Genomic DNA, 288358 nt, shown 5'->3' with positions numbered 1-288358 from the left:
CAATAAAGAAGTTCCAGGTTATTATATGCATTATAATAGCTAATACGTAATGGGTACCTACTGCTTTGAGGTTCCCACACCTGTCGTGTCAAATTAACTGGTTCTCAACATGATTAAATCTCCCCAACCTAAAAGGATTTGGCAGTGTCCAGAATGATGTTTGTTTATTTGTTTGTTTATTTGTGTGTGTGTGTGTGTTGTGTGTGTGTGTCGTATTCTGTATTTGAATATGTGGAGATAAGAGGTTGGTTTCACATATCTTCCTCTATTACTCTTTACCTTGTTTTTCGAGGCAGGGTCTCTCTGTGTGTATAGAGCTTGTTATTGTGGCTAGAGCGACTGGCCATTAAGAACCTGGGATCTGTCTATGTATTCTCTAGCAATGGGCTTGTGGATGAGACTCACTGAGTGCTAAGGAAATAAAATCAGGTTTCCTTGCTTGCATAGCAAGCATATTAGCCACGCAAGCCATCTTTCCACCTCAACCCCACTTTCCAGCTTTTTTTGTGTGTGTAAATTGAACCCAGGGCCTCTAGCTTGTTAGCTGCTTGTAACATTAAACCTCATTTTTCACACCTTGAAGGAATAGATGTGGTTAGAGTTTAGGGAGGCATTATTATTATTATTATTATTATTATTATTATTATTATTATTCAAACACAGAACAGGTCCCCACACTAGGTAGTAAACTTGCAAATGCTCGCACTGATGAAGTTGAGAAATCATGCTTTGTATCCTTGTAATCATCACAAGAATTCAACAGCAGCATTACAAGCCTCCTTCACACCTTGTTAACAACAGAGACCTTTCCTAAGATCACATCACCTATTTCTAAGAAGCAAAGCAAATCCTTAAACCATTTGTCGGATCCTAAATTTTTATCTACTCTCTAAATATTGCCACCTTTTATCTCTTAAAACCAAAAGCATTATGACTCTTCAAAGTGTATATATTTCTTAACTATTCATTTTCTAAAGATGCATTTCTCCTACACGAGGGGCTCTTCACAGCCGCTGCCATTTGAAAAGAACAGAGCAGTACTGTACTGTAGAAAGCAGACATGACGCAGGCACATCAGACATGTTGTTGTGTAGTTACTTCATTCTAACTGAAACATTTCCTCCTGGATGCAGGGAGAAGATCCATAAGACACGGGGAATTCATGAAGCTTAAAAGGCTCGAGAAAATCAGGAGACTTTCAAACTCTGAAACACACAAGACTCACAAGGTCTCCCCCTAAGGTTGTAAAAATATTGAACAAATGATAGCAAGGGGAAACTCTCCCTTGGCAGAACTGCCTGCACCAGGAATAGATGGCTTTCCTGAGTTATCACCCAGGCTGGAATGACCTTTTAGTGATGTAGCTACCTTTGAGTTGCTCATGCCCTTTCTAAGGTGAACAGACTAATGATTGCTTGTGTTAGTGTTAGAAGAGTGGGCCCCTAGGAGGTGATTATGTTCTGAGGTCAGAGGACTCATGAATGAGATCTGTATCTTTATAAAAGGAACTCCAGAGCATTGCTTTGCCACTATTACCATGTGAGAACATAGTAAAGGTTTCTTTCTATTAACCGGGCTCCATCCCCTCAGGCAACACCTTGGTATTAGTGCCTCTAGAACTGTGAGAAATGAGGCACCCAGGTAACGGCATTTTGTTTAATAGTGTCATTAATCTGCTAAGATAAATGTGGTGCTACATTTTTCTTTCTTGCACATACAGGTGGACTTCTAAGGAAAAGGAGTTACAAAGGAGTCTAGGTTCTGTGACTGAAGATCCTAAGTGGGTCTCTCCATGTCCCACATGGTTCCAAGAATAGATCTGCCTCACTTGGATGGTGAGGAAGTAGAAAACAAAAAAACACATGGATATGGAGAGAACGACAGGAAGAAGCAGTCTGAATTCCCTACTGGAGAAACTTCAGCACCATAGAAGCTCAAAGTATTTATCATACAGCATTGAACAGAGAGGTGGGGTTACTGCATATAGCTGAAACAAGAGGTGGGGTTATTATAAGATCACCAAGGAGGTGTAGTGTCATTTTAATTATATTTTAAGAAATAAGGACTGCCTGAAAATCTGAGAGTAAAACAGTTCTACTGGTCAGCCTTACAGACCAGATTATAGTAACACACACCTTTAATATCAGCAGCCATAATGACACAGACTTTTAATCTCAGCAGTCACAGATACTCGGTGGTGCATGCCTTTAATCCCAGCCCTAGAGAGGATTATAAAATGGAAGGAAACAGCTCTCAATGGACAGTCTCATTCTGAGATTCCCGAAGGCAGGATTGCTATTTCAGACTGAGGTCGAGGTAAGTGCCAGTTTTGCTTTTCAGATCTTCGGGTTGAACTCCAAGTTCTCTCCCTGGGTTTTTATTAATTGTGATTCAAGGTAGCAGTACTTATGTTATAAAGCTGGATCAAGGAGATTTAGCAGATCAGAGTAGGAACAGTCTCTGAAGGGGAGCAGTCCTTAGGCTATAAATAACTAGGGGATGGGAGAGTATGCTGTGGTGGACATGTTTTTGCACACAATATCTGCATCTCACACAGACCAGAAGGGGAAGGCTTTGCTGTGTCCTCTGAGTCAGAGTCTAGGGTCCAGAACATGGGTTTTTTTTATGGCAACTACCAAAATTCACTCACGATTTCACACACTTTCGCCATTCCTTTCAAAGCTTTTTCTGTATCATCCAATCAGGTTATACTATCTAAGAGGCACCACTGAAGACTGACAATATTCCTTAAGAGAAAGGGTGAAAGAATGAAGGAGCAGAAAATGAAAAAGCAGCTGTTATGCTTTTTAATGATTTCCCCCTGCTAAGCTACCCTAGTTCAGCTCTTTGGAGACACTCTCCTCTCCTTCTGTTTGTGTCTGTTCCACAAAATGAAAGGCTGCACTACGGGGGAGCATTATCTTACCTGCAAATGTTTTTCTGAGACAGGCTTCAGTATGTAGCACAGGCTGCCCTCAAACTTTTCATCTTCCTGTCTTTGAGTGCTAAGATTACAGGCTTGCAACCTCATGCCTGCCAATACGGACATTTTCAGAGCACATCATTACTATGGGCAAGCTTAATGCCTAGAGTAAAGCTGTTTTTAGAGATAGTAGTTTCAAACCAAGGTTTCAAGCAAATTATGTAGTTGGGGTTGGGATACCAGGAAGAGGATAGGTACTGTATGAGAAGGCGTCTGTGTGTATGTGTGTGTGTGTGTAAACATTCATTTGTGTATGTGCACACAAAAGTGTTGCTTACTTCAATAGGGGAAATGCAGGTCAAATTAGAAATTAGGGCTGTCATCTAGTAGCATAAAAGTTGCATCCTATTTCACAACTAATTTGTATGGTTCATTATTCCCACACAGTGCACTTGCGAGTAAAAGGTTAGGTTTGTACAGGTCTCACATTCCACGTCATCAGTGACAGTCCAGTGGAACTGGCCCAAGAAAAATAAGATTCCAATAAATAAATAAATAAAAAGAACATAATGCTGTCTTCAGGTCATAATGATAGAGGTAAAAGCATGGCTCTCTCTCTCTATGGAGCTTTCTGTCCCCGTGGGTCACTCTGTTGGACACAGAACTCAAATCCTGAGCGCAAAGGAATGGTTAAATGAAAAGCTTGGCTTGTGTCAGCTAGAGCTCTAAGCGTGATCATGTTGAGAAAGCAAGAAGTCAGGTCAGCAAGACTGCCTTTTGACAGCTCTCCTCTGATTGGTTCTAATTTTGCTTTATTTGCATAACCACATTCAGTAACTAGGTCCCAGTTGGCACTCCATAAATCCATATGGTCTTGGACTTCAGTGAACCAGAGAGAGCTACTAGAAGGAAGGGGAAGAAAGATTGTTGGAGGTGGAATTCTGGGGAAGCTCGCTATGACTTCAGTCCCATTTCCAGAGTTTGCTGCCCCAGAGTATGCAGTTTCCTCCAGTCACCCTCTGGAACTCCACAAATGGTACAAACCAGGGGCATTCACTCCTGCCTCAGTCTCAAATATGTTACCCATGGGTACAGATGGGAATTTGTTTCTTCAGCTGCTTCTAGCCTTCCAGACCTGCTAAAGACGGGAGACTTGCCACTTCTGTTGCTTTTATTCATTGACCTCCATACTCATCTAGCATATGGCTCCTACTAGAAGTTCAAATCTGTCTATGTGAATTGTTTGGTCATCTGTGACAATCTGTTTAAAGTCATGTAACCCATTTCAGGTTGCTAATCCCGGATCAGTAATCAAACACTTGCAGGCAGATTTTTCGTTCCCTCCTAAGAGCTCCCAAATCACCACATGGAGATTTCTTATTAATTATGAAAGCTTGTCCAATAATTTGGGCTTATTTCCAGCTAGCTCTTACAACTTATATTAAACCATATTTTCATTGATCTATGTTCTACCACGTGGCTTTCACCCCTATCCCGTTATATGTGCCCGACTCCTTTCATGTCTCTCTGGCTTCTTCGCCTTTCTTCTTCTCAGTGTCCTCTGTGTCTGTCTATAACCCCTGCTTAGCTAATGGTTGCTTAGCTTTTTATTAAACAAAAAAGAAGGCACCATGGCAAAGACACAGCTTCATAGTGTACAAAAAGATTATTCCACAACAAAAACTTCCCATTTAGACATGTCTTGCTCTCTGCCCACACCACTGTTGGTGAACAATAACACAGAAGGAGACAGGAGATGGTCTCCTCGAGCCTCTTCAATAACATACTCTTTGCCTTGAAGAGGCAGTAAGGTCTGAGCAGGTACAGGAGCCAGAAATTCTGCCTGACCTCACTGAGATGACCCTTCCAACTCACAAAGCCACCCACAAACTATTTTCCTGAAGTTCTGCCATGAAAAAGATCAAACCACAAAAGTCTCTCCAAGTTCTGAAAAATAACTTTTATTGAACTGTTTCTGTTTGTTTGTTTGTTTTAGGGTGTTTATTTTGTTTTTTATTTAACAGAGACAGGCAGTACCTCAACCCAGGATTTCTACCTACAGAGAATTATGTACAGAAAGTCTGTTTTTACTTTGCAGATGGTTGTTTTTGTTATATTCAATTATTATTTCTTTTATTTAACAGCGAACTGAGAACAAGATGGATTTTGGAGAAGGGGAACAGGACCGTGAAAGAAAATTTGTCCAGGAATTGAATTTTATAATGTTGACTATTGATTTGTCTAATAGAAGGGACAGGTGAAGAATATAGAGATACACATGCAAATAAAGATCAGCCAGGAACGCATGCATAACCTTTGGTTTCAAGAACAAAATCTTTTCATTGTATTTCTTGTGTCAGTGATGAGAGCTAGATAAGATCATGTGACACGTATCATGTAATAGGGTCGTTCTGTATCTCAACTCAGATATAATTGGATCTCAGGAATAGCTTTGAGTTGCTTGTAGTTGTGAGACTTGAGAATTGCTCCATTTTACCAACTCTTAGTGGTAAAGTCCAGCAATCCCAAGGGAGCAAAACTCTGCATCTTCTTCAAATTCACTGAAACAATAACTCAGGAATACACACAGAATTACTTGTACACTGTCAGAGTTTAGCATAGCTCAAAAAGATTGTTCAACATGAGGATTTTCACTTTAATGAAAACCTTGCTAATAACCTTACAACAGGTATGCTACAAATATGGTGTGTTTCTCTTTCAAACAGCAGCGAAGAATTTGTATTCTTCAAGTAACAGTAATAACTTTGGAATATAGGCAGTTTTAAGGAATATAGAAAGTAGTAAGTACAGAGTGAAAATAAACATTTTTTTTTGTGCGATACCATGAAATGTGAGACTGACCAACCTCACATCTAACCCTCAAATAATTCACTTGGTTTCATTGTTTTTTTAATCAAGAATGTAGGTCAATGAGCATGCTGAGAGTAAGGATTTAGAGAAAAAATATGCTGAATCTATGAAAGCAAAATGTTTATAGAGATTTTAAGATGTAAGACATGCAACAGGGATTGATTTAAAATTTACCATAATCCAGGAAAAAGCTTTTGCAAAATGCTGGTCTCCTATTGCACACATGGCACAGGCTGTGCATGAGCCTCATATTCCCTAGCAGCCTTTGCTTTTCAAAGACAAGGGTCATTTTCTCAGCCTACACTTCTCATTTAGTTCCAAACACTTCCTTAGGATATAAACCCCCCTCTTGCTCTTTTACCATGTCTATTAAGACCAGCTTGTCCAGACAATACTGAAAAGGCTTGCTTTTTGGTGTTCAGACAGGATGTTCCATTGATACAACTTGCTGGGACAGCCCCCACGCATTCATCTTTTGGTGTTTCATACAAAACGAGAACTGTTTTTACCCTGATGGAATTAAATGTTTCATACAAAAAAAATAGCTGTGTGATGTTTGAACATTCATTCAAGAAGAATTTTGTGACTTTGTACTCTGTAAAAAGGCATTGAGCTAAGCCCTGGTATGGAAAGCAAGGGTGAGAGAGTGTCAGTGCAGTATCAGAAGAAGTTGGGGGACATGTTGAAGAGGTAGAAAAATGAAGAACCATATGCCTTTAAAAGTAGCATCAAATAGTTGTCGAGCAGCTGCTCTGTTCCACGCATGGTGCTAGTGGCTGTTTGAGTACCGGAACTGTAAACGAAAACTGAGCCTCAGAGAAGTGACCCCCAAAGTCACACTTCTAGTGATGTAATTGTGATTCAAACGTGATTTATCCTACTGCAGGCACAGACTGTGTACTGTTTATAGCCTAATGCCTTACAGTGGGATAGGGGAAAGAAACATTCAATGACCTCTGACAAAAAGTGCAGCATGGGCAGATGCAGGTGGCGGGGACTGGCAACACCGAGGGCAGATCGCCCTACTACAATTAAATCAAAGAGGTATGCCTTTTGTTGGTGAGGTCCCTGGCAAACGGGGAGCCAGGTCCTTTTCCTGAAGACTCTTCTGAGGGGTGAGAGGGATCTTGGCCCGTGGCAGGAGCCAGGAAACAGAGCGAGGGCATTTTGTAAGAGAGCCCCTGGCCAGCAGGGAAACCTGATCCGGTTTTAAAAGACCCATTATATAGCATCGATAGGAGGAGATGGGCAGGTGCCAAGGCAAGAATTCACTGAATGATCTGAAAAACAACATGAAAAAACCAGAACACAATGATCTTAAAACAGAAGGACTTGAACAACCTAACACAGAAGAAGGGGAAAAAATTGACTTTATGAAAGGAATAGAGTCCCTTAAACAACATGTAAAAAAACGCCTTTATAGAAATTGATGGAAAGGATAACAAAAAGTTTGAAGAAATGAGTAAATACGTACATGATACCCTGAGAAACCAAGAAAAAATTATCAAACAGGTAATGGAAACAGTTCAGGAATTGAAAACTGAAATGGAAGCAAGGAAGAAAACACAAACTGAGGACCAGCTGGATATGGAAAATCTAGGTCTACAGAAACTAGCATAATCAACAGAATACAAGAGACAGAAAAAAGAATCTCAGATTCTGAGGACACCATAGAGAAAAAAAACGCACAGATCAAAGAGAACAGCAAAGCCAACAAATTCTCATCATAAAACATTCAGGATATGGGACACAATAAAAAGACCAAACCTAAGAATAATAGGAATAGAAGAAGGAGAAGAGTCACAGCTCAAAGGCCCAGAAAATATTTTTAACAAAATTATGGAAGAAAACTTTCCCAACATAAAGAAAGATATTCCTTTGAATATTCAAAAAGCATACAGAACACCAAACAGACTGGACCAAAGAAAAACATCCCCTCACCATATAATAATCAAAACACAAAATATACAGGTTAAAGAAAGAATATTAAGAGCTGCAAAGGAAAAAGGCCAAGTAACTTATAAAGGGAAACCAATCAGACTTACACCTGACTTCTCTATGGAAACCATGAAAGCCAGAAGGTCCTGGATAGAGGTAATGCAAAAACTAAGAGACCATGGATGCAAACCCAAACTACTATACCCAGCCAAGCTATTGTTCACTATCAACGGAGAAAACAAGACATTCCAGGATAAGAAAAAATTTAAATAATACGTAGCCACAAATCCAGCCCTACAGAAAGGAAGATCGCAACTCAAGGAATCCAACATTGCCAACACTGCCTACAATAACTCAGGCATCTAGCGACCCTTCACTAACACAACTCAAAGAAGGGAGACACACAAACTCTACTACCAAAAACAATAAGAATAACTGGAGTAAACGACCACTGGTCATTAATATCACTTAATATTAATGGTCTCAATTCAACTATAAAAAGGCACAGGCTAAGAGAATGGATACAAAAACAGGATCCAACATTCTGCTGTTTGCAAGAAACACATCTCAACCACAAAGACAGGCACCTACTCAGAGTAAAGTGTTGGGAAAAGGTGTTTCAAGCAAATGGTCCTAAGAAAAAAGAAGGTATGGCCATATTATTTTCTAACAAAACTGACTTCAAACGAAAATCAATCAGAAGAGATCGAGATGGGCACTTTATACTCATAACAGGAAAAATTCATCAGGATGACGTCTCAATCCTGAATATTTATGCCCCTAATATAAAAGCACCCACTTATGTAAAAGAAATATTACTAGAAATCAAGGCAGACATCAAACCACACACACTAGTAGTAGGAGACTTAAACACACCTCTCTCTCCAATGGACAGGTCAATTAGACAGAAACCTAACAGAGAATTAAGAGAATTATTGGAGGTAATGAAGCAAATAGACTTAACAGACATCTATAGAACACTCCACCCAAATAGGAAAGAATATACCTTCTTCTCTGCAGCTCAAGGAACCTACTTGAAAATTGACCACATACTCGGAAACAAAGGAAACCTGCACAGATACAAAAAAAAAAAATCAGTGTCCACTTTTGTCTTATCAGATCACCACGGATTAAAGTTAGAATTCAACAACAATGCTACCCCAGAAAGCCTACAAGCTCATGGAAACTGAACAGTCAGATACTGAACCACACTTGGGTCAAGGAAGAAATTAAGAAAGAAATTAAAGTCTTCCTTGAATTCAATGAAAATAAAGAAACAACATACTCAAACCTATGGGGCATGATGAAAGCAGTGCTAAGAGGAAAGTTCATAGCACTAAGTGCCCACTTAAAGAAAACGGAGAAAGCATACATTGGGGACTTAACAGCGCACCTGAAAGCTTTAGAAAAAAAGAAGCAGACGTGCCCAGGAGGAGTAGAAGACTGGAAATAATCAAACTGAGGGCTGAAATCAACAAAATAGAAACACAGAAAACAATCCAAAGAATCAATGAAACAAAAAGTTGGTTCTTGAAGAAAATCAACAAGATCAACAAAGCCCTATCCAAATTAATTAAACAACAGAGAGAGAACATGCAAATAAAAACAATCAGGAATGAAAAGGGGGACATAACCACAGACACAGAGGAAATTCAGAGAATCATTAGATCTTACTACAAAAGCCTGTATGCCACAAAACTGGAAAATACAAAAGAAATGGACATTTTTTGAGATAAGTACCATATACTAAAGCTAAACCAAGACCAGGTGAACAATCTAAATAAACCTGTTAGTCGCGAAGAACTAGAAACTGTTATCAAAAATCTCCCATCCAAAAAAGCCCAGGACCAGATGGTTTCAATGCAGAATTCTACCAGAACTTGCAAGAAGAGCTAATACCTATACTCCTTAATGTATTTCACAATATAGAAACAGAAGAGTCATTGCCAAATTCCTTTTATGAAGCTACAGTTACCCTGATACCAAAACCACACAAAGACCCAACCAAGAAAGAGAACTACAGGCCTATCTCACTCATGAATACCGACGCAAAAATTCTCAATAAAACACTGGCAAACCGAATCCAAGACCACATTAGAAAAATTGTCCATTATGATCAAGTAGGCTTCATCCCAGAGATGCAGGGCTGGTTCAACATAAGCAAATCTATCAACGTAATCCACCATATGAATAAACTGAAAGAAAAAAAAACATATGATCATTTCATTAGATGCTGAAAAAGCATTCAAGAAAATTCAACACCCCTTTATGATAAAGGTCTTGGAGAGATTAGGGATACAAGGGTCATACCTAAATATAATGAAAGCTATTTACAGCAAGTCGACAGCTAACATTAAATTTAATGGAGAAAAACTCAAATCCATCCCACTAAAATCAGGAACATGACAAGGATGTCCACTCTCTCCATACCTCTTCAATATAGTTCTTGAAGTTCTAGCAATAGCAATAATACAACATAATGGGATCAACGGGAATCGTATCGGAAAGGAAGAAGTTAAGCTTTCGTTATTTGCAGATGATATGATAGTATACATAAGTGACCCCAAAAACTCTACCAAAGAACTCCGACAGCTGATGAACACCTTTAGTAATGCGGCAGGATACAAGATCAACTCCAAAAAATCAGTTGCCTTCCTATACACTAAGCATAAGGAAACAGAGAGGGAAATCATTGAAGCATCACCTTTCACGATAGCCACAAATAGCATAAAATATTTTGGGGTAACTCTGACCAAGAAAGTGAAAGATCTATTTGACAAGAACTTTAAGCCTTTGAAGAAAGAAATTGAAGAGGACACCAGAAAATGGGATGATCTCCCCTGCTCATGGATGGAGGATCAACATTATAAAAACGGCAATTCTACCAAAAGCAATCTATAGATTCAATGCAATCTCCATCAAAATCCCATCAAAATTCTTCACAGATCTGGAGAAGACAATAATCAACTTTATATGGAAAACCAAAGGACCCAGGAGAGCCAAAACAATCGTATACAATAAAGGATCGTCTGGAGGCATTACCATCCCGGACTTCAAACTCTATTACAGAGCTACAGTATTGAAAACAGCTTGGTATTGGCATAAAAACAGAAAAGTCGACCAATGGAATCGAATAGAAGACCCTGTCTATGACACACAAACCTATGAACACCTGATTTTCGATTAAGGAGCTAAAAGTATACAATGGAAAAAAGAGAGCATCTTCAACAAATTGTGCTGGCAAAACTGGATGTCAATCTGTAGAAGAATGAAAATAGGTCCATATCTATCACCATGCACAAAACTCAAGTCCAAATGGATTAAAGACCTCAATATCAGGCTGAACACACTGAACCTGATAGAAGAGAAAGTGGGAAGTACTCTACAACACATGAGCACAGAAGATCACATCCTACGTATAACCCCAGCAGCACAGACATTAAGGGCCTCATTGAATAAATGGGACCTCCTGTGACTGAGAAGCTTCTGTAAAGCAAAGGACACTGTCACTAAGACAAAAAGGCAACCTACTGTCTGGGAGAAGATCTTCATCAACCCCGCAACAGACAAAGGTCTGATCTTCAAAATATATAAAGAACTCAAGAAACTAAAATTTAAAATGCTAATTAACCCAATTAAAAAATGGGGCACTGAAGTGAACAGAGAATTCTCAACAGAAGAACTTCAAATGGCCAAAAGACACTTAAGGTCATGCTCAACTTCCTTAGCAATCAGGGAAATGCAAATCAAGACAACTTTAAGATACCATCTTACACCTATCAGAATGGCTAAAATAAATAACACCAATGATAGCCTCTGCTGGAGAGGTTGTGGAGAAAGGGGTACACTCATCCATTGCTGGTGGGAATGAAAACTTGTGCAACCACTCTGGAAAGCTTGTGGCGGCTTCTCAGGAAATTCGGGATCAACCTACCCCTGGACCCAGCAATACCACTCTTGGGAATATACCCAAGAGAGGCCCTATCATACAACAAAAGCATTTGTTCAACTATGTTCATAGCAGCATTGTTTGTAATAGCCAGAACCTGGAAACAACCTAGATGTCCTTCAACGGAAGAATGGATGAAGAAAGTATGGAATATATACATATTAGAGTACTACTCAGCAGTAAAAAACAAGGACTTCTTGAATTTTGCATGCAAATGCATGGAAATAGAAAATACTATCCTGAGTGAGGTAAGCCAGACCCAAAAAGATGAACATGGGATGTACTCACTCATATTTGGTTTCTAGCCATACAAAAGGACATTGAGCCTATAATTAGTGATCCTAGAGAAGCTAAATAAGAAGGAGTACCCAATGAAAAACATATAGGCATCCTCCTGAATATTAACCTCCATCAGGCGATGAAACGAGACAAAGACCCAGACCAACATTGGAGTACCGGACAGAAATCTCAAGGGCCAAATCAGGAGCAGAAGGAGAGAGAACACGAGCAAGGAACTCAGGACCGCGATGGGTGCACCCACACACTGAGACAATGGGGATGTTCTATCAGGAACCCACTAAAGCCAGCTGGCCTGGGTCTGAAAAAGCCTGGGATAAAACCGGACTTGCTTAACATAGGGGACAATCAGGACTACTGAGAACTCAAGAATAATGGCAATGGGTTTTTGATCCTACTGCACGTACTGGCTTTGTGGGAGCCTAGGCAGTTTGGATGCTCACCTTACTAGACCTGGATAGAGGTGGGTGGTCCTTGGACTTCACACAGGGCAGGGAACCCTGATTGCTCTTTGGTCTGACGAGGGAGGGGGACTTGATTGGGGGAGGGGGAGGGAAATGGGAGGCAATGGCCGGGAAGAGACAGAAATCTTTAATAAATAAATTAATAAAAGAGTGCAGCATAACAAATTCTACACAGGAGAAAATATATAAACAGATGGGAGTACAGATTAGAGAGAGATTTATTTTGGAGATGCTTTATTTAATGAGTAAAATTTGAGCTGGGTTTTAAATGATAATGAAGGCTGTGGTAGCTAGAGAGGAAGGAAAAGCATATTTCAAGTAAATAAGTTAAATTACAGGATGGTGAGTATGTATTACTAGATTTTTACACATTGTAAAATACGGGGACACAATGGGAAGGCTGTGACTATTGATATCCAATTGCCAGGTATCTTGAGCACTGTCATGAAATTTGGATTTTCCTTTTATTCAATAAGTGATGGGAATTAAGTAATAGTTTCTTTGCAGGTGAGCAATATGATCACATTTGTAATTTGAACAAAGAATTTTGGTTGCAGTTTTGATAATGAAATGTATGCTAAGTAGATTAAAGGCCAAAAGCCATGTATGACTGGAGATTCTCTCCAGAAACTATAAAGTGATTCTCAACCAATGGGTCATGACCCCTTTGAAGTCACACATCAGATATTCTACATATCAGATATTTACATCATTATAAGCAGAGACAGTGTGTCCATTTCCCTGCCACCCAAACTCAAATAATCACACAAAATTATATTAACTACTATACTGTTTGGTCAGCGGCTCAGAAATATTCCTAGCTAGCTCTGATATATTAAACTAACTCATTTCTATTAATCTGTGTATTGTCATAAATCTGTGGCTTACCATAAGTTTCTGGCATCTTTCTCCTTCAAAGCTACATGGCATCTGGATGACTCTGCCTTCTTTCTCCCTGCATTCAATTTAGTTTTTCTGTCTAACTATATTGGGCTCTGTACAATGCCAAAGCAGCTTCTTTATTAACTAACGGTCACAAAACATATTGATAGCATACAAAAGGAAATTCCACATCACATTACTATTAATAAGAGTCTCTAAATTGCAGTTATGAAATAACAATGAAACAATTTTATCGTTGTGGGTCACCACTTCATGAGGAACTATGTTAAAAGGTGACAGCATTAGGAACATTGAGAACCACTGGCTTTAGATGAAGATGGCCCAGAAATGGAACCTGGGGTATTACCTTGGAGGTTGTAGAAGCCACTTACCAGATAGAATTCTATAATTATTTATGACAAGAATTGGAAAATGTGTGTGAGAGAGAGAGAGAGAGAGAGACAGAGACAGAGAGACAGAGACAGAGAGAAACAAAGAGAGATCCTGAAAAAACTGTTGATATTTGTAGCCTCATTGATAGATTGTTGTGTATTTAAATGAGACAGTGGGTATAAGGCAAAGCAAATGTGAAAGGACTCACTAGATGGTTCTTTTTCATTCCTGAAGCTTAGGGGAAAGGATACAAAATTGAAAGTAATCAGTGAGGGACTAAAGTCTAAACAGGATGAAATTATCTGGGTAGAGTACAGAGGAAGAGAACATTTTCTACTTCAGACAGTAATATAGGTTGTGAAAGAACTTTTTTTTTTTCAATACAGAAAACCTCCAAAGCTGAATACTATATTCTAAATGTTTTTAAAATAGTACTGAGCTGAATCTGGACTGCTCTTCATTCTCAAGAGGGAGGGGGAATGGAGTGGGGGGGAGGGGGAGAGGGGGAGGGGAGTGGGAGGAGGGGGCAATGTGTGGGAGGAGGGGGAGGGAAATGGGAAATGGGGAGGAGGCAGAAATTTTTTTTCAACAACTAAAAAAAATAAACAAAAAAAGAAAGAAAAAAATAGTACTGAGCTTAAATTAAGTCAGAGAAACAATGGAATTTAGGCAGAAAAGCCTGGTTTTCTGGAGGTAATCAGGCCAGACTTCGTCTCGGAAGTATTTGCTTCCTGATGGACTGATCAATGCTGAAGTACTGAATAGTAGAACTGAAACTGGGACTCAGGCAAAACAGCCATGGTGACTAGAGACCTGTCATAATGCCCAAATTCTCTAATGGTGAATTACCTCAGTGAGCAGTCTAGAAAATGCTTCATTTTTGTGTGTGTGTAAGTGTACATGTTCCAGAACATATTTGATGTCTTCCCCAATTACTCATTTTTTTCCCTTTTTGTGACAAAGTCTCTTATTGAACCTGGAGCTCACCAGTTAGGCCAGTTTAGTTGTCTGGGATTGCAAGCATGTCCAACTCTTTATATATAAAATTTCGAGGGATGGAATTCAGGAACTTATGTTCATACCACAAAGATTTGACCAACTGAGCTATCTTCACAGTCCCTGAAAATACCTCCTGTATTATGTAGAAATAGTCACTTGCCTAAAAGAAAGGAGATTGCAGGGAGAAATAGTTTCCATGTGACTTTTCAACGTGTCTACCCTCAAGTACTTTCCGGTACAGAACACTAGGTATTTTATTTCAGAAATGGTTTGGTCCTTGATTGGTAACCCTTCGATTTTTATCCAGTCTTATTGTAACTTGTTAAGTCATGTTCTGTTGATATCCCTGATGGGTCTGCTCTTTTCTGAAGGGAAACATAGGAGTACATCTGGAAGGGAAGGAGAGAGTTTGGATAGGGAGAGTGGAGGAAGGGGAAACCTCAATGTGGATGTATTGTACTAGAGAAGAATAACCAGCCCACAAACATTACACTTCTAGGTACACTGAACCAATGAGAAAACTTCATTTGAAAGAACTTTTAAGTGTTCTCAACGAACTAACGCTGATAAATTTCCAAAATGCCTGAGCTCACAGCATCAACAACAACAAAAAGAAAATCCCTCAGTGTACAAAAGAGTAAGCCTTATGGGTGGAAGTCTGAAGAAAAAGATTCACAATTAAGAATAACCAGAAAGGAGTCAGGAAATAAGAATGTTTGATATGCTAAAGAAGTCAAATGAAAGGCAACTTAACGGTGACTGGAAATGTGAGGGCATGGAATTCCACTTAGTTGTTAGAGTCTGAAGAAATTTTGATCCCCATCTCCTCAAAACTTCCATGTGTAAGCCTACCACTGTAATGCCAGAGTGTAGAACACAGAGTCAGAGGGCTTACAAGTTCCAGTCCAAAGCTAGATGATTTTGAGTTCAGTCTGGGGTACAAAGAAATAAGAAACTGAAAACTGAACAGATAGATTGAAAAAAAATAACCCAATAGAATTTTGAGAATTGGGGGAGGGGAACACAATTTAAAGGAAAAAACAAAACTGTTTGGACAGGTTAGCAGTGATATGAAGAGAATTTGTGACTCGGAACACAATCCAAAGGCTCTCATCCAATCAGCATAAAGAAAAGTTCTGAAAAAAAAAGAAGTTAAGGTATACTGAGGTTAAAATAAAAAGGTCTAGAAAATATCAAATTGAGATTCTTTTAAAGCAAGAATAGTAACAATGTTCAAATTAAGAGATATTCAAAGAGATAAAGAATTTCTCAGGATTTAATATAAATGTCAGAAGAAATGAAGTACAATATTTTAAGGAATAACAATATGAAAGGTAGTTATAGGAAAGGGCCCTTGGCACTGAAAAACACTTATTAGGAAGGAAAAGGAGACATAAGAAAATTGAACAGCATGAAAGCAAAGAGAAAGTATATTTTGGTAGGTCATTGTCTGTGAAAATAAAATATTTTAGATTATTTTTACCATGCTGAGAAAGGGCCCCAGGTTTTTGTGCATTCTAGGCAAGGGCTCCATCATGGAACTAAATATTTGTGGCCATGTTCACTACTTTTAAATGTGGTAGACATCAAATTAGGAACCATTCACAGAGAGTCTGCAATGTGTCAGGCAGAGTACTAGGTAGATGGAACTATGAATGGTATTCTAACCTTGTACTCTAACTTATGATGGATGTGTAAATGAAGGATTCCAATCCATTTGATTAAAGCTACAATAGATATGAACCAAGTGTTCTGTGGTCGTAGATAATGGGTTCCATTCTAGTGATCTGTCCTCTGCTGTTCAGTCCACAGATATTGTGGGTTTAGAATTAGTACTCATTCATATTTCTCTCTTTATATACAGAATGACGATTAATTCTTACTGTTTGAATTATTTCAGGGGGATGTGGCAAATAAAATCTTAGCATAGGTGTGAGTGACAGACTCTTAAATTTAAACACACACACACACACCTATTCTAAGAGTCTAGCTCAAATATAACAGGGTTTTTTCTCCTTTCCATTCATTTTTCTTGTGCTCAATTTAGTTTAGTATCTCATCCTGTTCAGCAGGCTTTTTCATAACCTTTATATTTTAGCTCTGATCCTAGCATTCCCAACTCAAATCCTCATTCCTCTTGATTCAACCCTGTTTTCAGAAGTATATGTTTTTTTAATGGGGACATTCATAAGTAAATATTATAATGAATGCTCATTATTAAAATGGGAGAGAAATGAATCTTCCATTTTCAAATAGAAATATTATTTTCTTAATCAGCTCAGTAAGGTATTATTAGAAAGCAAATTTTGTCCTGTTTTGCTTACATTGCACCCATTTTCACTTTAGAAACTACTATTCAGTGGGTAACATTCTTAGTGTGTCTATATTTGTGTGTTTAAAGAGAACACATTCACACTGCAGCTTTATATTATATATAATTAAGCAATGATTTGTTAAATCTTTGCTATATTTGTCTTTGCTGTTTATCCCAAAAAATACAAAAAATAAGCACCATAAATAAGAGTCATAATACTTACCATGCAAGGCAGACAAGCACACACATATAAGCAACAGACATGAAGGTATAGATAGGCATAAAATAGCCTATCTGTATGTGCTTGGTGGTGCACGCCTTTAATCCCAGCCTTCTATATACACAGGCAGGTGGACCCCTATGAGTTCAGGGCTAGTCTGATCTACATAGTGAGTGCCAGGTCAGTCAAGACTCACCCCTATCTGAAACAAAACAAAACAAAACAGAATCCAGATTAAACCCAACCAACCAACCAAAAACAAGTATTCTATCTAGACTGTAAGTTAATAAAATAAGATATGATTCTGTACAGTGCTTGTTGTTTTAATTGGGTCTCCAATGACAGATGTGCTTCATTAGGCAGAAATGGAGAGGAAAGGGTTATCAGGAGAGAACAGTCTAGGCACGAATAAAGAACTAAGAAGGACAGAACAGAAGTTGTTGTAATGAATCTATTCAGCACTGCTTTAGTCTGTGAGTGAAAGAAATGTGATTACAGTGGCTGAAACACATGAGTGTTTATTTGTCTCGTGTAACGAGGCAGTTGCTTCTGTTGGTTTAGCAGTTCAAGAATGCCAAGGCTGTTTGTAATTCTCTTGACCTTTCCCTCATGGTCCAAGGACGTCTGCTGGAACTTTAAGCATCATATTGAAATACCAGGAAATGGATAGTAGAGAGATTCAAAAGGCAAAGTAAGGCTTTCCCAGAAATCTCACATCATGATGAATGTTTGTATGGCATTGTCCACCTCTCTGCAGGAAGGCATATAAATAGGCCTTGGAGAAAAGACAATGGATGGGCAGCAGCCTCTGCAGAGAAAGCTCATTCCCTTGTGTAGTATATAATCATATTGCATTGTATACATGTAGCAAATTGTCATAGAATAAAGATAATTGAAAAGAACGGATATATGAAGCTTTAAATATGAACCAATTCAGAAAGAAAGAACACATTTTTTTTCTGCCTGGCCTTATTTTGACTTGTCTAGAGATTCCCATTTATTGCCTGGCAACAAAAGCCATGGCTGGGGCAGAAGGTGCAGCTGTTTGTCCTCTGTGCTGTCCTTGAGTGAGGGTGGTTTGTGTGGTGGAAGTATGTGACTGCAGCTGGGAATGAAAGTTAGTTCTGTGTTCTATTAAGACAAAAGAGCCAAACAATGGGAATTCTAAAATATAGTTCATCTCAGAGTGATGGGGGTGACACTAGGGGCCAGTGCTGTCATACTGCCTGGAGGCAGTCCCTAGTGTTGCCAGAAAGGAAATGACGACACTTTGAACAAGAATAGAAGGGCGGATAAAGAACTAATTGAGAAGCAGGTAATTTGGCTGGCCTCAGGAAGCCTATAATGGCTCAGAAGGGGCCAAGGTCCTGTCTTGCAGCAGCTACTCACTTATAATTGTACTTCATGCTTTTCCCTTACACTGGACCCTCACGTGATGTGTGTACTCAACAATGGACCTAAGCATGAAGAGCTTCTTTGTTCTTTAACTTTCTCCTCTTCGTGGGCCATGTGGCCTTCAGTAGCATGGATGACCTGATGTCCCAAACCATTTTGCCTCTGTGTATCTCTCAAGATTCTGGAAACAACACGGAAGGCAATGGAACAGTCTGCACTTTTAAACATGTGTCTATATGCAACACATCACTCTTTTATTTATTAATTAATCAATCTACTCATCTACTTATTTATTTATTTTACATACCAACCACAGTTTCCCATCCCTCCTCTTCTCCCATTACCTCTGCCCACTTCCCTTCTCTTCTGCCATCTAATCCTCCTCCATTCAGAAAGGGTAAGGCCTCCCATGCAAGTCAAGAAAGCATTACATATTAAGTTGAGGCAAGACCAAGCTCCTCTCCCACTGCATGAAGTCTGGGCAAGGTATCCCACCATAGGGAACAGGTTCCAAAAATCCAGCTCATGGGTCAAGGACAGGTCCTGGTCCCACTGCTAGGGCCTCCACAAACAGACCATGCTACACAACTGTCACCCAGATGCAGAGGGCCTAGGTCAGTCTCAGGCCAGCTGTCTAGCTGTCTGCCTGAGACAGTAAGCTCCCAGAAGCTCAGGTCAGCTCTCTCTGTGGCTTTCCCCGACATATTGACGCTCCTTGTTCATATAATCCCTCCTCCCTTTCTTCGACTGGATTCCAGGATCTTGTCCCAGTGCTTGCCTGAAACACACCACTCTTGAAGCAAGAGGAATATATATTTCCATGCAGCACTTTTTGAGACATTAGGGAGGTACAGAAAGTGAAAATGTGATGTAGGACCCCTTTCATTGTCCTTCCCAGTCTATTAGTTGCTATAAAGTTGCTGCAAAGATGTTACAAAAAGTTGCTGCAGAAACTTTCCAAGGTCATATGTAGTTTCTGAGTGTGATATTTCTGCACAGAATAAGAGTTTTGCTACTTATTATCAGTGCAACCACAGGTAAACCAACTGACCTCTTTAAACTTTAGCCTTTCTAAAGTGGAGCTTCAGTAGTTATTGAGAGAACATATGCTAAGTGTCCAATAGGTTACTGGACAGATATGCCTCTGTTAAATGTTTGTTAGGAAAAGTAAAGTAAGGTTTTAAGTGTATATTTTGTTGTACTTTTTAATAAGTTCCTTGAGTGTTGTGCACACTGCTATTTGATCATGTTCACCCCATTCTACCAACACCATCCAGATCTACCTTCTGTTGTCTACTACCCAGGTTTGTGTCCTTCCTTTAACAAAAAAGTCATTAATTCCAATTTGTATTTCCCATATACTGTAGGCCTTTCCCTGGAGCTTGGTTGACCTCCAGGGGACATACCCTTAAAGAAAACTGACTTGCCTTCTCCCTGTAAGTATTGCAGAGTTCTCTAGACCTAAGTAAGACACGGGCAGATGGAAAAAGGAGAAGTGGATATGAAGGAAATACCAATCTGATGCTCTACTGGTCTGAAACTTGCTTTAAAAGTCTCAGAGTAGCACAGAGGCGCAGCGGCGGAAGCGCCAGATGCACAGAGGCGCAGAGGCAGCAGCGCCAGACGCGGCGCAGTGGCGGCAGCGGCAGACGCACAGAGGCGGCGCAGCGGCGGCCAGACCCAAGCGGCTGGGACAGGCGTGCAATAAGGAGAGCAGATTGCCCTACTACAATTGAATCAAAGAGGTAGGCCTTTGGTTGGCCAGGTCACTGGCACAAGGGGAGCCTGGTCCTGTCCTGAAGATCCTTCGGAGGGGTGTGAGGGTTCTTGGCCTGCAGCAGGAACCACGAAAGAGAGTGAGGGCATTTTGTAAGCGGAGCCCTTGGCCAGCAGGGAAACCTGATCCGGTTTCTAAAGGATCCATTGGATAGGATCAATAGGAGGAGATGGGCAGGCGCCAAGGCAAGAACTCACCCAATAATCCGAAAAACAACATGAAAACATCAGAACCCAATGATCTTACAACAGAAGTATTTGAACAACCTAACACAGAAGAAGTGGAAAAAATCGACTTTATGAAGATAATAGAGTCCCTTAAACAACATGTAAAAAATGCCCTTATAGAAATGGATGAGAAGTATAACAAAAAGTTTGAAGAAATGAGTAAATACGTACATGATACCCTGGGAAACCAAGAAAAAACCATCAAGCAGGTAAAGGAAACAGTTCAAGAATTGAAAACTGAAATGAAGGCAAAGAAGAAAATACAAACTGAGGACCAGCTGGATATGGAAAATCTAGGCCAACGAGCAGAGTCTACAGAAACAAGCATAATCAATAGAATACAAGAGCTAGAAGAAAGACTCTCAGATGCTGAGGACACCATAGAGAAAATAAATGAACAGATCAAAGAAAACAGCAAAGCCAACAATTCTCAACACAAAACATTCAGGAACTATGGGACACAATAAAAAAACCAAACCTAAGAATAATAGGAATAGAAGAAGGAGAAGAGTCACAGCTCAAAGGCTCAGAAAATATTTTCAACAAAATTATGGAAGAAAACTTTCCCAACTTAAAGAAAGATATTCATTTAAATATTCAAGAAGCATACAGAACACAAAACAGACTGGATCAAAGAAAAACATCTCCTCGCCATATAACAATCAAAACACAAAATATACAGGTTAAAGAAAGAATATTAAGAGCTGCAAAAGAAAAAGGGCAAGTAACTTATAAAGGTAAACCGATCAGACTTACACCTGACTTCTCGATGGAAACTATGAAAGCCAGAAGGTCCTGGATAGAGGTTCTGCAGAAGCTAAGAGACCATGGATACAAACCCAAACTACTATACCCAGCCAAGCTATCGTTCACTATCAACGGAGAAAACAAGACATTCCAGAATAAGAACAAATTTAAACAATACGTAGCCACAAATCCAGCCCTACAGAAAGTAATAGAAGGAAAATCGCAACCCAAGGAATCCAACACTGCCAACACTGCCTACAATAACCCAGGCATCTAATGACCCTTCACGAGCACATCTCAAAGAAAGGAGACACACAATCTCTACTACCAAAAGCAATAAGAATAACCGGAGTAAACAACCACTGGTCATTAATATCACTTAATATTAATGGGCTCAAGTCACCTATAAAAAGGCACAGGCTAAAAGATTGGATACGAAAACAGGATCCAACATTCTGCTGTTTGCAAGAAACACATCTCAACCACAAAGACAGGCACCTACTCAGAGTAAAGGGTTGGGAAAAGGTGTTTCAAGCAAATGGTCCTAAGAAAAAAGCAGGTGTGGCCATACTAATTTCTAACAAAACTGACTTCAAACTAAAATCAATCAGAAGAGACCGAGACGGTCACTTTATACTCATAACAGGAACAATTCATCAGGAGGACGTCTCAATCCTGAATATATACGCCCCCAATATAAAAGCACCTACTTATGTAAAAGAAATATTACTAGAACTCAAGGCAGACATCAAACCACACACACTAGTAGTAGGAGACTTCAACACACCTCTCTCTCCAAGGGACAGGTCAATCAGACAGAAACCTAATAGAGAATTAAGAGAATTATTGGAGGTAATGAAGCAAATGGACTTAACAGACATCTATAGAACATTCCACCCAAATAGGAAAGAATATACCTTCTTCTCTGCAGCACATGGAACCTTCTCAAAAATTGACCACATACTCGGAAACAAAGGAAACCTCCACAGATACAAAAAAATATCAGTGTCCACCTGTGTCTTATCAGATCATCACGGATTAAAGTTAGAAGGCAACAACCACGCTGCTCCCAAAAAACCGACAAACTCATGGAAACTGAACAGTCAACTACTGAACCACACCTGGGTCAAGGAAGAAATCAAGAAAGAAATTAAAGTCTTCATTGAATTTAATGAAAATAAAGGGACAACATACTCAAACCTATGGGACACAATGAAAGCAGTGCTAAGAGGAAAGTTCATAGCACTAAGTGCCCACTTAAAGAAAACGGAGAATGCATACATTGGGGACTTAAAAACACACCTGAAAGCTCTAGAAAAAAAAGAAGCAGACGCGCCCAGGAGAAGTAGAAGACTGGAAATAATCAAACTGAGGGCTGAAATCAACAAAATAGAAACACAGAAAACAGTCCAAAGAATCAATGAAACAAAAAGCTGGTTCTTGGAGAAAATCAACAAGATCGACAAACCCCTATCCAAACTAATGAAACGACAGAGAGAGAACACGCAAATAAATAAGATCAGAAATGAAAAGGGGGACATAACCACAGACACAGAGGAAATTCAGAGAATCATTAGATCTTACTACAAAAGCCTGTATGCCACAAAACTGGAAAATACAAAAGAAATGGATATTTTTTTAGATAAGTATCATATACCAAAGCTAAACCAAGACAATGTGAATGATCTAAATAGACCGGTTTCTCGCGAAGAATTAGAAATGGTTATCAAAAATCTCCCTTCGAAAAAAAGCCCAGGACCAGATGGTTTCAATGCAGAATTCTACCAGAACTTCCAAGAAGAATTAATATCTATACTCCTTAAGGTATTTCACAATATAGAATCAGAAGAGTCATTGCCAAATTCCTTTTATGAAGCTACAGTTACCCTGATACCAAAACCACAAAAAGACCCAACCAAGAAAGAGAATTACAGACCGATCTCACTCATGAACATTGACGCAAAAATCTTCAATAAAATACTGGCAAACCGAATCCAAGAACACATAAGAAAAATTATCCATTATGATCAAGTAGGCTTCATCCCAGAGATGCAGGGCTGGTTCAACATACGCAAATCTATCAATGTAATCCACCATATAAATAAACTGAAAGAAAAAAACCATATGATCATTTCACTAGATGCGGAAAAAGCATTTGACAAAATTCAACACCCCTTTATGATAAAGGTCTTGGAGAGAATAGGGATACAAGGGTCCTACCTAAATATAATAAAAGCTATTTACAGCAAGCCAACAGCTAACATTAAATTAAACGGAGAAAAACTCAAAGCCATCCCACTAAAATCAGGAACACGACAAGGATGTCCACTCTCTCCATACCTCTTCAATATAGTGCTTGAAATTCTAGCAATAGCAATAAGACAACATAAGGAGATCAAGGGGATTCGTATTGGAAAGGAAGAAGTTAAGCTTTCCTTATTTGCAGATGATATGATAGTGTACATAAGCGACCCCAAAAATTCTACCAAAGAACTCCTACAGCTGATAAACAGCTTTAGTAACGTGGCAGGATACAAGATCAACTCCAAAAAATCAGTTGCCTTCCTATACACCAAGGATAAGGAAGCAGAGAGTGAAATCAGAGAAACATCACCTTTCACGATAGCCACAAATAGCATAAAATACCTTGGGGTAACCCTGACCAAGGAAGTAAAAGATCTACTTGACAAGAACTATAAGTCTTTGAAGAAAGAAATTGAAGAAGACACCAGAAAATGGAAAGACCTCCCTTGCTCCTGGATTGGGAGGACCAACATAGTAAAAATGGCAATTCTACCAAAAGCAATTTATAGATTCAATGCAATCCTCATCAAAATCCCATCAAAATTCTTCATAGATATGGAGAAGACAATAATCAACTTTATATGGAAAAACAAAAAACCCAGGATAGCCAAAACAATCTTATACAATAAAGGATGGTCTGGAGGCATTACCATCCCTGACTTCAAACTCTATTACAGAGCTACAGTATTGAAAAAGCTTGGTATTGGCATAAAAACAGAGAAGTCGACCAATGGAATCGAATAGAAGACCCTGACATTAACCCACAAACCTATGAACACCTGATCTTCGATAAAGGAGCTAAAAGTATACAATGGAAAAAAGAGAGCATCTTCAACAAATGGTGCTGGCAAAACTGGATGTCAATCTGTAGAAGAATGAAAATAGATCCATATCTATCACCATGCACAAAACTCAAATGCAAATGGATTAAAGACCTCAATATCAGGCTGAACACACTGAACCTGATAGAAGAGAAAGTGGGAAGTACTCTACAGCACATGGGCACAGGAGACCACTTCCTATGTATAACCCCAGCAGCACAGACACTAAGGGCATCATTGAATAAATGGGACTTCCTGAGGCTGAGAAGCTTCTGTAAAGCAAAGGACACTGTCACTAAGACAAAAAGACAACCCACTGACTGGGAGAAGATCTTCACCAACCCTGCAACTGACAAAGGTTTGATCTCCAAAATATATAAAGAACTCAAGAAACTAGACCGTAAAAGGCTAATCAACCCATTTATAAAATGGGGCACTGATCTGAACAGAGAATTCTCAACAGAAGAAGTTCAAATGGCCAAAAGACACTTAAGGTCATGCTCAACTTCCTTAGCGATCAGGGAAATGCAAATCAAGACAACTTTAAGATACCACCTTACACCTGTCAGAATGGCTAAAATAAAAAACACCAATGATAGCCTCTGCTGGAGAGGTTGTGGAGAAAGGGGTACACTCACCCATTGCTGGTGGGAATGCAAACTTGTGCAACCACTCTGGAAAGCAGTGTTTCGGTTTCTCAGGAAATTCGGGATCAACCTACCCCTGGATCCAGCAATACCACTCTTGGGAATATACCCAAGAGAGGCCCTATCATACAACAAAAGTATATGCTCAACTATGTTCATGGCAGCATTGTTTGTAATAGCCAGAACCTGGAAACAACCTAGATGCCCTTCAACAGAAGAATGGATGAAGAAAGTATGGAATATATACATATTAGAGTATTACTCAGCAGTAAAAAACAAGGACTTCTTGAATTTTGCATACAATTGGATGGAAATAGAAAACACTATCCTGAGTGAGGTAAGCCAGACCCAAAAAGAGGAACATGGGATGTACTCACTCATATTTGGTTTCTAGCCATAAATAAAGGACATTGAGCCTATAATTCATGTTCCTAGAGAAGCTAAATAAGGTGAATTCAAAGACAAACACATAGGCATCCTCAGGAATATTAACCTTCATCAGGCGATGAAAGGAGACAGAGACAGAGACCCACACGGGAGCACTGGACAGAAATCTCAAGGTCCAAATCAGGAGCAGAAGGAGACGGAGCACGAGCAAGGAACTCAGGACCACGAGGGGTGCACCCACACACTAAGACAATGGGGATGTTCTATTGGGATCTCACCAAGGCCAGCTGGCCTAGGTCTGAAAAAGCATGGGATAAATCCGGACTAGCTGAACATAGCGGACAATGAGGAATACTGAGAATTCAAGAACAATTGCAGTGGGTTTTTGATCCTACTGCACGTACTGGCTTTGTGGGAGCCTAGGCAGTTTGAATGCTCACCTTACGAGACCTGGATAGAGGTGTGCAGTCCTTGGGCTTCCCACAGGTCAGGGAACCCTGATTGCTCTTCGAGCAGATGAGGGGGGGGACTTGATCGGGGGAGGGGGAGGGAAATGGGAAGCGGTTGTGGGGACGAGGCAGAAATCCTTAATAAATAAATAAATTAAAAAAAAAAGAAAAAAAAATAAAAAGTCTCAGAGTAACCAGCAGTGGTTACACATGCCTTTAATTCCAGAACTCAGGAGGCAGAGGCAGGGGGATCTCTCTGAGTTTGAGGTCAGCCTGGTCTACAAAGCAAGTTCCAGGATAGCCAGGTGTTAGGAATTTTTTCTAACCCAAGCTCTTTGCCCATGCAAAAATCCCAATCAAGTCAAATCACAAGTCAAATTAAGAAATATCCAGGTTTAATGGGATTCCTGTGCTCTCTGTGGCCCCTGAAGGGGAACCGGGAGAACACCAGTGGGAGAGGAAAGACCACGAGGGGACTTTCTGGGGAAGCAGTTTAAGTAGACTGGGGGAGTGGTCAAGATTGTGGTGGGCTCATCTTGATACTCCTCCAGGGAGGGGTCAAGGCTTGGTGGGCACAGGGACAGGTCCTCCAAAGATGGAGGCCAGGAACCAGGATTTGGGTCTTACACCAGGATTACATAGAGAGAGCCTGTCTAAAAACAAAAACAGAAAAACAAACAAGAGTCAGAGCTGCAAAGCAACACATTCTCCTTTCTCAGCACTGTTTTTCTGATTCTTCACTGTTATTTTCACTTCTCCAGATACCACAGCCCCTGTTTCTCAGCTATGCTTACTATCTGGAAAGCAATAAGCATCTTTCATATTGGAAAATTATTTCACTTTACTGGTAAGGATTTTTAGGGCACAAACTCTTCAGGATCTCTAGCTACTGTGAAGTTCAGATAGCTGGACAGAGATTCTAGGAAAAGCTAACTTTCTTGACAGTTTACTATGTCACCATGTCTATGACAAGTCCATCCTACTTCTCAATTCATCTAATCTTCACAGTAACATGACTTTAAGCTCAAAGAGTTCATTTATCCAAGTCAAAACATGACTGGGTAGTAGAGTGGGGATTCATATTTAAGATAGTCTGATCTCAGTTTTAGGATCTATTTTTTATTTTCTTTTAGCCTTCGTTGTTGTTACATGTGGCCAGATGGAAGCAAAGTAGATATCGCAGTATAATGATCTTCACATGTCCACTACCACGCTTCAGCAAGGACTAACTTATTGCCAGTATTATTTCATCTAGGTTCTACTCAGATCCCACCCAATACACACAGAATATTATATCTTTCCATTGTAATATCTCCATAAATGCCTTCAAATGAAAATGGATTCTTCAGAAAATCAGCTAGAATACTACAAATGATGACATGCTTGAAACTTCTCAACAGGGCACAGAAGTTTTGAAGTTTGTGATTTCTCCCTGCAACATGCCAAACTAGTGTGGATCAGTCTTCTCACCCTACCTAGCACAGCTTTGAACAGGAAACAAAGGTAATCCATTTCAAATAAGCACATAACATGACAGGTGCAAATTGGAAATGAGATGGCTACTGGAATAGCCTCTTTAGTAAAGGCTCTCCTGCTATATCCCAGAGACCAAGAGCAAGAAGGCTGCCTCTTCCCTTTGGAAGGAAGGAAGTGGGCACTTTAACAACAGGAAGAAACCTATTTAGGCGGGTTAATACCTGGAAGGAGGAAGACCTGAACCCACCCCACCACCATGCTCACTGATAATGACAAGGATAGTTTTGTGAAGCTAAAAGAACATTGTAGTTTGAAGTAAAGCCATCACATGTTACAATGATTTTTCCAAATGCCATTGACCTTTACACTCTTAATTTACCATCATTGATCATCCCAGCATTGCTGTGAAAGAACTGGAGTGGACTTCAGAGTGTTTAGGAGGAGGAACTGAGAACTTGGAGTTAGCTATGACTCCCAGTTCTTCCACCTCTCTCCCTTACTTCCTCAAATTCCCATGAGGAAGGAGTGTCGAAACCGACTTAGTTGTGGCCCTCCAGATAAATATTTGGGTGTTTCATGCTTGCTTAGTAAACAAAATAAAAGCCTAGTGGGAGAACAATAACTTTCTCACTGTTCAGAAGAGGAAACAAAGTCATTGGCGAGTTAGATTCAAGCCCCAATAGGGGGCACTGGGTATTTTTCTCAACTTCCTTTTGACAAACAAATAAGAGACATTGACTTTTAAAACACGAAATGAATAAATTTACTGCAGTAAACTCTGTTATCGGGGGGGGGGGGAGTAGACAAAAATTATCAGTCTATTTTCCCCCTTCTTCATCAAATAGGCTCTGGATTTCCTGTTATTCCTATTGTTTACCCACACTATTCTTACATCCATGGTCCAGTCTCCCCAGTAGCTTTTATAGGGACTTTTCTGACCTTTCAAGCTCTGTATCCACATCAGTCTTTTCTTTTAATTTTATTTTTTAAATTTCATTTTACATTTCAACCATAGTTCTCTCTCCCACCTTTCCTCCTACCCCATTGCCTCCCTCCCAGCCCACCTCACCTCCGTTCCTCCCATAGGGTAAGGCCATCCAATGGGGATCATCAAAGCCTGAGTGAGGTAACCCACACTCAGAAAGATACACACAGTATGTGCTCACTCATAAGTGGATATTAGATATAAAGCAAAGGATAATTAGACTACAATCCACAGCACCAGAGAAGCTAGGTAACAAGGAAGACCTTAAAAGGGATGCATGGATCACCCTAGGAAGAGAATTAGATAAGATCTCCTGGATAAACAGGGGAAGGGGGAATTGGGGAATAAAAACATGATGTATTGGGATGGTCAAGTTGGGGGAGGGATGAAGTGGGAAAGCAATGAAACAGATATCTTAATAGAGGGAACCGGTATGGGTTAGGGAGAAACTTATACCAGTCTTTAGGAAGAAAGTAAGACATCGGCGTTTGTATTGCAACAATTTTATTAGCCTCTTTAAAGGTTGGCATGATTCTTATAATGTATTTGTTATTATTCTTTAACTTTCTTTTTATTTATTCTTTGTGCCTTGAACATACATATGGATCCCATTCATTTCCCATCCCTGCATATTCACCCTCTGACCTTGCAGACCCCCCTCAATAAAATTTAAGTGAATAAAGAAAAAAGGAAAAGAGAAAAGGGGGAGTAGTCTGATCATAGAGGCTGTAGTGTGGCACAGTGAGTCAGTCACACAGTAAACCCATTTGTCCATGCATCTTTCCTTGCAAGAGTTCATTGCAGAGAGCCATTGGTCTGGTTCGAGGCCACTGGTTTCTGCTAAACTATGGATGATGGGCCCTCACTGGTACTTCACTTGGTTATCGTGTTGCTGCCCTCTGTTAGGGAGAATCTGCAGCTCTGGGTCTGTAGAATTGGTTCCTTTGTATGTCCCCACAGATTATAGATGGGGTGGGTATTGTGGTAAGCCAATCCATAACGCTGGTTCTAGGCCTGGATAGTTGCAGGATTGAATAGTTCACCAACTCGAAACAGGCTTTCTCTCTGTATCTCTGGCTGTCCTGGAACTCACTCTGTAGACCAGGCTGGCTTCAAAGTCACTGAGATCCATGTGCCTCTAGCCCTCCTGAGTGCTGTGTTAGTTAAAGGCATGTACCACCATATCCAGCGATGAATATAATTTAGCATGGAATCCTCCACAAGTTTCCTGATGCTGGTCTATAGAAGAAGTGTTGATAAGGTACATGTAGGTCAAGTGCAGTCTTCTCTTGAAAAAATTAAATATTATGTGGTTCTTTTTTTTTTTGGTGTTTGAAGTTGCTGAGTGTCTTGCTCAATGCATCTCTACTTCAGTTTTTAAAACAAGGTCTTTTGCATCTATTCATCTGGACTAGTTTGTCACCACACTCTAGGAATCTTCCTGTCTCTGCCTTTACAATGCTGAGATTACAGTCTTTTTCATCAGTTCTGAGCTTCTAACTAAGGTCCTCATGCTTGCATTGCAGATACTCCCTAGACCCAGCTTTATAAGATGGCATGTTTTTTGTTTCTTTGTTTTGTACTCAATCTAAAAGTGGCCGCTATTTTGTTTTTCTTTTCTCTTTCCTTTATTTTATTTTTGAGACAGGGATACATAGTCTGGGCTAGTCTTGTATTTGCCAGATAACCCAAGTGCTGGCATTGCAGGTGTGCATCACCGTGACTGGCTGCAAGATACTAGCATCTTTTTATATTTTTAATTGTGGAAGAAATTATTAACTTCATCAGTTTTAAGTATACAGTTTAGTAGTGTTAAGCAGAGTCTCATAGTATACTAAGATAATCTCTAGCGTTCTTTTATTTTGGAAAATTGAAATTATTATCTTCCAAACCCTTTCCTTCTTTATCATGTCACCGAAGAAGAGCTTCTATTATTTTTTTACCACTTCTATAAATTTTCTTACTTTAGATTTATCATGTAAGTAGAATCATATTGTGCTTGACTTTTGTGACTGTGTTATTTCACTTATCATAAATTCTTCGGGGTTCATTCTGTTTTGTTTTTTTAATTTATTTATTTATTAAAGATTTCTGTCATTCTGTTTTAATATGTGAAAAAATACTTTTCTTCTAAAATCCATAATAATATTCCATTGTGTGTATGCCCCATATTGTTGTATCGATTTGTCCAATGATATTTGGATTTTTCCTACTATGTGGCTATTGTGCTTTTATGAAGGTGATTATGCAAGTACATGTTAGAGAATCTGATTTCAGTTCTTTAGGGGAATATATATTGATTTTCTTATCTATTCATTTATTTGCTTTATATATTTCCTCTCTTTTAACCCTATATAAGTCCTTTGCGTATATAATGTGGCTTCTAGCTTAGTGTTTCAGTGGGGTTTCCGAGTATACAAACATGTGGTTCTCTGAGTCTGTATCTGTGTCTTGTGCCTTTTCTTGTACTCTTTTCCTTCTGTTTGCTTTGTCCTGTTTCAGTGTGTTAATTTTTCTTCTATCTTATTATAGTTCTATTTTATTTTTAACCTTTAGAAGTCTGTTTATTTTTCAATGAGAGACAGAACGGAAATGGTTCCAGATGGGAGAGGAAGTGGGGAGGAACTAGAAGGAGTAGCTGGAAAGGAAACTACTATCAGGGTATGCTATGTGAAAAAATATCTGTTTTCTATTAAAGGAAAAAATTTTAAATAAAGAAATGTAATTTGTATCCTGCCACATTACTAAAGCTGTTTATCAGCTGCAAAAGTTCTTTGGTGGAGTTTTGGGGGTCGCTTAAGTACACTATCATATCATCTGCGAATAACGAAAGTTTAACTTCTTCCTTTCCAATTCGAATCCCCTTGATCCCATTATGTTGTCTTATTGCTATTGCTAGAACTTCAAGTACTATATTGAAGAGGTATGGAGAGAGTGGACATCCTTGTCGTGTTCCTGAGTTAAGCGGGATGGCTTTGAGTTTCTGTCCGTTTAATTTGATGTTAGCTGTCGGCTTGCTGTATATAGCTTTTATTATATTTAGGTATGACCCTTGTATCCCTAATCTCTCCAAGACTTTTAACATAAATGGATGTTGAATTTTGTCGAATGCTTTTTCAGCATCTAATGAGATGATCATATGGTTATTTTCCTTCAGTTTATTTATATGCTGGATTACATTGATAGATTTTCGTATGTTGAACCAGCCCTGCATCTCAGGAATGAAGCCTACTTGATCATAATGGATAATTTTCCTAATGTGTTCTTGGATTCGGTTTGCCAGTATTTTGTTGAGGATTTTTGCGTCGATGTTCATGAGTGAGATTGGCCTGTAATTCTCTTTCCTGGTTGAGTCTTTGTGTGGTTTTGGTATCAGAGTAACTGTAGCTTCATAAAAGGAATTAGGTAATGACACTTCTGTTTCTATATTGTGGAATACATTAAGGAGATGAACATGGGATGTACTCACTCATAATTGGTTCCTAGCCATAAATAAGGGTCATGGAGTCTACAATAGGTGAATCTAAAGAAGCTAAGTAAGAAGGGGAACCCAAGGAAAAACATATAGTTATCCTCTTGGCTAAGGGAAGTAGACAAAATTGCCGGGGAGAAAATTGGGATCTTGGGGTGGGGTGGGTTGGGGGTAAGGGGAGATGGGGAGAGAAAAGTTAGAAGGGAAGGAAGTCGGGCCTTGGGAAAGCAGGAGGATTGGGATAAAGGAAGGTTGGACAGGGGAGCACGGAACCACAATTCTTAGTTAAGGGAACCACTTTAGGGTTGGCAAGAGACCTGATCCTAGAGGGGCTCCCAGGTGCCCAAGCTGAGGTCCCCAGTTAGTTCCTTGGGCAGTTGAGAATAGGGAACCTGAAATGACCCTATCCTTGAGCAATACTGACGAATATCTTGCATATCATCATAGAACCTTCATCTGGTGATGGATGGAGATAGAGACAGAGACCCACACTGGAGCACTGGACTGAGCTCCCAAAGTCTCAATGAGGAGCAGAAGGAGGGAGAACATGAGCAAAGAAGTCGGGACCACGAGGGATGCACCCACCCACTGAGACAGTGGAGCTGATCTATTGAGAGCTCACCAAGACCAGCTGGACTGTGACTGAAAAAGCATGGGATAAAACTGGACTCTCTGAACATGGCGAACAATGAGGGCTGATGAGACTCAAAGGACAATGGCACGGGGGTTTGATCCTACGTAATGTGATGGCTTTGTGGGAGCCCAGCCAGTTTGGATGTTCACCTTCCTAGATATGGACGGAGGTGGGAGGTGCTAGGACTTACCACAGGGCAGAAAACCCTGACTGCTCTGTGGACTGGAGAGGGAGGGGGAGAGGAGTGGGGGAGGGGGAGAAGGGTGGGAGGAGGGGGAGGGAAATGGGAGGCTGGGAGGAGGTGGAAACTTGTTTTTTTTCTCCATTTCTCAATAAAAAAAAAGTAAAAAAAAAAAAGAAATGTAATTTGGATAACAAGATGGGCAGCCTTCTCTAGGTATCATTACCAGTAAGTGCTTCCTTGTTTTTGCAGAGGTTTATGATCAACTGTGTGAAAGTAATCTTACGTCTATAGTGAATGAAAGACTAGACCAAAACCACCAAAGCATCACCTCTGTTTGAGAATATAATGCTATATATCTATACAAGAAAAGAATGCTTTCACAAAGAAATAAACTATCAACAATTTAATAAATACTTCCAATGTTGTCTGTACACAATTGGGCCTTGCTGCTCCCATCTGTACAAATGACACATTCTTCAGGAAAGCAATTGGCCACCACGCATCAAGAGCCTCAACACAGCCTTAGAGCCTAATTTAGTGATTTTATTTCCAGATATCTATCATAAGACAATAATCTGAAAATGAGAAAATCTATTTGATGTAACTTTTATTGATTATACAGAATTCTTTTTTTCTTACGTTTTGAGAAATTACCGTAATGCTTTCTATAGGGGTTGATTCATTTTTATTTATTTGTCTGTATTTGCATATATGCCTGTGTGTGTGAGTGTTGGAAGGAGGTCGTTTGTTCTTCCTGGCTGCCTGGCTAGCTTAGGCTGGAAATGATCACACAGAAACTGTATTAATTAAATCACTGCTTGACCCCTTAGCTCTGGCTTCTTATTGGCTAACTCTTACATATTAATTTAACCCATTTTTATTAATCTGGATATCACCATGTGGCTGTGGCTTACTGGGTAAAATTCCGAGCATATGTCCCAGGCAGCTCCATGGCTTCTCTCTTATTCTGCCCTTCTTTTTCCCAGCATTCAGCCTAGCTTTTCCTGCCTACCTAAGTTCTGCCTTGCTATAGGTCCCAAGCAGTTTCTTTATTCATTAACGGTAATCACAGCACACAGAGGGGACTTTCACATCATGTGAGTGTTTGTAAATGACAGCAGAGGGTGTCAGATCTCCTGGAGTAGGAGTTACAGATGATTAAAAACCACCTTATGGGTAGGCTAGACCTCAAACGCTGTTGCTCTTCAAGATCAGCAAGCACACTTAACCACTCAGACACAATCTCCACAACCTCCTAGGCTGTAGGACTATTAGCTACTACTCTAGCGCCATGTCTGCTTGCATACTATCATGCCCTTGTCATGATGATAATGGACTGAACCTCTATAAGCGAGTCTGCTCAATTAAATGTTTTTCTTATAAGAGTTGCTATGGTCATGATGTCTCTTCACAGTAATAGAAACCTATCTAAGACACTTATCAAACCAGAAACTCTTCACAATTGCTATTAATTAACAGGAAAACAATGGTCAGAAAAATCAGAATATTTCAGATGGATTATCTCATCACAGTAAAATTCCCTCATGAATGAAAGAAAAAGAGCTATCACTAATATGGCTTTCCAATGACTCCCTTATTAGCAATGCAAGGGAATCTCTATACTGATATACTGACGGTAGATGAATTAAATAGTGCTTTGTTGTCAGAGGTTTCTGTCCTGCCTGGTCCCACAGCCATTCAGTTCCAAAGAAATACACAGAGATCTACATTAATTATATACTGATTGGCCTAGTAGCTCAGGCTTCTTATTAACTCTTATAACTTATATTAGCCCATAATTCTTGTCTGTGTTAGCCACATGGCTTGGTACCTTTTCAGGCAGTCACATCTTGCTTGCTCCTTGTCTGGCTTCCTCTCTGTCTGTGTGATGACTGCAGACTGAAACTTCCATCTTCCCCCAATTCTTCTTGCTCCGCCTCTACTTCCTGCCTGGCTACTGGCCAACCAGCATTTATTTAAAATACAAGTGACAGGGTACAGACCATTATCCCACAGCAATGCTTGGTTGTAAGAGCTAAAGAAATGTATCTAGATTATAAAATCTTGCTTAAAATTATTAGCCTAGTGGTAGGAACAATGGTACAAAAATTGAATTGAGGACAGTGGAAGATACATGGAACCCACCTGTCACAGAGGGAGAGCGAGTATGTAGTGGTGAGAAGGGAGAGGTAGAGAAGCAGAGGCCTGTGTGCTGTGGAGTGAGGCTGAACTGGAGATGTAAAGGTAGAAAGGATGAGGTTGATGTGAATGGCCTATGCTGCCAGCTGGGCCTGTGGCAATATCCAACTCTGTGTTGCTATCGAGGGTCATGTCTGGGGCCAAAGTCCTGCTAACTGAGGTTTGTGTTGATGTCTGTATCCTGTGTTACCACTGAAAGCCAATGCACATGTCCATTACCTGGGCTGTCTGCCACCTGAAGCCATGTTGATGCCTGAAGGCCTTGCTACTGCAAGGGAGTAGGGAACATATTGATAAGAGTAGCCTATGCTGCCATCTGAGGCCATGGTGATGTCCAGGCCCATGTTACCTCTAAGGGTCTTGTCTGGGTCAGTAGCTCTACAGCCAGAAAAGATGTGGAAGCCCATGATCTATGCTCCTGCTGACTGTATAGAGCATGGAAATTACTTTTGCAGTAATTTCAATGATTGCAGATGAGCAGTCGAGAAAGAGGGACATGGAAGGGCTTCTGTGACAACCCCTAGCCCACTTACCCCATAAAAAATAGCAGTCTAAGCAGAGAGTCATCAAAGAGAACTCTTTTAGAAAGTGTGACAAGGATGCTGAAGTTAGTTCTCCAACACTGATGGCTTTTGGCAGGGTGCAAGAGGGGAACAACTCAGTTCTATTTAAGGGGCAAGGCACTGAGAGTCTAACCATGCCCCCCAGTGAGAATATAGATCACATACACACACACACACACACACAAATAATTAAATAAATGCAAATCCTGCATTCCTTACAAATTTATTATTCAATGAATTCTGGCATTTATGAAAAGGAAAAAGACAAAACAACAAACCCAAAATAAGTAAACAGTTTTTAATAATTTTTTGATTATTGATAAAATGACAGATATTGTCAATACTGTTTATGTGCTGTTGGAGGCAGTGCTATGTTTGAAGTAATTGTGAAGCTGAATAGCCTGCCAGGAAGAGCTGGCTACAGGGACCAGCATCATCAAATATAGTACAATCTTGTTAAGGTTTGTGAAATGTACCCCACAGGCTCATGCTTTGAATATTGAACCCCCAGCTGGTAGTGCTATTGGTGGGGGAGGGGAGGCTTGTAGAACCTTTTGTATATGAGCCTAGGTCAAAGATATACAGCAATAGTGGTAGTGGAGTCCTTGCAGGCTACAGGCTGGATGTACTTCTGGAAAGAGCTCTCTGATTCCTGACTGTTGATGACAGTGTGTAAGTAGACCATGTTCCAGTGTCACAGGTGAGGCTGTTCCTGTTATCATAGTTTTCTCCCTTGCCATGAAGGTCTACATCCCCTAAACTATATGCCAGGACAAACCCTTCCCCTCTTAAGTTGTTTCTGTTAGGTATTCTATCATAACAGCTAGAATGATAGCTAATCTAAACCTGGAATGGAAGGCACAGCATGTGCAGATCATGGCAAAATACGTGTGGAATGAGACACGTATATTGGACAAGACTTGTAGAAACAGGATTTTTCTTTTTTTTATGATACTAATTGATTTCATTTATTTCGCTTCTCTTGAGCAAGCTTCACTGTCATGTCTGCCATTATATTAATGTTGCTGTTTCCAATAACACTCAGAAAAGTCATTTTAAAGGCAGGGGATCTAGAGCACAGATGTGCCAGGTGTAAAGGCTCTCATCCTCAGAGACTTTCAAATTGGCAAAAGGAAACCCCACTGAATGGTGCAACTGAAGAGCCAGCATTTGTCCATCTGTTTGTATCCAGGTTGCTTTGAGCCAGTCTATTTAATTTCTCATCCCTGGAGTGTCTCTAGTTCAAGAGTACATACATATTTCTTTTATTAGAACTGCGCAAAGGGAAAATTGGTAACAAGGTTGACATTAGAAGACTAGGTTTTTCTTTCATTTTGAACAAACAATACACCTTCTAACAAGGTTTACTTCAGTCCAAGTTTTTGAAGGAGATTTTTTTTACCTATTTTTTTATTGCGAAAAGAAGAAAAAAAACATAAACAAAAAAACAAGTTTCCACCTCCTCCCAGCCTCCCATTTCCCTTCCCCTCCTCCCACCCTTCTCCCCCTCCTCCCACCCTTCTCCCCCTCCTCCCACCCTTCTCCCCCTCCCCCAAACTCCTCTCCCCCTACCTCTCCAGTCCACAGAGCAGTCCGGGTTCCCTGCCCTGTGTTAAGTCCTAGGTCCTCCCGCCTCCGTCCATATCTAGGAAGGTGAACATCCAAACTGGCTAGGCTCCCACAAAGCCAGCACATTAAGTAGGATCAAAACCCCCTGCCATTTTCCTTGGTGTCTCATCAGCACTCATTGTTCGCCATGTTCAGAGAGTCCGGTTTTATCCCATGCTTTTTCGGTCACAGTCCAGCTGGCCTTGGTGAGCTCCCCTAAGATCAGCTCCACTGTCTCAGTGGGTGGATGCACGCCTCGTGGTCCCGACTTCTTTGCTCATGTTCTCCCTCCTTCTGCTCCTCCTTGGGACCTTGGGAGCTTAGTCCAGTGCTCCTGTGTGGGTCTCTGTCTCTATCTCTATCCATCACCAGATGAAGATTCTATGATGATATGCAAGATATTCGTCAGTATTGCTCTAGGATAGGGTCATTTCAGGTTCCCAATCCTCAGCTGCCCAAGGAACTAACTGGGAACCTCATCTTGGGCACTAGGGAGCCCCTCTAGGGTCAAGTCTCTTGCCCATCCTAAAGTGGCTCCCTTAACTAAGAATTGTGGTTCCGTGCTCCCCTATCCACCTTTCCTTTATCCCAATTCTCCTGTTTCTCAGGACCCCCTCCTTCCCTTCTACCTTTTCTCTCCCCATCTCCCCTTACCCCCATCCCACCCCACCCCCAAGATCCCAATTTTCTCCCCGGAAATTTGGTCTACTTCCCTTAGCGAAGAGGACAACTATATGTTTTTCCTTGGGTTCACCTTCTTACTTAGCTTCTTTAGGTTCACCTATTGTAGACTCCGTGGTCCTTATTTATGGCTAGAAACCAATTATGAGTGAGTACATCCCATATTCATCTTTTTGGGTCTGGGATACCTCACTCAGGATAGTGTTTTCTATTTCCATCCATTTGCATGCAAAATTCGAGAAGTCATTGTTTTTTACCGCAGCGTAGTACTCTAGTGTGTATATATTCCATACTTTCTTCATCCATTCTTCCATTGAAGGGCATCTAGGTTGTTTCCAGGTTCTGGCTATTACAAATAATACTGCTATGAACATAGTTGAACAAATGCTTTTGTCATTTGATAGAGCATCTCTTGGGTATATTCCCTAAGAGTGTTGCTGGGTCCAGGGGTAAGTTGATCCCGAATTTCCTGAGAAACCGAAACACTGACTTCCACAGTGGTTGCACAAGATTGCATTCCCACCAGCAATGGATGAGGGTACCCATTTCTCCACAGCCTCTCCAGCAAAGGTTATCCTTGGTGTTTTTGACTTTAGCCATTCTGACAGGTGTAAGATGATATCTCAAAGTTGTTTTGATTTGCATTTCCCTGATTGCTAAGGAAGTTAAGCACGACCTTAAGTGTCTTTTGGCCATTTGAAGTTCTTCTGTTGAGAATTCTCTGTTCAGTTCAGTGCCCCATTTTTTAATTGGGTTAATTAGCATTTTAAAGTCTAGTTTCTTGAGTTCTCTATATATTTTGGAGATCAGACCTTTGTCTGTTGCGGGGTTGGTGAAGATCTTCTCCCAGTCAGTAGGTTGCCTTTGTGTCTTAGTAACCATGTCCTTTGCTTTACAGAAGCTTCTCAGTTTAAGTAGGTCCCATTGATTCAATGTTGCCCTTAATGTCTGTGCTTCTGGGGTTATACATAGGAAGCGATCTCCTGTGCCCATCAGTTGTAGGGTATTTCCCACTTTCTCTTCTATCCTTTTCAGTGTGTTCGGGCTGATATTGAGGTCTTTAATCCATTTGGACTTGAGTTGTGTGCACGGTGAGAGATAAGGGTCTATTTTCATTCTTCTACAGCATGACATCCAGTTGTGCCAGCACCATTTGTTGAAGATGCTTTCTTTCTTCCATTGTATACTTTTAGCTCCTTTATCGAAAATGAGGTGTTCATAGGTTTGTGGGATAAATTCTGGGTCTTCTATACGATTCCATTGGTCGACTTCTCTGTTTTTATGCCAGTACCATACTGTTTTCATTACTGTAGCTCTGTAATAGAGTTTGAAGTCAGGGATGGTAATGCCTCCAGAAGATCCTTTATTGTATAGGATTGTTTTGGCTATCCTGGGTTTTTTGTTTTTCCATATAAAGTTGATTATTGTCTTCTCCAGATCTGTGAAGAAGTTTGATGGTATCTTGATGGGGATTGCATTGAATCTATAAATTGCCTTTGGTAGAATTGCCATTTTTACTATGTTGATCCTCCCAATCCAAGAGCGAGGGAGGTCCATCCATTTTTTGGTATCCTCTTCGCTTTCTTTCTTCAATGCCTTAAAGTTCATGTCAAATAGATCTTTCACTTCCTTGGTTAGATTTACCCCAAGATATTTTATGCTGTGTGTGGCTATCGTGAATGGTGAAGCTTCTCTGATTTCCCTCTCTGCTTCCATATCCTTTGTGTATAAGAGGGCGACTGATTTTTTGGAGTTGATCTTGTATCCTGCCACATTACTAAAGCTGTTTATCAGCTGTATAAGTTCTTTGGTGGAGTTTTGGGGGTCGCTTATGTACACTATCATATCATCTGCAAATAACGAAAGTTTAACTTCTTCCTTTCCAATTTGAATCCCCTTGATCCCATTATGTTGTCTTATTGCTATTGCTAGAACTTCAAGCACTATATTGAAGAGGTATGGCGAGAGTGTACAGCCTTGCCGTGTTCCTGAGTTAAGTGGGATGGCTTTGAGTTTCTCTCCGTTTAATTTGATGTTAGCTGTCGGCTTGCTGTATATAGCTTTTATTATATTTAGGTATGACCCTTGTATCCCTAATCTCTCCAAGACTTTTAACATAAATGGATGTTGAATTTTGTCAAATGCTTTTTCAGCATCTAATGAAATTATCATATGGTTTTTTTCTTTTAGTTTATTTATATGCTGGATTACATTGATAGATTTTCGTATGTTGAACCAGCCCTGCATCTCAGGAATGAAGCCTGCTTGATCATAATGGATAATTTTTCGGATGTGTTCTTGGATTCGATTTGCCAGTATTTTGTTGAGGATTTTTGCGTCGATATTCATGAGTGAGATTGGCCTGTAGTTCTCTTTCCTGGTTGAGTCTTTGAGTGGTTTTGGTATCAGAGTAATTGTGGCTTCATAAAAGGAATTTGGTAATGACCCTTCTGTTTCTATATTGTGGAATACATTAAGGAGTATAGTTATTAGGTCTTCTTGGAAGTTCTGGTAGAATTCTGCATTGAAACCATCTGGTCCTGGGCTTTTTTTGGTAGGGAGGTTTTTGATAACAGCTTCTAATTCTTCGCGACTTACAGGTCTGTTTAGATTGTTCACCTGGTCCTGGTTTAGTTTTGGTAAATTGTATTTATCTAAAAAAGCGTCCATTTCTTTTACATTTTCCAATTTTGTGGCATACAGGCTTTTGTAGTAAGATCTAATGACTCTCTGAATTTCCTCTGTGTCTGTGGTTATGTCCCCCTTTTCATTTCTGATCTTATTAATTTGCGTGTTCTCTCTCTGTCGTTTGATTAGTTTGGATAGGGGTTTATCAATCTTGTTGATTTTCTCCAGGAACCAGCTTTTTGTTTCATTGATTCTTTGTATTGTTTTCTGTGTTTCTATTTTGTTGATTTCAGCCCTCAATTTGATTATTTCCAGTCTTCTACTCCTCCTAGGTGAGTCTGCTTCTTTTTTTTCTAGAGCTTTCAAGTGGGCTGTTAAGTCTCCAATATGTGCTTTCTCTGTTTTCTTTAGGTGGGCACTTAGTGCTATGAACTTTCCTCTCAGGACTGCTTTCATAGTGTCCCATAAGTTCGAGTATGTTGTTTCTTTATTTTCATTGAATTCAAGGAAGACTTTAATTTCTTTCTTTATTTCTTCCTTAATATAGGTATGGTTCAGTAGTTGACTGTTCAGTTTCCATGAGTTTGTCGGCTTTCTGGGGGTAGCATTGTTGTTGAATTCTTACTTTAATCCATGGTGATCTGATAAGACACAGGTGCTTACTAATATTTTTTTGTAACTGTGTAAGTTAGCTTTGTTACCAAGTATGTGGTCAATTTTCGAGAAGGTTCCATGAGGTGCAGAGAAGAAGGTATATTCTTTCCTCTTTGGTTGGAATAATCTATAGATGTCTGTTAAGTCCATTTGTTTCATTACCTCCATTAATTCTCTAATTTCTCTGTTAGGTTTCTGTCTGATTGACCTGTCCATTGGTGAGAGAGGAGTGTTGAAGTCTCCTACTATTAGTGTGTGCGGTTTGATGTCTGCCTTGAGTTTTAGTAATGTTTCTTTTACGTACGTGGGTGCTTTTATATTAGGGGCATAGATATTCAGGATTGAGACTTCTTCCTGATGAATTGTGCCTGTTATGAGTATAAAATGTCCCTCTCCATCTCTTTGATTGATTTAAGTTTGAAGTCAACTTTGTTAGAAATTAGTATGGCCACACCTGCTTGTTTCTTAGGTCCATTTGCTTGATAAACCTTTTCCCAGCCCTTTACTCTGAGTAGGTGCCTGTCTTTGTGGTTGAGGTGTGTTTCTTGTAGACAGCAGAATGTTGGATCCTGTTTTCTTATCCAATCTCTTAGCCTGTGCCTTTTTATAGGTGAGTTGAGCCCATTGATAGTAAGTGATATTAATGACCAGTGGTTGTTAACTCCGGTCACATTTTTAGTAGTAGTTTGTGTGTTTCCCTTCTTTGATTTGTGCTGGTGAAGAGTCTCTAGATGTCTGAATTATTGTGGTCATTGTTGGACTCCTTGGTTAGTGATTTTCCTTCTATTATTTTCTGTAAGGCTAGATTTGTGGCTACGTATTGTTTAAATTTGTTTTTATCCTGGAAAATTTTGTTTTCTACATTTATAGTGAATGAAAGTTTGGCTGGATATAGTAGTCTGGGCTTGCATCCATGGTCTCTTAGTTTTTGGAGAACATCTATCCAGGACCTTCTGGCTTTCATGGTTTCCATAGAGAAGTCAGGTGTAAGTCTGATAGGTTTACCTTTATAAGTAACTTGGCCTTTTTCCTTTGCGGCTCTTAATATTCTTTCTTTATTCTGTATATTTTGTGTTTTGATTATTATATCGCGAGGGGATGTTTTCTTTTGATCCAGCCTATTTGGTGTTCTGTATGCTTCTTGAACCTTCATAGGTACATCTGTCTTCAGGTTGGGAAAGTTTTCTTCTATAATTTTATTAAATATATTTTCTGTACCGTTGAGCTGCACTTCTTCTCCTTCTTCTACTCCAATTATTCTTAGGTTTGGTCTTTTTATTGTGTCCCATATTTCCTGAATGTTTTGTGATGAGAGTTTGTTGGACTTGCTGTTTTCTTTGATCAGAGTGTTTCTTTTCTCTATGTTATCCTCAGAATCTGAGATTCTTTCTTCTGTCTCTTGTATTCTGCTGGTTATACTTGATTCTGTAGTCTCTATTCGTTTACCTAGATTTTCCATGTCCAGCCAGCCCTCTGTTTATGTTTTCTTCTTTGCCTCCATTTCAGTTTTCAAGTCATGAACTGTTTCCTTTATCTGCTTGATTGTTTTTCCTTGGTTTCCTAGGGTATCATTCACTGATTTACTCAATTCCTCGAACTTTCTCTTATACTTCTCATCCATTTCTATAAGGGCATTTTTTATATGCTGTTTAAGGGTGTCAATCACTTTCATGAAGTCAGTTTTTTCTACTTCTTCTTGATTAAGGTTTTCATGTCCTCCTGTTGTGGGGTCACTGGCTTCTGGTGGTTTCGTGTTATTTTTCAGATTGTTGGGAGAATTCCTGCATTGGCGTCTGCCCATCTCTTCCTCCCAATACTCCCCTTTGGATCTTCTTTTACAGGATCAGGTCTTCTTGCCCTCTGATGTACCTTCCCAGTGATGTCACTCCCCAGAGATATTTCTCCACAATGATGTTTCACTCGGTGCCCAGATCGAAACTCTGCGCTGCTTGGTTAGCTCGCAAACAATCGGCCCACCCCGCTCGCTGCGGGCAGGCTATGGGAACAAAGGAGCTACCGGCCACCCCTTTGTCCTCCCGGTTCGGATTCGGTCCCAGCGCCCTAGTAGGCTGGGCAAGGAGGCGCTATGCCCCAAAGGAGGGAGGGAGGGAGGGAGACAGGGTGTGTGGGGATCTGGATGTAGGCTGAATGGGATAGGAAGAGAGAGGCGGTTTGGGCAGTATAGCCCCTGTAGGATGGCCAGGAAGTGTGGGCAGGCTGAGGTATGTTCCCAGCTGCTGCAGCACTCACTCACCACAATGATGTTTCACTCGGTGCCCAGATCGAAACTCCGCGCTGCTTGGTTAGCTCGCGAACAATGGGCCCACCCCGCTCGCTGCGGGCAGGCTATGGGAACAAAGGAGCTACCGGCCACCCCTTTGTCCTCCCGGTTCGGATTCGGTCCCAGCACCCTAGCAGGCTGGGCAGGGAGGTGCTATGCCCCAAAGGAGGGAGGGAGGGAGGGAGACAGTGGGTGTGGGATGTAAGCTGAATGGGATAGGAAGAGAGAGGCGGTTTAGGCAGTATAGCCCCTGTAGGATGGCCAGGAAGTGTGCTAGAAACAGGATTTTTCAAGTGTGTGGTTATTCTATTGACTCATCCACCAGCAGGTACTTTCCACATAGTATTAACGTCCTGCTCATTCACTGAACGACTCTTCTTGCTCCATAAGATGGGAATCTATGTTGTACCAGTTTTTCAAGATTCTTAATCTCTTTGTCATAGCAGCCTACTATTATCAAAGGTCATCATCTTGAGTAGTACTTCGAATGGTCCATACTGAAATATATATATATATATATATATATATATATATATATATATATATATTGAGGATAGTGTGTGGTTCAGGACTCCCACTCAAGGGATAGGATCCAGGTTTTCAGCTGCACAACCAGAGACCTTGCTACCAACTTCTGATACTGTCATCTTTTTTATGACTGTATTGAGTAACATGATATAAGAAATTCCCATAAAGGTATCATCCAGTGATGAACTGGAACAGATAACTGTCTAAAGAGCTACTAGCTCTGTAGTCTCCAGTTACTGCTGTCTTTGTTTATAAGAGCAGTAATTTAGAAATTATAGATATGCTGACTTAATAAATGCTCTTTGGGGGAGTATAAACTTACCAGTTCAGCAGTATCTAATTTGGTAACTATGCTCTTCTAAAACCACTCTGGTGAAAGTCAATTTTAGTAGACCCAGAGAGGGCATATAATTTGCTTTTATAAGCTTTAATGGCATGAAGTGACTCAAACGTTGGCTGCATATGTGAGAAATGACTTGAAATTCTTACTGCTTCTCCAATAGTTACACATTTGACTCTAGTATTTGGGCTCATAGCTAAAAAAACACCAGAAATTCTGCAAAACTGATAGCAACAGAAAGACAAAGTTTAGAGATAATTTGTGACTAAGAAATGCAAGACAGAAAATTAGTTTCAAGGGTGAATGTTATTGTTGGATTTTGTCAAAGAATTTTACAAATAAAATTTTGGGATGTTATTTTTGCTTTGAAAGCATAGAGTGATACAGAATATACAATTTGGTGCTTCCAGGGCAGTTGTTTATTTTTATTAACCAACTACAGTAGCTGTTAAACTGAGCCTTAATGAATCAGCATTTTCAGATTACCCAAGCTTTTTAAAAAGCTTGACTCCCCAGCCCAGCCCCCAAAACTCATCCCAAGGGAACACCTGTTTCATTACACCGTGTTTTATTTCTATGCTCTTCATATGAACTCCCCTTTTTTTTAATTATCCACATTGAACCTTCCTTTGGATAGAATGAGATTATTTTACAGAGCATTTAAGAGAAGCCAAATAGTTGATGTTTATGCCACATACTGTTACCAGGATGCTGGTGCTCAGGGTTGCAATTTTATATTTTGTACTCAAGTCAACATGGCGTCTTCATTATTTTCTCTTTAAAAGGAAACAGCCACATTCATCAATATCTTATAGTGTTCTTTAAAGAACACCATATCTTCCAGATATGCCAGAATCTGAATTAGCCCAAGATTTGCTAATGATGGACCAAAATGGAAGTTCCCAAGCTTGATTCCACATTAACACGGATTACTTGAAGAACTTTGACAAATCCCAAACTCTAGGCTTCATTCAAGACCAACTGAAGAATTTCTCGGGAGTGGATGCTGCCCAATAGTAGAGTCCTGGCATGCAGGAGGCCCTGTATTTGGTCTCAAGTACTGCATATATAGGGATGGCACCGCATGCCTGTAATCCTAGTCCTGAGAACCTAGAAGCGAGTGTTCCCAAAGTTCAATGTCATTCTCTTATTTTCTGTTATAACATTGCAAATTTGATGTGAGTCCTGATGACATGAGAGATCCTGAGAATTTCTACGGTAGAACTCCTGTATCTGTATTTTGAAGTTTCCCCCAGTAAATTCAATGAGCAGCTATGACTGAGCATTAGGCTCAGTGAACTCATGGCACATGAACAAGATGAATAAAGAAGTCTAAAGTTCCATGGTCCATGGTAAAGGATGTAAGATAAATGCACATACAGAATGCTTGATATAGTATAGGAGGGAGGAAATGAAAAAAAAAAGTAGACCTAGAAAACTGGGCAGCTCGTGTTGCCACCAAATGTCACATGGAAGCCTGTAGACAGGGATTCAACCTATGGCCTTGTTGGTGTCTGAGGCTATGCTGCTACCAGATCCATCCTGAGTTGAGTGCCCTGTGCTTCCACCTGGAGCCAGGATGTCGCCCAGGTCAAGGCTGAAGCCGAGGGCCATGTCTGTGTGCTTGGTTCTGCTGAAGCTAAGGTCTATGTTGGTATCTGTGGCCCATACCACCTGAGGGAGTAATAAGAGCAATGTGTGATAACCATGGGGCCATGATGAGCTGGCCCTGATCTTTGCTGGCCCTGGGATAGCTGTCCCTTTCTCTTGCTGGACACTACAGCAAGGGACCTGGTCCCTGACTCCTTATCCCGTACTTGGGAGAGAAGACCCCAACTTTCACTATGACTGAGGACAAAATGACCATAATGGCGTGGTTTTAAGTGTAATGGCTCCACTACTCACCTGAGAAGGGTGAACCTAATAGCCTGGACTAACCAGCACACCTACCACCCAGGCCCACAGCTGGGCCTGGAGTTGGCTCACCCTAACATCTCCTCCATCTAGGACCTATTGGAGCTCATGAAGGGAACTGGTACTATGAAATGGTACCCACAGGATCTTTACAACTCCAGCAGCAGCAAAATATCTAAGAGGAGTTTCCATGAGGATCCATTGATGATGGTGTGCTAGAGACCAGAGGCCTTGGACCAGACCTCATTGCAATGAACATTTGCAAGTAAAGACACTTGGATAAAAGGGTATACTCTGCGACACACCAAGGCTTCCACAGTCACCAGGAAAATTGAAGAACTTTTGGAAAAGCAGGAAAGAAAGATGAAGGAGTGAAGAGGTTTTTTGTTTTTCTTTTTGTTGTTGTTCCCAGTACCCACAACTACCTCCAGTATCATGGAACCGTCATTCTAATCTCTGATTCTTAAGTTTCACTTTTTCATAATTCTACATGTGAGTGTACTCATAAAGTCCTTGTTCTTCTGTGCCTAGCTGATTACACTTAGTAGAATGTCCTCCAGGTACATCCACGTGGATATCACACTTCCACTTCCAGCTAGGAACAAAGAGTTCAAGCTGAGCAAAACACACAAATCCCTAGAATAACTGTGTCAGAACTCTTGAAAAACTACCAGTGTGCTTTCCTATGATCCTTGTGAAAGAATCCTGTTCTGGCCAGTGAAGCAATCTGAAACTTGTTTATCAGACACCAGACATTCAGCCAAGGATAACACACAACAGTTCATTAAATGGAGAGCATATCAGAATAAGTCAGTGTAGTATGTTGGTATTTGACAAGAGAAAGTGATGAGATAATGAACGAACAATGGGGCAAGAAAAGATTTGAGCGTAGTCAATACTCATCTAAGCAATCTTTGGAGTGCCTTGAATATATTAGCTTACTTAATTCTCATGGAAATATAATAGGATTTGTAGGCCGATTTTATAGATAAGGTTATTATAAATATGGAGAGTTTGAGGTACAAGATGAAGATTATTATAAAACAAATGGTAGGGCTATGGTTTAAAGCCAGCTAGGCTGGGTCCAGAGCACACCTTTTCAGCTATTTTTGCTTTATAATATTTAATTATTACAATATTGATTAACTTTTCTTTATTAAGTTATTTTCCAGAGAGAATACACATATTCCATTTACTTCTGATATCATTTTTTCTATTAAAATACAGATTTTTTCCATTTTCAGTTTTAACTGCCTAAAATTAATTTTATAAAATTTATTTCCTCATATAAACAATGAAATTTATTCTGCACATATAAAGTTTTACCTCTAAGACCATAGCATTTTTTATTCATCTATTTATTTTATATCCCAGAAACAGCATATTACCTCCCCATACTCCCCTCCAGTCCCTCCCCTTCACCCCCACACTCCTATACTCCCACCCCACCCCTAATCCCCTCCTCTTCAGTCTCCATTCAGAAAAGGGTAGGTCTCTCATGGATTTCAACCAAACATGACATATCAAGTTGCAGTAAAACTAAGCACCTCCTCAATTATTAAGGCTGGACAAAACAATACAATATGAGGAATATGGTCCCAAAATCAGGCAATAGAGCCAGAGACAGCCCCTGCTCCCACTGTTAGGAGTCCCACAAGAAGACCAAACTGCAGAAGGGTAACGTATACGTAGATCTAGGTCCTAGGTCAGTCTCAGGCAGGCTCCCTGGTTGTTGGTCCACTCTCTGTGAGTTCCCATGAGTCTAGGTTAGTTGATTCTGTGGGCCTTCTTGTGGTGTCCTCGACCCCTCTGGTTTCTACAATCATTTCTCCCTCTCTTCTGCAGGATTCACCAAACTCTACCTAATGATTGGCTGTGGGTCTCTGCCTTCATTAGTTACTGGTTGGCACGTCTCTGTTGACAATTGTGCAAGACACCAATCTATGACCATAATTGTTAAAGTGTTTACTCTACTGACAGGTCTCACACTCATGGTTCAGTACTCCTAATCTGCCCTTATATTAAAAAAAAATTACTGAAAAGATGTGATTCTTAGTTTTTAATCTGTTACTTAAAAGAACACAACAAAACAAAATTGAATAGCACTAGTTCTGGTGGTGCACACCTTTAAGGCAGAGGCAGGGTGATGGCTGAGTTCAAGGCCAGCCCGGACTTATTTATGAAATCCTATCTCAAAATAAAATACCTACCATAGGGTTCTTCCTCTCCCTCCCTCCTTCCCTCCCTCTCTCCCCACCCCTCCTCTTCTCTAGGCCCTCCTCTCTGTCTGACAACCTCTGAGACCAGTCTGGTCTTCATAGTGAGTTTCAGGCGATCTTGGGGGTGGGGTGGGATGGGGGTAAGGGGAGATGGGGAGAGAGGGGGGAGAGGGAGAGAATGGGGGGAGCTTGGGGAAGGGGGAGGATTGGGATGAAGGAAGGTTGGATGGGGGAGCACGGAAGCACGGTTCTTAGTTAAGGGAGCCACCTTAGGGTTGGCAAGAGACTTGAACCTAGAGTGGCTCCCAGATACCCAAGCCGAGGTCCCCAGTTAGTTCCTTGGGCAGCTGAGGATGGGGAACCTGAAATGACTCATTTCTTATACACAGGTGTTAGAGTTTCTATATAGAATGAGAATCACAGATCCATTTACTTCTTTTTCCCTGTACTTTCTCAGTGTTTGTTTTTACATATATTGAAGTTTTTGTATTATTTTTGCATATTTTTATATTATTACATATTCAGGGGTAATTGACTCCATTACATAATGCCTAATAACTTTACTGACATGGATTTTCTGTAATTAATACAACTACTGTTTTTATTTCATTGGGTACACAGTATATCTTTTCTAGTTCCTTCCTTTCTCATATTTTATTTTTTAAATTTGTTTATTTTATGTATATAAGTGCTTTGTCTGTTGTATATATTTTTGCAGCACATGCATACCTTTTGCCCACGGAAGTCAGAGGAGGGCATTAAATCTACTAGAACTGGAGTTACAGCCGTATGAGGACACAGATCTTCTACAAAAGCAGAAAGTGTTCCTAACTGCTGAGTCATCTCTCTGGCCCCTCCTATTTTCTTTCTTCTACTTATGTATTTTTTAAAGATTTACTTACGTATTTTATGAATATTAGTGCTCTGTCTACATGTATACATCTACACACCAGAAAAGGGCATCCAATCCCATTACAAATAGTTATGAGCCACCATGTAGTTGCTGGGAATTGAACTCAGGACCTCTGGAAGAACATTAAATAATCTTTAACTCTGAGTGATCTCTACAACCCTACTTATGTATGCTTAATTCTACTGTACCAAGAAACTTTGACAAAAGGAGTGTAAAGAGACTTTTAAGTATATATTATAGTGTTGCTATAGTAAGATATATTGTTATACAAAAGATCTTTCCAATGTATCTTGAGTAAAAGAAAATGAGTATTTTTTTGTATAACATCTGTATTAGTCATGTTTCTCAAGTTTCAGGAGGCAACAAAAGGGCAATGACAATAGCCTATACTATTTGAGGGGTCTCTTAGATGTCCCTGTCCCATAACTCGAAGAGGGGTTTCCTTTTCCTGGCACTTGAATTTGATAGCCTTTGGCTCTAGGCTATAGAGGGCATGAGGGTGTTGTATTCATAGATAACCACTAAGAGAACCAGGAATATTAATCATATTGAGGTGGCTCTTTAAATGAAGGAAATAAAATCAAACACCTGCATTCCATCTAGAAACCTGAAAGAGGAGGTTGTTAATGACCTGATGACCTTTTTTGCTCTCTGTAGGGACAGACCTCACCCTGATTCCCCAAAATGATTATCCCAAACTCTTCTCTCCCTACACTATTCCCCATCCTTAGTGGAGATGTCACGTGTACTTTATGGTCTGCTGACCTCTATGCTATCAGGCAAAGACCACACTAGATTCTAGGTCCTTTAGCCATAGAACCTACCATCATGGTCACATGTACTTTGCAAAAGATTTTCTATGTAGTCACACATTAAGCTTTATTATATATATGCATGGAATTGGACTGATTGTTGCCGTGAAACCTTTACACAAATTGTACTGTGTTCTAAATATTCTGACAATGAACCATCTGGCTTTAAACTCCATGGATCTGATCCAGGTTGAGGATGTCAATCTGTACCAGGTTTTTATTTTCACCTCTCCATGCTGTTTGCTTCCCTGTATAACACTTACAGGAACCCCCTCCAAGAGAAATGACAAGGAAGCAGCAACCATGAAGTCTCAATAATATGGTTGCCTAAACAAAACCTATATAATGACTATATGAGAAGACATAACAAGGAGGATGAGAGAAAATTCACATGGCCCTGCTAACTCCCCAATTAAGAACTAGAGGCAATCAATGGCTGCTGGCGGAGGGAGAATCAGTTTTCTCCACGAATAAGCTCACTGACAGGTTATCCCATCCCTAGTGGGTGGCCCTAAACACAACATAAGTACATATGAGAATGTGAGGGAGAGACGACAGGCACATGCACATGCGTGCGTAAAACAATTACAGAAAAGGTCACGAATTTGAAAGAGATTGTGTGAAGGTGACATAGGAGGAGATGGAAGGGAAGGAAAACAAATGATGTAAAACCAGTAATCATGTATGAGAGATATAATGTTTTAAATAAGAAAAGAGAGAGAAACACCAGTGCTTTCCTAGTTTTCTTTTTATTCAAGCTGGGATCTCAGTCCATGGAATGGTGTCACTCACTTTTGGGGTGCATCTTCTCTTTTTAGTTATTCCCTCCTGCAAACATCCTCATACACACACAAAATAGTAGGTTTTCCATAAGAACATACTACTATAATAAAAGAATAAGATATTCTTGACCTTAGAAATACTATATGTAGCAAAATGATCCGTATTCAGAATATAAATAGTTCGTGGTCCTGGAACTTTCTACTGTATCCTGCAACATTCTTATTGCAAATTTGAGCCTTCTTCCCTTAAAAATCGAGAATCATTCTTGGATGAACAAAAGCGACAGTAAGAAATTTATTAAAACAGCTGGGCAGTAGTGGTACACACCTTTAATACCAGCACTTGGGAGACAGAGGCAGGTGGGTATCTGTGAGTTCAAGGCCAGCCTGGTCTACAAGAGCTAGTTCTAGGACAGGCTCTAAAACTACAGAGAAACCCTGTCTCAAAAAAAGAAACACAAACACACACACACACACACACACACAAAATGATTAGATCAATGCCTTCATGAAGGATGAGGCTAGGGATTGTACTCTTCCCACTCGACATGCTGCTAGATAAGAATGATGAAATTGTCAGAAGAATAACATCATCCGTGACCAATTTCAGAACTACAGCCTCAAATGCCCATGAAGTTTAGTCAGAGACTGCTCGTTTGTTTCCCAGCCACCCAGATCTGAAATAATCACACAGAAACTGTATTATTACATTACTGCTTGACCTATTAGCTCATACTTCTCATTGGCTAGCTCTTATATCCTAAATTAATCCATTTATATTAATCTGTGTATCACTACGTGATTGTGGCCTACCAGTAAGGTATCATACAGTGTCTGTCTTCTGCAGTGGCTACATGTCTTCTCCCTGACTCCACCTACTCTCTTCTCCTCTATATGCTTGGAATTCCTGCCTTGCCCTATTCTCCACTGCAATAGGAACAAAGCCTAATACACATGTATTCTTCATGTGTAGCTGTTGAAACCATCTTATTTCAGTCCTCACAACCTTAAGTCCTGAAGTTATGTTCCTTAAATTCTCTGTACCATAGCACCAATCCTGGAAATTTTCAGTACAGCCATGTTTTGCCAAGTACTTTCCATATTCCAAGAATCATTTTCTTTTTCTGGACCTCATTAGCTGATCTAATTTGAAATCCTGACCTACTAAACAAGTCAAACTTGAGCTAACTAAGACAGATCTCTTCTTTTGCTTAGGAAGGAGACTGAGGTGTATCTTATGAGAACTTCCAGTAATAGCTTCATTCATTATCAGCCTCAGAAACCCTACGAATGTGAAAGCTTCCTAAACCAGTTCTCTCTGAGAAATCAAGATTTAAAAAAGATGTAAAGACTTCCTGCTTTAAATGGATGGAAATAGAAAACACTATCCTGAGTGAGATAACCCAGACCCCAAAATATGAATATGGTATGTACTCACTCATTAGTGGATTCTAGCCATAAACAAAGGACATTGAGCCTATAGCTCGCGATCCTTGAGAAGCTAAGTAATAAGGTAAAGCCAAAGAAAAACATACATAGAACCTCCTCAGAAATTGGAAGCAGACAAGATCACCAGACAAAAGCTGGGAACATGGGGGTGGGGTTGGGTGGGGTGGGGTGGGGGAAGGGAAGAGGGGGAGAAAGAAAGGAGAAGAAGAGGGTTGGAGAGAGCTTGGGGCAGGAAGGAAGTGGGAGGAGGGGAGGAAGTGGAAATTTTGATTGGTGTTATCTATTAAGTAATAAAAAAATAATCTGCTTTAAAAAAGACTTCCTGCTTTATGTATTTCCAGTTTCATGAAAAGGAATGCTGATAAACAGAAGTGTCTGAGTCAATGAGTTCCAGTCAACTCCAGTGTCTTCTGATGCTTCATCAGAACAAGGCCCACACCTATAGAACTCAAGACTGTATCCCAGGGCCCAGTGTGATGCATTGTTCCAAGCAGATTATTCAATAAATGTGTTCAATGAATGGGTCAATAAAACAAGTACAAAAAGAAACTATTTATTGTTTTGAGACCTGGTTTGAATGAAGCTTCAAGGAATAATGAGGACATAGAAAGACTAATTCATTTTTTGTTTGGTTTATTTCAGTGCCAAGGATGGACCCTGGGTTGCAGCATGCTAAGCAGTTGCTCTACAGCTGAACTATGCATCTTGCCAAAGGCAGTCATGGCAAACTGCTTTAAAGTATGTGTGGGCTTTGTTGTCTAAACTTGGTATAGAGAGAAGGCCTTACAACAGCTTTTGATAACTGTAGAAGAGTAGGAGGTCTCAGGGGACAGGGGTAGCATTATTATCCTAATCATTTTGTTGTGTGTTAGATAAGGAACTAGCTATTTTTTGTTGCTACTTTTCACTAAGTCACCACAATGTGCTCATCTTAGTTACTTGAGCATATATATAAATATTTATACTTTTTTGTCTATGGTCCACATTGCTTTTCATTGGATAGTCTGTGCATGGTTATATACTGAGACATAGAATGAGATGCTATTGTGCTTTGTACTACTCTAAGATGTGCTGGTTTACTTTTATATCACTTTAAACTCTTGTATTAGTCAGACCTTATGTTGCTGGAGGAATAAAATGTCATGACCAAATGCACGTTGGGGAAGAAAGGGTTTATTTCATCTTTCAGATTGTAGTCCATCATTCCAGAAAGTCAGGGCAGAACCTCAAGGCAGGAATCTGGAGGCAGTAACTGACACACAGGCCATAGAGAAGGCTTGTACCTTTTTATAGTACTCAATACCACCAGCCAGTAGTAGCATTGCCCGTAGTGAGCTGATCCCTCCCACATTAATCCTTATCTAGAAATCTGAGCACATGCTTAGCCCCATGCCAGTCTAGTGGGGGGGGTCATTTTCTCAGCAAAGTTTTCCTCTTCTCAAATAAATCCAGCTTGTGTCAATTTGAAATAAAAACTAGCCAGCATTACATTATTGAGTTATCGTGATTCTGCATTATGTTTAGGTTAATTTCAGTTCTCACTTTTTAAAAAAGGATTCAATTTGTTATATATTTATAGTTATGTGTAGGTTTCTGTATTTGTAGGTGCGTCTGTGAGTGTAAGTGCCAGAAGAAGGTTTCAGATTTCCTTGAGCTTGATTCACAAAAGGTTGTGAAACACCTGACATGCACGCTGGCAACCAGACTTGGTTCCCCTGGAAAAGCAGCAAGCTCTCCTACCCACTGAGCCATCATCTATTCAGACCCATTCTTAATCTGAGGGAAATCTAGACACTAGGAAGCTGGACATGAAGGGAAACACACAGTAACCAAACCACAACTGAACATCTCTCATGTTTTGTACAAGTCGATCTGAAGATGACTCAAAAGAAATAAAGGCAGAAGCATTCAGAGTTTATCCATTTCCAAATCTGTGAAGTCCATTCTGTTTCTTCCCCCCACCCCCTGAATCTCACTTATGTCCACTCATTTCAGTTAAGGTTGAGGGACTATCTTCCTGTGCTTCTAATACCCACTTAATTTTGTAATTTCTTCAGTTCCTTTCCCAGGTGTAGGCGTATGAAGAAGATATAAATAGTGGATGAGAACTTTAGTGTGGTGGCACACGCCTGTGATATCTGTACGCTGGAGGCCAAGGCAACCATACTGCAAGTTCAAGGCCAGCCTGGGTAATATAGCAAGATTCTGTCTAATTTTTTTTTAAGGAATAGAAGAGAAATAAATGAAAAGAGTATTTTCAACTTTCCTCTAAACACTTAAGCTTACTTAGCCTGTTACATTTTCATAAATTATTGCTAAAATAAATGTCAAGTTTACAGCTAAACATATGAACATTATAGGAGCTAAAAGACCTTTACAACAAAATATTTTTATCTTAAAAAAGGGGGAATTTAATTTCCAAATTAAGTCATTTAAATTGTGTCAATGTTCCAAATGCTGATGGCTGAGTTTCAGTATCTATAAAGCACCTTCCAGCTCAAAGAGTCTTTGATATTAATCTAAAATATGAAATGTGGACTTGGCTAGGGTAAACTTGAAATGACAAATAGTGTCCAGCAAGGAAGGGCTTATGAAAGGGTGATGGTGTGTGGTCTGTTCGGGTTGATGACACAGTGTGCAGGCAGGAAAAGAGTGGCACCATGCCTATGTGTGTGCACATGTGTTTTCAGAGTTTCCACTCAGGGGTTTGTTCTGTTGTCCAGATAGAAGCAGACCTATTACTCTAGGCTCCCACTGATGTCATTCAATATATGGAGACTTCTGCCAAAGGACAAAGTGTTCCCATAGCCTCATGGAAAGGACAGACTCCTCTCAGTATACAGTTTCTTGTCTGAACAGTTACCAAGCACTTATTCACCTGAGCAGCTTTGGGGGATGAAAAGCATTCCTGAGGATTCCTTCCCTTTCACTAAAGCCAAAGGCCCAGTGGTTTCATTTTTCTCTCATCCACATTTGAGGCTTTATAGACCTATTAAGGTCAGGATTAGCAGAATATTCTAGCAGACGGCAAAGGGCCTGACAAGATTTTCCTTTTTCCCCTTTCATGAGGCTTCATTGCTCACCTCAAAAAAGCTTTGGGCTTGACTTCTTTTCTTATGCCCACTGCTTTTTCAATTTGCTCATAAATTTTTCAACTATGAAAGCCAAGTTAAAATTGGGATCGACAGGGAATTAAATGTGGCTCCCTGTTTAGACTTCATAGAATACTAATTTTAAACTAGAGGACATTCAAACAATAGACTAGAGACGTCAACATTAGTTATTTATTTAGTGCTGTAAACTAATGCTCGGACATGTTTCTTCCATTGTATTTTCTCTGGTTTGAAACACTTTCCCTTCTCCACTGCTTTTATTTGTTCAAGTTTGCTGACAATCACACATTTGAATAGTGCAGTTCTTTATTGAATTATTGTCCCCTGCTTCTATCTCTGCTTTTCTTTCTTTCTGCTCCCGAAATGAAGTCTAAGAAATTGACTTCTGAGGAGAAGGGGGGCCAATGTTTAGGAGTGAACTGCTGAACCTTTGCCTTGCTCGCTCTTGATTTATATATTTAAAACACTTCTCTGGCCCTTTTAAAGAGCAGATCTGGAAATGCTGTTGAGGATAACTTTGGCATTAGCACACTCTTCTGAGGCAGCATTTGCAATGACCTCACTTCTGGAAAATGTGGCTCTTAGGATAGCACTCACACATGCCTTAGGTTGCCTGAAGGAAGCGTCCTAGGATATTCAATAAACAATATGTGCTTTCTCTATCCTCATGTCTCCAGACACTTCTTGGTGCACACAGTGTTTACAAAAGTGACTTCAAGAAGGCTTGAGTAGCTGAATTGTTGAAATAAGAGACAATTAGTGTGTGTGTGTGACAATGTGGGGGATTTTTTTTACATTTTTATTTTAGGAACATGCCCTAGCATGCCCAGTTTCTTCTTTAATTCTTCAGTGTTATCAGAGCGTGTGAAACATAATCTGCCAGTTGTTATAAAGTAGACGAAGCAATTCTAGGCGTCATTTTGGAGAACTTATTTTCTCATGTCTTTCTGGCTTTCTCCATGTCAGGTCATTCTGTTAAGGAGCAAGAAAAGGAGAGAAAAGTAAACAAATTAAAATGTCTAAATTATATTAAATTAGCTATAAAGTGACTTTCTTTTGTGCCAGGAAGAAGCAGAGGTTCTGGGATAGCCATGGATACACATACAATTCTAAATAGTAAAAATAATATGGAATTGGTTTGTTGTTGTTGTTGTTGTTTTCTGTTTTTTGTTTTTGTTTTTGTTTTTTTTGAGACAGGGTTTCTCTGTGTAGCCCTGGTTGTCCTGAAACGAAACTCACTTTATAGACCAGGCTTGAACTCACAGAGTTTCACCTGTCTCTGCCTCTCGAAGATTAAGGTTAAAGGCAGGTGCCTGGTATAATATGGAATTGCTAATCATAATAAATATATAGAATGATTAGGGTTTCTAACTTCAAAATTCCTTACTATATGGAGACGATGCTTAAACAAGGCATCCCCAGAGAAAGGCAAAGGGCAAGCTATTGCAAATGTTAAGTATGGATCTGGAGCTTAGCATTTTATGTCCTTAGATGCCGACAACAGCCCTGGTAGTATAATTTTAAAGACTAAGCATAGCTAATGCTTGGTAAACTAAGGCACGGAGAGGTGAAGTAGCTGGCACTGAGCTGGAAAGCAACAGAACTCTGATCCAAGTCAAAGTTGTCTTCCTGTCTAATATTCTACCTTCCAATTGTTTGTTCTTAGGAAATACCTAAAGTGTGATCATGTGTTCGAGGGTGCCCACGTGTGTATGTGCATGTGGAAGCCAGAGGCTGATGTTGGGGATTTCCTCTGTGGCCTTCTACCTATTTTTTGGGCTAGTCTTTCATTAAATTGGATCTTCATGCTTGTAGAGCCTGAACTTTAATTACTGAGCCTCATCCCCAAACCCTGCCCGTCTTCTCAATGTTTTGACACCATAATTCATGTGTCATGATGTTACAACGTGCCACATCATTATTTTAAATTTTTCTTGTATAAATTTTAGAAAAGGTACAAGACACAAAATTATACATGGATCCGGAGGGTTTTATTTTTTTCCTTTTTTAGTTAAAACAATTTACTTTTCATTTTACTTACCAACCCCAGTTCCCCCTCCCTTCCCTTCTCACATCCCCATCTCCTTCCGTCCAACCCCCATTCACTCCTCAGAAGGGGTAAAGCCTTCCTTGGGGAGTCAACAAGGTCTGGCATCCCAAGTTGAGGCAGAAGCCCCTCCCACCCTCTATCAAGGCTGAGCAAGGTATCCCGTCATAGGGAAAGGGCTCCAAGCAACAGTCCATGCACCTCGGATAGGTCCTAGTATCGGCCCAACAGATCAAGCCACATAACTCTCACTCTCTCACTCAGGGGGCCTAGTTCGGTCCCAAGCAGTTTCCCCGGCTGTCAGTCCATAGTCTGCAACCTCCTACTAGCTCAGGTCAGCTATCTTCACACCCCTTGTTAATATGATCCCTCCTCCCTCTCTTCAACAGAACTCCAGGAGCTCAGCCCAGTGCTTGGAGTCAGAGGTTTAACTTAGTGGTATAGCCCTTGCCTAGAGTGTGTGAGACCCGGAGTTTAATTCGCAGTGTGTGTGTGTGTGTGTGTGTGTGTGTTAAAGAGAGAGATCGTACATACCATGGCTCAGTCTTATAAAATATGTAGACAAAAAAATGAAATTGTACTCCAAATGACAGATTCCTTTTTCTTAATCTTGCTGATTTAATGACTTCTGCATCTATTAAGGGCTTCTTCACTTAGCAACCGTGACCTTATTCTAACAGCCAGTTTGTAACCTCAAGAATAAAAGAAGTCCAGGCATGGCAAATACATGCCTTTAGTCCCAGCACCCCCAGCACTCTAAGACGTGGGAAGATCTCTGAGTTCGATGCCAGCCTGGTTTACATGGCAAGAGGTCAGCCAGAGCTACATAGAGAGAATGAGCCTGTCTCAAAAAAAGAAAAGAGGAAAGAGGAATGTTTTTCTTGTTTCCCCCTCCTCTCATGTGGAGGAAGAGGAGTGTTTTTCCTTTGCACGTGTTTGTGTATATGGTACAAGTGTACTATGTGTATGAATGTATGTGAAAGTGGGTGCAAAATAGAAAACATGAGTACAACAGGTACTTGTGCACATTAAATACTTGGCCATGTCAAGCACCATGGGTGATCATGGGAATCCTCCTCCTCATTGGCTCTTCTACCTTATTCTTTTGAGTCAGAATCTCTCTCTGTCTCTCTCTGTCTCTCTCTCTCTCTGTCTCTCTCTGTCTCTCTCTCTCTCTCTCTCTCCCTCCCTCCCTCCCTCCCTCTCCCCTCTGTTGATATTTTGAGACAGGGTTTTTTCTGTAGCTTTGTAGCCTATCCTGGAACTCACTCTGTACATCAGGCTGGCCTCGAACTCACAGAGATCCTCTGGTCTCTGCCTCCCAAGTGCTGTGATTAAAGGCTTGAGCCACCACCGCCTGGCTAGTCAGGGTCTCTTTATCAAACATGGAGATTGTAAACATGGCTCCTTTCCTGATCTACCTCTCTGCCTCCCAAAGCTGGAGTTACAAAGAGTTGTTGGTCTCACTTGGCATTTTCATGGGTTCTAGGAATACAAACTCCAGTCTTCTTGTTTGCACAGCAAGTGCTTTCTCTGCTGAACTCCCCTCCCCGCTAATAGAATTTCTGACCTGTGAACTTGTGTGTGTGATTCTTCCCTTCTTTTCCAGACCTGGCAGCAGGATTCCGTAAAGGGCACACAAACCAGGAATATTTAATACTTCTTTCTTTTCCTAATCGTGTAAACTAAATTACTTAGCAGTTTTTACCTCAGCCTCTTCATTTGGAAATGACGTTTCTTAGGTTTTCATAACAGTGATATAAGAAAGCCTATATTATTAGCAAAAAGCTGCAAGATGAACACAATGTGAATTGCTATTGTTCACTTCTCTTCCAATATTGGAAGGAAGCTTGAAGATTTTGATTTCCACTCCCTTTCCAAACTTGCAATCAGTCACATTTCCTAGGTCATTAAATATTATTGTGTTAGTAGTTAGTAATGACGGGTAAATCAATTGCCTTGGAGGCAGGATCGAGACTGTAGCTTTGGTGTAACTTTGTTGCCTGTCCTGGAACTCACTCTATAGACCAGGCTGGCCTTGAACTCACAGAGATTCACCTCCCTCTGCCCCTCGAGTGTTGGGATTAAAGGTGTGTGCCAACACTGCCTGGTCAAATAGATATTTTTAAAAATATGGTTCAGAGAAAGTATGTATGAAAATGCCACAATGGAATCCATAACCTTCAAACACATTACTTTTTCACTAACCATAAAAACTAATAAAAGAAAAATATCTAATATAAGGGTAAAGAAATTGTAGGAATAATTGAACTGTTCATTCTTTGACATATATTAATTTCCCTTGAGGATCAGAGACTAAGTATATTGTTAATATCATGGTATTTATGACCAGGGGAAATGATGAAATAGTTACAAGTAATTTATGCTAATTACAAAATCGTGATTCTACTATTCAACAATAGAGAAATATCCAATACTGGTAAAGAAAGATTTTCAAAAAAAATTTCCTATGTACACCTGCATCTAGTAGTGCATACTGTCATTCTACCACTTGAGGAGGGTGAGACAGGAGGATTTCAAGTTCAAAGCTTGCTTAGGGACCTCAATGAAACAGAATTTCAAAAAAAAAAAGAAGAAAAGGAAGAAAGAAACAGAGAAAGTAAGCTTATACACCAAACGACTTTAAGAACGAGAGAATGAACCCTCCCCAGGATGAGCCCTCTAAATTGTTATCTAATACCTAGTGGTCATCCCTGAAATAGTATACATGCAAGTGACATACAGAATGAGCAGGAAAGGTTTGAGGGAGGAAAGGGAGGGAAACTTTTTGTAATGACACTGTAATTTTAAAAACTAAGAATCTAAAACAAAGCAAAACAAAACCCAAATTAAAACAAAAAAAAAACACTGTCAAAAAGAAATAAACCGAGAGAGAGGAAAAAAAAGTAGTAAAGGAACCTGGGTTTAATCTTCATTACCACAAAACCAAACAAAAAGATTCCTATGCTCTAGTCTTGCCCTTTTTACCAATTTGTCAGCAAACTTTAGGTGATTCTTTTCAGTTCTGTGTCTCCATTGCCTTTCTCACTAAATCAGGAAGTCATCTAGCTTACCTTACAGGGAAGCCAATACACATAAAAAGGCAAGAATGGTGATAAAAGGACATTAGAGAAGAAAGACGCATATCATTTACTCCTTACAAGTAGGTCTGATTAGTTTGTGTGTTTGTGTGGCTGTGTGTGTGTTTGTGTGTAACACTTATGTTTCAGTCTTTTTACCACAGCGCCACAACTTAATTTTAAAAATTGGCAATATTCAATGGCAGACACTATATGAAAACCTCTTTGGTGTATTGCAAGATAAGTCTGCTTTAGTTGATGGACTGATATGTTTTGAGTAGCCTACCAAAGACTTGGTAAGAAAGGTTCTTCTCCTAAGCATCAGGGTTGTTTGGTTTTGAGACAGGGTCTCAGAAAGCACACTGGCTTCCAATTTTTCATAAAACCACCAAGGCTGCACTTCAAATACCAATCCTCTTGCCCTCAGTTCCCATGTTCTGGACTTACAGGCAAGTGCCACCAATGTTCACAGTCACAGTTGGGTTTTAAATGATCTCAAACAAGCTGTCCAGGATCATAGATTATTTTTCCCATTAAACCTGTCATCTGTTTCAAATGCACCAAAAAAGATCAGTAATAGGTTCTAAATTCAGGAAAGCATCCATGGTGCTCATGGCTGAGTCTGAGACATCTTTTGTGAGAAGCAATAGAAGAAAGCACTATTTCTGCCTCAGCTCAAGTGAGAGCTTATGTTGAGAAGCATAAATGGAAAGACTATGAAATAGGTCCCCCTACTTTCTGAGTAGCTAGAGATACACACAGGGAATGGTCATTATGTAACGTAACTGTCTTTGTTTGAGGGGTACAAAATAACATGGCCCGGTGGCGAAGACTTTAACAGTCCTCGATTCCTGTATTATTTTTGTTACTTACAAGGTATGCCACTTTGTTGACTAATTTTGTGTCAGTTTGACATGGGCTAGAGTCATCTGAGAAGAGAGAACCCCAATAGAGAAAATGCCTTCATAACATTGGGCTGAAGGCAAGCATATAGACCATTTTATCACTTACTAATTGATGTGGAAGAGCCCGGCCCATTGTGTGTAGGGTCACGCCTGACCACCATGGTTATCTTGGGTTCTATAAGAAAGTAGACCCAGCAAGCTATGAGGAATCAACCAGTAAGCAGCACTCCTCTATGGCCTCTGCATCAGTTCCTGCCTCCAGGTTCCTGGCCTGTCTGAGTTCCTGCTCTGATGAACAGCAAAATAGAAGTACAAGTCAAATAAACCCTTTCCTCCCCGACTTGCTTTTATCATGGTGTTTCATCACAATAACAGTAACCCTAATTAGTTCCCTTATCAGTAAAATAGAGGATAATCAATCCCAAAGGGATGATTTGACAATTACATAATTCATGTGGATAACTTTTCTTTGCTTGGGACACATAGCAAGTGTTCAGAATCTCTTAATTCATTACTTTTATGTTTTATCATTATCATAGTGATCACTGCCAGTTTAAAATTTGGAGTTTCTCCAGGTAGAATTTTGGTTTGGCTCTCACCAATTTTCTCAGAACCAAAATGTCCCTAACTACACCTTATGCCTTCCTTGTATCTTTTAGTTCATACCTCTTTAGGGTCTTCTGGAAGTATTTCATCTCGGACTGACTTGAATCACCATTTTTTTTTCTATCATGAAGCTTATGTGATATTAAGTAATTCCTTATGCCTGGGCACTGCTGGAAGTCACCAAGCAAAGGGCTGAATTAGAAGACCTCCTGGACTCCTTTTCTGGAGGAGAATCTGTAACTCTAGGAGTCCGTATTGGGGGGAGGGGGGTCAGGACTGCTCAGTGATGAGTGACAGCTCTGTCTGAAAAGAACAAAGAACTCACTGAGTGTGCCAGAGCCCATGTTGAAGATCACAGGATCATGAATTACAGCTCTACTACCCTCTGGCAGGACAGGAGAGGAATCTCAAGACAAATTTTGCTGGGACAGACATTATGGATAAAAGGCTCACATATTTGTGACTTGAAACTAGTCAGCCCATCAGACCTTCATAAGTGCCATCAGCCACCCTGGTTAATTTGGGGGAGTATTCTCAAAGAGAAACAAAAGTGGGAAATTTTAGTTAGACAGTGCTTCTGAATCTTACACCCTTTTCTGGCATCTATGATAAACAGTTTACCAGATGATTGAAGCTATCGTATTTCAGAATTTTTTTTTAGGAAAAAAAATCATGATGGAATTTAAATGCTATCCTGTCTTACTTCATTTACCATCAACTGGGGGTTGCCCAGCAGGAGAAATGAGATCATTTCCCTCTGAGTGGCAAGCTGAGCTTGCCCACATTCATACTTCTTCCCACGTCACGTTTTAGCATCAACATGTCAGCAGCTTCTGAGATGTGCCAAATCTGGGGAGACAAGGGACTGTCACCACTGTGAAGGAGACCCTCCCATCTCTGTAGCGACTCAGAGCAGCTGCCTTTTCTCTTGTTTTGTTGTCAGATGGTGGGAGGAAGTTAAATAAGTTTTTCTGCTTTATTGCCTGGCACAGGGCTTGGCTAACATCTGAAGCTGAGGAGCCCAGTAGCTAGCCTACCTGATGCATTCCAAACAGTCATTTCTCCTATGTATTCTTTTTAATAAAAGTACTCTTTTCCTTCCTTCCTCTCCCACCCCTTTGACAAGGTCTCATGCCACTTAGACTGGCCTCAAACTTGCAATCTAGCAAAAATGACCTGAACTTCTGATCCTCCAACCTCCACCTCTTTAAGTGCTGTGGTTTCAGAGAAGCACAACCACACTGAGCTAATCCCATGCTGGGGATTAAACTCAGGGCTTCTTGAATTCTTTACAACTGAGTTCTAACCCCAATAGCCTGCATCTTTTTTCTTGATTCTGTTTCTTAGACAGTTCTGTGTCTGCAGAGGCTAGTCATCTTGGGAGGGTGAGACAGTTGTCCATCATTCAAAAAACCAGAAGCAGGGTTGATGACAAAAGTCAGCATGAGAGCATTTACCTAACATGATGTTTACTCTTAAACTCTGCACTACAACAAAACAAACAAATCCTAAAACCCCAGCATCTGAAAACAGCTCATCATTGTGATAGCAAATGGCCATTGTCAACTTTACATCTTGTCAAACTTAACCCACAGTTCTCTCTCTTTAAAAATGAGATTTTTTTTATAGTTTGGTGCTTTGCAGAATAATGTAGAAGTACATTTACATTTTGAAACTTCACACCTTAAACAGATATCTACAGTGCTATGCACATTTCTGTATCCCAATCTTAGCTTCCTCCTAGAAAAGAATTTCTATCAGCCCTTCCGTATACAACCCTCTCAACTTTTTGTTTTGTTTTGTTTTTGTTTTGTTTTGTTTTTTTTTTTTTTTGGATTTTCGAGACAGGGTTTCTCTGTAGCTTTTGGTTCCTGTCCTGGAACTAGCTCTTGTAGACCAGGCTGGCCTCGAACTCACAGAGATCCGCCTGCCTCTGCCTCCCGAGTGCTGGGATTAAAGGCGTGCGCCACCACCGCCCGGCTTGTTTTTGTTTTTTGAGACAGGGTTTCTCTGTAGTTTACGAGCCTGTCTTGGAACTCACTCTGTAGAGCAGGCTGGCCTCAAACTCAAAGAAATCTGCCTGCTTCTGCCTCCCCAGTGCTGGGATTAAAGGTGTGGGCTACCACCACCTGGCCCTCTCAGCCTTTTTAAAATTTACTTTTATACCTGTATTTCTTCCTTAGATTTTTTTGGAGGGTCTACTGTGCAGCCCTGAATAGGCCAGAACTTGTCATCCCCATTGTTCTCCTTCTTCTTTAGGCCTACTCTTTATATATGTTTGTACGTGGACTGTATGCAACAAAAACTGATTGTTGGGTGTCCCCAGTGGAAGTCTTCTTAATGGAACAGTAGTTCACCACTAACATCTTTCCTACTTCCAGCAGTGAACTCCCATCCTACATTCAGCAGAGGGCAAATGAGTATTTCAACCAGTAGGCATGTGTTTGGACATCTATATCCAGCTCTTATGTTCCATGGTCAAAGACTGTTGTGTCTAAATTCTTTATTATCCATACTGTCTCCTCCCACTAATCCCCAGGATACACATTAAAGTGCTCTTTGTTTTTTAACCTGAGAGCAAATGGAGACTCTGGAAACAGGGATATCTAAACCCACGATTGTGTTTATAACAGATATTGTGGACATACAAAGGTTTTGATTTGTAAGGGATGTTAAAGTCCTCCTCAAATTCAGAAAGAAAATGATCAAATTGAGACTAGAAACAAGGTTTCCTATCTCTTAGACGTATTGATACGGCATGACCACACTGATCCACTAAAATTGCTTTCATTATATTACTAAGAGGGATATGCGTTGGTGTAAATATGCCTGCCCCTTTGTCATATATTGAAACCTTAATTTCCAGTGCTTTAGTCTCCGATGTTGGAAGGGGTGCCTCCTGGGAGATGTTTAAGTCACAGTATTCTGGTCGAGTGAATAATTAATGCCTACATTATACATGCATTCCCTACATAAAAAGGAGTGGTGGAAGGAGTTTGGTGCTCTTTCTATGTGTTCCGTCTTGTACAACTAATGTGCCCTCTTCTGAACATAGCAGTAACATAACATCTTGAAAATATATACTAGGCTCTTGAAACCCCAAGCCTGCCAGCATCCCAATCTTAGACTTCTCAGTCTCAAAACTAAAGACCCATAATTTTATAGAGTTTTGTTGGCTTGTTTGTTTGAAGGAAGTATCTCAGATAGCCCAGGCTGGCCTTGAAATGTTCTGTTGTTCTTGTTGACATTGTTTTACATAAATATCAAGTCTGTAGTACTTCATTTTAGCCATGCAAAGGGACTAAGACAGCAATCAGATACAAGGATATTGCAGATGTAAAGCATAGGCAATAAGGCACCACCAAAGGAAAAAAAAAGAACAGCAGAGGAAGGGGGTGCAGTCAAAGGTTCCCCAATAATCCTTTAACTGTGTCAAAAAAAACCCAGCCTTACATGTGGTAGGGACCCTGTTTAGCTTCTCATCTCACTGTGTGAAGTCCTTCACTGACCACCCCCAGCCAACTATTTTGATTGATTACCTAGAACTTGTATATCTTAGCCCATATACCTCTACTAATTATTTCTATTTTGTTGTTTGTCCACTCATGCCCCAAATCATCCTAGTCCCAATTTCACACCCCACCCTTTAACACGAAATATTGAACAAACAAAAACATGGCTGCTTCCAGTAGCTTGTTTTGAAAACTTAGGGTCCTTGCTAAGATTTTTTTTATTTACTAATCCCTTAATTGTATCCAGTCCCCAGCCAGGCCACTTTCCCCCGTGAAATGTTTCCTTTTGCTCTGCTGCTTCTCTGTTCTTCCTGCCACTATTTCTGCCCTGGTCCATTTAGCTTGGGTCGCTGCTGCATCCACCTCACTGGTCTCCCAGTCTGTAGACACACTGCTTTTCAGGGCAGCTCAACCTGCTTTCACCAAACTCAGCTTCTTTAGTTTGCTCATTCCTTGTATTGATCATCAGCTCAAAAGCCCTCAGTGGTTGCCTGTTTCTTGTCATTTTTAATTTGTCTTGTCAAGTGGGAGAAGGTGTCAGCTTATTCTGTGCGGTTCTCCATGGCAGATCTAGAGCCAGTAGCCAGAGTTCTAAGGAGGTCAGATTTAGCTAATCAAAGGAAATTCCTCTGAATAGCTTGAGATGCTGCACAAAGAAGCAGCTTGCTAGAGAACTGGACTTCCGGCCCCTGGGGAGGTGCATAATCAGGAGCTGGGAACTACTTGTCAAGGATGTTGTAAAGACAATTCATACTTTCAGGATGTGGTGACCCACTGTTGACCTTAAAGATGATGATACCTGCATGTTTTTTTTTTAACATTGGATGCATGCCAGACTTGGAGATTTCATGTTACCTCATTTTTCCTCATATCAAATCGATGCTCCACAACATGTGGAGCCCTATTTACAGCTGGCTCTGCATTAATGATTAGCTGCACAGTCTGGATTCAGGCTACAGTTGGCATCATGACTCTGCCACTTACTGGATGAATAACTTCTGAACAAGATGCATTTCCTATTTTATGTCAGCCTCCTCATCTTTACAATGGGGGTTGGATAAGAGTACCTAGTTCTAAGGGATGTTATGTAGATCATATCATAAGGACCATATACTGTACATAAAGCTCTGTTTAGTGTATAGTTTATTTCATCACTCACTATCAGTTTTATCTTCATTAGATGATATGTTCTTTGTGGGAAGCGGTTAAGTTATATGTCTTCTTATATATTCTTTATTTTAGGCTGCCCCAATAAGCTTTCTTTCAGTGAGTACTTATGGCCAATGATAAAATGCCCACTTGATGAAACTACTCCGTGAAACCTAGCTCCTTCTTTTTATCCCCATCCATCAATCCCTATTGATCCTCTCTCACTCAATCCAGGTTAGCCTCCCTCAACCACCTTTTCCTTGGCAAACTCTACTTTTATTGGTCTCTCAGAGACATGGCTAGCTGGTGATTCAAAGACATAGAGGAACTTGTGCTTTCTAGTTGCTAGCCCCAGTTACTAAGTGGATGGAAATACCTTAATGGATAACCTTGTAATCTTCGCTTCTATTGTTTTGATGTTCCATCATTCTTCATGTCTTCCTTTTACACTGAACGTTATATATTCAACTCCCATCTTGCAGATGTCAGAGCATTTCCTTAGTGCAGCTCATTGTTTGCTTTATTTGTGAAAGTTACATGAAATACACACAAAATCTCTCTCTCTCTCTCTCTCTCTATATATATATATATATATATACACACACACTCATGGTATATATGTGATATGCATGCACACACACATATATACATATCCCTTTGCTATCATTCTCATCTTGTTTTACAAACATTACATGTAGCTAGTGGGAAGGGGCCACTTTCCATTTTAGCTCATACAAATTAGTAGCTGTCTTAGAGAGGATGCTTTTGAAGCCAGGTGCCACCACTTTGCTTAATGCTCCCAAATGTGTAAGCCTGAAAATTATGAGTTGTTGGAATCAATTTCCTACAAACAGCTGAGCTACACACAGCTTTTGTTCTGTAAGTGATTGTCTCAATTCCTGAATGGCTGTTTCTTCCAGACAGAAAAAAAACCCTCATGTCTTATAAAGAGGGGTCATTATCTCACAGAGCCTAGCCTGTGATTATAAGGTTTGCCAAGTTTCATCCAATGGAACGACACTTGGTAAACTATATTGCCAATTGTTAATTTTTTCCATATACTTTGACCATAATATGCCAGTTAATTATCCTTATATCAGTTAAAGCATATTTTATTGAGATTCAAAATTAGGGATTTGGTTTTGTATTCAACCATACAAATGCTGACTGACTATTTACTCTGGGCCCCAGTCAAGTCCTTTTACAGATAAAAGCAGTATGAATATGGAACATGGCTCCACGTTGATTCTTAATTTTTCTAGCGATGAAGACAAATGTCACTGAAAGACTCAGAGATCACATGAACTTCAGTGTATGTTCGCCATTGAAGTTAGCAGATCCCCCAGAGAATGATGGCATTAGGGCTGCTCCATCTGCTGATGAATAGAGCATAAAGTGCGAGGAGGTTCTTTTCCATTCACTAAATGCACCATGTGCCAGGGTTGGTCTGAGCAAGCTGCGGCATCCATTTGTCTGTCTACCAGTGCTGCTACCTGCATGTAGCTCATTGTCTCTCAACTCACCTCTCCCTGTCATATACACAGACCAAACACATAGACGAACCTACCGATACACTGGAGCATGAGTGTGTATTTATGCGTTCTGAGTATCCAGAATGTCCACATGCTAAACAAGTTACTCTATTACTGGGCTATGCCTCCAGTCCCTTTTCTCATATTTTAAAGCAGGCTACAATGATGGAGGAAGGTCGTTGGCTAATAAAGGCACTGCCCTGGCCCATTTTATTGGTTAGAGGATAGGTGGGAGGAGTAAACAGAACAAAATGCTGGGAGGAAGAGGAAGTGAGCTCAGAGACTCGACCGCTTTCCTCGCGGGAGCAGACGCCTGAGAGAGACGCCATGCCCTGCTCCCGGGATGAAGCTCGGACCCAGGATGGACTAGGCTAGAATCTCCCCGGTAAGCGCACCTTGGGGTGCTACACACAGATAATTAGGAATGGGCTAAATTAATATGTGAGAATTAGCCTAGAACAGAAGGGCCAAGCAGTGATTAAATGAATACAGTTTGTGTGTTGTTATTTCAGAGCATAAGCTAGCCGGGCAGGCGGCCGGGGTGCCAGGGACGCAGCCCCCCCGCCACTCCTATTACCACACTACAGTTTTTTCCTGGTCCATGTAATGGAGTTGATAAAAGGTCTATTTCCATCACTTGGAAGACAGATACTGTCACTCTCTCTTTCTCTCCTTCTCCCCCCTTTTCTCTCTCTCTCTCTCTCTCTCTCTCTCTCTCTTTCTCTCTCTCTCTCTCTCTCTCACACACACACATACACACACACACACATCTGGTGGAAGGAAGGAAAGATCTGTTAGTGTAAGGGACACTAAATGTTTGGGTATCTGACCTACAATACCCTCAATTTCTTGGTCGTATCTGCCCACTCCGGGTTCACTGAGCAGCTATGCAATTTCAATCTGCCTTCTCAGTTCACCTCACCTCACAAGGCAGAGTTTCTGGTAGGGAGTTGCCAGACTGCCTTGCCCTGAAATTGTTCCTGCAGGAAAGCAGATGTCTGGTGTCTCTTAGCAATTGAAGTGTTACTGAGGCCCCTGGCCAAATTCCACTCAGCCTCAAGTTGATGCCAAATTCTCTGCAGACAATGAGTCTTGGGGGATGTAAGGAAGAAACTGTTACTGAAGATTGGAATGTGTCAGCCAACACAGCTTGGATAAAGCTTTGCAACATCACAAAGATTTGACTGGCCAGAGGAGGGTAAAAGAACAATCTGAAAATCAGTAGGAACTGGTCAGTGTGTTTGGTGATGTAATAATACATACCACAGAGATTTGGGCCTGTTGTCTTTGTTGATATTGAAGTCAAGCCAGGTAAACTCAAGCCAAGTGTTTTCCACAGCTGCATATTAACTTATGACTAGTAACAAGTATCCAGATAGATGTGACAGCTTGTGGTATAAAGACTGAAAATTTAAGGCTCTCTGCTAAAATTGTATCAAATCACCCTTCTCACAGGTCAGTGGGCAGGAGGTGAGGAAGTCTCACAGGCACAGGCAGTGACTTTGTCCTTTGGTAATTCATCCACTAAGTTGGAACCTTTTTTCCTAAGTTTTCTGCCTATAGCAAGTGCCTCTTAGCATTTTCCAGAAGGTGTGGGAAAGGAGCCAGCATGGCTACAGACTTACAGAATACATTTTTGGTGAAGATTCCTCTTGCCTGTTACCTTTCTGCATGAAAAACCACCAGCAATTTTAATTGTTATGGGTTTTTGTTTTTGTAGAAGATCCTGTAACTTTGTTGGACAATGTAGTTCACTCTCATTATTTTCTACTGTTTTCAGTTTTGAGACTAGCAACAAATCATAATAATGAATAACTTATGTCATATTGGCAGATGAATTGTAGGCAAAATCAAAATTGAGAAAACTCTAGCTAGGGCTGAATATGGTCTCAGTAACCAGTTTCGAATACAGCATCCTACAGGAAGAAGGGAAATTCGAGAGCCACTACCTCTCGAAATTTTTCAGATTGTAAGATGCCACATCAAAACAATTGTATACTTACTACTCTAATGAAATTCAAAAGATTTGATTTCCAGTTTAGGTACTGGGAGTAAACTACTTTTATCTGTGCCTCAATTTACTTGCCTGGAAATGCATGTGCTCATTTGTTTTGATCCATCTCTGCACTTGTAGGGATCCACTTACAACTATATTAAATTAACTTGATGCCATGAAACATATCAGAGGTTTGGAATCACCTGACCTAACAATCTATAGCTATATAAAATAATTACATCTCTCGAATTGATTTCTGTCTGGTACAGCAATTTTGAATAAATAAATTTGGCTTTGCTGCTATCTTATACTTGGCATCTGAAGCTGTGTTTCTGAGGTTTAGCTTTTTTAAGTGCCGCATCCCCAGATATAACATCAAGATCCAGCCTGGATTAGAGCCTGGTTGCCTAGAAATCCCAGACATGCAGGAAAGTGGTGTCAATGAAAACCCTTCATTCTCCTTCGGCTTATTCATAAAATCCTCCCTATTACCCTTATTATTTTTCTGACTTGCTCATGTAGACCTGGACATCCTTGATGAAAGTGACATTTAACAGTTCTTACTCCCTTTCCAATGCAAACAAAGAAAGTAAAGGAAGAATAACTTTGTTTCTGAGTCCTCAGGTATCACCCAGAAGTATAAAGAACCATGCATTTCTTGGGTTTTTAGTTGTACTTTTGATAGTACCATTATATAGTGAAGCTTGAAGCATTTTAAATGAGCAATGCTTCTATTAATGCATTATACATTTATTTCCTACTTTATAAATTATGCTATGGAAAAATGTGGCACTGGAGTCTTTCATGAGACATAATTGCACCATTTGGGGTAGAGTGATGACACAATACTTGGTCAAGGTCAAGGTAGATATGAGGTGTCCAAAGCAAAGCCAGAAATAGACCCAAAGCCCCGCTGAGTTCAGTTTCATTTATGCTTCCAATAAACCACAGTCTCTCTTTCTTCTGTACGTTTTAAGTACAGTGGTTTGCTATGAGCATAGATATTAGGCAGGCTACAAACCTATGCAACCACCAAATGGCCAGAGCCATTAAAGAGGGCTTGCTGTGGCAGAGGAAAGAATCAATGCTCACGGCATTGTCAGTATCAAGGCTAAGAAGTTCACTTTAGAAGTAGACATTCTTAGTCCATGCTTTTCCATCTTCAGGCATTTTTTTCTCTAGATGAGAGCATGACTTTTGTTGTTGATTTCAGACAAAGCCATATTTTGAATGAGAAAATCATATTGTCTTAATATTCGTGCCCAAAACTGAGGTAATGAAGTATGGAGTTCATTTGCGAATTGTTTTGAATGGCCACAGCCCCTTGAAATTATTTTTGTTGGGAACTCCAGTGAGCATTCTTTTAAAATAGCCATGCTGTTGTAATTGGCAAACCTCTGGGGCAGTATCTTGGAAGGGAAATAGTGTGTAGTGGGGAAGGAATACTGAATCCATGGCCTGCAACCTGAATTATCTGTTTCATCTGCCATATTTTCACATTTGAAATTGCCTCCAGATGGGAAGACAAGATCTTAGAATCTTTAATTGTGGAAAGCATGTATTAATGTTAGACATCAGGGGGACATTAGTTTTCCATGGCATCTTTTATATGCCTGTCTTTTATTACCTGTTGGTTCAAAATGCATCTCATTATTTTTTTATCATAAGATATAGCTGACATTTTTTAACATTTCCTTTAAGGTCTTTTGGAGGAAGTAATTTTTTCTGCTCCAAGATCATAACATATCATTTGGTCATATTTCAGGCCTCAAGTTTATTTAAGAGAACCTGCCTTCAAAGCCCAGAAAATCCCAATATGATTCCCAATCAACTTGAAAAGTTTAAATTATTAATTACAATGATTAGACATGTTCTTCATTTTCTAAAGACAAATGCACCCTCTGAGGTCAATCAGCATTAATGACTGAAGTCTTTGATTACAGAGGAGGGGTGGAAGAACGTCATTTCTGATAGGTGTTGGTTATAATGAGAAAGGCAACCTCTATGAATAGAATTCAGTTCTAAAGTGTTCAGTCTTTCAAATGCCTTCCAAGTTTTTCTTTCTCTCAGAAAATGCCTCGAATTCCACGCCTTTCTTCTAAGCTCTGAAAAATTTGCCTTCCTAGGACCCCAGGGGTAATTGCCAGGGGCAGGTTAAGACAACCTTGAGGTCAAATACTGCTGTGAGTTTTTCCATTCCTGTGGAGCCCTAAGAAGAGACTGTGGCTGCCTCCATTCAGTGGGAAGTAACAATGACTCAAAACCAGTGTAATTGCATTGGGAAGTTAAATAGAAAGAGCTTTGGGGTTTTTCCATATTAATTTTCCCAAACTGGTCTGTGCAAACTTAAGTGGATATGATACCCATCACAACTTTTGTGTGTTGTAGAACATGAGGCTGCTTTTTAAAAATGATTTTCGTTGAGATTGTAATATAACTGAATCATTTCTTTCTTCTGTTTCCTTCCTCCAAACTCTTTCACATATTCCCTCCTCTTGGTCTCTTTGAAATTTATGGCCTATTTTCATTAGTTGCTTTTACATACATATATGTATACACACACGCATACACATTCCTAAATCCATAAATACAACCTGCTCAGTCCATATAATATTACTTGTATGTACAATTCTAGGGCTGACCATTAGGTATTGGCTAATCAATTTGTGTGCTCTACTCTGGGGAAGACTATTTCTCCTCTCAGCATTCTTCAGTTGCCAGTAGTTCTTTGGGGTATGGTTGAGGCCTTGCAGTCTTTCTCCTGTCTACTTTAGCAATCTATTGTTGTTGTCATTGTTCAGCTCCTTTTTAGTGAATTGTGTTGGTGAGACTTTATGGGGGTAGCATATGACTTTCCTAGAAGATACAATATCACAACAAACTCCCCTGGCCCTTGCAATCTTTCAACCTGGTTTTCCCAGTGTTCTCTGAGCCTTAGCTTTGGGAGTTGAATTGTAAATGTATTAGTTGGAATTGGGTTCCATAACTTTGACTGATTATGGTTTCCTGTAATGATTTCAATTTGTTGCAAAAAAAAGTTTCTTTGATGATGGGGAAGACTACACTTATCTTTGGGTATAAGGACAGATACATACAGGTTGTGATTATAGATTATGTTGGCCTACTAAATTATTGGTTGTTGATTCTCCTCCAATTAATGTGACTTTATCAGCACAAAGTAGTTGACTAGATTTCCAGTATACAGCATGGTCTCCCTCTTGTTGAGTGGGTCTAAAGTCAATTAGAGAGTTGTTGGTTACCCCCAAGTTATGAATACCACTACTATGCCTTTAGGATTATCATGCCATGCTGGTTGTTGTTGTGGTTTATAGGCAGCAGAGTTGGGTAGGACTGTTGGTTGCTTCATGAAGCTGTTGTTTGCTCATGGTTCAGAAAAGTAGTATGTCTGTAGTTCATACAATCACAGTAAATAACATGTAAACTATGTAATAACATACATAGTTTTCTTCCTTGAAACCAAATCTGGTAGGTGAGCATGGTTCTTACAATTTTATCATTTGTTGAAATGCATCTTATATTTTAAATACATTTTGTCCCCAATATTAACAGAACCTGCCTTGCCAGGCATCATAATATAACTATAATGAGAAAAAATGCACAAGGCTAATCAAATACTTTGTCCACTTTTAACAACTTTGGAAAGGTCGTATTGTGCTACTTTGAAATAATTCTCACTGTTAAATTCATTGAAAATTGATAGCATGTCAAAATATTGTTGATCTTAGCAAATAATAGAGTTGAAAAACATATACTTATGATGTATGCACCAAAGTTCAAAAGCCCTGTGATATTCAAAGATTATTGGTGAGGACTATTTTCTCTTCTTTTTTCTGTTTTTTTGAGACAGGGTTTCTCTGTGTAACAACTCTGGCTGTCCTCAAACTCACTTTGTAGACTAGGCTAGTCTTAAACTCATAGAGACCTGTCTGCATTTGCTTTGTGAGTGCTGGAATAAAAGGCATGTGCCACCACGTCCTTGTCTCTGGTAAGGGTTTTTAATGAAAATAAAAAATTAAATTTATGCCCTGGCAACACTGAAGGACACATGGGCAGCCTGTATACAGCAGTTCTGTTGAACTTGTCTATATTGGATTTCATGGTCTAAGTTGAGGATGATTGACCAGGTTTCTTCCTCAAGAGGGCACCAGATTTGATTATAGATGGTTGTGAGTAACTGTGTGGTTGCTGGGAATTTAACTAAGGACCTTTGAAAGAGTAGGCAGTGCTCTTAACCGCTGAGCCATCTGGACTAGAGGAGTGACTCAGCCATTAAAGGCTAGGCTCACAACCAATTTTTAATAGCAAAGTGGAAAATTCAAGCCATGCAAGTTCTAGTTACTTATTTATCATTAGCTGCTAGCTGTTGGTTGCTGATATATTTTATTGCTTTATTTCTTTCATTATTTTGTATTTCCAGGCAGGATTTTATGTGTCCATGTAATCCCCCTGCATCTATATCCCAAGTGGTTGAGATCACAGACATGTGTCATCATGCCCAGCAAACATTATTATATACATATTGTACAAATGTTTAAGTATAGTTGTTAATTTTTTTCCTCCAAGGTTAAAATAATAACTAGATTTTATGTCTGTGCCTACTTCCCTCTATTTTTGTCACCTCTAAATATTTGGGTTTATATTTCTTTCTTAGAATTCCAACTCATCCTGATTACTAAAATCAACATTGGGCAATTCTTTGGTCCAGACAATCTTTGTCACTGTTTCTACATGTACCGATTCATTTTATCTTCACAATAGCCTCGCACAGCCTGTTCTATAATCATCCCTACTTTACAATCGAGAAAACTGAGCTACAATGAAGTTAAGCAATATGTCCCAGGTCACATGGCTGGAAGTGTCCTGTTGATTTACAAACAGAATTCTTCACCAGCAGAGTGTGTCTCTTCTCTTGGAACATATGATGGTATCATTGTCACTAAGCTCTTTTATACCAGAGTCTTTTTATCATACAGTCTATATAGCTAAGTCTTCCCTCATCTCCTTACCCATATGCATATCAGAGTGATGTAACATGAAGGGGCCTGCTTGTTGGGGATTCTGTTCTGCACGGTACCCCACAGTCGGCAAGCCCCAAAGAAAATCACATAGAGATCTCTATAAGTTATAAAGCTGATTGGTCCATTAGCTCAGACTTCTTATTAGTTCTTATGACTTATATTAACCCATTATTCTTAACTATGTTAGCCATGTGGCTCAGTACCTTTCACAGAGGGGCAGATCACAGGTTGCTTCTTTGGAGTCTGGACAGGACTGGTGGGAATGGGCTTCCTTCTTCCCAGAATACTCCTGTTCTCATTGTTCCACCTCTACTTCCTGTCTGGTTGACCTGCCTATACTTCCTGCCTGGCCAGTCAGCGCTTATTTAAAACATGATCGACAGAATACAGACAATTCTCCCACACCACTTCCCTCTCTTTTTTAAAAAAAAATCCATAGTCCATTTTTTGGGAATGTGGGCATAGTATTCCAGCCTACCCCCTGCTGGTTGGGGGTGTTGATAATCTTTTTTTTTTTTTCATTTTTTTTTTTTGGTTTTTCAAGGCAGGGTTTCTCTGTAGCTTTGGTGCCTGTCCCAGAACTAGCTCTTGTAGACCAGGCTGGCCTCGAACTCCCAGAGATCAGCCTGCCTCTGCCTACTGAGTGCTGAGATTAAAGGCATGCACCACCACTGCCCAGTAGGCACTGATAATCTTATGGGGACCTACAAAAGTCATCAAGTCCTGACTGGAGTATCCTATGAGTCATGATCACCTCAGGCAGCATCTTGAATCTGTTCTTGATGTAGAACTCTAACATCTGGGCCATATCTGTTCCTATTGGAGATTTCTCAGGTGATCTTCCTTGGTCAAACCTGATTTTTCTTAATTCAGAATGAATCCATAGTTTTTCATTTCCTATGGAAACAAAAGCCAAATCTCTTCTCCAAAGTAAAATAGCTTTTTACTTTAATTTTGAAGTCAAGGTATTTTCAAAATATGTATCTTGGATTAGTTCAGCAGCATTTATAAACAAATATCTTTTAGCAGCTGTTGCTCCTTCCTCAGCATTCAAACAATTCAAAGAGAGCATAATAACATAGAGTATCAAGATTCTCTATTTTCCATCTTTATATGGCTTTACCTTAACTTCTATTTCTTTTATTTTTATTTTTTGACCTTTTTGAGACAGGTTCTCTGTATATCTTTGTCCTGGAATAACTCTGTAGACCATGCTGTCCTTGAACTCACAGAGATCCACTTGCCTCTGCCTCCCAAGTTCTGGGATTAAAGGTGTCCACTACCACACCTTGAATTCACAGAGGTCTGTCTGCCTCTGCCTCCCAAACTTTGGGATAAAAGGCATGTGCTACCACACCTGGAAGTCACAGAGGTAAGGAGAATTGTCTGTATTCTGTCAATCATATTTTAAATAAACACTGATTGGCCAGGCAGGAAGTATAGGCGGGTCAACCAGACAGGAAGTAGAGATGGGATGAGGAGAACAGAAGTATACTGGAAAGAGGAAGCCCATTCCTCTCAGCCCAGCCCAGACCACCAAAGAGGCAACATGTGACCTGCCCGGCTGAGAGAGGTACCAAGCTGTATGGCTGGCATAGATAAAAATAATGGGTTAATATAAGCTACAAGAGCTAATAAGAAGACTGAGCTAATGGGCCAATCAGTTTTATGACTTATGGAGATCTCTGTGTGATTTTCTCTGGGGCTTGCCGGCTGTGGGGTACTGGGCGGGACATTAACCCCAACAAGCCAGCCTTCATGTTACAGAATGGCAGGCCCCTTATTGTAACAGAGTAAGAAAAGCATTCACACATTTATCTTGTTCTCTAACTCCTGAGACCTTTTGAGGAGAACTAGATGTATAGACAGAGTAACATGTGATTCATTTTTTTTTTGGTCTAAAATTATTTTTAAAACAGGCATTTTCAGACGCACAGAGGCGCAGCGGCGGCGGCGCCAGATGCACAGAGGCGCAGCGGCGGCGGCGCCAGACACACAGAGGCGCAGCGGCGGCGGCGCCAGACGCGGCGCAGTGGCGGCAGCGGAAGACGCACAGAGGCGGCGCAGCGGCGGCCAGACCCAAGCGGCTGGGACAGGCGTGCAATAAGGAGAGCAGATTGCCCTACTACAATTGAATCAAAGAGGTAGGCCTTTGGTTGGCCAGGTCACTGGCACAAGGGGAGCCTGGTCCTGTCCTGAAGATCCTTCGGAGGGGTGAGAGGGTTCTTGGCCTGCAGCAGGAACCACGAAAGAGAGTGAGGGCATTTTGTAAGCGAAGCCCTTGGCCAGCAGGGAAACCTGATCCGGTTTCTAAAGGATCCATTGGATAGGATCAATAGGAGGAGATGGGCAGGCGCCAAGGCAAAAACTCACCCAATAATCCGAAAAACAACATGAAAACATCAGAACCCAATGATCTTACAACAGAAGTATTTGAACAACCTAACACAGAAGAAGTGGAAAAAATCAACTTTATGAAGATAATAGAGTCCCTTAAACAACATGTAAAAAATGCCCTTATAGAAATGGATGAGAAGTTTAACAAAAAGTTTGAAGAAATGAGTAAATACGTACATGATACCCTGGGAAACCAAGAAAAAACCATCAAACAGGTAATGGAAACAGTTCAAGAATTGAAAACTGAAATGAAGGCAAAGAAGAAAATACAAACTGAGGACCAGCTGGATATGGAAAATCTAGGCCAACGAGCAGAGTCTACAGAAACAAGCATAATCAATAGAATACAAGAGCTAGAAGAAAGACTCTCAGATGCTGAGGACACCATAGAGAAAATAAACGAACAGATCAAAGAAAACAGCAAAGCCAACAAATTCTCAACACAAAACATTCAGGAACTATGGGACACAATAAAAAAACCAAACCTAAGAATAATAGGAATAGAAGAAGGAGAAGAGTCACAGCTCAAAGGCTCAGAAAATATTTTCAACAAAATTATGGAAGAAAACTTTCCCAACTTAAAGAAAGATATTCATTTAAATATTCAAGAAGCATACAGAACACAAAACAGACTGGATCAAAGAAAAACATCTCCTCGCCATATAACAATCAAAACACAAAATATACAGGTTAAAGAAAGAATATTAAGAGCTGCAAAAGAAAAAGGGCAAGTAACTTATAAAGGTAAACCGATCAGACTTACACCTGACTTCTCGATGGAAACTATGAAAGCCAGAAGGTCCTGGATAGAGGTTCTGCAGAAGCTAAGAGACCATGGATGCAAACCCAAACTACTATACCCAGTCAAGCTATCATTCACTATCAACGGAGAAAACAAGACATTCCAGGATAAGAACAAATTTAAACAATACGTAGCCACAAATCCAGCCCTACAGAAAGTAATAGAAGGAAAATCGCAACCCAAGGAATCCAACACTGCCAACACTGCCTACAATAACCCAGGCATCTAATGACCCTTCACAAGCACATCTCAAAGAAAGGAGACACACAATCTCTACTACCAAAAGCAATAAGAATAACCGGAGTAAACAACCACTGGTCATTAATATCACTTAATATTAATGGGCTCAAGTCACCTATAAAAAGGCACAGTCTAAAAGATTGGATACGAAAACAGGATCCAACATTCTGCTGATTGCAAGAAACACATCTCAACCACAAAGACAGGCACCTACTCAGAGTAAAGGGTTGGGAAAAGGTGTTTCAAGCAAATGGTCCTAAGAAAAAAGCAGGTGTGGCCATACTAATTTCTAACAAAACTGACTTCAAACTAAAATCAATCAGAAGAGACCGAGACGGTCACTTTATACTCATAACAGGAACAATTCATCAGGAGGACGTCTCAATCCTGAATATATACGCCCCCAATATAAAAGCACCTACTTATGTAAAAGAAATATTACTAGAACTCAAGGCAGACATCAAACCACACACACTAGTAGTAGGAGACTTCAACACACCTCTCTCTCCAAGGGACAGGTCAATCAGACAGAAACCTAATAGAGAATTAAGAGAATTATTGGAGGTAATGAAGCAAATGGACTTAACAGACATCTATAGAACATTCCACCCAAATAGGAAAGAATATACCTTCTTCTCTGCAGCTCATGGAACCTTCTCAAAAATTGACCACATACTCGGAAACAAAGGAAACCTCCACAGATACAAAAAAATATCAGTGTCCACCTGTGTCTTATCAGATCATCACGGATTAAAGTTAGAAGGCAACAACCACGCTGCCCCCAAAAAAACCGACAAACTCATGGAAACTGAACAGTCAACTACTGAACCACACCTGGGTCAAGGAAGAAATCAAGAAAGAAATTAAAGTCTTCCTTGAATTTAATGAAAATAAAGGGACAACATACTCAAACCTATGGGACACAATGAAAGCAGTGCTAAGAGGAAAGTTCATAGCACTAAGTGCCCACTTAAAGAAAACGGAGAATGCATACATTGGGGACTTAAAAACACACCTGAAAGCTCTAGAAAAAAAAGAAGCAGACGCGCCCAGGAGAAGTAGAAGACTGGAAATAATCAAACTGAGGGCTGAAATCAACAAAATAGAAACACAGAAAACAGTCCAAAGAATCAATGAAACAAAAAGCTGGTTCTTGGAGAAAATCAACAAGATCGACAAACCCCTATCCAAACTAATGAAACGACAGAGAGAGAACACGCAAATAAATAAGATCAGAAATGAAAAGGGGGACATAACCACAGACACAGAGGAAATTCAGAGAATCATTAGATCTTACTACAAAAGCCTGTATGCCACAAAACTGGAAAATACAAAAGAAATGGACATTTTTTTAGATAAGTATCATATACCAAAGCTAAACCAAGACCAGGTGAATGATCTAAATAGACCGGTTTCTCGCGAAGAATTAGAAATGGTTATCAAAAATCTCCCTTCGAAAAAAAGCCCAGGACCAGATGGTTTCAATGCAGAATTCTACCAGAACTTCCAAGAAGAATTAATACCTATACTCCTTAAGGTATTTCACAATATAGAATCAGAAGAGTCATTGCCAAATTCCTTTTATGAAGCTACAGTTACCCTGATACCAAAACCACAAAAAGACCCAACCAAGAAAGAGAATTACAGACCGATCTCACTCATGAACATCGACGCAAAAATCTTCAATAAAATACTGGCAAACCGAATCCAAGAACACATAAGAAAAATTATCCATTATGATCAAGTAGGCTTCATCCCAGAGATGCAGGGCTGGTTCAACATACGCAAATCTATCAATGTAATCCACCATATAAATAAACTGAAAGAAAAAAACCATATGATCATTTCACTAGATGCGGAAAAAGCATTTGACAAAATTCAACACCCCTTTATGATAAAGGTCTTGGAGAGAATAGGGATACAAGGGTCCTACCTAAATATAATAAAAGCTATTTACAGCAAGCCAACAGCTAACATTAAATTAAACGGAGAAAAACTCAAAGCCATCCCACTAAAATCAGGAACACGACAAGGATGTCCACTCTCGCCATACCTCTTCAATATAGTGCTTGAAATTCTAGCAATAGCAATAAGACAACATAAGGAGATCAAGGGGATTCGTATTGGAAAGGAAGAAGTTAAGCTTTCCTTATTTGCAGATGATATGATAGTGTACATAAGCGACCCCAAAAATTCTACCAACGAACTCCTACAGCTGATAAACAGCTTTAGTAACGTGGCAGGATACAAGATCAACTCCAAAAAATCAGTTGCCTTCCATTACACCAAGGATAAGGAAGCAGAGAGGGAAATCAGAGAAGCATCACCTTTCACGATAGCCACAAATAGCATAAAATACCTTGGGGTAACCCTGACCAAGGAAGTGAAAGATCTACTTGACAAGAACTATAAGTCTTTGAAGAAAGAAATTGAAGAAGACACCAGAAAATGGAAAGACCTCCCTTGCTCTTGGATTGGGAGGACCAACATAGTAAAAATGGCAATTCTACCAAAAGCAATCTATAGATTCAATGCAATCCCCATCAAAATCCCATCAAAATTCTTCACAGATCTGGAGAAGACAATAATCAACTTTATATGGAAAAACAAAAAACCCAGGATAGCCAAAACAATCTTATACAATAAAGGTTTGTCTGGAGGCATTACCATCCCTGACTTCAAACTCTATTACAGAGCTACAGTATTGAAAACAGCTTGGTATTGGCATAAAAACAGAGAAGTCGACCAATGGAATCGAACAGAAGACCCTGACATTAACCCACAAACCTATGAACACCTGATCTTCGATAAAGGAGCTAAAAGTATACAATGGAAAAAAGAGAGCATCTTCAACAAATGGTGCTGGCAAAACTGGATGTCAATCTGTAGAAGAATGAAAATTGATCCATATCTATCACCATGCACAAAACTCAAATCCAAATGGATTAAAGACCTCAATATCAATCCGAACACACTGAACCTGATAGAAGAGAAAGTGGGAAGTACTCTACAGCACATGGGCACAGGAGACCACTTCCTATGTATAACCCCAGCAGCACAGACACTAAGGGCATCATTGAATAAATGGGACTTCCTGGGGCTGAGTAGCTTCTGTAAAGCAAAGGACACTGTCACTAAGACAAAAAGACAACCCACTGACTGGGAGAAGATCTTCACCAACCCTGCAACTGACAAAGGTTTGATCTCCAAAATATATATAGAACTCAAGAAACTAGACCGTAAAAGGCTAATCAACCCATTTATAAAATGGGGCACTGATCTGAACAGAGAATTCTCAACAGAAGAAGTTCAAATGGCCAAAAGACACTTAAGGTCATGCTCAACTTCCTTAGCGATCAGGGAAATGCAAATCAAGACAACTTTAAGATACCACCTTACACCTGTCAGAATGGCTAAAATAAAAAACACCAATGATAGCCTCTGCTGGAGAGGTTGTGGAGAAAGGGGTACACTCACCCATTGCTGGTGGGAATGCAAACTTGTGCAACCACTCTGGAAAGCAGTGTTTCGGTTTCTCAGGAAATTCGGGATCAACCTACCCCTGGATCCAGCAATACCACTCTTGGGAATATACCCAAGAGAGGCCCTATCATACAACAAAAGTATATGCTCAACTATGTTCATGGCAGCATTGTTTGTAATAGCCAGAACCTGGAAACAACCTAGATGCCCTTCAACAGAAGAATGGATGAAGAAAGTATGGAATATATACATATTAGAGTATTACTCAGCAGTAAAAAACAAGGACTTCTTGAATTTTGCATACAATTGGATGGAAATAGAAAACACTATCCTGAGTGAGGTAAGCCAGACCCAAAAAGAGGAACATGGGATGTACTCACTCATATTTGGTTTCTAGCCATAAATAAAGGACATTGAGCCTATAATTCATGTTCCTAGAGAAGCTATATAAGGTGAATCCAAAGACAAACACATAGGCATCCTCAGGAATATTAACCTTCATCAGGCGATGAAAAGAGACAGAGACAGAGACCCACACGGGAGCACCGGACAGAAATTACAAGGTCCAAATCAGGAGCAGAAGGAGACGGAGCACGAGCAAGGAACTCAGGACCACGAGGGGTGCACCCACACACTAAGACAATGGGGATGTTCTATTGGGATCTCACCAAGGCCAGCTGGCCTAGGTCTGAAAAAGCATGGGATAAATCCGGACTAGCTGAACATAGCGGACAATGAGGAATACTGAGAATTCAAGAACAATTGCAGTGGGTTTTTGATCCTACTGCACGTACTGGCTTTGTGGGAGCCTAGGCAGTTTGAATGCTCACCTTACGAGACCTGGATAGAGGTGGGCAGTCCTTGGGCTTCCCACAGGTCAGGGAACCCTGATTGCTCTTCGAGCAGATGAGGGGGGGGGGGACTTGATTGGGGGAGGGGGAGGGAAATGGGAAGCGGTTGTGGGGACGAGGCAGAAATCCTTAATAAATAAATAAATTAAAAAAAATTAAAAAAACAGGCATTTTCAAAATAGTATAAGTGATTTTTATAGTGTGTGTGTGTGTCAGTCTGGGGTGTACTTTTATTTGTACTTTTATATGTATGTTTGTATGTATGGAGGCTAGAGGTTGATATTGGGTGTATTCCATTATGTATTGAAATAGATCTCTTAGAGCTCTCCAATTCAGCTTGTCTATATAGGCAACTTGTTCCAGGGATCTTCCATCGTTACTTCCCAAGGCCTAGGATTACAGGCAAGCTGCTGAGTGGCCTTGCCATTTCTGTGGTACAGGGCTTCCAAACCTTGGTCCTCATGCTTTTGCAGCAAGGGCTTTATTCACTGAAGTAACTCTCCGGCCCCACAGCTGATTTTAAATCATCTTTTCTCTTTTGATCACTTCACAGTGAACCATTTCGTACAATATTCCATTTTTATTTCCTCATGTTGGGGGCCCAAATCACTGAAATGAAATTTCATTTTTATATACAGTAGTTCAATGAAGAAAACACTTTAATAAGCAATTGTAGTATTTCTATTTGGGGAAGGAAAGCAATGGGACTGCTGTGATCAATTTTGTCTGTTGTTCTATCAAAATTTTTTAAAGGTTCATTTAAAGCTTATTTTAAGGATTTATTATGTATATAGTGTTCTGTTTGCATGTATGCCTGCACACCAGAAGAGGACACCAGATCTCACTACAGATGGTTATGAGCCACTATATGATTGCTGGGAATTGAACTCAGGACCTCTGGAAAAGCAGCCATTGCTCTTAACCACTGAGCCATCTCTCCAATCCTCTATCAAAATGTTTAGACCTATCCATTTACTTTGTATTTCAATCCTCTGGGTATATCTAATTCTTTGTTTATGTCTTGTTTAATATAGGTGCTCAGGCTGGTCTTCAATTTGCTTCATAGCAAAAGGTGACCTTGTACTCCTGCCTCTACCTCACAAGTACTGGGATGACAAATGTGGACCACTATATTAGATCTTGTGTCTGTAAGTCTGGTCCTTCTGGATGTGGAATCTCCTTAAGAACAGAAACTTATATCTGGATTCAACTAGAGACATTTCTCTATTTACACAGTGTCATGTACCATGCTTGACACATAGGTTTGAATCAATCAAATCAATCCCTCCAATCAAAGAAATGGATTTGCAATGAGAATTTAAATAACTCCAAAATCAAACTTTTAGGTTCTCATCAGTTCAAGGCTAGAAGTATGTCATTCTAATTGTTGGGCCAATAATTTATCAGTCTTTTTCAAGGCATTAAAAAGGATATGAATCTTGGAGTGAGCAAAACCTCATCATTTTTAGGTCATTTAAAGCTTCTGCTGACTTCCAATGGAACCATAGGGAATATACCAGTAATAGGAACGAGTACAAAGTTAAAAAAAAACACACATATACACAAAAAAAAAAACATAAAATGTGGTGGAAAGGGAGAATCATTTATACCTTAGTGTTCTTGGTGAGAATGGGTTATATATGCAGTAGTGATAAAATAGATTTGAACTTGCCCAATGATCTCAGATGGGGCCTAGCCTGCCAGCAGGTGAGAACTGGGAGGACTTCAAGGGGCCTGTCTGGTCACTAACAGTATCAGGCTTGTGCACCTCCCCCCCCATTTTAAGGAAAATAGGGATGGAGAATTAGGACAGTTAAGGAAGCAGAATGGTTCATACTTCATGGAAAGACACATAAAGGAAGAAGGTAGATGGAGGAGATTAGGCTGATGCTGGAAGGCAGCTTGCCACCTGTGTCCATTGTGATGTCAGTGAGAAGTAGACTGAGGAGTGAGGTCTGTTTGCCACCTGGGACCATGGCGATTTCCAGATTAGGTTGCTGCAGAGACAATGTGTAGGTCTCTCGTCCTACAGTAACCAGAGGTTGTGCTGATATCCATGGCTCCTGTTGCCATTAGAGCCATACTGACTCCAGAGGACTGGAGCAACTCTTGGGGCTGAGTTAGGGTAGATGAGTTGTGCTACCACTGGGACCTTACTGATCTCGGTGGCCTTTGCCATCACCTCGGGCCATGGTGACAGCCAGGCCTAGGGTGATGCCAAGGATCATGTTTGTGCCTGTTGTCCTACTGCAGCTGAGGTCTATGTTGATACCCATGTCCCCATGGTACTAGCAAAGATCACATGAAGCTTGGGGTCTGGACCACATCCTGTGGCCTTGTTGGTGTCTAGGAGCCATGCTACCAATCAGGGCAATCCTGATTTTAGTGCATGGAGCTACCACTCACAATAAGTATGTCGACCAGGCTAAGCTGCTGCAAAAGTCCATATTTGGGTCCATAGTCCAGCTGAAGCCAGGGTCTGCATTGAACTCTGTAGCATAGGTTACCACTAGGGCCCCATATAGGGGTCTGGGACCTGGGCCAGAGCCTGTTCCATGGGTAGAGTCAGAGGCCACTCCATAGCAGGGGTCATAGAGATATGGGTGGCCTGTGCTACCACCCTGGATCAGGCTGTTAGCTAGGCCCAGGCTGCTACTGAGGGCCATGTCCGGGTCCGTGGCCATTAGCGATGAGGGTCTGGATTGGCATACATGGCTAAGGTTACCACCAGATGCCATGAAGAAGCCAGGGGTCAAACCAGCCTCCTGAGACTGGGTTGGTGTCTGAGGACCAGGATGCAGCCATGTCTGAGTGGCCTGTGCTGCTATTCAATGACATTGCAATGTCTGGGCCTGTGCTGCAGCTGAGGGCCATGTCAGTGACTGCCGCCCCACTGCAGCCAGGGTCTGTGCTAATGTCCAGTGCTCCTGTTGCCAGGGTTGAATAGGCAATCTAAGGCCTTGGTGATGTCCGGTGACTGTCAGAACTATTCTCACCTAGGTTCCTTCCACCCAGACTCAGGATGTCATCCAGGCTGAAGCTGCTGCCTAGGGCCATGTCTGGGTTCAGCCACAGCTGGGGTCTGTGTTGGTATCTGTAGCTAATGTCATCTCAGGAGGCCTCAGTAATCATGCAAGGTGAAATCAGAGGACTATACTGAGACAAAGTTGGCCTTGCCCCCTCCTCTCAGGAGCAAGAGAACAGGAGCCTGCACGAGACAGACAGACAGAGAAAGAGAGAGAGAGAGAGAGAGAGAGAGAGAGAGAGAGAGAGAGAGAGAGAACCCACCCCACCCCTCACCACACGCTAGGGTAAACATACCCAGAGGACATGTATGTAGGAGAGCTGACTCTTCACACCCAAGGCAGGAGGTCCCAGTGGCTCAATCTGACATGTCTAGCTAACACCCAAGACCACAGCTGGGCCTTGGGCTGTCCCCTAGCACTACCCCATCTAGGTCCTTCTGGATCTCATGAAGGGTCCTGCACAATGATACCCATAAGATCTCAAAGACATGGGGCATTCAAGAAGAGCTCTGGTGAGGAACCAGGGAGGTCCTGTACCAAAAACCAGAGGCCTTGAACCAGACCAAGGACTCATTGCAATGGGCAGTTGTCAGTCAAGTTGATGGGACAAAGGGGTATACTATAAGGCACACTGAAGTCTCCAGTGCCATCAGGATAGATGAAGAGGTCATGGAAAGGCAGGAGAGAAGGAGAAGCAGAGATATTTTTGTTTCTGGTGTGGTATTCTTTCTGTTTAAGTTTATTAGTTTTTGTTGCTGTTCTTGCATTTGTTTGCTTGCTTGTTGACTTTGCATTGTTTTGTGGAGGTATGCAACAGGGATTAGGGGAAATATGGAGGAACTGGGATGTGAACAGAACTGGGATTCTTGATGTGAAACCCCTAAAGATTCAATAAAGGAGTTTTTTTTAAAAAAATAAAAAACAAGCAAACAGATTTGAGCTTAAAGGTTCAGAAGCAAGTTAAGTCATAACAATGCAGATGACTGGAAAACATATCAAGGAATTAGTTCAAAATTTCTAAACCCAAGTTCAAGGTCATTCTCATCTATGTAACTGATCCTCTGTCACAATAAAATAATGAACAGAAAACAGTAAACCAAACAATGGAATGCAGTCTTAAAAGTGGACTCTTTCCCACTTTTTCTTTTTTCAGTTAGGTGTCTTGTGAAGCTGGCCTTGAACTTGCTGTGATGCAAAAATGACATCGAACATTTAAAACTCATGATTTCTTTACTTATTCTTTTTAATTAATTAAATTGGCTCATTTACTTTCTCATACATTTACTTAATGTATTTTAGTTACTTTCATTCCTATTCTCTTTAATTTCCCTCCGGACCCTGCAATATCCCCTCCTCCCTACAATTTGCTTTCTCACAACCATGTCTTTTTGTCTTGTTTTGTGAACCACTGAGTTTATCGAAGACAATCTGCATGACCAGGCTTCTGGCATCACCAATTGGAATTTTGTGGACTTATTCATGGGTACCCAACCAATGACTCAGAATGTTTTAGTAGCCAATAGTTTTTCAGGGAGGGGTAGGGTCCCATGAGCTCCTCCCCCATCTAAAACTGACTATTGATGGGGCTGATCTTGTGTAAGCTTAGTGCCCTTACTCAGAGCAGCTGGAAGTTTATTATTGCAATGGGTGAGTAATGCCCCAAAGATGGAATTTTCCAGCCCTTTTCCCCATCGTCTAGGTCTTACATTCTTTCTGTTCCCTGTCTTTTATGATGTTCACTGAGTCTTAGAGGCCATAATATAAACGTCTTATTTAGGGTGGGACACTCAATTGTCACTCATTCTCAAAATCTTGAGCAGTCCTGAGCCTCTATACTCAGTCCTGTTCAGCGTGAGAAGAGAGGTTTTTCTAATTAAGGTTGAGAGTAATATTTGCCTATTAGTACATCTTAGTTAGGGTTTCTATTGCTGCAATGAAACACTATGACCAAAAGCAAGCTGGGGAGGAAAGTGTTTACTTGGCTTACGCTTCCACATGACTGTTCATCATCAAACAAATTCAGGATAGGAACTCAAGCAGGGCAGGAACCTGGGGGCAGGAGCTGATCCAGAGGACATGGAGGGATGCTGCTTACTGGCTTGCTCAGCCTGCTTTCTCATAGAACCCAGGATCACCAGGCCAGAGATGGAACCATCCACAATGGGTTGGACCCTCCCCCATCAATCAGTTATCAAGGAAATTTCCCACTGAGTTGCTTTTAGTTAGATCTTATGGAGGAAAATTTTCAATTGAGGTTCCCTCCTCTCAGATTACTTTAGCATGTTTCAAGTTGACATAAAACTATCTATCACAGAGCATAAACATAAAAATTTAGGAGGCAGTTTGATGTTACATCAACTTAACTTTAAAAAAAGTACTAAGTTCACCCCTAGGGCTTATGATTTCCTGAGTCACTTTTTTTCTTTTGTAAATCAAGTTTTTACAGTTCCAGGCATGGGTTCCCGTGTAAGCACAAGCTAAGAGTGACTGATTATTTCTATAATAGCTGTGTCAGTATTATACAAGTGGGCACATCATGGCTGGTATGTGTTATTGAAGTTTATAGAGTTCATAGTTTGTTAAGATAATTGGTGTCTTTTCTCTTCTAGCAGTGTGCATAGAAACTTTCTAGCAGCTAGGACATTTCCATTTAAATTCCAGCTTGACATCTCTACATATTGCAACCTAGGTGTGTGGTATCTTCAGCAATAGGTTCAGTCTTATTACCTGGTTTTTGTGGGAAACCAAGAGAAATGACAAGAACTTATGCTGTTTTGGGGTCTTCTGCAACTTCCTTGACCAACAATTCATATGGAGTTATTTCATGCCTGGTACTGGGGTGGCTTTTAACTTTTATATTTTTTGTGAACCTAGCTTTTAACTGCTGAGCCATCTCTACAGCCAGCCTTTAACTTTAGTCCTCCTGCCTTCACCTCCCAAATGTTAAGATTGCAGACATGAACCATCATGTCTGGTTTCTGTCATGCAGGGAATCATATCCAGAGGTACGTACTTATCAAGAACACACTCTCCCAACTGAGTCACATCTCTAGCTGGGGGACTATATTTTTAATGTTCACTTTATACTACCTCCTGATCAATTTTCACCTATTTTACTGACTGAATTATGTCAACAATTTGAAAAATCAATATTTTTTACCTGCTCAGTGTCATACAGAATCTTTGGTAATGGAGCTTTATTTTCTTTTTATTTGTCTTTTTTTTGTTTTTGTGACATGTTAGGGGTCAGACCCAAGGTTTGGAATACTAGTCAAACACTTTCTACTCTCAGCCTCAGTAGTGGTATTTTAAATTCAACTGTAATGCAAATTTTACCATCAGTGATCTTTCAGTGTACTATGAACAACAGTGATCTAATGTATAATTACTTAAAAATAAATAAGCAAATATTCATCACCACCCAAATACATTGGCTTTCTACCTTGGGTAGAAAGATCAAGCTCTGTCACCAATTTATTTAAAGGTATGTAGACCAGGTTAGTGAATAGTTTCATAACTGGTCCAATGACAATCAGAATATCTAAAATATATATCCTGAACATCAGGCTGACTGATTTACTTTTCTAAACCATACCAAAGCATGTAAAATTCCACCGATTATCTTAATGGTTGCATCTCCAAAGCCAATTTATTTATTTAGAGACAGAGTCTTATGTAGCTCACACTGGCCTGCAACTGACTATGTAGCAATGAATAACATTGACGTTTCTGATCCTCTTCCTCTGCATTCTGAGTGTTGGGAATAAAAGTGTGGAGTAGAAGTATACACTACTGTGCTTGGTGTATATAGTGCTGGGCTGTGTGTGTAGACAAAAGTTTCTGTCCTGCCCGGTCCCACGGCCATTCAATCTCAAATAAACACACAGAGGCTTATATTAATTATAAACTGTTAGGCCTATTGTTCAGGCTTATTATTAACCACAAGCTCTTACAACTTAAACTAACCCATAATTCTTGACTATGTTTAGCCACACGACTTGGTCTCTTTTCGCAGTGAGGCATTTTCTCATCTTTCTTCCTCAGTGTCTGACTGGTAACTCTGTCTGTTCCTTTCCTCTTTCCAGAATTCTCCTAGTCTGATCACCCTGCCTATACTTCCTGGCATCAGTGTTTCATTAAATCAATATGATTGACAAATTTTTACAGTGTGCAAGAGCATTATCCCACAGCATGTGTGCATGTAGCATAAACCCTTTACCACTGGAGCTCCAAAGCTTTAGTTGTGAAAGGAATATCCCCTGGTTCACTGAGTGTTTTGAAAAAATTGACTTTGGATTAATAGTTCTTTGCAATCAGTTTGTCTTCAAAACAGCAAAACCTTTAATTCTGTTAATTCTCACTTTCTAACCAGGCCTTACATAAACTCTAGCATTAGTTCAACTCTACGTCTGTTCAGGAGTTAGAGGTTTGTGTCTGGTAGAGGAAAAGAAATACTGAAACCTGTCTGTTTTTTGGAGCTTGTCTCCTAGTTAAGTATAACATGAAAATATATTTCATGATAGTCTTCTGTTTAAGAGCTTAAAGTGAACTCTGTCTACATAGAACCTAGTCAAAGTTCGAATGGATTCAGATCATAAAGAAAAGCCTTGGTGTGTTTTGGCAGGTGCAGAGAGTATGGGGGAATTCTTCCAAGTCCAGTCAGTGTACTCTGCAAGGGACTATCCAATTCCAAGGGTAAAATGTGGGAGCTGCATGTGCTTGGGAAACACAGTAGCGTCTCCTCCAGCCTCATCACCCTCCAGCCTCACAAACCTTGGGCCTCTGCCAAACATACACTGGTTGGGGAATAAATGATCTGATCTGTTAACAGTCTGAACCATGTAACTTAACCTGTTGAAAGAACAACGAAAAAAGCAGGAATGAACATATCCTTCTTACATCACTTTCAGGAAGATTGCCCACTACTGAAAGATTTCTGTGTACAAGTCTGTTCTTTAGATGCACACATGCACATAATCAAAGACACAAGCCTTTGCTCTCCAATACTGGCACCACTGATCTGAGCCTCTCATGTGTTTGACGGGCTGGCTTCTGTAATTGGCACCAGACGCTGATGGCTATAAGTACTTTGCATTTGTTGGTGTTTGCTTTGCCCTTCAACCCAGACTGCTTGCTGGCACTGCCTGACTTCCGATCACATGAACAGCAAATGTACAGATGAATATTCCATAAAATGGTTTGGGGAACTGAAGCAGATGTGCCTGTGAGCATGAGTGAGAGAACATGCAGCAGAGAGCAAGGCTGCCGGTAGGTGGGCCCACACAAACTGGACCAAAACCTAATTATCCTTGTGAGACATGATAGACTCCAGAAGCTTCCCTCATTTTCTAGGTACAGTGCTATGCCCCTCCTTGTCTCTCATCACCCCTACTGAAAGATTAACTTCTCTCACTCTCCATCTTCAACCCTCACTCCTCCCCAACATTTATGTCATCGCTCTCTGTGTCTCCGTTGCCTTCTCTCTCTTGCACTCTCCCCGCTCCTGTTTCGCATATACACTGTGCCTTATACTAATCTCTTGAGTCTCCGAACACCTAATACATCGCCCCCAAATCTATCAGCTTTGAAACTATTACAAATTCCCTAAATATTACCTCTCAGAAAATTGTGAGAAACCAGTCCTTGCACACAACTCTGTAACCAGCTATGTGCACTTAACTGAGGACTGGGACCCCATAAGCCTTCTGAATCCTCTCCAAGGTGTCTCTGCTTCCTGGCATCTGCTTTTACCATCGTTTGTCATCTACAGAGTTGTTTTGTTTTGACATGAAAAGGTTGAAAGGTGAATAGCTCTGCCCTAGTCTTCTGAACATATCCTGTGTTGTTCACCAGCTCTAATCAGTTTTTTATTCAATATTAAACAGACAGAAAGGTTATAATATGGGGAGTAAATAAAATTTCTCTGCACTATGATGCTGCTGCCAAGAAATACTTGAAGTTCACATTTTTTGTTGTTTTTTTTTTTTTTGACTTTTCATGCACACACACACACTAGTGTGTTGACATTTGAACCTATGGCCTCCTGAAAGTTAGGGCTTTCCTTTTTTCACTCTTCCTTTCTCTTTCTTTGTGACACCAACATCTTTTATAGCTCTTAGAGCCCAGACCAAGACAAATGTGAAGTACTGAAAGGATTGATTACAGGCTCAGTCATCTCCTATGGGTTGTGGCTCAGCAAGGACTCAGGCATACAGTAATTAAGAACAACATTATTGCTGCCTGCTAGACATTAGTTTTTGTTTTAGGAGTTTTGCAAACATCATTTCATTTAAATTATTACAGCCATTTAAGAAGCAGGAAGTGAAATTATCCCCTCTGCATAGATGAAGAAACTGAAGCACGGAAACGCAAACTGACTTGCCCAAAGCGACAATTGTTTTGTGGGAACTGACAGTGGGAATATTCAATCCTAAAGCAGTTTGACTTTAGAGTTAAAAAAAAACCTACCAACTTTGCTAAATAATGATCCAAGTCTTATTTAGGTAGTGCACCCCTGTAGCATAATTGCAAATTCTTTCTTTGGCCAGTTCTTGTGCTACTGTACATCTTCAAGGCTCCCCCTTTCCTTCCTTCCTTCCTTCCTTCTTTCCTTCCTTCCTTCCTTCCTTCTTTCCTCCTCCTCCTCCTTCTTCACTTTCAATAACAGGAATCAAAATGAGGGCCTTCTGCAGTCTAAGCAAGCCATGTAAGGCTCCCTTGGATGTTCATTTATATTTAATGATACATGGAAAAGAGAGGGAGTTGGGAAACAGCGGTGATTTACCAAAGAACGTCCACTCTCTGTGACCCTCACAACTCATGGTCTTCTTATTCAAAATATTTAAATAAAAGATTTACTGTATTTATATGCATCATTGTTTAGTCTTCATATATGTATGTTCATCTACCCTATAACCTCATGTGCGTGTGATAACTTCAGGGGTCAGAAGAAGGCATTGGATCCCTTGGAACTGAAGTTATAGATGGTTGTCAGTGACTATGTGTATTCTGGAAACTGAACCCAAATCTCTGCTGTAGCAACAAGTGTTCTTAACTGCAGATCCATCTCTTCCAGCCCCAACAGATAAAACTTCTCTGTTGAGAATTATCTGAAGGATGAACACTACCACCTGAGCTACCCACAAAGCTACATCTCCAGCTTATTCATCATCCTCTTGACAATAATACTGTCACTTTTTTTCTTTTCTTATATGGGCTAAAAAATCCCAGATTTCTCTAGGGATTTAAATGAGATCTCTGAAGAGTTCCACATTATGGATTTGTCTCCATGTCCACTTCAAAAAGAGTCTAAAGACTACCTTCTTTAGAAGCGCCCAGATCCTGATAGAAGTGCAGATCCCAGACCATTGGACCAGATGTCTTGCATTTGAGTCCACATGCTCTCATTTGTAAAATATTCTTCCACTGATTGTCATGCACATGGACATCTGGCAATGAGCACTGCCTGGTTTGGCCTACAGAAGGAGGAACTAACTGCCTAGTGTACCTGCTCCATTGCAAATCCCCCATGAAACTTTGGATGAGTCAGTTAAGATCTCTGTACTTTAGTGTTTTCATCTGTAAAAAGGAACAAATGTCCTCCCTCCATCCTCTCAAGCCTGCTTCCAAAGGTCCCTTAGAGTTTTATAGACATAGACAGTATTTCCATTGTTACCGGTGGAGGAAGAAGAAAATATTGGGAAAGAAATACTGTTGCTAAAGACTGAAGAAAAAGTTCTCTTCCTTTCTTTTTTTCCTGGGCTCCATACCGTGGGTTATATTGTGGGAATGCCAAGTTATTTCTAGTTTCTACCCACCTCTGTGAGCTCCCTGTTCACTGATAAAAATGAAGAAGGTCTCTGTCTTCTGCAGTGTTACTTGAGGGAAGAGCTGCATAGGCAACCCTATTTCTGATCACTGCTCAATGTGGTACTGACAGACATTGGATCTTTCCCTTTCTTTATCTAGAGCAAATGTAATTAGATGATAGTCATACGCATACTAGCATTGAGAAGCAAACAGCTAGTATTTCTGGTGCTCATTCATGGTTAAACACGGGACTTGGACATGCTACAGACAATCATGTGAGAAAACAGAGATTCATTTTTGATAGATTTTTTTTCTCCAACCAGTAGTATGCATTGAACTCAGTGCTTTACACATGGCAGGCAATTGTCTTACCCCTGAAGGGCACCCACAGCCTCTGAGTAACTTGTAAATAATTAGCATGCATTCCTCACAGTTCTGTAGACTCCGAACAGTCTAGGACTGAAGCATTAGGAGGTTCCATTTCCAGTGACAGCTGCTCTCAGCTTCTTAGCTAGAGCCTTGCTGCTGTAATCTCACGGGTGGAAGGAGTCCACAAGCCACCCCAGACCTCTTTGTAAAGGTCACAGATCCCACTCATGAGTCAGGGGGATCCAATCTCCCTCGACACCCCTTCTCTTAGTGACACCACATTAAGGATTAGATTGCAGCATGAAATTGAGGGAGGACATTGATATTGAAACCACAGCAGCTGAGCCCAAACATTTGTTTCTGATATAAACCAAGTTGCATCGCCTAGGTCTGTCCCATAATTCTCGACTTTTCAATTTTGTGTGTGTGTGTGTGTGTGTGTGTTAATTTAAAGTTTAGTTTATGTGTACAAGTGTTTGCCTGCATGCATGTCTGGTCACCATGTATATGCCTAGTGCCCTTGGAAGCTGGGTGAGGTGTTAGATCTTCTGGAACTGGATTTGTAGACAGTTGTTGGCTTGTATGTCAGTGCTGTGAATTAAAAGCTGATCTTTTGGACGGGAATAGTATTCAAAACCACTGAGCCATCTCTCCACCCTTCTCTAAAGTTTTGGTCAAAGTATTTCTATAAAGTATATCAACAAATTTGTGATTCAAATCAAGTCAGGAGTTGTGTCCACACATCTGGCTTTCAGTTTCTGAATGTATAGGTAATGCCTGCCTCTTGGGAAAAAAAGTGGGGGGAGGCACTGCCCATTCTTGTCCATTCCTGAGTGTTCTGTCTCAATGACTTTCTACTCCACCATTTTGGCTTTCTAACTAGAGGACTCATTTCAACTTGAGCAGACATAATAATTGAAGTGACCCAAAATTCACACAGGTACTCCACCTAAGAAAAGAAAATACTGTGTGAGCCATCGGAAAGAGAAGGGCAAAAAGAGAGCAGACAAATGAAGCTATGGGCAGCAGTTCAGTCATGACACCCTCCTGAAAGCCAGCCAGTGGTAGTGAGGCCACAGCTTCTCTGCGTTTCACAGTTGCTCTGAAGTCTCTCTCCATGCAGCTTAGTCTCCATCTCGTTAGAGGCCTAGATGAGTCATTTGCTTCCCGGCTGCCAGCAGAGATTTGGCCAACTGTTTGAAAAACACTGTCTGCCCCAGACCACACTTGTTTTTATTCTCTAACTGTTGTCAGGGGCCTCTTCTGAAATTGAACACCTCAGGAAATCAGACCCAAATGCCAAGGAGTTTCTTCTTTCTGATTCTTCTGCTCGCCTTTCAAAGGCAATTAAAGCAAAACAGAAATTGTTTGCGGCAAATGGCCTTTCTAGTGATGTTGAAAGCAGACTGCTATCAGGAAATGATCTCTCATTAGATCCCCTTCAGATCAAATGAGAAACTGTGGTGTGCTAGCAGGCTCCGCAGACATTAAAGGCGAAACTGAGGCATGCCATAGCTGAACTCCCCGTAGATCAGCTTGTTCAAAGATGCAGGTTAAAGGCAAAGGCAGACAAGCATCTGGGGAAAAGATGGAGCAAGAGCCACAGCTGTAGGCTAGCTGGACTCTGGAACACCACCACTGGCTTCTGAAAGCTCTCTGGGAGCTGCAGGACCAACTTTTTAAAAGAGAAAACTGACCCTGGACGTGGGCTTCCTCCTGCAGCAATGAACATGGGATCTCTGTTGGAGCCCAGCAATTAAGAGGCTGCTCTTTGGAGTCATAATGCTTGAGTTTGTAGTTCAGGACAGCACCACTGATTTCTGTAAAGTTAGGTGGCTCAGTGACTTCTCTGTGTCCTACTTTTCTTGTTGTAATACAGGGTCATGCATAAGCCTTCTCTATGAGGTCGTGAGATTGAGATGACGAATGAGTTGTTATGGAAGAGTGGTTCAGATGGTGTCTATGTCTATGATAAACCTTTAAGAATATTATTAATTGCTGGGCCAGGAATGGCTCAGTGCGTAAAGATGCTTACCACTGCCTGATAACCTCAATTAAATCGCTGGAACTCAGTAGAAGGAGAGAGCCAACTCTAGGAAATTATCTTCTGGCTTCCACATGCTCTCATGGTATGTGCGCGCACACACACAAGAAAAATGAATGTAATAAAAAATTAAACATAAAAATAGAGAGATGGCTCCACAGGTAAGAGCACTGCCTGCTCATCAGGAGGACCTGGATCCAATTCCCAGTACTTACATTGCAGCTAACAACTGTCTGTAATTCCAAGATCTGACATCCTCACACAGATATACCTACAGACCAACACCAATGCACATAAAATAAAAGTTAAAAATAATAACATCAACTACTATTACTGTTTTTATCTCAAAGACATTATAAACAACATCACTCATATGCCTGATGGCAAAGTGATTGGGAGTCTACCACTTATTAACTGTAAACCACATTTCCCCGGCTTGTGAAAAAGAAAAGAAATAATTTTACACACTGTGGAAGGGTGTTTTAAAGATTAATCACCTATGTGGTAGCCAGTGCCTATAAGTGTAATCTGGTACTCAGGGGGTGGGGGCTGAAGCAGGAAAAGTGCACATTTAAGGCCAGCCTGGAAGCTTGGTGAGACTCTGTCTTGAGATAAAATGTTAAGAAGGGCTTGACAATATAGCTCAGTGATAGAACACATGCTTAGCATGTGCAAAGGGCTTAACTTCAATTCCCATTGGCTCAAGAATGTGGGAAACTGTGTAACATGATCAGTGCAGTGGCTAATTCCTAGAAAGTGTTAAATATATGTTAACTAATAATATAGCATACTTAGGACTCCAGTGACTCCAGAAACCCCATGGTTGCTTGCTTCTTTGGTGTGTTGTTGTTGTTGATGATGATGTTGTTGTTGTTGCTGCTGCTGCTGGTAATGACTCTATTTTAATGGCATATCATATTTGAAATTCATCTTGCTTTGAGGTCCACTACCAAAAGTGCAGTCTGAAAAGCCAAGATCTTTACATCAAAGCAACTCTGAAGCATTGAAAGTGTCCTCATTATCACTGTATTAAGATAAAAAACAATTTTACTGAAAAAGGCAAGAAATAGAAAATCAAGCTCCCCTCTGCTTAACTCCTAGATGCTTAAATGATCTCAGCAGTTATCTGGGTCAGTCAGCTGGGAAGCTAACACACTGGAAGCAAAACCATAATAAAGTGGCAATTAGCAGAGGCCTTCTTTTTAATGAAAATATTTGGTTAGTTGTCATGCTTTTGGCCCACTTAATAATTCCCTATTTTAATTTTTAATTTAATTTATCCATTCTTAGTGTGAGGGCTTTCAGGGTATTTCTCATTGTGTAACTCAGGCTTGTCTTTTTTTAATATATGTAATTTATTCTTTATTTATTTACATACATTTAAATAAATATATTTAATTTATTCTTTGAGACCTTCATGTATACAATGCATTTTGATCATCTCTACATTATGTCTTTCCTGTAACTCCTTCCAGACTCCCCCACCATGTTCCCTTTCAAACTTCATGTCTTTTTGTGGGCTTTTCTGCTTTCTTTTTTTAAACATTTGATCATTATTTTTATTATTTCATCATCATCATCATCATCATTGCCCTCCTGTCAGTCCAGTTAGTGCTGCCTATATGAACAAGGGTATAAGACCATTCACTAGAGTGGGAGCAGCTTGTGAGGGACCACACCCCTGAAGCAAAGTGACCCCCCCCCTCCCGCAGCAGACAGCAATTGCTATGCTAGTGCTTTGCACTAGTTTCTTTGGGGGAGCCAGAAGAAAGCAGTGTGTCACATGTGACGGTGGGACACACATCTGAATGGGCCCCACAAGTTACCCCAAAGAGCCAGGCACCCAGTTAGCTATGGTTCACAGACCTCGCTAATCCTTCCCGCAGGCTTGTCTTGAACTTGCAATCCTCCCACCTTTGCCTCTTGAGGTGCTAGAATTACAAGTTCATAACACTACTCCCAACCCCTATTTACCCTTTATCTCTAAGGTAATGAAGTTTTGGGTGAAAAGAATAGCAAGAAAAAGAGTGCCCAGGCACTCTTTTATGACAGGGTGCTCTGGCATGCCTGTAATAGTCTCAGAAGGCTGAGAAAGGAAAATTGCTTGACCCATGAATCTTCAAAAATGGCCCAGATACTATATGGAGACTTTATAAGAAACCCAAACCAAACCAAACATGCTTACCCTTCCCCCCCCCATATCAAATGTGGGCTTGTCTTTCCAGATGAGATACTCTGAACCTGTGGAAAAGAGAAGTCAGTCCAGGACACACGTATAATCCTACAAGATGCAGATTCAGGAAGATTGGGAGCTGCAGCTAGTCATGGCTATGTAACAAATTTTTGGCCAGCCTGTGCTACCAAGTGAATCCCTGTCTCAAGTTATAGAAGGAAGAAGAAGAGGAGGAGAAAAGGAAGAAGAAATCGAAAACAGTTGCACTGCATCTGTACTTCACCCACACTCTAGCCTGGTCATTTCTTGGGAAACATCATGATATAGAAATAGGCATCATCCCTACCTTTCCTTGCATGTATTCTGCAACATGCAAAAGAGTCCATGTTATCCTATCTTCTCTAAGTGACACATGATATTAAGTTTGAGGAGGGGGGCACTGCTCAACCTCCATCCTGGAGCCTCAGAGAAAGCTAGACCCTAGTCTACAGATTCTCAGAAGTGATTATGTATTATGTTGCTGGAGAACTTGTCTCTATCATTTATCAACCTTGCTGTCTTAATTACATTTCTATCACCGTGAAGAGACACTGCGACCAAGGCAACTTATAAAAGACAGCAATTAATTTGGAGGCTCACAGTTGCAGAGGGTAGGTGAATCTGTGGCCATTGTGACCATGAGCATGGCAGCAGCAGGCAAGTACAGCTCTATGAATGTAGCTGAGGGCTTACATGTTGAGACAACAACCACGAGGTGGGAGGAAAGAGAGTTAACTGGAAAATGGCAAGGAGTTTTAAAAACCTCAAAACCCACCCCTAGTGGATGCACATCCTCTGACAAGACCACACCTCCTAATCCTTCCCAAACTGTCCACAAAATTTAGACTAAGCATTCAACTATATGAGCCTACTGTGATCATTCTATTTTGAACAGCCACACTTACCTTTTCCTCAAATTTCTAGTTTTATATTTGTCAAGGAACCCCATTTCTTGTGGCAGTGGACCTGTGAAGTCCATACTAATGCTCTCTTTTTTGTTACTGAGTTTGAAAATGGTCTTAAAGTGGCTTCATGCTAGATACAGCTCAGCCATAGAAGGTTGCCTAGTACAAGTCCCGTTTAACCTACTTGTTCTCACTTCTTTCCTATTAGCATCTTTACTAGTTCTGAGAGCATAGGTAAAGTTAAATCCCTTTAGTAGCCTTGCCTTACTTCCTGCAGACAGTCATTAGCTAATTGTTCTTTTATTTATTTTTAAAGGAAAAACATGAATATGTGCAAGGGTCATTTTTCTATTAGTACTTAGAATGACAAAACACTATTAAATGGATTCTAAGCTTTTTGGTTTGTGGTGAAGGAGGTTAGATTTGGAGAATTTTAATAGTTAAAAAGCACCCATCAATACTTTCATAGTCATTGTACACAACAGCCTGTGAGCTGCATTTCTTAATTTCTATTTATTGTACACAGCAGGATTTGGAATAGAGTACTCTGGAAGAGTATGTCTGTGACTCAGCTTTAAAACCTACTATGGGGTTCCAAGTAAAGCTTGTTGAACTTCAGTGGCAATGGTATTTGCAGACTGTGTTGACAGTGTCTGTGTGTTGACAATGTCTGCACAGAGGCTTCTTAAGGATACATGGGGTAGGGAGACAAGAAGATTGAATCTCAAAGGTAAAGTATCTTCCAGCTCTGTGGATCCAAAATCCCGAAAGCCAACTTACTTAAGGATGAGTCAAGCCCCAGAATAGCTCTCAATGATTCAAATTTGTACTGCACCAAAATCTTGTATTGCACTCCACTGTCTATTGTTCTCTGTCCAGACCATCTCCTTGGTTAGGATGTCCATTCACAGAAACACATCACTAGTTATATCTTCTATGGTGGTACATATATTTGACTGATAGGAAATCAGGTTTAATTGGCTGAGGTAGCTGTAAGAGGTCTTTTTAGCTGTTCTACCACATGACCTATTCTGTCGAGACCTGTACCCAGTAACCTGAAGTCAGTGTATCCTCTCCTTGGGAAGTGCTGGAGGACACATAATAGAAATAACTTATAACAACTGAATTATCTGCTTTCCTTGCCAGCAATGTTAATTTAGTCAACACATCCACAGCACTCGCAACTAAATTCAGATTTTTCTCACAATAATTCACCAAATTTTCTAACTCAGAAAAAAACATGGTAGAGCAGGGGTTACTGGGGTTGGAGGCCAGGACCCTCCATTATGCTAAGCTCATGAACTACCACTGATCTGTACAGCCCAGCTCATAATTCTTTTTTAAAACTTAGATGCCCTGTTTTCTCATGTACCCTAATCAGGATGAGGACTGACCTCCTTTGGGAAGTCCTTCCAGCTGTCACTAATCCTCCCATAATGCCTGAAAATTCTTGTTTCCAACAAGCAAAGGATTCCCTATTTAACTGAATTCCTGTGGCATCTTGAGGACTAAGCAAAATGAGAGCAATAGTTAAGGCTTGTGAAAGATCAACAGCTTTGTAGGAGGGAGTTCAGAATGTCTAGCCCACCAAGTGGTAGGCCATGCAACAGGACTGCTGTCTGGTCACTCAGTTGACTACTAATTATGCTCTAAGCCATTTCTATTCCATGCACTTATCACCCACTGCTTTCCTTTTCATTATCCCTGCCTTCCTCAGGTACCTTTAAGCAGTATTGCTCTACCAATGTTATAGCATTGATACTGTTCCAATCATTCATTGGTGACTACAGGGTGGAAACCATTTTTCTTACTGTCCCCAACTCTGTGGATAGCTTTCCAAATCAGTCTCCATACTACTTCTTTTCCCATCATAGTGCTTCTCCAAAAACCATTCACGAGAATTAACCTGTGCCCTACTGCAACTTCTCAAGAGAGGGAACTCACTCTCTCAGAATTTGTCAGAATAGATATTATGACTGTCTTGATATTTTCACAACCATATGAATTTCAAATCATTGGGTACAAGATACATAGACATATCAAGGATTTAAAACAGCATTATTGAGGCCTGGGGTAGGTGGTTGGCTCAATCAGTGACTTGCTTGTGCAGGCATGAAACCTGAGTTTAGATTCCCATTACCCATAGGAAAAAAAGCTGTGTGTGGTAGAATGAACCTGTAAACCCAGAACTGCGGAGGTAGAAATGAGTGGATCCCTTGCTGGCCAGCCAGGCTCACAACATTAATGATCTCCAGGTTCAGTGTGAAACTCTGCCTCCAAAACTAAGGTAAAGAACAACTGAGGAAGACTTCCTACAGTGACGAATGGCCTCCACATACACACACATACATACACATACTCCAACATTATTGAACAAGAAACTCCAATAATTGTGAGAAATTGGAAAGACAAACATAATTTATGTAATTACATCTGTTTAAGGAGTGTCATGCAATGGAAAGAGAACTAAATGAGCAAGAAGTATAATAGTCATAAATATAATCAATTAAATGTATAGATAATTGTTAGATATATATGGTTTTATTCACTTATTTTACACAAGGAACCTAATATTTGGCTCTTTAGGGATCATGTCCAGTATGGTCAATAAACTTGTTTTCAGTCAGCTTCATGGTTTGGTCCATGCTCACAATTCTGGTGTGAGGGCTTATGCCTAGTCTTATTGTATCGTGTTATGCTGTGTTTGGTTTGGTGTCCCTGGGAGGCCTGCTTTTCTCTGAAGGGAAACAGAAGAGAAGTGGTTCTTGGGGAGAGCAGATGTGAGGGAAGCTTGGAGGAGAGTTGAGAGAGGAAACTGCAGTCGGGATGTAATATATAAGAGAAAAATAAATACAAAAAAAGGACAAAACTTAACATTTCAACTCACATCAAGGATCCACAGTAGGTGTTATGCCTGCAACATCCTTGTTTTTGTCTACATTCCCAAGAGAAGCTCAGGCTGGCTCTCTGTGTATTGCTTAGGCTAGACTTGAGCTCACTATGGAGCTCAGGCTGCCTTTGAATTTACGATCCTCCTCTAGTCTTCCAGTCTCCAAGGTAACAGACATGGGCTTACAACTTTGTGGGAGCTCATGTCCTTTCACATATGGGGCTCAGGGATGACACTCATGTCTGAAGACTTGGGAGTTACAGACTGAGACATATCTCTGCCCCAAGTTCCCTCCTTTTCTTCTCTCATTCTTCAAAAGCTAGGAACTTTGGGAGTATCAAAGGAGATAATAGTGTCAAATATTTTTCCCTGTTCCAATTTGTTTCATTTTTCCTGTTGCTGGGCAATAAATACAGGACCTTGCAAGGACTAGTCAGACACTGGAAGCTACATACCCCCAACTCCCCTAAATGAATTATGTTACAGCTATAGAATATTGCCACAGAAATAGGTTTTTGATAGTTCAATGACTAGAAAACATAGTTCATATTTAAAATTGCATTCCAATGGAATTTTTACCTGAAAGGTGAATACAGACATAGAAATAAAATTTAGCTCCTTTTGTTGAAGCAAGGTAGGTGTGTCTATTTTTCTACAGATTCTGTTTTTTACTCTCATAGCATCTTTGTAATATCCTGTTCAAAACTCAGCTTCCCATGAAACATGGCTTGAAAATCATTTATGTTATGTACTCTATGCCCTCACAGACAGATGGGCCTAAGTTCCAGAGAATGATATCAATTTGCTTTGTGCCATCCTCCTTAGACAGAAAGAACTGGGATTAGAAAACACACAACTTATACACAGTACAATAATCTACCGTTTCTATATAGCAGTAATTACAGTTGAGAAGTACTATGTTGAATAAAGTGCCTGGATACTTTGGATTCATGTACAGTGATGTGAGAGGTACAAGTCTAGACTGTCTGACTTCTGAAATTGCGTCTTTCGTGCCATAGTGTCGTTTACACAGTAGATGTTAAATGTATGTCAATTCTTTTCCAGTCTTACTGGAAATGAGAAATATTTTAATTCAGGGAAGTAAAAGAACCAGAAAGAGGAAACTAAACACTTGGCCATTGAATCAGAACAGATGGAGAGACAAACATGGAGTTACTATTCCTACTCGTAATTACCTCCCCAATTTTCCACTCTTAGCATCCCCTCCCCCCTGAAAATCATCCACTTGGATCTTCAAGTCAATGTACTGGAGAGCTGGCTCCCTTCCCACCCCAGGACTCCATCCAAACCTACACCCACACAAGCCATGTGTCTACTCCCTCCTGTATCTCATTAATGGTGATGCTGATGATCCAAACAGAATGAGAAAACAATCTTTAGGAAGAAGACTGTATGCCTGGATCCACTAGGCTGGGTCACAATTTGCCTGTCTGTGGAAATTCACTCTGATGAAAGAGAGAATGCTGTCTCCTATCTTCTCACTATACAGCCTGTAACAAAGCTGCATTTGAGCTGGACTTTTTCCTCTCCAAAGGACTTTTGCAGATGCTATCACTTGTGATCCTTAGAAGAACCTTCTAAAGGTGGCAGAGCAGGTTCCCTTAGTATCCAATGCATTCTACTATATGCCAGGTTGTGTGCTCTACTCTGGATGAAACATCTAAATAACGTGAATGCTTCATCCTCCCATCTCAACCCAAATGTCTCTCCCCACACACACAGAATGTAGCCTCACCCCTTCCTGATTCTCTTTTTGAGTATGTGTTCAGTGTCTATGTGTGAACGAGTGTGGAGTCCAGAAATTGCATTAGTTACCTCCCACAATAACTCGCCACCTTATTATTTTGAGTTGAAATCTCTCATTGAATCTTGAGCTCTCCCATTTTGCTTGACTGGCTAGTCAACTAGTGCCCAGAACCTTGTGTTCTCCACTCCCAGGCCTAGGATTACAGGTGTACCCATTACCACCAACCATAAGTTTCCTACATCGGTTCTGGGAGTTGAAAACAGGTCCTCATGCTTGCACAGCTCCCCCATTGTATTCTTCATAGAACTTTATCACAGTCCAATCCAATTGCAGATTTAATTTAATTGTTGTCTGGATCTTCTGTTTGCACTGTAAGCTCCAGGAGATTGAAGATGTTACAGTCTGGTAAAGGGAAACAGACAGACACACCCAGAAACATAATAAACTAGTCCTGATGACTTGGCAGGAGTTTGTTTAGAGCAGGGGCCTAACAACAGAGGAAAAAAATTCTCTTGCTATGTGTCAGAACCAGCCTCCCTGTGGGGGTTAACATGAGCTGATTCGTGAAGCTCATATGAAGGCCATGCTCCTGAGGAGAAAAAGCACCAGACAGTAGCATGGAGGAATGAAATGACAGATTGTGTTCTGGACTGTAAGTATTCTGGTCATTTCTTGAATGTCTAAGATTAGAGTATGTGGATTAGTGAGAGAAGAATTTGAAGAAAACAACTAGTCTGGACATGGTGTGTGGTTCACACCTGTAATTTCAATATTTTGGAAACTGAGGCAGGAGGAGTATTGAGAGTTTGAAGCCAGCCAGCACAAAACAGTGAATTCCAGGCTAGCCTGGATTATAGCATGAGACCTTATCTTCAAAAGAACAAAAACAAAACTACAAAAGAGGAATGGGATTCTCAGGAGGACTTTGAGTGTTGTGCTATTCAATGTACACCTCACTCTTTTCACAATGATAGATCACCATGATGGACAATTTTCATTGCAATTACAATAGTCATCAACTACTACTAATACTTTTAGCTGAGTATTTTTCATGTTGTTTTCAAATATTTTATTATAGAAGCATCCATATATGAAAAAGTAAGATGAATACTATCATGAGCTTAGGTATAGTCATTATTCAGCTTTGACAACTATCAATGCATACCAGTTATTTTCATGTTTTGTCTCTACTGTTACTAATTTTGTTGTTAATGACCATGGGCTTAGGACCTAATCCATGCTACAATGCTGAGCTTCACCACAATCCCTGATGTGGAATGTCCTTCTGTATATGTGTTGCTTTTATTGATTTATGAATAAAATAGTTTCAGTCAATGGCTTAGCAGAGTAAAGCCAGGTGGGAAATCCAAAGGGAGATACATAGAGAGAATAGGCAGAGTTAAGGAGATGCCATGTAGCTACCAAAGGAGACAGAAGCCGGAATCTTACCTGTAGGACACAGCCTCATAGAGATTCACAGATTAATAGAAATGGGATAATTTAAGATGTGAGAGTTAGTTAAAAATACGCCTGAGACATCGGCCAAACAGTGTTGTAATTAATATAGTTTCTGTGTGATTATTCAGGTCTGGGCGGCAGGGAACAAATGAGCAGTCTCAGTTTACACATTGCTATTTTCTGTTGATAGCTACAGTAATGTATAGACTGGGTAAGTTAAAAAAGAAGAGGTTCAGTTTGGCTCCTGGTTCTGGTCTAAGGCTGAAATTTTATAGCTGGTGACAGTCATTCTTCTTTGCCCCTGTTAAAATATTAATTATGCCATGCTAGAGATTGAAATTAGGGCATTGCAAATGACAGACAAGTGCTATGGCTTAAACTATATACCCAGGTTCATTTGCTCATCCTTCCTTCCTTCCTTCCTTCCTTCCTTCTGTTCTTCCTTTCTTCTTTCCTTACTTTCTTTCTATAAAGAAAATATTTGGCAGGGTGGTGGTGGTAGCACATGTCTTTAATCCCAGCACTCAGGAAGCAAGAAGATCTCTGTGAGTTTGAGGTCAGCCTGATCTGTGGAGTGAATTCTAAGACAGTCGATGGGGGATACAAGGAGAAAGCCTGTCTTGAAAAACAAACCAAAACCCAAAGAGAAAAACAATTTGTTTTATTCTGAATTGGACTTGCTAAGTGGTCCAGGCATTCTTTGAACTTGTGATCCTCCTGCCTCAGCCTCCTGGGTCTGCATCACCAGCCTGGGAGATGATGGCCTTCTTGCTAGAAGACTTCCATGGTGGTATGATTAGAGCCAAAAAGCTTATATGTGACCTAACAAAACTGGATTTTATAGTAGATTAATCCAGGAATGAATTAATCCATGCAAGCAGTAGAGTCCTAGGCAAAACTGAATTTTATAGTAGACTCATTAATCCAGGAATGAAGTTACGCAAGCAGAAGAGTCCTGAGTGCCTCTTAAATGGACTGTCTTGTCTTACCTCCACTATCAAACAATAGGCATTAAATTTCAACATGTTTCTGATGGGACTGCATTCCACATCATCTGTGACTACTACATTGCACTAAGGAAAGCTATCCTCCCAAATTTAGTGAAATAAAACAAGGCTTTGACCATAGCCCACTATCCAGGGAGCTAGGAATTGAGTCACTTTGTTTCTTACAGCACCAGCTAAGGACCACTCAGCAATGCTCTGCTGATAAGAGGTTGGCCTGGAGACCCAAAGAACTTCATCCTCCATGAGGTACCTTGATGGAAATGGAATATCTGAATGAAGGAATTTGGCATGGTAGTCTCTACATTGACATTTTACAGTCATGACCTCTTCTGCCCTTGTTTTAGAAGACACACAATGTCCAGTTTGCTACATTGATTGTAAGTTATCTGCATTCTTAGACTTTTACCATCAAACATCTGTCTGCCTCTTCCATATTGTCCCCGGCCCCATGGATTGTTCACAACTGAATAATGTGTGTTGCCTTTCCATCTGCAAAGCTTCTTACATATGGACTCACTTAGTCATCACTCCACACTTACAAGACAGGCATTTTAATCAACATTTTAAAAATGAGGGAACAGAAACCGAGATCCATACCTATAATCTTGGTGTTTGGAAGGTTAAAGCAGGAGGATAAGGAATTCAAAGCCGACCTTGGCTACCTTCTGATTTCATGGCCAGCCTTGGCTACACAAGATGACATTTTATACTTTTTTCCTCTTTTTCAAGTTACAAAGCTAATAAGTGTTTCAGTTCAGCACTTTGATGTTTAATTTACAACCTATGCCCTTTCCATATTGCAGTTTTATAATGGGAGCTCCTGGGGGATTATAAATAGTGAAGTATACAGTCATTGCCTACTGGAGAGAATTTCCTCACTGTAATATAGAAGGCATATTAGAAGGAGTCAGAATGGAGACAACCCACTCCAAGGATGTAATTAGTCTAGGTAAGTCCCTCCCAAATTTTAATGTGCAGATGAATCACCTAGAAATCTTGTTACAATGCAGATTCTGATTCAGCAGGTCTGGAATGAAACTCAAGATTCTTTCTCTAACAAGCTTCTGCTTGGCTGAAAACCACGTTCTGCATAGCATGGGTGTTAAGGGGGTGGGGGATGATGGAAAAGCAGAGTAAAAAGACAGGATGTCTAGGAATGGTTTGTCAAGATGTACCACTCCCATTTCCAATGGTTTTATAGGGAGCGCTACCTTTCAAATAACTGCATGCCCAGCTAACAACTGTGAGCATTCATCTTGACTGAATTGAGAGATACCTAGAGGTTAATAAAGCACAGCATCTGTTGGAGTGATTTCTGGGGAGGGGAAGAGCCACGCTGAGTGCGAGCACCACCTTCCCATGGTCCTGGTACTCAGATAAAAATAAAAGGGAGTCAGGGTAGGAGAAGGCTAAGGTTGGCAGGCAGTCTCTCTGCTTCCTGGTCACCAGGAACTGGAGAAGCTCCTGAACCACACAATCTCACCTCTTTGTCTGCTCCACATGGGGTATCGTGACTAGAGACTGAGCTCTCTAAAACCTTGATCTAAAACAAATCTTTCTCTCAAGCATGTAACAACAGAGACACACACAAAAGTAACCAAGGACAACTAAACTAGGACTAGAACACATACCTGCTGACTTCTCAGCCAACTCATGGGCTACTAAAGGGAATCCTAAAGTGTAGTCGCAAAGTATGGATTTATTAGTTGACCCTACCAACAAACAGCATGTACTACACGTTTCAACTTGCATTTGTTGTATTTGAAATTTATTGTCCTTATCTATCTTTAAATTCTCTCTCTGTGTGTCTCTGTCTCTCTCAGTGTCTCTGTCTCTGTCTCTCTCTCTTCTTCCTTCCCTCCCTCCCTCCCATAAATCACCTGGAACCATTCTTCCGTCAAGAAGTTGATCATATCACTAAAAATCACGCTTTCTTATATAAAGTTAAGTAAAGCAGAATTTTCAGGTGTTAACGGGAAAGTAGGCCCTACATGGGCAGCACACTAGAGCTGACCCTGGTGCAAGTGAGCCAGCCCTATGTGCATGAGAGCAGGAGAGCTGGGCCTGTCCCCAACACCCCTCCCCATACAGTAGTAATCAGGAGAGAGGGCCCTACACCTTGCTTGGGCAAAACAGTAGAGCTGGCTCTGGTGATGTGAGTATGGGGGATCTTGACCTGAGGATCTGAGAGTAGGAGAACTGGCCCCGCTCTTTGCTATAGGTTGCATTGGGTGATCTGGCCAAGACAATGCTGGAGAACTTGCTGGAGAAGTGACAATGAGGGAAAGCTAGCAGGAAGACCAACTCAGCTACTACCCAGGCCTGTGAGTTGGCCCAATATCCTCCAAATCTATGAAATGTTGAAGCATGTGAAGGGGACGAATCTACAGATCCAAAACAACAGCATGACATAGGACAACAGCAGGATATCCTAAAGGAGCCCCAGTGAGAGCCTGTTTTTGGTGGTGTAGCAGAAACAAGAGACCTTGAGTCAGACCAATCACTCATGGCAACGAACACTTGTAAGTAAAGATGAACGAACTAAAGGGTAAACTGTGTGACTCACTGGGTCACACTACAGTTTCCATGATGAGTTTCTTTCCTTTTTTGTTTTTGTTTTGTTTCTTTGTTTGATTTTGGTTTTTCTTTTAAATTTGGTTTTGACTTTTTGGGGTGAGGAGTTGTAAGGGCAGAACAGCAGATTTGAGAAGACAGGGAGATAAGTGAGATTGGAATGCATGATGTGAAGCCCACAAAGAATCAATAAAAGGGCCCATGCCTTTAATCCCAGCACTTGGGAGGCAGAGGCCAGAGGATCTCTGAGTTCAAGGCCAGCCTGGTCTACAGATTGAGTTCTAGCACCACCAAAGCTACACAGAGAAGCCCTATCTTGGAAAACAAAAACAAAAAATATGAGGATATCCAGGCCTGATAGAGAGTAATGGCCAGCCTGTGCTACAGGAAACCTCACAAATTTAAAAAAAGATACATTCTTGATAAACTTTACAGTAGAGTTTTCAAATGTTGCTTGTTTTACTTGCGACATTTACTTAAATATTACATATAATTATGATTATATTTATAGTATTTTACTTGATAAGTACTTTATTGAATTATTGCTGAAATAGTTTAATACAGCTCCAAACAATGTGCCATTTCTAGATATATATTCATAAGAAATTGTATTTTTCTTCTTATTATAATCACAAATGGCTGTGAAGCTCACACAGCCTTGGAGGCAGGAGAGGAGGCCTGGCTTTACTTAGTTCCCCCACTTGCTAGCTACATACTCATGGATATGTTGTTAAACTTCTTGGCTTCAGACTTCTTTCCAAAACAACAACAGGAAAACCAATGAGACTTTATTACTTTTCAACATTAAAATTCTCTGACTCTGCCTTTTTCTTCTAGGATATATGAATTTTAAAAGAGAACAAATGTTTCATATCCCCTGGTTACCTGGGAAGGGAAAGTAGCTTGGGGCAGAATTAGTTAGAGCTGTGGGGACAGAATATTCTTTTGGGGGTCTCAACATTATCCCATTATATTGAGCAGCTGCCAAACTATATTTACTGAAGGCTGTTCTTGAGGACAGCTGTCAAGTGTGGCTCTGAGAAAGGCTAGATAATTCTACCATGCCTCTAGTTGCCCGTTAGCTTTCAAAAGAAAGTTTTTAAATGGCCCCAAATCATCTGTCTGAATTAAACTGGGAAACAGCCCCAAGGAGAAACTACTCTCCGACTTCCTTCCAATGTCCATTTCTAAAGTATTCAAATGCAATTAACTGCAAAATGTTTGTTCATTTTTCTGTGAAAGCGGTTCATGCTAAGTTAGGGACAGGCTAGTTTGGGAAAGTTGCGTGCTGCCCTCTGCTGGCCTGCGTTGAGGAGAGCAGCTTTTCAGACAACAAAAACAACACCCCCCCCCATACAGCAAGGGCCTCAGAGGTACAAGCCAGAATCAACATAATTTTACACACAAAAATTGCTTACTTTTTTACGACTTAAGTAAAAGATGATTCTTTCAGAAATATGTAAAAAGTAAATATGGAAAAGTACAAATTTTCCATCACTTCTCAGTTCAACACCTTGGTGCAATTCATTTTTTCCTCCTTCACCTCTTTCTTTTCTTCTTTCTTTTCTTTTTTGGTCCTGTGTTGCTTATTTGTTTATTTTGTGTTAGATATTGCTAGATAGCTGAGACTGGCATTGAAGACTTTTTTTCTCCCTGCCTCAGCTTTAGAATACCGGGATAACTGGGAGACATCACCACTCCCAGCCCCCAATCTTTATGTGTTTATTAATGTATTGGATTGAGACAGGTTGTCCTGTATCCAACGTTGGCTTAGAACTTCCTTCTTAGCCTTGAAGTTCTGACTCTTCTGTTTCAACCTCTGAAGTGCTGGGATTTCAGATGTGTGACACCAGTCCTACTTCACCCAGGGCTTTGTGCATTCAACCAACATAACTATATTTCCATGCTGGAATGATGACTGGCTTTAAGTCTTGTGCAGGCATCAACAGCTACTGTCAGTACATGAGGGCAAAAATCCTGTCATATCCAGAAGACACTGCTGCAAGCTGATATCCTTGACTTCTCACTTTAACAATTGTTCTGCTCTCCTAAAATGTCCCTCCAATCTTGGAGGATTGGGTGTTTTAGTATTTATTGTCAGCTTGACACAACTTATCTTCACCTGGGAAGAACCTCAATTGATTAATTACCCAGACCAGACTGTTTGTGGCTGTGTGTAAAATAGTCTTCATTAAGGATTGATGTCGGAGGGCTAAGTCCATTGTAAGGAGCCCCGTCTTTAAGATGATGACACTGGACTGTATCAGAAAGCTAGCAAACTACGAGTCAGCTAGAGAGCCAGTAAGTAGCATTCCTCCAATGTTTTCTGCCATATTTCCTATATGAATTCCAGCCCAGACTTCCTCCAATGGATTTTAACCTGGAAGTATATGCTTAAGAATCCTTTCCTTTCCCATCCTCTTATTGGTTATGTTTCATCACAACAGAAAGCAAATTAGAGATGCAATATAGATGTTCCACTTATGCCTGGATTGCTAAGATCTTTATATATTTATATATTTATTTATTTATTTATTTTTATTGGGAAAAGGAAAAAAAAACAAGTTTCCGCCTCCTCCCAGCCTCCCATTTCCCTCCCCTTCCTCCCACCCTTCTCCGCCTCCTCCCACCCTTCTCTCCCTCCCCCTACTCCTCTTCCCCTCCCTCTCCAGTCCACAGAGCAGTCAGGGTTCCCTGCCCTGTGGAAAGTCCAAGGTCCGCCCCCCTCCGTCCATATCTAGGAAGGTGAACATCCTAACTGGCTAGGCGCCCACAAAGCCAGCACATTAAGTAGGATCAAAACCCCGTGCCATTGTCCTTGGCTTCTCATCAGCCCTCATTGTTCGCCATGTTTTCACCAACCCTGCAACAGACAGAGGTCTGATCTCCAAAATATATAGAGAACTCAGGAAACTAGACTTTAAAATGCTAATTAACCCAATTAAATAATGGGGCACTGAACTGAACAGAGAATTCTCAACAGAAGAAGTTCAAATGGCCAAAAGACACTTAAGGTCATGCTCAACCTCCTTAGCGATCAGGGAAATGCAAATCAAAACAACTTTGAGATATCATCTTACACCTGTCAGAATGGCTAAAATAAAAAACTCCAATGATAGCCTTTGCTGGAGAGGCTGTGGAGGAAGGGGTACCCTCATCTATATTTATTTTTGATAGCTCTCTTATGGTCCAGTTGTGGGAACCCAAAAATGAAGCCTATTCCACCTTGTCTAAATGTTAGAGAATTTTAAATGAAATTGATCTCTCCAAGTTGTTGACAACAGGTGACTGCAAGATATCCAGACCTAGGGTGTAGTTACTTGGTGTTTTGTACATCAAGCTGGCCCATAGAGGTAGATCTTCTCCACCTCACCAAAGATCATAGAATTCAAGCATGCTTCTGCTCCTTCTTTTAAAATAGGAAGTTTGACTTAGGGAGTAGCTGCCTGCAGGATACTTGGTCTATGATGGAGGAGGGTCAGCTGTCTATGTGTTACTCTCACTGGTTAATAAAGAAACTGCCTTGGCCCTTTGATAGGACAGAAAATTAGGTAGGCTGAGTAAACAGAACAGAACGCTGGGAAGAAGGGAAGTGAGACAGACGCAATGGAGCCAGCCGCCAGGTCAGACATGCTGAATCTTTCCTGATAAGCCACCACCTCATGGTGCTACACAGATCATTAGAAATGGGTTAATCAAGATGTGAGAATTAGCCAATAAGAGGCTGAAACTAATGGGCCAGGCAGTGTTTAAATGAATACAATTTGTGTGTTGTTATTTCCAGGGCTAAGCTAGCTGTGCAGGAGCTGGGACAAAAAGCAGGCCAGCCTATTGCTCCTTCAACAGGTCTAGGGTATCTTCACTGCCCAAACATCAAATACTTTTCTCAGGAATTAATGACTTGATGTCACAAGAACTGAAACAACTAACTGTATTGTTGTTCTTTGTGTCATGTTAAGGAAGTCTTTTTGCCTTCTCCCCCTTTTGTATTGGGATATAAAACTATATGAAAAATAAACGCAGGGGAACTCAGAACTTGGAACTGAGAATTTAACATTCAGTATTCAGAGTTGCCCTCCTAGTACTATCCCGTCTCTGTATTTCTTTCTTATTTCTGTTCCTCATACTTAACATTTCTTTTCTTCTTTTCCTTTTTTTTTTGAGAAAGGGTGATGGAGGAAGGTCATTGGTTAAATAAAAAGAAACTGCTTGGCCCTCATTGGTTAGAAGATAGGTGGGAGGAGTAAACAAAACAGAACGCTGGGAGGAAGAGGAAGTGAGCTCAGACTCCACAGCTCTCCTCTCGGGAGCAGACGCCTCAGAGAGACGTCATGCTCTGCTCTCCCGGGCGGATGCACGTGATGAAGCAAGCCGCCAGGTTAAACATGCTGAATCTTCCTGGTAAGACCGGTTCTCACAGATTATTACAGATGGGTTGATCGGGATATCAGAATTAGCCAGTAAGGGCTAGAGCTAAAGGGCCAAGCAGTGTTTAAATGAATACAGTTTGTGTATTGTTATTTCGGGCTAGCCGAGCAGGCGGCCGGGGTGCTGGGAACGCAGCCCTGCCGCCCTTATTACTACAAAAGCTCTTTCCTTCTTTTCTATCTCTCTCCTGAAGAGGTGGTTTCTAATCTGCTTTACTCCCTCCCCTGTTTTCTCTCCCCTCATTCCCCTTCTCCCTTCCTCTCCCCTTTCCTCTTCACTTACATAACCCAGTAAATAAATATCCAACCTCACTCTTTATGGCATGCCTATCTTTCTCTGTCTCTCACCTGCCATAATACCTCATGCTGACCTGCTGAGGTCTCTCACCCACCATTTGGCTCCCTGACTGGGACGTGCAGTGCCTTGTGGCCTGCTGCTTGTTGCCATCACTGGGAGAACAGCACTGTTTTATTTCTACTATTACAGAAGTCCCCCCAAAAAGGTGGCTCTCAACATCCAGTGTCTTGTTTTAATTTATTCATTGGTCATTAGGTCCCTCATGAATATTAATATTGTCAGGAATAGCTTAGTAAAACAGCTTTTGTTTCTTCTGCTGTTTTCACTTAATGTCAAAGTTTCAATGAGTCACACAGAGTAAGAACATTTTTCAATTCTTAGAAATATACTGGTTAAGTAAAGTTTGCCAATTTATAGCACAAGAATCACTTCAGTGCAGTGCTCTCACTATAGCCTTTCAGCATTGCATGGAATTATTTTAAGATTCTAATAGGAATAAAATTGTGCCCTTTCTATTACATGGGTTGACATTACAATTGCAATATGTGGGTATGTGTAAATATTTTTGCATTTTATGCTTTTTCAAATTTCTACAGTGACCATGTATTAATTTTGCACCAGAATAAATATTCTTGTGCTGGAGATGCAGCTCACTTGGTAAAGTGCTAAGCTAGCATGCACAAAACACTAAGCTTGGTTGCCAGCATTCCATAAAATGGTTTATAGCACACACCTGTAACCCCAGCACTGGAAGAAGGTACCAGACAGACCAAAAATTCAAAGTTATCCTGGGCTACATAGCAAGCAGGAGACCAGCCTGGAATACCTGAGATCCTGTCTCAAAAAATAAAAATACTTTAAAATCTTTCACAATAAAAACAATTTAATATAATTTTTGAAAAGAGGACATGCTCTCTCAAAAGTATTTGTCATATGAATGGTATTAGCGCAGGGAATGGTGGTACATTCCTTGTACCTAGGAGGCAGAGGCAGAAGGATTGGCACAAATTTGAGGCCAACCTGATTTCTGCACATTATCTTTCTCTGTAATAAGAACTAGGTCTTTGTAATAAACATAGAATCAATGGTTTAGACATCAAATGAACACACTTGTTTTTCAACACAATATTATAAATAATTATGGGTCATTACTGTTAATCTAAAAAATAGTGCCAAAGTATAGTGTTCATTTTCTTCTGTCTCCACTCTGCATTTAATTGTGCATATACAAGTAACTACTAAATGTGAGGACCAGAGTTGTGAAATTATTTTTAAAAGTACTAGTTCCTTATTTACTTTTTATGTCACTGGTAAAAATACCCAGATAAAAGCAACTTAGGGAAGAAAAAATGTATTTTATCTCACAGTTTGAGATCACAGAGAGGCATGGTTATGAAATCACACATAGCAATAGGAACTTGAGGCAGCTATGGATGCTTGTGTTCAACTCATTTTGTAATTTCCACACAGTAAAATCACAGCCCAGGGAGAGATCTTCCAGTCACAGTGGGCTGGCCTTCCTACCTCAATTAACATAAACATGACATTCCCCCCAGGCATACCCAGAGGCCCTCTTTCAGTTGATACTAGACCTCATAAAGATGACAAATGAGATTAACAATCACACCAGCCTTATACAGAAATACCACATAATTACAGTACCACTTTGTAAAATACATAACCATAAGCTTAGCTGGACATGGGGGCTGAGGTCAAAGTTACACTTTGATGACTCATTGTGTCAGGACCATTATTATTTTGGACTTCAATTATCAGTGGTCAAGGAAAGAATCACATTTATATTTAAATATTATCATTGCCTACTATGCTTAAAGCCCTGGGTTCTTTGCGTTAATTACATTTTTAGTTGTATACACATAAATAAATAAATAAATAAATAATACTCACATACTTTATTATTTTTCATGTGTTTACAAAGATGATAAATTTAGAATTCTGACAAAAGTAAGTTTCCTTTTATGCTACAGTGTAAGTTTCTACAAAATGTAAAGGTATAAAAGTCTACTATTTTAATAGCAATATAGCTAAAGTCACTCACAGGAACTGACTTTTGTGGAAAGAGCTTTCTTACCAGTTACATAGGTTCCAGAGCTTAAGGACTACAGTAAATAACACTTTTCTCTAACGTGAGAAAACCATGTATTTCTAAAAATAGCTGTTTTCCTAAAACAACCCCACTTAAGCTAGCTTTCTTCTTGTTCATCTCCTTGTTCTTTTATGCAAGCAGTGCTAAACAATTTTTCTTCCAACTGTTTAATATCAATCCAATCCTGACATCAAAACCTACCTAAGAAAGTACTTTAATAAGAACAGTCCTAAGTCCAAATTTCTAAGAAAATATTTATGCTCCTAAGTCTGGTTCAGTGCTATTAGCAGAAATCCTTGATAGGAAATGACAGTTCAGTCATCATGTCTTCTGAGTCTATGGTTCATATTGTTTATTCTGGCATGTCCCAAATTCCTCAGTATGGTGAATCTAGTGTGGAGTGACAGATTAGTCTGTGAAAGAGACAAAAAGCTTTAAGTTTGGGAGTTTAGCAGTTTATTAAAATACTCTTGAATTTGGTTATTAAAAGTAGAATAGGGAGCCAGTTGTGGTGGCACACACCTGTAATTCCAGCCCCTGGGAGGTGGATGAAGGAAGACCAGGAATTCAAGGTCATCCTCAGCTACAATAATACTGAGTTATAAGTCACCCTGACTACCTGTGGCTGTTAGTCAAAAATCCAAAGACAGACAGACACAGAGGGGGGGGGGGGGAGGGAGGGAGGGAGGGAGAGAGAGAGAGAAAGAGAGAGAGAGAGACCAAATTAGGGAGTCAGATCTGTTGGTACGTGACGCCTATAGCTCTATAGCTTCCGTGTGTCAGCAACATGGACAAGGTGAAGACAGGAGAATTGGAAGTTTGAAGTATATTTGGACTACACAGAGAGTTCAAGGTCAGCTTAGACAATTTAGTGAGACCCTGCATTGAAATAAAGTATTTCTAGACAAAACGACATATGATTTTAATCCAGAACTCAGGAAAGCTGGAGTGTCCCTATGTGCCCGAGGCCAGACAAGTCTACATAGCCGGCTCTAGGTTAACCTGGGCTACACAGTAAGACACTGTCTCAAAAATAGTAGTGAAGGGCAGTGGATACAGCTCCATTTCATTTTATATAAGGTCACAAAGCCCAAGTCTATTTCCCCATCTTTCAGACACACCTTTACAACACCATCTCAAAACCTAGGTCAGAAAGAGGGTTAGTGCTGCTCTGAGCTAGAAGTCATTTATTTTCTGTTTTCCACTTAAGATTCACACACATACACACTCTTTTCCTTTTCTTTGACTTTCTAAGACACAGTCTTGCTATGTAGTTCAGGATGTCCTTGATCTCTCAATCACCATACTACCATACCTTACTTATAAGTTACATACTTCTATGCATAATATAATCAGAACACAGATGGAATAGTGTACTTGGATTATTTCACCCCATTGCTAAGTGAAGAATGGCATAAAATTCCTTTAGTTTCAATTCCTTATAAAAAGTCTTTAGACATGCATTAGTTTGCTTTTTCACTTTAGTACACAGTCTGGTAAACATGGATGATTCCTTTGTGAGGATCATATTGAACATTTATGTAGCTACAGGACTAAGTATATGGGAATATGGACTAAATCATGCTATGACTGAGGTTTGTTTGAAAGTCTGGAGAGATGACTCAGCAGTTAGGACCTGAGTTTATTTCTCAGCACCCATATCAGGTAACTCACTAGTGCCCGTAGCTTCAGCTCCAGAAGATCAGGCACACTCTTCTACTTAGACACACACACACACACACACACACACACACACACACACAGCAGGAAGGCAGACAGACAAGACATAAATACATATAAAAATAAATGATCATGGTATGGTTGGTTCATTATCCCAACTTCCTTTCTTTCACAAAGGTAGAAGACAGGAAAAGATTTCTTGTGTAATAATTTTTCCTATATATAAAAAATAACATTATATATTTCAAGTTGACCTAAAATAAACATGGCTTCCTTAACATCTAATGAACAATCAATTGTGTAATTCCACTATAAGTACCTGATTATTAAATGCTCCGATATTGAAGTTCAGTCTTACTCCTTTTGGATGACGTGGATAAGTCCTAATTGAGGTGTATCTACCATTCAGGAAATCAGCATCAACTTCATATCTCCATAAACTGCCAATTAAAACATAATAATTAATAAGTAGATACAGTGGCCACTAATCAGATGATCAACTTTGAGGTCTTCAACTTAAGTGTCTGTAGGTCTCATTTCTAAAGGTCTAATTGAAGAAGGTATGTGCTTTACCACTGAACTATACTCCAAACCCTAATTTCCTTCACATCTTTATGTAGCACGTATTCTAATTGGTCTTAATAATAAAAACACAGAGTCAGCTAGCAGGGAGAAAGCTGAAGGATCAGAGAGGCAGAGCGGCCAGTTATTTATCTCTACCAATGCTCAGACAAAAAGGCAATCCTGTCCCAGACTACCTCCTCAGACTGCATCTTTAGACTGGCTGCTGCCTCAAACTGCACTGAGCTCCTGACTCCTCCCACCTTATATTCCTCTCTCAGCCATATCACTACTGTCTCCACCTCCTGGTGCTGGGATTAAAGGCATGGGATTCTAGAGTGCTGGGAACACCTCTGTATGAGCTGTTTCTTTTTTAAACAGATTCAATATTGTGTAGCCCAGGGTAGCCTTGAGCTCACAGAGATAAATCTGCCTCTGTTTATGGAGTCCTGGGATTAAAGATGTGCGCCACCACTGCCTGGCCTCTTTGATTAACTATTGGGTTAGCTCTGTACTCTGATCTTCAGGCAAGCTTTATTTGTTAGATTACAAACAAAATATCACTACCCCTTTAGATGAGTTTTTACTTGCTAGATAGGAACCCAGTTTTACTCTGCTTTAAGTATTGTATATTTGTAACAAAAGTAATTGCAACTTTCATAGGAAGAAAACGGATTTGTGATTGCCTTGGACTAGGATGGGGAAAAATATGGGGAAGGGATGGTCCGAATGAAGAGTCACGTATAAAAAGTATATAATTTTAGGGAATGACAGTGAAAACGTTCTAAAATCAGACTATGATGAAGACTCCACATTTTTTAATATACTAAAAGCCACAGAACTGTGCAGTTTAACTACATAGTATAAAAATTGTAGCTTAGTAAAACTATTAGAAACTGTGGCTATAATCCTAACACTCAGGAGGTACAGGCAGAAGAATCAGGAGTTCATGGATATCCTTGGCAACATAGAGTTTGAGGCCAGTATTGACTATATGAGACTGTCTCAAAAAAAAAATCCAAAGCAAGCAGCTGCTTGCTATCTTCACCACTAGGCCTACCTACTTTTCTGAGTCCCGACTTTAAAAATGTAACCTTCCCTTTCCCCTTTTCTATCACTTTTGATAGTGGCTAAAATCCCGAGCTTGCTCAGACAGTCTGAGGCCTACACTTCCACATGAAGTTTATAAATATGCTTGTTTTCTTGGACCTTACATCAAAAGACATCTTCCTCTCTTCTGCTTCTCCATCTTCCTCCTCCTGGCAGCTGCTGAGATTTACAACTTGTCTGCCCTGTCAGTATTTCTTTTTTCTAACTCATAAAATGGTCCTTATGTTTAAGCATAAAGAAGAAAGTTACAAAAATGTTAGCTGGAGGGCTAAGGGTGCAGAACAGTGGCATAATACTTGATTAGATTGTATGAAGCCCCAAGTATCATTCTCCACACCATAAAAATCCTAAATCAAAATTGAATTAAAAGTCAACGGGGTAGCACAAACCTAGACGCCCCCAAACCAGGAGAGCAAGGTGAGAGGATCCCAAGTTTAAGGGCAACCTGGTTACATAGAAGGTAGAAACCATCCCATGATATCAAGACCTTGGTGTCTCCCTCCCAAGAGAAAAAATTAGTAGAAAACAATGTGGTAGCATATACGTAGAATACCCCAAACCAAGAGTTTGAGGCACAAGTATCTTGAGTTTGAAAGCAAGCTTGGATTTCTGTGAAATTTGTTGTGCCATGTTGCAAAGAAGTGTTCCAGAAAGGGTCCCATGGGTGGCTGCTAGTTGTTCTGGGTTATGTTTTACCTTATTAATAGCTCTTTCTGTCAGTAAACAGCACAGCATCTCATGTATCTTAGGCTGACTTCAATTTCATTAAATAGTTGAAGATGACCTTGAACTTTGGAAGGTCTTGCCTCTATCTCCTGAGTGTTGGAATTGCAGACATTAGCCAATAAGACTGGTATTATGCCCTTCTAGGGAATGAATCAAGAGATTCATACATGTAAGACAGTCAGTCTACCAACTGGTCTATACCCTCAATCCAAGGGGAAATTTTTTATTGGGTAGCTAAAATAGTATCAGGGAGTAAGTTAATCATATATAGTCACACTTTTCCATAATACAACAAAGGTCCAAAGGCTATGTAGTTGTCTTGATATTATTACTTGAGTGGTGTGGGAGTGTCATATATCAATCTGTTGATTTCATTGGTTAAGTAATAAAGAAACTGCTTGGCCCTGATAGGTTAAAACATAGGTGGGTGGAGTAAACAGAACAGAATGCTGGGAGGAAGAGGAAATGAGCTCAGAGGCCATGCTCCCCTCTCCCGGGCAGATGCGATCAATGAAGGTCCGACCCAGGATGGACGTAGGCTAGAATCTTCCTGGTAAGCGCACCTAGGGGTGCTACACACATTATTAGAAATGGGCTCGTTCAGGTGCGAGAGTTAGCCGAGAAGAGGCTAGATATAATGGGCCAGCAGTGTTTAAAAGAATACAATTTGTGTGTTGTTATTTCTGGTGTAATGCTAGCCGTGCAGGAGCTGGGGTGGCAGGAACACAACCCGCAGCTCACACAACACTTGAGATTTTCTAGTCAGCAGTTCTATATAGATAAAGTGATTTCTATAATAGCTTTTTGTCTTGCTATAAATATTGTTCCTATTAGGTTTTGAGTGGCCCCAAACTGCTTTTTTTTGGGGGGGGGATTGAGAGTTCAGTAAATAATGAGATATATAATGGTTTCCTTCCTCCCTTCCTTCGTACACCTCTCTCCTTCCTTCCTTCCTTTCTTCCTTGTCTGCCATTCCTCTTTTTACAGCATTAGGCATCAAACTCAGGGCTATATATAAATCCAGGCAAGCCCTTGAACCGAATCCTTTAATGTTAAATTTCCACGTAAAATTATTGTTCATTTTCTCTGGCCTTTTCTTTTTTTCTTAATTTTTCCCTTTAACAACATGTACCTGATTTAGCCTAATGAAATCATAAGACAAGGTGAAAGGTGAAAGTCGGAATGACTGACACTGAGAAGGATGTGATTTTGGTGGAAATGAGTGTGTGCGTTATGTTAAAGATAGAACTGGTATCTTACAAGAGGGCAAGTTGGGTAGTTCAGATGTTTTTGTTTGCAGAATGGACTCTAGCTGACAAGCAGCCAGAAACTAGATTCTGCCAACCATTACAATGATCTTGGTAGTAGGTACCTCCATAGAAACTTCTAATAAGAGGGTACCCCAGGCAACACCATGATTCCAGGCATGTGAGTGTCTAGTAGACAAGCAAACCTGGATATCTGAGCTGCCAAACTGGGAGATGATGAATGGGTTCTGTTCTAAGTCGCTGTGCACAGTAAAGGTAGATGCCAGGCAGGCCCATTGTGGGCAAGTTTCCATGTGTATGGGGTGGTTGTGGTAAAAGGGCTATTCATCTTTTGAATGACTTTTTAGATGCCCCCAGCTTTCAAATCTGTTTGTTGTGCTACTGTTTTAGCTAAAGCTCTTAGAGAAACTTTCAGTCTGTGACTCATTCACTTCAGCTGACCTTGACTATACTTTACTGATTATTGTACTAAATTCTCCACCTAGAGGCAGTTGGCAGGGTTTTTGTTTTGTTTTTTAACATGTGATATATGATCTCTGATCTCAATCATATGATACATGTCTTATAATGTGTTGGGCTTCAAAGCAGCAGTTCTGAGAATGTCCTCTTTGAAGGCCAAGAACATTGGACAGAGTTCTGTTTCCTGGTTTCTTATTACCTCTTAGCCTTGCCTGGAAGCTCAGCAGGAGGGAGTGACTGAGACAGAGAGGAGGTTACTAGATGCCTCCTATTGGGTAACCTACAGGACTGACCAACGTATTCCCCTCCTTATACCTCACACCAGTTTCTTTTCAAAGTTCTTAAAAATATGCCCAGAGTAGCATCTTGATGGTCCTCTGTCCCTGGAGACCCACTCTTCCTCTATATGGAACTATTCATTATTTCTTTTAAGCTAGCTCTAACAAAATACTTCTTCCTAAAACTTGCCTTCTGTGACCCATGAACTTTGCTCTTCAAATTTTAAGACACAAACTAGAAAGTCAGTGGCTTTGGTGGCTCTTGAGTTTTCCATGACACTAGCCCTCCAAGGCTAAGCTCATCAAGAACTTGTTCAATTAATAAACCTCTTTTCACTTTTTTTTTACCTGGTTGTGGTCATCCTTTTCTGACTCATCAAGACTGAATCTACTGCCTATAGCCATAGTAAATTTTTAAGCAACAAAAGAAAGTGAATATTCTCGTGTTGCAAATATTAGACCTCCTTTGTACTTGTAGTTACTAAAAGACATTATAGAACAAGAAGGTTTTGTTCTGTTTTGTTTTGATAAAGGGTTTCTCTGTGTTGCTCTGGCTGTCCTAGAACTCACTCTGTAGACCAGGCTGACACTGAACTCACAGAGATCCATCTGTCTCTGCCTCTGCCTCATGAGTACTGGGATTATTGGTGTTTATCACCACTGTTTAGTCCCATAGGTTTTGTAGACACAAACTATTTAAATGTATCTTTGAACTTTTATTAGTTGTATGATTTGGGGAAGTTAAAAAAAAACAAAAACAAAGCAAAACAAAAAAAATCATCTTCCTTTTGATGTGGGAGTGTCATATATCAATCTGTTGATTTCATTGGTTAAGCAATAAAGAAACTGCTTGGCCCTGATAGGTTAAAAGATAGGTGGGAGGAGTAAACAGAACAGAATGCTGGGAGGAAGAGGAAGTGAGCTCAGAGAGACGCCATGCTCCCCTCTCCAGGGCGGACGTGAGAGCTCTACTCTCCGAGGCAAACGCGATGAAGCTCCGACCCAGGATGGACATAGGCTAGAATCTTTCCCGGTAAGACCGGTGCTACAGTTTATTAGAGATGGGTTGATCAGGAATCAGAATTAGCTAGTAAGGGCTAAAACTAATGGGCCAAGCAGTGTTTAAATGAATACAGTTTGTGTGTTGTTATTTCGGGGCATAAGCTAGCCAAGCAGCCGGGGTGCCGGGGACTCAGCCCCACCGCTCCTATTACAGCATCCTTTCCTAGAGTGGCACTCCATGGCAGAGTTGTAAATCTTTTTGTATGTGCACATGATCCTAGGTTTTATCTCTAGTAGTACCAGAAAAAACAACCACCCCTTCTTCAGTTTCAATGTATCACTCTGTAATATGGAAATCCTAATGCCTTACCACAAAGGAACACTACAGCTAAATTAAATTATGAATATAAAAGTGTTTACTTACAGCTTTCAATTATTTCATAAGTTCCTTTGGTTATGCCCATTTCAACAGTAGTATAGCAATATTTTTGCCTTCCCATTTGCACAAATTCTCCCAGTATCACTGAACGAGTTTTAGACAGCCACCCCCAAAATCCACCGCAAGAAGCTAACTCTTAAATTCCACTGTAAGAGGCCAAAGTATACTATCCATAATTAGCCTCTTTCCTGTAACCATTTTGCTGAGCCAATCCTTTTGGAAAACACAAGACACGAGGGAAGCTGTGAAAAGCAAATGAAAAAATCAAAGTCTTGGGGCTGGAGAGATGTCTCAGTGGTTAAGAGCATTAACCACATGGTGGCTCACAACCATCTGTAATGAGGTCTGGTGCCCTCTTCTGGCCTGCAGGCATACACACAGACAGAATACTATATACAAAATAAATAAATAAATATAAAAAAATCAAAGCCTCCCTCTTATGAGAGAAATGTGTACATCTGCAAAGGTAATCTCCATTTAGAAGTGTTTCCCCTTCGTGCCCTACAAAAAGAAGGATAAGTAATACATGTAGATCTCATTTTCTATTCTTTTCCTGACTATCTCCCTGAACAGGCCTTTCCCCAAATCTGTTTATTTCAGGGAGAATGATATTTAAGTACAAAATCTAACAGACCATGTTCAAGTCTGTCCTTACTGTAGGGACCCTCATTACCTACCACTTGTACAGCACACAGTCATGTTATGAAACTTCTGTTTCTCTTATGCTCGCATTTCAACATTTTTTTACAGGAATCTATATCAAATAACATCTAAGAAAGGGTAAAGGAACATAGAATTCTTGCCTCCCTGATACCAAGTCTTGCTACTATTGCTGCTAAAATAGAATACTGAAATTCATCTAGCTTGTCTAGCAGACCCTATAATTGCACACAAGAGTTTCCAATCTTAAAATTGAAATGAAGACAAAAATCTAAATAGTTCTGATTTCCCCAGTGACAATTCTTGTAGATAAAAACAGCCAGTTTAGATGCAAAATTATATTGAAGATATAACATCAGAATATGATATATAAAAGTCTTAGAAGTAAAAGTAAATCCAAGCCAAGCAGTCATAATAAAGAGTTTTCTAATTCTGATTAGGATTATTTACACAAATTGATTGTTTTCAAAGTCAGATTTTAAGGGCTCTAGGCTAGATGATAACATAACATTAAATATAAACCCAATGCCAGTTTTCATATTTTCCCCTTAAGAATTATACAAAGTCTGTCTAAAGTTACCTGCCAGAGCTATCATCACTTTCAGCAGAGCTCCTATAGCCTTCTTCTATCATCTAAATGGAAAAAAAGTTGAAACAAATTATTGAAATGACATCTTTATTCAGTACAAGGTGTTGTTTTTAATCTAAATTGCAACTCTCAGCATTTAAATGACAATATTCCCTTTGCCTGGTTCTTAATACTGTTAGCTCTGGCCTTGGTCATCTTGTAAAGTGTCTTCATCTTGTTTAACCATGGCAATTCCCAAACTAAAGTGACTCAATTCCTAGAACTAAAGTAAACTGCTTTTCTAGTTTCTTGCCGAAACTATGCTTTCCAATCCCCGTAGTGGCTAGCCAAGATCCTCTGACACTATCTTCACACAAACTGGTAACTCTTAGCAGTAGCCACCCTGTAACTATTTGTGTCTAAGGGTATCACAGGCTCTCTAGTCTCTTGAACTAGCGATCTCCCTAGTACATGTCTTTTCCCAAATATATCCCATGCTGTTATGGAGTCACCCAGCCCCTTGTTTGCTTTTCATTCTCTTTTAAAGTTCTTTTATCTCCTTTTTTTATTAAGAATTTGAAAAATACAATCTTTTCTCACTTTATATAACTATCGCCATTCCCACTTCCCCAACTTCTCCTACTTCCTCCACCTTCCCCTGACCCCACCTCCCCAATCAATCCTCAGAAAGAGCAAGCCTTCCCATAGGGAGTCATCAAGTCTGACACTTCACTTCGAGGCGAAACCCAGGCCCTCCCTCTATATCTAGACTGAGCAAGATATCCTTCCAAAAAGAATGTGCTCATAGATGTCAGTTCAAGCATTATGGATGAATTCTTGTTCCACTGCCAGTGGCCCCACAGTCTGTCCAAGCCTCACAACTGTCCCCCAAATTCAGTGGGTCTAGTTTGGTTCTATGCAGGTTTTCCCACTATCAGTCCAGAGTCACATTACTACTGTAACACTCAATTTCTGAGATTGTATACATTTACAAGAATGTCATAGGCAGTGTGCTCTTAGAGGTAAATCAGTCAAAGCCTTCTTAACATGTTGGAAAACTGCAGTTGAGAAGAATCAAGTGACTTCCCCCAAGGCCTTATAGTAGTGATTCAGAGGACTGTCTTGAATTTAAGCTCTCTCTGTCTGAACTTCCCAAATGCTGGAAACTTAGGTGTCTGCCACCATGCCCAGCTCTGAGGACAATTAAAAAGCAGTTCTATATTTATGGCTAGAAACCAAATATGCTGTAAGACTGGAAACAATTTTTGTAAGCATATATAACATGGCATATGGCTTCTTTGTACACTGATAATGCTAACTTTTTGAGTTTTTAAACTCATGAAAATAATCATTAATACAAATAAATGCCAAATTTTCAAAGAACCAAAATGACACAAAAGGAAAGCCTAATTAAATGAAAACATTACATAAAACCACACAGATTTTTGAGGTAGAAAGTAGAAATCATTACACTTACCCCTCTATTGATATTAATTAGCTCATTTCTCTGCTGTTCCTGATCCAATAAGTATTCAGTCATTTCTCTTATTGAAGAAAATCTGATATTCATCATAAAGGGTGAAAATTCAGAAAAATAATTTTTTACCAAAACATATCATTGACAGATTATTCAACATCTGTGAATGATTTATTCAATTTTAAATATGTATATATGCTTTTCTCTCGAGGTATGCACATGGAGATCCCAGAAGACGGCACCAAGTGTTCTCCATAATCACTTTCCACATATTGTTTTTTTTCTTTTTTTATTGAGAAAAGGAGAAAAAAAAACAAGTTTCCACCTCCTCCCAGCCTCCCATTTCCCTCCCCCTCCTCCCCCCCTACGGCCCCTCCTCCCAACCTTCTCCCCCTCCCCCCACTCCTTTCCCCCTCCCTCTCCAGTCCAAAGAGCAGTCAGGGTTTTCTGCCCTGTGGTAAGACCTAGGACTTCCCACCTCTGTCCATATCTAGGAAGGTGAACATCCAAACAGGCTGGGCTCCCACAAAGCCATCACATTACTTAGGATCAAACCCCCGTGCCATTGTCCTTTGCGTCTCATCAGCCCTCATTGTTCGCCATGTTCAGAGAGTCCGGTTTTATCCCATGCTTTTTCAGTCACAGTCCAGCCGGTCTTGGTGAGCTCTCAATAGATCAGCTCCACTGTCTCAGTGGGTGGGTGCATCCCTCGTGGTCCCGACTTCTTTGCTCATGTTCTCCCTCCTTCTGCTGCTCATTGGGACTTTGGGAGCTCAGTCCAGTGCTCCAGTGTGGGTCTCTGTCTCTATCTCCATCCATCACCAGATGAAGGTTCTATGATGATATGCAAGATATTCGTCAGTATTGCTCAAGGATAGGGTCATTTCAGGTTCCCTATTCTCAACTGCCCAAGGAACTAACTGGGGACCTCAGCTTGGGCACCTGGGAGCCCCTCTAGGGTCAGGTCTCTTGCCAACCCTAAAGTGGTTCCCTTAACTAAGAATTGTGGTTCCGTGCTCCCCTGTCCAACCTTCCTTTATCCCAATCCTCCTGCTTTCCCAAGGCCCGACCTCCTTCCCTTCTAACTTTTCTCTCCCCATCTCCCCTTACCCCCAACCCACCCCACCCCAAGATCCCAATTTTCTCCCCGGCAATTTTGACTACTTCCCTTAGCCAAGAGGATAACTATATGTTTTTCCTTGGGTTCCCCTTCTTACTTACCTTCTTTAGATTCACCTATTGTAGACTCCGTGACCCTTATTTATGGTTAGAAACCAATTATGAGTGAGTACATCCCATGTTCATCTTTTTGGGTCTGGGATACCTCACTCAGGATAGTGTTTTCTATTTCCATCCATTTGCATGCAAAATTCGAGAAGTCATTGTTTTTTACCGCAGCGTAGTACTCTAGCATGTATATATTCCATACTTTCTTCATCCATTCTTCCACTGAAGGGCATCTAGGTTGTTTTCAGGTTCTGGCTATTACAAATAATACTGCTATGAACATAGTTGAACAAATGCTTTTGTCATATGATAGGGCATCTCTTGGGTATATTCCCAAGAGTGGTATTGCTGGGTCCAGGGGTAGGTTGATCCCGAATTTCCTAAGAAACCGAAACACTGACTTCCATAGGGGTTGCACAAGATTGAATTCCCACCAGCAATGGATGAGGGTACCCCTTCCTCCACAACCTCTCCAGCAAAGGTTATCGTTGGTGTTTTTGAATTTAGCCATTCTCACAGGTGTAAGATGATATCTCAAAGTTGTTTTGATTTGCATTTCCCTGATTGCTAAGGAAGTTGAGCATGACCTTAAGTGTCTTTTGGCCATTTGAACTTCTTCTGTTGAGAATTCTCTATTCAGATCAGTGCCCCATTTTTTTTAATTTTTTTTATTGCGAAAAGAAGAAAAAAAATATAAACAAAAACAAGTTTCCACCTCCTCCCAGCCTCCCATTTCCCTTCCCCTCCTCCCACCCTTCTCCCCCTCCTCCCACCCTTCTCCCCCTCCCCCCACTCCTTCCTCCCCCCCTCTCCAGTCCACAGAGCAGTCCGGGTTCCCTGCCTTGTGGTAAGTCCTAGGTCCTCCCCCCTCCGTCCATATCTAGGAAGGTGAACATCCAAACTGGCTAGGCTCCCACAAAGCCAGCACATTAAGTAGGATCAAAACCCCGTGCCATTGTCCTTGGTGTCTCATCAGCCCTCATTGTTCACCATGTTCAGAGAGTCCGGTTTTATCCCATGCTTTTTCAGTCACAGTCCAGCTGGCCTTGGTGAGCTCCCAGTAGATCAGCTCCACTGTCTCAGTGGGTGGGTGCACCCCTCGTGGTCCCGACTTCTTTGCTCATGTTCTCCCTCCTTCTGCTCCTCCTTGGGACCTTGGGAGCTCAGTCCAGTGCTCCTGTGTGGGTCTCTGTCTCTATCTCTATCCATCACCAGATGAAGATTCTATGATGATATGCAAGATATTCGTCAGTATTGCTCTAGGATAGGGTCATTTCAGGTTCCCAATCCTCAGCTGCACAAGGAACTAACTGGGAACCTCATCTTGGGCACTAGGGAGCCCCTCTAGGGTCAAGTCTCTTGCCAACCCTAAACTGCAGTGCCCCATTTTTTAATTGGGTTAATTAGCATTTTAAAGTCTAGTTTCTTGAGTTCTCTATATATTTTGGAGATCAGACCTTTGTCTGTTGCGGGGTTGGTGAAGATCTTCTCCCAGTCAGTAGGTTGCCTTTGTGTCTTAGTGACAGTGTCCTTTGCTTTGCAGAAGCTTCTCAGTTTTAGTAGGTCCCATTTATTCAATGTTGCTCTTAATGTCTGTGCTTCTGGGGTTATACATAGGAAGCAATCTCCTGTGCCCATCTGTTGTAGGGTATTTCCCACTTTCTCTTCTATCCTTTTCAGTGTGTTCGGGCTGATATTGAGGTCTTTAATCCATTTGGACTTGAGTTTTGTGCACGGTGAAAGATGTGGGTCTATTTTCATTCTTCTACAGGTTGACATCCAGTTGTGCCAGCACCATTTGTTGAAGATGCTTTCTTTCTTCCATTGTATACTTTTAGCTCCTTTATCAAAAAGGAGGTGTTCATAGGTTTGTGGGTTAAAATCCGGGTCTTCTATACGATTCCATTGGTCGACTTCTCTGTTTTTATGCCAGTACCACACTGTTTTCATTACTGTAGCTCTGTAATAGAGTTTGAAGTCAGGGATGGTAATGCCTCCAGAAGATCCTTTATTGTATAGGATTGTTTTGGCTATCCTGGGTTTTTTATTTTTCCATATAAAGTTGATTATTGTCCTCTCCAGATCTGTGAAGAATTTTGATGGGATCTTGATGGGGATTGCATTGAATCTATAAATTGCCTTAGGTAGAATTGCCATTTTTACTATGTTGATCCTCCCAATCCAAGAGCAAGGTAGATCCATCCATTTTTTGGTATCCTCTTCAATTTCTTTCTTCAATGCCTTAAAGTTCTTGTCAAATAGATCTTTCACTTCCTTGGTTAGATTTACCACAAGATATTTAATGCTGTTTGTGGCTATCGTGAATGGTGAAGCTTCTCTGATTTCCGTCTCTGCTTCCCTATCCTTTGTGTATAAGAGGGCGACTGATTTTTTGGAGTTGATCTTGTATCCTGCCACATTACTAAAGCTGTTTATCAGCTGTAAAAGTTCTTTGGTGGAGTTTTGGGGGTAGCTTATGAACACTATCATATCATCTGCGAATAACGAAAGTTTAACTTCTTCCTTTCCAATTTGAATCCCCTTGATCCCATTATGTTGTCTTATTGCTATTGCTAGAACTTCAAGTACTATATTGAAGAGGTATGGAGAGAGTGGACATCCTTGTCGTGTTCCTGAGTTAAGTGGGATGGCTTTGAGTTTCTCTCCATTTAATTTGATGTTATCTGTCGGCTTGCTGTATATAGCTTTTATTATATTTAGGTATGACCCTTGTATCCCTAATCTCTCCAAGACTTTTAACATAAATGGATGTTGAATTTTGTCGAATGCTTTTTCAGCATCTAATGAAATGATCATATGGTTTTTTTATTTCAGTTTATTTATATGCTGGATTACATTGATAGATTTTCGTATGTTGAACCAGGTTATTTATATGCTGGATTACATTGATAGATTTTCGTATGTTGAACCAGCCCTGCATCTCAGGAATCAAGCGTACTTGGTCATAATGGATAATTTTCCTCATGTGTTCTTGGATTCGATTTGCCAGTATTTTGTTGAGGATTTTTGCGTCGATGTTCATGAGTGAGATTGGCCTGTAATTCTCTTTCCTGGTTGATTCTTTGTGTGGTTTTGGTATCAGAGTAACTGTAGCTTCATAAAAGGAATTAGGTAATGATCCTTCTGTTTCTATATTGTGGAATACATTAAGGAGAATGAGTATTAGCTCTTCTTGGAAGTTCTGGTAGAATTCCGCATTGAAACCATCTGGTCCTGGGCTTTTTTTGGTAGGGAGGTTTTTGATAACAGCTTCTAATTCTTCGCGACCAACAGGTCTGTTTAGATTGTTCACCTGGTCCTGGTGTAACTTTGGTATATGGTATTTATCTAAAAAAGTGTCCATTTCTTTTACATTTTCCAGTTTTGTGTTATACAGGCTTTTGTAATATGATCTGATGATTCTCTGAATTTCCTCTGTGTCTGTGGTTATGTCCCCCTTTTCATTTCTGATCTTATTAATTTGCGTATTCTCTCTCTGTCGTTTGATTAGTGTGGATAGTGGTTTATCAATATTGTTGATTTTCTCCAGGAACCAGCTTTTTGTTTCATTGATTCTTTGTATTGTTTTCTGTGTTTCTATTTTGTTGATTTCAGCCCTCAGTTTGATTATTTCCAATCTTCTACTCCTCCTTGGTGAGTTTGCTTCTTTTTTTTCTAGAGCTTTCAGGTGGGCTGTTAAGTCTTCAATATGTGCTTTCTCTGTTTTAAGTGGGCACTTGGTGCGATGAACTTTCCTCTCAGGACTGCTTTCATAGTGTCCCATAAGTTCGAGTATGTTGTTTCTTTATTTTCATTGAATTCAAGGAAGACTTTAATTTCTTTCTTTATTTCTTCCTTAATCCAGGTATGGTTCAGAAGTTGACTGTTCAGTTTCCATGAGTTTGTAGGCTTTCTGGGGGTAGCATTGTTGTTGAATTCTAACTTTAATCCATGGTGATCTGATAAGACACAGGTGGTTACTAATATTTTTTTGTAACTGTGTAAGTTAGCTTTGTTACCGAGTATGTGGTCAATTTTCGAGAAGGTTCCATGAGCTGCAGAGAAGAAGGTATATTCTTTCCTCTTCGGGTGGAATAATCTATAGATGTCTGTTAAGTCCATTTGCTTCATTACCTCCATTAATTCTCTAATTTCTCTGTTAGGTTTCTGTTTGATTGACCTGTCCATTGGTGAGAGAGGAGTGTTGAAGTCTCCTACTTTTAGTGTGTGTGGTTTGATGGCTGCCTTGAGTTTTAGTAATGTTTCTTTTACATACGTGGGCGCTTTTATATTCGGGGCATAGATATTCAGGATTGAGACTGCATCCTGATGAATTGTTCCTGTTATGAGTATAAAATGTCCCTCTCCATCTCTTCTGATTGATTTAAGTTTGAAGTCCACTTTGTTAGAAATTAGTATGGCCACACCTGCTTGTTTCTTAGGTCCATTTGCTTGATAAGCCTTTTCCCAGCCCTTTACTCTGAGTAGGTGCCTGTCTTTGTGGTTGAGGTGTGTTTCTTGTAGACAGCAGAACATTGGATCCTGTTTTTGTATCTAATCCCTTAGCCTGTGCCTTTTTATAGGTGAGTTGAGCCCATTGACATTAAGTGATATTAATGACCAGTGGTTGTTAACTCCGGTCACTTTTTTAGTAGTAGGGTTTGTGTGTTTCCCTTCTTTGAGTTGCGCTGGTGAAAGGTCTCTAGATGACTGAGTTATTGTGGGCATTGTTGGACTCGTTGGTTAGTGATTTTCCTTCTATAATTTTCTGTAAGGCTGGATTTGTGGCTACGTATTGTTTGAATTTGTTTTTATCCTGGAAAATTTTGTTTTCTCCATTTATAGTGAACGAAAGTTTGGCTGGATATAGTAGTCTGGGCTTGCATCCATGATCTCTTAGTTTTTGCAGTACATCTATCCAGGACCTTCTGGCTTTCATGGTTTCCATAGAGAAGTCAGGTGTAAGTCTGATAGGTTTACCTTTATAAGTAACTTGGCCTTTTTCCTTTGCGGCTCTTAATATTCTTTCTTTATTCTGTATATTTTGTGTTTTGATTATTATATGGCGAGGGGATGTTTTTTTTTTTTTTGATCCAGCCTATTTGGTGTTCTGTATGCTTCTTGAACCTTCATAGGTACCTCTTTCTTCAGGTTGGGAAAGTTTTCTTCTATAATTTTATTAAGTATATTTTCTGTACCGTTGAGCTGCACTTCTTCTCCTTCTACTCCAATTATTCTTAGGTTTGGTCTTTTTATTGTGTGCCAAATTTCCTGAATGTTTTGTGATAAGAATTTGTTGGTTTTGCTGTTTTCTTTGATCAGTGTGTTTATTTTCCCTATGGTATCTTCAGTGTCTGATAGTCTCTCTTCTATCTCTTGTAATCTGTTGTTAGTACTTGTTTCTGTCATTCCTGTTCGTTTACCCAGATTTTCCATCTCCATTCTTCCCTCGGTTTGTGCTTTCTTCATTGCTTCCATTTCATTCTTCATGTCTTGAACCGCTTCCCTAACCTGTTTGATTGCTTTTTCTTGTTTCTCTTGGTTTTCTTGCGTGTCTTTGAGCAATTTATTCATTTCTTCTACCTTTTTGTTTGTAATCTCTAATTGTTTATGGCAGTTTTTCACCTCCTGTTTAAGGTCCTCTATTATTTTCATATAGTTCACTTTTGAGTCGATTTCTTCTATTTCTTCAGGAGTAGGGTGTACAATTCTTCTTATTTCGGGATCCCTGGTTTCTGGTGGTGTCATGTTGCCTTTCAGATTGTTGGAGGAATTCCTGTATTGGCGCCTTCCCATCTCTTCCTTCAAATGGAGCCAGGAGAGGCCTGGTCTCTTGGTCCAGTCTTTGCTGTGATTGACTCTCAGGGTATATCTCTTCAGTGTAGAAGCAGGAACCGTTCCCGTCCAGATGGGATTCCTCAGCAACCGTCCTGATGGGATTCCTCAGCAACTAAACAGGGCCGCTGGTAGCCCAATGATCCAGGGCCAACAGGATGAATGGAGCAAGTGGGGGGGGGGGGGTGGTATCCAGGAGCGCGCAGGAAGCCTGGCGCCGGAGCTGAAGGTGCCCGGCTCCCTTACAGGGGACCCTGAGGCCTGCCCGGCAGGCAGGTACTCACTGCTCTGGGTGGGTCGCCTTAGTTTAGGAGCTTAAGACTGTAGTTGAGCACTGGTCCTAGCATACAGCAGGGCAGGGTTGGGGAGGGGTGCTGGGGGTGCTCGGTCGTGCGAAAGAAAGACAGCCCTGCAGAAGGAGCTGGGGGAGGGGGTTTGTGCTCTCTTCCGGGACAGCCGCCCCTGGATAGCACACACTCACCCGTCCTGATGGGATTCCTCAGCAACTAAACAGGGCCGCCGGTAGCCCAATGATCCAGGGCCAACAGGATGAATGGAGCAAGTGCTCCACATATTGTTTTAAGAAAGGTTTCTCCCTGATATTTGGACTTGTCTTTTCTTGGCTAGTCTGGAAGCCAGCAAGCCTCAGTGACCAGTATTGTCTCTCCCCAGTTCAGTAACTACCACAACTAGGACATCTGGTGTGGATGCAAGGGCTCTACTGCTAAGTTATTTCTCCAGCCCTCTAGTTAACATTTTTAAGGAGAACATTACAAATTAATTCTCTTTATGATACTGAAATGTAAAATAGTCAGTTATTAGCTATATGCTACATCTAGGAAAATAGACGAAATTAGGAAATATACCAAGTGAGGTAACCCAGACCCAGAAAGACAAATGCTGCATGTTCTCTCTTTTTCGGGGGTCCTCTGAATCATTAGATGAGAATATATGATCTGAAGTAACCTCGGAAACCAGGAAAGAACAATAGTGGGAGGAGGAGGCACTCTAGAGTCGTGCAGAGTAGGACACTATGGCTGTGAAGGGGAAAATCACAAACTAGGTTGGGGATTTAACTGGAAAGCGTGGAGGAAATATAGAGGAAAAAGGATGGAACAATAATTAACACTAAGAATGCTTAACAAAGTCATAAGAGTAATTTTGTTTCATGTACTTAAAATACACATAAACATATGTACTTAAACATACGTATATAGTTTGTGCCATTTTAAGTTCCAATGCTCCCCACAAGGATCATAGACAACCTAACAAAAGCCTAGTGCTAGGAATGGGAAATATCCCTTTCAATTGTTGCTACTGAGAGTAGAAGAGACTCCCAAAACAATGTGGGCTATTGCTGTTGCTTTTGTTTGCCTTCATAACTTGAAGGTATGACCCTGCTGAAGACAGCACACATGTTAGACAGTGGACATGGAGGAACTAAGCTGCTCAAAGACATATTTGCTGGGCGGCGGTTGTGGCTCAGAGGTAAATCACTTGCCTAACATATACCAGGTTTGGGGCATGATTTCTAACAAGAAAGAGACACAGACATACACACAGAGAGATTACTGTCTGCTAAAGACTCTTAGGACTCCTTAGGAAGGAGAAAAAGGAAGGAAACAAATTTGTTACCATTAGTTATATCTTATTGATTTTACATAATTTGTCAGTACATTACCTTGCCTACAAGTTTGAAAGATGCAAAAGAACTAGATACTAAGTGAACATATTTTGGTTATTGAGTAGGCTTCGTAGGAAAGGTCAGAAACTGGGAAACAAACTTAGGTAACTGCATGTGCATGACTCTTGATACCCTGAGAAATATAACTGGAATAGTCTGAATTGGAACAATTTCTGAATTAGGAAAAGACATATTTAGCTAATAAGACAGAGAAATAGAAAACATGCTTATACATTTCCATATCATTCAAAACACTGTACTAACATTGATAACATACTGATTACCTGTCAATTTCAGAGTCAGAGTCTGATGATGTTTGGATTCTTTCAACTCTTCCAGTTCAACCACGATATCTCTCTTCATGACTGCGAGATCTCCATGTACGGTTGTTATGAGCTCTCCCTGAATGGTCATGATTAACTCTCCCAGCATGGTTGTGATGAGCTAGCCCTGTATAGTTAGGATGAGCTCCCACTCTGTGGCCATGATGAGCTAGTTCCATGTGTCTAACAGAAGCTCTCTCAGGACGGTTGTAAGGAATCAGCCTTGTGCAGTTAAGATGAGCTCTCCTTCTATGGTCATGGTGAGCTAGTCCTGCAGGGCTAAGTTGAGCTCTTTCTGCATGGTCTTGATGAGCTATACCTGAGTGGCTAGGATGAGCTCTTCCTGTGTGGCCAAGATGAAACCTACCTGAATGGTCATGATGAGATCTACCTGAATGGTCACGATAGTGTCTATCTGAGTGGTCATGATGAGGTCTACCTGAGTCGTCATGATGGCGTCCATCTGAGTGTTTATGAGGGGGTCTAACTGAGTGGTCATGATGGTGTCCATCTGAGTATTCATGATGGGGTCTAACTGAGCGGTCATGATGTGGTCTATCTGAGTTGACAGGAGTGCTCCTGACATGGCTATAAGATCTTCTGGAGGGGTGGCCATGAGATCTGCTAATGTGGCGGACATGAGATTGGGAGTGGCCATGAAATCTCCCAAAGGAAACTTGATTTCTTTCTATTTGTGGATGTCTCTCTTCTGATTGGTTTCTATTCCACCCTGATCAAAATTCACTGTTGTCATATCTTATCTACAAACTAGCCCAAATACATAATACATATGAAACAGATAGTCCATGATTTGATTAAGTCATAAGGATATTGTTCACAACCCTTGTTTCTCTCCTTCATTACTTTTCCTATCCCTCCCTCCCCCCTTTATTTCTTTGAGACAGAGTCTCACTATATAGTATATAGTATAGGTTAGCCTGGAAGTTGAGATTCTCATGAATACTTCAATAGGCTTGTACCACCACACCTAGCTTCTCGAAACCATTTCTATCAGTGGCTTTCTCCCAGAATTATACTATGACTCATTTTATATACTATTTTCCAGATGCAACTTAAAGACCGAAGTCTCATGTACCATGTCACTTGCACAAAGATGATTAACAAATGTAACATAAAAATATGGAAAATTAGGTGTCTTGTGATTTTTAATAAGAAACAAACTATGTGACTTTATAATTGAGGAGATAGATTGGGGGGGGGAGCAGTCAGGATCTTATTCTGGCCAGGAACTCACTATGTATCCAAGCATAACCTCAAATTTCTGAAACTCCTGCTTTCACCTCAAGTGCTCTGATTAAAGATATGTGCCACAACATCTGGTATTATGTGGTACTGAGGATTGAACCCAGATCTTTATGCATGCTAAGGCAAATATTCTACCAACTGAAGTACTTCCACAGCCCCAAGAGCAATAGAGTATTTAATAATGTTCTTAAAACAACTTCTTAAGATCAAAGAAGAGCATTACAAATTATTCTGTTATTTCCCTGTCCAGGGATCATTCAAAACTACCTTTTAATACAAAAAATACCTAATTTTAAGGAGAAAAACCATATCAAGTGGGAAGTATGCTCTAAAGGAAGCAAAGTGTTGGCTTGATGCAGTGTAAGCAAACTGATCTGGTAATAATTCAGCTTTTCTACCAAAATGGCTGTAGAGTGAAACACCATAAAAGAAAATAATGAAAACGTTGACAAATGTCTAGGATGTCCAAAAGAGTAAATGAATAACATAATATGAACTGTGACAAGAAAGCAAGCTTTAAACTAGCGTATGTTGCTTAGTAAGGAAAATATCCTTATATCTGGCATTACTGTGTCCTGCTATTACACTGTTAAATACTGGAAGTAACTGCTAAATATGAGGAAGGTGCTAGTACAAAGAATATTATATATACACAACTTGAATAAAATAAAAGTATGAAAAAATCCGCTGATTTTTCTGAAGGCTAAATCCATAGCCACTCCCCAGTATTTCTATTGAAAACATGAATAAGTACAGTAGGTAGAATACACATGCTACTTTTTTATTTTAAGTGACTAGTGTTGGGAGAACAGTAGGTCATCATGAAAAACAGGATTGGGGCACATCTCCTGAAGACCCTTTTAACAGAATTTTCAATATTTTCATTAATGTTGATGTAAGGAATATTTTCTGTGCTGGGGTTATAGCTCAGTGGTACAATGCATGTTAAGTATGAGCAGGGCTATCATTTCCAACTGTTGTATTCCTAAGAAATTATTTATATCAAGTTAGGTACTATAAGATTCCTAAATTTAAAAAAAGAAATACTGTTACAAAAGAGTAAATACTTAAGAAAAGAAATAATCATAAAGGTGATATATATATATATATATAACTTCTACTATATATATGTATATATAGTTGTGTATATGTGTCTGTGGTATGTGTGGGTATATGTGCTATGGTGTGCATGTGAAAGTCAGAAGCCAATTTTGTATTAGCCTACTTTTTCCTTCCACTTCTACAACGGTCCTAAAGATTCAACTGGGTTGGATAGGCTTGTGTGGCAAGTACCTTTACCATAATCTTTCCTATTTACAAGCACAAACCTATCACAAATAATTATATAGACAAGGTGTGGTAAGATTATGCCTATAATCCTAGCACTTGAAAGGCTGATGTCACATATGTGTCTCTCCACAAAGGCCAGAAAAGGCATCAAAACCCTTGGAGCTGGAATAACAAGATGGTGTGAGCCACCTGATATTGGTACTCAGAATTGAATTTGGGTTCTCTGGAAGAGCAGCAAGGGCTCTTAACCACAGAGACATCTTTCTAGTCTTGATTTCTGGTTTACACATTCAATTTTTAAGTCTATTTTTACACTGTAACTATACAAAATTGTAGGAGAGACAAACAGTGGTGGCATACACCTTTAATCCCAGCACTCGAGAGACAGAGGCAGGTGGATCAATGTGATTTTGAGGCTACAGAGCAAGTGTCAGGACAGGCTCCAAAGATACACAGAGAAACCCTGTCTCAAAAAAAAGGTTGAAGATAAATTTAGAATGATTATGTAGGATAGATAAACGACACAGTCACCAACAATCTATTTTTTACATTTTTATAAATTCAAAATTCCTAATGAAAATTGAAAATAAAAATAAAATGTTTATTGAAATAGTTGCAGTGATAACAGATTAACTAAAAACATAATATTTAAATTAAATATAGGGTAGTATGAAAAAATATTAAGAAGAAATCCCTGTTATCACCAAAATTTAAAACTATCTTATTATAAAATATGTTAGTTGGGTATAGTGTTTAGAATAAGAGTGGCCCCCATAGGTTCATATATTTAAATGCTTGGTCTGTAGTTATTGGAACTGCTTGGAAAGTGTCTTTGTTAGTGTTTCTATTGCTGTGGAGAGACACCATGATCACAGCAACTCAGGAAAAACATTTAATTGGTGACTGGCTTACAGTTCAGAGGTCAACCATTGTCATCATGGTGGGAAGCATGGTGACACACAGGAAGACATGGTGCTGATAGAAGAAGCCTAGAGTTCTACAACTGGATTGGCAGACAGCAAGAAGAGAGAATCATATTGGGCTTGAACATCTGAAACCTTAAAAAGCCTATCGCATGACACTCTTTCTCTAACAATGTCACAGCTCCTAATAGTGCCACTTCCCATGAGCTCATGGGAGTCATTTTTATTCAAACCACCACAGGAAGAAATAAGAGGCATTGCCTTGTTGAAGATGTGTCACCTGGGGGTGGGGGCTTTGAGGTTTCAAAAGTCAATGCTATTCCCAGTTAGCTTGCTCGCTCTCGTGTTCTCTCTCTCTCTCTCTCTCTCTCTCTCTCTCTCTCTCTCTCTCTCTCTGTTTGTGGATGAGACATAAACTCTTTCTGCTATCCCTCTGGAACCATGAGCTCATGGTGTTTTGTTACAGGAACAGAAAAGTAATTAAGACACTCAACATGTGTGTGGTCCCAGGACTCTGAGAACTGAGGCAGGAGAACCATTACAAGTTCTTTGTCAGCTTAGTTTGTCATATATAGCAAGACCTTGTCTCAAAACAAGCACACACAAGCACACATTTAAAAATGAACAATATTACATTTCAGACTCTTGATTTCTGTTACCTTTGGTGTTGACTTACCAGATGAAGTGGAGGCTGATTTTCTGAAAGTCTTTGTCCAAAAAAATTCATGTTTCTTCCCCTACCACCGCTTCTGAATCCTGCATATTATTTTGACAAAAATTATTTTCTGTATTTACCTCAGTGAATTCAGCAGCTTTCAGAATGAGTTTTTATACAACATTCTTTCAACACCCTCACAGTGTCTGATTTTCTCACTGAATTCCACAACCACTTTTGCCCATCTTATCTAAACTTACTACTTAGAAGGGGCAATCATCATTTTACACACTATTTAAGATTTGATTGTATATAGCACCAAAGTTGATACATATTTGGTTGTATATGGTACAAAATTGGAATTAATTCAAATAAATTGCCAGCATAAAAAGAGAGATGGGAAACTGATGCTTTTTATTAATCATATCAATATTTGTTTCAATTATCTGCTTTGGAAATAGAGATAGCTTAGGAAATATTTATAAAATATGATCTGGGAATATAGCTCAGTTGACAGACTGCTTTCTTAGCATGCACAAAATCGCTGTTTGATATCTAACACAACATAAAACTCAGTGTGCTAACCCATATCTGTAGTATTGGCACTTGACAGGTAGTATTGGCACTTGACAGGTCGAGGCAGGAAAATCAGAAGTTTAACGTTATCCTTGGATACACAGTGAGTGGGAAGCTAGCCTACAGTACATACAATCCTATCTCAGAAAAACAACTTAACTAAAAAAATAAAAATCTCTGAAAAGCTTATGAAGGTCAATTTTAGGTTTTATTGGGAAATACAAGAGAACAGACTTTCTTACCTGTCTTAGCTGTACTGCCCCTACAAAAACTAATCTCTCTCTTTCTCATTAGAGAATGAGCCCCTGAAAGATTCATATGAGGACTACAATAGATTTGGGTAAGCTTTTACAGGCTTGCAATATGTATGGTGTTAAGATGATGCTTAACTGTTGAATACACCAGAGAGACCCTTAATTGTTGAAAATACATCTTTACAGTGACAATCTGTACAGCATTTTTATACTAAAATATGTTCAGTGCTCCAAACAAGGCTCTTAAGGCTCTAGGAGACAGTCTTCATATTCTACCTCATTCTCTTTACCCGTTGACATTCCTTTGTAACAAAATGTGGCTGCTAGAGTGGTTAGCTTATTGATCACGTTTTTTTTTTATTTTAATTAATAAAATTTCAGGTCTCCTGTAGCTTAACATCCCTGTATCGCCTCCTAAAAGTGGAACAACTAGGTGAATCTAAAACAGTTATTGCCTTCATTGTTAATTTTCACCCTGTTCTCCATTAGTAAAGTAACTCATCAATTAAACATTTCTTTCATTTGATCTGGAATAAATTCTTACCAATCCCATACAAGTCCATTTCTGAAAGAAATAAAACATGTAACGCAACATATTAGAACACTGAAAGTTCTAGAATCCGCATGTTACTTTTTACCATGTGTGCTTTTTGAAAATGTACTTTACCTCCCTCCTGGAGATACCTATGGATAAGGACTCGCTCTCTGGAGTTTAGTCTATGTGTGTCATTCTGCCCATTGTATTCCTTTTCAGTGTTAGCGGCTTCAAGATGTCTACAGAATCTAATTTCATCTGCACCAGAAATTACAGGAAAATGAAAAAAATGGAAAAAATCATATGACAATAACTTGTTCTTAGTCAAAAAACTACAGCAAAGTTCACAGTATTTCAGAACATATAGAACAACTGTTAACCCTTAAAAAACTCTAACACTAAAATAGCAATAAATTTGGAAAACCACAGCAACTGCTAACAGAATTACAGGCAGTTGTGAAGCACCTAGCTTCCATGTGGGAACTAAGATCTGGTCCTTGGAAAGAAAGTTAGACCTTTCTTCAAAAATTAATTCTTTGAGCATTTCATACAATCTATTTTGACCATATTCACCCTCTTCCCATGACTCCTCCCAGAACCACCTCCCATTTCCTCCCCTAGTGGTGTAGGAGGTCCTACTACACCCTAGCAATTCAACTTTGAGTCCTCCTATTTTTAAAATGCATCAACTCCAATCTGAGCTGCCCATATATATGTATGTAGCAATCTGCTTGAGTGGGAGTGACATGCTAGGGCTATACCCTTGAAGAAAACTGACTTCCCTCCCGAAGCAGCTATCAATTGCCAATAGAAATTACCCATCTCTCCTCAACATGCTGGGAATTCATCTAGTCTGAGGTACTGTGCATGCTGTCACAATCATTTCTCAAACTCCACAAGACACAGCAAGTTCTAAAAGGAGCCTCATTGAGACTCAGGAAATAAATTACTCAGAAAGTCTTTGAAATTGACCAAACAGATGTATAAGGCCCTCTCACCCAGTGTTATATAAACAGTAGGGACTGCTGGAGACCTGGACTAGATAAGCATAGCTACTGTGAAGCTGTTGAGCTGCCTGCAAGATGGCAATGGGCCCCAGAGTCCCGGCATTCCTGAACTGTCACTGATATTAGAATGGGATTTCCATGATGCAGATGATTTTGAGACATTCCTTCTTCTGTGAGTAATCTCTCATTCATACTTTAATTAGTAACCCCAATAAGCTTACTGGTTCATCAAACTGAACTTCAGTGGTATCTTTATTTTAGTCTGTTGTTGGTTCCCTATATGTGGGGACTATGTTCATGTTTTCCCAGGATTAGGTCACACAGCAATGCATGTGTGTGTAGGTGTACATGTGTGGAGGCCAGAGGACATCCTCATGTGTCTGCCTCACCTTTCACCTTTTTTGAGATAGGGTCTGTTATTTGTTGTGTATGCCAGCCTAGCAGGCCCTTGGAGCTTCTTGGGATTTCTCAGTTTCTGCCTCTCACGTAGCTGTGATTATAGATGTGGGCTATTATACAGAGACATATGTGGATAATGGACATTAATTAACCTATGTTCTTAAGCTGGCAAGGCAAATGTTCTATCCATGGAGTCATCTCCCCAGATATTTTTTTTTCTGTTTGCTTGAGAAAAGTTTTTGTTATGTAGGCCAAGCTGGTCTCAAAGAGCACTAAACTTATCCCAAACTCTTTAATATTGGGGTTATAGACATGTGCCACCACTCTCAGAAAGTTTCTTTAATTAATATAAAAGCTTTTCCACCAAACAGATTCATGACTTCATTTACAGGCATACAAATAAATGAGCAAAAGGCTTTCATGTTATAGTAGTTCAATAGAGAGAACATTTAAACAAGTGCTTTCACCTAGTATTATTTTAGTTTCAGAGAAATTGCATCATTCCTAAGTAAATGCCACTGTAAGACAATTATATGTATTTTCTTGAACAAAACAAGTTAGACATGAGATAATACTTTGTAGTCTGTCACCTACACACTCAGAAAGAGAACACTGACATAGTTAAAGGTTCTCCGTGGTGTTATTTGCCCCAGACAACTTAAGATATCTGATGTTTCAATCAAAATGCTCTCCAACTCAAACTACTCCCTTTAAATTGGAAGTAAAAAATACAAAATTGCTCCCCCAAATATTATGTAATTAAATCTGTTTACTTTTCACCTCACCCATAACTTTATCAAAGACAAGTTCAGTCTTCATGATACCAAGTCAACACAAAAGTAACTCCAGAACTTTAAAAATCCTTTGCTTTTGAATATGTAATACATAGATTTATTTTTCTATCAGCTTGGCCTAATTTCAAGTAATCCTTAAATCCCTAATACTATGAATGAGCAAATACCAAAGCAAGAGTTGAAAATAATAGTGAAGCCATGGAAGAAAAAGTCCACATTTTAAATGGGATGTGAAGTAATAAGGGCGGCGGGGCCGCTTCCCCAGCACCCCAGCCGCCCGCTCACATCCCGATCAACCCATCTCTAATCATCTGTGTATGGCACCCCAAGGTGCGCTTACCTGGGAGATTGTAGCCTATGTCCATCCTGGGTCGGAGCTTCATCCCGGGAGCGGGGCATGGCATCTCTCTGAGGCATCTGCTCCGGAGAGGAGAGCTGTTGAGACTCTGAGCTCACTTCCTCTTCCTCCCAGCATTTTGTTCTGTTTACTCCTCCCACCTATCCTCTAACCAATAAAATGGGCCAGGGCAGTGCCTTTATTAGCCAATGACCTTCCTCCATCATTTCCCCTTTTTCGGTTTAAACAAAAAAAAAAGGCTTTAACATAGCAAAATTACATATAACAAAACAGTTATCAAGTAAAAGTTACAATAATCTTTATCATAACTAAGGAAAACTATAACTATAACTAACTATTCTTAACTCCATCAAAGACTCCAGAAAGATATATTACCTAAGTAAACAAGAACTAAGAAACTTCAAACTCTAGAAATGACAAAGACATCTCGCTGCCTGGACAGTCACCCAAAGTTCTTTTGTACCGTTGGGGCATCCATCTTCAGCCTTTAGGCCCATGGTATCCAGCAGACATTTCCATAAAGCAGGAAAATTCAAAGTCAGTTCAGTCACTATCTGTTGTGTCCTGCAGAATGTCTCGCAGACTCTTTCAAAATGAATCAGGAACCCCGAAAGATCATCTCACCTTAGGCAAGTTCAGTAGTCCTCTCTCTGCGGGTTCTCTGTGTCCAGTTTATGCAATAGTCCAGGCAAGAGCAGTTTCTTGCCCACATGGCTATCAAACTCCATAAGGTGCCTCTTTGATGCCCATCTTCCTCTTGAAGTAGATTGGTGCTGCCAGGAGCAGAGTGTCTCATTGTCATGAAAAATCCTCAGTTATTAAAACATTAAATGTCCTATTCTGTAATCTTTGAAAGACATGAAGAATGTCTATCTAACTGAAATACATCTCTATATATCTAGAAAATCTAACTAACATGACTACAAGCTTTACTATTATCAATGATTATCCATTAACAACCTATATTTCTTAATTATACAGTACATATTTAAATGAACTACACCATCACAATACCTTAATCAAAATCAGAAATACATATACATATAACAAAATTGACCGTAAATCTCAATCTATAAAGCAAAATCTATACTAATGCAAATTATTCATACCTATATCATGTCCCCCTTTAAATGTAAAAGAACGTTTATAAACCATATTTGGGAACATGGGCGCAGTTTTTTCTCTCCAAACTGCTTCCTGCTGAATGGGGGCGTCGTTAATTAGGTCTTTCATGGTATAACCTGTGTGCTAGTTTCTTCTCAGTTGGCAGTTGAGCAAAGCAATTTTCTGAAGATGTTTACACCAACCCTTCAGGAGGGCGTGGTCCATCATACCAAATCGGAATAGAAGAAATGAACAGCGTCTCATCCTCTGTGAAAACAAAATAAGAAACTCCTTTCCAAAGTATCATATCCTTAGATCCAAATTCATAATATCTATGTTGGATTAGTTCAGCAGTATTTATAAATAAATATCTTTTAGCATCTGTTTCTCCTTCCTCAGCATTTAAACAATTCAAAGAGAGCATAATAGCATATAGTATCAAGATTCTCTGTGTATTTTCCATCTTTGTTCGTATTATTTTAACCTCTATTTTGTTTATTTTTACTTTTAACTCTTTGCTTTTTGAGACAGGTTCTCTGTATCTTTGACCTGAAGTAACTCTGTAGACCAGGTTGTCTTTGAACTCTCAGAGATCCGCCTGTCTCTGCCTCCCAGGCATTTGGGATTAAAGGTGTACACTACTACACCTTGAACTCACAGAGATCTGTTTGTCTCTGACTTCTAGGCAGTGGGATTAAAGGCGTGTGCTACCACACACAACAACTCTCTTCCTTTTTTTTTTGTTACTATAAGAACTTTAAATTTTAGTCTGCATATATTTTTAACACACTTCAAACCATTCAGAAATTTTCTCTGTCTTTGAATCTCTCTTTACTGTATATCTCTCTTTTTCTGACCACCACACGAGTCTTTAATTTACCAAGCAATATCAGTAGGATTAAAGGCGTGGCTTTGCCAGCTAGATCCAGTCCATTCCTTAGCTTTCCAGCCTCATGGCTGAGGTACTGGCTGTAGCCAGCAAGCGAGCTTCAGCAGCCTGTGCTAACAAACCGCACAAACCGCCTGCGTAAAAGAGTCAGAGTTTGTCCTGGCAGGACAGCCCAGAAAGCCGGCATTTTTAAATGGCGCAGCTTTTTTCCTGCTACGGCTGAAAACCGAAAAGCATGCATTCAGCTTTTCGTCAACACCATTTAAGTGTTTCGTGGCAGGACCTCTTAATGAGCTGCAGGATTTTGCAGCTGAAGCTGAGTCAGGAAGCCTCTCTTAGATGAGGTGCTTTCTTGCCTCTAGCAGGCAGAGTAGAACCGAGAAATTGCTGCTACCAAGAAACCAGGCACAATGCTTTCATTTTGTTCTAGAATTATTTCCCAAGCTGTCTCAGGCTTTATGTGGAAGCAGTTGCCCCACGTTGGGCGCCATATGAAGTAATAAGGGCGGCGGGGCCGCTTCCCCAGCACCCCAGCCGCCCGCTCACATCCCGATCAACCCATCTCTAATCATCTGTGTATGGCACCCCAAGGTGCGCTTACCTGGGAGATTGTAGCCTATGTCCATCCTGGGTCGGAGCTTCATCCCGGGAGCGGGGCATGGCATCTCTCTGAGGCATCTGCTCCGGAGAGGAGAGCTGTTGAGACTCTGAGCTCACTTCCTCTTCCTCCCAGCATTTTGTTCTGTTTACTCCTCCCACCTATCCTCTAACCAATAAAATGGGCCAGGGCAGTGCCTTTATTAGCCAATGACCTTCCTCCATCAGGGATGAAATTTTTTCCCCAGCAGAATATTTTTATTGATTATTTAGGAATTTTATTCAATGCACCCTGATAACATTTGAGTTCCATTTCTCTAAGTTCCACACCCCTACTTAGTGCCCCCCCCACAAAAAAATACACCACATCCCATATACTCGTTGGAGCATGGCCAAGCTCCCAGTGGCCAACCCTTTAAAGATAACTTAATCCTTCCCCACCACACCTCAGCCAGAAGCCCTCAACTGTGCCAAGTTATACTTCAGCAGCTTTATCACATATTTTAAGGATTCTTTTCAATGTATTCCTGTCTAGATTGTTTCTTTATCTTTTTTGGGGGGTGGTTGCCACAAAAGCCTTCATTGTCTATTATTTTCAATTATGAGCTTATAGTCTTTGATACTACTGCAAAAGAATGTTTCTTGCCCATAAAAGCCAAGGCAGCAGGGATCACAAACTTCCACATGGCCTCTGGTGGCAGCATGGAACAAGGACACCAATATGGTCTATGGTGTCTGCACAGAGCAAAGATTCCAACATGGCCTTCGGTGGTAACATGGACCATGATCATCAACATATTCTTATAGACAGCAGCACCACACTGCCTGAGGTCATGTTGATGTATGTGGTCTGTACTACTGATTAAGGCCAGGCCAATGCCACTGGTCTATGTGCCACTGATATGTGCTTTTAATATGAGCATCTGGGATATTCATTTCCAACAGGATAACAGCTGCAGTCTGTATTCAACAAATGGTTAGATGGTTCATATCCACAGCTTGGCTAACAGCATCAAGATGTTTTGACTCATACTAATTAGTCTAGAAGAGCGAAGGCAGATACATATGCTGTGGGAGCTCCTTCAGCCAATAGCCTTTAAAATACCAGCCCACTTGGGTGTGGTCTCTTATACTATAAATGCAGCTGTAAGCCTGCATTCTCTCTCTCTTGCTTCCAGCTGTTAGACTCTGTTCCTGTTCCCTTTTTGTGCAGAAGACTGTGATCTAAGACAGTGACCTGTGCCTCTCCCCTAAATAAATAACCCTTTATTGTACGTAATTCTGAACTAGTGTAGGATTATTTTGTATCTTCTGTCACCATACATACTCTGAAGTCCACCCAAATATACAATAGACAGACCCTCTTGATTTGATAACAGCTTATATTGTCACTTATTTATCCTTAATCTAAGGCTGTATACCACTTTGGGATAGTAAAAGGTGATAAGATTTATGTTTTCTTAAAAAAATTTACTGTTTTCACTTAATTTAGAGCTTTAAGCAACAGAACTGGCTTTGCTATAAAATATGTAATATCAGCTTAGCTCTCTCTGGAGTGTGTACGTGTGTGTGCGTGTGTGTACATATGTGTGTGTGTTGTAAAGGCCTGGGGTTCATGTCTGGTGTTATCCTCGAAAAGTTTCTCAATCAAATTGGAGCTCACCAATTTGGCTACACTGAATATCCAGAAAGCCCCATGATCCTCCTGTATTGGTGTGGGAGAATTGTCTGTATTCTGTCAATCATGTTTTAAATTAACGCTGATTGACCAGGCAGGAAGTATAGGTGGGGCGATGAGAACAGGAGAATTCTAGGAAGGAGGAAGCCCATTCCTCCCAGTCCTGCCAAGACCACCAAAGAAGCAGGATGTGACCTACCCCACTGAAAAAGGTACTGAGCCATGTGGCTAAAGTAGATAAGAATAATGGGTTAATATAAGCTACAAGAGCTAATAAGAAGCCTGAGCTAATGGGCCAGTTTATCATTAATACAGACTTTCTGTGTAATTATTTTGGGGCTAAGCTAGCTGGACACCTGGGGCGACGAGCAGGTCCTCATGTTACACTGTATGTATCCTCCCCATACCAGAGCAAAGATTACAGGTACACCATAATATCCAGTTATTTTTTTTTATGTGTGTGTTGGTAATCTAAAATCAGGTCCTTAGGCATGTGTGATAAGCACTTTACTAACTGACCATTCTCTTAAGCTGCTGGACTCTGTCTCAATCTATACATCACATGTTAAAAAGAAATTGAATTTCCTCTAGTATTTTTCCATTTTTGTTTTATTTACTTCACTAATTTCAGGAGAAGAAGTCACTTATGTCAGGGAAGACACACATACAGTATAGAAGGAAACACATCCATAGAGGAAAAAAAGGCACGTCCCATAAAAAAAAACAGCAGTATGCCTGGCAGTGGTGGCACACACTTTTAATCCAAACACTTGGGAAGCAGAGGCAGGTAGATCTCTGAGTTTGAGGCCAGCCTGGTCTACAAGAGCTAGTTCCAGGACAGGTACCAAAAACTACAGGGAAACCCTGTCTCAAAAATCCAAAAAAAAAAAAAAGAAAGAAAGAAAGAAAGAAAAAAAGGAAAACAGTGGTATGTCTGGACAATCTATCACAAACAGAAATAAAAATCTTGGAAAGACAGAAAGAAGGACATGAAAATATTAGGCTTGAAAGAACTTTTTAAAAGTTTGTTTCATTTATACCATCTCCTATATCCCCTTTCCTGAAATGAGACTAAAATACACAGTTAGCCAAAGTGTAGAGAGTCTGAGAATCACCCTGAATTTGGAATGGAAATACCAAGTGGGAAAAACTAAACTTTCCATCACACTACCAGGTTTATCAGTACATGCTAGTACTACTAGCAATTGGAAAGCAGAGAAAGGAGAATCGGGTATTAGGAGACAACCCTGGCTATAAAGGGGAATTGAGACTACTGTGGACTACATAAAAGCCATCCTCAAGAAACAAGCAAGGAAAACAAAACAAACAAAAATGAAAGAAATAGCCAATCCTAACCAAATCCAAGTGGGGAAGTGATATGACAAAGGTAGCTTATGAGAAAATTGGAACATAAATCCCTTGAAGATTCAAACGTCATGCTAATGTACCATTATAACAGGGCTGGAAAAGGATTGCAATTTCTCCATCAAATCCCTGGCTAGTCTTCAAAGTTGTAACTACGGGGTGGGGGTGGGGGTGCTTTCTTCCAGGGAAAGCCTTTAAATCTACATATGCTTATGTACTGGCTTTTGTTACAATTTAGAGATGTTGTAACAGTCATCTGCAAAGAAAACAGAGCTCACCCAGGCTCAAAGTATAAATAGAACTATCTGTTTTTACAAACTCCTGGCACCTATTCCTTATTTACTTATTTATTTGATATGGGGCAAGCAGTGGACCAGATGTTACCAATAGAGTATTGAGGAGCCTTATCCAGGACAAAGGGCCCAAACCTTGAGATTTTTCTTGGCAAATCTGCCACACTGATAGAAGCTAGGCACACTTCAACAGCTGCAAGGACACATCTGAGGTCCTAGGTGTCTCCCAACTTCTGGTGTTAGCTGTTTATAAACCACACCTCAGTGGCAAAAGAAAAAAGGACTTTGGCTTTGGAGACTCATCTGCTCATGTTTTAAGAGCATTAGGTTTGCAATCATTCATTAAAAAAATTCTTCTTGCAGATCCTGCCTAATTTTCATTTGTCATTTGGTTCTCTTCTAATTTGTGAAAGTTACAAGACTTCTTGAAATCGTTTGTTAAAAGAGGTGGCTGTCCTTTGGCACCCACTTGTAAAGAGGTTTCAGAGAAATCTGGTATATCTTCTTTCTTGTCATTTGGAGGTTCTTTTGAGCCATTTGATTGTGACTGAAAGAAAGATTTGCATTGTATTCCTGTCATTTTGGGAGGGGATTCTTTGGAGTTTTGGGGTTCTTTTCCTTCGGTAATTTGTCTGAGAGTAAAATCTTGTTTCTAGTAGAGAATGGAGTCAAATATATATATATATATATATATATATATATATATATATATTTGTTTCTGATTTACAATGTAAGGCAGGGACACTTGCCTGACAAGATGTGACTGTCAGGATGCCCGATCCCTAGGGAAAAATTACTTACAGGAGGTTGAGAGATATTTCTATTATATGAACTCTCCTGGTGCAGGAGAGTTGTCTATATTCTGTCAATCATGTTATAAATAAACGCTGATTGGCCAGGCAGGGAAATATAGGTGGGAAAACCAGACAGGAAGTAGAAATGATATAATGAGAACAGGAGAATTCTGGGAAGGAGGAAGTTGATTCCTCCCACTCCTGCCAAAATCACCTATGCAGCAGGATGTGATCTGCCCCACTGAAAAAACGTACTGAGCCACATGGCTAACATAGATCAGAAAAATGGGTTAATCAAGATGTGAGAGTTAGCCAGTGAGAGGCTAGAGCTAATGGGCCAATCAGGTTATAATTTATGGAGACCTATGTGTGATTTTCTTTGGGGCTAAACAGTTGTGGGGTACTGGGTGGGACAGAAACACAAACAAACAAGCCAGCCCCTCATGTTACAGATTGACACCCTCGTGGATAACTTCATCCACAAAAAGCCTGAGAAAGCTTGGGAAAGACTAGAGTCAAGCATTTTGGTTTTCAGCCCTATCAGGAAAAAAGCTGTCTGGTTTAAAATGCCCGCTTTCTGGGCCTTCCTACCAGGGAAAACTCTGACTCTTTCAAGCAGGCAGTCTGGACTATGGAGCTATCGACACATTGTTGCAGCTTGCTTCCTGGCAAGGACCTTGAAATGCCATAGGAGCTTTTCAGTGTTGCTTACACACTGTTGGAGCTTGATTCCTGGCAAGGACCTTAAAATGCAATAGAGTTGTGGCAAAAAACTTCTCCATATTCCTTAGCAAATTAAAGACCCATGTGGTCAGAAAGAGTAAAGAGAGATTCAAAGAGTAAGAAAACCTCTAAATGGTTTACAGTGTGCTAAAAATATATACAGGATAAAGGTTAAAATTCTAAGAAAGACAGAAAGAAAAGAAAGAAAGAAAGAAAGAAAGAAAGAAAGAAAGAAGCCTGGGAGGCAGAGACAGACGGATCTCTTTGAGTTCAAGGATAGCCTGGTTTACAGAGGGAATTTCAGGACAAAGATACACAGAAACCCTGTCTCAAAAGCCAAAAGTTAAAAGTAAATATAAAAGAAATAGAACTTAAAATAACGCCACATAAAGATGGAAAATACACAGAGAATCTTGATACTGTATGTTATTATGCTCTCTTTGAATTGTTTGAATGCTAAGGAAGGAGCAACCACTACTAAAAGATATTTGCTGATAAATGCTGCCAAATTAATCCAAGATAGGTATTTTGAAATTACCTTGGCTTCAAAATTAAAGTCAGAAGGTATGTTACTTTGGAGAAGAGATTTTGCTTTTGTTTGCCACCTCCCCCACCCCCAGCCTGTAAGTGTGTCTATGAAAATATGCATGTGCACAGAGGCCAGAGATCAACTTCAGTTGTTTTCCTCCATTGTTTATCATTTTATTAAAAAAACAAAACAAAAACAAGGTCTCTAATTGAACCTGGAGCTTTTCATAAACCAGCCTGCCTCCATGTTAGGCTTCAAAGCTACCTTACAGTAAAGACAATTTAGATTCATTCCTTTTATGATTAAATTTGCTTCTCAAGGACTGAGCTATGTCCCCTAGTCACCTGCAACCTTAACTGTTCTGTACTGCTTATTCCAGGAAACCTCAACTATGCCATTGTTTCAAAAGGTTATTATGACTACATATTGTTATGAACAACTTGTCATTGTTATAATTATGCTGGCCTGCCCCATCACCTGGGTACCCCGTCCCTTTAAGAGACAAACTCTGCCCACTCTGAATATCCCCCTTCCTGCCAAGGCAAGCTGGTCTCCAATGTCTCTTCCTTTCTTTCTCATTGTCCATTCTTCTTCTGAAGAGGCAGCCTCTGACTCCCTTCCCTCCCTTTTCTTCCCTCTTTGTCCCCTTCTCTTTCTCTTTCTCCCATACCCTCTTACCCTTATACCCTCCCAATACCCACTAAATAAAATCTCCATACTCAATCTCTCTCTACATGGCATACCTGTCTGTCTGTCTCCCTTCCAACTGGGGTCTCCCTCCCACCATGGAACCTGCCAGGGTCACCAGATCCATAAATAATAACAATCATAACCACCTGTTTTTTGTTTTGTTTGTTAAGACAGGGTTTCTCGGTGTAACAGCCCTGGCTGTCCTGGAACTAACTCTTGTAGATCAGGCTGGCCTCAAACTCACAGAGTTCCGTCTGCCTTTGCCTCCCAAGTGCTGGGATTAAAGGCGTGCACCACCACCACCACCCAACATAACCATCTGTTTTCATGTCCACCTTGCAAACTTGTCTTTGTTTCAGAAGGTTATTATTACCAACTTGATATGTTTATTTTCTGCTTCTGTAACCCTATTTGCCCCCCCAATCCCCAATTTGGAAACCCCCATCTTCTGACCTATAAAAATTCTTATCTCACTCATGTCCAATGCTGATATTTTGAATACAGATATTAGGGAGAGAAATCCCACGTATATGAATAAAATAAGCTTGTTTTAATTAATTTGGCCTTGATGGCTTATGTTGGTAGTCTTTCTACTTGAATCTGTGGGACTACCACTTTAAAAGACGGTAGGAGAAGCTTGAAAGTGAACTCCAGAATTCTCCCAGTTTTATGGTTTCAGGTTTACATTGGCACATGTAACCTTTTACATAGGTGCCAGGGATCTGAACTCGGGTCCTCATGCTTGCATGACAAAGAGTTTACTGTTGGAGCCATCCTCTAGTTTCAGCCTTTCATCCTAAAACCCTGTGATCTGCATAGCAGTATTGCATCTTTGCTATTATGTGCATCAAATAGAATTCTGAATATCACCCTAGAAATGTAATTCAGCATTTATATTATTTTTATGGGCGAGATTCTTTGTACCTTTAACAGCTGGCACAAAATGAGCTACTAGAACATAACAACCCATTTCCCAGCTATAAATTGCCTACATAAGATTAAGTACCAACTGAATAACACAGAAAATAAATGCTCAAGAGCAGCAGAGAAAAGGCAGACTGCTGTTCACTGCAGCAGCTGCAAATGCAGAAGCATGTGGGAGGCACAGCATTTGAATGAGGGGAAAGATCTGGGCACTTTAGGAAAGACAAACAACCTCAGGAAGAAGATTAGCCTGGCTAAAACAAAAGATAAAAGCCCAAGAGTAGAGGTGGATAGGGTGGCGGGAGTCATAAAAATAAGGAATATCCTAACCCCCCCCCAAAAAAAACCCTAAGTGTCAGTAATGGCTAGAAACTATGGCACAAATAATATTACGAACAGGGATGTGTTTGTAGGGATGAACATCTTATATAATGCATATCACAGAATCATGTTAATTGACCAAATAGCACTTACTAAGAGTATTGAGTTTGATAATATGTGTAGAAACTGATGAATATTTTAAATAATTATGCAATTAATTTAGACCAAAACTTCAGTTATTCGAAAGGAACCCACCATTTTTTCTCCCACTTTTTGGTGTATGTGTTCATGCTGTGTGAGTTATGCATGCATGTGTGTTTGTGTATACATGTGGATTTTGGAGTCAGAGGTTGATGTTATGGTCCTCATTGATTGCTCTCTACATTACCTCCTAAGTGCTGGGATCACAAGTCTATTCTACCATGCCTGATTTATGCTGTTCTGGGAATGGAACCTAGGGATTAAAAAATGTCAAGTATGTACTCTATGAGCAAAGCTATGAGCTCAGCCCTGCCTTTTCTCCCTCCTCTTTAACTGTGAGAAAGTATTCTACTATGTAGATCAGGAAAGACATGACTTCACAATTCTCTTGCCACAGCCTCCAGAGAAGCAGGGGTAACATGAATGTGACACCACACTCAGTCACACTTTATCCGAGGATTGCCTGTAACTCATAATTTTACTGTTCCAGGCTCATTATATTCATGTGTCACATGTCTAGCTGTATATTATCTTTTTAATTTTGTGAAGTTGGGATTTACCTGAGAGTCTCATCATGCTCACCAAAAATTCAACGTCTCCCAAAGCTCAACCTAGCCTGCATCCATTAATGCTATGTCTGTTTACATTACATAAGCTAAGTACTTGCAATTTCCTAAATATTTTGTATCATATTCACGGATGATCCAGGTATGGTTGTTAATATCTTGGTGCCCCCTGGGAACCTGGAAGTTACCTCTGTGTATGGCAAGCAATTCCCTGGGTGTACACAGGTACAAAGGTCCCTTTAAGAGACAAGCTCTGCCTACTTCCAATATCTCTCTCTTCCTGTCATTCTTCTGAAGAGGCAGGTCTCTATGTCTCCCTCCTTTTAAGTTCTGTCTGTATGGTGTATTCTGTCACCCATCACAAAGGTCCCTCTCACACTGTATCATAACAATGGTGCCATGAGAAACTCAGCAGGCTCTCCTTTGCAGCTGAGGAGAACTGGAGGTCCTAGAACCCTTCAATGTGGTCACTTTTCCAACTGGGGATTGCTGTAATTCTATACCCAACACTGGCAAAAACAGGAGTAAATGTATGACCTATGACCACGCTTCCACGAGTGAGGATTCACCTCTAGGCTTGCCTTCAGGCTTCACTCAGGGACCCATTACTGGGCACCCACACTCTCGGGGACTCAGAGCCCCCTGACCCCTGCCTTTGTGCTCTACAGACTGCAAAGGCATTCTGTGCCAATCATGTTCAGTTCTCTCTTGGTCTCTGGGATGCTGGAGGCTATAGGCTTAGGATCTTCTCTACCTCACTCACAGAAAATGACCCCCCTTCAGATATCAAACCACATAGCGGCTTATTGGTACCCTACATTTTGTCAGTGATTTGGAAGTTGGGAGTGCAGCCTCTGTTTTTTTTCCTCATTCTTCTGTTTGTCCTTTCCCACTGCCACCTTCATAGAGCTCTGGCTCACTGTTGGCAGCATATGCTGGGGAGGTTTTCTGTCTACTTCATGTGTGAATGGTGTTGCCACACAGAGGTGATTCTGACTGTTTCAAATATATGTTTTAGATATTCTGTGTATCTGTCTAGTTATTTGGGTCTGTTTAAAATTTGCATACTGCCTTGAAACACCTGAGCAGGTGCCACTTTCACTAAGGGCAGGTCAGATTATCTAACTGCCATCTTTGCTTGGGTGACCCCGTGACCGCTGCCTGCTACCTGCTAGCTCTCCCAGCTTGCAGGGACCCCACCCACCTGCCCACTTCACCTGCAGTAGATCTGTTTCCTCCCACCTGCTAGGAATCTGTGACTTTTCTCCACTTTCGTTTTCTCTCTCTCTTAACGTTTTGAGTGCATGTAAGTTAGCTTTAACTCTGCATGTGTATCTCATTTGCAACTTAAATTCAACTGTGCATATATGAAACTCTGTTCACTGTATCTCCTTCTAGACTAAGGAAAAAATAAGTTTCAAACACGTTAAATTGTTATGTACTTTGAAATGATGATAAAATATGGCTAGATCTGTTACAACATACTGTCTATGTGATTCAATCCTGTTTTAAAATTTATTCTACATACTGATAAAACTTAAGGCTATAAAGATCTATTTCAGATTAACAAAAGCTAACATAGAGATTTACACTATCCAGCCTTTCCCGTAAGCTGTTCTTCTCTATTGTAAGTTTTTACTGCTAAGTTTCTATTGCAAAATTTTTCTTTACTTCTTTGTCCTTCACAATTATAAATCTCACCTGTTAAGCTAAAGCCAGTTACAGTCAAGCTGGAGGACTCTGGGAAAAACATTCCTCCATAAACTCTCAACTTGGATCCAACACTTCAGGCAGATCCTATACTATAGTCATAACTCATATATACTCAATAGATAGCCCTCAAATGCTCAAGAGATCTAAGTAATATGGCGCTCAAATGTTTAATTAAAAAGGCTTTTCATAACTGGTAGACAGGTTGGCTTCTGGCAGCAACCCCTACTTCCTCCAAAGAAGATGAATAGGCACAAAAGAACGTCCATCAGTAACTTGTTTCATCAAGTGAGAGTGCTAGCCACTGAGCAAACCTGTCTTTCACCTCAACTGCTGCAACTCTCCAGATCATGGACAACAGGACACTGAGGTATCAACTGCCCAGAACAAAGTAGGTTGCTCTTCCTAAAAACTCCAAATCCACAGGATCTTCTGAAGTCTGTCAGGCCCCACACTGCTAGCTGTAAGATGAAATGTTGCCCTGAGGCCCCTGCCCTCAATGACCATGGAGTACCCTAGGGAATGACTGCCCAGGTAGCCAATCCAGACCTTGTCATTTTTAAATCTATTGAGTTAAAATTTTAAATTTTATTCTCCTCAGGATCTCTGATACAGTTTGACAGCTGGGAGGTTTGCCAGTTTAAAAGGAACAACTTCACAAAACAGATTTCAGCAGAACTTCTTACCATGTTTAAATAAAAAGTGTTTTAAGATACAAAGCTCAAGATGCGAGGATGTTTTAGGCTCTAAGAAGGTGTTCAGGGTATGCAAATGCAAGTTATTAAGGTCTGTACACGCATGTTATAAAGGTCTGAGGATACAAATGTTTAAGAGTACTAGAAAGTGACTTAAGGTATGCAAATGCAAGTTCTGAGGTCTGAGGATAAAAAGATTAAGTGATGACAAAGGCAAATGATTGGAGACATTTAAAGGAATAAAGCATGTTCCAGATTTCTGTTATATTAGGACTCTAAGGGTCCATAGTCTTAACATTAATCAACCAACCCCTTTCCTTCCTTCCCCCATCCTCCTCTCCTTTCAATAAAACTCTACACTTAAGTTCTGTCTGTATGATGTATTCTGTCACCCAGTGCAGTAGTCCCTCTTGTGCCACACCATAACATAAAAATAGTGGTGCACAGCTGGGATGTCAGCACTTGTTAGAGGCAGAAAAATCAGGAACTCATGGTCATCCTGGCTACACTGGGAGTCTGAGGCCAGTGTGGACCAAATGAGACCTTTCCTAAGGAATTAAGCTTAATGAATAAAAACAATTACTCCATGAAACAAACATGGCATGAAGGCTCATATCTATACTCTTAACACTTAGAAGGTTGAGCCAGGGGCTAGAATATAGGAGGTACTGAATTGAATTCTCAGCAAACACATAGTGGCTCACAACTATTTATAAAGGGATTTGATGCCCTCTTCTGGCATGCAGGAATACATGCAGATAGAGAACTCATACATAAAATAAAATTACATTAAAAACTACATTAATAAGTATTTTTTTTAAAAAAAAATAAGAAGATTGGGGCAGGAGGCTTGACTTTTGATGCCAGCCTGGGCTTCATGGTAACTTTCAGGACAGCCTGATTCACACAATATAATTAAGGACATTCCTAGCTACAGGGTGAAACCTTGCCTCAGAAACAGAAGAAAAATAAATAAATCCAGCAATGTTTAAATTTATGTGTAAGATAAAATGTAATAGGATATGGTATCCACTTTCACAAATTAGAAATGTACCATGAAACTAAAAGAAAAAAATTAAAATGTATTTCCTGAAAGTAAGAAAGATTTTGGCAATGATATTCCTCTAATTATTCTTATTAAATGATTTCTTAAGTTCCTGTGTACAAAGCTAAAATACCCTACTAGTTAGACTGAAAATCTGAAGGAGAAATATTCCAATTTTGTAGACATTCTGTTAGGGGGGTTTGTAATCATTTGCCATACAATCATAAGATTTTGAGTTGCATCCTCATAATCCTGGAATAGATCCCATATGGAAGGACGTAGAGATGACTCACTGGGCAAGTGTACTTGTTGCTATGTCTAATCACCCAAGTTGGATCCCAGGGAAGCACACCATTAAAGGAGAGAAACAACTTCTGCAATATAGCATGTCACACAACTGCTGACTCCCTATACAAATTATAAATAATATAAAAATATTGAGCATAGTAGTATAATAATCCGTTTGTGAATGACTCCTGGTTAACATCAAAGGGTAAGCTCTATCCTCCACATATGTAGACACACATAACATATATACACCACCTACAGGCATAAACCTAACATAAACACATGTGCATGTGCGCACACAAACACATACATACATACACACACCATTAAATTATGTGAAAAGTAGAAAAAATCTATCAGAAAAATTTTTAGTATTAAATAACTACCTTAACTTGAATTTTTACCTTTGTACACAAGAACTCACAAAAACTCATAGAGATATCCCTGCCTCTGCCTCTGCCTCTGCCTCTGCCTCTGCCTCTGCCTCTGCCTCTGCCTCTGCCTCTGCCTCTGCCTCTGCCTCTGCCTCTGCCTCTGCCTCTGCCTCTGCCTCTGCCTCTGCCTCTGCCTCTGCCTCTGCCTCTGCCTCTGCCTCTGCCTCTGCCTCTGCCTCTGCCTCTGCCTCTGCCTCTGCCTCTGCCTCTGCCTCTGCCTCTGCCTCTGCCTCTGCCTCTGCCTCTGCCTCTGCCTCTGCCTCTGCCTCCCGAACCAGGCACGAGGCAAAGTCCCTCCACCTCAGCAGCAGCCTCTGCTGCCTTTTTTTTTTTCTCTTTCGGAGCCCCATATAAATTTCCAGATTCCCTCGTAGAACAGAGGGGTGGATGAAGGTCAAGGGACCCAGGGCCAGAAAGGGTGGAAGATTTTCTCTGGTGAAGAGCACAGGAGAGCCAGAGTGTAAGCCTCTCCCCCAGGAGTGGTCACCACAGGCAGGCGCCACTTTGAAGGCTCTGTGGTACCAAGACCCCCCTCTCCTCTCGCCTGCAAGATCCTTCCCGACTAGTGGGGACCCCGAGGAGGGAGAGGGGCCCAGCTGCTACATTCATAGAGACATGACTAGAAAGAGCCAGTTAGCCTCAAGGTTTGCCATCCTGCTGCCACGTCGAGTTCCATTCCACGGCATCTCAAAGAGGAGTGCACTCCATCCACGCCCGGGAATCATTCCTCAGACTGGCGCTCTCCACAGTTGGCTAATGGCGCCCTCCAATAACTGCCCTTCCCTGCACTGTTGCCAAGGCTCAAAGGGCAGAATTTAGTTTAGGCCACTCTGCACCAGGCCTCCATCAGGAGGGAATGGTGGGTTTTTCAGAACAGGGTTTCTCTGTGTAGTCTGGCTGCCTGGGAACTCACCAGGCTAGCCAGGAACTCAGAGATTCACCTATCTCTGCCTCCTGAGTGCCCGGGATTAAAGGTATGTGCCACCATTGCTGGGCCATAAATCAGGTTTATTATTATTATTATTATTTTTAATTTTCGAGACAGGGTTTCTCCATAGCTTTTTATTCCTATCCTGGAACTAGCTCTTGTAGACCAGGCTGGCCTCGAACTCACAGAGATCCGCCTGCCTCTGCCTCCCAAGTGCTGGGATTAAAGGCGTGCGCCACCACTGCCCGGCTCGGTTTTAGTTTTTAACTTAACAAGAAAAAATTCTTGGTCAGGCCGTGATGGTGCAGCCCTTTAATCTCAGCACTAGGGAGGTAGGAGCAGACAGAGCTCTGGGAGTTTGAGGCCAGCCTGCTCTACAAAGCAAGTTCCAGGACTGCCAGTCCTGTTACACATAGAAATCTTGTGTCGAAAAATAACATAAATTTCTTAGGCAGAGTTCTCATAATACTGGTTCTTCAGAAACTCATCATCTCGAGTGCTGGGATTAAAGACGTGCGCCATGTGAGTTCGAGACCAGCCTGGTCTACAGAGCTAGTTCCAGGACAGGCTCCAAAGCCACAGAGAAACCCTGTCTCAAAAAAAAAAAAGAAAGAAAGAAAGAAACTCATCATCTCGACCAGGCTGGCATCAGACACAGCTATCTGCCTGCCTCTGACCCTGGAATGCTGGGATTAAAGGCATGTGTCCGTATTCCTAAAGAGTTGTCACAAATTTTAGTTATTAGGACCTATCCATGCTTTAATAATATCTCGAGCTTTTTCTTTCTTTCTTTTCTTTTTTTTAATGAGTTTCTTAAAATTTATTGCCAGCATGTATGAGGAAAATTGTAATCGTTTCTATTTGGGATCAAATTCTATTCACTCTAATCTTTCTTTTACTGATTTTTAACTTACAATTTTAGTTCAAACGACAGTGAAGTCTGGGCATTTTGCCTCCATGTATGTCTGTGAGAAGGAAGTATTCGCCTAGTACCTGCATAGTCCAGAACAGGGCTGCAAACCCCAGCAACCTGGGGTTACAGGAAATTATTAGCCACCTGACAGGGGTGCTGGAACTCAAAGTCTGGTTATATGCAATACAGTGGCGATCCAAACATTACTTCTAAGCTACCTTTTTGCCCACAAGAGGTTTTTAAATATTTGTGCAATATCATGTTTCACAATTACTTTGAAGGAGATAGTAGTATTCAATGCTTGTTGTATTCTGATAGCCGAAAATATATTCAGTGGTTCTAAATACTTTCTTACAAAAATTCATGACAGCCCAGCGGGGAGGCTTGAAGCAGGAGCCATGAGTTGCAAGGCAGACTGGGTGAATAGTGAGGTCTTCAGAAAAGAAATGCCAACAATAAGAGCTTCAAAGAGTGTGAGGAAAAAATTGTGGGGAGAAGACAGCAGGACCAGTACGTGGATAGCTGATGTTTGGAAGGGGAGAAAAGTGCACGAAGAAAGAAAAGTAGGGTGAGTTCTCCTGGGTGAAGGTGGAACAGTGAAGGGCAAAGGGTAGTGTGAGAGTAAAGGGGTAGGATGCAGGCGATGGGGCAGGGATACGATGGAGGGTCAGTGCTGGGGAATGTGACAAATGACGGGGATGGAGCCTGTTAGTCAGGGTGGGGGGAATAAGGTGTGATCAGGGAAGACTACTGCAAGGAGGGAGTGCAGAGAGCGTGTTGAGGGTTAGGATGTGTTCATTCTTGGACAAAATAGGGAAATGGGCGGTGAGAGTTGATGAGTGCCTGGAATGTGTACAGTGACTTTGGGGTAAGGGGTTAGACATCTGAATGGAGTGAAGACAGGGCAAGGTGTTAAGGGCATGGCTGTGTGAGAATTCAGGGAGGGTAAAACCATGGTGACAGACCACCTAGAGATTTAGCTAGTCCAAAGTACTCCATCCACTTACCTTAGAGACAGAGTCTCCCACTGCAGTGGAGACAGGCCTAAAGTTAGGAGGAAGAAAATGAAATATTCAGAATGCTGGAAATACAGATGTGTGCTCATGTGAAGCCTGTGGGGAAAAATGTCTGCGTCTCTGGAATCGCACCTAGTCTCAAAACAGTATAAACAAGCAAATCCAAAAGAAGGAGGTTTTTACGTCAGGAGTTATTTAAACAGTTGGATGCATTGGAATAAAATCAGTGCTTAGAAATATCAGAATCCTCAGATTAAAAGTCAACACACTTTTCATCAAAAACGCATATAGATGCCTATCCATAAAAAATATGTGTAACAGGTTAATTTAGGGATATATTGGAAAGAAGCCAAAAATCTCTCTTCACAGATGACATAATAGTAAACATAAAGTAACCTGAAACTTCTACTGGAATACTTCGAGACACACCAAATTGAGCCATAAGACAGGTTGTAGAAAACCACATGTAAGGGTTCTTTCTGATCAGGGAATACGTAGAGGAACCTCTAATTACTGAAAAGGAGTGAAATAAATATAAAAGAAGAAACTAAATAACAGTAAGGATGTTTCTAGAAGGCGTGAAAATCAGTGTTTTACCTAGGTATGAAATTATAACACACATTATTTTCTGCATAAATATACATATGTAATTTTAGTGACAGTTTTCCTTCTGTGTGGACAATGCTCCCGGTAAGAGCTAAAGTTGGGGACTGCAGACCCAGAGACCCTGAATTTCCTGTGACCCCTTGTCTGCCAGAGTAAACAACTTATTTTTCTATGCTTGCAGCTGCTCTGAGCATGAGACCCTTATGAGCTCCTGATAGCAGGGGCTTGGTTTATCTGGTGGGCTTGCAGCTGAAAAATCCCGAAAGCTAGGGCGTGGCCATTAGTCAAGGAGAGCCCTATATAAGCTGCCCTGGAACACAAGAAAAGGGACATTCTTGATTCAAGGGAGCATTTCGGGCATTTTGATATCAAGGAGAACCCATGTCTGTCTGTCTGTGTGTGCGTGTGTGTGTGTGTGTGTGTGTGTGTGTGTGTGCGCACGCGTGCTTGTGTGTGATTATGCACATGTGCGTGTGTATTTCAATCTCAGGCCCCTTGAGCAACTCATGAACCTTCCCTCAGTACAGGTAGTACAGGCACAGTACACGTAGCATAGGACTATAATACATGTAGTATGCTACAAGCTAAAGGCAATTGAACAAATACACCAAAACCAACCAGGAGAATCCCTCTTTCTAAGTCCATTTTCAGGGTTGTCCAAGAGACTCTCAAAACGTCATAGGCTCTCGCTACTGTCACTAGTTGCCACTCATAGCTGAAAGGCAAGTCCATATTGCTGAGAGACCATGCACATCAGATGTTGGGTCCAGAGACCTCTGAGCAGAGGCAATCATTCATAGAGACATGCAAGCTTCGAACAGATGGACACACTTCTGTCTTATCTAGGTGAGATACCTATAAACCATGCCAACTATCATGACAGTTTAAGTGACAATAAACATACAGTTTAAGTGCCAATACCTGGAAGTAACCAACAGCTCTCTAACTGGACTTAAGGCTCACTCCACAAGTGGGAAATCACGACTGGTTACTGGAAACCAACTAGCTACCTACTGCACGCTATGAAAGTCATGGATCTTAGAGAAAAACCTACAACCACTATAGTACTTAACCAGACTAATGTCTAATTTCTTTCTAAATGTTTGTTCTCATACCCACAGATAAATATAATCCTCAGTCTTCATTGAGAAAACTTCCATTTACAGCAGATTGAGACTATTACAGGAAACTACAACTAATCAAAATGTGTATTTGTGATTTGTGGATCCAGGTCTAACAGATGCATGAAAAAAATCCCAGACAAAAACAACAACAACAACAACAAAAACCCTTACCTGAATAAGGACAAACAATAGGGATGAGGGGATGAAAACTTTTAAGAGCCAGAGGAAGAGGGAGTTTGCTGTCATACTGTTATCTCTCTGTAATGTCAGAAGGTAAACCTGCAAAGTCTCACTACTCTGACCGCCTAAATGAGATCTAAACAAGGAAGTCACCAATAGACATGCGAACATGGACAATGAACACTCAAGAGGGCTCAGTCCTACCAAAAGAACTACAGACAACTGAAGAATGCTGAGAAATTGTCTTCCCCAGGGAACTTAACATTTTGCATGACAAATTAGTCAGCCTAGAAAACGTATACCCGAAAGTAATATGAAGCAGACTTATCATGTTGTATTTATATGTTAGGAATACACATGAAAGCACTCTCTCACACACATAGATATAAGAAAGAGAGACAGAAGGAGAGAGAGAGAGAGAGAGAGAGAGAGAGAGAGAATATAATAACTATTCATTAAAGAAGAGGACAATATATGAAAGAGCAAAGAGAGACATATGGGGGCTCCTTCTTCTCCTTCTGCTCATTCAGCCAATAGCCGCTGTGATACCAGCTCACTGGGATGTGGTCTCTCTCCCTTTAAAAGAGCTGTCACTTCCCTCTGCTTTCTCTCTGGCTTCCAGCTCTGCTTCCTTTGACTATGCTCCCTTCCTGATTGCACAGAGGGCTGTTTTCTGGGATGGTTATCAGTAATTTTTCCCCCTTAAATAAATAACCATTCTATTAAACATAATTCCAAACTTGTGTGAGATTGTTTGTGACTTATGTTGGTTTTAGGACCCCTCCTTTCCCCTGCTTGCCTGCCTGCTGCCAGCTTGTTCTGGCATGAGCCCTCCTGGAATGCACTCCACAGACTCGCACAGTCTCTGCACACCTGGTTTGCTCTTTTCTCATTCATTTTTAAATCTCCCTTGCAAGCCCAGTGCTTAAGTGGCGCGAACCAGAGCACAATCAGTTGCCAAAAGCTGTATCCCCTCAGGGCGACTCTGTCATGTGAAGGCATATGCAGCTTCTGAGTTGCTCTTCTCAACCCCTGGATTCTGGGTTTCTGATTCCGTGTATGGAATTGATTTAATTACATTTATTTGTTTAGCAACTCTCATTTCCTAGTTTTTAAAAAATACTAAGGTGGCCGGGCGGTGGTGGCGCACGCCTTTAATCCCAGCACTTGGGAGGCAGAGGCAGGCGGATCTCTGTGAGTTCGAGACCAGCCTGGTCTACAAGAGCTAGTTCCAGGACAGGCTCCAAAACCACAGAGAAACCCTGTCTCGAAAAACCAAAAAAAAAAAAAAATACTAAGGTGGACACTGAAACAGATCCCACTTTTTTCACCTTTGCAGTGGTTCCAATCGCGACTTGGCAACAGCATCACCTGCTGGATAATAGGTAATATGGCAGTTTGTGTTTCCAATGCAAATTTTAAGCTTTATTTCCTAATACAATGGATTATAGCATGCAAGGTTTATATGACTATGGGGATACCTTAATTTACTGGTTACTAGGTATCAGTTTTCTTTTCAATATGCTGTCATTAAGGAAGAATATGGCATTACTAAGAATGATACAATCTTTACTAAAAACTCATTCAGGTCAGGAGATTCAGGAATTAAGAGAGACAATGATAAAAAGATTTGAAATGATTGAAGAAATTATTGGTGCTGGTGGACAGAGTAAGAAGATACAAGGACAGGATACAATGCCACCACCAGCTATTAGAATGGCTTACCCACGATTTTAGCAACATACCCTGTAATTTATCCTGACAAAGAGTCAACTTCTAAAGGCTCAAAGGGTATCAAAGAAGCTAGATGGATGCCAATAGGAATGAATGATTTAAAAGAAATTGAGGAAGCTGTTGTTAATTATGGCTTGCACTCTGTATTTGTTAAAGAAATGATAATGATTTGGGCTTCTAATGTCACAAAATTAGATGATTTTTTTCACTTAGTGTCTGCAGTTTTAGATGCTTCACCTTCCTTGATGTTTGGAATTTATTTCAGAGAAGAATCCAAACATATGGAACAATGAGGAAGAGCAAAAGGTGTGGAGGTTTCCCAAGATTAAATTCTTGGTGTAGGACCATATGCTGATCCATATGGTCCAAGCCCTTTATGACGAAGAAATATTGTCAGTATGTTACAAGGCAGCCTTAAATGCTTGGAATAGAATACAAGATCCAGGGAAAAGGGTCAAATCATATACTAGGATTAGGCAGGGGCAGAGAGGACCCTTTATTGACGTTTTGCAAAGATTAATTAAGGCTCTGGACATAGGGGTAACAGACCCAGAAGCTAGACGAATACTACTTGAATCTCAAGCTTTTGAAAATGCAAATATAGATTGCAAAAAGATAATTGGGCCTTTAAGGTCTAGATCAGAACCTATGGATGAATGGATTCAGCATACAATGAATGTTGAGATGTTTAGCTATAATGATGAATCTTGGGTAGGAGAAGCAATTTCCAAACAATGAAAACACATCAAACTGCCAGGTGTTTTAATTGTGATAAATTAGTACATCTGAAAAGGGAATGCAGGCAAAGAATTTCTAGGAAAAATATCTCCTCTGGGAATGACAAAAATAGGAGACCTCGGCCTTCAGGTATATGTAGGAGATGCAGTAAAGGCTGACATTGGTCCAACGAATGCAGGTCAACAACAGACAGACATGGCAACCTGATACCATCGGGAAACCCCTTGAGGGGCCTCTTGCACCAAGCCAAAAGTAGCCCATCTCTGCCCCAGAGAGGAGAGGGAATGGCGTCTGTCTGAGTCACCTTACCTTACTTTCTCTTCCTCCCAGCATTCTGTTCTGTTTACTCCATACACCTATGTTCTAACCTATGAGACCAAGCAGTTTCTTTATTAATTAACCAAGACCTTCCTCCATCATTTCCCCTTTTTCTGTTTAAACAAAAAAAGAAAGGCTTTAACTTTATCATAGCAAAATTACATATAACAAAACAGTTATCAAGTAAAAATTAAAATATTTACATCTATTTTATCTTTATCATTACTAAGGAAAACTATAACTAACTATTCTTCAACTCCATCAAAGACTCCAGAAAGATATTACCTAAGCAAACAAGAAATAAGCAACTTTCAAAACTCTAGAAATGACAGAGACATCTCGCTGCCTGGACAGTCACCCAAAGTTCCTCTGTACCATTGGGGCATCCATCTTCAGCCTACAGCAGACTTTTTCCATGAAGCAGGAAATTGAAAAGGCAGTTCAGTCACTATCTGCTGTGTCCTGAAGAATGTCTCGCAGACACTTTCATAAATCAGGAACCCTGATAGGTCATCTCACCTTTAGGCAAGTTCAGCAGTCCTCTCTCTGAGGGTTCTCTGTGTCCAGGTTATGCAACAGTCCAGGCAAGAGCAGTTTCTCGCCCAAACAGCTAACCAACTCCATAAGGAGCCTCTTCGATGCCCATCTTCCTCTTGAAGTAGATTGATGCTGCCAGGAACAGAGTGTGCCATTGTCATGAAAAGTCCTAAGTTATTAAAATGTTAAAATGCCATATTTTGTAGTCTTTGAAAGATATGAAGAATGCCAATTTAACTGAAATATATCTATGTACATCTAGAAAATCTAACTAACATAACTACAAGCTTGACTATTATCAATGATTATTCATTAACAATCTATATACATCACATTTTAAAATGAACTACACAATCACAATACCCTAATCAATACCAGAAATATATATATACAATATAACAAAATTGACCTTAAATTTATATCAACAAAGCAAAACTTATACCAATGTAAATTATCCATATCTATATCATATCCCCCTTTAAATGTAAAAGAACATTTATAAAAAATATTTGGGAATATGGGCACAGTTATTTCTCTCCAAACTGCTTCCTGCTGTATTGGGGTGCTGTTAATTAGGTCTTTTTTGTTTTGTTTTGTTTTGTTTTTCGAGACAGGGTTTCTCTGTGGCTTTGGAGCCTGTCCTGAAACTAGCTCTGTAGACCAGGCTGGTCTCGAACTCACAGAGATCCGCCTGCCTCTGCCTCCCGAGTGCTGGGATTAAAGGCATGCGCCACCACTGCCCTGCTAATTAGGTCTTTTATGGTATAACCTGTCTGTTAGGTTCATCTCAGTTGGCAGTTGAGAGAAGTCATTTTTGAAGGTGTTCACAGCAACCCTTCAGGAGGGCGTGGTCCATCATACCATATTGGAATAGAAACAATCTACAGGGTCTCATCCAATGTGAAAACAAAAGAAGAAACTCTTTTCCGAAGTATCATATCCTTAGAGTCAAATTCCGAAGTCAAGGTATTTTCAAAATATCTATGTTGGATTAGTTCGGCAGCATTTATAAACAAATATCTTTTAGCAGCTGTTGCTCCTTCCTCAGCATTCAAACAATTCAAAGAGAGCATAATAGCATACAATATCAAAACTTGCTGTTTATTTTCCATCTTTGTACAGCTCTATTTTAACTCTATTTTGTTTATTTTTACTTTTTGAAACAAGTTTTTTTATATCTTTGTCCTGGAATAACTCTGAAGACCAGGCTATCCTTGAACTCTCAGAGCATTGGGATTAAAGGCATGTGCTACCACACCTTGAAGTCACAAAGGTCAATCTCCCTCTGTCTTCCAAGTGTTGGGATTAAAGGTGTGGCCTACCACACCCAACTATTCTCTTTCTTCCTTTTTTTGTTTCTTACTTTAAGAACTTTAATTTTTAGCATGCATATATTTTTAACACACTGTAAATTATTTAACGTTTTTTTTCTTTGAATCTTTCTTTATGGTATATCTCTCTTTTTCTGACTACATGAATCTTTAAGGATAGGGTTAAAGCTGTGGCTTTGACATCTAGATCCAGCCCATTCGTTAGTTTTCCAGCCTCATATATGAGGTTCCGACTGTAGCCACAACTCTATGGTGTTTCAAGGTCCCTGTCAGCAAGCAAGTTGCAGCATTCTGCTCACAGATCACACTCATTTGGACTGACTGCCTGAAAGGGTCAGTTTGCCCTGGCAGGACAGACCAGAAAGCCAGCATTTTAAATAAAACAGCACAACTTTTTTCCTGCTACAGCTGAAAACAAACAAGCATGCAGTCAGCTTTTATCAATACCATTTAAGTGTTTTGTGACAGGACCTCTTAATGACCTGCAGGGTTTTGCAGCTGAAGCTGAGACAGGAAGCGTCTCTTAGATGAGAGCACTTGCTTGCCTCTGGCAAGCAGAGTAGACCTGAGAAATTGCTGCTACCAAGAAAACATGCTTTACTCTATTCTTTCCCAAGCTTTCTCAGGCTTTCTGTGGATTCAGTTGCCCACGCCTCGGCGCCATTCTGTAGTATGAGCTGCAGGCCTCTTCCCACAGCCTGGTTCCTGGCCGCCTGGCTAGCTTATGCCCCAAAACAATAACACATAAACTGTATTCTTTTAAACACTGCTTGGCCCATTAGTTCTAGCTTCTTACTGGATAATTCTCACATCTTGATTACCTATTTCTATTAATGTGTGTAGCACTCCAGGTTCACTTACCGGGAAGATTCTAGCCTACATCCACCTTGGGTTGGCACTTCATCACATCTGCCCCAGAGAGGAGAGGGAATGGAATCTGTCTGAGTCACCTTACCTCACTTCCTCTTCCTCCCAGCATTCTGTTCTGTTTACTCAACCCACCTATGTTCTAACCTATGAGACCAAGCAGTTTCTTTATTAATTAACCAATTACCTTCCTGCATCAGTATGGGCCCACTACAATCTGGAATTCCTTTTCCTTCTCTATTACCAAAAAAAAATGGCCTCTGATAGTTATTGATTTGAAAGACTGTTTTTTCACTATACCTTTACAAGAAAAGGATAGAGAAAAATTTGCCTTCATGGTGCCTACTTATAATAATTCTCAGACTATTAGGGGATGCAAAATAGTCACACATTATGCCAATATTTTGTATGTAAGCCATTGGAAATAATTCATAAGCAATTTCCCAAGTCCATAATTTATCATTACATGGACGACATTTTGTTATCTGATTCAAATAAAGATACTTTAGAAAGGATGTTTGAAGAAGTAAAAAAAAAAAAGTCTTGACTGATTTTTTGGAGTTGATCTTGTATCCTGCCACATTACTAAAGCTGTTTATCAGCTGCAAAAGTTATTTGGTGGAGTTATTGGGGTTGCTTATATACACTATCATATCATCTGCAAATAATGAAAGTTTAATTTCTTCCTTTCCAATTCGAATCCCCTTGATCCCCTTATGTTGTATTACTGCTATTGCTAAAAGTTCAAGCACTATATTGAAGAGGTATGGAGAGAGTGTACAGCCTTGTCATGTTTCTGATTTTAGTGGGATGGCTTTGAGTTTCTCTCCGTTTAAATTGATGTTAGCTGTCGGCTTGCTGTAAATAGCTTTAATTATATTTAGGTATGACCCTTGTATCCCTAATCTCTCCAAGAGTTTTATCATAAAGGGATGTTGAATTTTGTCAAATGCTTTTTCAGCATCTAATGAAATGATCATATGTTTTTTTCTTTAAGTTTATTTATATGATGGATTACATTGATAGATTTTCGTATGTTGAACCAGCCCTGCATCTCTGGGATGAAGCCTATTTGATCATAATGGATAACTTTTGTAACGTGTTCGTGGATTTGGTTTGCCAGTATTTTATTGAGGATTTTTGCATTGATGTTCATGAGTGAGATTTGCCTGTAATTCTCTTTCTTGGTTGAGTCTTTGTGCAGTTTTGGTATCACAGTAACTGTAGCTTCATAAAAGGAATTGGGCAATGACTCTTCTGTTTCTATATTGTAAAATACATTAAGGAGTATATATATTAGGTCTTCTTGGAAGTTCTGGTAGAATTCTGCAATGAAACCATCTGGTTCTGGGCTTTTTTTGGTAGGGAGGTTTTTGGTAACAGCTTCTAATTCTTCGCGACAAACAGGTCAATTTAGATTGTTCACCTGGTCCTGGTTTAACTTTGGTATATGGTATTCATCCAAAAAAAGTGTCCAGGTATGCTAGGACCAGTGCTCAAGAACAGGTTTAAGCTCCTACACTAAGGCTACCCACCCAGAGCGGTGAGCACCTGCCTACAGGGCAGGCCTCAAGGTCCCCTGTAAGGGAGCCTGGACACCTTCAGATTGTGCTCCAGGGGTGCCTGTGCTCTCCTGGATCTCGCCCTGCCTGCCCCGTTTTTCCTTTTGTGCCTGGATCATTGGACTACCAGGCGGCCCTGTTTAGGTACTGAGGAGTTCCATCTGGATGGGTGAGTGTGTGCTATCCAGGGGCAGATTGTCCTGGAAGAGAGCACAAACCCCCCTCCCCCAGCCCCTTCCACAGGGCTATCTTTCTTTCACGACCCCCCCCCCCACCAAGCCTGAGTTTTCTGCTAGGTCCTTTGCTCAGGAACAGTTTTCTGCTCCTACACTAAGGCTACCCACCCAGAGCGGTGAGTGCCTGCCTACCAGGCAGGGCTCAAGGACCCCCAAAAGGGAGCACGTGCATCTTCAGCTTTTGTGGCAGGGTGTCCTGTGTTCTACTCGTCCCGCCCTGCCCCCTAAGATCTCCCTTTTGTCTGCTGGTCATTGGACTACCAGGCGTCTATGTTTCAGTGCTGAGGAGTTCCATCTGGACTGGACAGTTCCTGCTTCTACACTGAAGAGATACATCCAGAGAGTCAGTCACAGCAAAGACTGGACCAAGACACCAGGCTTCTCCTGGCTCCATTTGAAGGAAGAGATGGGAAGGCGCCAAGGCCAGAATTCCTCCAACAACCTGAAAGGCAACATGACATCACCAGAATCCTGGGATGCCGAAATAAGAAGAATTGTACACCCTACTCTAGAAGAATTAGAAGAAATCGACTCAAAAGTGAATTATATGAAAATAATAGAAGACCTTAAACAGGAGGTGAAAAACTGCCATAAACAATTAGAGATTACAAACAAAAAGGTAGAGGAAATGAATAAATATATAAAATATATATATTTATATATAAATATATAAAGAACTCAAGAAACTAGACTTTAAAATGCTAATTAACCCAATTAAAAAATGGGGCACTGAACTGAACAGAGAATTCTCAACAGAAGAATTTCAAATGGCCAAAAGACACTTAAGATGGTCATGCTTAACCTCCTTAGTGATCAGGGAAATACAAATCAAAATGAAGGAAGAGATGGGAATGGACTCTCTCATACATTGCTGGTGGGAATGCAAACTTGTGCAACCACTTTGGAAATCAGTGTGATGATTTCTCAGGAAATTCAAGATCAACCTACCCCTGGACCCAGCAATGCCACTCTTGGGAATATACCCAAGAGATGCCCTATCACATGACAAAAGCATTTGTTCAAGTATGTTCATAACAGCATTATTTGTAATAGCCAGAACCTGGAAACAACCTAGATGTCCTTCACTGGAAGAATGGATGAAGAATGTGTGGAATATATACACATTTGAGTACTACTCTGCAGTAAATAACCAATGACTTCTCGAATTTTGCATGCAAATGGATGGAAATAGAAAACACTATCTTGAGTGAGGTAACCCAGACCCAAAAAGATGAACATGGGATGTATTCACTCATAATTGGTTTCTAGCCATAAATAAAGGTCACTGAGTCTATAATTTGTGATCCTAAATGTCGCGTCCACCCTCGACCAGCAAGGAAATACGCAACACCAGGAGCTCTTCTTGCAGCAGTTTTCAGGACTTATTCACAGCAATCTACCTCCTTCTCCTTCTCTTTCTCTCTCTCTTCCAGGGCAAACCTTCTACCAGCCCTTAAGTTGGCATGGGCTGCCAACCCCGAACTGCCAGGTGGGCACTGCCCATAGGTTCACGCATATGCAGGCAGCTGATAATCATTGCATGGTCATAGCATAGGTCAGGCCTTAGCCATCTCAGAAGTTGATTATACATCTCCATCAGGTGTGACACCATGCAGCTCGCTACATCTAAATAAGCTAAATAAGAAGGTGAACCCAAAGAAAAACATATAGTTATCCTCCTGGCTATGGGAAGTAGACAAGATTGCCGGGCAAAAAATTGGGATCTTGAGGATGGGGTGGGATGGGGGTAAGGGGAGATAGGGAGAGAAAAGTGAGAAGAGGAGGATGGGGGGAACTTGGGGAAACAGGATGATTGGGGATAAAGGAAGGTTAGATAGGGGAGCAGGGAAGCACATATCTTAGTTAAGGGAGCCACCTCAGGGTTGGCAAGAGACTTGAACCTTGAATGGCTCCCAGGTGCCCAGGACAATGTCCTCAGTTAGTTCCTTGGGCAGCTGAGGATAGGGAACCTGAAATGACCCTATCCTATAGCCATACTGATGAATATCTTGCCTATCACCAAAGAACCTTCTTCTGGTTATGGATGGAGATAGAGACAGAGACCCACACTGGAGCACCAGACTGAGCTCTCAAGGTCCCAATGAGGAGCAGAAGGAAGAAGAACATGAGCAAGGAAGTCAGGAACACGAGGAGTGCACCCACTCACTGAGACAGTGGAGCTGATCTATTGGGAGCTCACCAAGGCCAGCTGGACTGTGACTGAAAAAGCATGGGATAAAACCGGACTCTCTGAACATGGCGAACAATGAGGGCTGATGAGAAGCTAAGGACAATGGCACTGGGTTTTGATCCTACTTCATGTTCTGGCTTTGTGGGCGCCTAGCCAGTTTGGATGTTCACCTTCCTAGACCTGGATGGAGGAGGGAGGACTTTGGACTTTCCACAGGGTGGGGAACCCTGACTGCTCTTCGGACTGGAGAGGGAGGGGTTGAGGAGTGGGGGGAGGGGGAAAGGGGCAGGAGGAGGGGGAGGGAAATGGGGGGCTGGGAGGAGGCAGAAAATATTTTTTCAATAAAAAAATAAAAAAAATCTTGCCTAAATGGGGATTACAAATTGCTCCTGAAAAGATTCAAAGAGGAATTTCTATTAATTACCTAGGTTACAGAATAGGATTAAAGAAAATTAAAACGCAAAATGCACAATTTCGGAGAGACCGGTTACAGACTCTTAATGACTTCCAAAGATTGGCGACATTTCCAGTCTACAACCATCTGTTGGGATAACACCTGATCTAATAGTTCATTTAAACAAGACCTTAGATGGTGATAAAGATTTGAATAGTCGCAGAAAACTGACAGCTGAGGCAGAAAAGTAATTGGCAATGATTGAGGAAAAATTACAGGAGGCACATGTGGATAGGGTGAACCCAAGTCTTAGCTGTATCCTAGTCATATTGCCTTCCAGAATTTCTCCTATAGGGATTTTAATGCAGAGGGAAGATATTATTTTAGAGTGGATATTTATATCTAATGAACCTAAGTAAGAAACTAAAAACTTATGTGGAAAAGGTCTCTGAATTTATTATAAAAGATAAGCTGAGATTTCATCAACTAGCAGGTATAGACACAACAGAAATTATAGTGCCTTTTACTACTGAGGACAAAAAAGTTATGGGAAGACAATGAACCATGGCAAAGAGCTTGTGCTAATTTTTTGGGAGAAATTAATAGCAAATATCCCAAAAGTGATAGACTTAACCTCATAAAGAGAACTTCTTGGATTCTTCCTAGAATTATGCCTGATGCTCCAATAACTGGAGTCCGTACATTCTATACTGATGCAAATAAATCAGGGAAAGCAGGTTACAAGTCAGATGAATTGAGTAAGGTGGAACAAAGCCCTTATAATTCTGTCCAGAAGGCAGAATTATATGCCATTCTTATGGTGCTAAGGGATTTTAAAGAACATTTTAATATAGTTACAGATTCACAATATGTAGAAAGAGTTATCTTGCTTATTGAAACCGCTAAATTTAGACCAGATGACACAGAGTTGACTTCATTGTTTGTCCAGGTACAAGACATAATCAGGAACAGGCTTTGTCCGATGTATATAACATACATCCGGTCCCATACAGGTCTGCCTGGTCCTCTAGCACAAGGTAACGCTGAGATTGATCAATTATTGATTGGAAGACTGTTGCAGGCCTCAGAATTTGATAAAAAGCATCACAATGATGGAGGAAGGTTATTGGCTAATAAAGAAACTTCCTTGGCCCATTTGATAGGCCAGCTTTTAGGTGGGTGGAGTAAACAACAGAATGCTGAGAAGAAGAGGAAATGAGCTCAGACTCGATAGCTCTCCTCTCTAGGGCAGACGCGATGAAACTCTGACCCAGGATGGACGTAGGCTAGAATCTTCCAGGTAAGCGCAGCTCGGTGCTACACACATTAATAGAAATGGGCCAGGCAGTGTCTAAATGAATACGGTTTGTGTGTTGTTATTTTGGGGCATAAGCTAGCCAGATGGCCGGGAGCTGGGTGGCAGGAATGCAGGCTGCAGCTCCTTCAACATCACGTCAATAGTAAAGGCCTAAAAAAAGATTTTCTATTACATGGCAACAAGCTAAGGACATTATAAAGAGATGTCCTACTTGTTCTTTCTATAATCAAACACCATTGCCTGCAGGGAGTAACCCAAAGTGTACTCAAAGAAATAAAATATGGCCGATGGATGTGCCCACTTTATGGAATTTGGTAACTTAAAATATGTACACCACACCATAGACTCGTATTTAGGTTTTCAATGGGCTACTGCCCTGAGCTCAGAATAGGCTGATTCAGTAACCACACATTTATTGGTAGTTATGGCCTTCATGGCTATACCTGCACAAATAAAGACAGACAATGATCCAGCATATGTATCTAAGGAAAGGAAATGCTTTTTGGATTATTATAATATAAAATGCATTACAGGTATACCAAATAATCCTACAGGTCAGGCAGTTATAGAAAGATCAAATTGTACTAAAGGATATGCTGAACAAAGAGAAAGGGACGGAAAATACCCCCAGAAATAGATTACATAATGCTTTACTAACCTTGAATTTTCTTAATGCTAATGAGAAAGGAACAACTGCGGCTGAAAGACATTGAATAATGGTTGATATGATGTCGTGATACTGATAGCACTACTACAAGACCTGTTTTGGGTACCAGCTGCACAATAAATCAACCAATTTATTTCAAAGATGTGCTGACCTTTCAATGGAAGACAGGAGATGTGCTACATTGGGGAAGGTGTTTTGCTCTTCTTTCCACAGGAGAAGAAAAATTGTGGATACCATCAAAATTAAAGTTTCGATTTAAAGAGGAGAAACCTCTTGGAAAGGTGAAATGACAGCCCATCCACAATGATGATATTCATTCAAGTGGTAAGAAAAACATATAAAATGGGGGCAGGGTTCTGTTCTTATCTCCACAGGAAAACATTCATCTTTGAAAACTTTAAGGGACCCTGGATGTTTGAATACTAACAGATGGAAAAATAACTGTCCAAAAGGGATTGTCAAGAAAACCGAATAGTTTCTTTAAGAATAAAAATCTAGGATATACAAAGTCATATTTCTAAATTTATAGAGCTGGATTTGGAGATGGACTCTGGCTCAGTCCCTCTCTAATTCCAAGCCTGTTTTTAAAAGAAAAATCCAGAGTTTCTGTCTCATGTCAAGAGCCATAATATGGGACAGAAATAAATATGAGTTTAGAAAACATCTTTGCTTTTCTTCATATCTATCATACCTTTCATTGAATATATCTATCATGCCTTTCATTGAATATATGTATGTCTATATATGTTTATATGATTAATGTTAAAGTTTTTCACAATGAACAATGAGTTTTTCTTGCAGTGACATTTGAAGTTTCCAGGAAGAAGATGGGGCCCCATAACAACAATTCCACCTGGTTGATATTACCTCGTGATACTGATAGCGCTACTATAAGAACTGTTTTGGGTACCAGCTGCACAAGACAGTTCCAACTTGGTTAGCTGAAATGGTGCACATCTTATACAAAATTCTGGCCATACCTGCACAAAATACTCAGAGACTATTTGCAATTTTAAAAGACATTGATCTTGAAATTTAACCATCATTTTACATTCACAGGATCCCCCAGAAAGAACGACACCCCCATGACAGCTGGAAGTAATTCTAGAGGACGACGTCCCCTCTCCCAGTAAAGTTTGTCCTTTGGTTTAAGGACATCATTTAAGGGTTGATTGTAATTAGTATACGGTTGAGGTTTGGGAGGTTGGGGAGAAATTTTGTAAGCTCAGGGATCTTTTTTTTTTTAAAAGAGGGATAATTGGATGATGGGATAATAGATTTGTAATTGTAATTTACTGTTTTTATACAAATATATTGGTATCGATTCTTGTATATTGATAGAAAGTTTAATTCTATTGACTATTGTATGTATACATGCTTCTACCTCTGTTTAAAACATTTTTTAGTAATGTTTCTTTTACATACGTGGGCGCTTTTATATTAGGGGCGTAGATATTCAGGATTGAGACTTCATCCTGATGAATTGTTCCTGTTATGAGTATAAAATGGCCCTCTCCATCTCTTCTGATTGATTTAAGTTTGAAGTCAACTTTGTTAGAAATTAGTATGGCCACACCTGCTTGTTTCTTAGGTCCATTTGCTTGATAAGCCTTTTCCAGTCCTTTACTCTGAGTAGGTGCCTGTCTTTGTGGTTGAGGTGTGTTTCTTGTAGACAGCAGAATGTTGGATCCTGTTTTCGTATCCAATCTCTTAGCCTTGCCTTTTTATAGGTGAGTTGAGCCCATTGACATTAAGTGATATTAATGACTAGTAGTTGTTAACTCCGGTCACTTTTTTAGTAGTGGGGTTTGTCTGTTTCCCTTCTTTGAGTTGTGCTGGTGAAAGGTCTCTAGATGACTGAGTTATTGTGGGCATTGTTGGACTCCTTGGTTAGTGATTTTCCTTCTATTATTTTCTGTAAGGCTGGATTTGTGGCTACGTATTGTTTAAATTTGTTTTTATCCTGGAAAATTTTGTTTTCTCCATTTATAGTGAACGAAAGCTTGGCTGGATATAGTAGTCTGGGCTTGCATCCATGATCTCTTAGGGTTTTTTTGTACATTTTTTTTATTGAGAAAAGAAGAAAAAAAACATAAACAAAAAAATCAACTTTCCACCAACTCCCAGCCTCCCATTTCCCTCCCCCTCCTCCCACCCTTCTCTCCCTCTTCCCACCCTTCTTTCCCTTCCCCCAATCCTCTCCCCCTCCCTCTCCAGTCCACAGAGCAGTCCGGGTTCCCTGCCTGTGGTAAGTCCTAGGTTCTCCCCCCTCCGTCCATATCTAGGAAGGTGAACATCCAAACTGTCGAGGCTCCCACAAAGCCAGCACATTAAGTAGGGTCAAAACCCCGTGCCATTGTCCTTTGTGTCTCATCAGCCCTCATTGTTCGCCATGTTCAGAGAGTCTGGTTTTATCCCATGCTTTTTCGGTCACAGTCCAGCTGGCCTTGGTGAGCTCCCAATAGATCAGCTCCACTGTCTCAGTGGGTGGATGCACGCCTCGTGGTCCCGACTTCTTTGCTCATGTTCTCCCTAATTCTGCTCCTCATTGGGACCTTGGGAGTTCAGTCCAGTGCTCCTGTCTGGTTCTCTGTCTCTATCTCTATCCATCACCAGATGAAGGTTCTATGATGATATGCAAGATATTCGTCAGTATTGATCTAGGATAGGGTCATTTCAGGTTCCCAATCCTCAGCTGCCCAAGGAACTAACTGGGAACGTCATCTTGGGCATTTGGGAGCCACTCTAGGGTCAAGTCTCTTGCCCACCCTAAAGTGGCTCCCTTAACTAAGAATTGTGGTTCCGTGCTCTCCTATCCACCTTTCCTTTATCCCAATTCTCCTGTTTCAACAAGTCCCCCCTCCTTCCCTTCTTCCTTTTCTCTCCCCATCTCCCCTTACCCCCATCCCACCCCATCCCCAAGATCCCAATATTCTCCCCTTGAAATTTGGTCTACTTCCCTTAGCCAAGAGGATAACTATATATATTTCCTTGGGTTCACCTTCTTACTTAGCTTCTTTAGGTTCACCTATTGTAGACTCCGTGGCCATTATTTATGGCTAGAAACCAATTATGAGCGAGTACATCCCATGTTCATCTTTTTGGGTCTGGGACAGCTCACTCAGGATAGTGTTTCCTATTTCCATCCATTTGCATGCGAAATTCGAGAAGTCATTTTTTTTTACCGCAGCGTAGTACTCTAGCGTATATATATTCCATACTTTCTTCATCCATTCTTCCATTGAAGGGCATCTAGGTTGTTTCCAGGTTCTGGCTATTACAAATAGTACTGCTATGAACATAGTTGAACAAATGCTTTTGTCATATGATAGAGCATCTCTTGGGTATATTCCCAAGAGTGGTATTGCTGGGTCCAAGGGTAAGTTGATCCCGAATTTCCTGAGAAACCGAAACACTGACTTCTACAGTGGTTGCACAAGATTGCATTCCCACCAGCAATGGATGAGGGTACCCGTTCCTCCACAGCCTCTCCAGCAAAGGTTATCCTTGGTGTTTTTGACTTTAGCCATTCTGACAGGTGTAAGATGATATCTCAAAGTTGTTTTGATTTGCATTTCCCTGATTGCTATGGAAGTTGAGCACGACCTTAAGTGTCTTTTGGCCATTTGAACTTCTTCTGTTGAGAATTCTCTGTTCAGCTCAGTGCCCCATTTTTAATTGGGTTAATTAGCATTTTAAAGTCTAGTTTCTTGAGTTCTCTATATATTTTGGAGATCAGACCTTTGTCTGTTGCGGGGTTGGTGAAGATCTTCTCCCAGTCAGTAGGTTGCCTTTGTGTCTTAGTGACAATGTCCTTTGCTTTACAGAAGCTTCTCAGTTTAAGTAGGTCCCATTTATTCAATGTTGCCCTTAATGTCTGTGCTTCTGGGGTTATACATAGGAAGCGATCTCCTGTGCCCATCTCCTGTAGGGTACTTCCCACTTTCTCTTCTATCAGGTTCAGTGTGTTCGGGCTGATATTGAGGTCTTTAATCCATTTGGACTTGAGTTGTGTGCACGGTGAGAGATAAGGGTCTATTTTCATTCTTCTACAGCATGACATCCAGTTGTGCCAGCACCATTTGTTGAAGATGCTTTCTTTCTTCCATTGTATACTTTTAGCTCCTTTAACGAAAATGAGGTGTTCATAGGTTTGTGGGATAAAATCCGAGTCTTCTATATGATTCCATTGGTCGACTTCTCTGTCTTTATGCCAGTACCACACTGTTTTCATTACTGTAGCTCTGTAATAGAGTTTGAAGTCAGGGATGGTAATGCCTCCAGAAGATCCTTTATTGTATAGGATTGTTTTGGCTATCCTGGGTTTTTTGTTTTTCCATATAAAGGTGATTATTGTCCTCTCTAGATCTGTGAAGAATTTTGTTGGGATCTTGATGGGGATTGCATTGAATCTATAAATTGCCTTTGGTAGAATTGCCATTTTTTCTATGTTGATCCTCCCAATCCAAGAGCAAGGGAGGTCCATCCATTTTTTGGTATCCTCTTCGCTTTCTTTCTTCAATGCCTTAAAGTTCTTGTCAAATAGATCTTTCACTTCCTTGGTTAGATTTACCCCAAGATATTTTATGCTGTGTGTGGCTATCGTGAATGGTGAAGCATCTCTGATTTCCCTCTCTGCTTCCATATCATTTGTGTATAAGAAGGCAACTGATTTTTTGGAGTTGGTCTTGTATCTTGCCACAGTACTAAAGCAGTTTATCAGCTGTAAAAGTTCTTTGGTGGAGTTTTGGGGGTCGCTTATGTACACTATCATATCATCTGCAAATAACGAAAGTTTAACTTCTTCCTTTCCAATTCGAATCCCCTTGATCCCATTATGTTGTCTTATTGCTATTGCTAGAACTTCAAGCACTATATTGAAGAGGTATGGCGAGAGAGGACAGCCTTGCCGTGTTCCTGAGTTAAGTGGGATGGCTTTGAGTTTCTCTCCGTTTAATTTGATGTTAGCTGTCGGCTTGCTGTATATAGCTTTTATTATATTTAGGTATGACCCTTGTATCCCTAATCTCTCCAAGACTTTGAACATAAATGGATGTTGAATTTTGTCAAATGCTTTTTCAGCATCTAATGAAATGATCATATGGTTTTTTTCTTTCAGTTTATTTATATGCTGGATTACATTTTCGTATGTTGTACCAGCCCTGCAACTCAGGAATGAAGCCTACTTGATCATAATGAATAATTTTTCGGATGTGTTCTTGGATTCGATTTGCCAATATTTTGTTGAGGATTTTGCGTCGATATTCATGAGTGAGATTGGCCTGTAGTTCTCTTTCCTGGTTGAGTCTTTGAGTGGTTTTGGTATCAGAGTAATTGTGGCTTCATAAAAGGAATTTGGTAATGACCCTTCTGTTTCTATATTGTGGAATACATTAAGGAGTATAGGTATTAGGTCTTCTTGGAAGTTCTGGTAGAATTCTGCATTGAAACCATCTGGTCTTGGGCTTTTTTTGGTAGGGAGGTTTTTGATAACAGCTTCTAATTCTTCGCGACTGACAGGTCTGTTTAGATTGTTCACCTGGTCCTGGTTGAGTATTGGTAAATGGTATTTATCTAAAAAAGCGTCCATTTCTTTTACATTTTCCAGTTTTGTGGCATACAGGCTTTTGTAGTAAGATCTAATGACTCTCTGAATTTCCTCTGTGTCTGTGGTTATGTCCCCCTTTTCATTTCTGATCTTATTAATTTGCGTGTTCTCTCTCTGCCGTTTGATTAATTTGGATAGGGGTTTATCAATCTTGTTGATTTTCTCCAGGAACCAGCTTTTTGTTTCATTGATTCCTTGGATTGTTTTCTGTGTTTCTATTTTGTTGATTTCAGCCCTCAGTTTGATTATTTCCAGTCTTCTACTCCTCCTAGGTGAGTCTGCTTCTTTTTTTTTTCTAGAGCTTTCAAGTGGGCTTTTAAGTCTCCAATATGTGCTTTCTCTGTTTTCATTAGGTGGGCACTTAGTGCTATGAACTTTCCTCTCAGGACTGCTTTCATAGTGTCCCATAAGTTCGAGTATGTTGTTTCTTTATTTTCATTGAATTCAAGGAAGACTTTAATTTCTTTCTTAATTTCTTCCTTAATCCAGGTATGGTTCAGTAGTTGACTGTTCAGTTTCCATGAGTTTGTTGGCTTTCTGGGGTTAGCATTGTTGTTGAATTCTAACTTTAATCCATGGTGATCTGATAAGACACAGGTGGTTACTAATATTTTTTTGTAACTGTGTAAGTTAGACCAGCAGAATACAAGAGATGGAAGAAAGAATCTCAGATTCTGAGGATAACATAGAGAAAATAAACGCTCTGATCAAAGAAAACAGCAAGTGGTCAATTTTCGAGAAGTTTACATGAGCTGCAGAGAAGAAGGTATATTCTTTCCTCTTTGGGTGGAATAATCTATAGATGTCTGTTAAGTCCATTTGATTCATTACCTCCATTAATTCTCTTATTTCTCTGTTAGGTTTCTGTCTGATTGACCTGTCCATTTGTGAGAGAGGAGTGTTGAAGTCTCCAACTATTAGTGTGTGCGGCTTGATGGCTGCCTTGAGTTTTAGTAATGTTTCTTTTACGTACGTGGGTGCTTTTATATTAGGGGCATAGATATTCAGGATTGAGACTTCTTCCTGATGAATTGTTCCTGTTATGAGTATAAAATGGCCCTCTCCATCTCTTCTGATTGATTTAAGTTTGAAGTCCACTTTGTTAGAAATTAGTATGGCCACACCTGCTTGTTTCTTAGGTCCATTTGCTTGATAAGCCTTTTCCCAGTCCTATACTCTGAGTAGGTGCCTGTCTTTGTGGTTGAGGTGTGATTCTTGTAGACAGCAGAATGTTGGATCCTGTTTTCTTATCCAATCTCTTAGCCTGTGCCTTTTTACAGGTGAGTTGAGCCCATTGACATTAAGTGATATTAATGACCAGTGGTTGTTAACTCCGGTCACTTTTTTAGTAGTAGGGTTTGTGTGTTTCCCTTCTTTGATTTGCGCTGGTGAAGGGTCTCTAGATGTCTGATTTATTGTGGTCATTGTTGGACTCCTTGGTTAGTGATTTTCCTTCTATTATTTTCTGTAAGGCTGGATTTGTGGCTACGTATTGTTTAAATTTGTTTTTATCCTGGAAAATTTTGTTTTCTCCATTTATAGTGAACGAAAGTTTGGCTGGATATAGTAGTCTGGGCTTGCATCCGTGGTCTCTTAGTTTTTGGAGTACATCTATCCAGGACCTTCTGGCTTTCATGGTTTCCATAGAGAAGTCAGGTATAAGTCTGATAGGTTTACCTTTGTAAGTAACTTGGCCTTTTTCCTTTGCGGCTCTTAATATTCTTTCTTTATTCTGTATATTTTGTGTTTTGATTATTATATGGTGAGGGGGTGTTTTCTTTTGATCCAGCCTATTTGGTGTTCTGTATGCTTCTTGAACCTTCATAGGTACATCTGTCTTCAGGTTGGGAAAGTTTTCTTCTATAATTTTATTAAGTATATTTTCTGGACCGTTGAGCTGCACTTCTTCTCCTTCTTGTACTCCAATTATTCTTAGGTTTGGTCTTTTTATTGTGTCCCATATTTCCTGAATGTTTTGTGATGAGAGTTTGTTGGACTTGCTGTTTTCTTTGATCAGAGCGTTTATTTTCTCTATGTTATCCTCAGAATCTGAGATTCTTTCTTCCATCTCTTGTATTCTGCTGGTTATGCTTGATTCTGTAGTCTCTATTCGTTTACCTAGATTTTCCATGTCCAGCCGGCCCTCTGTTTGTGTTTTCTTCTTTGCCTCCATTTCAGTTTTCAAGTCATGAACTGTTTCTTTTATCTGCTTGATTGTTTTTCCTTGGTTTCCTAGGGTATCATTCACTTATTTACTCAATTCCTCGAACTTTCTGTTATACTTGTCATCCATTTCTATAAGGGCGTTTTTTATATGCTGTTTAAGGGTGTCAATCACTTTCATGAAGTCAGTTTTTTCTGCTTCTTCTTGATTAAGCTGTTCATGTCCTCCTGTTGTGAGGTCACTGGCTTCTGGTGGTTTCGTGTTGTTTTTCAGATTGTTGGGAGAATTCCTGCATTGGCGTCTGCCCATCTCTTCCTCCCAATACTCCCCTTTGGATCTTCTTTACAGGATCAGGTCTTCTTGCCCACTGATGTACCTTCCCAGTGATGTCACTCCCCAGAGATGTTTCTCCACAATGATGTTTCACTTGGGGCCCAGATCGAAACTCCGCCCTGCTTGGTTAGCTCGCCAACAAAGGGCCCACCCTGCTTGTGCGGGCAGGCTATGGGAACAAACGAGCTACCGGCCACCCCTTTGTCCTCCCTGTTCGGGTTCGGTCCCAGCGCCCTAACAGGCTGAGCAGGGAGGCGCTATGCCACCCAAGAAAGGAGGGAGGGAGGGAGAGAGGGGGTGGGGGGGATCTGGATGTAAGCTCAATGGGATAGGAAGAGAGAGCAGGTATGGGCAGTATAGCCCCTGTAGGATGGCCAGGAAGTGTGGGCGGGCTGAGGTATGTTCCCAGCTGCCGCAGCACTCACTCACCACAATGATGTTTCACTCGGTGCCCAGATCGAAACTCCGCGCTGCTTGGTTAGGTCGTGAACATAGGGCCCACCCTGCTTGCTGCGGGCAGGCTATGGGAACAAGGGAGCTACCGGCCACCCCTTTGTCCTCCCGGTTCGGGTTCGGTCCCAGCACCCTATCAGGCAGAGCAGGGAGGCGCTATGCCACCCAAGAAGGGATGGAGGGAGGGAGACAGGGGGTGGGGGGGATCTGGATGTAAGCTGAATGTGATCGATCTCTTAGTTTTTGCAGTACATCTATCCAAGACCTTCTGGCTTTCATGGTTTCCATAGAGAAGTCAGGTGTAAGTCTGATAGGTTTACCTTTATAAGTAACTTGGCCTTTTTCCTTTGCGGCTCTTAATATTCTTCCTTTATTCTGTATATTTTGTGTTTTGATTATTATATGGCAAGGGGACTCTTGGGAATATACCCAAGAGATGCCCTATCATATGACAAAAGCATTTGTTCAACTATGTTCATAGCAGTATTATTTGTAATAGCCAGAACCTGGAAACAACCTAGATGCCCTTCAATGGAAGAATGGATGAAGAAAGTGTGGAATACCTACACATTAGAGTACTACACTGCAGTAAAAAACAATGACTTCTCGAATTTTGCATGCCAATGGATGGAAATAGAAAACACTATCCTGAGTGAGCTGTCCCAGACCCAAAAAGATGAACATGGGATGTACTCACTCATAATTGGTTTCTAGCCATAAATAAGGGTCACGGAGTCTACAATAGGTGAATCTATAGAAGCTAAGTAAGAAGGGGAACCCAAGGAAAAACATAGTTATCCTCTTGGCTAAGGGAAGTAGACAACATTGCCGGTGAGAAAATTGAGATCTTGGGGGTGGGGTAGGATGGGGGTAAGGGGAGATGGGGAGAGAAAAGTTAGAAGGGAAGGAGTTCGGGCCTTGGGAAAACAGTAGGATTGGGATAAAGGAAGTTTGGACAGGGGAGCACGGAACCACAATTCTTAGTTAAGGGAGCCACCTTAGGGTTGGCAAGAGACCTGACCCTAAAGGGGCTCCCAGGTGCCCAAGCCGAGGTCCCCAGTTAGTTCCTTGGGCAGTTGAGGATAGGGAACCTGAAATGACCCTATCCTAGATCAATACTGACGAATATCTTGCATATCATCATAGAACCTTCATCTGGTGATGGATGGAGATAGAGACAGAGACCCACACTGGAGCACTGGACTGAGCTCCCAAGGTCCCAATGAGGAGCAGAAGGAGGGAGAACATGAGCAAAGAAGTCGGGACCACGAGGGGAGCACCCACCCACTGAGACAGTGGAGCTGATCTATTGGGAGCTCACCAAGCCCAGCTGGACTGTGACTGAAAAAGCATGGGATAAAACTGGACTCTCTGAACATGGCGAACAATGAGGGCTGATGAGACACAAAGGACAATGGCACGGGGTTTTGATCCTACGAAATGTGATGGCTTTGTGGGAGCCTAGCCAGTTTGGATGTTCACCTTCCTAGATATGGACGGAGGGGGGAGGTCCTAGGTCTTACCACAGGGCAGAAAACCCTGACTGCTCCTTGGACTGGAGAGGGAGGGGGAAAGTAGTGGGGGAGGGGCAGAAGGGTGGGAGGAGGGAGCATAGGGTGGGAGGAGGGGGAGGGAAATGGGAGGCTGGGAGGAGGTGGAAACTTGTTTTTTTTCTCCTTTTCTCAATAAAAAAAAGAAAAAAAACATTTTTTATGTATTGATATATATTATATAGATATATATAGTATATATTTACCATATTGCAGTGTACATTTCTACCTCTGATTAAGATACATATATATTTTTTATGTATTGATATATATTTACCATATTGTATTGTATATTTGTATATTGGCTTTATTTGGAGGTCATATTGTTTTCATTTATTGCACAGTTGTTTATTATTTTAGTCTTTAAGTTAGATAGGTATTGAGAAATATATAGATCAATAGTCATCTATGTTTTTCATTTATAATTAGACTTATCAGGTTCTTTAGATACATAGAGATTATATTTAGTAAAGAAAGATAGTCTTCAGGCTCTTCAAAGAGCTGTAGAAAATGGCCTGTAATCTAACTCAGTTTCGTGGTAGTGAGACACAATTGTTCCTGGTAACACTGATCTATTCCCGAGAGAATGTTGAACACCAAAGACACTCCACCTGAAGCCTTTCTTCTTGGCAGAACTGGCTTTTGGGCAAAGAAATGCCCATACCTCAACCACTGACAGAGATACAGTGTATCCATAGATGGATAAAACAGGACTGTCATATCCTGCCAAGACAGGTAAGATAGTTTTGAAAAGTTTCTTGCCTTTGAAAATGGTATGTCAGTTATGTTAGGCCTTAGCAAAAGTTGGTTACTTCAACGATGCAGACGTGACATTGGGTGATTGCCCAGTAGCTAGTTGTCTCTGGGATTTGCTCCATGTTTTGGAAGTTGTTTAATTGCACTTCCTAATTACTCAGGCAACATTATTTCCCTTCTCATATCTACGATGGGGTTTAAGACTCTCATGACTCGGCCAAGTTATTTATTATACAAGACTTAAGCTAGTTAGAATAGGATATTTCTACTTTTTGTATGTAATTTCGTAGTAGGTTTAGAACTCTCTTAAACGAAAGGCGGAGGTGTTGTGGGAGCTCCTTTTGCTCCTTCAGCCAATAGCTGATGATATACCAGCCCACTGGGGTGTGGTCTCTCTTTCTCTTTAAAGAAGCTGCCAGTGCCCTCCGCTGGCTCTCTAGCTTCCAGCTCTGATTCCTGTGACTAGACTCCCTTCCTGATTGCACAGAGGGCTGTTGTCTGAGATGGTGATCTGTAAGTTTTTCCCCCTTAAATAAATAACCATTCTATTAATCATAATTCCAAACTGGTGTGGGATTATTTGTGACTTACGCCTTCACATACATTTTTCCTCCTGGATATTAGAAGTAGACAAGATAGCTGTGTAAAAGGTGGGACCATGGGGGTGTGGGTGGGCTGGGGGGAATTGGAGATGGGAAGAGAGAAGGGAGAAGGGGAGAATTGGGAAGAGCTTGGGGGAATGGGATGGTTGAGATCGAGGAAGGGTGGATATGGGAGCAGGGAAGAAAATATCTTAATTAAGGGAGCCATTTGAGGGTTGGCAAGAGAGTTGGCTCTAGAGGGGTTCCCAGGTATCCAAGGAGATGTCCCCAGCTAGGTCCTTGGGCAGCAGAGGAGAGGGTACCTGAACTGGCCTCTCCCATAGCCACACTGATGAATATCTTGCATATCACCATAGAACCTTCATCTGGCGATGGATGGAGATAGAGACAGAGACCCACATTGGATCACTGGACTGAGCTCCCAAGGTGCAGAGGAAGAGAAGAAGGGAGAACATGATCAAGAAGTCAGGACCATGAGGGGTGCATCCATCCACTGAGATGGTGTGGCTGATCTAATGGGAGCTTACCAAGGCCAGCTGGACAGGGACTGAACGAGCATGTGATCAGACTGGATGCTCTGAATGTGGCTGACAATGAGGGCTGACTGAGAAGCCAATGATAATGGCACTGGGTTTGATTTTACTCCATGTACTGGCTTGTGGGGAGCGTAGTCTGTTTGGATGCTCACCTTCCTAGACCTAGATGGAGGGGTGAGGGCCTTGGACTTCCCACTAGGCAGGGCACCCTGACTTCTCTTATGACTGGAGAGTGAGGGGGAGGGGACATTAGGGAAGTGGGAGGGTAATGGGAGGAGGTGGAAATTTTTAATAAATAAATATATAATTTAAAAAGAGAATTCACAGGGGATCATTCATGAGGACGCCTTCCTGGAAAGAGAAATGTCAGGGTTGGAAGGAGGCAGCAGCTGTAATGGCTTTCCTCCAGGAATTCTCTTAGCCTACTTGTTCATTCGAATATGCAGAGAGAACATTCAGAGAAACATAGTACAGAGTCCTAAAGTGGGAAATGGAAAAAGGATTGAAGTCATACAACAAAGTTCCCATGTCTTATTAATCTTGCTGAGTAACTAGAAAGCTTGGTCTGAAAAGAGGAACAATGTTTTTCCATGATATATCCACGTGCCAGAAAAAGCTTGGCCTCCTGGAATTCTTAATAAAAATCCTGGTTTTCCTCAGAACTGCTACACAGGCATTGCTGGAAACAGCTTATTTAGCTTCAGTCACTGAAACAAATGACATTACCTTTGACAATGGATATAAGTATCAAGGTAAATTTTCTGTTTTTCTTTGAGATCACAGCTCTTTTTTATTTGATTAAACTGTGACTATTCCCTCAGACCTTGCCAAGTGAAGCATGATACAGCAATGTACATTTAAATACAGTTTTCTGAAAACCATTTACTAGGTAACTCAATTACAACACTGTTATTGATTATCAATATAGTGAACTGTACAGAAGGGGAAAAGCAGACACACACACATGTGCATTCTCTGCCTGTTACAAAGGTTCAGAGAGAATACTTTGGAGAGCAACAGTCAGAACTGCGTTAAGACCCTAAGTGCTCCACAAGCGTGGCTTCCCTGTCCTACATACTTTCGGTAAGGTGTGACAGAGATGATGGAGGAGGGTCATCTTTTTATCTGTTGTTTTATTGGTTAATTAATAAAGAAAACTGCTTGGCCCTAATAGAACAGAAAATTAAGTAGGCGGAGTAGATAGAACAGATTGTTGAGAGAAAGAAGCTGAGTCAAGGAATCACCATGATTCTCCTACCTGACACAGACACAGGTTAAGACCTTCCCTGGTAAGCCACCTCATGATGTTACATAGAATATTAAAAATGGGTTAGATCAATATATAAGAGCTAGCCAATAAGAGGCTGGAACTAATGGGCCAAGCAATGTTTAAAAGAATACAGTTTCCATGTAATTATTCAAAATAAAGCTAGCCGGGTGGTGGGACGCAGCCCCGCCGTACCCTATTACAACAGAGTGGCGCCTCAGGAAAAATATTTTTAAAAATATCAACTAAGGCAGATTACAAATGATTTCCTTTCACAAAAAAACTTAAAAACATCTCCTTCATCTGTTTAAAAAACAAGGTCAACTTCAAGGGGACACTGTATTCTAGCAAACAGTTAGAAATGGCCTTTAACAGTCATTTGCAACCTAGATCCCATTAGAGTCCTTGTTCCCCCTTGGAACCTCATGAGCACAGACTTCACTGTCTACGTTTCTATTGGTATTTTGGTGTTCCCACGTCCCACCCATTAAGCTTTACATACAGTGATCGAGGACTTCTCTAGCCAACAACTAGGAACTCTTCTGCATTCCTCTCGTTACCTCATTCCTAAGGTAGGAGCAGTGGGGCTGCATCCCGCCACTCAGCTAGCTTTACCAGAAATAATTACATGGAAACTGTATTCTTTTAAGCACTGCTTGGTCCATTAGTTTAGTCTCTTATTGGCTAACTCTCACATCTAGATTAACCCATTTCTAATTATCTGTGTAACACCACGAGCTGGTGGCTTACCAGGGAGATTCTTAACCTGCATCTGCCTAGGAGAGGAGGCCCATGGCGACTGTCTGACTCGGCTTTCTTTCTCCCAGGATTCTGTTCAGTTTACTCTGCCTACCTAATTTATTGTCCTATTAATGGGCCAAGGCAGTCTCTTTATTTAACCAATGAAATTAACACAAAGCAGAAGACTTTCCCCCATTAGTCTTCATTATGTTTCTCTGGTTGAATTTTATTGTCACCATAACTGGGTTTGGGCCAGTTGAGTAGGACATTTTTAGAGAGATAGCTATGAGAGATTATACCAGGGTAATGTGAGCAGCACTAGTCAATGAGCAGGGCTCCCAGACTGAACAAAGAGGACAAAAGGAAAAAAGCAATCTGAGCAGAGCATCATCATTCTCTGCCTCGTCACCACTGGCACAGTGTAAAGAGCTGTCTCAACAGCCTGTCACAAGAGCTGGAGCCAGTGTCACTCCCGTGCTATCCCAATAAGATGGGCTGTATTCACTCCAAAGCCTGCGCAAAATATGCCCTTGTCTTCTGAAGGTACTTTGGTCTGGTGTTTTGTCAGGACAATGAGAATATAAATAAATCCAGAACCTTGGTACCAGGGTTGGAATCATTAACGTTATAAACATGAACTTGCAGTCCATAGGCCTTTGGGATTAGTGAATTATGGGAGGAAGGTAGCAGAGTTCCGACACACTCATAGTAGGAGATTTCAACACTCCTCTCGCACCAATAGACAGGCCAAATGGACAGAAACTTAACAGAGGGAATAAGCAAGCTAACAGATGTAATGAATCAAATGGATTTAGCAGACATCTATAGAACATTCCACCCAAACACAAAAGTATATACTTTCATCTCAGCACCTCATGGAACCATCTCTAAAATTGATCACATACTTAGAAACAAAGCAAACATCCACAGATACAAAAAAAATGGAGTAAACCCCTGTGTCTGATCAGATATCCATGGAGTAAGGCAAGAATTTAACAACAATAACCCTCCCAAAATGCTACAACAAACCCATGGAAACTGAACAGTCAACTACTCAACCACCCCTGGGTCAAAGAAGAAATAAAAAAAGAAATTTATGGAACACTATGAAAGCAGTGCTAAGAGAAAAGTTCATAGCACTAAGTGTCCAGATAAAGAAAACGGAGAAAGCTCACATTAGTCACATAACAGCACCCTTGAATGCTATAGAAAAAAGCAGACTCCCCCAGGAGGAGTAGAAGAAGGAATTAATCAAATTGAGGGCTAAAATCAAGAAAATAGAAACACAGAAATCATACAAAGAATCAATGAAACAAAGAGCTGGTTCTTTGAGACAATCAACAAGACTGACAAACTCTTATCCAACCTAATCAAAAGGCAGAAAGAGAACATCCAAACTAACAAAATTAGAAATGAAAAGGGGGACAAAACAACAGACATGGGGGAAATTCATAAAATCATAGGTCTTCCTACAAAAACCTGTACTCCACAAAATTGGAAGAACCTCTTTTCCAAAGCAACATATCCTAAAACCCAAATTCTGAAGTCAAGATACCTTTATAATATATATGCTGGTTTATCTTAGCAGACCATATAATGAAATAACTTTCTATACTTAGCCCTTTCACAGTGAAAAAAATGAAAAATAACACGATAACATACATAATTCAGACTGTGAATTTTCCATTTTTACAAGGCTTATTTTTACTCTATTACTTTACTCTGTCCCTTTAAAGACTTTACCCTTTTTTAAAGCATGAACTTTACTTTTTGACTCACTATACTCTTTTTCTTCTCTCTCCCAAGCCTACATAACCACACAGAAATTGTATTAATTAAATCACTGCCTGGACCATTAGCTCTAGCCTCATATTGGCTAACTCTTATATCTTGATTTAACCCATTTCTATTCATCTGTATACTGTCACGTGACAGTTTCTTACTGGAAAAGATTCAGCATAGATATTCTGGTGGCTCCATGGTGGTTCTCTCCCTCTGCTTTCATTCTCCCAGAATTCAGTTCTGTCTTCTCTGCCTACCTAAGTTCCACCCTATCAACTAGGCCAATGCAGTTTTTTTATTCATTATCCTATAAAAGCAACACACAAACAGAAGTAACTCCTATACCACCTTTGGGAGAAAATTAGTTCATAAAAACACTGTAATATTTTCTATTATGTGAAGACAATACTCTTTGAATAAGAAAGTGAAATCTCACTAAAACATTTATCTGTCATGTCCTTGATCTTCAGCTTCCTAATTTACAGCATTATCAAAACCACATTTCTGTCGTTTGAAGCCACCCAGGCTATGAACTCCTGCTACAAAAGTTCAGATACTCATCTGTTTATTGATTTATGAAATTTTTAGATAAGAGCTAAGGTAGGTTTCTCATAAGAAAATAAATGCCTTGCAATATAAATGCAATTTTTTTTGCCCTGGTTCTATTACCTAGTGTAATCACATTTAATCCAATAGAATGACTTTTGACAGGAACCAAAATATTAATCATCTCTTAAAGAATAACATGCTACCACCATGAAAACCTTTTAGAACTATGATTTCTAAACTGTGAAATAATTTTTGAAGGGAAGTCATAGAAACTTTGAAACAGTAATAGTATAATAAAGTCAGGCAAGATGTCCCCTCTGAAAGGTTTTTGTGTTCAAAAATGAGTTCAGTCACATTATTGAACTCTAATAATTTTGTGGTTTTATGACTTCAATTATCATTTTATCCTTACATCTAAATACAGAATGGAGGACACTAGATAGTAATGTGTAATAGATGACAAAACCCCCATTATGAAAACTTTGTGAAATGAAACAAATTGATAAGTATGCATGCATCTTTTAGATAACACATTGCATGGAGGCATTATGTGGGGTGTCTTTCTGTTTCTGGAAATTTCCCACCCAAGCCAAGGACAGAAATCTTCCCCAAAGATGAAAGTCTTGATTGGGGGAGAAGGAGAAGTAACATATGTGATATCTTATAACTTGTGAAGTTTTTGAGAACAATGAACACAGACAGTCCTCTATATGAGTAGGAAGCAGTCTATCACTTGCAATCACTAAGTGCAAAAACGTAGTTGATTTTCTTCTGTATTTAATTTCAAAACATTTCAAAGAAATGCTTATAATCCTAATGAAGCCAGATGCTGCTTACATCTTGTTTTGTGAGTTACTGTGTAGTGAGGTCCTTGCCTAGAATTCTGATACTCACCAGGTTCGTTAGCCTGCTTTATAACAATAACCCAAGTAGTATGTCTATAGTCAGTGCTTTCCTCAATTACAGGGTTTTACATAATTGAGCAGGAAATACTTCATCTTGCATATGAACATAATACTAATAATGTGATAATCCCAAATCTGCGAGTCCATGGCCTCTTTGCTTGAATAGTCTTCTTCCTCCATGACAGTTTGTGACTCAAGCCTTGTACAGGCCTGCTAGACTGCACTACAAAATGATTATTCACAGACTATGGATGGGGCTCACTAGAATGCATGCACAGCATACAAGAAGTCTTGACTTTAATCCCTAGTACCACCTGAACTGGGTTGTAGTAGCATCTGAATGTAATCCTAGCACTCAAGTGGCAGTGGCAGGAGAATCAAGGAATCAAAGTCAGTCTATGCTCCCCAAATATTTGAAGAATATATAAGAACCTGTCTTCAAACTTACACCATCCAGTGGATGAGGAAATGGGGAGGATCTGGAAGGAGTTGAAGTGTGGAGGACTAAAATTCGAATGTATTCTCTTATTTAATTTTCATTTACATTATTCATTTTATTTCCTTGCCATTGTGAAGAAAACAGCAATAAATGTGGATGTTTAAGTACCTTTGTGGTTCTATACAGTTTTTAGAAATATCATGGTATACAACCATCATAACAACCATTCAAGATAGCTTTTTGTTTGTTTTCTCTTTTGCAGATGAGTACAGCATGTCACAAATTGGTTAGGAAAGTGCTACACACACACACACACACACACACACACACACAGACACGAGTATCATCATGCCAAATGAAGAGATTGTTTTTATGATTTAGGAGAGCACACGTGTATATATAACAGCCACTAGTAAATAAAGAGACCATGAATTATCAAAACAACAAGAAGGGGTTTATTGAATGGTTAGGAGAAAAAAAAGGGGAAATGGAAATGATATATTTATAATCTTAAAAAATAATAAAAATGCATCAACCATTGTATTTATAGCAATATATGTATCTACATTATATTACATATATGTGTGAATAGGTTTAAGCCTAATACTTAATATGAGAAAACACATGTTATATTTGTCTTCTTGAAATTCTCAACATCATTGTGTAGTTGTTCCATTTCCCTACATGCACCTCAGCATTTGTTCTTATTTCTTTTCTTGCTTTTCCCCTCTCTAAATGGGGAAGGTCTGATTTCAGTATGTTTTTAGTGAACACTTATCTAATGGATATAGTTAACATATTGAATCCATGTAGTGGTTATTTGTATTCCCGTGAGAACTGCCCAGTGCATTTCCCACTTTTATTTGGTGATTCCTGTACTTGGATATTAGATTTTGAGTTCTTTATAGAGTGTAGATATTAAACATGTCATATGTATAGTGGGAAAGCATTGTTGCCATTCTGATGTCTGCCTCTTCACTTATTTCCTTTGCTTTGCAGAAGCGTGTTTATTTCATGCAATGTCACTCATGAATTCTTGTTATTTTCTGAGCTGTTTCCACAGTTTCGTTTTAGTAAGGCTATGGTGTACCTATATCTTGTTTTTATGATTTGTTTTGTTTCTGCTTTTTTTGTTTTCTAAGACTTGATTACTCTTTAGCTTTGGCGTCTGCCCTAGAACTAGCTCTTGTAGAGCAGACCGGCCTCTAACTAACAGAGATCCGCCTACCTCTGCCTCCCAAGTGCTGGGATTAAAGGCAATGTTTTCCTCAAGTTTTGTTGAAGAGATGTCAGTATGTCCCATGATAAATTAGGATCCTTGATCTATTTCGAATTAGTTTTGGAGTAGAGCAAGTAAAGAATGAATAATCATCCATTTAGATTTAGTTAGCCAATTTTTACCAGATACTTTTATTGAAGCAGCTTTCTTCAATGTTTGTCTTTTGGCATCTTTAGAAATACATAAGTAACTGTGGCTGTATAGTTTTACTTCCGAGTCTTCTTTTCTATTCCAGAGCTCTGCATATCTTGATTCTTGCAGTTGTATTCATTTTTGTTGCTAGCTCCATAGTGTAATCTGAGAGCAGGTATTGTACCACCTCCAGCATTGCTGTGGCTACTTTTGTTCTAACATCTGTATTCTGGATCTTTGTTTTCATTTGAGATAAATAGACTTGGGATTTTGCAAGGCATTGCATTGCATCTGTATATAACGTTCAGTCACATAGTCATTTTGTTCATCTATATGAATGGAAAGCTTTTTACTATTCTAGCGACTCTTTCTGTTTCTTCCGTGTTTTAATGCTATCATTGTTCAAGTACATCACTCATCAGTTAGGTTTATTCCTAGGTATGATAAATTTTAAAACTAACCACTGTGCATGGGATTGTGTTTCTAATTTACTTCTCTATATCAGGATTTTTGATGACAGTTTTTTTTTAATCGTGCTGTGCACTCTGCTTCCCTGGTGAAAGGATTCAGCACATATTCGTGTTTGTGTTTCTACTCTGTTAATTATATGAGCACATCAGTTGTCCATAAAGATTATTTAACATCATCTTTGTTGTTCGTGTATTGCTCTTTATTGATTCTTTGTGGATTTCAAATCATGCATCCCATCCCCATTTATTCCCCTTGCATCTGTCCTCTGTCCTTGCAAATCAGCCCAATCAAAACGAAATTCAGAAGAAAAACCAAACAGAGAGAAGAAACAAAACAAAACATAATATACATTAATAAAAGAGAGAACTTTGTCATGGAAGCTGTAGTGTGACCTGTTGAGTCACACAGTTTACCCTTTAGTTCATTCAGCTTGTGTTCATTGCTATGGCTCATTGGTCTGGCTAAAGTCCTGTGGCTTCTGCTAGATCACTGATAATGGGCTCTCATTGGTGCTCCTCCTAGATATCCCAATGTTGTCCTGTGTCATGGAGATCCTACTGTTTTGGATCTGTAAGTTCGTCCCCTTCATATGCCCCAAAATTTCATAGATAGATGTTGAGGTGGATGTTGATGTGGACTTAGTCACAGTGCTAGTTCTGGGCCTTGGTGTGGAGAAGGGTGAGAAGGGACTGGTAGCTGGCTTGGTCAGCCCACCTTCTTTCCCTCATCAACACTACTGGGTGAGCTCTCTAGCACTGCCTCTGCTAGCTCAACCAATGCAGCCTGCAGCAAGGAGAGGGGCCAGTTATCCTATTCTCAGGTCCTCAGATCTGGTCTCCCACACTCACACCACCAGGGCAAGCTCTAATGTATTGCACAGGCAAAGTGCAGGGCCCTCTCTGCTGACTTCTGTAGGGGGCATACAAGGCCAGACAGGGTCATCTATCCTGCTCTCAGGCCATCAAGGTTAGCTCATCATTGCCCCAGACCACAGGGTCAGCTCTAGTGTGCTGCCCAGACAGGGGGCAGAGCCTGCTTTCTGTTGCACTGCAGCTGCTGTGGGTTAGGGCTAGCTCTCCCACTCTTGTGACCCAGGGCCAGTTCTCTCACCTGCCTCAGGTGGTAATGGGTGAAGAGGGAGGGCATCATTCTCTCTCACACCCATGCCATCATGTGACAGATGAGAGGAGGCAGGATCAAATCTCCTGCTCTCATGCCTTTAAGGTCAGCAAACCTGCTTCCTGACCACAGAGTCAGCTATAGTGTCCTGCCCAGGTGAGGTGCACACCGTGGCAGTGAGTGGCATTTTACCTGTGTTGGGGTGAGCTCTCCCTAGAGTGGTAGGTTCAGCTCCTCTGCTGTAGTATCCAGTGAGGGGCAGGGACAGCTATCCGATGGCCAGTGAAGGGTGGGCCTGGCTCAGCACAGCATGGTTCCAATGATCCCTTCTTCTATAATGTGCCATGGGCATCAATCATCACAGATCCCAGCTGCTTCAGGACCATGGACCCAGACGTGGCCTTAAGCAGTGGACTGTGCCAGACATTGATAATTACCACTCTTCAGCTACCATTAGAGGTTCTGCTGCACTGGCTGTAGCCAGGCAGGAATTCTAATAGGTTTCTACCACCATTGGTTAAGAGAACTTTATCTAGATCTGCATCCCTTTATAGAAGGCATCCAGAAGTCAAAGGTCAAGGTGAAATTCTACTCAGCCACAGAGGCTGAATAGCAAGTAGCTAACCTACTCTCCTAGCTTGCCTCTCTTCCAAATAACCTGCACTCTTTCTGTTCAGCCTCCAGTTTAAGAACCCTAGCGATATATGGTTCCTCCCTACCACTTCCTATCAGCTATTTCCTGGCTCAGCCTCCGAGTAGTGGGTTAATTTTATTTAATCAAACAAATGTGACCTGTCTTTGGATAATTAAAAAATATTTCACAACATCAAAAAAGTAATATACCTTAAATTAATATTCCACAGTAAAACACATCAGTGTTAATACTCTCAAATGCCAGAAATGTGTTTCTGATCCATTGGACCTGTTGGTACAGAACATCTATCCCTTGTACATATTAAGAGTGAACCAGGTAATTTCTATTTGGCTGTAAATTGTACTCTCTTTTATCTTTTTTTCTTTTACTTATTTTTTAATTTTACTTTTTGGCACAAAGTAGTTGTTTTTTTTTCCTCCATGTATGTCTGTGAATGAAGTATGTACATGGTTCCTGTGAAGTCTACAAGAGGGTTGTAACCTAGAATTACAGAGGATTCTTTTCAGTTGCTTATTTATTTATTTATTTTGTGTGTGTGTGTGTGTCCATCATTGCTGGAGCCACTCAAAGACAAGAAACTGGTTCCAGACACACTGTTCCTGGAGTCATAGAAGATATTGAGTGACCTGAGAGGGGTCTGGGACCCAAACTCTATTAATCAGCAAGACAGTACCAATCATTACTTCTGAGTCACTCCCTTCCACTCCACAAAAAATTTGATAATGTTAAGTGGAATCTTATGTGTTATTTTTTGAGGAGGCAGATAAAACTCTAATATATGCATTTTGATAGGTGAATGTGTATTTATTGCTGTTGAATGAGTCCATACAAAATGTGTGTGAATCAGAGTGGCAACATGAAGCAGGAGAGTCCCATGAGTTCCTGTTGAGGACCGGACTTGACAAAAATAACTCTTACTAGTGTAGAAGCGTGGGGATTTAGAAATATTAGTCAAGAATATGAAGATTCGTGTGAAAATAATAAAACAGAAGCCATAGAACAGTACTGGGAGGGCATTCCAGTCAATACTGAAATCGCCTGCATTTAATTTTCCATACACATCTATACCCCAATACAAAAGGAGGGAGAAGGTCGCAAAAGACTTCTTTAACATGATACAAAGGACAACTCAGTTCTTCACTTTCACACTTTGAGGTATCAAGTCATTATCACTCTGTTGTTTAGGCAGTGAAGCACCCCAGACCAAGTATGCTGTTGACAGTCACTTTCCAAGTAACCTCATATTACCAAAAAAGGAGCAAAAGTATGTTTGCATATCCTGACCATCTATCAGGATGGAATGGATCTATTTGTATAAGCTATCAAATGTAAAAAAAAGTATTCATGTCCTAACTTGGAGCATGCAGCTCTGCTTGTTAACCATTTTGAGCAACTTCCATACTCTATGATGGACAAACTGGAAATAGGCTCACATTTTTGGGCCTCCAGATGTTTCATATCATCTGGAGTGAGTACTGAGATTGTAAGAAACAAATACAATAAGTACTACAAGATGAAGAATCCATTATTGGAGGAGACAGGAGAAAGAGGTAGGGGGCATGGTGAGGGTGCAGTAGTAGACGGGTAGGAATGGGAAATGTCAGTGAGAATGAGTTGAGGTAACTAAAATTGGAGCAATGGTGAGAAGAAAGGTAGTATGAGAAAGGACAGGCGATGTGGCAAAGGAGTGTGATGGAGTAGATATACTATGAAGGAAGGGTGTTGGGGAACATGATATGAACAGAGTGTGGTAGAGAGAGTGGGGGAAGCAAGTTATGATCAGGGAAGACAGTGTTGAAAAGAGGGAGTAGATAGAGGGTGTCAAGGGTCTGGATGTGTTAATTCTTGGAGAAAATAGGGAAATGGGAGATGAGAATTGATAAGTACCTGGGATTTGTAGCACGTATGTGGATTAAGGGATGGAATAAAGTAGGGCAAGGTATAAGAGTGTGGGGAGTTTTAGGGTGGGTGGGGTCATGGTGGCATATGGCCTAGAGATCAAGCTACTGCAAAGTAATCCAGATCCTTAAAGGTGGAGACAGAGTCTCACACTGCAGCAGAGAAAGGCCTAAAGTGGCAACAAAGCATTGAGATGTCCTGCATCCTGAGAATACAAGTATGTGCTCATTTGAAGCCTACAGAAAAATTTCTGGATATCAGAAACCAGAGTCAGTCTCAAAACAGTAACAACAAAGAAATTGAAACACAAAAAGTCCTTTAAAATTGTAAATTATTTAATGCTTTGGTACATTTAAATAAGATTACATCTTGAAATTCAAGAGATATTAGATTCTATATCAGTAAACATTTTATCAATGCAGATATAGGTGCCCATTCATAATAAATAAGTGAAATATGTTAATTTATCACTACATTCTAAAGTATGATTAATAAATCAAAGAGAGAAATTGGGGTTCTGCCTGAAGATCCAAAAAAAAACAAAGCAGCCAGCCATTGACTCTTAGGTCAACCTCAGTCCAAAATTGCTATCGTGCCTCCAGGAATCTCAGAACGAGTGAATGAGACTCTGTCTGTGAGGCGTTTCCTTCTGTTTTACACTCCTCTCTAGGGCTGGAGTTAAAGTCATGCACCACTGGGATTGAAGGCATGCACCACCCAGTTTCTATGACAAACAAGTTTGGCTAATGGGCTTAAGGGTGTGTGTTAACACTGCCTGGTCTTAGGATGTTGAACATTTCCTTATGTATCTTTCAGTCATTTTAGATTCCTCTGTTGAGAGTTCTCTGATTAGGTCTGTACTCCATTTTTATTGGATTATTTGTTCTTTTGAGGACCAATTTCTTGAGTTCTTTGTATATTTTAAAAAATCAGACCTCTATCTGATGTGGGATTATTGAAATTTTTTCCTATTCTGTATGCTGTCATTTCATTTTGTTGACCGTGTCCTTTGCTTTACAGAAGAATTTCAGTTTTAAGAGGTCCCATTTATTAATTGTTTCTCTCAGCGTCTGTGCTTCTGGGGTTATATTTAGTCACCAGAGAAATGCAAATCAAAACAACTCTGAGATTCCATCTTACGTATGTAAGAATGTCCAAAATCAAAAACACTGATGACAACTTATGCTGGAGAGGTTGTAGGGTAAACGGAACACTCCTGCATTGCTGATGGGATCACAAGCTGGTACAGCCCCTTTGGATGTCAGTGTGGCAATTTTTCAGAAAATTAGGAAACAACCTTTTTCAAGACCCAGTAATACCACTTTTTGTTATATATCCAAAGGATGTTCAATTGTGCCACAAGGACATGTGCTCAACTATGTTCTAGCAGCATTGTTTGTCATAGCCAGAACCTGGAAACAACCTAAATGCCCCTCGCCCAAAGAATGGATAAAGAAAATGTGGTACATTTATACAATGGAATACAACGCAGCAGAATAAAATAACAACATCTTAATTTTTTCAGGAAAATAGATGGAGTTAGAAAACATTGTAACATGAGGGCCAACTTCATTCACATGTGGGCCATGTGGTCCTGCCTATTGGAGTTTCTGTCCTGCCCAGTTCCCACACCCAGTAACCCACAAAGAAAATCACACAGAGGTCTACATTAATTATAAACTGATTGGCCCATTAGCTCAGGCTTCTCATTATTTCTTATCACTTATATTAACCCATTATTCTTATCTATGTTAGCCACATGGGTCGGTACCTTTCTCAGTGAATCAGGTCACAACTTGCTTCTTCCGTGGTCTGGGCAGGACTCCTGAGAGAGCTTCCTGCTTCCCAGAATTCTCCTATTCTCCTTGCCCTGCCTCTACTTTCTGTCTGGTTCTCCAACCTATACATCCTGCCTGGATAATGGTCAATCCGCATTTATTTAAAACATAATTGACAGAATATAGAATTGTCCTACACCAAAACATCATTTTGACTGAGGTAACCCAGAAAGAAAATTATCACATGTACTCACTCATAAGTGGGTATTAAACATAAAGCAAAGAACACCAACCCACAATTCACAATCCCAGAGAACCTAGACAACAATGAAGACCCTAAGAGAGATATACAGAGACCTATTCTACATGGAATGTAGAAAAAGACAAGATCTCCTGAGTAAATTGGGAGCATGGGGTCCTTGGGAGAGGATTGAAGGGGAAGAGAGAGATAGAGAGGGGAGCAGAGAAAAATGTAGAGCTCAATAAAAAAATAATAATAAAGAAAATAAAATAAAAGTTAAATGCCACTACAATATTATAAAGAAAATGAACATTTAATGCCTATAACATTTACTAGTATTTTCATCTAAAGTTTTGTGTTTGTGTCTGAATGAATGTTTAGGACATATATCTGGCCCACAGAGGCCAGAAGGAGGCTGCTGAACTCCAGTACAGTTAGAAGCAGGTGTGAGCATTCTGATCTGAGTGCTAAGAATGAAACTCCTTTACTCCCAAAGAGCATCAAAAGCACTTGATCATTCCACTATCTCTCTATTTTCCAAGTACCTAAGCTAATGGCTGCATAGATATAGAACTGCAGAGAATTCCTGTAGACCAAAAAGGAAATAATTTTTTTATAAAACCTTGAGACAGTAGAAGCAGTTGAAGATGGTAAGAATATTTCTCAGTCAAGTAACTAGTATTACCAGTACAATCTGCAATATCTAGCAATGCTGTGTGCTGAAAAATTGTCAAAAGTATTTGAAGAGATCACAGATGCAAGTGTGGCCCAAACTTCATAGTGTATATTATAAATCAGAAACATTTAGGAGACCTACAAAAGCACAACTTGCATAGGTACGGTAGGCCAAACTTGAAATACCAGATAGGAAGATCAGAATCTGAAGCCACACTAGCCTACAACAGCATCAACGTAAGTTTGAAAAAGTCAAGGGCTATAATTTTTTATTTTGTAGTCATATTAATTAATGGAAGACACCAAGGAAGTAAAAAGCTACCATTGCCAGAGTTGGGTGACGGGGGAGCTATGGAGTGTGGAGTATCAGGACGTAAGTAATCTGATCAGGGAATAGGAAAAAGGAGTCTCTAATTACTGGGGAGGGAGTGGAATAAATATAAAAAAAGGAAGGTAAATAGTAGTAAGGATTTTTGGAAAATATATGAGAAATCCCTATTAACTATCTACACAAAAACAATACACTCAACTCTCTCTCTCTCTTTCTCTCTCTCTCTCTCTCTCTCTCTCTCTCTCTCTCTCTCATGAATTTAAACTTTTATGGTACCATAAGGACATGTAAGCTTCCAATGGAGGGATGCAACCAACAGTCTTATCCTTGTATGATACCTCTAAAACATGCCAACCATCAAGGCATGGTAAACTTAAGGTACAGTTTAAGTACTCATACCTTGACAGTAACCAACAGCTTGCCAATTGAATTAAATACCTCATCAACAAGAGAGAAATTATGACTGCTACTGAAAACCCAGCCAGCTACCCAGGTCCAATGCAGCCATGGGTTGTGAAGAAGAAACCACAACTACTTTATTATCTAACCAAAGTAATCTATACTTTTCCCAATTGTTTATTTTTCCCCCAGATAACTGTAGTCCTCAGATCTCATGCAGAAAAATCCTTGTAACAGATGTTGACTCTTACAAAAAAAAAAACACAACCAAAGAAAATGTATAGTTTTGAATCTGACCTTGCTAGGCTAATGTCAACTTGACTCAAGGTAGAGTTATCTGAAAAGGAAGGAACTCAGTTGGAAAAAAAATGCATACAGAAGACCCAGCTATAAGGCATTTTCTTAATTGGTGATTGATGTGAGAGGACCAAGCCCACCCCTGGGCCAGTGGTGATCCTGGGTTCTATACGAAAGTAGACTGAGTAAGCCATTGAAAGCAAGCCTGTAAGAAGCACCCATCCAAATGCTGTGGCATCAACTCCTGCCTCCAGGTGCCTGCCACGTTTGAGTTCCTATCCTGACTTCTTTCAATGATGAACAGCAATATGGAAGTGTCAGCTAAGTAAACACTTTCCTCCCCAACTTGCTTTCGCTTATGGTGTTTTGTGGCAGCAATAGAAACCTTGGCTAAGCCAGGATCCCTGTCCCAATGGATACATCAACAAACCTACTCTCACATCTAAATTTTAAGGAAAATTATGGAAGGTATGAAAGACTTTAAGAGCCAGAGAAATGGAGAGTTCACTGTGAGATTTTATCTCCTTGTAATGTAAGAAGCTAAACCCATAAGGTCTCACCAAGCTGACTGCCTTAAATGAGACCTGAACAAAGAAGTCACCATGTATGTGTATGTGTGTGTGACACACAGAGATATACATGTATGTATATATTCACACAGACATACACCCGTGTTCAAACAACTATTCATGAGAAAAAAAGGATTATATTTTTGAAAAGAGCAAGGAGAGGTATATGGGAGTTTTTGTAGGGAAAAAAAAGGAACTGGAAAATCATGTGATTATTTTTATAATGTCATAAATTAAAACAAATGACTTGGAAGAAATAGCAGTCCAAAATAAATTTTAAAAGTAAAGTTACAAGTGAATCTGGTATTATGATTTATATGTACAATCTCAGCACTCAGAAATGTTAGGCAGGTAGCCTGCCCTTTGAAGCCAGTGTGGGCTACCCATTTTGTCTCAGATGAGTCTTAGCTACATAGTCAGATGTCTACAAAAAAGAAAAGAAAAATAAAAGAGTAAATCCATCAATGTTTAAATATATATGTAAAAGGAAAGAAAATCTATGCTCTCAAATTAGAAATATACCATGAGACTAAAGGAAAAAGATATCAAATTTACTGTGTAAAAATATAAATGATTTTAATGGTAACGTTTCTTTAATTCTCTTTAAAAATGGTTCATTGAGTCTCTGTTTGGCAAACAACATTATAACATACAATGTTATAACTCTCATAACATGTGAAAAGTAAAGGGAAAATTTTTCTGTTTTTAGACACTCTATTAGGACTTCTGGAGAGATATCTCTGTAGATAAAGTGCATATTGGGCAAGCTTTAGGGCCTGAACAGGATCCCCAGAAAACCTTTAATGGCCCTATGTGAGGGCCAGTGAGATTGCTCAGTGGTTAAAGGCACTTGGTGCCATACTTGATGACTTAGAGTGGATCCTTGGAACCAACATCATGAATGGAGAGTACAAACAAACAAGTTGTTCTTTGATCTCCCATGTTCACTGTGGCAGGTCACATAATCCCTGAACAAATTAAATAAATAGTCCGTTTTAAAAATCTTTGAGCCATAAGAGTGTATACTTATAACCCTAGTGTCAAGGATGGAAAAAAGATAGGGGAATCCCTGGGACTCACTGGCAAGACAACCTGACCTAATGGGTAAAACTCAGTCCCCAAAAGAGATTTGTTTCAAAGAAATATGTTGTTAGGTCCTATGTAACTAAACTAGATGTTGCCCTCTAGGTTTTACATATACAAACATGTACAAGAATGCCTATGTGTATAAGTGCTACTGTGTACACATAAATATGCTCACCCCCATGTACAGACAGAACTGTACACAAATGGCACTAGGAAAAAAGCAAAAAAAAAATTCTTGGGTTCACAGTATTGAATTGCTAGATTAAATTAAATTGGTATGCAATATTTTCTTACATTCAGAGGTTTTCTCAAGTGTCTCCATGTGACCTGTCACAAGTCCTCACTGGATCCTTATTTGTGGTCTAGGAACAGCACACAATGAATTTCATAAAGAGAAACAAAACAAAAACAAAGAACCATGTAACCTTGCCTGGATTGGAGGCTCACAATAATTAATCCTGGCACTAGAGGGCAGCAAAGGTAGACTAGAAAACTGAAGGCCAGTTTGTGCTGTACAGTGAGACCTTGTCTGAAAACACGAGAACAGTCCAAGGCTTGTATTTGTAAAGCTTTGTTCAGAAGTGCGGAGGGCAAATTAGGGCAACTGTCTTAGTCAGGATTTCTATTGCTTCAGTGAAACATTATGACCAAATTATCTCTGGGAGGAATATGTTTATTTGGTGCACTTCCATAGCACTGGATGAAGCTAGGGCATGAACTCAAGCAGAGTAGGAACCTGGAGGCAGGAGCTGCTGCATAGGCCATTGAGGGGTGCTGCTTACTAGCTTGCTCATTATGGCTTGCTCAGCCTGCTTTCTTATAGAAATGAGGACCACCAGCCCAGAGATGGTACTAGATACAATGGTCTGGGCCCTCCCAACCAAAAAAAGCCCAGGACCTGATTGATGATTTAATGCAGAATTTTATCATAACTTCCAAGAAGACCTGATACCTATACTCCTTAATGTGTTTCACATAACAGAAACAGAAGAGTCATTGCCAAACTCTTTTTACAAAGCTACAGTCACCCTGGTTCCAAAACCACACAAAGACCCAACCAAGAAAGAGAATTACAGACCAATCTCACTCATGAACATCGATGCAAAAACTCTCAATAAAATTCTGGCAAACAGAATCAAAGAACACGTTAAAAATATCCATTATGATCAAGTAGGCTTCATCCCAGAGATGCAGGGCTGGTTCAACATATGAAAATCTATCAATGTAATCCATCATATAAATAAACTGAAAGAAAAAAAAAACATGTGATCATTTCATTGGATGCAGAAAAAGCATTTGAAAAAATTCTACACCCCTTTATGATAAAGGTTTTGGAGAGGTTAGGGATACAAGGATCATAACTAAATATAATGAAAGCAATATACAGCAAGACAACAGCTAATATCAAATTAAATGGAGAGAAACTCAAATCCATTCCACTAAATTAAGGAACAAGACGATGCTGTCCACTCTCACTATATCTCTTCAACATAGTTCTTCAAGTTCTAGTAATAGCAATAATACACGATCAGATCAAGGGGATTCAAATCTAAAAGGAAAAAGTCAAACTTTCATTATTTGCAGACGATATGATAGTGTACATTAGTGACCCCCAAACGTCTACCAAAGAACTCCGACAACTGATAAATAACTTCAGTGAAGTGGCAGGCTACATGATCAACTCAAAAAAATCAATAGCATTCCTATACACAAAGGATAGAGAAGCAGAGAGGAAAACTAGAGAAGCTTCACCTTTTACAATAGTCACAAATAGCATAAAGTATCTTGGGGTAACTCTAACCAAGGCAGTGAAAGATCTATTTGACAAGAACTTTAAGGCATTGAAGAAAGAAATTGAAGAGGACACCAGAAAATGGAAAGACCTCCCATGCTCTTGGATGGGTAGGATCAACATAATAAAAATGGCAATTCTACTGAAGACAATCTATAAATTCAATGCAATCCCCATCATAATCCCAACAAAATTATTCACAGAGCTTGAGAGAACAATAATCAACTTTATATGGAAAAACAAAAAACCCAGGATCGCCAAAACAATCCTATATAATAAAAGAACTTCTGGAGGCATTACCATCCCTGACTTCAAAATCTTTTTATAGAGCTAGAGTACTGAAAACAGCTTGGTACTGGCATAAAAACAGAGAAGTCGACCAATGGAATCAAATAGAAGACCCGGATATTAACTCACAAATTTATGAACACCTGATTTTTGACAAAGGAGCTAAAAGTATACAATGGAAGAAAGAAAGCATCTTCAACAAATGGTGCTGGCAGAACTGGTTGTCAACATGTAGAAGAATGAAAATAGATCCATATCTATCACCATGCACAAAACTCAAGTCCACATGGATTAAAGATCTCAATATCAATCTGAACACACTGAGCCTGATAGAAGAGAAAGTGGGAAATAGTCTACAACATATGGGCACAGGAGACCACTTCCTACGTATAACCCCTGTTGCACAGACATTAAGGGCAACATTGAATAAATGGGACCTTCTAAAACTGAGAAGCTTCTGTACAGCCAAGGACACTGTCATTAAGACAAAAAGGCAACCTACTGATTGGGAGAAGATCTACACCAACCCCGCAACAGACAAAGGTCTGACCTCCAAAATAAATAAAAAACTCAAGACACTAGACTTTAAAATGCTAATTAGCAAATTAAAAATGGGGTACTGATCTGAAGAGAGAATTCTCAACTGAAGAAGTTTAAATGGCCAAAAGACACTTAAGGTCATGCTCAACTTCCTGAGCAATCAGGGAAATGCAAATCAAAACAACTTTAAGATACTATCTTACACCTGTCAGAATGGCTAAAATCAAAAACACCAATTATAGCCTTTGCTGGAGAGGATGTGGAGTAAGGGGTGCACTCATTCATTGTTGGTGGGAAGGCAAACTTGTGCAACCACTTTGGAAATCAGTGTGGCAGTTTCTAAAGAAAATTCGGGATCAACCTACCCCAGGATCCAGCAATACCACTCCTGGAAATATACCGAAGAGATGCTCTATCATGCTACAAAAGTATTTGTTCAACTATGTTCATAACAGCATTATTTGTAATAGCCAGAGCCTGGAAACAACCTAGATGCCCCTCAATGGAAGAATGGATAAACAAAGTGTGGAATATATACGCATTAGAGTACTAGTCAGTGGTAAAAAAAAATGACAACTTGAATTTTGCATGCAAATGGATGGAAATAGAGAACACTAGCATGAGTGAGGTAATCCAGACCCAAAAAGATGACAATGATATGTACTCACTCATTAGTGGATTCTAGACATAAATAAAGTATATTTAGCCTATAATTCATGATCCTAGAGAAGCTAAATAGGAAGGTGTACCCCCCCCCAAAAAAAACACATCTAGTTATCCTCCTAGATATTGGAAGTATACAAGATTTCCAGGCAAAAATTGAGAGCTTGGGGGTGGAACGGGGGTAACTGGAGAAGGGAAGAGAAAAGTGAGAAGGGGAGGATGGGGAGAGCATGGGGGAATGGGACAGTTGGGATGGAGGAGGAGTGGATATGGGAGCAGGGAAGTATATATCTTAATTAAGGGAGCCATTTGAGGGTTGACTGGACCCTAGAGGGGTTCCCAGGTGTCCAAGGAGATGTCCCCAGCTTGTTCCTTGAGCAGCTGAGGAGAGGAAGCCTGAACTGACCCTATACTATAGCCACTCTGATTAATATCTTGCATATCACCATAGAACTTTCATCTGGTGACGGATGGAGATAGAGACAGAGACCCATATTGGAGCACTGAACTGAGCTCCCAAGGTCCAAATGAGGAGCAGAAGGAGAGAGAACATGAGCAAGGAAGTCAGGTACCCGAGGGGTGTGCCCATCCACTGTGACGGTGGGGCCAATATAATGGGAACTTACTAAGGCCAGGTGGAATGGGACTGATGTAGCATGTGATCAAACCGGACTCTCCGAATGTGGCTGATCTGCATCCTTGAAACAGCCTGCTCTAAAGTTTCTATCACCTGACCTGGAGCCATTCTTGAACTAGCCTATTCAAAATTTTAACAGCTGCAATGAGTCATCAGCTTGGGTCTACCTTTTATTATATTAGCTTATATTATATTATATATAAAAGTTAGTAGCAAGACTGATGGTGTGGCTCAGCAGTTAGAGCCTTCTTGGCAATTCTGAGAGCACGGATTCCGCCCCCAGCTCTAGATAACAAAGGCTATTATAACCACTCCTGCCTTGCGATTTCAGTGCCTTTACTCCTTTATTTTCTACCATGGATCTGGTCTCAAAGGGATACCCCTGAATCAAACATCCATACGGAAAATAAATTAAGGAAATATTTTACAAAAGATCGTTTTAAATGGGCTTTTTTGTCTGTGATTCTGATGGTGTGACCTCATATGTTTTTGCTGATCCTGAAGACAATGCCATGCCCAAGGTCTAAAGATAGTAAATACTCTTTGGATTAGTGCCTTTCCCATGTAAAAACACAGAAGCCAAATCGCCCTCCATATCCACCCTCTTCATGAGTATTTCCCTAGCCCTAGTCTCCCCAGGGCCAGTTACCAGGTAAGTCTGGACTCACCCACTGAATTCATTTAAATTAACCAGTCTTTAACCTGCTCACCTAGGCGAACACCCTTCCTACCCACACAAATCACAACAAGCAGACTTTTCTATTAAAACTTAATAACAATGTGGCCAAATTCTTTCTGAGAACCTATGAACAATAAACTGTGTTCTCAGGAATCCCTATAAGCACATAGGTTAATAGAAATAGGTTAATTAAGGCTCTCTGAAGTAGCTTAAAAAACACGTCCAAGCGATTGACTGAGCATATACAATTAATAAGAAGTACCTGTGTGGTTATTTGGGAAAAGTCCAACTTCAATACGCAAACATAGCTGCTTGTTGTAACTTTCTAAAGCATTATGTAATGTCCAGATTCTATAGGCATTCAACCTGTAGGAGCAAGAAGGTTGTGGCTTTTGCCCTAATCAAATGCTAAACAATACGCAGTTCTTTAAATGATGTAGGGAACTAATAAGGAAATGTAAAGACTGAGAGACTAATGTAAAGTTGTACAGACTGGGATATAGCTTACACAGGAGATTCAGTTTTCAGCATAGTCACCCTTAATAGGATTAAATATTTAATGATATACAAATATATTATCAGTAACTATAAAAAAGTGAACAAAATAACTAACAGACCAACTTCATTAAGATACATGCATTAAAATATTTATCAGTAATTTTACTTGGTGATTTATAACTTCAGCTACTCTAGAGATAAAGGCAGCAGGGTAGAAAGTTCAAAGCTAGCTTGGAATGCTTACACAGACCTTAACTCAAAACATTTTGTTCAAATTCAAAAGTGCTAGAGATGTAGTTCAAAATTACCTCACTCCAGTAATGAACAAAAAGACACACAATTAAGTAAATAGAGAGAATTATAGATTCCTAATAAAGGGCAACTATGTTTTTAATACCAGCACTTTGAAGGGAGGCAAAGGTAGATGGATCTCTTGAGTTCTAGGCCAGCCTGGTGTACATAGCCAATTCTGGGACAGAAAACACTACCAAAGGAACCCTGTCTCAAAAAAAAAAGAAAAATAGTCATTATTATTATCACTATTCTTTTCTTGTGATGTTGGGAGCTAAACCCAAGGCTCAACACAGGCAGCAATTTCTGCTTGGAAAGAAGTGTGATGAACTCAATTATTATCACAATCATGAAATGATTTTTCCAAACAGTTTTGCTTGTATGCACAAAACACACACTTTGTGAGACCGATGTCAGGCTCTGTTTCACATATGAAAATAATTTATGTCTTTACAGATGAGATGCGTGAATTTATCTAAAATAATATGTGAATTTGCCAAAAAGTAAGAATGAGGGTCTCTTTTCCCCCTCTAACCGACAAGACAATTTTTCTCTCAAAGTGTTCAGGGTGACAAAAAAAATAAGACAGGTTATTGAATTCTGCTCCAACTTCTGTGCACTTACATTTTCTTTGAACCACCTGGCTCTATCATCTTTTTTTCTATCATCTTTTTCTCTAACATTTCTTCCTCTAACATCTCTTCTTCTATCATCTCTTGCTCTATCATCTCTTTCTCTATCATATCTTCCTTTATCATCTCTTCCTCTATCATCTCTTTATCTATTATCACTTTCTCTATCATGTTTTTATCATCTCTTCATCTTTCATTTCTTTGTCTATCATCTCTTCCTTCAACATCTCTTCCTTTATCATCATCTCTTTCTCTATCATCTTTCTCTATCTCTTCTTACTCTATAATCTATTCCTCTATCATCATTTTCGTTAATATCTCTTCCTTTATCATCTCTCTGTTTTTCTTTCTCTATCATCTCTTTCTCTAACATCTCTTTATTATTTCTTTCAAGATCATCCCTATCCTCAATAATTTCTTTCTCTAGTCTATCATCTCTTTCTCTATAACCACTCGATCACCTCTTCCCTCTAGTATCTTTCTGTCATCTCTTTCTCTATCATCTCTTCCTCTATTAATTTTCTATCATATTTCTCTATCATTTCTTTCTCTATCATCTCTCTATCATCTCTTCCTCTAAAATCTTTCTGTCATCTCTTTCTCTATTATCTCTTTTCGTATAATCTCTTTCACTAACACCTCTCTATCATCTTTCTCTTTCATCTTTTTATCTACCAACTCTTTCTCTATTACCTCTTTCTGTTTCATCTCTTTTTCTATCATCTCTTTCTTTATCACTTCTTTCTCTATCATCTCTACCTCTATCATATCTTTCTCTATCATCTCTTTCTTTGTCACCTCTTCATCATCTCTCTTTCACCTCTTTTTCTATGATCTCTTTCTCTATCATCTCTATCCTCCATAATTTCTTACTCTAGTCTATCATCTCTTTCTCTATCCTCTCTTCTGCCATTATCTTTCTGTCAACTCTTTCTCTATCATCTCTTTCTCTTTTGTCATTTCTGCTATTATCTTTCTGTTATCTCTTACTCTATCACCTTTTTCTCTATCATCACTTTTGCTATTATCTGTCAACTTTATCTCTATTATCTCATTCTTTATCATCTCTTCATCATCTCTCTTTCATCTCTTTCTTTATGATCTCTATCTCTATCATCTCTATCCTCCATAATTTCTTACTCTATTCTATCACCTCTTTCTCTATCAACTCTTCCTTTATTATCTCTCTGTTATCCCTTTTTCTATCATCTACTCCTGGATCATTTCTTCCTTTATCAACTCTTTCTCTATAATGTCTTTTTCTATCACCTCTCTATCATCTCTTTCTCTATCATCTTTTTCTCTATCATCTATTTCTCTATCATCCCTTTCTCTATCATCTCTTCCTCTATAATCTCTCTCTCATCTCTTCCTCTATCATCTCTTTTTCTATCATCGCTTCCTCTGTTATTTCTACCTCTATCATCTCTTTCTCGTTCATACCTTCTTCTATCATCTCTTCTACTATTATCTCTTCCTTAATAATCATTTCTTTCTCTATTATCTCTTTCTTCAACACCTCTTCCTTTATCATCAACTCTTTCACTGTCATCTCTTTCTCTATCATGTCTTCCTCTATTATCTTTGTCTATCAGCTCTTCCTTTATTATCTCTCTGTCATCTCTTTCTCTACCATCTCTTTCTCTATAAGCTCTTCCTCTATCATATCTTTTTATATCATCTCTTTCTTCATTATCTCTTCACCATCTGTCTTTCATCTCTTTCTCTATGACCTCTTTCTCTATTATCTCTATCCTCCATAATAACTTACTCTAGCCGGTGGTGGAGGCACAGGACTTTAATACCAGCACTTGGGAGGCAGAGGCAGGCAGATCTCTGTGACAAGGATGGAAAAAAAGATAGGGGAATCCCTGGGACTCACTGGCAAGACAACCTGACCTAATGGGAAAAACTCAGTATCCAAAAGAGATTTGTTTCAAAGAAACATGTTGTTAGGTCCTATGTAACTAAACTCAAGGTTGCCCTCTAGGTTTTACATGCACAAACATGTACAAGAATGCCTACATGTATAAATGTTACTGTGTACACATAAATATGCTCACCCCCCTGTACAGACAGAACTGTACACAAATTGCATTAGGAAAAAAGCAAAAAAAAAAAATTCTCGGGTTCATAGTATTGAATTGCTAGATTAAATTAAATTGGTATGCAATCATTTTCTTACAGTCAGAGGTTTTCTCAAGTGTCTCCGTGTGGCCTGTCACAAGTCCTCACTGGATCCTTATTTGTGGTCCAGGATCAGCACACAATGCATTTCATAAAGAAAAAACAAAGAACTACTTAACCTTGCCTGGATTGGAGGCTCACAATAATAAATCCTGGCACTAGAGGGCAGCAAATGAAGACTATGAAATTGAAGGCCAGTTTGTGCTGTACAGTGAGACCTTGTCTGAAAACATGAGAACAGTCAAAGGTTTGCTTTTGTAAAGCTTTGTTCAGAAGTGCGGAGGGAAACTTAGGGCAACAGCCTTAGTTGGGGTTTCTATTGCTTCAGTGAAACATTATGACCAAATTATCTCTGGGAGGAATATGTTTATTTGGTGCACTTCCATAGCACTGGATGAAGCTAGGGCATGAACTCAAGCAGAGTAGGAACCTGGAGGCAGGAGCTGCTGCATAGGCCATTGAGGGGTGCTGCTTACTAGCTTGCTCATTATGGCTTGCTCAGCCTGCTTTCTTATAGAAATGAGGACCACCAGCCCAGAGATGGTACTAGATGCCATCCCAACCAAAAAAAGCCCAGGACCTGATTGATGATTTAATGCAGAATTTTATCAGAACTTCCAAGAAGACCTGATACCTATACTCCTTAATGTGTTTCTCATAAAAGAAACAGAAGAGTCATTGCCAAACTCTTTTTACAAAGCTACAGTCACCCTGGTTCCAAAACCACACAAAGACCCAATCAAGAAAGAGAATTACAGACCAATCTCACTCATGAACATCGATGCAAAAACTCTCAATAAAATTCTGGCAAACAGAATCAAAGAACACGTTAAAAATATCCATTATGATCAAGTAGGCTTCATCAAAGAGATGCAGGGCTGGTTCAACATATGAAAATCTATCAATGTAATCCATCATATAAATAAACTGAAAGAAAAATCCATATGATCATTTCATTGGATGCAGAAAAAGCATTTGACAAAATTCAACACCCCTTTATGGTAAAGGTTTTGCAGAGGTTAGGGATACAAGGATCATACCTAAATATAATGAAAGCAATATACAGCAAGACAACAGCTAATATCAAGTTTAATGGAGAGAAACTCAAATCCATTCCACTAAATTCAGGGAGAAGACAATGCTGCCCACTCTCACCATATCTCTTTAACATAGTTCTTGAAGTTCTAGCAATAGCAATAAAACACGATCAGGAGATCAAGGGGATTCTAATCTAAAAGGAAAAAGTCAAACTTTCATTATTTGCAGACGATATGATAGTGTACATTAGTGACCCCCAAACCTCTACCAAAGAACTCCAACGGCTGATAAATAACTTCAGTGAAATGGCAGGCTACAAGATCAACTCAAAATAATCAGTAGCCCTCCTACACACAAAGGATAGAGAAGCAGAGAGGAAATTCAGAGAAACTTCACCTTTTACAATAGTCACAAATAGCATAAAGTATCTTGGGGTAACTCTAACCAAGGCAGTGAAAGATCTATTTGACAAGAACTTTAAGGCATTGAAGAAAGAAATTGAAGAGGACACCAGAAAATGGAAAGACCTCCTATGATCTTGGATGGGTAGGATAAACATAGTAAAAATGGCAATTCTCCCAAAGATAATCTATAAATTCAACACAATCCCCCATCAAAATCTCAACAAAATTCTTCACAGACATTGAAAGAACAATAATCAACTTTATTTGGAAAAACAAAAAACCCAGGATAGCCAAAACAACCCTATATAATAAAAGAACTTCTGGAGGCATTAACATCCCTGACTTCAAACTCTATTACAGAGCTACAGTAGTGAAAACGGCTTGGTACTGGCATAAAAACAGAGAAGTAGATCAATGGAATCGAATAGAAGATCCAGATATTATCCCACAAATTTATGAACATCTGATTTTTGACAAAGGAGCTAAAAGTATACAATGGAAGAAAGAAAGCATCTTCAACACATGGTGCTGGCAGAACTGGTTGTCAACATGTAGAAGAATGAAAACAGATCCATATCTATCACCATGCAAAAAATTCAAGTCCAAATGGATTAAAAATCTCAGTATCAATCTGAACACATTGAACCTGATAGAAGAGAAAGTGGAAAGTAGTCTACAACATACTGGAACAGGAGATCAATTCCTATGTATAACCCCTGTAGCACAGACAATAAGAGCAACATTGAATAAATGGGATCTCCTGAAACTGAGAAGCTTCTTTAAAGCAAAGGGCACTAGCATTAAGACAAAAAGGCAACCTACTGATTGGGAAAAGATCATCACCAACCCCGCATCAGACAAAGGTCTATTCTGCAAAATATATAAAGAACTCAATAATGGAGGTGGGTGGTCCTTGGACTTCGCACAGGGCAGGGAACCCTGATTGCTCTTTGAGCTAACGAGTGAGGGGGACTTGATTGGGGGAGGGGGAGGGAAATGGGAGGCGGTGGCAGGGAAGAGACAGAAATCTTTAATAAATAAATAAATAAATATAGAAAAGGATGAAAAAAAGAAAAAAAGAACTCAAGAAACTAGACTTTAAAATGTTAATTAACCCAATTAAAAAATGGGGTACTGAACTGAACAGAGAATTCTCAACAGAAGAAGTTCAAATGGCCAAAAGACTCTTAAGGTCATGCTCAACCTCCTTAGCAATCAGGGAATTGCAAATCAAAACAATTTTGAAATATCATCTCACACCTGGCAGAATGGCTAAAATCATAAACACCAATGATAGCCTTTGCTGTAGAGGATGTGGAGTAAGGGAAACACTCATCCATTCCTGGTGGGAATGCAAACTTGTGCAACCACTTTGGAAATCAATGTGGCGGTTTCACAGGAAATTCGGGATCAACCTACTCCAGGATCCAGCAATACCACTCCTGGGAATATACCCAAGAGATGCCCTATCATACTACAAAGGTATTTGTTCAACTACATTCATAGCAGCATTATTTGTAATTACTAGAAACTGGAAAAAATCTAGATGCCCCTCAATCGAAGAATGGATGAAGAAATTGTGGAATATATACGCATTAGAGTACTACTCAACGTTAAAAAAAATGAAAACTTGAATTGTGCATGCAAATGGATGGAAATAGAGAACACTATCATGAGTGAGGTTATCCAGACCCAAAAAGATGAATATGGTATGTACTCACTAATTAGTGGATTCTAGCCATAAATAAAGGACATTGAGCCTATAATGTTGGAAATAGGCAAGATTTCCAGGCAAAAATTGAGAGCTTGGGGGTGGGGGTGGGACAAGGGTAAGGGGAGACGGGGAGAGAAAAGCGAGAAGGGGAGGATGGGGAAAGCATGGGGGTATGGGACAGTTGGGATGGAGGAGGGGTGGATATGGGAGCAGGGAAGTATATACCTTAATTAAGGGAGCCATTTCAGGGTTGACTGAACTCTAGAGGGGTTCCCAGGTGTCCAAGGAGATGTCCCCAGCTTGTTCCTTGAGCAGCTGAGGAGAGGAAGCCTGAACTGACCCTATACTATAGCCACTCTGATGAATATCTTGCATATCACCATAGAACCCTCATCTGGCAATGGATTGAGATAGAGTCAGAGACCCATATTGGAGCACTGGATTGAGCTCCCAAGGTCCAAATGAGGAGCTGAAGAAGAGAGAACATGAGCAAGGAAGTCAGGTCCTCGAGGGGTGTGCAAATCCACTGTGACAGTGGGGCTGATCTAATGGGAATTTACCAAGGCCATGTGGACTGGGACTGATGAAGCATGTGATCAAACCGGACTCTCTGAACATGGCGGACAATGAAGGCTGATGAGAAGGCAACGACAATGGCACTGGGTTTTGTTCCTACTGCATGTACTGGCTTTGTGGGAGCCTAGTCTGTTTGGATGCTCACCTTCCTAGACCTGGATGGAGGGGGGAAGACCTAGGACTTCCCACAGGGCAGGTAACCCTGACTGCTCTTTGGACTGGAGAGAGAGGGGAAGGGAAATGGGGCGAGGAGGTTGGAAATGGGAGGAAGGGAGCAGGTGAAAATTTGTAATAATAATAAAAATAATAATAATAGTAATAATAATAATAATGAGAAGAAGAAGAAGAAGAAGAAGAAGAAGAAGAAGAAGAAGAAGAAGAAGAAGAAGAAGAAAACATAAAAAACATTGAGAAAAAGAATCTACACACATTCCCATAGAGTGGCTCAGTTTTTCTTTATTTCATACTCATTTGTCAAGGGTTGCAAACATGAACAGACAAACAATACAAGTTTCCTGCCACTCAGATGCTTAATATTTCTGTGGCTTATCTGTGTATCCAGAGTGTATTAGTGCACAGAAGAAAGTTGTTTACCCTCTTGTGTCAGGAGCCATTTTCCCCCCAAAATTATTACAGGAACCATCGCCCTGGGGAGCCTGCAGAGAACCCCACACCCCCAATTATATTGAGAAACTGTTCTATTGACAGAGCCTACCCCACACCCAATTAGCTGTTAATAGAGAGCTATCTGTTAGTGGAACCCGCCCCACATTCCAGACTCTAGAGAACTAGGTGTGTCAACCTTCCTGGCCTATGTGACCAACGTGAACCACATGGCAAGAGCCCAGGCCCCTGTGCCCCCCCACCCCCAAATTCCTTATCCTATATAAACTGTAACCCTGACACTAATAAACGGAGGCTTCAACAAATCTGCCTGGCCTTCTTCCTCTCTCTTGCTCATGTCTTTTCAGATAGTGCCTCTCCGGGACCCTGGAATTACTGAACTGCAGGGTGGGTTACAACCCGTAGACTAAGTAACCCACCCAAAGCGGTTTATACTTTTGGACCACATTTTAGTTTCCTTGTTCTTGGTACATGCTCTGTTCAAGACAAAGTGGACTCTATTACGTTCAGTCTCTTCCCACAGAATTAAAGGTTTCCATGTTCAACCATCTTGGAGGCTTTCTCTCACATCTGTTTGATGTTTGCCTTCTGTCATTGTGGAAAATGTCTGACATAATAGACTATAGTAAGGAAGAGAAGTTTGTTTCCCGGATTTAGATGTTTCACCACGCTTGTTTAATTGCACTGCTTTGGAACGTCAACAAGGCACAACATGGTAAAGAGCTTGTGGCAGGGAGGATCCTGATGGTTCATGAAGCATGGAACCAGAGAGAGCAGGAGCCTGAGTCCTTATATAACCTTCCGGAGTGAGACTATACTGATCTGCATCCTTGAAACAGCCTGCTCTAAAGTTTCTACCACCTGACCTGGAGTCATTCTTGAACTAGCCTATTCAAAATTTTAACCACCTGCAATGAGCTTGGGTCTAACTTTTATTGTATTAGCTTAAGCAAACATTTAGGAGAAATGCATAACTCTTCCTTCATGCTATACATGATTGTGATAGAATGTTCTGCTGTCAATTTTGTATTAAAGTTGCCACAATTGCTATAATATTATATAACAAATATGTACATGGAGTCCTTCATATTTGGCACTCCAAAATGTGATTACCTTACAGAGAAAAGCATGTTTGTTCAAGATATTCTACAAAAGAAGCCTAAAAGTTCAACTAATTAGTAATGTATTTATGTGCTTAATGTGTTGATGTGGGAAAACACAGTATTGCAAGGACATAGAAAAAGTGTATGAAATTTTGTTTGTTCTTGTCACATGCTGAAATGTTAACACCACTGCATTTTCATTATTTACTAAGGAAAAGAAATAAAAAATAACCATATATGCAGGTTTTGAAAAAAACCTAAGTGCAGTTTAAAGTTCTAGTTAATGTTGTAAGGAGGCCACTTGTTGGTTTCCGGCTGCCTAGACCCAAAATAATCACATAGAAACTATATTATTTAAATCACTGCTTGGCCCCTTACCTCTAGCTTCTTATTGGCTAAATCCTGCACATTACTTTACCCATTTCAATTCATCTGTGTATGGCCACGTGACTGTTGCTTACCAGCTAAAATTCTGGCATCTGTCTCTGGTGGGGCTACATAGCATTTCTCTAGCTTCACCTTTCTTTCTCCCAGCATTCAGTTTAGTTTTTTCCACCTAGGTATATTCCCCTATAGCTCTGCTATAGGCTCAAAGCAGTTCCTTTATTAACCAATAATATTCACCGCATACAGAGGGGAAATCCACATCAAGTTAACAAAAACAAAATCGACGTTTCTACATTACTTCACACTTTAAAAGATAACATACTGGATTCCAGATCAACCAACAAAAATACAGTTATAAGTTGCAGAATTTTATTCATAGTTCCTCCATATTGAGATGATATTGAACTTTATCGTAGAGATATACTATATAAAAATACACCTACAAAACTGAACTTTGAATGATTACATTTACATGACAAAAGATTACCAAAGTCAAGAAGATATCACTAAAATCCACATGCAATTTTCTGGCTTATGATTTATTTTTGTCACTCACATATATGTGATTTTTATCGATAACATTATTAAGAACATATACAACACATATGTTAAAATTATTGATTCAGATTCAGAACGTACATAGCAAAATTAAATTCAAATCAGTTGGGACAAGGTATGGGAACACGTGCCTTTAATCCCAGTACCTGCTAGTCAGAGGCAGAGACTTGCCTGTGAGTTCAAGGCCAGGCTGTTCTACATAGTGCCAACCATGGATGTATATTAAGACCTTGTCTCAAAAAAAAATTAAATAAGAAGTGTAAGATTTGATTAACTCCTAAATGCATGCTTCAATATTTCTTTAATTATTTTAATTTTGAAGAAAGGATATATTTTCTCTCTCTCTCTTTTTTTTTTTTTTTTTTGGTTTTTCGAGACAGGGTTTCTCTGTGGTTTTGGAGCCTGTCCTGGAACTAGCTCTTGTAGACCAGGCTGGTTTCGAACTCACAGAGATCTGCCTGCCTCTGCCTCCCAAGTGCTGGTATTAAAGGCGTGCACCACCACCGCCAGGCTTCTCTTTTTACATACCAATAATATTTCCTGCTCCCTAACCTCCCTCCACCCCTGTCAACTCTCCCATCATTCACTCCTCAGAGAGGGTGAGGCTTGCTATGGGAAGTCAATAATGTCTGGCCCATTGCTTTTAGATAGGACAAAGACCCTCCATACTATATTAAGGCTGAGCAAGCTATCCCTCCAAAGACAATGGGTTCCAAAGAGCCAGTAGACAAGCAGTAGGGTTAAATCCTGGTCTCACAGCTGCCACAGTCATACAACTGTCACCCACATTCAGAGGGCCTAATTCGGTCCTACGCTGGTTCCTCTACTGTTAGGCCTGAAGTAGTGAACTTCTATTAGTTCAGGTAAGCTGTGTCACTGGGTATCCCCATCATGGTCTGACTCCTGTTTTCATATTATCACTGCTCCCTCTCTTCGACTAGACTTTGGAAGCTCAGACCAATGCTAGCCAGTATATCTCTGCATCTCTTTCCATCAGTTGCTGGATGAAGGTTCTATGATGACATTTAAGAGAGTCATCAATCTGATTATAGGGCAGGGACAGTTCAGGGACCTTCTCCACAATTGCTTGGGTTGTTAGCTGGGTTCTCCTTGTGGATGCCTGGAAATTTCTCATACCAGGTTTCTTGCTAGCCCCACAATGACTCCCTCAATCTAGATATCTCTTTCCTTGCTCTCCCTCTCTGTCCTTCCCCCATCTCAATCATTCCATTCTTTCATATTCTCCTCCCACTTCCCCTTCTCTCCTCCTCATCCTCTGCTTCCCTCACTATTTCGCTCACCGCTATGTTCCCAATTTTCTCTGCTAAGTATGACAGCATAGCACAATCCCTGACAAACATATAATTAATCAACAACAGGAATGAACCCTTTCCAGGGGAAGGCAATGACAATATTGCAGACCTAAAGTACAAAGTCACCTGCTTGGCTAAGATAAAGAACCTCAGGGGCTCTATTGTTCTCCTGCCCCTTCCCTCTGATTCTTCTATTTCTTCTACCTAAGCAGCCAGAAAATAAGTGAGGGATAAACAAAACCAGTGAAGTCTGGGCCTTTGACCCAAGGCTGGGTCCAGCAGCATGCAGGTGGTCATAACAGGGGATTCAACTGGGAAAGAATACTGGAGGTGCAGAGTACAGGGAATGGAGGCAACAAACTCCACATTGATGGTGGCCTTTAAAAGTCAGTTGCAAGACTGATGGTGTGGCTCAGCAGTTAGAGCCTTCTTGGCAATTCTGAGAGCACGAATTCCACCCCCAGCTCTAGATAACAAAGGCTATTATAACCACTCCTGCCTTGGGATTTGAGATACCCCTGAATCAGACATCCGGACGGAAAATAAATTAAAGAAATATTTTACAAAAGATCGTTTTAATCGGGCTTTTTTTGTCTGTGATTCTGATGGTGTGACCTCATATGCTTTTGCTGATCCTGAAGACAATGCCATGCCCAAGGTCTAAAGATAGTAAATACTCTTTGGATTAGTGCCTTTCCCATGTAAAAACACAGAAGCCAAATCGCCCTTCATCTCCACCCCCTTCATGAGTATTTCCCTAGCCCTAGTCTCCCCAGGGCCAGTTACCAGGTAAGTCTGGACTCATTTACTGAAATCATTTAAATTAACCAATCTTTAACCTGCTCACCTAGCCGAACACCCTTCCTACCTACACAAATCACAACAAGCGGACTTTTCTATTACAACTTAATAACAATGTGGCCAAATTCTTTCTGAGAACCTATGAACAATAAACTGTGTTCTCAGGAATCCCTATAAGCACATAGGTTAATAGAAATAGGTTAATTAAGGCTCTCTGAACTAGCTAAAAAAACACATCCAAGAGATTGACTGAGCATTTATAATTAATAAGAAGTACCTGTGTGGTTATTTGGGAAAAGTCCAACTTCAATATGCAAAGATAGCTGCTTGTTGTAACTTTCTGAACCAGTATGTGATATCCAGATTCTACAGGCAGTCAACCTGTAGGAGCAAAAAGGTTGTTGCTTTTGCCCTAATCAAAGGCTAAGCAATATGCAGTTCTTTAAATGAGGTAGGGAACGAATAAGGAAATGTAAAGACTGAGAGACTAGTGTAAAGTTGTACAGACTGGGATATAGCTTAAACAGGAGATTCAGTTTTCAGCATAGTCACCCTTAAAAGGATTAAATATTTAATGATATGCAAATATATTATCAGTAACTATAAAAAAGTGAACAAAATAACCAACAGACCAACTTCATTAAGATACATGCATTAAAATATTTATCAGTAATTTTACTTGGTGATGTAAAACTTCAGCTACTCTAGAGATAAAGGCAGCAGGGTAGAAAGTTCTAAGCTAGCTTGGAATGCTTACAGAGATCTTATCTCAAAACATTTTGTTCAAATTCAAAAGTGCTAGAGATGTAGTTCAAAATTACCTCACTCCAGTAATGAACAAAAAGACACACAATTAAGTAAATAGAGAGAATTATAGATTCCTAATAAAGGGCAACTATGTTTTTAATACCAGCACTTTGAAGGGAGGCAAAGGTAGATGGATCTCTTGAGTTCAAGGCCAGCCTGGTGTACATAGCCAATTCTGGGACAGAAAACACTACCAAAGGAACCCTGTCTCAAAAAAGAAAAAAAAGAAAAGGAAAAATAGCCATTATTATTATCACTATCCCTTTCTTGTGATGTTGGGAGCTAAACCCAAAGCTCAACACAGGCAGCAATTTCTGCTTGGAAAGAAGTGTGATGAACTCAATTATTATCACAATCATGAAATGATTTTTCCAAACAGTTTTGCTTGTATGCACAAAATACACACTTTGTGGGACTGATGTCAGGCTCTGTTTCACACATGAAAATAATTTATGTCTTTGCAGATGAGATGTGTGAATTTATCTAAAATAATATGTGAATTTGCCAAAAAGTAAGCCATGAGGGTCTCTTTTCCCCCTCTAACCGACAAGACAATTTTTCTCTCACAGCATTCAGGGTGACAAAAAAAAATGATACAGATTATCGAATTCTGCTATAAGTTCTGTGCACTTGTATTTTCTTTGAACATCAAGGCTTGAACTTAAAAATGGGCATTGACTATTTCATTTCCCTGCAGTGAAAGCTATGATGCTTATATTTAAGAGCATACTTTTGCTGATACAGTTCAAGAATATCACTAAGTAATTCTAAATAATAATTTCTGCCTGTAAGCCAACAAAGATGATAATGGACTAAAACTTGGAAAATGTAAACCACCCCAATAAATATTTTGTGTTATAAGAGTTGTCATCTTCATGGTGTCTTTTTGCAGCAATAGAAATCATAAACAAACCTGTTCACATAGTTTAATTGAAATTATTCCATCTTGGGGATTGATGTTCTCCCATGGAAGTACAGACTTTTGAACAAAAATCTGGAGCCAGTTATGTGAAACATCTCTTTACGTTTTGTGGTTTGATGTTTCAAGAGATTCCCCCAGAACAACACAGGCTATTGACATTGGTCTGGTTGCCTACCAGAACTTGAGGACTTGACCCTATTGCTGGGCTGGAAAAATGACTCAGCAGTTAAGAGCAATCACTGTTCTTCCAAAACACCCAGGCACAATTCCCAGGACTTGTAAGGCAACTCACATCCAACTGTATCTAGAACTCCAAACCCACGTGCTCCAGTGCCCTCTCTCGTCCTCCTCTGGCCTCTGTGGACACTAGCAATGCATGAGGTATACATGCATACATTCATACGTTCATACATACATGCAAATCATCCATAGGAGTGTGGAAGCACAAAACTTTAATCCTTATTAAAATTTATTTAAGCTTGTTTTTTTTTTTTTTCCGTAAATGCTTTCGAGGATCTTCAGGGTTAATTTCCCATTGTATGGGTCCTACAGTCCTCCCTTTGTCTCACATAAGGGAACCAAATCGTTTCCAAGCAAATCGCAAAGAAACCCACATGGCATTCCCAGGCCCACAGGTCCCCGCCCCTTTGAAACTCCTGGGCGGATCTGCTCTAGCTCTGTTATCCCTGGGCGGGGCCAGCATTCAAAGGGATTGGATTACCTTCTCCTTTTTTTTCCCTACTTATCCCGATCTAAGCATAGGGAGACTGTGGAGAAGGCGCAGAATGGGTGCTGCTGGCTTTTGCAGCCTTCCAAGTCTGAGATTGGAGCACAGGACAGTCTGGCCTCGACAAGGTAAGATTTTTGCATCATCCGCAGCCACCCTGTTGTGCCTGAGTGTGTGACCCTGAGCCTGGGACCTTGGGCCTTGGAGCTCACTGGGAAAGCGCTGGGGGCTGGTGGTGGAGGCACCACGTGGTTTGGCCTAGGTCGTGAGTTTAGAAACGCTGCAGTTTTGTGCACTGGGCAGCATCTGGAAAGCCTTGCCAGTAGGGTCTCCCGGGAAACCTGGAATCACTTCCCTGGGTCAGAGGACACTGCTGGAGACCTGAGAGGGCTCAAGGAACTGCACACTAAGCAGGGGTCCCATGACTCTCCTCCTATGCACCGCCCGAGAAGCACGGGTGCTGTGGTGGGTTAATCAAAGGGATTGATAAAGCCTGGCTAAGCAATTGTTAAAGTGTGGCCGCCCTGTGCATGGCTTTGTTCCCCAAACTTACCGGTAAGGACTTTTAATGGGAAGGATCTTTCAGGGAGAAAAAAAAAGGCAGCAAAAAAAACCCTAAAAAACAAACAAGCAAACAAACAAAAGCCCTGCATTACTGTCGTTTACTGTGCAAAACTGAACATCAGCTGCTGTGTATATTCAATGGACAGAGGACTATTAAAATATAAAAAAGCATTTACGCATGCCCCTTGGCAAGTTCACTCAAAATCAGGACCATTAAGTTATTTTTTCTTTTTTGGTTTTCTGAGATATGGTTGTTTTGTGTAGCCCAGGTTGTATTGGAACTTGCTCTGTAGACCAGGCTGACCTCCAACTCAGAGATCCTTCTTTCTAAGTCTCTCAACTGCTGGGATGAAAGACATACAACAAAGGGCATTCACACTTTCACTGATCCAGATTCTAGACTCTAGGCTTTTATGAACTACAGAAGAAATGAAATTATATTCATGAATATTTTACAGCACTCATTGGGGATACCAGAACCTTGCTTGTACAAATAAAACTACCTTGTCATAGAGTCACTTGTTCCCAAAGATTTTAAAAAGGTAACAAAAATTAAATTTTAAATTTTTTGGAAAAGAAATAATGTCAGCTACCAAACTCTATAAGAAAAATAATGTGGCTAGGTTGAGGAAGTCTTATTGAAAAAAATGGCCAAAATGCTAATTATTTGCAAATAACAGCATTGTCTGTATTTGTAGCTGTTCCCGTATATCCTTACATTTCTTGTTAATCATCCTGAAGCAGTAATCTCCAAAGCTGAATTATTGAAAATTTTGAAGTTCTGAATACATACTTTATTTACCGTTCTGAATATCATGTACGCATATGTCCATGGCTTTTGATTTTTCACTTTTTATTCAACCATAGAAATACTTAAGCTTTCTCTATAGTCTTGAATGATAAAGGAAAGAACTAATATAAAAAACAATAGAAAACAAAATAGATCTCCATCTCAGTTTCGCAGCCCTACAAAGTTCATCAAGGTTTATTCTTTGAACAAGGCTTTGAACATGAAACATTCCATGTTTCTTAAGTTGGTGCATACTCCAAGCTGAAGCTGTGGGTGAGTACTTTAAGGTTCTCTTCATTTAAATTTTTCTCTTTTTCAGACTTAGTGCCTTGTAACCTAACACACTCCTGCTTTCATCAAACCAATGGGGAGAAAACAGGCATTTCTAATGCATCCACAACTGCAAAATTGATTTTGGAAATTATTTTATTTTTGAAACTTATGTGTGTGTGCAGAAGGTGTGTGTGTTCTCAAAATCTATGTAAATGAAGTACCTAAGCCACTCTATTAACGGGGGACAGAGGACATCTTTCTGAGTTGATTGTCATTTTCAACCTTGTCTGCCATAGGGTTTCTCTTGATTCTATATTTGCAAAGCAAAACCAAGCGTAGACAATCTATTTTTTTTAATTTATTCAGAACCATTTTGAATTCCTGTTGCTTATAAAACAAAGGAAAGAAACATGGGCGCGTCTATCCGAGGATATTTATTTCTAGAAGCTAGTCTAAAGAGAGTCGAGAGAATCACAGGTGAGGGCATAGTTTAGGAATGTTGAGGGTAGGGGTATCATATGTGTGCTAGTGTTTTATCATGAAGGTGAGTAGGCAAAAACGTTGTGCCTATAGAAACCTGTTTCTGGTCCATGGGTCCAAAAGTGACCCATGAGGAGAGCAGTTTATGGGGACCATCCAAAAGTGGCAGTACCGTCATTATGATTGGTAAAATTGGTGACATTTCTAGGAACTCAGAACTGGCCTCCAAGCACAGGCATAGGTCCCATATGTTGGTGTTTTGCCATAGAGGTTTGTGGTCAGACGGACTCTGTCCATGGCCACACGTTTCTGTTCCATGGGTCTGGGCTCCTTGTGTGTGGGGAAGACGTATATGAAAAGCCCTGGCCGGTGACCTATGGATTCACCTGGAATCTTTTAGAATGTCAGGAAGTAACTGGGGTGAGAACATGCTGTAGGCATCCAAGCGCCACAAGTGAGTATAGCTCATTTCTACATTGGTGTCTAGGTGTCCTATCCTCGGTCTAATCGAATCCATGAATTGGAATTTGACTCCTCAGAATCCTAGAAGTGGTCTGTGAGAAGGCACCCTCCAGCAACACCATCATTGACCACCTGCTTGTGCATACTCCATAGACAACGAGCTCAGTTCAGTTTGATGGCTCAAGGTTTGCAAAAGGCCTAGGCACCAATCTCTGGCCAGGCCTCGCCCAGTGGGTTGGTTGGGGGCAGCCATCTTGGAGCTTGGCTAACTGGGCTTGGCTTTCTCTTTTATCTGTTCAGAAAGGGCGGAGGGCGTGTGCCCGTGCCCCGCTACAGTAGGCATTCGCGGTACACTACTGCCATCAAGAGGAATTGTTTTGCCGATCCCGCCAGCAGCTTCCCGTGCTTCCGTGAACATGGCGGCAGGCTGGCTATAGGGCAGCTCCCCTAGTAGTGTCCCCAGTGCAACTAAGATGGTCCCCCGCAGTTTCCTTGATCCACGAGAGGTGTGGGAGCAAGCCGGACCTAGGTGACCCGCGCCGAGCGCCACCGCCCATGGTTTGCTGGGCACCTCTAGCACAGCCTCCCGGGTCCTGAGGCCGCCATGTCTGGCGGGATCAGAGAACCTTGCTCGCTGCAGAGCAGTCTGCATCCTGGGCCTCCTCCGGGTTCCTTTGGGCACCTCGGGGTTCCCGCCACCCCACGTCCTGTGCACAGGCCCGCCCAGGGAACCTCTAGCAAAATTTTGGCTCAGCCTCTCCAGCAGCACACACAGCTCCTGCCTGAAACCGCACACACTGCCCAGCATCTATGGCCAGGTGCTCAGGGTCTCAGAGCCAGTCAACCATTGTGACACCTTTCTGTCATCCACACAACTCCCTCCCTGCCATCCTCTCTCCTCTCTTTCTCTTTCTGCAGGGCCCTCCTTTCTTTCCTTTGCTTTCTCTGTGAAATGGCTCTTCCTTGAGCCGTGCTGGGCTAGCAATTCAGGGATCGGGACCGGCCAGAAGAGGTTTCTGATCCACAGCTAATTCCTCAGAACCCTACAAGGGGTCTGTGAGAAGGCACCCGCCACCAACACCATCATGGACCACCTGCTTGTGCATACCGAGTGGGCAACGAGCCCACTTCGGGTTGATGGCTCAGGGTGAATCCGAGTAGAAGTAGCCAGGTCAGGGTGTGGAATGGAGGCTGCCGAAAAGAGGCCAGGCAGGCCTCTGGGTACCATCCAGGCCAGGTTTCACTGCCCTCGCCCTCCAAGACAAACCGCCGCTCTTTGATAAGGGGCACCCATGCAGGCGGCATACACCTGTCTTCTCCCGCCGAGGACACCCTGAGTAACTCCCAGGGGGAAGTCACAGGGTCAAGGGTCCAAAAGCCCCTTCACCAGCCCTGGGCTGTCCAGGCATCAGCTCAGCTACAAGAATACTCAGAGAAGACTCTGAAATTAACAGAGGGTATCAGTCCTGGGACAAGCCCTAAGAAGTGCCTCAGAGGTCACAGCGTGTAACAGCTCTGTTGGTCAGCTCAGGATTAATGGTGTATGGCACGTAGGTGAAGACTTTTAAGGCTGCATCCTTCAGTTCCAGCTCATGTGGGTAGAAGTATGGCGTGGTCTAGGAAACGGTGCGTTTTGGTGGGGTCAGGGGGTGTCTGTCCTCGTTTCTTGATGGATGAGAGCAGTTTGTGGGAGCCATCCGAAAGTGGCAGTACCGTCGTTATCATTGGTCACACAGGCATTTCTAGGATCTCAGAGCCGGCTGCCCAACACAGACATGTGTCCCTGCCACCCAGCTCCCCCCCCCCCACACACACACACACATTCCCTGGGGGTTCCATTTCTAGCCTCAGTGCAGAAGACTCCAGGAGGCTTGGTGGAGAGGGCGACTTGGAAGAGCTTAGACATGGTTGTCTCCAGGAGGCAGGGAGAGGGCTCACCTTTTAGGTGCCTTCATTGACGTTCTCGGGAGTGTGGACGTGCGGAGGCGGGCCTCTGAGTGCCCACACGGGTAGGATTCCTGTTGGGCATGAAAAGCAATTCCCAAATGAACTCCGTCTCTCACCTGGTGTCCAGACAGGTCCAACTTCCTAGGATACCACGGATGGGACTGTGCCCAGATGCCAGGGCTGGAGACAGCCGAGATAATGATGGTAGAGTTGGATTCGGAGGATAGGTGGATAGGCAGATACATAGATAGAGGGAAGGAGACGGGGATGGGGCGGCAGAAAGAGACTGAGTCTGGCCTGTTGGGTGTTTTTTAATGTGTGTTGGTGTTTTGCCTTGCCGGATTGTGGGCAGAGGCACTCTGTCCATGGCCATGCGTTTCTTTTCCATGGGTCTTGGTCCCTTGGGGAGGGGGGGCGATTTGAAGGCCCCTGGCCAGGGCACTTGGATTCACCTGGATTTTTTAGGAAGGATGTCACAGAAAAGGACAGGGGTGGGTATGTGCTGTAGGCATCCAAGTGCGACAAATGAGAAGAGCTCATTTCTCCCTTGATGTCTAGGTTGGCTGTCCTGGGTCTCCTGGAATCTTTTGAGAGAGCTGTGAGTCCCCTCGCTGCATAGGCCCGTCCGCAGGCAGGTATCTGAGAGGATACAGAGAGTTCCATGTCTGGGGGTGGGGGTCTTGGCGACTTTGGAGACAGGAGAGAAAAGTTTCTTGAGAGGTGCCTGGTGGTTGCTGTGGGTTGAAGGTGATGGTGTGGGGGATGGAGGCCTGTGGGGGAGAGCCAGATTGTGACAGAGCTGGAGGCAGTTCACAATGGTTGCCTGGCGATGCCTAGAAGAGAGTGCTAGGCTTGGCAGCCTGCCCAGGGTTTGGTAGGCAAGGGGGCATGTGGGATGGAATGTGTCTTCTTCCATGTGTCCTTGTGTCCACAAGGGTCCTGGGGGCCTGCCAGGTGCGAGGTCGCAGATGACCCCTGACTTGCTCGGGTCCCAGCTGAGGCCGCTGTGGGGTCACAGCCACCTGAAGCCGCATGGCGGGGAGCTTGGGCATGAAGTCCAAGGTTTCCTGTGGCTCTTCTCCTCTCCCCTAGGAGCATGGCACCTATGGGACCCTGGGCCTCGGGGCTCAGGCCGGCGAAACTGGAGCCCTCACGAACGCACACAGCTGCCTGCCCATTGCCTTGTGTCCGTCCATCCAGTTGCTGCCTTCTGCCAGGTGGGAAGCCGGTCCTGGGGTTGCGGACACACTCAGGTGGGTGGTGGTCTGCTCTGGGGCATCTGCCCATCTTCCCTGGGGGCCCTAATTCGCAGACTGGGCCCACCAGTCCCTAGGTGCTGCCCTTAGGAGCACAGAAGGGGTCAGCCTGGGAGGCAGACCCCTTCTTGGCTGGCCACCAGGACCTGGAAGCTTGGCTTTTGCCCAGGTTTAATTTAAGGTGTCAGCAGACCCAAGGCCTACCTGGCAGCCTTCTTGTTCACACAGAGGGACAGGGTCAAGGAAGGAGTTGCTGGATCTGTGACAGGGGCAGGGGCGGCTCTTAGAACACTCTGGCTGCACAGCTAGGTGGTGACCCTGGGCTCCATGTTCCCAAGTCCTCAAAGTGGAATTTGCTTCTGAGGCTCCTCCCCCGTGGTCCAGATTGCCATGCAGTGGCCTGCAGGCTGGCAAGCAGAGCACCCCTGGAACCAAAGGCAGAGCCTTCAGGGGCTGGCCTAAACACAAAGCCCAGTGTCTCCCTCCAGGCAGTGTGGTTTAGAAGCTTAGAGGTTCGCGGAGCCCATCTCTGCACGGAATTCCTCCAGTTCTCAGGGTCCACAGGCCTAGGCACCCATCTCTGGCCAGGCCTGGCCCAGTGGGTTGGTTGGGGGCAGCCATCTTGGAGCTTGGCTAACTGGGCTTGGCTTTCTCTTTTTTCTGTTCGGAAAGGGCTGAGGGCGTGTGCCCGTGCCCTGCTACAGTAGGCATTCATGGTGCACTACTGCCGTCAAGAGGAATTGTTTTTGGTATAGCGCCTCCCTGCTCAGCCTGCCAGGGCGATGGGACTGAACCCGAACCGGGATGACAAAGGGGTGGCCGGTAGCTCCTTTGTTCCCATAGCCTGCCCACAGCGAGCAGGGTGGGCCCTTTGTTCATGAGCTAACCAAGCAGCATGGAGTTTCGATCTCGGCCCCCAGTGAAACATCATTGTGGAGAAACATCTCTGGGGAGTGACATCACTGGGAAGGTACATCAGTGGGCAAGACGACCTGATCCTGTAAAAGAAGATCCAAAGGGGAGTATCGGGAGGAAGAGATGGGCAGACGCCAATGCAGGAATTCTCCCAACAATCTGAAAAAAAACACGAAACCACCAGAAGCCAGTGACCTCACAACAGGAGGACATGAACACCTTAATCAAGAAGAAGTAGAAAAAACTGACTTCATGAAAGTGATTGACACCCTTAAACAGCATATAAAAAACGCCCTTATAGAAATGGATGAGAAGTATAACAGAAAGTTCGAGGAATTGAGTAAATCAGTGAATTATTTCCAGTCTTCTACTCCTCCTAGGTGAGTCTGCTTCTTTTTTTTCTAGAGCTTTCAGGTGGGCTGTTAAGTCTTCAATGTGTGCTTTCTCTGTTTTCTTTAAGTGGGCACTTAGTGGTATGAACTTTCCTCTTAGGACTGCTTTCATAGTGTCTCATAAGTTTGAGTAGGTTGTTTCTTTATTTTCATTGAATTCCAGGAAGAATTTAATTTCTTTTTTAATTTCTTCCTTAATCCAGGTATGGTTCTGTAGTTTACTGTTCAGTTTCCATGAATTTGTAGGATTTCTGGGGGTAGCATGGTTGTTGAATTCTAACTTTAATCCATGGTGATCTGATAAGACACAGGTGGTTACTAATATTTTTTTGTAACTGTGGATGTTTGCTTTGTTACCGACTATGTGGTCGATTTTTGAGAAGGTTCCATGAGCTGCAGAGAAGAAGGTATATTCTTTCCTATTTGGGTGGAATGTTCTTTAGATGTCTGTTAAGTCCATTTGATTCATTACCTCCATTAATTCTCTTATTTCTCTGTTAGGTTTCTGTCTGATTGACCAGTCCATTGGTGAGAGAGGAGTGTTGAAGTCTCCTACTATTAGTGTGTGCAGTTTGATGGCTGCCTTGAGTTTTAGCATTGTTTCTTTTATGTACGTGGGTGCTTTTATATTAGGGGCATAGATGTTTAGGATTGAGACTTCATCCTGATAAACTGTTCCTGTTATGTGTATAAAATCCCCCTCTCCATCTCTCCTGATTGATTTAAGTTTGAAGTCTACTTTGTTAGAGATTAGTATGGCCACACCTGCTTGTTTTTTAGGTCCATTTGCTTGATAAGCCTTTTCCCATCCCTTTACTCTGAGTAGGTGCCTGTCTTTGTGGTTGAGGTGTTTTTCTTGTAAACAGCAGAATGTTGGATCCTGTTTTCGTATCCAATCTCTTAGCCCGTGCATTTTAATAGGTGAGTTGATTCCATTGACATTAAGTGATATTAATGACCAGTGGTTGTTAACTCCGGCCATTTTTTTTAGTCGTAGAGTTTGTGTGTTTCCCTTCTTTGATTTGTTGGTGAAGGGTCTCTAGATGTCTGACTTATTGTGGTCATTGTTGGACTCCTTGGTTAGTGATTTTCCTTCTATTATTTTCTGTCAGGCTGGATTTGTGGCTGCATATTGTTTAAATTTGTTTTTATCCTGGAAAATTTTATTTTCTCCATTTATAGTGAACGAAAGCTTGGCTGGGTATAGTAATCTGCGCTTGCATCCATGGTCTCTCAGTTTCTGCAGTACATCTATCCAGGACCTTCTGGCTTTCATGGTTTCCATGGAGAAGTCAGGTGTAAGTCTGATAGGTTTACCTTTATAAGTAATTTGGCCTTTTTTCTTTGCAGCTCTTAATATTCTTTCCTTATTCTGTATGCTTTGTGTTTTGATAATTATATGGCGAGGGGATGTTTTTTTTTTGATCCAGCCTATTCGGTGTTCTGTATGCTTCTTGAACCTTCATAGGTATATCTTTCTTTAGGTTGGGAAGGTTTTCTTCGATAATTTTATTAAATATATTTTCTGGACCATTGAGCTGCACTTCTTCTCCTTCTTCTACTCCTATTATTCTCAGGTTTGGTCTTTTTATTGTGTTCCATATTTCCTGAATATTTTGTGATGAGAGTTTGTTGGACTTGCTGTTTTCTTTGATCAGTGTGTTTATTTTCTCTATGGTATCTTCAGAATCTGAGATTCTTTCTTCTAACTCTTGTATTCTGTTGGTTATGCTTGTTTCTGTAGACTCTGTTTGTTTACTTAAATTTTCCATGTCCAGCCGGCCCTCTGTTTGTGTTTTCTTCTTTGCCTCCATTTCAGTTTTCAAGTCTTGAACTGTTTCCATTATCTGTTTGATTGTTTTTCCTTGGTTTTCTAGGGTATCATTCACTGATTTATTCAGTTCTTCAAACTTTCTGTTATATTTCTCATCCATTTCTATAAGGGTGTTTTTTACATGCTGTTTAAGGGCATCAATCACTTTCATGAAGTCAATCTTTTCTACTTCTTCTTGATTAAGGTGTTCATGTCCTCCCGTTGTGAGGTCTCTGGTTTCTGGTGGTTTCATGTTGCTTTTCAGCTTGGTGGGCAAATTCTTGCCTTGGCGTCTGCCCATCTCTTCTTCCAAATGCTCCCTTATGGATCTTCTTTTACCAGATCAGGTCTCCTTGCCTACTGATGTACCTTCCCAGTGATGGCTCTCCCCAGTGATGGCTCTCCTGGTGCCGAGATCAGATCTCCATGCCCAATGATGGCTCTCCCCAATGCTGGCTCTCCTGGCACCCAGATCAGGTCTCTGTGCTGGTTGGGTATCTCGTAAACAAAGTGCCTGCCTTGCTTGGTGCAGGCAGGCCATAGAAACAAAGGAACTCCTGCCCGCTTGGGTGCCCTGAGGATTAGGACCCAGTGCTCATACAGGCTGGGCTTGGTGAGTTATGTGCCGAAAGAGGGCGGTGGGGCCGAAGTGGGGAGGGTTCTGGATGCAAGCTGGGTGGGATAGGAAGAAAGAGGCAGCATGCAGGGAGTAGAGGCCCTGCAGAGAGCCCAAGAAGGATAGGGGCTGAGGAACCCCTGAGTTCCCTGTCCCGGGATGGTGCTGCGTGTTCAGAAACTCACCCCAATGTTGGCTCTCCTGGCGCCGAGAGATCAGGTCTCCATGCTGGTTGTGCAGCTCGCAAACAAAGCACCTACCCTGCTTGGTGCAGGTAGGCCATAGAAACAAAGGAACTCCCACCCGCTCGGGTGCCCCGAGGATTCAGACCCAGTGCCCAGACAGGCTGTGCTGGGTGATGTTATGTGCCGAAAGAGGCCAGTGGGGCCGAAGTGGGGAGGGTTCTGGATGCATGCTTGGTGGGATGCATGCAGGGATTAGAGGCCCTGCAGAGAGCCCAAGAAGGATATGGGGCTGAGGAACCCCTGAGTTCCCTGTCCCGGGCTGGCGCCGCAGGGTCAGAAACTCCCTATGTTATTTGGAAAAGAGGTTCTGGTTTTGTTTCCACAGAGGATGGGAATCTATGGATTCCTTCAAAACTAATGTGGATTGATAGAACAAGAACCTCCAAAACAGTATCCATGAACCCTAAAAATACTTTGTACAACAAACAGCAGGAAGCAGTTTGGAGAAAGCAAAACCAAAATTCACAAAATGATTGTTTATAAATATTTATTTTCATTTTTAAATGGTTGTTTATAAATGGTTAATGTTCACAATAAATTTCCAAAAAAATAAAGAGGATGCAATATAGGAATAAATACTTTTTATTGGTATGGACTTTGGTTTATTGATACAAATTTAGGGTCAACTTTGTTACAAATATATATATAGATATAGATATAGATATAGATATATATAATCTTGTTTAAGGTATTATGCTTATACAACTTACTTAAAAATGTAATGTATAATTTAAAATTATGGATTAATAGATAGTCATCTATAATAGTCAAACTGTAGTCATGTCATTTAGGCTTTCTGGATGTACACAGATATATTTCAGATGAATATGCATTCTTACAACCTTTCAAACACCTACAGAATATGGCATTTAAAATATTTTAAGAACTTAGATCTTCCTCAACAATGAAAGTTATCTGCTTCTGGCAGCACCAATTACTTCAGAGAGGTTGATGGGCATTGAAGAAACTCATTATGGAATTTGCCTTCAAGGTAACAGGGCTATCCATTAGTCAAAGAAGCTGTTCTTGCCTGGATTGCTTAATAGAATGCTGTATGAACTTCACATGCAGGACCTACAGAAAAGTGACTACTGAACTTTCCAAAAGATGGGATGGTCCTTTAGAGTTCCTGCTTCATGAAAGAGTCGGCCAGACATTCCACAGGACACAGAAGATGACTGACAAACTGTCAATATAGACAAAATAGTCTTTCAAATTTCTTCTTTCATGAAAATGTCATCCGGATACTATGGGCCTGTAGACTGAAAATGGATGGACCAATGTTACAGACAAACTTTTGGTGACTTTCCAGGCAACTAAATGTCTGTCTCAATTCTAGAGTTTTGGAAGTTGCTTATAATGCACTTTCTAATTACTTAGGTACTATTGTATCCTTCTAGAATCTTTGATGGGGTAGAAGATAGGTAGTTACAATTCTTCTGAATTATGATAAAAGATAAGTTAGATATGAAACTTCCCAGATACAAATAGATTAAATATTGTAACTGTACTTCTTTCTTGATAATTGTTTTTTATGTGTAATTCTACTATGTTATATTTAAAGTCTTCCTTTTGATTTAGATAGAAAACAGGTGATGATGTGAGATGTCCTTCTATATCTGTGTCGCTTTTATTGGTTAATGAAGAAAAGCTGTTTTGGCCAATGAATTAACAGAGTAAAGTCAGGTAGAAAATCCAAACAGAGATACAAAGAGAGAGTGGATAGAGTTAGGGAGATGCAATGAAGCTGCTGAAGGAGAAAGACACTAAAACCTTACTAGTAGGCCACAGCCTTATAGTAATACATAGATTAATAGAAATGGGTTAATTTAATATATATAAGAACTAGGTAGGAATGCACCTAAGCTGTTGGCCAAGCAGTGTTGTAATTAACATATTTTTGTGTGATTGTTCATGTCTGGGCAACTGGGAAAAAAAGAGCAGTCTCTGCTACAATTTGCTTATTTTTATTTATTTTATATTAATTATTTCATGTTGAGATACAAGAAAATAATCCTGTTACAAATTTTAAAATATATAAATCCAATTTTACCCAACACCATAAAATTGCAGTGGAAAAATTATCAAAGATGATTTATTGAATGGGATCTTTTCATGATTTGAGATTAGGTAATCAAGAAAAAGATTTATCTCTCCGTAGACTGGAGGACCAGTCTTTTTTTGCTTCTTAGATATTATATTATTACAGCATTTTATCCATAGTTTTGCTACCTCCAAACCCTCGAATAGACCTTTACTTACTCTTATTCAAACACATGGCCTCTTTTTTCATTAATTGTTATTGCACTCGTGTATATATGTGTATATTCTTAAATACATGAATGTAACCTGATCAGTCTATATATTATTATTTGTGCATATGTTTTCAGGGCTGGCCATTTGCTAAACATGAAGTGAACATGGAAAACAATAAGATCTTCCAATATTCCCATGAGACCTCCATCTTTCAAAAAAATTACAGGAAACTAAGGAACGTTCCAAGTAGGAGAAATAGTAATTCTAAGTGTAGAGCAGACCAATTGGTGATCCAATATCAAATGATCAATCCTGGTAGTTTTCAATCCACAAAAGTGAAAGCCTATGGGAAATAGGGACCCATGACCTACCTTGTCCAAAGAAGAAAGCTTGGAAGTTCCTTTTGAGAAAGCAAGTGTGAATCTGTGTTTCCAGAATATAAAAGCTGAAATATAATGTCCTTGGATGATAATAATAGCAATAGATATAATTACTTGATGTGATTGTTAAGTTGTAAACAGTGGCTGGCTTCTGATGGAGGAAGGTCATTGGCTAATAAAGGCACTGCCCTGGCCCATTTTATTGGTTAGAGGATAGGTGGGAGGAGTAAACAGAACAAAATGCTGGGAGGAAGAGGAAGTGAGGTCAGAGACTCCACAGCTCTGTTCTCTCGGGAGCAGACGCCTCAGCAGAGACGCCATGCCCCGCTCCCGGCATGAAGCTCCGACCCAGGATGGACTAGGCTAGAATCTCCCCGGTAAGACCGGTTCTCACAGATTATTAGAGATGGGTTGATCGGGATGTGAGAATTAGCCTGTAAGTGCTAGAGCTAAAGGGCCAAGCAGTGCTTAAAAGAATACAGTGTCTGTGTAATTATTTTGGGGCATAAGCTAGCCATGTGGGCGGCCGGGTGTGGGGGACGCAGCCCTGCCGCCCCATATTACTACAGCCGGGGTGCTGGGGACGCAGCCCCGCAACCCCTACTACTTCAGTTGGCGCCCCACGTGATGGACTAAACCCACTTAAAAAACCTGAGAAGGCTTAAAAATAAGGGAGAGAGAGTTTAACACAGATTTTTGCTGTTTGTTGGTGGCGTGCTGTAGAGAGATTTCCTGATTCGGCAACAGTAGCAGAAAAAACGCTGTGTCATTTTAAAGCGCGACTTCCTGGGGCTATGCCGCCATTGCGATCTCTGTCTGGCTCCTGCCAGAGACAGAGCTTTTGAATAGAGCATAATGGAGTAAAGTGCTACGATTAGTTTGATGGCAACTAGACTCGCTGTGTTCTCGGGTCTGCTCTGCTTGCCAGAGGCAAGCAAGCACCTCATCTAAGAGAGGCTTCCTGACTCAGCTTTAGCTGCAAAGCCTGCAGCTCATTAAGAGGTCCTGCCACGAAACACTTAAATGGTGTTGACGAAAAGCTGAACGCATGCTTTTCGGTTTTCAGCCTTAGCAGGAAAAAAGCTGCGCCGTTTAAAAATGCTGGCTTTCTGGGCCATCCTGCCAGGGCAAACTCTGACTGTTTAAGGCAGGAGGGCCGGCTACCAAGAGAGGACGTGAGTGTTGTCTGTTGTAGCTCACTTGCTGGCAGGGACCTTGAAATGCCATACAGTTGTTGCAGTAAACATGGCTACAGCCTGTATATCCGCCATGAGGCTGGAAAGCTAAGGAATGGACTGGATCTAGCTGGCAAAGCCACGCCTTTAATCCTACTGATATTGCTTGGTAAATTAAAGACTCGTGTGGTCAGAAAAAGAGAGATATACAGTAAAGAGAGATTCAAAGACAAAGAAAATTTCTGAATGGTTTAATGTGTGTTAAAAATATATGCAGACTAAAAGTTGAAGTTCTTAAAGTAAAAAACAAAAAAAGGAAGAGAGTTGTTGTGTGTGGTAGCACACACCTTTAATCCCAGTGCCTAGAAGGCAGAGACTAACAGATCTCTGTGAGTTCAAGGTGTAGTAGCAAACACCTTTAATCCTGAATGCCTGGGAGGCAGAGACAGGCGGATCTCTGAGAGTTCTAAGACAGCCTGGTCTACAGAGATATTCCAGGTCGAAGATATACGCTCAAAAAGCAAAAAGTTAACCTAGGAATGTCACAGCTTAGATTCTTAAGCGCCTAGTGATTTAAAGGCGCAAATCAAAAGTGCCCCTCGATAGTAAAAAATTGCAGATTCACAATAGGACAGATTCAGACCACTAAATGAGTCACACTGTGGATGAATGTACGTAGGCTTGGGAGAGAGAAGAAAAAGAATATAGAGAATAAAGTTAATGGTTTAAAAAAGTAAAAGTAAAGTCTTTAAAGAGACAGAGTACAGATAGTTAAGAGATTAAAAGAAATAAAGAAAAATCAGCCACATAAAAATGGAAAATTCACAGAGAGTCTGGATTATGTACATTGTGTTTTCTTTAAAATTTTTGACTGTGAAGGAGCTAAGTACAGAGAGACATTTCATTATATGGGCTGCCAAGTGGAACCAGAACGGATATCATGAGGGTATGATTTCAGAATTTGGATCTAAGGATATGATACTTTGGAAAAGAGATTCTTCTTTTGTTTTCACAGAGGATGAGACGCTGTTCATTTCTTCTATTCCGATTTGGTATGATGGACCACGCCCTCCTGAAGGGTTGGTGTGAACGCCTTCAAAAAATTGCTTCACTCAACTGCCAACTGAGATGAAACTAGCACACAGTTTATACCATAAAAGACCTAATTAACGACGCCCCCATTCAGCAGGAAGCAGTTTGGAGAGAAAAAACTGCGCCCATGTTCCCAAATATGGTTTATAAACATTCTTTTACATTTTAAGGGGGATATGATATAGATATGAATAATTTGCATTAGTATAGATTTTGCTTTATTGATAGAGATTTAAGGTCAATTTTGTTATATGTATATGTATTTCTGATATTGATTAAGGTGTTGTGATTGTGTAGTTCATTTAAAAATGTAATATATATAGGTTGTTAATGGATAATCATCGATAATAGTAAAGCTTGTAGTCATGTTAGTTAGATTTTCTAGATATATAGAGATATATTTTAGATAGACATTCTTCATGTCTTTCAAAGATTACAGAATAGGACATTTAATGTTTTAATAACTGAGGACTTTTCATGACAATGAGACACTCTGCTCCTGGCAGCACCAATCTACTTCAAGAGGAAGATGGGCATCGAAGAGGCACCTTATGGAGTTTGATAGCCATTTGGGCAAGAAACTGCTCTTGCCTGGACTATTGCATAAACTGGACACAGAGAACCCGCAGAGAGAGGACTACTGAACTTGCCTAAGGTGAGATGATCTTTCGGGGTTCCTGATTCATGAAAGAGACTGCGAGACATGCTGCAGGACACAACAGATAGTGACTGAACTGACTTTGAATTTTCCTGCTTTATGGAAATGTCTGCTGGATACCATGGGCCTGAAGGCTGAAGATGGATGCCCCAACGGTACAAAAGAACTTTGGGTGACTGTCCAGGCAGCGAGATGTCTCTGCCATTTCTAGAGTTTTAAAAGTTGCTTTTTTCTTGTTTGCTTAGGTAGTATTGTATCTTGTAGTATTGGAGTCTTTGATGGAGTTAAGAATAGTTAGTTATAGTTATAGTTTTCCTTAGTTATGATAAAGATTATTGTAACTTTTACTTGATAACTGTTTTGTTATATGTAATTTTGCTATGTTAAAGCCTTTTTTTTGTTTAAACCGAAAAAGGGGAAATGATGGAGGAAGGTCATTGGCTAATAAAGGCACTGCCCTGGCCCATTTTATTGGTTAGAGGATAGGTGGGAGGAGTAAACAGAACAAAATGCTGGGAGGAAGAGGAAGTGAGGTCAGAGACTCCACAGCTCTGTTCTCTCGGGAGCAGACGCCTCAGCAGAGACGCCATGCCCCGCTCCCGGCATGAAGCTCCGACCCAGGATGGACTAGGCTAGAATCTCCCCGGTAAGACCGGTTCTCACAGATTATTAGAGATGGGTTGATCGGGATGTGAGAATTAGCCTGTAAGTGCTAGAGCTAAAGGGCCAAGCAGTGCTTAAAAGAATACAGTGTCTGTGTAATTATTTTGGGGCATAAGCTAGCCATGTGGGCGGCCGGGTGTGGGGGACGCAGCCCTGCCGCCCCATATTACTACAGCCGGGGTGCTGGGGACGCAGCCCCGCCGCCCTTACTACTTCAGGCTTCTACTATTTTCCTGTTCATTCATAAATGACACTGAACCTTTTAGAACGTACCAAACACATACAGGAGACTATGTTATCCCACATGCTAGATATCCCAAGAAATAATCTCTTCATCACATCCAGAAGTGTGACATACTGGTATCCCAGAAGTCTTTCAATCTAATCTAGTTAACAAGATTATATCCATCAAAAGATCCTTTATTCCTTAGTTATTGAGGAATCAATGTACTTATCACTTATCTATCCCATATATAATCTAATTGTTCACATTTTATCAGATGGTTTCAACTTGTCCTTTAGACCGCATGTTCGTGTTTTTTTCTCATTCATCTTTCTTTGATTACATTCGAGATCTCATAATATCTTGAATATATTTCAATAAATTTTACTGTGTTGAAACTTGTAGTGATAAGAGTGGCGGGGCTGCGTCCCCAGCACCCCAGCCGCCTGGCTAGCTCATACCCCGAAATAATTACACGGACACTGTATTCTTTTAAACACTGCTTGGCCCATTTCTATCTAGCCTCTTCTAGGCTAACTCTCGCACCTGGACTAGCCCATTTCTAATATTCTATGTAGCACAGCTAGGTGCGCTTACCGGGAAGATTCTAGCCTACGTCCATCCTGGGTCGGAGCTTCATCGCGTGTGTCTGCCCAGGAGTGGGGCATGGCGTCTCTCTGAGGCGTCTGCCCCCAAGAGAAGAGCTGTCGAGTCTCTGCTCACTTCCTCTTCCTCCCAGCATTCTGTTCTGCTTACTCCACCCACCTATGTTCTAACCTATGAGGGCCAGCCAAGCAGTTTCTATTTTTTTAACCAATGACCTTCCTCCATCAGAAACTACCTTTTGATTTGTTATTCTATTAAACTGTGAACTATAGGTACAGTACTTATATTGAATTCCTCATTATCCTCTGCTCTAAAAAGATATTTATCCTATAATTCTGACAGATTTTCATTTCCATGATATAGGCATTTATCCAAATTCCTTAAATAAACCCTTCTCAGTGACATTTGTTTAATATATATGAAGAGAATTAAATACTTCTTTACATGTCTATTAACGTCATTTTATCTTTCTAGAAAACTTACAGAGCAAATATATGGTAAATAAAACCACCAGAGGCTGTGCTTTAAAACTCACCCCACAAATGTGGTTCAAGAATGAAAAAATATTTCATCCAAGATCATACCAATTCTTAAACAAATCAGTGAATTAGGAGAGCTATCTGTGACCTTTATCAAACCTTCCTCATTTATTAGATCTTTACTTTTCTCCTCCTTCTCACTGAGAATATAACAGATACTTAAAGTTAATTGTGAATATTATTTATGAGTATTAATATAACTGAAAATTTGCCATAGGTTTATGTTGGAGGAGGACCTGGTGTCTTTCCCGGCTGTCCAGCTAGCTTAGCCCCAAAATAACCATACAGAATTTGTATTCATTAAAACATTGCTTGGCTCATTAGCTCTAACTTCTTATTGGCTAACTTCTTCAAATCCTTCTTATGGAGGATTTGAGTGTGGTCTGTGAGAAGAATGCTGCACTTGCTTGCTGGCAGGGACTTGAAATGCCATAGAGTTCTGGCAGTGAACAAGGCTCTGGCTGGTACCTCCGCCATGAGGGTGAAATCTTAGAAAGCTAAGAAATCGGCTGGATCCAGATGTCAAAGCCACAGCTTTAACCTCTCCATAAAAACTCATGTGGTCAAAAACTCATATGGTCAGAAAAAGAGAGATTCAAAGATGACGAAAACCTCTAAATGGTTCACAGTGTGTTAAAAATATATGCAGGCTAAAGGTTAAAGTCCTTACAAATAAAAAAGAAAGAGCGTAGCAGGATTTGGTGGTACACACCTTAATCCCAATGCCTGGGAGGCAGGGACAGACAGATCTCTGTGAGTTCAAGGACAGCCTGGTCTACAGAGTTATTCCAGGACAAAGATATACAGAGAGCCTGCCTCAAAAAGTAAAAGTAAAAATAAAAGAAATAGAGTCTAAAATAAAGCCACACAAAGTTGGAAAATAGACAGAGAATCTTGATACTGTATGTTATTATGTTCTCTTTGAATTGTTTGAATGCTGAAGAAGGAACACAAGCTGCTAAAAGATATTTGCTTATAAATGCTGCTGAATTAATACAAGATAGGTATTTTGAAAATACTTTGACTTCAAAATTGAAGTCAAAAGGTATGTTACTTTGGAGAAGAGATTTTGTTTTTGTTTCCACAGGAAATGAGAGGCTGTGGATTCATTCTGAGTTAAGAAAAATCAGGTTCAATCAAGGAAGACCACCTGAGAAATCTCCGGTGCGAACAGTTGGCCCAGATGTCTGAGTTCTATATCAGGAAAAGATTCAAGATGCTGCCTGAAATGATCAAGCCTCACAGGATGGACTTGATCATAACTCTAAATTTTCTTTAGGTCCCCATAAGATTATCAGTGCCCCCAACCAGTGGGAAGTAGACTGGAATACTATGCCTACAATCCCAAAATATGGACTATGGATATTTTCCTGTGTTTAAAAAAAAGAGGGGGAAATGGTGTGGGATAATTGTCTGTATTCTGTCAATCATCTTTTAAATAAATGCTGATTGGCCAGATAGGAAGTATAGGTAGGTCAACCAGACAGGAAGTAGAGGTATGGTGATGAGAACAGGAGGATTCTGGAAAGAAGGAAGCTCTTCCCTCCACTCCTGCCCAGACTCTGAAGAAGCAATATGTGAGCTGCCCCGCTGCTAAAGGTACCAAGCCATATGGCTAACATAGATAAGAATAATGGGTTAATATAAGCTACAAGAGTTAACAAGAAGCCTGAGCTAATGGGCCAATTAGTTTTATAACTTATGGAGATCTCTGTGTGATTTTCTTTGGGGCTTGCCAGCTGTGGGGAACTGGGCAGGATATAAACCACAACAAGCCAGCCCTCATGTTACAGTACACAGTAAGGACAAATACAAGGTATTGTATTGTTTTGCGGGAGGTCCTTCCGCTCCTCCAGCCTATAGCCACTGAGATACCAGCCCATTGGGGCTTGGTCTCTCTCTCTTTAAAAAAGCGGCCACTTCCCTCTCCTCTCTCTTCACTTCCTGCTCCGCTGGCAACTAGACTCCCTTCCTGGTTGCGCAGAGGGCTGTTGTCTGGGACGGTGATCTGTAAGTTTTTTTCCCCTTTAAATAAATACCACCCTATTAATCATAATACCAAACTGGTGTGGCATTGTTTGTGACTTACGCCTTTACCTGGCGCCCAATTTTAGGACCTCTCCTTCCCCTGCTTGGCTGCCGGCCGCGAGTTAGGCTTGGCGCAAGCCCTCCCTTCCTCAGCCACGGCCTGTGCCTTCCGGCGACCTTGTGGCCTGTCTTCTGCGTGGAGCCAGCAGTTTAATATAAATTATCTCACACTGGCTTTTCTTGCTGCAGTTCTTTATATTTTTCTTTTAGACACCTCAGATTGACTTCAAGTCCCCACGTACCCTATCGTCTGCCTCCCCCCATGGATTTAAACTCAACAGGCCAGTGTAGTCTCTGCCCGCGTGGTTCGCTCTTTTCTGAGTCGTTTTTAAATCTCCCTTGCAAGCATAGCTCTTAAATGACGTGAACCAGAACACGTGGTTGCCGGTTGCCAAGGGTATGCATAATCTTTTTTATCTTGTTATGTCATCTTTGATTGACATTCCTGGGAGGCATACTCACTACTAAAGGGATGCAGAGGAGCAGTGGGTCTGAGGGAGAGGAAAGATAGTGGGGAGGGACTAGGAGGAGTGGAGGGAGAAAAATCTGCAGTCAGGATGTAATACATGAGAAAAGAATAAATAAATATTATAATAAAGGACCAATAGTCAAAGAAAATAAATAGACAAGCACAGTGCTATTTTCCAAACCTTTTCAAGCAGTCTATATTAGACTTGTATTTATCTGTTCCAGTGAGACCAAAACTTAGGGCTCAGTACGTTGGGATTTATGGTGAATACAATTAATTTGTATGCCAAGACTTCCAATAATAAACTCAATACAAACAAACTTTCAATTCTATGAGGGTGAGGTCACTCTCTTGTACACCTATAGGTCCATAATATATAATCAGTGTGCTTGGCATAGAGAATGATCACAGTATATACCTTGATTGATAGATGTGTGCATTCTAAGAAATCCTAACTTAAAAATACTACTCATTATAAATTGCATTTCTTTAGTTTGACCTCAGAAATGATAGGCACAATACACAAACTCTGTGTATCAATTTTCAGATTTCTATTTTAAGGCAGGATAATATTAGAGGCCACATTGCACTTAGATGTTGTAAGTTTCCTTTGATTTCTAGACAAAATTATTAATATTGTGTGCATTCGCTTTATGTCCTGACACATGCAGACCAAGCACAACATGAGTTGGCTCTGCCCAAAACCACACACTAAGCTCGTGCTTTTGAAATTCACCCAAACAATTCTAAATGTTGTATTTAGAAAGCCTTCAGTCTTTGCCTTTTCAAATCTTTACAGAATTAGAGTAAGCTTAAAAAAACTTATTAATATCTAGCCTAAATGTTGTTATATGTTCCTGTTTTGTTATTCTCCTAGAATATCTGTTTCTATGGAAGACTTCTTCAGGCTTCTCCTTTCTCACTGTCTTTACATTTTGTTACAGAATCATTTTTCCTTATATATAGGCACACGGTACATATGAATGTATATATGACAATTAGCAACTCTTCCATACAGTTTTCTGTTCTCTACTTTCTGTTCTTTACTAATGAATATTCCCTATTGAACACATTTATCACAGTTGCACGGATAGGCCACATTTTCTCTTTTACTATTTACACAAGTTTCTTGAAATGCCCTACTCAGAAATATTTCCATTGCTTTCTCTCTGGTTCTCAACCTAACAGTGAGCCAGATCTTAAATTTAATGACTATACCCTTGAGGCATAAGTCACAAAACAATCCCACACCAGTTTGGGATCATGATTACTAAAAGGATTATTTATTTAAAGGAAAAACTTACAGATCACCATCGTAGACAACAGCCCTCTGCACGACCAGGAAGGAAGTCTAGTAGCCAGAAGGGGAGTCCGAAGCAAGAGAGACAGAGAGAGCTCACGGCTACAGGTGCTTTTTAAAGCAAAAAAGACCATGGGAAAGCGGGCTGGTATCTTAAAGGCTATTGACTGAAGTAGCAGAAGGAGCTCCCACAATACCCCTCTCTGTATCTGAATTTCTTTAAGTATACAATATACACCTAGGCTGTTCCTGCATGTTTAATAATAGGAATGTTGCATAATGTATATAATATAAATTATACCAATGCTCTAGGGGAAATGTGAGTTGGGATTAATTTATTCAATTCAAATAAAATATTCTTTAAAACTTTTATTTGCCTGCAAGAAGAACAATCAGAATCTGTCATTATGTGAGCCTCATTCTACTCATTTTTCCATGTTATTCTTCCTCCTGTAGTGACATCCCAGATCCTATGACTCCCTCCTACTGGTTCAGTGCTTCCCTCAATAGTCATCCTGTCGTGATATGAGGGAGTGACATGTCTCCTATAGTCTCAGGCATTTCAATACTTTGTCACTAGTTTTTGGTTGTTTGGGGTTGTTTTAGGAGGCATGACCTTCCTAAAGAAATTATGCCCCTAGGGGTATGCTGTTTTGAAAGCTGAAAAACTCACACCATTTCAAGTTCACTCTCTCAATCTCTTACTTGTGGTTTGAGATGTGAGCTCTCAGCTCCTATTCCAGGTACCATGTTTGCTGATTGCTGCTATAATTTCCCACCTTGATGGAATCATTTCTCTCTGGAACCATAAGACAAATAATTTCTCCATTCCCCAAGTGCCTTGGTTAATGTGTTTTATCTCAGTAATAAAACAGTAACTAGTAAGCACCCCTTCATGTCATATGTATTCTATTACACTTCTTAATTTTATCCCTGTAGATCTCTTTTCTCCTCTCATTATTCATTTTCTAGTTTTATGTCCTACACGGTATAACCACAATATGTATACTAATATATAAAAATTAAGTCTCAATTCCACAAATGAGAAAAAAAACCTCTAATAATTCTCTCCAACTCTGTACCTCTTCACCTAAGAACCTTCAATTCTATCCATTTCCCTCCAAATGCCATGATTTCAACAATCTTTCTGGTGGAATAAAATTCCATTGGGTACATATATATTACGTTTTATCTATCCATCTCATAATGGAAAGGAATGGTTCCATTTAAGTATTGTGAAAATTGTGGCAATAAACCTGAATTGCAAGTATGTCAGAAGTAAGACTTAGGGTCTTTTGAGTATTTGTCTGGAAGTATTTTAGTTAGGTCTTATAATAATTCTATTTTTATTTTTGAAAACCTATGTGCTGATTTATACAGTTGGCACCAGTTTACATTCCACCAGGTATACAAACAGGAAAGGAAGAAGTCAATTTTTCCCTATTTATAGATAATATAATCTATCCTTTAAAGTCTTCCGTAGAAAACTCACATGTAGACATTTTCAGCAAAGTAGCAGGATACAAAATCAACATCAGAAGCTTTTCTATATGTCAACAAAGAACATGCTGAGAAAAAAATGAAGTAAATAAAATCAATTTTAATAGCATTAAAAATAATGAGTGCTAGGAGATAGTTCAGTGGATAAAGCAGTTGCCACACATATGAACAAGAGTTCAAATCAGCAGTACCCAAATAAATGGTAAGTGTGGCTGCTCATCTGTACTTTAGAGAGTTAGAGACAAGAGATCACAAGGGACATGCTAAGTATCTAGAAAAGTCAAATTATGTTTCAGTAAAAAAAATGTGTAGAGTCTTCAAAGACAACCAACATCAACATGGGGTCTCTACATGCACATACACACACACAAACATATACCCATTCACATGTGCACCTACATATAGAAAAACACACTACACATTCATGCCAATAACACACACACATGCTGGTATGCTCATGGGTATGTGCACACACACACACATACCCATACACACACACATACACACACACACAAGGTGGGGTTAGAGGAACGTAAGTAGGCAGGGTAAACAAAGACAGGCTCCCTCAGATAGTGTCTTCTTGTTCCCAAAAGATCCTGCCAGGTGAAAAAGCATGAAGGCACACAGGTGTGCTGTAATTTTTTAAAAAGTGGCTTGTGCGAGAAAGATGCCATGTGACAAGCTCAGGTAGAGGTTTTTTTTTTTTTTAATTGGAGGAAAGTGAATGGGAAAATGGGGTGGGGAGAGGGGGAGCCCGGCTCCTGGGGACAGGATTAGCAGACAGAAGAGAAGAAAGAGGGCCCGAGACACAGAGAGAGGGACAGATGGACAGATGAAGACAAAGAGAGAAAGAGAGAGTTAGGAGGTTGGCATGGTCCTTTTAGAAGGGAATGTAGTGAATGTACACAGAAGAAACTCTGATGGCCTACAGCTGAGGACATTTACCCCAAGCCCAGGCCAGTACACATGCCTGAATACTAATAGGTGGATAGTTAGACAGGACCAATACTGGAAAGGAATGGACCCAGGGGTCCTAGAAAGCATCCTTGTTAACATCTGGTAAACTGAATTCCTGCTCCGAGCTTGGATGGATAAAGCTAATAATTTTGTTTTCTACTGTCTTTCCTGCTCATCCACTTGTTTGTTCATGCCAGGAAATGAACTGGGTAGTCACTTAGGCAACAATAGCTATTCCCATTACACACACAATATATAAATCAATAAAGGCATATGATTGAAACTGCTGTAGTAAAACTCATTTCCTTGTATGCTGACAAAATGAGTAAAATATAAAAACTTTAGAAAAGAATGTTAATTACTGAGTTAAAGGCTACAAAATTATACTATTCAGTTATTATTTTTTTTGAAAATTTCCGCCTCCTCCCAGCCTCCCACTTCCTTCCCCCCTCCCACTTCTCTCCTCCTCCCTCTCCAGTCTGAAGAGTAGTCAGGGTTCCCTGCCCTGTGGAAAGTCCAAAGTCCGCCGCCCTCCATCCTGGTCTAGGAAGGTGAACATCCAAACTGACTAGGCTCCCACAAAGCCAGAACATGAAGTAGGATCAAAACCCAGTGCCATTGTCCTTGGCTTCTCATCAGCCCTCATTGTCCACCATATTCAGAGAGTCCGGTTTTATCCCATGCTTTTTCAGTCACAGTCCAGCTGGCCTTGGTGAGCTTCCAATAGATCAGCTCCACTGTCTCCATGGGAGGGTGCACCCCTTGTGGTCCTGACTTCTCTGCTCATGTTCTCTCTCCTTCTGCTCCTCATTGGGACATAGGGAACTCAGTCCAGTGCTCCAGTGTGGGTCTGTGTCTCTATCTCCATCCATCGCCAGATGAAGATTCTATGGTGATATGCAAGATATTCATCAGAAGCGCTATAGGATGGGGTCATTTCAGGTTCCCTATCCTCAGTTGCCCCAGGAACTAACTGAGGATATCGCCCTGGGCACCAGGGAGCCCATTTAGGTTCATGTCTCTTGCCAACCCTAAGATGGCTCCCTTAATTAAGATATGTGCTTCCCTGCTCCCCTATCCAACATTCCTTTATCCCAATCATCCTTTTACCCCAAGTTCCCCCATCCTCCCCTTCTCACTTTGCTCTCAACATCTCCGCTTACCTTCCTCCCACCCTACCCCCAAGATCCCAATTTTTTTCCCGGCAATCTTGTCTACTTCCCATAACCAGGAGGATAGCTATATGCTTTTCTTTGGGTTCACCTTCTTATTTAGCTTCTTTAGGATATCAAATTATAGACTCACTGACCTTGATTTATGCCTAGAAACCAATTATGAGTGAGTACATCCCATGTTCATCTTTTTGGGTCTGGGTTACCTCACTCAGGATAGTGTTTTCTATTTCCATCCACTTGCATGCAAAATTTGAGAAGTCATTGTTTTTTATCGCTGAGTAGTACTCTAATGTGTATATATTCCACACTTTCTTCATCCATTCTTCCATTGAAGGACATCTAGGCTGTTTCCAGGTTCTGGCTATTACAAGTAACGCTGCTATGAACATAGTTGAACAAATGCACTTGTCATATGATAGGGCATCTCTTGGGTATATTCCCAAGAGTGGCATTGCTGGGTCCAGGGGTAGGTGGATCCTGAATTTCCGGAGAAACCGGAACACTGATTTCCAATGTGGTTGCACAAGTTTGCATGCCCACCAGCAATGGATGAGTGTACCCCTTCCTCCACAACCTCTCCAGCAAAGGTTATCATTGTTGTTTTTGATTTTAGCCATTCTGACAGGTGTAAGATGATATCTCAAAGTTGTCTTGATTTGCATTTCCCTGATTGCTAAGGAGGTTGAGCATGACTTTAAGTGTCTTTTGGCCATTTGAAATTCTTCTGTTGAGAATTTTCTGTATAGATCAGTGCCCCATTTTTTAATTGGGTTAATTAGCATTTTAAAGTCTAGTTTCTTGAGTTCTTTATATATTTTGGAGATCAGACCTTTGTCTGTTGCGGGGTTGGTAAAGATCGTCTCCCAGGCAGTGGGTTGCCTTTTTGTCTTATTGACAGTGTCCTTTGCTTCACAGAAGCTTCTCAGTTTAAGTAGGTCCCATTTATTCAATGTTGCCCTTAATGTCTGTGCTGCTGGGGTTATACCTAGGAAGCGATCTCCTGTGCCCATCTGTTGTAGGGTACTTCCCACTTTCTCTTCTATCAGGTTCAGTGTGCTCAGATTGATATTGAGGTCTTTGATCCATTTGGACTTGAGTTTTGTGCATGGTGATAGATATGGGTCTATTCTCATTCTTCTACAGGTTGACATCCAGTTGTGACAGCACCATTTGTTGAAGATGCGTTCTTTCTTCCATTGTATACTTTAAGCTCCTTTATCGAAAATAAGGTGTTCATAGGTTTATGGGTTAAAATCCGGGTCTTCTATACAAATCCATTGGTCGACTTCTCTGTTTTTATGCCAATACTACAATGTTTTCATTACTGTGTCACTGTAATAGATTTGAAGTCAGGGATGGTAATGCCTCCAGAAGTTCCTTTATGGTATAAGATTGTGTTGGCTATCCAGGGTTTTTTGTTTTTCCATGTAAAGTTGATTATTGTCCTCTCAAGATCTGTGAAGAATTTTGATGGGACCTTGATGGGGATTGCATTGAATCTATAAATTGCCTTTGGTAGAATTGCCATTTTTACTATGTTGATCCTCCCAATCCAAGAGCAAGGGGGAACCTTCCATTTTCTGGTATCCTCTTCAATTTCTTTCTTCAATTCCTTAAAGTTCTTGTCAAATAGACCTTTCACTTCCTTGGTTAGTGTTACCCCAAGATATTTTATGCTGTTTGTAGCTATCGTGAAAGGTGATGCCTCTCTGATTTCCCTCTCTGCTTCCATATCCTTTGTGTATAGGAGGGCGACTGATTTTTTGGAGTTGAGCTTGTATACTGCCACATTACTAAAAGTGTTTATCTGCTGTAAGAGTTCTTTGGTGGAGTTTTTGGGAGCGCTTATATATGCTATTATATTATCTGCAAATAATGAAAGTTTAACCTCTTCCTTTCCAATTCGAATCCGCTTAATCCCCTTATGTTGACTTATTGCTATTTCTAAAACTTCAAGCGCTATATTAAAAAGGTACCGAGAGAGTGGACATCCTTGTCGTGTTCCTGATTTTAGCGGGATAGCTTTGAGTTTCTCTACTTTTAGTTTAATGTTAGCTGTCGGTTTGCCGTAAATAGCTTTTATTATATTAGGTATGACTCTTGTATCCCTATTCTCCAAGACTTTTATCATAAAGGGATGTTGAATTTTTCAAAAGCTTTTTCACCATCTAATGAAATGATCATATGTTTTTTTCTTTCAGTTTATTTATATGATGGATTACATTGATAGATTTTTGTATGTTGAACCAGCCCTGTATCTCATGGATGAAGCGTACTTGATCATAATGGATAATTTTTTTTTACATTACATAATGCTTTCTTAACCTTGAATTTTTGTTTCTTTTTTTTCCATTTTTTATTGAGAAAAGGAGGAAAAAAAACAAGTTTCCACCTCCTCCCAGCTTTCCATTTCCCTCCCCCTTCCTCCCTCCCTTCTCCCGCTCCTCCCACCTTCTCCCCCTCCCTCCACTCTCTCCGCCTCCCTCTCCAGTCCAAAGAACAGTCAGGGTTCCCTGCCCTGTGGTAAGTCCTAGGTCCTCCCCTCTCCGTCCATTACTAGGAAGGTGAACATCCAAACTGGCTAGGCTCCCAAAAAGCCAGCACATTACGTAGGTTCAAAACCCCGTGCCATTGTCCTTGGTTTCTCATCAGCCCTCATAGTTCGCCATGTTCAGAGAGTCCAGTTTTATCCCATGCTTTTTCAGTCACAGTCCAGCTGGCCTTGGTGAACTCCCAATAGATCAGCTCCACTGTCTCAGTGGGTGGGTGCACCCTTCGTGGTCCCGACTTCTTTGCTCATGTTCTCCCTCCTTCTGCTCCTCATTGGGACCTTGGGGGCTCAGTCCAGTGCTCAAGTGTGGGTCTCTGTCTCTATCTCCATCCATCACCAGATGAAGGTTGTACGGTGATATGCAAGATATTCGTCAGTATTGCTATAGGATAGGGTCATTTCAGGTTCCCTATCCTCAGCTGGCCAAGGAACTAACTGGGGACATTTTGATGGGATTTTGATGGGGATTGCATTGAATCTATAGATTGCTTTTGGTAGAATTGCCATTTTTACAATGTTGATCCTCCCAATTCAAGAACAAGGGAGATGCTTCCATTTTCTGACGTCCTCTTAAATTTCTTTCTTCAAAGACTTAAAGTTCTTGTCAAATAGATTTTCATTTCCTTGGTCAGAGTTACCCGAATATATTTTATGCTGAGAATTCTCTGTTCAGTTCAGTGCCCCATTTTTTAATTGGGTTAATTAGCATTTTAATGTCTAGTTTCCTGAGTTCTCTATATATTTTGGAGATCAGACCTTTGTCTGTTGCGGGGTTGGTGAAGATCGTCTCCCAGTCAGTAGGTTGCCTTTTTGTCTTGGTGACAGTGTCCTAAAACTTCAAGAGCTATATTAAAAAGGTATGGAGACAATGGACATCCTTGTCATGTTCCTGATTGTAGTGGGATGGCTTTGAGTTTCTCTCCTTTTAGTTTGATGTTAGCTGTCGGTTTGCTGTATATAGCTTTTATTATATTAGGTATGACCCTGTATCCCTATTTTCCAAGACTTTTATCATAAAGGGATGTTGAATTTTGTCAAAAGCTTTTTCACCATCTAATGAAATGATCATATGTTTTTTTTTCTTTCAGTTTATTTATATGATGGATTACATTGATAGATTTTCGTATGTTGAACCAGCCCTGCATCTCTGGAATGAAGCCTACTTGATCATAATGGATAATTTTATTTAATTTATTTATTTATTAAAGATTTCTGCCTCCTCCTCACCGCCTCCATACATTTCCCTCCCCTTCCCCCGATCAAGTCCCCCTCGCTCATCAGCTCGAAGAGCAATCAGGGTTCCCTGACCTGTGGGAAGTCCAAGGACCACCCACCTCCATCCACGTCTAGTAAGGTGAGCATCCAAACTGCCTAGGCTCCTCCAAAGCCAGTACGTAGAGTAGAATCAAAAACCGATTGCCATTGTTCTTGAGTTCTCAGTAGTCCTCATTGTCCGCTATGTTAAGCGAGTCTGGTTTTATCCCAGGCTTTTTCAGACCCAGGCCAGCTGGCTTTAGTGGGTTCCTGATAGAACATCCCCATTGTCTCAGTGTGTGGGTGCACCCCTCGCGGTCCTGAGTTCCTTGCTCGTGCTCTCTCTCCTTCTGCTGCTGATTTGGGCGTTGAGATTTCAGTCAGGTGCTCCAATGTGGGTCTCTGTCTCTGTCTCCTTTCATCGCCCGATGAAGGTTAATATTCAGTAGGATGCCTATATGTTTGTCTTTGAATTCACCTTCTTATTTAGCTTCTCTAGGATCGTGAATTATAGGCTCAATGTCCTTTATTTATGGCTAGAAACCAAATATGAGTGAGTATTTCCCATGTTCCGCTTTTTGGGTCTGGCTTACCTCACTCAGGATAGTGTTTTCTATTTCCATCCATTTGTACTCAAAATGCAAAAAGTCCTTGTGTTTTACTGCTGAGTAATACTCTAATATGTATACAGTCCATACTTTCTTCATCCATTCTTCCACTGAAGGGCATCTAGGTTGTTTCCAGGTTCTGGCTATTACAAACAATGCTGCTATGAACATAGTTGAGCATATACTTTTGTTGTATGATAGGGCCTCTCTTGTGTATATTCCCAAGAGTGGTATTGCTGGGTCCAGGGGTAGGTGGATCCCGAATTTCCCGAGAAACTTCCACACTGCTTTCCAAAGTGGATGCACAAGTTTGCATTCCCACCAGCAATGGTTGTGTGTACCCCTTTCTCCACAACCTCTCCAGCAAAGGCTATCATTGGTGTTTTTTATTTTAGCTATTCTGACAGGTGTAAGATGAAATATCAAAGTTGTCTTGATTTGCATTTCCCTGATCGCTAAGGAAGTTGAGCATGACCTTAAGTGTCTTTTGGCCATTTGAACTTCTTCTGATGAGAATTCTCTGTTCAGCTCAGTGGCCCATTTTATAATTGGGTTGATTAGCCTTTTACGGTCTAGTTTCTTGAGTTCTTTATATATTTTGGAGATCAGACATTTGTCAGTTTTGCGGGGTTGGTGAAGATCTTCTCCCAGTCAGTGGGTTGCCTTTTTGTCTTAGTGACAGTGTCCTTTGCTTTACAGAAGATTCTCAGTCTCAGGAGGTCCCATTTATTCAATGAGGCCCTTAATTTCTGTGCTGCTGGGGTTATACCTAGGAAGCGATCTCCTGTGCCCATGTGTTGTAGGGTATTTCCCACTTTCTCTTCTATCAGGTTCAGTGTGTTCTGACTGATATTGAGGTCTTTAATCCATTTGGACTTGAGTTTGTTGCATGGTGATAGATATAGATCTATTTTCATTCTTCTACAGATTGACAACCAGTTTTGCCAGCACAATTTGTTGAAGACGCTCTCTTTTTTCCATTGCATACTTTTAGCTCCTTTATCGAAAATCAGGTGTTCATAGGTTTGTGGGTTAAAGTTAGGGTCTTCTATTCGATTCCATTGGTCAACTTCTCTGTTTTTATGCCAATACCAAGCTGTTTTCATTACTGTAGCTCTGTAATAGAGATTGAAGTCAGGGATGGTAATGCCTCCAGACAATCCTTTATTTTATAAGACTATTTTGGGGATTGCATTGAGTCTATAAATTGCCTTTGGTAGAATTGCCATTTTTACTATGTTGATCCTCCCAATCCAAGAGCAAGTGAGGTCCTTCCATTTTCTGGTATACTCCTCAGTTTCTTTCTTCAATGCCTTAAAGTTCTTGTCAAATAGGTCTTTCACTTCCTTGGTTAGAGTTACCCGAAGATATTTTATGCTGTTTATGGCTATAGTGAAAGGTGATATTTCTCAGATTTTCCTCTCTGCTTCCTTATCCTTAGAGTATAGGAAGGCAACTGATTTTTTTGGAGTTGATCTTGCATTCTGCCACATTACTAAAGGTGTTTATCAGCTGTAGGAGTTCTTTGGTTGAGTTTTTGTGGTCGCATATGTATACTATCATATCATCTGCAAATAACAAAAGCTTAATTTCTTCCTTTCCAATACGAATCCCCTTCATCCCCTTATGTTGTCTTATTGCTATTGCTAGAACTTCAAGAACTACATTGAAGAGGTATGGAGAGAGTAGAAGCCTTGTCATGGTCTTGATTTTAGTAGGATGGCTTTGAGTTTTTCTCTGTTTAATTTGATGTTATCTGTCGGCTTGCTGTAAATAGCTTTTATTATATTAGGTATGACCCTTGTATCCCTATTTTCCAAGACTTTTATCATAAAGGGATGTTGAATTTTGTCAAATGCTTTTTCAGCATCTAATCCAATGATCATATGGTTTATTTCTTTCAGTTTATTTATATGATGAATTACATTGATAGATTTGCGTATGTTGAACCAGCCCTGCATCTCTGGGATGAAGCGTACTTGATCATAATGGATAATTTTTCGAATGTGTTCTTGGATTCGGTTTGCCAGTATTTTGTGGGGATTTTTGCGTCGATGTTCATGAGTGAGATTGGCCTGTAATTCTCTTTCTTGGTTGAGTCTTTGTGCGGTTTTGGTATCAGAGGGACTGTAGCTTCATAAAAGGAATTTGGCAATGACTCTTCTGTTTCTATATTGTGAAATACATTAAGGAGTATAGGTATTCGGTCTTCTTGGAGGTTCTGGTAGAACTCCACATTGAAACCATCTGGTCCTGGGCTTTTTTTGGTAGGGAGGTTTTTGATTACAACTTCTAATTCTTCACGACTAACAGGTCTATTTAGATTGTTCACCTGGTCTTGGTTTAGCTTGGTATATGGTACTAATTTTAAAAAATGTCCATTTCTTTTGTATTTTCCAGTTTGGTGGCATACAGTCACATTAGGTAAGACCTAATGATTCTCTGAATTTTCTCTGTGTCTGTAGTTATGTCCCCCTTTTCATTTCTTATCTTATTTGTTTGTGTGTTCTCTCTCTGTCATTAGTTTGGATAGGGGTTTGTTGATCTTGTTGATATTCTCCAAGAACAAAGTTTTTTTTTGTTTTTTTTTTCTGATACAAATTTTTTTATTAAGAAAAGTAGAAAAAAAACATAAACAAAAAACAAGTTTCCAGCTTCTCCCAGCCTCCCATTTCCCAACCCATCCTCCCACCCTTCTCCCCCTCCCCCCACTCCTCTCCCCCTACCTCTCCAGTCCACAGAGCAGTCCGGGTTCCCTGCCCTGTGGTAAGTCCTAGGTCCTCCCCCCTCCGTCCATATCTAGAAAGGTGAACATCCAAACTGGCTAGGCTTCCACAAAGCCAGCACATTAAGTAGGATCAAAACCCCGTGCCATTGTCCTTGGGTTCTCAGCAGCCCTCATTGTCCTCCATGTTCAGAGAGTGTGGTTTTATCCCATGCTTTTTCAGTCCCAGTCCAGCTGTCCTTCGTCAGCTCCCAATAGATGAGCCCCACTGTCTCAGAGGGTGGGTGCACGCCTCGTGGTCCCGAATTCTTTGCTCATGTTCTCCCTCCTTCTGCTCCTCATTGGGACCTTGGGAGTTCAGTCCAGTGCTCATGTGTCGGTCTCTGTCTCTATCTCTATCCATCACCAGATGAAGGTTCTATGATGATATGCAAGATATTCGTCAGTATTGCTCTAGGATAGGGTCATTTCAGGTTCCCAATCCTCAGCTGCCCAAGGAACTAACTGGGAACCTCATCTTGGGGACTTGGGAGGGCCTCTAGGGTCAAATCTCTTGCCCACCCTAAAGTGGCTCCCTTAACTAAGAATTGTGGTTCCGTGCTCCCCTATCCACCTTTCCTTTATCCCAATTCTCCTGATTCCCCAAGTCCCCCCTCCTTCCCTTCTACCTTTTCTCTCACCATCTCCCCTTACCCCCATCCCACCCCACCCCCAAGATCCTAATTTTCTCCCCGGCAATTTGGTCTACTTCCCTTAGCCAAGAGGATAACTATATGTTTTTCCTTGGGTTCACCTTCTTACTTAGCTTCTTTAGGTTCACCTATTGTAGACTCCGTGGCCCTTATTTATGGCTAGAAACCAATTATGAGCGAGTACATCCCATGTTCATCTTTTTGGGTCTGGGACAGCTCACTCAGGATAGTGTTTTCTACTTCCATCCATTTGCATGCAAAATTCGAGAGGTCATTGTTGTTTACCGCAGCGTAGTACTCTAGCGTGTATATATTCCATACGTTCTTCATCCATTCTTCCATTGAAGGGCATCTAGGTTGTTTCCAGGTTCTGGCTATTACAAATAATACTGCTATGAACATAGTTGAACAAATGCTTTTGTCATATGATAGAGCATCTCTAGGGTATATTCCCAGGAGTCTTATTGCTGGGTCCAGGGGTAAGTTGATCCCGAATTTCCTGAGAAACCGAAACACTGACTTCCACAGTGGTTGCACAAGATTGCATTCCCACCAGCAATGGATGAGGGTACCCGTTCCTCCACAGCCTCTCCAGCAAAGGTTATCCTTGGTGTTTTTGACTTTAGCCATTCTGACAGGTGTAAGATGATATCTCAAAGTTGTTTTGATTTGCATTTCCCTGATTGCTAAGGAAGTTGAGCATGACTTTAAGTGTCTTTTGGCCATTTGAACTTCCTCTGTAGAGAATTCTCTGTTCAGTTCAGTGCCCCATTTTTTAATTGGGTTAATTAGCATTTTAAAGTCTAGTTTCTTGAGTTCTCTATATATTTTGGAGATCAGACCTTTGTCTGTTGTGGGGTTGGTGAAGATCTTCTCCCAGTCAGTAGGTTGCCTTTGTGTCTTAGTGACTATGTCCTTTGCTTTACAGAAGCTTCTCAGTTTAAGTAGGTCCAATTTATTCAATGTTGCCCTTATTGTCTGTGCTTCTGGGGTTATACATAGGAAGCGATCTCCTGTGCCCATCTCCTGTAGGGTACTTCCCACTTTCTCTTCAATCAGGTTCAGTGTGTTCGGGCTGATATTGAGGTCTTTAATCCACTTGGACTTGAGTTTTCTGCACGGTGATAGATAAGAGTCTATTTTCATTCTTCTACAGGATGACATCCAGTTGTGCCAGCACCATTTGTTGAAGATGCTTTCTTTCTTCCATTGTATACTTTTATCTCCTTTATGAAAAATGAGGTGTTCATAGGTTTGTGGAATATAATCCGGGTCTTCTATACGATTCCATTGGTCGACGTCTCTGCTTTTATGCCAGTACCACACTGTTTTCATTACTGAAGCTCTGTAATAGAGTTTGAAGTCAGGGATGGTAATGCCTCCAGAAGATCCTTTATTGTATAGGATTGTTTTGGCTATCCTGGGTTTTTTGTTTTTCCATATAAAGTTGATTATTGTCTTCTCCAGATCTGTGAAGAATTTTGATGGGATCTTGATGGGGATTGCATTGAATCTATAAATTGCTTTTGGTAGAATTGCCATTTTAACTATATTGATCCTCCCAATCCAAGAGCAAGGGAGGTCCATCCATTTTTTGGTACCCTCTTCAATTTCTTGCTTCAATGCCTTAAAGTTCTTGTCAAATAGACCTTTCACTTCCTTGGTTAGATTTACCCCAAGATATTTTATGCTGTTTTTGGCTATTGTGAATGGTGAAGCTTCTCTGATTTCCCTCTCTGCTTCCATATCCTTTGTGTATAAGAGGGTGACTGATTTTTTGGAGTTGATCTTGTATCCTGCCACATTACTAAAGCTGTTTATCAGCTGTAAAAGTTCTTTGGTGGAGTTTTTGGGGTCGCTTATGTACACTATCATATCATCTGCAAATAACCAAAGTTTAACTTCTTCCTTTCCAATTCGAATCCCCTTGATTGCATTATGTTGTCTTATTGCTATTGCTAGAACTTCAAGCACTATATTGAAGAGGTATGGCGAAAGTGGACAGCCTTGTCGTGTTCCTGAGTTAAGTGGGATGGCTTTGAGTTTCTCTCCGTTTAATTTGATGTTAGCTGTGGGCTTGCTGTATATAGCTTTTATTATATTTAGGTATGACCCTTGTATCCCTAATCTCTCCAAGACTTTGAACATAAATGGATGTTGAATTTTGTCAAATGCTTTTTCAGCATCTAATGAAATGATCATATGGTTTTTTTCTTTCAGTTTATTTATATGCTGGATTACATTGATAGATTTTCGTATGTTGAACCAGCCCTGCATCTCAGGAATGAAGCCTACTTGATCATAATGGATAATTTTTCGGATGTGTTCTTGGATTCGATTTGCCAGTATTTTTTTTTTTTTGAGGATTTTTGCGTCGATATTCATGAGTGAGATTGGCCTGTAGTTCTCTTTCCTGGTTGGGTCTTTGAGTGGTTTTGGTATCAGAGTAATTGTGGCTTCATAAAAGGAGTTTGGTAATGACCCTTCTGTTTCTATATTGTGGAATACATTAAGGAGTATAGGTATTAGGTCTTCTTGGAAGTTCTGGTAGAATTCTGCATTGAAACCATCTGGTCCTGGGCTTTTTTTGGTAGGGAGGTTTTAGATAACCTCTTCTAATTCTTCGCGACTAACAGGTCTATTTAGATTGTTCACCTGGTCCTGGTTTAACTTTGGCATATGGTATTTATCTAAAAAAGTATCCATTTCCTTTACATTTTCCAATTTTGTGGCATATAGGCTTTTGTAGTAAGATCTAATGATTCTCTGAATTTCCTCTGTGTCTGTGGTTATGTCCCCCTTTTCATTTCTGATCTTATTAATTTGCAAATTCTCTCTCTGCCGTTTGATTAGCTTGGATAGTGGTTTGTCAATCTTGTTGATTTTCTCCAGGAACCAGCTTTTTGTTTCATTGATTCTTTGTATTGTTTTCTGTGTTTCTATTTTGTTGATTTCAGCTCTCAGTTTGATTATTTCCAGTCTTCTACTCCTCCTAGGTGAGTCTGCTTCTTTTTTTTCTAGACCTTTCAGGTGGGCAGTTAAGTCTCCAATGTGAGCTTTCTCTGTTTTCTTTAAGTGGGCACTTACTGCTCTGAACTTTCCTCTTAGGACTGCTTTCATAGTGTCCCATAAGTTTGAGTATGTTGTTTCTTTATTTTCATTGAATTCCAGGAAGACTTTAATTTCTTTCTTTATTTCTTCCTTAATCCAGGTATGGTTCAATAGTTGACTGTTCAGTTTCCATTACTTTGTATGCTTTCTGGGGGTAGCATTATTTTTGAATTCTAACTTTAGTCCATGGTGATCTGATAAGACACAGGTGGTTACTAATATTTTTTTGTAACTGTGGATGTTTGCTTTGTTACCGACTATGTGGTCGATTTTTGAGAAGGTTCCATGAGCTGCAGAGAAGAAGGTATATTCATTCCTATTTGGATGGAATGTTCTATATATGTCTGTTAAGTCCATTTGATTCATTACCTCCATTAATTCTCTTATTTCTCTGTTAGGTTTCTGTCTGATTGACCTGTCCATTCGTGAGAGAGGAGTGTTGAAGTCTCCTACTATTAGTGTGTGCGGTTTGATGGCTGCTTTGAGTTTTAGCAATGTTTCTTTTATGTACGTGGGTGCTTTTATATTAGGGGCATAGATGTTCAGGATTGAGACTTCATCCTGATGAACTGTTCCTGTTATGAGTATAAAATGCCCCTCTCCATCTCTTCTGATTGATTTAAGTTTGAAGTCAACTTTGTTAGAGATTAGTATGGCCACACCTGCCTGTTTCTTACGTCCATTTGCTTGATAGGCCTTTTCCCAGCCCTTTACTCTGAGTAGGTGCCTGTCTTTGTGGTTGAGGTGTGTTTCTTGTAAACAGCAGAATGTTGGATCCTGTTTTCGTATCCAATCTCTTAGCCTGTGCCTTTTTATAGGTGAGTTGAGTCCATGGACATTAAGTGATATTAATGACCAGTGGTTGTTAACTCCGGCCATTTTTTTTTAGTCGTAGAGTTTGTGTGTTTCCCTTCTTTGTTTTGTGTTGGTGAAGGGTCTCTAGATGTCTGACTTATTGTGGTCATTGTTGGACTCCTTGGTTAGTGATTTTCCTTCAATTACTTTCTGTAAGGCTGGATTTGTGGCTGCATATTGTTTAAATTTGTTTTTATCCTGGAAAATTTTATTTTCTCCATTTATAGTGAATGAAAGCTTGGCTGGGTATAGTAATCTGGGCTTGCACCCATGGTCTCTCAGTTCCTGAAGTACATCTATCCAGGACCTTCTGGCTTTCATGGTTTCCATGGAGAAGTCAGGTGTAAGTCTGATAGGTTTACCTTATAAGTAATTTGGCCTTTTTCTTTTGCAGCTCTTAATATTCTTTCCTTATTCTGTATGCTTTGTGTTTTGATAATTATATGGCGAGGGGATGTTTTTATTTTTTGATCCAGCCTATTCAGTGTTCTGTATGCTTCTTGCACCTTCATAGATATATCTTTCTTTAGGTTGGGAAAGTTTTCTTCTATAATTTTATTAAATATATTTTCTGGACCATTGAGATGCCCTTCTTCTCCTTCTTCTACTCCTATTATTCTCAGGTTTGGTCTTTTTTTTGTGTCCCATATTTCCTGAATGTTTTGTGATGAGAGTTTGTTGGACTTGCTGTTTTCTTTGATCAGTGTGTTTATTTTCTCTATGGTATCTTCAGAATCTGAGAGTCTTTCTTCTAACTCTTGTATTCTGCTGGTTATGCTTGTTTCTGTAGTCTCTATTCGTTTACCTAGATTTTCCATGTCCAGCCGGCCCTCTGTTTGTGTTTTCTTCTTTGCCTCCATTTCAGTTTTCAGGTCTTGAACTGTTTCCATTATCTGTTTGATTGTTTTTCCTTGGTTTTCTAGGGTATCATTCACTGATTTATTCAATTCTTCAAACTTTCTGTTATATTTCTCATCCATTTCTATAAGGGCGTTTTTTACATGCTGTTTAAGGGTGTCAATCACTTTCATGAAGTCAATCTTTTCTCCTTCTTCTTGATTAAGGGGTTCTTGTCCTCCCGTTGTGGGGTCGCTTGTTTCTGGTGGCTTCATGTTGCTTTTCAGCTTGTTGGGCGAATTCTTGCCTTGACGTCGGCCCATCTCTTCTTCCAAATGCTCCCTATGGATCTTCTTTTACCAGATCAGGTCTCCTTGCCTACCAAACGCTGGCTCTCCCCAATGTTGGCTCTCCTGGCACCGAGAGATCAGGCCTCCGTGCTGGTTGGGCAGCTCGCAAACAAAGCACCTACCCCGCTTGGTGCAGGCAGGCCACAGAAACAAAGGAACTGCTGCCCGCCCGGGAGCCCTGAGTACTCGGACCCAGCGCTCAGATAGGCTGGGCTGGGTGATGCCACACGCCAAAAGAGGGCAGTGGGGCCAAAGTGGGGAGGGCTATGGACGGAAGCTGGGTGGGTCAGGAAGAAAGAGGCAGCACCCAGAGAGTAGAGGCCCTGCAGAGAGCCCTAGAAGGACAGGGGGCCAAGGAACCCTCGAGCTCCCCATCCCAGGCTGGCGCCATGGGCCAGAAACTCACCCCAATGCTGGGTCACCTGGCGCCGAGAGATCAGGACTCCGTGCTGGTTGGGCAGCTTGCAAACAAAGCTCCTACCCCGCTTGGTGCAGGCAGGCCACAGAAACAAAGGAACTGCTGCCCGCCCGGGAGCCCCGAGTACTCAGACCCAGCGCCCAGATAGGCTGGGCTGGGCGATGCCACATGCCAAAAGAGGGCAGTGGGGCCGAAGTGGGGAGGGCTCTAGACGGAAGCTGGGTGGGCCAGGAAGAAAGAGGCAGCACCCAGGGAGTAGAGGCCCTGCAGAGAGCCCAAGAGGGACAGGGGGCCAAGAAACCCCCGAGCTCCCCCAGAACCAAGTTTTTGTTTCATTGATTCTTTGGATTCTTTTCTGTGTTACTACTTTGTTGATTTACGCCCTCAGTTTTATTATTTCCAGTCTTCTACTTCTCCTGGGTTTCTTTTTTGTCCAGAGCTTTCAGGTGTGCTGTTAAGTCCCCAATATATGCTTTCTCTGTTTTCTTTAAGTGGGCACTTAGTGCTATGAACTTTCCTCTTAGCACTGCTTTTATCATGTCCCATAGGTTTGAGTATGTTGTCTCTTTATTTTCATTAAATTCAAGGAAGATTTTAATTTTTCTTAATTTCTTCCTTGACCCAGGTGTGGTTCAGTAGTTGACTGTTCAGTTTCCATGAATTTGTCTGCTTTCTAGGGGTAGCATTGTTGTTGCCTTCTAACTTTAGTCCATGGTGATCTGATAAGACACAGGTGGACACTGATATTTTTTTGTATCTGTGGAGGTTTCCTTTGTTTCCGGTATGTGGTCAATTTTCGAGAAGGTTCCATGAGCTGCAGGGAAGAAGGTATATTCTTTCCTATATGGGTGGAATATTCTATAGATGTCTGTTAAGTCCATTTGCTTCATTACCTCCAATAATTCTCTTAATTCTCTATTAGGTTTCTGTCTGATTGACCTGTCCCTTGGAGAAAGAGGTGTGTTGAAATCTCCTACTCCTAGTGTGTGTGGTTTGATGTCTGCCTTGAGTTCTAGTAATATTTCTTTTACATAAGTGGGTGCTTTTATATTAGGGTCATAAATATTCAGGATTGAGAAGTCACCCTGATGAATAGTTCCTGTTATGAGTATAAAGTGTCCAACTCGATCTCTTCTGATTGATTTTAGTTTGAAGTCAGTTTTGTTAGAAATTAGTATGGACACACCTGCTTTGTGCTTAGGACCGTTTGCTTGAAACACCTTTTCCCAACCCTTTACTCCGAGTAGATGCCTGTCTTTGTAGTTTAGGTGTGTTTCTTGCAAACAGCAGAATGTTGGATCCTGTTTTCCTATCCAATCTCTTAGCCTGTGCCTTTTTATAGGTGAATTGAGCCCATTAATATTAAGTGATATTAATGACCAGTGGTTGTTTACTCCGGTTATTCTTATTGGTTTTGGTAGTAGAGTTTGTGTGTCTCCCTTCTTGGAGATGTGCTGGTGAAGGGTCGCTAGATGCCTGAGTTATTGTAGGCAGTGTTGGCAATGTTGGAATCCTTGGGTTGCGATTTTCCTCTATTACTTTCTGTAGGGCTAGGTTTGTTGGTACGTATTGTTTAAATTTGTTCTTATCCTGGAATGTCTTGTTTTCTCCATTGATAGTGAACAATATCTTGGCTGGGTACAGTAGTTTGGGTTTGCATCCATGGTCTCTTAGTTTCTGCAGTACCTCTATCCAGGACCTTCTAGCTTTCATGGTTTCCATAGAGAAGTCAGGGGTAAGTCTGATTGGTTTACCTTCATAAATTACTTGCCCTTTTTCTTTTGCAGCTCTTAATATTCTTTAAACTGTATATTTTTTGTTTTGATTATTATATGACGAGGGAATGTTTTTCTTTGATCCAGACTGTTTGGTGTTCTGAATGCTTCTTGGATATTTAAATGAATATCTTTATGTAGGGAAAGTTTTCTTCCATAATTTTGTTAAAAATATTTTCTGGTCTTTTGAGATGTAACTCTTCTCCTGCTTCTATTCCTAATATTCTTAGGTTTGGTCTTTTTATTGTGTCCCATATTTCCTGAATGTTTTGTGATGAGAATTTGTTGGCTTTGCAGTTTTCTTTGGTCTGTGCGTTTATTTTCTCTGTGGTGTCCTCAGAATCTAAGATTCTTTCTTCTATCTCTTGTATTCTATTATGCTTGTTTCTGTAGACTCTGCTCATTGACCTAGATTTTCCATATCCAGCTGGTCCTCAGTTTGTGTTTTCTTCCTTGCCTTCATTTCAGTTTTCAATTCTTGAACTGTTTCCATTACCTGTTTGATCCTTTTTTCTTGGTCTCCCAGGGTATCATGTACGTATGTACTCATGTCTTCAAACTTTTTGTTATACTTCCCATCCATTTCTATAAGGGCGTTTTTTACATGGTTTTTAAGGGACTCTATTGCTTTCATAAAGTCAATTTTTCCCACTTCTTCTGTGTTAGGGTTTTCAAATACTTTTGTTGTAAGATCATTGGGTTCTGGTGTTTTCATGTTGTTTTCAGATTATTGGGTGAATTCTTGCCTTGGCGCCTGCCCATCTCCTCCTATCTATCCTATCTAATGGGTCTTTTAAGACTGGGTCAGGTTTCCCTGCTGGCCAAGGGCTCCGCTTACAAAATGCCCTCACTCTGTTTCCTGGCTCCTGCTGTGGGCCAAGAACTCTCTCACCCCTCAGAAGGGTCTTCAGGGCCAGGACCAGGCTCCCCGTTTGCCAGTGACCTCGCCAACAAAAGGCCTACCTCTTGGATTTAATTGTAGTAGGGAGATCTGCTGTCATTATTGCGCGCTTGTCCCCGCCGCTTGCATCTGCTGCCGCACCGGTCCCTCCAAGCCTGTTCCTGATTGTGTCTTGCACTTGGCTCAACTGTAGTGGGATGATCTGCTCACAGTGTGGGCTTCACTGTTTCATCCTTGGACCATCCTGCGTCTGCGCCATGCCTCTCTGCTGCGTCTGCTTGGATAATTTTTTTAATGTGTTCTTGGATACGGTTTGCCAGTATTTTGTTGAGGATTTTTGCATCGATGTTCATGAGTGAGATTGGCCTGTAATTCTCTTTCTTGGTTGAGTCTTTGTGCGGTTTTGGTATCAGAGTGACTGTAGCTTCATAAAAGGAATTTGGCAATGACTCTTCTGTTTCTATATTGTGAAATACATTAAGGAGTATGGGTATTAGGTCTTCTTGGAAGTTCTGGTAGAATTCTGCATTGAAACCATCTGGTCCTGGGCTTTTTTTGGTAGGGAGGTTTTTGATAACAGCTTCTAATTCTTCGTGACTAACAGGTCTATTTAGAGTGTTCACCTGGTCCTGGTTTAACTTTGGTATATGGTATTTATCTAAAAACATGTCCATTTCTTTTGTATTTTCCAGTTTTGTGGCATATAGGCTTTTGTAATAAGATCTAATGATTCTCTGAATTTCCTCTGTGTCTGTGGTTATGTTCCCCATTTCATTTCTCATCTTATTAATTTGCATATTCTCTCTCTGCCGTTTGATTAGTTTGGATAGGGGTTTATGAATCTTGTTGATTTTCTCCAGGAACCAGCTTTTTGTTTCATTGATTCTTTGTATTGTTTTCTGTGTTTCTATTTTGTTGATTTCAGCCCTCAGTTTGATTATTTCCAGTCTTCTACTCCTCCTGGTGAGTCTGCTTCTTTTTTTTCCAGAGCTTTCAGGTGGGCTGTTAAGTCTCCAATGTGTGCTTTCTCTGTTTTCTTTAAGAGGGCACTTAGTGCTACGAACTTTCCTCTTAGGACTGCTTTCATAGTGTCCCATAAGTTTGAGAAGGTTGTTTATTTTCATTGAATTCCAGGAAGACTTTAATTTCTTTCTTTATTTCTTCCTTGATCCAGGTGTGGTTCAGTAGTTGACTGTTCAGTTACCATGAGTTTGTAGGCTTTCTGCGGGTAGCGTTGTTGTTGAATTCTAACTTTAATCCATGGTGAACTGATAAGACAAAGGAGTTTACGGATATGATTTTTTGTAACTGTGGAAGTTTGCTTTGTTACCGAGTATGTGGTCAATTTTGGAGAAGGTTCCATGAGCTGCAGAGAAGAAGGTATATTCTTTCCTATTTGGGTGGAATGTTCAATAGATGTCTGTTAAGTTCATTTGATTCATTACCTCCATTAATTCTCTAATTTCTCTGTTAGGTTTCTATCTGATTGACCTGTCCATTGGTGAGAGAGGAGTGTTGAAGTCTCCTACTATTAGTGTGTGCGGTTTGATGGCAGCCTTGTGTTTTAGTAATGTTTCTTTTACTTACGTGGGTGCTTTTATATTAGGGGCATATATATTCAGGATTGAGACTTCATTCTGATGAATTGTTCCTGTTTTGAGTATAAAAATTCCCTCTCCATCTCTTCTGATTGATTTAAGTTTGAAGTAAACTTAGTTAGAAATTAGTATGGCCACACCTGCTTGTTTCTTAGGTCCATTTGCGTGATAAACCTTTTCCCAGCCCTTTACTCTGAGTAGGTGCCTGTCTTTGTGGTTGAGGTTTCTTGTAAACAGCAGAATGTTGGATCCTGTTTTCTTATCCAATCTCTTAGCCTGTGCCTTTTTTATAGGTGAGTTGAGTCCATTGACATTAAGTGATATTAATGACCAGTGGGTGTTAACTCCGGTCACTTTTTAGTAGTAGAGTTTTTGTGTTTCCCTTCTTTGGGTTGTGCTGGTGAAGGGTCTCTAGATGTGGAAGTTATTGTGGTCATTGTTGGGCTCCTTGGTTTGTGATTTTCCTTCTATTACTTTCTGTAAGGCTGGATTTGTGGCTACATATTTTTTAAATTTGCTTTTTCCTGGAAAATTTTGTTTTTTCCATTTGTAGTGGACGAAAGTTTGTCTGGGTATAGTAGTCTGGGCTCGCATCCATGTTCTTTTAGTTTCTGCAGTACATCTATCCTGGACCTTCTGGCTTTCATGGTTTCCATAGAGAAGTTAGGTGTACGTCTGATAGGTTTACCTTTATAAGTAACTTGACCTTTTTCCTTTGTAGCTCTTAATATGCTTTCTTTATTCTGTATGTTTTGTGTTTTATTATATGGTGAGATTTTTTTTTGGTCCAGCCTATTCGCTGTTCTGTATGCTTCTTGAACCTTCAAAGGAATATCTTTATTTAGGTTGGGAAAGTTTTCTTCTATAATTTTATTAAATATATTTTCTGGACCGTTGAGCTGTACTTCTCCTTTCTTCTAGCCGAATTATTCTTAGAATTGGTGTTTTTATTGTGTCCCAGATTTCCTGCATGTTTTGTGATGAGAGTTTTTTGGACTTGCTGTTTTATTTGATCAGTGTGTTTATTTTCTCTATGGTATCTTCAGTGTCTGACATTCTCTCTTCTATCTCTTGTAATCTGTTGGTAGTACTTGTCTCTGTAGTTCCTGTTCGTTTACCCAGATTTTCCATATCCATCTTTCCCTCAGTTTCTGTTTTCTTCATTACTTCCCTTTCATTCTTCAAGTCTTGAACTGCTTCCCTTACTGTTTGATTGCTTTTTCTTGTTTCTCTTGGTTTTCTTGGGTATCTTTGAGCGATTTTTTTCATTTCCTCTACCTTTTTGTTTGTAATCTCTAATTGTTTTTGGCAGTTTTTCAACTCCTGTTTAAGGTCTTCTGTTATTTTCATATAATTCACTTTTGAGTCGATTTCTTCTAATTCTTCTGGCGTAGGGTGTACAATTCTTCTTTTTTTCGGGATCCCTGGATTCTGGTGATGTCATGTTGCCTTCCAGGTTGTTGGAGGAATTCTTGCATTGGCGCCTTCCCATCTCTTCCTTCAAATGGAGCCAGGAGAGGCCTGGTGTCTTGGTCCAGTCTTTGCTGTGACTGACTCTCTGGGTGTATCTCTTCAGTGTATAAGCAGGAACCATCCACTCCAGATGGAACTCCTCAGCACTGAAACATAGACGCCTGGTAGTCCAATGACCCGCAGACAAAATGGGGAACCTGGGGGGTCAGGGCGGGGACGAGTAGAACACAGAACACCCTGCCGCACAAGATGAAGGTGTGCATGCTCCCTTTCAGGGGTCCTTGAGGCCTGCCCCTTAGGTAGGCTCTCACCGCTATGGGTGGGTAGCCTTAGTGTAGGAGCAGAAAACTGTTCCTGAGCAAAGCACCTTGCAGAAAAATGCAGGCTTGGGGGGTGGTGGTTCGTGTGTAAGAAAGACAGCCCTTCAGAAGGAGCTGGGGGAGAGGGGTTTGTGCTCTCTTCCGGGACAATCCATCCCTGGATAGCACACAATCACCTGTCCAGATGGAACTCAGCACCTAAACAGGGCCGCCTGGTAGCCCAATGATCCGAAGACAAAAGGAAGAACGGGGAAGGCAGGGCAGGATCCAGGAGAGCACAAAAGACCATGGAGCACAAGCTGAAGGTGCCGGGGCTCCCTTACAGGGGACCTTGAGGCCTGCCCGGTAGGCAGGCACTCACCGCTCTCTCAGTTATTTTCATTATTAAATCTACTATACATTAAAGTTCTTGTAGTTGAACAACCTTATCAAAGTGAAACCTTAAAACCTCTTAAATATTATGATTCTTTGAGCAGTCAATCATGTAACCTACCTTTGATAGGTTATCTGAACTAAAACACAGTCACTGTAACTTAAATTGAAAAAAGTGTTTTGTCCTGATATTAGAATTGCCAACCAAATTCTCATGAGGTATATATTATATAAATTGATATTCATAATTCTCTATCCATTGTAGCCTACACCAAGTTTTTCATGCCTAGAAGCATTATGCTGGTGTGCAAATTCAATGTCTCCAAGGACCTCAAGGGACCAACAGAAAATTCAGATAAATAGTTGAAAGGTACATGAGAGTTATGATATGTGCTAGCATGCAGATAAACACGGTGAAGGATAAAATTCCTGGAGATAGATATCTTTCAAAATGAAATTAGCGAGGTAAATTAGGGCTAAAGAAAGGGAGTGATGAAGTTTTCAAAAATTCCAAGGAGAAATCTTGTGCCAAATCACTAAGACACTGGCACAGGAAGATGATAGAAAAGTGCCCCAATGCTTCCGAAGCCATATTGTCTGTGTAGCCAAAAGGAGAGAGCAATCCTTCACAAAAATCAGATATAGTGCTGACATAAAGAAACAAAATCCTTTCATCCAGCAAGAACAAAAAGTGCTCAAAGTAAAATTGGAAAAACGTGCAACAAGCAAAGCAAGTTTCTCTATCAGTAAGATAATGTCTTCATCCATATCCTCAAATTTACACTTCTCAGTATAGCAACTGCTCAACAAACATGACCTTTCAAAGAATCAACTTCCCTAAGGGTTTCCAAAATCATTCTGTGTAACTATACTTCAGCTTCGTCATTAGAATGGAAGTGAATGGCCCATGCAGAGCCACTAATATGAGCCGTTAGTCATACTGTGACTTCAGGGAAATTATATGACCTTCCAAAACAATAAATATGTAAATGTAAACCCAACATGTAAACCGAGACAAAGCAATTGCTTAAGGTCATAAGGGCTACATTAGGGAGTCCAACTGTGTCTGTGTTCTGAATTGGTGAACTTAGCCAAAAGCAGATAAAAGTATTTTTGAAAAACAACTTGCTTTTGTACTATAAGATTATTTTTCTTAACCTTATTTTCATACATATGTGTGTGTGTGTACATATACATACATACTAACATTTATATAATAAGAGCACTGCAGTAAGTACTATTAAGCAGTCTAGAGATGCATATCAGCATACAGGATGACGTTCACAGAAGTTGTCACCAATGTACTAGAAAATCCCAGGATAGGCCATCCTTAAAATAAAGAATACCATTTGTAGTATCAGTTCCAGACATCCTCTGCTCTATTCAAGCACTATTACTTATTCTTTCCCTAGCACAACCAGTGATTGTCTGGCCTCTACAGTCTGTGAGAAGCAAACGCCTGGATTGTCACGCTCACCCTCGACCAGCAAGGAATGACACGACCACCGGAGCTCTTCTTACTGCAGTTTATTCCAGGACTTTTTACACTTCTCTCTCTCTTCCCCTCTCCTCTCTCTCTCTCCTTTTCCTCTCTCTTTCTCTCTCCTTGACCTCTCTCCCCGGGCAAACCTCTCCCAGCCCTTAAGTAGGCATGGGCTGCCAATCCCGGATTGCCAGGTGGGCACTGCCCATAGGCCCACGCATATGCAAGCAGCTGATGATCATTGTGTTATCATAGCATAAGTCAGGCCTTAGCCATCTCAGGAGTTGATTATACATCTCCATCAGGTGTGATTCCATGCAGCTCGCTACAGTTCCCCTTTTTGTTTTGTAAGGTAGATAGCCAAACTTGGGGAGACTGTCCTGCTTCAATGGCGGTGAAGGCCTGAATGATCATAACTGCATTGCGATGCTGTGAAACCCTTTCGTGACAAATGCACCACAGGCATACCAGGGAGGCAAGCACCATTAAGCTTGCCAGGGCTCTTATTCCCGCCCACTCCCTCAGATGATCCATGGAGTGATCCAGGAAGATAGTTCTTCTGCCAGGCTGGTATCCATGCCTGTGGAGTTCATAGTCACCATCGCCACCCGCAACTTTTCCAGTTGTTGTTCGAATTCACCAGATCAATTACCTAAAAGATAACTAGACAATTCTTTAAACAAATTAGCTGCATGAGTAAATTTTTCATATTGAATGCTGGTCACACACACAGCCCCAGATACTTCCACTCACAGCCAAGCTGAGCCAATTGCCAGAGCCGTGGCTGTGCTTGTGGCAGCAGCAAGGGCAGTCAGAACTGGTAGCAGAGGGGCCAGCACAGAGGAGAGGAAGGGGAGGCAATCTTGCTTTCCCCTCTCTGGCTTTCCTCTGCCTGCTCCTGTCATTCCTGGGGGTTTGACTTTTAGGAGTGGCTTTGCCATGACCCCAGGAGCAGTCAGATACCACTGTTCCTTCAGCAGTCCCCTAAATAACATAGTCCAGCTGCCATACCCTCGTGGCTCATTTATTCCTGTCAGCTGAGTGCATGGAAGACACCTTCTGCCTCGTGCACCTCTTTGGTTCCCTAGCAACCCAGCTGATCCTGCTTCTGCTCTCAAAGGGCCCCACTTAAACTGTGGTTTAGGGAATTTGGGCGTTGTCAATCTCTCTGGCTACTTCCTGCTGAGCGGGGACGTTGCATTCTTACTGTCATTTTCAGTCACGCTCGGATTTTCAGTTGTTTTCGGTCTGGCAGGCAGGCCAGCAGATTCCACGCAGCTCGCTACACTGGATCACACTTTCTCATTCAGTTATGAGGCTCAACGGGACCTAACTGCAACACTGACGACCTACTGACAGCAGGCCCAGACTTGTGTAAGAGGAACCCGAAAACAAAGTCTTCCAAACAACCCTTGCCTTCCCAATCATGTTGCCTCTTCCATAGTCCATGTCCTGGTCACTGACAGTGGGCACCAGACTACCTAGCACACTCGACCCTAATGAAGAAGAAGAGAGGGTCCAAGGTGCCCTCCTCATTCAGAAAGCTTGGATGTTTGCTGGATAGTGCACGCAGAACCGCCAGCTGAGACAGCTGGGGACTGGCCCGTGCAGGCCCAAGGACATCCATTCCAAGTCCAGCTCTCGAGCTTTGTTCGATTTCTGAGGCCAACCGTCACTCGAGTACTGTGCGCTTCGGCTACCGGACGTGTCCACAGTTCTTGGGAAGGAGAGCCTCTCTCTGAGGATATTGCTTTGCTGCTGCTTGCCTAGAGTCACCATTGGCAAGTACTCCGCTGCCCCTTGCGAGGGGTAATTTCCCTTTTTATTTTTCAACTACTTTATTGGCTAAATGGCCAAACCTGTGGAGAGAGGCCAGCGAGCCTCAGCTGGTCCATCACACTTTGACCAGAGACTACAGTTTTCTCAGCCTCCCCGGCCTGGGACCCCCTTCAGTGGACCCCGTCCTGGGTCCCCCTTCTGGGTCCCCCAATGGGATGATGACATCCTACCCCAATGGGGAAAGCGCTTGCCTCATAGGCCTGGGACCCCATTCAGAGGCCGCCGGCCTGGGACCCTCTTCAGTGTCTCCCAAGGGATAGATGGCAGCGCACCCCAATGGGAGGCATACTTGACCAGCACCAAATTCCCGAGGGACTTTGCACCTCCGGGGGTGCTTTGACTGGCTCGGCAAAAGTTCAGGTGCCAAAAGCCTTATGAGGACAAAACAGTCAAAATTCCCTACACTGGTACGGCAGTAAGTCTGCGGAGTCTTAGAGCTCTTATAAAGACTACATCCAGTAAGAAGACCCTGAACCCCTTAAAGGAGCTGAAAGAGATCAAGGAAGGACAAGTTCCACTTCCTCCAGAGGTTCCTGACTGCAGGAGTAACCCACTGAGCAGGGAACCCAGACCATCTGCCTTGCCTCCCGCCACTAGAAAAAGAGTGACCTTAACTTCTGTGCACAGACGTGGGAAGGTGCAAAGAAGCCTGGATATGTCTACTGTGTTTGAAGAACCTATGGACTTTGACCATTCGGGCACCAGAGTGTCTGCAACATCTCCAAGACACTGTGCTGGGATGCCAGTGAAAAGGTCAACGAGGATGACAGAATGCCTGGGCCGTCTTCTGCTGACTCTTCCACTGACCAACGTGGACTGGTAATTTCCACACAATTTCAAGGTTCCCTGCAACCTTCCTCCCCTACCCAAGGAGCTCTGGGATTTTCCACTTCTTCCCGAGATGCTCAGGGACTATCCCTATCCACCGAAGAGGTTCTGGGAGGAACCCCATGTGATCAAGGGTCTATGGGGCATTCCATGTCTTCCCAGGCATCCCAGAAACCTCCCCTTTTGCTGAAAGGAAAATCAAACATGTCTCCCTTTCTAGAAGGATTTTCAAAAGGCCATCCTCGAGCCGAGGGGTCACCAATCATTCCAATTCTCTACCAAAGAGTTTTAGACAAGACCCTTCTGATCAAGGGGGCCTACAGCAGGCCCCATTAGACAAAGAGGGCTCCAAATGTTTTTCTCCCAAAGGGGTGCTCACTGATTTCTCATTTTCCCAAAATGAAATGTATCCTAACCCCTCTCCCCAGGGGAGTTTAACACCATTGAAAGCTGCCAAAGATGACTGGAGAGTTATACCCTCTCATGAAGAGAGCCGAGGCTGTTTTCCCCCTCCCCAGAACGACCCTAAGCAATCCATATCTGCTGAAGTGAGCTTGAGTCCTGCCTCCTCTGACCAAGGGTATTTTATAAGTTCCCCATTAAAGCAAGAGGGTTTTAAATGTCCTCCACCCGAAAATGGGCTTAGATCCTCCCTTACAGCACAGGGTGGACCAAGCCCTAACACTACTCCCCAAGTGGGCCTCACAGCACTCATTCCTATCCAAACAGAAACAAAACTATCTCCATCTACATCAGGGATTCTAGAACCTTTGCCATCTTCAGAAGGGGACCTAGAGAGTTCAACATATCTACAAGAGATGCTAGGCACTCCTAAGTCTACCCAAGGGACCCTTGTACCTTCTCAACATACACAAAGGTCTCTAGCACTTGCATCAACTTCTGTTGGGGTTCTGAGTCCTTCTGTATCTGTCAAGAGGACTCTAGAATTGTCTACATTTAGAGAAGTGTGTCAAAGACCTATTCTCTCTCACAAAGGGAAATTCATACCTAATCCAGATATGAAAATGGACAATGGATATTCCCACTATAGCAAAAAGAGAAGGCCAGATCCTCCTTCTGAGCAAGGTAGATTTCCAGTGTCCCTATCAGACCAAGAGGGCTCTAAATATACCGTGCCAATCAAAAAGGCCCTTCTGATTTGTCATTGGAAACAAAATAGCCAAAGATATGCCAAGAGAGTTCAAGTGAGTCGTGCACGCTCCACAACTACCCAGGGGGCTAAGACAATACAGCCTTCCCTTCTTCCTCAGGAGTCTCTAGGGCTTTACACATGTGTAGAAGAGGCTCTTGAAATTTCTACACATATACCAGGATTACCAGGTCATTTACAACCTGTCCAGCACGTTTTGGGTTCTACCATATGTGAAAAAGGGACTATGGGGCAGGATACATATGCAGAAGGGGTTCCATACTCATCCCCATCTTTAGAAATGAGTCTTGGATGTGACACTTGTACACGAGAATTTGTAGCAAATTTCACATTGATAGAAGGGGATTCCTCAGATTCGACCTGCCCACAAACACCCACAGGACCTCTCCACTCTTCACAGGAGGCTGTGGAAATTTCTCCATCTCCTCAAGGGTATCAACAATCAGTCAAAACTACACAAGAGGCTATAGGCCATTACCCATTTGCACAAAGGGATATTAGTCTTTCCACAGGCCCACAATTGACTCCAGAACATCCAACAAATACCCCAAAGGTTCTGAATACTACCTTACATTCGCAAGGGCCCTTGGAACCTGTTTTGTCCATCCAACTGCCTCTGGAACCTAACATCTCTATACAAAAGTCTTTATTACATTATTCACCTGAAGAAAGTGTTCCTGAAACTTCCACATTTACACAAGGAGGTCTAGTAACTTTCTTAGCTGCCCATGAGGATTTTACACCTACTACATATGCACAGGAAACTTTAGAGGATACCACACCTACACAGGTTCTAGAAATTTCCCCTCATTCTGATGCTGTAGTAAAGGAACACACATGTACACCTGACACAGTAGCACCTTCCCCTTCTGTGAAATACGCCCAAGGATCTACCATGTCTTCCCCATCTACACAAGAGAGTTTCAGGTGTATCCCTTCTCAGGAGGGAAATAGTAAACATGTTCCCTCTACCCAAGTGGGCCTTGGATGTTCCATTTCTACCAAAAAGCGGTTGAGAGATGAGCCTTCTGATGAAGGGGACTTCGGAACTTCCTCATCTGAGGAAGGCAGTTTCATTCTCCTCCCTTCTTCAAAAAGGGTATGTGCATCTTCTACTGCTCCAAAAGAAACATCAATCACTACAAGTACTCCTCAGGTAAGTCCTACGCCTTCTATATCTGTCCAAAAGGCCCCACAATGTTCCACATCTGAACAAAAGACTGTGGAACCTTGCCATTCTAACCAAGAACCTCGTGAACATTCCATATCTTCCCAAGAGGCCCAAGGGCCTTCTCTGTCTATGTCATTTACCATTTGTCCCAGGCCTTCACGGACATTCTCCATCTCTGTCAAAGGCTCCAGAAAATTCTACCTATACCCAAGGGGATCTGTCAATTTTTAAATCTGACTTGGGAGCCTTGAAACCTTCCTTATCTGCCAAAGGGTCTAAGGGAAAGGCCAAATGTAAACAAAAACTTCTTGAAACTTTGCCATTAGCACAAAAGGACCTGACATCTCCTATGTCCTCCAAACCATTTAAAGATCCCTATGCCTCCTCCTGCCTTCTTGCTGCAGAACACTTTCCATCTCCCCCAGCTTCTCCAGTATCATCAACATCTGAGCCGTGGTATCTAGGAACTTCACCATCTTGCCAAGGGTTTCTTAGATATTCTCCATCTGCCCCAGGAGACATGTGTTGTTTCCAGGCTGCCCAGGGAGCAAAAGAACTTTTGTCATCTGCCCAAGGGCCTCAGGAAAGTTTTCCACCTTCATTAAGTTATTCAGGACATTTGCCCAACCTCCCAGGAGATCAGGAAGATTCTTCACTCGAACAAGGGATTTTAGAACATGTCTGTCCTGCTCAGGGCTCTCTGGAAACTTCATGCTCACCTAGGGTGTCTTTGCAAAGGCCCTTGTTGTCCCTAGAAAGGCCTCTGGATCTTTCCATATCTACTCAGGGGAATGCTGGTACTTCCCAATCTGAACAAGGGTTGCAAAGTTTTTTTTAACATCTATGCACAAATATCTGGAAAATTCCCCTTCAGCCTTTAGACCTCTTCAGCACTTACCAGTGGCTCCAAATGCTCAGGGACTTTCAACTCTGTCTCAGGAAACTCCTTCCCCATTGTTGCCTGTTCATGGAATTCTAGAATTACCTCAATATGGCTCAGTGACCCTACCATCAATGCCATATGTACAAGGGCTTAAGGGAAGTCTCTCATCCTCAGAAGGTACCATAGCCACTGTGCTCTCAGTCCAGAGGTCTGTGGGACTTTCCCTATCTACACAAGAGTCTATAGAATTTTCCAAAACAACAAAAGCAATTCCAGGGCATTCTCTGTCTGCTCTAGATGATGTGTCACCTTTTATATCTTCCCAGGAGACCCTGGGACTACTGTCCTCTGTGGAAGTAGAGGTGGGGACATATTCACACAACACAGGATCTCCAGGACAATTGAAAAATATCTCAGTGTTTCCAGGATCTATGATATCTGATCATGATCCTGTTGTAGTTTCCTTACCTGCACAAGGGACTCTTAGACATTTGCCATCTGCTCAAGTGGATGTGGGACTTTCTCTGTCTGCCCAACAAGCTCCAGAACTGTCCCCACATTGGAACAAGGGTCTATCCAACATGTGGAAGCAGCAAAGGTGGCTCTGGTAAACCCATCATCTCCCAAAGGGGCTAGCAGAAAATTAGAACATTTTCCACCTAGCGAAGAAGCTCTTGAACATTTGTCAACCCACCAGGGGATTCAAGAAAGTTTGAAATCTTCCCTAGAGTCTATTGAAATTTTGTCATCTAACTCTAAACATGTCAAAAATTCTCTTTCTGCCGAAGGTAGTCTTGAGTCCTCTCTATGTGGTCCAAGGGTTCTTGGACATATGCTAGCTGACAAACACCCTGAACAACATTCTATATATGCACAGGGGTCTCTGAGTAATTCACTGTCCACCCAAGAGGATCAAGAACACTTAGCACCTTTAACAGGGAATTTGAAACCTTGCCAATCTGCCAAGGAGGGACTCAAAACTTTTATACCTTCACAAATTGTTCTGGAAAGTGCTCCAAATATTTCAGAGGGTCTAGGAGTTTTATCATCTGCTCTGGAACATATGGGACTTTCCTCAATAGCAAATGAGTCACTAGAGAACTCCCAATATGCTGAAAGTGTTGTGGAGTCCTCTTCTTCTGCCACTGGAGCTCGAAGAACTACATTTGCCCAAAAGTTTTGGAAAATTCTTTACCTGGAAAAGGTATTAGGGAAACATTATCATCCTCCCAAGGGGCTTTGGAAATATTATCATCCACAAAAGGGAGAGTTGAAAATGTATCATCTCCTGATAGGTCAATGAAACCTCCTACTTCTTTACAGGAGGCTTTGAGACCTTTTTCATTGATCCAAGGCCCTCACCAACATCCACTATCTGCACAAGGGCCTCTAGGACCTCCTCAAACTGACTCTGGCATTCAAGGACCTTTATCAACTCCAGAGGCTGGAGGAAATTTATCAAGGGAACCAGGTTCTTGGAAAGCTTGCACATTGACCCCAGAAACTCTAGATAATTTGCAGTCTGCTGAAGGACCTGATGATCTGTCCATATCAGCACATGGCATGTTTGATCGTTTACCACATACCCAAGGGGCTCTAGAAATCTTGGTACATTCTCCAGGGCTCATGGAACCATCAGAATCAGAACATAGGAAACTTGGGCATGTGTCATCTGTGGGAAAAGATGGAGAAATTTCTCCATTTGAGAAACCAGCCAAATCAACTTCCCCATCGACTCCATATTTACCTTTCAACACAGAGGTTTTGGAATCTTCCTCATGTGGTCTGGGATCTCTGGGGTCTCTGCTATCTACCAGAGAGGATGCAAAAGGCACTCCCTCTGCACCACATGCACAGGAACCTTCCTTATCTACTTCCCAGGCCCTAGAACATTTTGTAACTACCCAAGGGCCACTTCAAATTAACACACCTGACAAACAGACTCTGTGCTCTTTGACATCTAGAGTAGAGGATGTAGAACATTCCACTTTTTCTCGAGGGTTTCCAAGAAGATCCCAAATACTCCCAAATGTTCTTGACCATCTGTCCAGTAGCAGAGAGTCTGAGGAATTTTCTCTCTCTGCTCCAGGAACTAAAAACATCTCCTTACTTGCTCGAGAGCCTTTAGAACATTCCTCCCTACAAAATGCAACTCAAGCCACTTCCCCTTGTCTTCAAGAGGTGGTGGGGTCTTTGCTATCTGAACAAGGGTCTTTGGGACGGTTTCCATCTGATTATGGTTCTCTGGGACCATTGGCATCTACACTAGGAGCTGGGGGACCTTCCCTATCTGAAGCAGATTCTATACAGCTATCTGCATCTGAACCAGTGACCAAAGCACATTTGACCTCTTCCCTTGGGCCTTCAGTATCTAAATATTATGACCAGATGAAGGTGGGAGTTTTGCCAGCTCTCCATGGAGATCTTGAATCTTCTCAGTCTGATCAAAGGACTCTGGAAATGAACAAGTTTGCAGAAGGGGCTCTAGAAAATTTATCAGTTGCTCAAAGAACTACAAAACTTTCAACTCATTCCCAGGATGCAAATAAATTTTCTCTATTGGACCAAAGTCATCTATTACATTCACCATGTGTCAAAGAGGCTTTGATACCTGCTCTGTCTGATCAGGAAACTGAAGAATCATTGTTATCCCCCTCAGAAGATACAGAGCATCCACCCTCTTCAGCTTGTGTTCAGATGTAGGAACCTTCTCTATCTACACTAGGGCCTCAAGACGCTTTGCTAACTATACAAGAGCCTCTGAAACTTTCCATATATGTCTGTGACTCTCTGTGCCCTTCTCCATCTTCCATAGAGTCTGAGACTGTAGAGCTTTCCGCATCATCTCCAGAGTATCTAGAACCATCCCAATCTGCACAAGGGGAACTAGAGTATTTTTCAACTGTAGGACAGTGTAAAAAACATTCTTCAACAGCCTCACAATCTACAAGAAAATTGTCCTCGTTCCATGGGTGTGGAGAGCATTTATCATCTGCCCCATGTGTTCAGGAACATTTCCAATCTGGCCCAGTGGATCCAGCAACTTTACTTTCTTCCCAAGGGCCTCAGAAACTCTTTAAATTGACTCAAGGGTTGTTGCATCCTTCAGCATCTGCCCAAGAGTCTCAAGAAACTTCTGACTTTTTCCAAGATGTTGTGGGAACTCATGAATCCTCTGAGAGGATTCGTGGCTATTTTTTATCTAACGTAGAGCCAGGGGAAACTTTTACATCAGTTTTAGAGGCTACAGTAACTTCACCATCTGCTCCACAACCTCTGGAAGTTTCTTCATTACTACATGTGACTTCAGCAACTTCTCTAGCTGACCAACAGGTAATGGGACCTAAACCACCTTCACAAAGAACTCTAGAAGTGTTGTCATTTGCACTAGGGACCCTAAAACCTTTGGCATCTGCCCAAGGGAATGGGAGAAATCCTCAGTTAGAAAAAGATACTTTTTCAGTACAGGGCATTTTAGGATCATTGCCATGTACAACAGGAGTTCTACGATCTACTCCATATGCCCATAAACTACCAGAAATATTGCCATCTACCAAAAAGGACTCCCTATCTCCTAAAGAATCTTTGGTACTGCCTATATCTGCAAATAGGACTCTGGAGAATTTGCAATCTGATCAGGAACTTACAAAACATTACAATTCTTTTCAGGAAGCTTCTAGATCTTCTCTGTTGGTCCAAGGTCCTCTGGAAGAGTCACCATCTGCTTCAGAGACTCTGAGACCATCTTCTAACCAAGGAATTCAAAAGTTTTTGTTATCTCCCCCAAGTGCAGTGAAACCTTCATCATCTGCACCAAATGCTGATAAACCTCTCCAAACTACTCTAAGGAATTGACCAACTCGCCTATCTAATCAAGAGAACTGGGAAAATTCTGTCTCTCAAGGGTACACTGGGATCTTTCTCATCCAGATCAGGGTCTGAAGAACATTCAGCATCTTCCCCACTGATTATGGGTCCACCGGCATCACTCCAAAGTAAGCTAGGACACTTGTTTTGCACAGATACATCACCGTCTTTCCAAGGGCCTACAGGGCTTTTGTCATTTCCTTCTGGGACTACAGGACATTTACAAAATGGCACAAGATCTCATGAATCTTCTTTATCAGCATCTAAAAATCTCCCACATTTTCTATCTGACCAATGTTACATATCTACTCAGGGAACTCTAGCTTCTTCACCATATAGCCAACAATCACTACAACAGTCAGCATCTTCCCAAGAAAAGTTGGGACCATCCAAGTTTGACCAGTGCACATGTAGTCTTCTGTCCCAGATGATTTGGGAATGTCTACATTTGTCCCAGTGATTAAACGCACATTGCCACAGTCCCCAATGACTCCTGGACTTTCCTCACTAACACAAGCAAGTCCAGTTCCTTCCCCAACTTTGCAAAAAGATGATGAATTTTGCCTATCTTCACAAGCAACTCTGAAAGTGAACACATCAGAGCAGGAGACTCTAAATCCTTCACCAACTACTTGAGTTCCCGAGAAAGCTTCTCTTTATACAAAACCCAGTTTGGTAAAGCCCACATAGGCACCAAGCACTGAAGGACATCCAGCTTCTAAGTCAGAGACTAATAAAAGTACCCAGAAGGAATTAGGATTTTCTCCACCTGCCCAAATGCCGCTGATAATTTCCTTATCGACACAAGGAATGCTAGGGTCTTGTTCATCTGACCAAGGTGCTCTGGCGATTTCCCTATCTGTCCAAGGGTCTCTAAAACTATCTACTCCCACACAAGGAATTGTAGGAACTGTGCCATCAGTGCAAAGTACATTGACACATCCCACTTCTTCCCAAGTAGCTGCAAGATTTTCTCCATTGGCCCGACATAATGTCCAAGATTCAGCATCTTCCCCAAGGACTACAGGATCTTTCTTATCTAGACAGAAAACTCAAGGATCTTTTTTGTCTTCCCCAGAGGACATACAACATTCACCATCTATACCACATGCTCAGGAACAACCTCTATCTGTTCCAGGGACTGCACAACCTTTGCTATCTTGTGAAGGATGTAAGAAACTCTCCAAAGCACCAGAGAGAACTTTACCTGTGCAAAGTTCTTTGTCATCCATCAAGGCTTCAGGGATTTGGGGACAATACCAACACTCCCACCATACATTGGAGCATTTGCCTCCTGTGAAAAAGGATGTAGTTTCTTCTCAATCTACTCCAGGGATTATAGGAGCTTTTCTATCACCTGTAGTGCCTGTTGAACATTCAACTCCTACTCAAAAAGTTGCAGAATCCTAATCCTTTCTCTCTGGTCAAGTGTATCTAGAAAATTTCAAACCTGACCAAGGGTCTCTGAAACTTTCCATATCAGCCCAGTGAATGCTAAAGGAATCACGATATGCTAAAGGGGGTCTACAATCTTCAGCATCTCCCTCAGAACTTCCAGAACCATACATAGATTCCCCACCTACCCGAGGGCCAGCAGGAGATTCCCTATCTGCTGCAGGGCATCTGGGTCTCACTGTATCACCATCACAAGTAGCTCCATTTTCTCATTCTGATGAAGGGTGTGTGGACCCTTACTTTTCAGGACAGGGAACTCTAAAATTGTCCAAATCTGCACAAGGGACTCTAGGGTCTCTCCCATCTACTCAGTGCACCGAGGGTCATTTCATATCTTCTCAAGGCACAGCAGGGCAGTCCACATCTGCAAAACAGACTACAGGACCTTTAACATCAACTATAGAACCTCTGGGGTCTACCCACAATTCCCGAGTCATATTAGGATCTGTGCCATCTTATCAAAGGCCTCTGAGAATTATTTTATCTGCCCAAGGGTCTCTAGCGCCTCCACCATCTGCCCTAGGGTCTATAAAGCTATCTACGCCCACACAAGAAAATGAAGGAATTCTGTCATCTTCTCAAAGTGCTTCAAAACATACAATTTCTTCCCAGCAGTCTCCAAAATTTTCTTCATCTGCTCAACATAATGTCCAAAGTTCAGCATCTTCCCCTAGGACTGCAGGACATTTCCCATCTAGCCTGAAACCTCAAGAATCCTTTTGATCTTCACAAGCACACATAGAAGAAGATTTGCCATTTGCTCCAGGTGCTCAGGAAAATTCTTTATCTAATCCATGGACTCTAGGACCTTTACTATCTTGTAAAGTGACTAAGGAACTTTCCACAGCTACAGAGGAAACTTTGTCTGTCCTAAGTTCTTTGTCATCTATCCAAAGGTCTTCAAAACACTCAGTATATTCTTTAGGAGTTTTGAGATAACACCAATCCTCCCAGAACACCTTGGGGCATTTGCTACCTGTGAGAGAGGGTGTGGAAACTTCTCAGTCTGCTACAAGGACTATAGGAGCTTTGCCATCACATCTAGTGCCTAGAGGACATTTAACTTCGACCCCAGTATCCGCAAGATATTTCCCTTCTGGCCAAGGGAATCTAGATCTTTACAAATATGCCCAAGGGCCTCTGAAACATTTTATGTCATTCCAGGAAATGCTGCCTTCAGCACAATCGGCTGAAGAGACTCTGCAACTTTCAGCACCTTCCCAAGCAGTTCCAGAGCCATATACAAATTCTCCATCTATTCAAGTGACTAGGGAAATGTTTCTATCGGTACCAGGGCATCCGGATCTCTTGTCATCAACACAAGTGACTTCACTATTTTCTCATTCTGATGAAAGGACTGTGGAAACATGCCCATCATCACCAGGAACTCTGAAAGTGTCCAAAAATGCACAAGGGTCTCCAGAGTCGTCTTCTGCTTCCCAGGGCACTGGGGAGTTTCTCTTATCTGCCAAAGGCACATTGGGAAATTCAACATCTTCAAAGCAGACTGTAGGACCTTTTCCATCCATGACAGAACCTCTGAGGTCTACCCAAAATACCCAGACACTATTAGGATCTTTGCAATCTGGTCAGAGTTCTCTGGGAGTGTCTCAGGCTGCAGAAGGGCCTGTGCATCCTTCTTTATTTTCCCAAGGGTCTCTGGACTTATCTGTGTCTGCCAAAGGGACTCTAGCACCACTGCTGTGTAATCAAGGAACTAGGAAACACCCTGTTTCATCTAAAACCTGTCAGAAAACATCTCAGTCAGCACAAAATTCTCCACAACAACCACCATCTGTCTCAGGACTTCCAAATCCTTCCCAATCTGAACAGAGCACACTAGGATCTTTATCCTCTCCTCCAGGTACTGGAATATCTGCCCCCCGGTTCTCAGGAAATGTTCCAACTTTCTGCAAGTTTAGGATATCCTGAACCTTTGTTATATTTTGGATTGCCTCTGGAACTTTCTGTGTGTGCACAAGGAACTCTGTGTCCTTTTTCATCCCCTCAAGGAAAACTTGATCCTTTACAGTGTTTCTCTGGTAATCTGGAAACATCTCAACCTGCCCAAATGAATCTTAGCCATTTGTCATCTGTCAGAGATCCTGTGGGAAACTCTCCATCTGTCCCTGGCCCTCAAGAGCCTTCACCTTTTAACAAAGAGACTAGAGAACATTCTACACATGTCCCAGGTGATCCAGCACCTCCACTGTCTGCTCATTTTCCTCAAGAACTTAATGTATCTGCCCAGTGTTTGCTGAGTCCATCAGCCTCTTTAAAAGGAACTCTAGCATCCTCATTATCTGCTGAAGACATCCAAGGAATAGTCCAAAATACACATAGTTATCATGGGCAATTGCCACATGTAAGAGAAACATTGGATACTTCTCCATCTCATGTAGGAAGTTCAGTATACCTATCTTGCCCTCAGGAAACTCTGGGACTTTCCTCTTTTGACCAGGGGAGTCAAGCAACTTCTCACTGTGCTCAAAAAGCTGTGGGTTGCTGCCTGTCTAAACAAGGGTCTATGGGACTCTCCACATCTCCACAAAGGAGTCTAGGACATTCTCCACCTGCCCAAGGGATCTCAGGCAGTTCCTCACATACACAACATACATGCTCACAGTCCACTTCTGCACAGAACACAGTAGCATATTTATCATCTACTCCAGTATCTCAGGGATATAGCCAGCATGCCAAAAAATGGTAGAAACTTTGAATTCTGCCCCACGATCCCCAAGAATTTCTATCACAGCACAAGAGTCTGCATAACCTTTGCTATCTCCCTGGGAGTCTCCAGGATATTCATCATCTGCACCAGGTGTACACAAAACTTCTACATCTACCATAGGACATGTGGTATCTGATGATGGGCCTATGGAACTTTCCATATCTTCCCAGGCAAATTAGTGTCCTTTCCATTCTTCCCAATGCCCTTTGGAACCTTCCCTGTGTGTAGAAGGAACTTTTGGTCTCTCTAAACCTAGGCATGGCACTGTAGGACACTCTGTTTCATCCCTGGGACCTGTTGGATCTTGGCAGTCTGCCCACAGGGTTCAACAAACAGCTTCAGACTCTTCAGGATCTATGCCTTCTTCAAAAGACAACAAAGACATTCCTTTATCTGGACAACGGAATCTAGGGCATACATCATCTTCCCTAGGGCCTTTCATAATTTCCTTATCTGTTCAAGTGAGTTCATGTCCTTTAGTATCTTCCCAAGAAGGGGGAGGACCTTGCTTGTCTTCCCAGGGGACTCTGGAAGATTCTACCTGCATACATGGCAATCTAGGGATATCCAATTCTTCAACGGGAGACTTGGGAACTTCCCCATCTAATGCAGGGACTCTAGGATCTTCTCCATCTGCCCACGTGGATTTAATAATGTCTCCAACTGTCTCATGGACTCTGAGACCACCCCTGTCTGCCCGGGGTATTCTAGGATCATCCACATCTGCCCAAGGGGCTATGAAACTTTCATCAAATACTCAGGTGAATACAGAACCTTTGGCATATGCCCAAGATGATCTACGACTGAGGTCTCCTTCCCAGGAAAATCAGGGACCTTTGCAATATCCCCAGAGAGAATTAAAAGTATTGCTATCTGCCCAAGAGGGTTACAAAATAACTCTGTCTAATTCAGGGCCAGTAGAAAATTTCCTATCTGCTTCAGGAACTCCTGGCCTTTTCAATTCTGTACTGCAAGATGCTGGAGGATCTTCCTTATCCTCCCAAAATAAGGTGAGACTGTCCAAATCATCACAGAAATGTGTAGAATCTTCCCCATCTCATCAAATGTCTCTGAAACATTCTCCATATTCTCAAGGGTCTCTGGGAACTACCCCATCTTCACAAGGTACTCTTGTAGAGTCCTCACAAGACAAAGTGTAGCAGAAATTGTCTACTCCTGCCAAAGTGACTCTAGGACAGTCACCACATCACGAGAGTTATGAAGGAAATATTTCATCTACCCAAGGAACTGTGAAATTGTCTCCATCACAACAAGAGGCTCCTGGTCATTCCTCACTTTTCCAATGGTCTCCAGAATCATCCACATCTTCCCCAAAAGTTCTACGCCCTTCTTATGACCAAGGGGCTGTAAAACAGGTCCCATCTATCCCAGGAGCTGGGCATTCTCTCTCTTGCCATGAGATACTGCAAAATTTATTATCTTCCAAAGTTACTCTAGAAACGTCATCTTCTGTCCAGAGAGCTGTAGAAGCTCCATTAGATAAGCAGGGTGCTCTACCACTTCAGCCACATTTCCAAGGGTGTCTGGGACCTTCCCAATGTACTCCAAAGACATCAGAATCTTTGCCATCTCACCAAATAGTTTTGAAATTTTTAGAATCTTCATCAGGATCTCTAGGAACTATGACACCTCTCCCAGCAACTCTGGGAAATTCTATATCTGCTCATGGTGCTTTGTGCCCTTGTGATTCTGACCAACAGATTCAGGGATCGTCATCTTCTCTCTGGAAAGCTCTTCAATTTTCTCCATCATCTAAAGGTTCACTGGAACCTCCTCCATCTGTACCAGAGGCTTTGGAAACTTTATTGTCAGATCAACTGTGTTCAGAATTGTCTATAACTACCCAGGGTTCTCTAGGACCTTCACCACATCAGCAAGGGTGTTTAGGCGATTCACTGTTTACCCAAGGGTCTCTGGGATCTTCCGTATCAGTACAAGAGTATGTACAACATTCAAACCATGACCAAGGGACTCCAGAAACTTCTCCATCTTCCCAAGGGGATCTTGGCCTTTCTTTAGCCAAAGAGATTTTAGCATATTTACCATCTTTTTCTAGATATTGTAGATTTTCTCAAACTTCAGAAACATCACCATCTAATCAAGGTTCTAGACAGACATCATCATCTGTCCATGAGTCTGTAGAACCAGCTCCATCATCTCAAAGTGTTCCAGGAATCCAGGCTCCTGTGGAGGAACCTCCCAGTCCTTCTGAATGTACACCAAAGGCATCAGAACCTTTGCCATCTTACCAAGAGCTCTATAAGACCTTAAAATCTGTCTCAAAGATTTTAGAAACTGATAGCCTGCCCGCAGCAAGCGGGGTGGGCCCTTTGTTCGCGAGTTAACCAAGCAGCACAGAGTTTCGATCCGGGCACCGAGTGAAACATCATTGTGGTGAGTGAGTGCTGCGGCAGCTGGGATCATACCTCAGCCCGCCCACACTTCCTGGCCATCCTACAGGGGCTATACTGCCCAAACCGCCTCTCTCTTACTATCCCATTCAGCTTACATCCAGATCCCCACACCCCCTGTCTCCCTCCGTCCTTTGGGGCATAGCACCTCCCTGCCCAGCCTGCTAGGGCGCTGGGACCGAATCTGAACCGGGAGGACAAAGGGGTGGCCAGTAGCTCCTTTGTTCCCATACGAGCTGGGTGGGCCCTTTGTTCGCGAGCTAACCAAGCAGCGCGGAGTTTCGATCTGGGCACCTAGTGAAACCTCATTGTGGAGAAACATCTCTGGGGAGTGACATCACTGGGAAGGTACATCAGAGGGCAAGAAGACCTGATCCTATAAAAGAAGATCCAAAGGGGAGTATTGGGAGGAAGAGATGGGCAGACGCCAATGCAGGAATTCTCCCAACAATCTGAAAAACAACACGAAACCACCAGAAGCCAGTGACCCCACAACAGGAGGACATGAACACCTTAATCAAGAAGAAGTAGAAAAAACTGACTTCATGAAAGTGATTGACACCCTTAAACAGCATATAAAAAACGCCCTTATAGAAATGGATGAGAAGTATAATAGAAAGTTCGAGGAATTGAGTAAATCAGTGAATGATACCCTAGGAAACCAAGGAAAAACAATCAAGCAGATAAAGGAAACAGTTCATGACTTGAAAACTGAAATGGAGGCAATGAAGAAAAGACAAACAGAGGGCCGACTGGACATGGAAAATCTAGGTAAACGAATAGAGACTACAGAATCAAGTATAACCAGCAGAATACAAGAGATAGAAGAAAGAATCTCAGATTCTGAGGATAACATAGAGAAAATAAACACTCTGATGAAAGAAAACAGCAAGTCCAATAAACTCTCATCACAAAACATTCAAAAAATATGGGACACAATAAAAAGACCAAACCTAAGAATAATTGGAGTACAAGAAGGAGAAGAAGTGCAGCTCAACGGTACAGAAAATATACTTAATAAAATTATAGAAGAAAACTTTCCCAACCTGAAGACAGATGTACCTATGAAAGTTCAAGAAGCATACAGAACACCAAATAGGCTGGATCAAAAGAAAACATCCCCTCGCCATATAATAATCAAAACACAAAATATACAGAATAAAGAAAGAATATTAAGAGCCGCAAAGGAAAAAGGCCAAGTTACTTATAAAGGTAAACCTATCAGACTTACACCTGACTTCTCTATGGAAACCATGAAAGCCAGAAGGTCCTGGATAGATGTTCTCCAAAAACTAAGAGACCACGGATGCAAGCCCAGACTACTATATCCAGCCAAACTTTCATTCACTATAAATGGAGAAAACAAAATTTTCCAGGATAAAAACAAATTTAAAAAATACGTAGCCACAAATCCAGCCTTACAGAAAATAATAGAAGGAAAATCACTAACCAAGGAGTCCATCAATGACTACAATAACTCAGACATCTAGAGACTCTTCACCAGTGCAAATCAAAGAAGGAAAACACACAAACCCTACTACTTAAAAAGTGACCGGAGTTAACAACCACTGGTCATTAATATCACTTAATATCAATGGGCTCAACACACCTATAAAAAGGCACAGGCTAAGAGATTGGATAAGAAAACAGGATCCAACATTCTGCTGTCTACAAGAAACACACCTCAACCACAAAGACAGGCACCTACTCAGAGTAAAGGGCTGGGAAAAGGCTTATCAAGCAAATGGACCTAAGAAACAAGCAAGTGTGGCCATACTAATTTCTAACAAAGTTGACTTCAAACTTAAATCAATCAGAAGAGATGGAGAGGGACATTTTATACTCATAACAGGAACAATTCATCAGGAAGAAGTCTCAATCCTGAATATCTATGCCCCTAATATAAAAGCACCCACGTACGTAAAAGAAACATTACTAAAACACAAGGCAGCCATCAAACCGCACACACTAATAGTAGGAGACTTCAACACTCCTCTCTCACCAATGGACAGGTCAATCAGACAGAAACCTAACAGAGAAATTAGAGAATTAATGGAGGTAATGAAGCAAATGGACTTAACAGACATCTATAGATCATTCCACCCAAAGAGGAAAGAATATACCTTCTTCTCTGCAGCTCATGGAACCTTCTCGAAAATTGACCACATACTTGGTAACAAAGCGAACTTACAAAGTTACAAAAAAATATTAGTAACCACCTGTGTCTTATCAGATCACCATGGATTAAAGTTAGAATTCAACAACAATTCTACCCCCAGAAAGCCTACAAACTCATGGAAACTGAACAGTCAACTACTGAACCATACCTGGATTAAGGAAGAAATAAAGAAAGAAATTAAAGTCTTCCTGGAATTCAATGAAAATAAAGAAACAACATACTCGAACTTATGGGACACTATGAAAGCAGTCCTGAGAGGAAAGTTCATAGCACTAAGTGCCCACCTAAAGAAAACAGAGAAAGCACATATTGGAGACTTAACAGCCCACTTGAAAGCTCTAGAAAAAAACGAAGCAGACTCACCTAGGAGGAGTAGAAGACTGGAAATAATCAAATTGAGGGCTGAAATCAACAAAATAGAAACACAGAAAACAATACAAAGAATCAATGAAACAAAAAGCTGGTTCCTGGGGAAAATCAACAAGATTGATAAACCCCTATCCAAACTAATCAAACGGCAGAGAGAGAACACGCAAATTAATAAGATCAGAAATGAAAAGGGGGACATAACCACAGACACAGAGGAAATTCAGAGAGTCATTAGATCTTACTACAAAAGCCTGTATGCCACAAAACTGGAAAATGTAAAAGAAATGGACGCTTTTTTAGATAAATACCATTTACCAAAACTAAACCAGGACCAGGTGAACAATCTAAACTGACCTGTAAGTCACGAAGAATTAGAAGCTGTTATCAAAAACCTCCCTACCAAAAAAAGCCCAGGACCAGATGGTTTCAATGCAGAATTCTACCAGAACTTCCAAGAAGACCTAATACCTATACTCCTTAATGTATTTCACAATATAGAAACAGAAGGGACATTACCAAATTCCTTTTATGAAGCCACAATTACTCTGATACCAAAACCACTCAAAGACTCAACCAGGAAAGAGAACTACAGGCCAATCTCACTCATGAATATCGACGCAAAAATCCTCAACAAAATACTGGCAAAT

At 40.8% G+C, this 288358-nt stretch overlaps 1 protein-coding gene across 1 annotated transcript; it reads right to left on the bottom strand.

Annotated features, from left to right (window-relative positions):
• Window positions 1-45728: 45728 nt before the first annotated feature.
• LOC121441120 lies at window positions 45729-211035 on the bottom strand. The gene is made up of 9 exons (XM_041642255.1): window positions 210912-211035; window positions 161021-161057; window positions 140901-141100; window positions 139408-139504; window positions 135538-135989; window positions 135292-135417; window positions 135047-135119; window positions 126201-126282; window positions 45729-45911 (listed from the first exon to the last, which is right to left on the bottom strand). Exons 1-9 carry the CDS (start codon window positions 211033-211035, stop codon window positions 45729-45731), a joined length of 1374 nt encoding a protein of 457 aa, XP_041498189.1.
• Window positions 211036-288358: the final 77323 nt, after the last annotated feature.

Source organism: Microtus oregoni, unplaced genomic scaffold (genome assembly GCF_018167655.1).
Source record: "Microtus oregoni isolate MIOR12 unplaced genomic scaffold, Mior012 000073F_ref0000255, whole genome shotgun sequence".
Classification (NCBI taxonomy): Eukaryota; Metazoa; Chordata; class Mammalia; order Rodentia; family Cricetidae; genus Microtus; species Microtus oregoni.
The sequence above is the reverse complement of the archived record's forward strand: the minus strand, read 5'-3'. Positions and strand labels throughout refer to the sequence as shown.

Coding starts and splice junctions, on each gene's coding strand:
- LOC121441120 (XM_041642255.1), bottom strand. CDS start 211,035: ATGATAGAGAAAGAGATGACAGTGAAAGAGTTGATGATAAAGGAAGAG. Junction 141,101..161,020: donor TGGGAGACTCTGTCTCTAAG/GTAAGTGGATGG, acceptor ACTTTGCTGTAG/TTTTTTGACTAAGAACAAGT. Junction 45,912..126,200: donor TAATTAATATCAATAGAGGG/GTAAGTGTAATG, acceptor TTACTCCCTCAG/GTGGTATGGGCCACAGATAC.